At 40.4% G+C, this 213,062-nt stretch overlaps 6 protein-coding genes across 15 annotated transcripts; 3 read left to right on the plus strand and 3 right to left on the minus strand.

Moving 5' to 3' along the window:
• Positions 1-5,244: 5,244 nt before the first annotated feature.
• Positions 5,245-14,674, plus strand: bzw1b (basic leucine zipper and W2 domains 1b). Its single transcript, XM_079617914.1, has 12 exons — positions 5,245-5,589; positions 6,810-6,882; positions 7,961-8,137; positions 8,223-8,317; positions 9,816-9,881; positions 9,958-10,093; positions 10,165-10,274; positions 12,003-12,173; positions 12,262-12,408; positions 13,913-14,051; positions 14,123-14,245; positions 14,361-14,674. Exons 2-12 carry the CDS (start codon positions 6,819-6,821, stop codon positions 14,387-14,389), a joined length of 1,257 nt encoding a protein of 418 aa, XP_079474040.1. The 5' UTR covers positions 5,245-5,589; positions 6,810-6,818; the 3' UTR covers positions 14,390-14,674.
• Positions 14,675-18,440: 3,766 nt separating this feature from the next.
• On the minus strand, positions 18,441-49,698 carry cd58 (CD58 molecule). Of its 7 annotated transcripts, XM_079618951.1 has the most exons (7): positions 33,399-33,438; positions 33,120-33,286; positions 23,318-23,608; positions 19,426-19,659; positions 19,217-19,351; positions 18,978-19,046; positions 18,441-18,616 (listed from the first exon to the last, which is right to left on the minus strand). In XM_079618951.1, exons 2-7 carry the CDS (start codon positions 33,178-33,180, stop codon positions 18,516-18,518), a joined length of 891 nt encoding a protein of 296 aa, XP_079475077.1. In that variant the 5' UTR covers positions 33,181-33,286; positions 33,399-33,438; the 3' UTR covers positions 18,441-18,515. The 7 variants fall into 7 exon arrangements, with proteins under 7 accessions (XP_079475077.1, XP_079475075.1, XP_079475076.1 ...); XM_079618949.1 differs by lacking the exons at positions 23,318-23,608; positions 33,120-33,286; positions 33,399-33,438 and adding exons at positions 48,687-48,977; positions 49,342-49,557; XM_079618950.1 differs by lacking the exon at positions 33,399-33,438 and having other exon boundaries at positions 33,120-33,389.
• A 4,197-nt stretch (positions 49,699-53,895) lies between these two features.
• igsf3l (immunoglobulin superfamily, member 3-like) lies at positions 53,896-68,325 on the minus strand. The gene is made up of 9 exons (XM_079619606.1): positions 68,015-68,325; positions 63,364-63,732; positions 62,674-63,090; positions 62,120-62,521; positions 61,497-61,880; positions 60,975-61,349; positions 56,909-57,292; positions 56,212-56,598; positions 53,896-55,607 (listed from the first exon to the last, which is right to left on the minus strand). Exons 1-9 carry the CDS (start codon positions 68,118-68,120, stop codon positions 55,408-55,410), a joined length of 3,024 nt encoding a protein of 1,007 aa, XP_079475732.1. The 5' UTR covers positions 68,121-68,325; the 3' UTR covers positions 53,896-55,407.
• Positions 68,326-69,200: 875 nt separating this feature from the next.
• LOC307001902 (uncharacterized protein) lies at positions 69,201-83,233 on the minus strand. Of its 4 annotated transcripts, none has more exons than XM_079618944.1 (11): positions 82,904-83,233; positions 81,684-81,974; positions 78,929-79,177; positions 78,736-78,840; positions 78,594-78,632; positions 73,481-73,528; positions 72,824-73,321; positions 71,919-72,158; positions 71,777-71,842; positions 70,918-71,616; positions 69,201-70,735 (listed from the first exon to the last, which is right to left on the minus strand). In XM_079618944.1, exons 1-11 carry the CDS (start codon positions 82,953-82,955, stop codon positions 70,401-70,403), a joined length of 2,622 nt encoding a protein of 873 aa, XP_079475070.1. In that variant the 5' UTR covers positions 82,956-83,233; the 3' UTR covers positions 69,201-70,400. The 4 variants fall into 4 exon arrangements, with proteins under 4 accessions (XP_079475070.1, XP_079475069.1, XP_079475068.1 ...); XM_079618943.1 differs by having other exon boundaries at positions 69,201-70,729; positions 70,918-71,622; XM_079618942.1 differs by having other exon boundaries at positions 70,918-71,622.
• A 7,401-nt stretch (positions 83,234-90,634) lies between these two features.
• LOC307001904 (T-cell surface antigen CD2) lies at positions 90,635-95,856 on the plus strand. Its single transcript, XM_079618948.1, has 5 exons — positions 90,635-90,804; positions 91,281-91,568; positions 91,691-91,960; positions 93,131-93,304; positions 94,660-95,856. Exons 1-5 carry the CDS (start codon positions 90,747-90,749, stop codon positions 94,815-94,817), a joined length of 948 nt encoding a protein of 315 aa, XP_079475074.1. The 5' UTR covers positions 90,635-90,746; the 3' UTR covers positions 94,818-95,856.
• A 13,202-nt stretch (positions 95,857-109,058) lies between these two features.
• On the plus strand, positions 109,059-210,543 carry ptgfrna (prostaglandin F2 receptor inhibitor a). Its single transcript, XM_079617570.1, has 10 exons — positions 109,059-109,182; positions 121,923-122,294; positions 127,925-128,296; positions 165,211-165,582; positions 170,055-170,474; positions 187,619-188,041; positions 190,600-191,004; positions 196,471-196,578; positions 204,313-204,612; positions 208,983-210,543. The coding sequence occupies exons 1-10, from the start codon at positions 109,077-109,079 to the stop codon at positions 209,147-209,149; spliced, it is 3,045 nt and encodes a 1,014-aa protein (XP_079473696.1). The 5' UTR covers positions 109,059-109,076; the 3' UTR covers positions 209,150-210,543.
• Positions 210,544-213,062: the final 2,519 nt, after the last annotated feature.

Here is a 213,062-nt window from a genome sequence, read left to right on the forward strand (position 1 = left end):
ATTTTCAATTATTATTTTGTTTATATTTTGGAGTAAAATCAAACTTTTCTCCAAATGAAAAAATTCTAATAAAATACTTGGCTAATTGCCCACCACTATACGTAATTGAAGGTGCACATTCACACAATGTAAAAATGACAGTGTTTGTAACTATTTGAAACGTTAAACATTAAACTATGAAAAAAGTTTGGTTTTCCATCAAAATAATAACTAACTCTAGTTACGAGTCAATGCGGAAACGATAGAGCAACAACACGGGTTTAAAGGTGTTTTAAAGGTATGACGTGAATCTGTCGATCAATCGAAATGCAGAGATCCAACTCCGCCCCCTGAATTTAAACCCAACTCCGCCCCCTGGATCTGGATCCAACTGCGCCCCCTGGATCTGGATCCAACTGCGCCCCCTGGATCTGGATCTAACTCCGCCCCCTGGATCTGAATCCAACTCTGCCCCCTGGATCTGGATCCAACTCCGCCCCCTGGATCTGGATCCAACTGCGCCCCCTGGATCTGGATTAAACTGCGCCCCCTGGATCTAGATTCAACTCCGCCCCCTAAATTTGAACCCAACTCCGCCCCCGGATCTGGATCCAACTCCGCCCCCTGGATCTGGATCCAACTCCGCCCCCTGAATTTGAACCCAACTCCACCCCATGGATCTGGATCCAACTCCGCACCCTGGATCTGAATCCAACTCCGCCCCCTGGATCTGGTTCCAACTGTTCCCCCTGGATCTGGATCCAACTCCGCCCCCTGGATCTGGATCCAACTGTTCCCCCTGGATCTGGATCCAACTCCGCCCCCTGGATCTGGACCCAACTCCACCTGCTGGATCTGGATCCAACTCCGCCCTCTGGATCTGGATCTTACTCCGCACCCTGGATCTGGACCCAACTCCGCCTGCTGGATCTGAATCAAACTCCGCCCTCTGGATCTGGATCCAACTCCTGCTGGATCTGGATCCAACTCCGCCCCTGGATATGGATCTTACTCCGCACCCTGGATCTGGACCCAACTCCGCCCGCTGGATCCGGATCCAACCCCGCCCCCTGGATCTGGACCCAACTCCGCCTGCTGGATCTGGATCCAACTCCGCACCCTGGATCTGGATCCAACTCCGCCCCCTGGATCTGGATCTAACTCCGCACCCTGGATCTGGACCCAACTCCGCCTGCTGGATCTGGATCCAACTCCGCCCCCTGGATCTGGATCCAACTCCGCCCCCTGGATCTGGACCCAACTCCGCCTGCTGGATCTGGATCCAACTCCACCCCCTGGATCTGGATCTTACTCCGCACCCTGGATCTGGACCGAACTCCGCCTGCTGGATCTGGATCCAACTCCGCCCCCTGGATCTGGATCCAACTCCGCACCCTGGATCTGAATCCAACTCCGCCCCCTGGATCTGGATCCAACTGTTACCCCTGGATCTGGATCCAACTCCGCCCCCTGGATCTGGATCCAACTGTTCCCCCTGGATCTGGATCCAACTGCGCCCCCTGGATCTGGATCCAACTGCGCCCCCTGGATCTGAACCCAACTCCGCCTGCTGTATCTGGATCCAACTCCGCCCCCTGGATCTGGATCTAACTCTGCACCCTGGATCTGGACCCAACTCCGCCTGCTGGATCTGGATCCAACTGCGCCCCCTGGATCTGGATCCAACTCCGCACCCTGGATCTGGATCCAAATCCGCCCCCTGGATCTGGACCCAACTCCACCTGCTGGATCTGGATCCAACTCCGCCCCCTGGATCTGGATCCAACTCCGCACCCTGGATCTGGATCCAACTCCGCCCCCTGGATCTGGCCCCAACTCCACCTGCTGGATCTGGACCCAACTCCGCCTGCTGGATCTGGATCCAACTCCGCCCCCTGGATCTGGACCCAACTCCGCCTGCTGGATCTGGATCCAACTCCGCACCCGAATCTGGATCCAACTCCGCCCCCTGGATCTGGACCCAACTCCGCCTGCTGGATCTGGATCCAACTCCGCACCCTGGATCTGGATCTAACTCCGCACCCTGGATCTGGATCCAACTCTGACCCCTGGATCTGGATCCAACTGTGCCCCCTGGATCTGGATCCAACTGCGCCCCCTGGATCTGGATCTAACTCCACCCACTGGATCTGGATCCAACTCCGCCCCCTGCATCTGGATCCAACTCCGCCCCCTGGATCTGGACCCAACTCCACCTGCTGGATCTGGATCTTACTCCGCACCCTGGATCTGGACCCAACTCCGCCTACTGGATCTGGATCCAACCCCGCCCCCTGGATCTGGACCCAACTCCGCCTGCTGGATCTGGATCCAACTCCGCACCCTGGATCTGGATCCAACTCCGCCCCCTGGATCTGGATCTAACTCCGCACCCAGGATCTGGACCCAACTCCGCCTGCTGGATCTGGATCCAACTCCGCCCCCTGGATTTGGACCCAACTCCACCCCCTGGATATTGTGTACTGCAATGAGGTGCTACTGCAAATGTATTTGTGAAAAATATATTTAAATATATTCTGAAAGAAAATTTCGCAAATATATATTTTGGCCATTTATTTGTATATTTTGAAATATATTTAAAAAAAAAAAAAAAAAAATGTTACCATATGGTAACCAGTTATGTTAATGTCATAACATTGTTATGTTGCAACCAGGGTAAACGGTACAAACGAGGCAGACCCAAAACACAAGGCAAACCGGAAAAAATACAATAGGTTCTTCTTATTTAATTTCGATACTGCTCCATTTTAATGTTTACTCTCCCTTTTAATCTTTGTATTATAACTGACTAAAGTTATTGACTGTGTCTTTTAATACTGATTCTAGTTGTTTCATGAACTGCTGCTTGTGCTCTTCTGTCCTGTCGCCTCCAGCTCTGTAGCACATGAACTCTTTGTTGCATGTTTGTTTTGGTGTCTTATTTCTGCAGCAAACGTAATGTGTATTGTATTTTGCCATGATGTGATAATCAACTTGTTTTACCTATTACCTTCCAGGATGCCTATTGTACATCTGGCCTAGGACTACAGATGAAAACTAGCCTATGGCTAACTCTGGCATATTTTACAGTTGAGCTGTTATGTTAATATGCACTGTCCTTGCAAACAAATAAATAAATAAATTCCAGGGTCATAAATCAGGTTACATGCTCAGTGAATGATACCCAGAAGGAATGATCAAGTTGTTCTCAACTGGAGCGTGTACAAGCTGTGCTAAATATAGCGAGACTGATGAGCATAGTGCAGCTGAGGAGAGCTGTGACCCGGAAGTCAAACCTCGGGAGACGACGGACTCCCTCCGGTGGAGAGCCGGTGCTATTGCAGACAATCTGGGGTTTACAATGTCCTCGAAATGTTTGCACAAATATGTACACGTTGTTCCTGGAAGTTTTTTTTTTTTGGAACGTTTGGAAAATTTATTTGTTAAACATCTACCTTTTTTATCATTAAAGATAATTGAAGAGAAATGAAGTTAAAGTCACAGTACACACGTATAACGAACTAAATAATACATGTAAGTTTTAATAAGACTCTATTTTGATGGTCCCTTTTGAACATTCAACTTTGCAATGTTCAACATGTTAACTATCATTCGAGTATTAGTAGAATATCTGCTTAATGTCGGCTAACTCTTTATTGTGATGCTCCTCTAACATATAAGTATCTTCGCATCTACATGTCAACTTGTCCTAACCCGAACCCTAATAGATTTGACTGACTTTGCAGAACCCATTGCATTAGTGTATAATCCGGACCTCGAACTTTCCCTTCTGTTTCCCTTCTTTTTGTTATTTACAACTCGACTTTTTAAACCAATGTCTTAGATGGAGTCAAACCACAGAAAGTAATGAAATATGTGACAGTAAGTGTGATGGCGTCTGAACCACAGAACATGCAGATGCTGACTTCAGTGCCTTCAGAACATCTGATGCATTATGTCTTAGGAAAGAGCTCCTCGGTGAAGGCTTTACACTGAACAACAGCAATGACAGTGACGGCGCATACGCAGCACTAATATTTACTCATATGCCACTTCCTGAACTACCAGCTTTAACCCTGTAAATGCTGGAGCGAAAGAAAACAACTATTACAAACAGACTGCGCTACATTCTTGTTATTACTGAACTCATGTTATAATACTGTTAAATAAATGATCTTATCATGTTTTAATACAAATGTAGAAACATGAAATAACGACACAAACATTATAAATAAAAACTGAAGCGATAAATTGTACAATATGTACTATAGCCCTGACACGGTTCGGCTATATGTCCATGATATTTGCTCTTCTTCTGTGGTCGATCTTAAACACAGAGACGACACTGAACACTAAAGGAGACAGTGCGGGTCTTTTCACACACAACACACACACCAAATGGTCTGCACAAGCTGAAAGGATTCAGACTTCAAGCCTTCAGACACAGTTACTGGAATCAAGTTTCATGAGTCTCGGTCACGTGACCCAGCGAAGTGTTGGGAGGACATTCTGGTCCAGGAACAGTTGCGCAACACCATGAGATTTACACTTTTGCCAGATGTGACACATTATGTGCCGTATCTCTGAATCTGAGACAGAAGAGACAACTTCTGATAACTGAATGTACTGTACACAACTGACTGAACGTGTGATATACTTTTTTTCTGTGTTCAAAATAAATATTTTAAGGTTCATCTGCCTCGCTGAGATTTTAAATACAAAATTAAAAACACTTTATTTATATTATTAGTAAAATATTATTTTATGAACAGATTTTTTTTGTTTAAATTGGCCACATACAAACAGATGGACTAAAAAAGTCTAAGTTTAAACAGTGTTAAAATGAAAAGATACTATTTATGTTTATCTGATCACACCATTTATTTTACTTTTTGGACGTATAAATATCAGCAACTGGATCATATTGCATATTTTTGCTCAGTTTGGGCCTCTGAATAAATACATTATTTTATAAATCTGAGCTCCATTTTATTCAAAAACAAACAAACAAACAAACAAAACAAAAACAACAACAACAACACTTCCATCTTTAAAAAAAAATTTATCCAGAATGTGTGGGAAAATTTGCCCTTTCTTTCTTTCTTTCTTTCTTTCTTTCTTTCTTTCTTTCTTTCTTTCTTTCTTTCTTTCTTTCTTTCTTTCTTTCTTTCTTTCTTTCTTTCTTTCTTTCTTTCTTTCTTTCTTTCTTTCTTTCTTTCTTTCTTTCTTTCTTTCTTTCTCTCTCTCTGTGACGTCCGAAGGAACAAATGATTCATGAACATTACAAACCCCGGAAACGGAGCGAATTATGTTTAGAGGGGGAACCAAGTTATACGATACGTAATATTTCTTCAAAATATTAAGATTACCTTCTTTACTTCGTGAGCTTACGAATTCTTTTTCAAATTAAGTAAGATAAATAAGATAAGGGATAGCCATTTAATTGCTTTTATCAATTTTCCCCGTATTCCCCGTCACTGATCCCCTCTGCTAATGGACTAGTCCAGCCTTTATTAAGCTGGTGCTGAGCGCGTGTGAAGAAGTGTGTTCGCCATTATACTTTTGTTTGGGTTACTCTTCGAAAACAGTTGTCTTTCCTCAAGTATTTCGGTAAGTTTCACTTTAAAATGGTATTTTATGGTAAACCTTGTTCGTATTTCATTTTTATTCTCTTGTGATTGACCCAGGGAGACGTTTTTTAAACGCTTTGTGTTTTCAAGGTACCTACGCAGTTTGGAAAACTGTGGAATTTGGTTTGATTTTTGTCCAGGTTTGGATAAGACTGGACAAATAGTTGTGTTGCTCGACTATTGACCCTAATTAAGTGTTTTTTTAATGTAAAATTGAGACATTTCTAAAAAAAAAAAAAAAAAAATCGTACGAACAGTGTTTTCATGACACAAGACTAGTGATTGTCGAACACAACTGGATTAAGGGAACACATTTTCATTGTGCTAAACTTTTGTATTTTATAAGCGATTCTATTTTGAACGATTGTGCGTGTGCCACTCAAACCAGTAGCAGACAATGAGCTGCAAGCGACCATCGGGCTGTGGTCTACTACAGTTTGTCCTGCATCAGGCCATGACCGCAGTCTCGCGGTAACGGGGCGGGGCTAGCGAGGGGCGGGGCTTAATTCGCAGCTCGCTCACTGGATGAGAAGCGCGTCTTTAAAATAATAAAAAACATTCAGGGTAACGCATTATAATTTTACCAAATCCTTGTTAATGTACATTTCAAATTCATCCTAGTGTAAGAATGTACATTGCCATATTAGAAATGGTACTGATAGTAGATGGATGCCAGGTATAATATACTCATTAAGCTTAATTTGAGACTCAATAGCCTTTTTTGTTTTGTTTAGAGATCAGTTCTCCCATGATTCTGAAAACAATACATTAGACAACCAAATAAAATGTGTAATTTACTTGAGGTTCTTCTGACAATGTTGTATTTAATGGTATGAATATTTATAACTTGTCTGAAATGTTATAGATGAGTATTTAAAAATTGATTAGTTTACATTAATTCATTGTGTAAAAATTGATGTTATGAATGAAGAATCCGTCAAGTAGGCCTAATTTTTAAGACGCTTGTCGCCACCTACTGGCTTAATATAGCACATACCAGCGTATTTGAAGCGTAACAAAAGGTCAATTGCTAATTTTGATTGCAGCTAGCACAACATCAGTCTAAATCCTGACTAAAAATTGTATCCCAATACTATTGTTTGTTTGTGACAGAAATATAGCCTACTGTAAGGTGGAAAAGACTGTTTGTGAAGCAGTTGTAAACCCAAATCTTACGTAAACTTTAATCTTTCTTTTAAGGTATCTTTTATGAGTACTCAAAAGCAGCAGAAGCCAACGCTAACAGGCCAGCGTTTCAAGACACGCAAGAGAGGTTTGTCTTTGTTTTTATTTAAGAGTTGTCACTTTTGTACTCTAGTGAATTAGATTTAAATTTCTGTGTAGTTTAGTGTTAATGTTGACTAAGTCACTTGTCGCCACCTACTGGTGTAAAGCTATCGATGCTTCAATAATGATTATATCAAGTTACTTTCAAAAGGTGATTTTTGTTCTGATTGCTTCCGTAGTGTTTAAATCCGAACTATAAACTTGTATTCCAGTACTTGTGTGATTATGAATATTTGTAACACGGAAATAACGATACTGTGTGTGGTTGAAGACCGTTTCATAGCTAGATAGCCTAACTGCTTTCTCTAGATCCACACCGATTAGTTTGGACGCTTCAAACTTTCTGCCACTGAATAAAAAATACAAAAGGTAATCGCATCTCTCAAATGCGAGAGTCAGAATTGTAAGAGTCGCAATTGCGTGTTATAAAGTCAGAATTGTGAGAAACGTTGCAATTACTTTAAATTTTATGTTTAATTAATGTATATTCTGTGGCAGAAACAAGCTTCCATAGATCTGAATGTGTGATTTGTCAAAGTTTTAATAAAAACTAGTGACTCGTTGTCATTTAGGATTTTTTAAAGTCCGCTTTGGACTTTACTCTGAACCTGTAGTTACTGAGATGGAGGCGTGTGATTGGACGCTGCCCCTCACTCACTTCTGCTTTCTCTTCTGGTGTTATATAGTCACAATTGCGTGTTATATAGTCACAATTGCGTGTTATATAGTCACAATTGCGTGTTATATAGTCACAATTGCGTGTTATATAGTCACAATTGCGTGTTAGAGTCACAATTGCGTGTTAGTCACAATTGCGTAAAGTAAATGTTTATTCTGTGGCAGAAACGAACTTCCATAGATCTGAATGTGTGATTTGTCAAAGTTTTAATAAACACTAGAGACTCGTTGTCATTTAGGATTTATTTAAAAATGTATAAATAAACGATGAATGGTGCCGCTTTAGCTTCTTTGGACTTTACTCTGAACCTGTCGTTACTGAGATGGAGGCGTGTGATTGGACGCTGCCCCTCACTCACTTCTGCTTTCTCTTCTGGTTTGAACAGATGAAAAGGAGAGATTTGACCCTACCCAGTTTCAGGAACACATTGTACAAGGACTAAATCAAACTGGCCCTGATTTGGAGGCGGTTGCCAAGTTCCTAGATTCCTCTGGTGCCAAGCTCGACTATCGGCGCTATGCAGAGACCCTGTTTGATATCCTGGTGGCTGGTGGAATGCTGGGTAAGAGGCCGTTTGACTCTCTTGAGCACTGTTTCTGCAGTGAGTTACAGTCTTTAACGGGAGCGTTTCCGTCTGTGCTGCGCAGCTCCGGGAGGTGCCGTATCTGACGACATGACTCGGACTAACTTCTGTCTCTTCACCGCACAAGAAGATGTGAAGACCATGCGAGCGTACGCTCAGGTATGTGAAGTCTGTTACTCGACGCTCCAGATGCGCACTGGTGTCTGAGGCCCTGTTTACTGCTGGTTATTAAGATGAGTTTTAGTTGATCGGATCATGTGCACGCCGCTGAATACAGCCGTAAACGGGTCTAAAACTCTGGGCTTGTCCACTCTCACCACTTCCAGAGGCAGTGGAAACATTCGACCGGATGGCTTTCCTACTCATGTGATCGAACAGCCACATAAACCGTCTACTCTCCTCATATTGATCTAATGCGTGAACATCATGGGAAGTGCACTAACCAGATGAGATTTAATAGGGCTGTAAACGATTAATCACGATTAATCGAATACAAAATAAAAGTTTGTGTTTACATAATATATGTGTATTGTGTAATTATTTTGTATATATAAATACACACACATGCATGTATATATTTGCATTTATATAATGCATATATTTTTTTTTAATGATTTATATTATATATAAATAGAACTCTTTTATATATATAACACATTTTTCTTAAATATTATACAGTACATGCATGTGTGTGTATTTATACAGTATACAAAATAATTATACACCCACATATATTATGTAAACACAAACTTTTATCTTGAATTCGATTAATCGCGATTGATTGTTTACAGCCCTAAGATTTAAACTGTCGGCTGAAGAACCAAGTCTAAAAAAAATTGACCAAACGCAATATTCTCACCGTTCCTGATTTATAACTCGCAGCAAAAATTAAAGCTGGTGCTCTTTCTTTTCTTTTTTTTCTTCTCTCTCAATGGACTCCATGTGTTCATGTAAATTGCACAAGCTTACTTTGTTCATTGATCAAAAGATAATAAAAAACTTAGTTTACTGGTCCATAGACCCTCCCCTCGAAGAAATCCGGACATAAAGACACCAGCTGTAAACAGGAATGTGTCTCCCTCGTTTGCTTGTAATCCGATCGACCAAAACGTGTTAATACCAGGAGTTAACAGGGCCTAAAAATGAAGTGTGTTCACACTACAAGCGACTGTCGCCAGTGGGCGTAACCACTGCTGGTAGCCTAGAAATGTTTGTGAGTGACATTCACGGATGTTGTAGACCACAAATCTGTTTTCATGCTGCTACAAACACATATTTTGGAAGGAAAAGTCTAAATGTAAATGGAAACAGTATAACATGCATAATATTAAAGATGAACGAGGAACCGCGAGTGCTCTTTGCTATTTAACTGCAGCAAACGGGTAAATGCCGTCTATCTGGGCTCACGAAAGCATTCAGGCTCGGAGTCAGCACGGCGAACACCACTGTATGCACACGGAGATGTATCATAACTTGTAGCTCCCAAAAGTCGCTTTTCATTTGCATAAAGTTAAACGGATCTCAACTTTGTTGCGTCGCCATCCGGTCGCCGGAAATCGCCCGCTCCCCATTGACATGAATGGTATCGTGTCGCTTGTAGTGTGATCGCGGCTTAACAGAGACCTTCTCAAATTGACTTCCTATTTATGTGTTTTAGGTTTTTAACAAGTTAATCCGGCGTTACAAGTACCTGGAAAAGGGTTTCGAAGAGGAGATCAAAAAGGTAACTCGAATCTAACATGTCAGCTTTTAACATTTAGACTTGTGAAGATGAAAGACTAACTTGTTTATTTCTGCAGTTGCTCCTGTTCTTAAAAGGGTTCAGTGAGTCCGAGCGCAACAAGCTCGCCATGCTAACTGGCATTTTACTGGCTAACGGGAGCATATCCGCCTCAATCCTGGGCAGCCTCTTCAATGACAACTTGGTCAAAGAAGGTACGTCTGACACGCTCGGGTTTTCTCTGATTTGCCTGATTTTATACTAAACGTGGCGTTTCCTTTATTAGGAGTGTCTCCAGCCTTCGCTGTGAAGCTGTTCAAAGCCTGGATCACGGAGAAGGACATTAACTCTGTGGCTTCCAGTCTGCGTAAGGTCGGCATGGACGACCGGCTGATGGTGAGTCTGAGTGCATCAGAATCCGCATGTACAATACAATGTCATTTCTATAGCACATTTAAAAAAACAAATGCTTTTGTCAAAGTGCTTTCCAGATGATACGACACAATCCGTTACACAGTTCATCAGTTCTAAAAGCCATACTAAAAAGATACGACTTCAAACTAGACTTAACCCTTGTGGTCTTCATATTTGTGTTATTCAGCCAGTGTTCGTGGTTCGCTGCATTTTTTAAAATTTATTTAATTCAACACAATCAAACAATTTTATGTTAAAATACTCAAGATTTTTACTTCATCCAATCACAAGCAATCTAAACAGCATATATGGTTAATACTCTTCACCTTTGTTGATACATTTTAAGAATTGCGCCCTTGTGCAGGAACGGCAGGGGTAGAAACACAACTCACTCTTGCGCGCGCACACACACACACTTGGATATGTGGTGTTCGGTCACTCTCCATAGGCGTAATGGTTTTTCTAATGTACAAACTGTATAATATATCCCCCTACAATAACCCGACCCCTAAACCTACCAATCACAAAACAGTTTTGCCTTTTTTTTTTTTTTTTTTTTCAAGCCGTTTGGTTTGAGGACACGGATGTCGTCATAAACCATGTTTACGTTGTAATACCAATGTTTTCGTCAACGATGACGATAACGCAATTATTTCGTTGACGCACTTTTTTTTATGACGATAACGTTACGATGACTAGCTAAAAATGGCTCCAAGGTGACTAAAATATGACGAGACGTTTTCGTTGACGAGACGAGATGGAACGAAAATGATTATGTCTGACGTTCACAATGCATGTCATTTCTGCCTATTAATACGATAATTTTGACCTCTGTATGATCTACGATCAATAATGAAAAAAATCCCATAATGTACGATAATTTCAGAATTGCCTGCAAATTAGTTAAAGTCTCCCAGAATCTAGATCGAGCGAGCAAGAGCGCGCATGTGTAGCGCGCGCACAGCAGAGAAAGGGAGCGAGAGACCGTGTGTGTGTGCGCGTGTGTGTGTGCGCGTGTGTGTGCGCGTGTGTGTGCGCGTGTGTGTGCGCGTGTGTGTGCTAGTGTGTGTGCTAGTGTGTGTGCTAGTGTGTGTGCTAGTGTGTGTGTGCTAGTGTGTGTGTGTGCCTCACGAAGCGCATGTAAGGACCAATCGAATTAATCAGAAAGTCTAGTTTATTATGCAAAGGGTTTAAGGTTAACTGTTGTTTTATGAATTGCAACACTTGCTGCAACCTGTCAAACCTAAGCCCATTTCCAATATTTTTTAACCTAAATTAATTTGGTAAAGACTACTTTATTATTTATTTATTTTTGGGGGTGTACAGTGTGTGTGTGGTCATTGAAAATGTGTTCTGATATATATTCTTCACAGAAAATGAGCCAAGGCCAATGAGTGAGTTTGAAAAAAATAATCAATCGTAATATAAATAAATTTCTTTTGATTAATAAAAATGAAAATGGGTCCAACAGACCCGAACACCATACAAGCGTTAAAATATGTACAAAGTATACAAGGAATTTCCCCTAGTGCATAAAAATGGTAATAAAAATATTAATAAAACTAGACCTCTGTTAAAATGTAACTGTACATTAGTGTAATGTGTGCAAAAAGCCACAGTTCGGACTTTGTAGGTGCAGCTTATCAGACGGAGTGTGTGACTAATGTAAGTGAGCATCTCTCACCTGTGTGTGTGTGTGTTGTGTTGCAGGAGCTGTTTCCGGTGAACAAGCGCAGCTATGAGTATTTCTCCAAGTACTTCACCGACGCTGGGCTGAAGGAGCTCTCCGACTTCTCCCGCAACCGGCAGTCGCTAGGAGCGCGCAAGGAGCTTCAGAAGGAGCTGCAGGAGCAGATGGCGATGGGCGTCTCTTCTACCGAGGTCCGTGGAGACGCTTTCCTCGAGCCGCCGGCCTTCTGCCTCAGATCCGCGCTTCCAGACTCTAATCTCTGCTCTGTGTTTCCTCCAGATCATCGCCAGCTGCAAGGAGGAGATGAAGCGGAGCAGCATCTCTGAGCAGAAGATGATCGGGATCATGTGGACCAGCGTCATGAGCTTGATGGAGTGGAACAAGAAAGAGGAGCTGGTCGCTGAACAGTCCATCAAACACTTGAAGGTGAGAGTCGTGGTGTTTGGACTCAAGCTACATCTACATTATTCTGGATACACTTAAAGGGATAGTTCACTTTGAAATTAAATTTTGGTATGTTTTAGCTTACCTCAAGGGCATCCAAGATGTAGGTGTCTTTCCGCAGTAGTTTCATTTTTAGGTCAAACCGTTCTTGTCTGACAGTCATATCATGCAGGTCTATGGTCACCGTCTCAAAGAGCATACACAGAGTTCAAATTACACAATTCCCCATCGTAAGTACACATTGATGGCCTAAGACACGAAACGAGCGGTTTGTGTGAGAAAACAAACAGTATTTATATAGTTTTTACCTCTTGTAACAGCCACGACCAAGTGATCGGAGGGCGCGAGCGCTTCCTTCTGTGTGACGTGTGCGCAGACTGGTGCATAGATGTATACACTAGATGTCGCCTTGGCTACGGCAGTTCATTGGAACGAATGTCTTTAATGCGACATCTAGTTTATACATCTATGCACCAGTCTGCGCACACGTCACACAGAAGGAAGCGCTCGCGCCCTCCGATCACTTGGTCGTGGCTGTTACAAGAGGTAAAAACTATATAAATACCGCTCGTTTCGTGTCTTAGGCCATCAATGTGTACGTGCGATGGGTAATTGTTTAATTTGGACGATGGGGAATTGTGTAATTTGGACGATGGGGAATTGTGTAATTTGGACTGTGCATGCGCTTTGAGACAGTGACCATAGACCTGCATGATATGACTGTCAGACAAGAACGGTTTGACCTAAAAATATCAAAATTGAAAATACTGCGGAGACAAAGACACCTACATCTTGGATGCCCTTGAGATAAGATAAAACACACCAACATTTAATTTCAAAGTGAACTATCCCTTTAAGAACGTCGGTCTCGCACTCTCTCGATTATTTAATCAACACAATAAAAGCTGACTGATGATACCTGGACATCAGACATGATGATATTCTCATAAAATTATGTAGGGCCCTATGAAATCACTTATTTTTGGATTTCCATTTTGTCTAATTTTGTCTAAGCTTGTCTAATAAATTGTAATAGTTTCATGAAAGTTTGCAAATTACATGGTTTACGGCCATATATATATATTTTTTTTTAAATAGTTTTTTACCAAATTCTGTGACTTCGGTTAAAGTCTTCTGGATTCCATTTTAATGTTTTTTTTGTTTGTTTTTTGTTTTTAATTACACAATTTTTTTCCTCCAGAAATTCAGTGTGCATTTTAATTTTGGTAATTAAGTCATAAAATATAAATTAGTGCGGCACAACAGAGCTTTACTCTGGAGATGAAGTTCATGTCCTCATAGATCCGTGTAATCAGTAAATTCTGTTGTGATATCTATCGATGCAAAACAAATTTGGGAGCGTCTTCCAAGCTCAGTTTTCCCAGGACAAAAATTTAGCATTTTATTTAGAAATTTTGTTAATTTGAGAACCTGTGTTATGACTATATGCTGGGTCCTGTACATATTGTTGGCCGTGTCTCCTCAGCAACACAGTCCCCTTCTGAAGGCCTTCACCACTCAGGGCCTGTCCGAGCTCACGCTCCTGCTGCGGGTTCAGGAGTACTGCTACGACAACATCCACTTCATGAACGCCTTCCAGAAGATCGTCCTGCTGCTCTATAAAGGTAGAGCTCCTCTAATCCTGGCTCCTGGAGCGCTTCGGTAGACCCTTGCTAAACCTCTGCTTCTCCTCCAGTGAACGTGGTGAGTGAGGAGGCGATCCTCAAGTGGTACACCGAAGCCCATCTCGCCAAAGGAAAGGGCTTCTTCCTGGACCAGATGAAGAAGTTTGTGGAGTGGCTGAAGAGTGCAGAAGAGGGTGAGTGCCCGTCCCAGTTAAACCTGAGGGTTTCTACAGGAGGAACTTGTTTGGGATGCGTCCTATTCTCATGTTTCTTTGGTCATATTTAACTCTAGTCTCTCCTGTGTTTCAGAATCTGAGTCTGAGGAGGAGACGGACTGAGACTGAAGCCAGATCGCTCATCCTGGAAGAATCTACTGCCAGATTTATTGTGTCTTTTCTTGTGTTTTGAAGCTGAAGGGTCCAGATCATTTAAGGGCTTAACTTGCAGAACTGGTTTTAAAGTCTTGATTTGTTCTGTACTACTCAGTTTTTATGAGATCTTTTTACGATGTTAGTTGGATTTGGTCTGGATATATACTTGCAGTGTGACTTTATTTTTCTTTTCTTTTTTTTTTATCTTTCATTTCAACTTGGATTCTAGAAAAATAAAGATTATAGTCCCAAGTCCTGCTTCAGTAGTTCTTTACAGTTTCCAACTCGTTTAGCAAGACAAAATGGCTCCACCTTTGGTCACTGGTCATGTGACTGGCCTGGAAACTAAAATCACTGTATTCTGCTGCCAGGCCAGCCGTTGTCTGTCACTTTTTAAAGAAACATTGTTCAAATTAGCCAGATTTGATTACATATCAGGATGAAGTTGTCTGAGATTACCACATGATCATTGGAAGAGCAGATATATCGATGCGGATCATGGTTTTGGGGACGTAATGACACAGCGTCACAGATCTGACAAAACCATGTTGTTTTCTTAGGTCTAGAGATTAATCAAGCAATTATTGACATTATTTAGACTCAAGAAATGAAATGTACTGTTACATGATTCTCAATTATTTCATGATTTCTAGTATTTGTACAGGCTTTACATTATTTTAATGTAGTTGGCAATTCATTCACTTTTACCTGTGAATCAATTTGTTATATGATAGCATTAAAGGTTAAAGCTACACTGTGTAACTTTAGTTTATTCTTAGCTAAAAACACTTAATTCTTTCAAAAATATATGTGCTCATTAATGTATATTTGGCTTCATCACTGTCTCCTCTCCACCAGTAAGCTGGTGTGTGGTGGGCGTTCTGGCGCAATATGGCTGCCGTCGCATCATCCAGGTGGATGCTGCACATTGGTGGTGGTTGAGGAGATTCCCCCCTTCTATGTAAAGCGCTTTGAGTGTCCAGAAAAGCGCTATATAAATGTAATGAATTATTATTATTATTATTATTATATTTACTTCGTTCAAGTAATAAAGTATTCTCGTGAGTGTGTAATATGCCATTGAAAATACATACGGGTGAGGGGTTCGAACATAGACATGTATAAAGGCTAGATGGCTCAAGGCGGAGTCAGCTGTGTCGTCACTTTGGCGGCCATCTTAGGTCAGGAGACTGCGCTGCTGCTCCCTGCTGCTGTGGACGGAAGGTGAGTGACAAATGCTCGTAACTTGCTGAATTCTTGACGGATTTACAAACGGTTTGGTTTATTACAAACCTTATTAACGTGGCTATGATTTGTGCTGATGCCGATGTTTAAATTGTAGCTTCACGTTTTGAGAAACGCTTAACATTGCAGCGTAGCTGTGTGTTTCATGGCATCCCTGACGTTTATGACACACCAAGCCGTTTGAAAATCAGTTGAAAATTGAGCAAAATATAGTTATTTCAGCACTACATGCACAATAGACTTTAATGTTATAACTGGATGAGCGGTGCTGTCCTAAGATGGCCGCCGTGTGACGTCGTCGGGTCCCGTTGGCTCTCAGCGCCGGTAAGCCATCTAGCCTTTATACATGTCTATGGGTTCGAATGCCGGTCGCCATGTTGCCCCTCCATCTTGAAAGTACATTAGCCAAAGAGGGACATACCCGTTAATTCAAGCTTCGCCTTTCGCGTCTCCGCAATTCACTGGCATCGGCCCTGTTTTTATTTTTTCCTCTCCCTCTCCCTCTCCCTCTCCCTCTCCCTCTCCCTCTCCCTCTCCCTCTCCCTCTCCCTCTCTCCCTCTCCCTCTCCCTCTCCCTCTCCCTCTCTCCCTCTCCCTCTCCCTCTCCCTCTCCCTCTCTCCCTCTCCCTCTCCCTCTCTCCCTCTCCCTCTCTCCCTCTCCCTCTCTCCCTCTCTCCCTCTCCCTCTCTCCCTCTCCCTCTCCCTCTCCCTCTCCCTCTCCCTCTCTCCCTCTCCCTCTCTCCCTCTCCCTCTCCCTCTCCCTCTCTCCCTCTCTCCCTCTCCCTCTCTCCCTCTCCCTCTCCCTCTCCCTCTCTCCCTCTCCCTCTCTCCCTCTCCCTCTCCCTCTCCCTCTCTCCCTCTCTCCCTCTCCCTCTCTCCCTCTCCCTCTCCCTCGCACCTCCGTCACATCAACTGATCTCTGCTCACGGAGAAAATGATATAGCCTACAATGTAAACTTTGCCTTACGCTAGTGATGTCGTTAATATACAGAATAACGATAGCACTGAATAAAGTTACTTTACTAAGATTAGCTTGCATTCGTCTTGGACTGATAGCTGATGTTAGCAATGAAATGGTAAAAAAATAACGAAAACATAAAACTATTATTCATTTTACATAGATGTCATAACCTATATGTTAACTGACAAATTAAATTACTGCAAATTATAATAGTTTTCTAAAGTAACCTCATCACTTGAAGGAATACTCATGGACGAGGTCGAACTGGAAGCCATGTTAATCTTGGACTACATTGGCCACCGTAGGAGTTAAAACGAAATCGGAATTGAGAGGAACAGAAACTAATATTTACTGGATGGTCATATACCTTTTCACCGCTAGATGGGGGTAAAAATCACACAGTGTGGCTTTAAGAACTTTTATTTAATGTACAGCAGTTTTTACTCCGTTTTCTGCATCAGGCCAATAACAGCTGTTCAAATGAATGCTTTTCTCAGACTAAATACATCAGTAAGAAGACTCTTGGGTAAACTGATAAATCTCTGAGTAAAACTGGCTGTCTATTATGATGAACTACACTAGTTTTAAATGATGTAACATTATTATTGTCCCTGGTTCACTAATGTACTCTACTTTTAAGAAAGTAGTAGTTACTGTGACGGACTTTAAATATCACCTCTGCTTAAATTTAATCTGATCCGGTTTACATAAACTGACCCCGAGCAGGTTTGAGTTTACGGATCTGTTGCTATGACAGCAACTCTGGGATGAGCTTCAGAGATCCTAATAATCCTGAGGTTTATACCATGAAGCCGGTTCAGGAGGTTAGCCAGGTATGTCTCAGTTTAGTTTGCACCAACCCTGGTTTTAGGCTCATGAAAGCGTTTTGGCTTTTAGCGGTGTTCATCGCCATAGTAACGGGTCAGGTGATGATCCAAGAGGTTGCAAACCGAACTTAAACCAATCAGCTGTGAGCAGAGGATACAGTCACTCCCCCTGTTTCTACTACAAATTAAAGGTCACTATAGCAAATGATTTTAAAGACAAAATCGTCTGGCGTTTAGTAACACTTATTTAGAATAGTAATTTTGAATGATTTAGATATTAAGTAATTATTAATCGATTACACATACAATTTTAGTTTATCAATGATTTTTTACGCACAGTTTAAAGGAATAAATATATAAAGGTAATATACGCTTTAGAATCAATAGATAAAGCTATAAAATGACTACATGTGAGCTTAAAACCTTTATCGACTGTATAAACTAACTTCACAACTTTTACTTGCACTGATATAGCGAGACTTTTTCTTTTAGTTGTCCTCTGTCATAGACAGCTATTTTCTTCTTGCTGTGTAACTTTGTTTAAATTCTTAATATTTTTCAATCTCGTAATATTCTGCGTAAGAGAGAAGTGAATCGCAGCCTGTGATTGGCTGTTCACTACTGATGTCACACCTGAACTCCTGAACTCAGTATAAAGCCTGAGGTGACCGAGAGTTGATGGTCAGCATCATGGCACCAACAAAGCCTGGTTGGATTGGTTTGGTTTTATCAACCCGAAACTAATCCTGTAACCCTGAGTTTTACTTGAGCTACACCATCATGGTACAGGCCCTGGATCAGCAAATCATCAACAGTGAGATCCCGATGACGGACTAATCCACGAAGAACAGCCCGTTCTCAGGCCCACAAAATGCTGCTGTTGTGTAAATGAATGACCAAAGCACATTATTTTTCAGTTTTTGGCAGAAAACAGTGAACGGCCCCTTTAGAGGGTGTGTTTTTTAAATGAAGACACCGGCCTCTTAAAGAAGTGTTTTATAGTTTAATTACATATGAAGCACTACATTATAAAAGATATTTGGGTCCTGAGGTGTTTAAGTTATTTCTGTGTTCCTGCTGTTCGGCTCTTCACGTCTTGTTCTGGTCCAGTGAGGCTTTTCTCTTCATCCTCCTCCTCCTCTTCATTTTCACCGTCTTTTTCTAAAATACAATGTTTCCAGAAATGATTTCCCGACCAATAAAAATGATAAAGCAATTTAATGACAATTTGACAAGCCAGAAAAGGGTAAAATTTAATTTTGTTCTAAATGTTTTTAAAAATTACAAAGCTATAATCGTGTGTTTTAATTTCTATAAAACAAAACTACTCTTATAACTTCTGAAAAAACACCTCTTCAAGTACAGGGAAGACTTCATATTTGATTTGTTTTTACTCCAATTATTTTTTTCAAGTGCTATATATTGTAGAAACAGGGAGCATGTATTTATCTAAGCAGAGCAAGTCGTCTTTAGAGGAATACAGTCGGACTGACACCCAGTCAAACTCTCTAAACATGCTCACCGGATTCTCGGCTCATCTCGGGATTCCAAAGCTTCAGTTCAACTTTAGTCATTTCGCTCTGCTTTATTGCTGGAAAAAAAGTAATAATGACTCAATTCTGTGGGATTATGAGCTTGAAATATATCAGTGCATGTTAAACTTTTAAACTAAATACAATAATATTTATAACTAGATTCGTATGTGAATGGGAAACTGAAAACCATACCACATTCATATCTTTATGGTTTTGAGCATCTTACCAAGTTTTCTTTTTATAATGAAATAACAGGCCACAGCCACAGCCGCCACAGCTACGATCCCCACAACAACAGCAGCGATGACAGATGATACACCTGGTGGATTGATATCCTGATCTGCTTGTGCTTCATCTAATTCTGTAAAGAAACAATACTCATTATCTTCATCATGAGCTGTACTTGAGCATCACTGTAATGAGCCTGAGCTAGACCTGTGTGGCAGTCTCTCAGAGAGAAGCGGCTGCTCTTCTGGCTCACGGCGTTCTTCACAGTACAAGTGTAGACGGAGTCCGGCTTCTCTCTGCGGACGTGAAGCTCTTGCCCGACCTGTGCTGACCCTGATCCCGTCCATTCATAAGAAACATGAGACTGAGACGACACTGAACAGAACAGTGCTCGTGAAATATTGTTCAGCTTACAGGTCACGATCGGCTGCGGTACGGCATCTGAGGAAACAGGGAATGGTGGATTTGTAGATGCTACGTAAATGTTAATTATTTTATAACAAAAAGCTAAAACTCATGGCTACAAGACAGTAGCCTAGCCGTGTTTCCGTCTCCCTTCAAATTGCGCAAATTGACATTGTGAATTGAAAACATGCCCAATGGAAACATAAATTTCGCAAAAACTCCCATATATCGCAAAAACGTTTTTACACTTACATTTACCGGTCACCTGGCGTACGCAAAAGTCACATGATCATTCTTTAAAGATGGCGCAGTATGTTTGCACAGAAGATGAGACAGAGTTAAACATTAAACTCATAAAAGCCAAAAGTATCACAGGAATACTGGATTCAAAAAAAAGAAATGCCACAATTTATCAAGACCTCAAAGCAGAAATGAGGGAGAATCGCAGACTAAATCTTCCCAGAAACTCCTCATGTGTGTGTATAAGGGCTTTCATTGCCATTAATGCTTGGATAACACGCCTACGTCTCCTTCCATTGAAAATAATGGCCAGTGCAGTGGCTTTATACTTAAAATATAATAATAATACATTTAATTTATAATGCACTTTATATTTAAGTAAATCCCAAAGTGCTACATAATAATAATTATATATATATATTTTAAAAAAAACGCCGGATAAAACAGGAAAAAAAAGGGGAGTTCAATCAAAATCTCTCCTAAAAAGGTGTGTTTTAAGGGCTTGTTTAAAAGCATCCACAGTCGTGTTCTCCTCAGGTGGTTAGGCCTCTGGAGGAGTGAGACAGCGCTCAGATTTAATCACTAATATCTTCATTTGTGTCCCGAAGATGAACAAAAGTCTTACGGGGTTGGAACAACATGAGGGAGAGTAATTACTGTTTTGTGTGAACTAACCCTTTAAACCAGTTCCCAAACGAGCAATTTTATAGATTATCATGACAGAATATGCTAATTAAAGACAGTTAACTCCACATCAGCGACATAAAGTCATCAATTTACCATTCAGAGACGTCCTGTTGCTTCTACATGTTGTCACTTCTTATTGAGTCTCCTCATCATTAGTTTCCATTACCCTTCAAATTGTGCAAATTTAAATTGCGAATTGAAAATACGCACAATGGAAACATGTCAATTTCGGCAAAACTCTTGTTTATCGCAAAAAAGTTTTTTTTCGCTCGCATGAGGTGGTTTTCAGGTTATTCGAAAAAGGAATATTTCGCAAAACTGCAATGGAAACAGTTTTTGCACATTTACAGTCAGCTGACTTAGAAGATGCGGTGTGTTTGGGGTCCGTGTACACAAATAATAATAATAATTATCATCATTATAATAACATTTATTAGGCTACATATTTAGAAGACGCTTTTATCCAAAAAAAAGGAACAAAGCAATTCGTCAAATGTCATTCATATTACGGGTTAGACTATAATAATACAGGGCTAAGATTATCACAAATAAACACAAGATTTTGACGCATATCCACGGGTTTGTGTGGAGTGTGAGCGCGCACTGCATCATGACACGGAGGCGCGGACGAGAACACTTGCATTTTCCTATCAACTGTGGAAACAACGTAAAATACTCTTATAATTTCTGGTCATACAGAAAATAATAATACATTATTCGCAGCTACTTTTATTTGTGTAAACTCACAATAACAAGAAAACGTTGTGCTTTTGTAAAATAAAAATAAACAATCAGGCGTGCTTTCATTATCCAGGTTCAAATTTGGCCTTAGAAAACCAGTAAAATCGACATGTTTTCCATATTAATTAGTGAATATTTTAAATGTTTAATAAAGGGGCAAAAAGTCATTAAACAAAAATCTGAAAATTCGTCGATATTTACTTTTTTTGCGCAGCAGTTGGTGTAGCCAGTTCAAATTAACAATTTGGTGTTTAACTTTGCGTTTTAAAAAGACAAGCGTTCATTTTTCGTTTTTCAATTACGGGGTTAAAAAAGGAAAAACGAATGGACACAAAAGTAGCCCACAAAAGTAGTAGGATCGTTTGGAATAGGAGACAGAGTTCTTTTTATTAAATTCATAAAAGAAACCATAATAAGCCTATAGGAATAATGGATTCTAAACCTCAAAGAAATGCCACAATCAAAACCTCAGCGCAGAAATGAGGGTGAAACACCCAGAAACTCCTTATATATGTTTGCAGTATAAAGGTCTTTCCCTGCAATTAAAAGAGATATCCGGCGCAAAATGAACCTTTGGTCTAATTACACATTATTACCTAGTCAACCGTTATCTGAGATTTGTTTTCATGATTATCGAATGTAAATAGTTTTATCTCTAAAAACAGTTTAGCCTATAACGCTAGTATAACGCTAGTATATGGGGTATTGAGTAATAACAAATAAAAATCGCTTGTTAATACCACTAACAAGGCTCAAAATAGCCCCACACTAACACGGTAGCATAATGAGGGTCCCTACCTTCAAACCGAAGCATTGAGAACTTTGACAGTGTCCAGACAGTTTAATAAGAAGATATTTTATACATACAGTCAACTTCACGTAACAGTCTCTATCAGTCGATCTCCGAACGCCAATCAAAATGCGCTGGACCATATGAGATTCTACACAGTTCAGCGGATTTGGATCGGCGTTCGTACTCGGCGTTCGTAGTCATTACTCAATGCCCTATATACTAGCGTTATACTAGCGTTATACTAGCGTTATATAGCGTTTTATCTCGTTATAGAGATAAAACTATTTACATTCCATAATCATGAAAACAAATCTCAGATAACGGTTGACTAGGTAACAATGTGTTATTAGACCAAAGGTTCATTTTGCGCCGGAGTTCTCCTTTAATGCTTGGATAACACGTACGTCTCCTTCCATTAATAATAATGTCTAATGCAGTGGCTGTGATATTATATAAAAAAACGTCCGTTGCCGTGATTTTTGGAATGACTTATCGCGAGAGAAAAAAGGACGTTTTAGTCGCATAACATCGGTTAATGGAAACGCCCTCATTTCGTAATAGTTTTTTAGCTATATTTAGATAATAGCGCAAAACATTTGCGCCAATCTGTAATGGAAACGCGGCTATTGTCTGACTTCTTTAAACATAAAAGGCAGAACAGTTTCTGACATTTTAGTGTGTGTCTGCAAGCTGTTGAAGCTCCGTCCTATTCTTGAAAGGGAGCAGAAGCTCATTTGCATTTAAAGGGACACACACAAAACGTTGCGTTTTTGCTAACCCTCAAAAAGGGACAATTTGAACATGCATGCTAGAAAAAAATATCTGTGGGGTATTTTGAGCTAAAACTTCACATACACACTTTGGGGGCATCAGAGACTTATTTCACATCTAGTAAAAAGGGGCATAATACCACCCCTTTAAATTACTATGATTTTCCACGTGTGTCACATTCCATTTGTGTTGCATCCACATGTTCATACATCACAGAGTGAATCATCCATTTCATTCAGCAACAGAATATGTCAGCGTTTCTCTTGCAAAACCACTATAGTTTGTACAGTATGTTGTGTTTCGTGCGCTGGTGTCCTCGGATCTCTTAACCAACCAGATTTTCTCGGTCATCCAGCTTCAGCTGTTCAGCACAGGTATGATATACGCATGATATATGATATATATATGATATATATTGCAGTGTAAACAACAATACTGGTGTCTTATTTCATTCTCACTTACCCATAACTTGAACTTCATTTTCAGAACTTTGCAGCTTCCCATTCATCTGTATTACAGACCTATAAATACCGTTGTCAAGCCCGGTCATGTAATGAACCATGAGCTGTCCAGAAGAGACTTCAATCTCAGATCTTCCTTTGAACTGACCGTAATCTTGGAAAAAATTCAGCCCATGTTCAGCCACAATTTGTCCATTGTGTGTCCACAAAATGTCTTCAGGCTTTCCTTGAATATTAGGATTTAAAGTCAGACTCATCCCATTCTCGACATAGACGATAGACGTTACAGCATCTGATTAATATTTAGAAAAAGGGTTAATAAATCAGCAAAGGTAAAGATCATGGTGCAAGGTTAAACATCTAAAATGTAATCATCAAGTTGATGAAAATCTAAATGTAATAGTGTATTAGCCAAGATAAATAAATGATTGGCTTCTACTTGAACATTGTCTTTAACATATCCCAGCCGGCACATGACCGACCTTCAACATTGAAATATGGTTGAAATAATGTCAGTGTTGTTTCAACAATGCTAAATGGTTGAAAAAGGTAAACAAAAAACACTTCTAAATCAACGTTAACATTTGTACAAGATCTGTACGTTGAAACAACGTAATGTTTTCAACAACATACAACCTAAATATCTGCCTTTTAATGTATTATTATGATAATGAATTAGCATTTAATGATTTTTTGATCATAACAGCTCTTCAATGTATGTTAAAATATAATTATTATCATCATTAACAATATAGTTTCACCCTCAAGTGAGCAGTGCAGCAGAAACCTTTTGCCTTATGTGATTTTGTGTGAATTTACAATTTTGTCTGCTTGCCTAACAGTTTACATTGCATTATTACATTTGTATTCGTATACACTGTCATGTCATTTGACCAATTAATTAAATAATAATACAGACTGCAAATAAAATGAAATACACCGCTGTTAACTCACGCATATTGTTTGGTTGTTTCACCGTTTTACTTTGACCATGATTGGTTAATCTGTCTGTCTTCCAGGAAACCGTCCAATGAGAATGTGTGCGGCTCTGATTTAAGTTTGAAAATACGTCCGTTACTCTGTCGGTGAGCAGCTGCTGGTTGCGTTGATTACTCGGTCAAAGACCTGGATTATTTTATATCTGCCTGTGAATTCTTAAATTTTGAGCGAATTTGAGTTAATATGTCAATGAAGAACAAAAGCTGCAATGTGAACAGAGGAAGGGGTCGTACGTGATCTGTGAAAATACTGGCGATATCAGGTAAGAAAACATTTTTCAGTCCTTAACAGTGTAATGTTCGGGGACACGGGTAACGGTCATAGGCTTACTCTGCAACCTCATAAATAAGTTATCTCTGTGTGCGTTTTTGTACTGCTTCACCATTAGCGTAGCGATATTAGCACGTATTTCAATGTAACGTTAGTACCATCTAACATTGCTGTGTTTTGTTGTTGGTAACGTTATGTGTTTAATGTTGTCAGCTAACGTTAGTTTAAAAGGTCCGTGTACGTTTTGATAGTTTGTTTTCCAATTTGAAATTAAATAAGCAAAAACGAGAAAACATGCCTTTATTAGTTTTAAATAAAAAAATTAAAAAACAAGATTTCGGCTTGATTTTTAGTTTTTTGGTTCACGGGTCAAAAACGGACAAATGACTTCAATATCCGTTTTGCACATGTGGGCGGTCATAAGACGCCCCTTTCACCCGATTGGTCAAGCAAATCTGACCCTGTGACGTCATCAGTAATTCCCCAGCTCAGTTCAACAAAATAATATTCCTTTGGCCCTGCATACCGCTTCTTAAACTGTACAGGGCTGTGCAACTTAACGCGTTTCACAGAAATATTTATATCTGAAATATTAAATATGAATCTGCACCCAGACGGTTTTATTTCAGCTGTGCTGTTTACATTTGTGTGCTGCTGCGCTAGACAGTGCAGAGCGGGTGAAGCACAGACCAATGTTCAGTCAAGTGTAACTCAGCAGTCATAACTTTTCTTCTAGACAATCACAATACGCTCAGTTTTGGACAAAGGGTGGTCATTGCAAATACTGTAATGCAAAACTGCTGATGGTGGTGGGTACCGTGGGTAACGATGATGGTAAATTCAAATGTAACTGTAATCATAGCCGCGAGAGTGAGACAGCGAGATGATTGACAGGACGATAGCGGAGGATAAAGTGCAAGATAGCCTAACATTTGCTAGTAAAACAATATGTCTTTGTTTAATATAAGTGAGTTTGTCTTTGAAAACAACAACAACGAAACAATCAAATAAGACTGTGAACCACAAACTGAGCGTTTGTGGAAGTTCAGGAAGTTCAGGAAGCAGGTGATCCTGAATTAACAGATTGATTGAACGCATGTTCGCTTGATTTGTTCCATTTATCTCAGTCAGACATTATGATGGGCTGACAGTAATGCCACCAAATTTAAAGAAACTGATACCAATGCAACTTAGTTAATGTATCGTATTTTCATGAAATAATTATGTAATCAAACAGGGAACTTTACTCTCATTCCTGCGTAATAATCAAGGAACTGCTGCCGTACCATGGGTGCAGCAGACGCAATGATATTACGCACACTGCAAAAAATACTTTCTTAGTTAGTATTTTTGTTTTGTTTCCAGTCCAAATATCTAAAAATTCTTAAACCAAGAAGCGTTTACTAGAGAAGTAAAATGACATAAGAAATTCTATTTTGTTTTAAGATAAAAAGAAAGTAATTTAAGTAATTTTTGCTTAAAACGAGCAAAATTATCTGCCAATGGGGTAAGCAAAAAATTCTTGGTTTCCATTCGAATTAAGATTTTTTTTCTTGTTTTCCATTCGAATTAAGATTTTTTTGCTTACCCCATTGGCAGATAATTTTGCTTGTTTTAAGCAAAAATTACTTAAATTACTTTCTTTTTATCTTAAAACAAAATAGCATTTCTTATGTCATTTTACTTCTCTAGTAAATGCTTCTTGAATTAATAATTTTTAGATATTTGGACTGGAAACAAAACAAAAATACTAAGTAAGAAAAGCATTTTTTGCAGTGCAGCGCCTGAAAATAGTCCCCAGCTCGGTAACTTCCAACGTGACCGGCACTAAGTTTGTAATATCATTGCGCCTGCTAGTATGGCAGCACAGCTCCTTGATTATTACGCAGGAATGAGAGTATAGTTCCTAGTCATATTGGCCTAGAAAATTGCAACTTTTCATTTTCTGTCGGTCTTAGTACACGATGTAACTACAGAAGAGTCAAGTTTTAAATAAGAAAAATATCGAAACTCTGGTAATTTTTTTAAGAGAGATGCTAACGGTCTAATCAGATTCAATGATCTATGCTAAGCTATGCTAAAAGTCCTACCGCCAGTCCCGGAGATCGGCTGAATGGATTCGAAAACGGTAAAACTCAACTGATTAGCTCTAGGGGAGTTGGAAAATGAGCCTATTTCCAAAAATAAGTTGAGTGTTCCTTTAAGGTACGGTGCGTTCACGGGGAGGTGGTGAACTATTCTTTAATGTCGGTGGCGATTTAATTTCGGGGACAAAAGCATAATGTAGAGGTGGCAGTTAGTCCGCACCTCCGACATCCGCTAATTTTGGGGACAAATTGGCCAGGTTTTAATGTATTACTGGGGTATTTATGTGCGGATGTCTCTTGAACAAAAAGGCAGCGGGGAAGGGGTGCGGTCGCCCAGGTGGGAGAAGCTGAGCCAGGGGACCAGAGCGCTCTTGAAAGGAGGATCCTTACAGAGCGCGATGACTTTCCCCTGGAACAGTCCCAGGACAAAACGCTCAAAAATGCTTTTGAACAGGTCCGTATTATCGACAGACAGCTTCTCCAACCAGGTCGACCGCTCTCTTATCCTTATTTTGCTATATTAAAAGATAAGTTGTATCGAGTGACCCAAGACACTCAATCAAATCATGATACCACTCAGTTGTTGATACCACAAAGCCGTCGGGAAATTCTTTTCCAGGCGGCTCATTGTAATCCTATGGCCGGGCATTTAGGACAGGTAGCAACACTGAATCATCTAATGACCCGATTTTTCTGGCCAGGCATTCACGAGAACGTGCGCAGGTGGTGCGCGTCTTGTCGTGAATGTCAGTTGGTGAATCCGCCGGCCAATCCAAAAGCACCATTGTGCCCACTCCCTCTTATGCAGGTCCCCTTCGAACGAATTGGCATGGACCTTATCGGGCCATTAGAACGATCTTCACAGGGGCATTGCTTTGCATTGGTCATAGTGGATTATGCAATACGATACCCAGAGGCAGTGCCGCTCCGCAATATTTCCGCAAAGAGCGTAGAGGGCGCACTGTTTCAACTAATCTCCCGGGTGGGAATCCCGAAAGAGATTCTCACCGATCAAGGCACGACGTTCATGTCACGGACAATTCGCAAACTTTACAAATTATTGGGCATTAAATTGGTCCGCACCAGCGTCTATCACCCACAAACAGGTGGAATGATTTAATCGCACGTTAAAAACCATGATTCGGAAGTTCGTGCAGGAAGACGTCAAAATTTGGGATAAGTGGCTAGAACCCCTCTTGTTCGCTGTGCGCGAGGTCCCCCAAGCCTCCACAGGGTTTTCCCCCTTTGAGCTACTCTATGGATGTCAGCCCCGTGGGGTGTTAGATGTCCTTAGGGAGACTTGGGAGGAGGGACCTTCGAACAGTAAGAACGAAATTCTGTATGTCCTGGACCTGAGAACAAAACTCCACACTTTGGGGCGGCTTTCAATGGTGAATTTGTTACAGGCCCAGGACAAACAAAGCCCGCTGTACAACAGCGGAACTAGGTTGCGTGAATTTGCACCGGGTGATAAAGTACTTATATTGCTCCCAACTTCTAGCTCTAAATTACTCGCTTCGCAAGTACCCTTCGAGGTCACACAGCGAATTGGGGATCTCAACTATGAGATAGTTCGAACAGACAGGAATGGGGCACATCAAATTTACTATCTCAATCTCCTTAAAAGGTGGAGGGAGGCGGAGTCAGTGATGCTGGCGACGGTGGTGAGTGGAGAGGAGGATCTCGGGCCAGAGGCAAACACAAAAGCCGCATCACTCGCACTGGCCTCAGGAGGGGACCACCTCTCACCCTCCCAGCTCACTGACGTGACCAATTTACAAGCAGAGTTTGCTGATGTGTTCTCGTCCCTGCCTGGCCGAACGAACCTTATTCAGCACTACATTGAGACTGAGCCGTGCGTGGTAGTACGTAGCCGGCCATATCGCTTGCTTGAACATAAAAAAAAGGTAGTTCAGAGCGAATTAGACGCGATGCTAGATCTGGGAGTAATAGAAGAATCCAGCAGTGATTGGGATTCGACGCATATCCAATGCCGCGGGTTGACAATTAGCTTGATCGGCTGGGTACGGCTTGATTTTATTCGACACTGGATTTAACAAAAGGATATTGGCAGAACCCCTTGTCTCCTATATCCAAAGAAAAAACTGCTTTTACAACGCCGTTTGGATTACACCAATTTGTTACACTTCCTTTCGGGTTGTTCGGGGCTCCGTCCACCTTTCAGCGTCTCATGGACAAAATTCTCCGGCCGCATGCTGCATATGCCGCTGCTTATATGATATTATCATCTATAGTAATGACTGGCAGCGTCATATGCAGCATTTGCGGGCTGTCTTGAGGACGCTGAGGGAGGCCGGATTAACGGCCAACCCGAAAAAGTGTGCGGTTGGGCGTGTGGAAGTTAGATATCTGGGCTTCCACTTGCGTCACGGACAGGTGCGTCCCCAAATTGACAAGACGGCAGCAGTTGCAACCTGTCCGAGACCAAAGACCAAAAAGGAGGTTAGACAGTTCCTGGGGCAGGTGGGATATTACAGAAGGTTTGTACCTAACTATTCGGACCTCGCCAGCCCGCTGACTGATCTAACTAAAAGTACCAGATACGGTCCAGTGGACGGAGCAGTGCCAGCAGGCTTTCACCCAGATAAAGGCTGCTCTGTGTGGCGGGCCGCTCCTACATGCTCCTGACTTTTCTCTTCCCTATATGTTGCAGATTGACGCGTCGGACAGGGGGCTGGGCGCTGTCCTGTCACAGGAGATAGAGGGTTAAGAACGGCCGGTGCTGTACATTAGTCGAAATGTACTCTCAAAGAGAGAGACTAAGTACAGCACCATTGAAAAGGAGTGTTTGGCCATCAGGTGGCCCGTTCTGCAGGCCGGGGAGCTATACACGGGGAGCTGCTGCAAAGCTTTGCTTCTAATGTACAACACTTGAGAGATGGCAAGCCATAGGCTACAATATGCTGACATGGAGTTTGGTGTTTTATATATTATTTCTATAGACTCAAGAGCAACATATGTTTTATTTTTTTTTAGTAGGTGAGGTCCTATGTGTCCCTTCGATAAATTAAAATAGTTCTTCAGCATCTCTAAACTTAAAATGTGGGCTAAATAAAAACGTTTACATAGGCTATAATTACTGTATGATGATCAAGGATCAAAAATAACATAATACACAGGACCATGATAACAGTGTGTGCAGTAGCGCGCACACGCACACACACACACACACACACACACACACACACACACACACACACACACACACACACACACACACACACACACACACACACACACACACACACACACAGACACACAGACACAAAGGTTAGACATGTTATGGTCATGTGTATTACTATGCGTATTATACACGGTAACAGTAATTACTAATTAGCCTAGAGTAAAAGTTTTTTTTAGCCCACATTTTAAGTTTAGAGATGCTGAACTATTTTAATTTATCGAAGGGACACATAGGACCTCACCTACTAAAAAATAATAATAATATGTTGCTCTTGAGTCTATAGAAATAATATATAAAACACCAAACTCCATGTCAGCATATTGTAGCCTATGGCTTGCCATCTCTCAAGTGTTGTACATTAGAAGCAAAGCTTCGCAGCAGCACTAATTGTGTTCCCATCCCATCCCAGCAACATATTTCTGCATCAAATGTCAAAGCGAGTGGTGCAAAAGCTTATTAAAGTAAAGTGGGATTTGAGTGTGCCCTACGGACTCTTATTCCGGCTCTACTGAAGCCGGAGCAGTTTGACCAATCAGATGAAAGGGGCGTTTCAGCGCCGCCCACATGTGCGAATGAAATATCAAAGCCATAAACCGATTTGTAAACCACAAACGAAAATTGATAAATCGAGCCGAAATCTAATTTTCCGTTTATTAAACTAAACGAAAAACGATCCGTCTTTTCATTTCTCGTTATTCCATTCCAAATAGAAAATTAAAAGATCAGATGATACACGTACCATTGTCATGACTCATGTTCCAAACTAAGTTTGTAATTGAATGTACAATTGTATTATCAGATGATGAAAGGTAAGACAGCGAAACGTCACAATATCAACGTTGATTCAATTTGCAAAACCGAAGCATAGTTCAACATTGGTTCAACGTCGACACATACAACCTTTATTCACCCATATTGAAAGAAGAGACGGTGAAACAACGTCACGAAATCAACGGTGAAACAGTAGGCTTGTTTGAGATGAGCAAGAGCATGATGGGAAACGACTTGCTGACGACACAGCTTAATGCTCATGGGTTTAAACAACCGTGATGTTTGTATTGTAAAGACTTCATAAAGATTTATAAAAAAAATATAATAATAAAAACGTGATGTATACTCTTTTAAAATGTTTGAATTTAAAACTCTGATTTCGTGTTTTTATGTGTATAAATTATGTGTGAGCATTCCCAAACTCTCTGACAGTGTGATCTCTATATTGGTTATTTGATTGTTGTCATATTTATTAAAAAATATTTATAAAACATATGTAATTAAAGTAAAAATTATTGATAAACACGTCTTTGGTATGTAATTAAATAACAAGAACTTTGAGTGTATTAGATCATTATATTAATTTTCTTATAAAAGCAACAGAACTTAAATTACATCCAGTTTATTAGCAACACTGTGCACGAGCGTGAATCACGCGATATCCGCCGTTGATCTCACAGGTGTCTGATCCATTGCGAGAAGAGAGATCTGTCTGTCTTACCTTCACTTTTTTCACTCCTCCCCTCACTGTGGCCGCCTATGGCAAGCCGTTTTAACATTTACTCATTTCAACCTACCGGTACTAGTCTCTATTTCCATGCTACTAGTACTTATTTTTTTAGATACTAGTATCTATTCCATTAAGTACTAGTACTTATTCATTAGCTACTAGTGCCTTTTTAAAGATACTAGTACTTATTCATTAGATACTAGTACTTATTCATTAGATACTAGTTCTTATTCATTAGATACTAGTACCTATTTATTAGATACTAGTATTTATTCCAAATGTTACTAGTAAGATTTTTTATTTTACCAGTACGATTTTTATTGAACTCTACAGTTTCCGTTCAGACTAGTCATAACATAAGACTAGTAAAAAAGCAGTTGTGACTAGTAAAATAAGAATAGTTACTAGTAACAATTACAAAAGATACTAGTGTCTAATGAATAAGTACTAGTATCTAATGAATAAGTACTAGTATCTAATGAATAAGTACTAGTATCTAATGACTTAGTACTAGTGTCTAATGAATAAATACTAGTATCTATTAAAAGGTACTAGTATCTAAAAAATAAGTACTAGTACCTAATGAATAAGTACTAGTATCTAATATATGTACTAGTCACAATTGGAATACATACTAGTCAGAACTGAATAGTTGATATCTGAATAACAGATCCCATAGAAGTCAATGGCAAAAAAATGAATTTGTTACTAGTAACAAAAGAATAGTTAGTCACTATTGGAATAAGTAGTATCTAATGAATAAGTACTAAGGTACTAGTATCTAATGAATAAGTACTAGTATCTAATAAATAAGAACTAGTATCTAATGAATGAGTACTAGTATCTTTAAAAAGGAACTAGTACCTAAAGAATAAGAACTAGTATCTAATGAATAAGTACTAAGGTACTAGTATCTAATGAATAAGTACTAGTATCTAATGAATAAGTACTAGTAGCATGAAAATAGATACTAGTCGGTTGAAATGATTAAATGTTAAATCGGCTTACCATATTAGTACTACTAGTATCTAATAAATAAGAACTAGTATCTAATGAATAAGAACTAGTATCTAATGAATAAGTAGGCCTACTAGTATCTAATAAATAAGAACTATATTGCTACTGTATCTAATGAATAAGTACAAGTACCTAAAGAATAAGCACTAGTATCGAATGATTAAGTACTAGTACTTGAATAGATACTAGTATCTAAAAAATAAGTACTAGTAGCATGAAAATAGATACTAGTCGGTTGAAATGATTAAATGTTAAAACGGCTTGCCATAGGCCGCCTACTCTCAACTACATTTCAGGCGAGGCAAGGCGCATCTCAAACAAGCCTAATCACGACATCAACGGCGAAACAACGTCACGATTTCAACGTTGATTAGTTTTGAAAAATCGAAACATAATAATAATAATAATAGGCCTAATAATTCATCACACATTTATATAGCGCTTTTCTGGACACTAATAACGTTGATTCAACATTGGTCCCTGACGTTGAACGTTGAAATGCCGGCTGGGATGGCTTATTTTGTCTCAACAAGGAAAAGCTTTTGATTATGGATACCGTGTAATCTATTGTTTGCTTAATCTGTATGATGCACATGACACTTCTTATGCAACCCATCACGAGAAAAAAGAGCTCATCAAAACAACTCCAATTAACAACTTTCAATAATATTTACAGCATATATGAAGCAAATAACCATGACAAGTAATAAAGAACACCACTTACGGAATAATCTTGATAGTATTAAAGAGACGCAAAGACTCGATACTTCCCCAAGCGCGCTCATTACTTTCGTTCGTTGGTCCAGCTCAACCGGTCCGTCAAGCGCTCGCGGGACGTGCGCGATTCTAGCAGTGTGGCTTTGTGCATTTGTTCGAGACTGAAGCTGTAGCCTGATTAAAATATGAATGGGTATATGTTGGTACCCTGTGTCAATTTAACCGCTTACTGTATTATTGTAAGCCGCTATTCCCGAACACCCTTAAAAAAAGGTATGTCACTCACCTTTAGAGTAGCCTACTATTTTTAAGCTCCACCTTCAGCTGCGAACTCAGACAACCAACACTTCCTGTAGACTAGACATCAATTTGAGATGTCCGTGAACAGTGTGCGTTTTTAGCAAAATATGCTCATAAAGTGATTAGGAAACTTTACAGGCAATCACTGTTATGCCTATACCTTGTAATCTCCGGTTATTTTCATTTTAATTAACATTCAATAATGCATGGTCACTCTTTAGATTAGATTAGGGTCCAATTATCACTATTATTAACTACCAATTTTGCCTCAATAAAACTACTTAGGCTACTGCTTATAGATAGTTAATAGCCTATGGTAGTTGTTAAGTTTAGGTATTAAAGGATTAGTTCACTTTTAAAATGAAAATTATTTCATCATTTACTCACCCTTAAGTTGTTTCAAACCTGTATGAATTTCTTTCCTCTGCTGAACACAAAGGAAGATATTTAGAAGAATGTCAGTAACCAGACAGTTTTTGGTTCCCATTGACTTCCATAGTATATTTTTTTCCTACTATGGAAATCAATGGGAACCAAAAACTGTTTAGTTACTGACATTCTTCTAAATATCTTCCTTTGTGTTCAGCAGAGGAAAGAAATTCATACAGGTTTGAAACAACTTAAGGGTGAGAATATGATGACAGAATTTTCACTTTAAAAGTGAACTAATCCTTTAAGGGATGTAGAATACGATGCAGAATAAGACATGCTTTATAAGAACTAAAAAAAACAGCCAATATCCTAATATGCATGTTAATAAGCAACTAGTTAATAGTGAGAATTGAACCCTAAACTAAAGTGTTACCGGATGTATTATTCACCCATTATGTTCTTCAAAGCAAAAGCTTGATTTTGTAGATAATCTTGACCTTTTCCTCCGTCTCTTTCCTCATGACAGACAGGTGGTGTGTATACATTCATCACTGTCCTCACTCCTATACTCAAAGTAGGACACAACTAGTAAACAAACTATGGCACAAAACATGCTTCCCAAAACAAAACCAGGACAATTATGTACCATTAAGAAGATTTGAAAAAAATCTGACATAAACGATTTGAATAAAACAGTTACAATTACAACCCCAAATCAGAAAAAGTTGAGAGACTGTACAAATTGTGAGTAAAAAAGGAATGGAATAATTTACAAATCTCATAAACTTATATTTTATTCACAATAGAACATAGATAACATATCAAATGTTGAAAGTGAGACATTTTGAAATGTCATGCCAAATATTGGCTCATTTTGGATTTCATGAGAGCTACAGATTCCAAAAAAGTTGGGACAGGTAGCAATAAGAGGCCGGAAAAGTTAAATATATATTAGGAAGAGCTCGAGGACCAATTTGCAACTTATTAGGTCAATTGGCAACATGATTGGGTATAAAAAGAGCCTCTCTGGCTGCGTTTACACTTGACATTAACATGCGATCACCATGATCCGATCAAGCAGATCGGATCATTAGCCAATCAGGACACCGTGCGTTTACATTTGTTCATATTAAGTAGCCTCTGTATCTGGATAACCGATCGGATTTCTGTTTTTGCATAATATTTCAATTAGGTATGTAGCACGACAGCAATAAGAGTAAAGATTATACAAATTAAGCAATGTCCCAATTGCTTTCACTCACTCACTTTACTTTCCTGTGCAATCTCCAGTCTTAGATCAAATTACGTTTTTTGCATGAAGGAATATTTCCAGAGTTGATCATACAAAAATAACTGGGTTGATCATGTTAATCACATCATCGATCATCTGGGTTTAAGGTTATAGTGTGCAATGGATATGGGAGATTAATAAACATGCAGAAACAATAAAAACATTCAACATTTAAAACATAAAAAACGAAAAGTTTATTCCCATTATTCCTCTGGCAAAGCAGCGCACGCTCTTCATTAAGATCTCATGATCACAGCTGTGATTGTACAGGCGATCGCCTCTTCAGATAATGTTGCACAATTAAAATGAAAAATGACACACACGGTATCATGCAAGTCTAAATAAACTGTTTTAAATATTGATGTTTATTGTAAGGTTCAAATAAGTTTAATTTGTCTAAACTGCGTCTGGCCCATAGACTGTAGAGCAAAAATATGGACGTAGTGTCTGTGACGTCACCCGTAGGTTTCTGAAGAGCATTTTTGAAGCCTAAAGTGGGAGGAGCCGGCCATCACCATCTTGGCCTCGCGTCACCGCTCGTCACTCCCATAGACAGTATCTAAACTGGACACAGCGACCCCATAGGTTTCAACAGAGAGAAGTGAAGTCAATTAGAAGCATCACTTCCTGATGGCCGGGCGATCTGCGCAGACTCAAACTGAGCTTGACGACGTAGATGTGACGTGAGCCCGTCTGACAGCTGTAGTCTTCTAGTCGCTGTGCCGAGAGAAATCTGAATCATTCCCTTCCGAATCTCTCAGAGATGGAGAGCGTGAGCATTAGCTGTCCATGAGCTAGCAACGGGAGCAACTTTATCACTCTCTGTGGGCTTCTGCCCTGACTTTATGAGACTTTATGCCTCCACGCCCCCCCGATTGCCTTCGAGCTTCTCCGCCTGTCCATACGGTAATTTCTCGACTTGTGCGACAGAGTCGCGTGGTTATGACGCAATCGTTAGCCTATTTTTACAAAAACTGCTTCTACGGGCCATAACGTAAGATACAAGGTAATGGAGCCTTTTATACATTTTCGTGTTTCTTTAGAAATAAACAATGGACAAACGGTGTCTTTAAACGCCTCAGATGTAAAGTTATTCGCTGTCAATGTGACGCCAAAATGAATGGGAGTCAATGGGATGCTAACAGCAGGTGATGGCTTGATAGCCAATGGCGGCGCCCGGGGATGCTTCAGTTTCCGGGGGATAGATTACCCCCTTGGTCACTCCCGGATAACAGAATATGGGCAAAGAGGCGGAGCTGAGGAGCCTGGCTATCTGAAACCACGCCCACCTAGTTATCCACGTTATGGAGTTAGCTCGGGGTTGGGAGCTAATGCTATATGCTACTCACAGTACCAAGTCTGCGACTCCACAGGGCCTCGCGCTAAAGTGACAGTTGATGATTACAATCAGAATGCCAATTAAAAGGTCCTGTTTTTGCCCTTCGAAATATTATAATAGATATAGCTACAAGTGAGACTGTATCGTGATTCTGTACAGCTATTCTGCTAGTTGAAAATGTATTATGCAGTAACTTTACAATATTACTCTGTGAGTGTGTGTGTGTGACCGTGATTATGTGCATGTCAGTCACTCTTTTTTACAGTCTACGGTCCGTCAGCGTGGCATCGCTAGTCAAGTTCGTAGAGAGCTTTATTATTCAGTCCATTTTGAATTCTGATTTTGGCCGAATCTCAAATGGGTCAAAACATAGATATATTACCTATGAAGTTCAAGTAAATGCGCTAGAAATCCGCGCTCATTCAAGGATTTGCATTTATTGCATGGACGGAGAAACACAGACCTGCAGGATTTCATCTGACGATACATAAGCATGTTATAATCTGTTCCAGAGCAACGGCACCGCAGAACGAGTGTAGCCTTTATATCTATAGACGTTTTTAAATCTGAAAACTCCAAAAAGCAACAAAATTGTCAGACATACATTAGTGCATGTTCACAGAGGAAAACAACTGGAATACAGCGCTGGTTGTCCTCTCGAACGACACTCGACGACAACGGCGGAATCCAAAGCTGTGTGCGAAGTAATGGGTGTATTAAATTATGTGAAATAATCCCGAAATAAAGCACAAACACGGCAGAGATGGCAAGTTCAGCGGCTGGAATTTGCTGAGGTGAAAGTGACGGCTAACCGGCTAGCATTGACATCATTGGGAATCCACCGGTCACTCAAAAGTGGACACACCTTTAATTTTGCAGAACTTGAAATATTAATCAACTAAACGGGCCGTGAGTTATAAAAAAAATCACCCCCCTCACAGTTGTTATGAAGGGCAAAATTAGCTGTATAGACCAAATATATATGTATAGTGTGAACTTGCCTTCAGAAGTCAAGATGGGCAGAGGATCACCAATTCCCCCAATACTGCGGCGAAAAATAGTGGAGCAATATCAGAAAGGAGTTTCTCAGATAAAAATTGCAAAGAGTTTGAATTTATCATCATCTACAGTGCATAATATCATCCAAAGATTCAGAGAACCTGGAACAATCTCTGTGCGTAAGGGTCGAGGCCGGAAAACCATACTGGATGCCTGTGATCTTCGGGGCCTTAGACGGCACTGCATCACATACAGGAATGCTACTGTAATGGAAATCACACCATGGGCTCAGGAATACTTCCAGAAAACATTGTCGGTGAACAGACACAATCCACCGTGCCATTCGCCGTTGCCGGCAAAAACTCTATGGGTCAAAAAAGAAGCCATATCTAAACAGGATCCAGAAGCGCATGCGTTTTCTCTGGGCCAAGGCTCATTTAAAATGGACTGTGGCAAAGTGGAAAACTGTTCTGTGGTCAGACGAATCAAAATTTGAAGTTCTTTTTGGAAAACTGGGACACCATGTCATCCGGACTAAAGAGGACAAGGACAACCCAAGTTGTTATCAGCACTCAGTTCAGAAGCCTGCATCTCTGATGGTATGGGGTTGCATGAGTGCGTGTTGCATGTGCAGATTACACATCTGGAAAGGCACCATCAATGCTGAAAGGTATATCCAAGTTCTACAACAACATTTTGCTCCCATCCAGACGTCGTCTCTTTCAGGGAAGACCTTGCATTTTCCAACATGACAATGCCAGACCACGTACTGCATCAATTACAATATCATGGCTGCGTAGAAGAAGGATCCGGGCACTGACATGGCCAGCCTGCAGTCCAGATCTTTCACCCATAGAAACATTTGGTGCATCATAAAGAGGAAGATGCGGCAAAGAAGACCTAAGACAGTTGAGCAACTAGAAGCCTGTGTTAGACAAGAATGGGACAACAATCCTATTCCCAAACTTGAGCAACTTGTCTCCTCAGTCCCCAGACGTTTGCAGACTGTTATTAAAAGAAGAGGGGATGCCACACAGTGGTAAACATGGCCTTGTCCCAACGTTTTTGAGATGTGTTGATGCCATGACATTTAAAATCAACTTATTTTCCCCTTAAAATTATACATTTTCTCAGTTTAAACATTTGATATGTCATCTATGTTGTATTCTAAATAAAATATTGAAATTTGAAACTTCCACATCATTGCATTCTGTTTTTATTCACAATTTGTATAGTGTCCTAACTTTTTCTGATTTGGGGTTGTACATATTTCTGTGTTTGAATTTATGTTTTAATAATATATAACATTATGACATAGTAATATTAACAGCTATTGAGTACAGACACATGCAGTGCCATGTACATTACAGACCCATTTCAAATCTTCCATTTATGTCTAAAATACTAGAAAAAGTTGTGTCCGCTCAATTGTGCTCTTTCTTGCAAGAAAACGATATCTATGAAAAGTTTCAGTCTGGATTCAGGCCACATCATAGCACAGAAACTGCGCTGGTTAAAATTACAAATGATTTACTTTTAGCTTCTGACCAAGGCTGTATCTCAATACTAGTTTTACTCGATCTTAGTGCTGCGTTTGACACTATAGATCATAAAATACTCTTAGATCGACTTCAAAATTACACTGGTGTTCAGGGACAGGCATTAAGCTGGTTTAGATCGTACCTATCAGACCGTTACCATTTTGTCCATTTAAATGGGGAAAAATCAAAGATAACGTCAGTAAATTATGGAGTGCCGCAGGGATCTGTATTAGGCCCCCTGCTATTCTCAATTTATATGCTGCCACTTGGTAATATTATAAGAAAACATGGAATAAGTTTCCACTGTTATGCTGATGACACTCAATTATATATTTCATCTAGACCAGATGATAACACTAAATTATCTAAAATGACAGAGTGTGTTAAAGATATAAAATATTGGATGACGTGTAATTTTCTTCTATTAAATTCAGATAAAACGGAGGTATTACTGATTGGTCCAAAAAACTGCCCACAAAACCTCTTACAATACAACCTTAATCTAGATGGACGTCCTGTTACTTTATCCTCTACAGTAAAAGACCTGGGTGTTATACTAGACCGCAACTTGTCTTTTGAAAATCATATTTCAAATGTCACAAGAACAGCCTTTTTCCACCTTAGAAACATTGCTAAGCTACGTAATATGCTATCAGTTTCTGATGCAGAAAAGTTAGTTCATGCATTCATGACCTCGAGACTAGATTACTGTAATGCTTTATTAGCTGGTTGTCCTGCATCCTCCGTAAACAAGCTACAGTTAGTCCAAAATGCAGCCGCTAGAGTTCTTACTAGGTCAAGAAAATATGATCATATAACACCAATTTTATCATCTCTACACTGGTTACCTATTAAGTTCCGTATCAATTACAAAGTATTGTTACTGACCTATAAAGCTCTAAATGGTTTAGCTCCTGTGTATTTAAGAGATCTTCTATCGCCATATATTCCATCGCGCTCTTTAAGATCGCTAAATTCGAGGCTTCTGGTCGTACCTAGGATATCTAAGTCCACTAAAGGAGGGAGGGCGTTTTCACATCTAGCTCCTAAACTCTGGAATAGCCTTCCTGATATTGTCCGAGGTTCAGACTCGCTCTCCCAGTTTAAAACTAGATTAAAGAAGCATCTCTTTAGCCAAGCATTCACATGATGCATCTCATACCTTTTATACTACAGTTAAATCAGATCAAATGCATTCATATTATGAACAGCAGCTACGCTAATTATTTCCCATCTGCCTTTTTTTTTTTGTTGTTATCTCGGGACGCCTGTCCCTATAACTCAAATAGAGTTCGTCAGCTCCAGTTATGTATCCAGCCTCTCATGGAGACTTCAGATGCCCCAACGCCTGTGATGAGACGACTCGACGCCTGTGAAGAGACGACCCAACGCCGGCGATATGTTATGCCCTAAATTTCATGATTAACTAACTGTATTTTTGTATGTACATTTTTGAAATACATTTTCTGTAAAGCTGCTTTGAAACAATGTGTATTGTGAAAAGCGCTATACAAATAAACTTGAATTGAATTGAATTGAATGTACAGTACTGGGCAGATTTAGCCTGGATGGCAGCCGAATTTAGCCCCACCCACAAAATGTTTAGGTCGGGAAGATCGGTCTGGACTCCATCCGTTGAGGAGCTATTATGCCCGAACAAAAAATTGTTCGGACCAATCAAATTGTCAGGGTGGGCTTTATATGACGATGACTGATGAGCAACTGTAATGTAATCATCCACGTCATCAAAGGGGTTGAATTCATGGCTGCCGCTGGAGAATTGAGTTGTGTAGATTCCGCTATATCGCGTCTGTTAAAGAAGATATAGACAGCACATTCATTTTAAAAGAGGAACAGAGAACCGCGATCAAGGCATTTGTCGATGGGAAAGATGTGTGTGCCGTCCTTCCTACGGGATTCAGCAAAAGTTTAATCTATCAGCTGGCCCTGATGGTAGCTAAGAAGATGGGGCGCAATGAAAACCCTCCGTGTATCCTTAAATTCTTTTAACAACGCCGGCAAAGATCATTTACACTCATCTTTTTCTACTTCTTCCAGCGTGCGTGCAGATGAGTTCTGTTTTTTTTATTTTTTTATTATCAACATGTAATACAAGAACCGGAACAAACACCAGAGGAGACAGTTGAGTTCTGTTGACAACTATGCGTCGCCAGAGCCCGTCTACGGAGAGCTTTGGGACTTCCTATTAACCCCATTGTATCGATCTTGGTTGCAGTTCCATTAGAATTCCACTGGAGGTGATTGCGGGCGAGCGCTACTGAATGGGAGTCTATGGAGCTAGACGGCTAAATGTATCTCTTTCTCCTGCTTGTCGTTGAATCAACGTAGATTTTATTGTTGATTCAGCAAGTTCAATATAGATTATAGTCCAAAAGTCGAATTAATGAATACTTATGTCCTTTCGATTTCTTACAGATTGGGCCGTTGTTGGCCGGAACACGCTAGCATTCTGCTAATGAATGCTGATTGGTCAGTGACGGACTTGTGATGGCACCTGAAGCTAAAGCAGAATCAGAAACATTATCTCAAGGAGGACTTTCTGTCGAAGTTCATTTTTGCTTCCTGGTAAGAGATGGAAGATGAGGAACACTTTTTGATTTGGAGTAAAAACCTCTTTTACGAGGGGTAAATAATATGGGTCTGCACAATGATGACAAGATTCATAATGGCAGGTTATTGCCCTTGATCTTACAATTGTCATCAGTAATGTGGATTAGCAGAAGTGACATAACAAAGTTTTAAAGAGACAGAACTCTGACACACCAGAAGTCCCTTTCTGCATTGGCCGGGAATCGGAGCCGGGTCTCCCGTGTGGCAGGCGAGAATTTTTTTTTTTTTATTAGGAAATTTCAAGCAATAAAATACAATTTATACTTTCAATTCTTTTTATCCAGTCATTGGGTATTGCCTTTTTGATTGTCTCATAATAGTTTATTATCTGCTGTCTGCTAAAATCCTCCTTTGCCTCCTCCATTACATCTACAATATACTGCACTGGTAAAAATCCCTTCTTTGAATTCATATAAAACATCCCTTAACCTTGTAATTCCCAGCTCCCACCACTTCTTAAAAAATATCTCCTTTCCTTGATTTAAAATGCTGTTGTTTAAGAATAAAGGCTGATTTAAAATGTTCTCGCCTTGTGGATTAAAATGTACATTTGTTAAAAATTTACCCCAGGCACTCATCAGTTCCTTATAAAAATCAGGCAACTCATCCGTCATCCATTTCTTTGCTCTCATCCACAGTATATTATCTCCTAGATTCAAATTCCCACATTTACTTAAAAAATATTCCATTGTTTTTTTTCCATGTCGCTTTGTTTTCTTCGTCTAGGTACTTTTGTATTATTTTCACTCTTAAACTATTCATTCTTTGTTCAAAATCCATTAATCCCAGTCCTCCCTTCTCCACTGCTGCTATTAAAGTGTTGTATGCAATTTTTGCAGGCTTCCCTTCCCATAAAAAATCTAAAAAACATTTTTTCAGCCTTTTTTCTGCCCACAACGGCATAGAAGACACATATAAGACATACCATAATTGTGAAACCATTAAAACATTTAGAATTAAAACCTTCCCTTTCAAAGTTAAAGTTCTCAGCTTCCAAAAATTCATTCTCCTTTCGATGCCCCCTAATATTTTTTCCCACATTGTTTCTCCTACCTTCTTTTCATTCATTCCCATTAAAACACCCAAAATCTTTATTTCTTTTGTTTCCTTAAAAGCAAAAGTGTTTGTTAAATCGGCCGCCTCTCCAAATTTCATATACATTTTTTTTCTCCATTTACTTTGGCTCCTGATCCTTTACAAAACATCTCTACTATTCTCATTGCAATTTTAACACTCTCTAGATCCTTCACCATCACTGTATCATCCGCATATTGAAATATTTAGTTCTCTTCTCTGCTCCCTCGACACCTATTCCTTTTATTCCCTCTTCTTGTTTTATGGCCAGACCTAGTGGTTCTGAAACTAAAGAATATAAAAGAGCTGACAGTGGACATCCTTGCCTTATCGATCTAGTAATTTTGAAACATTGTGTTAAAAACCCATTACATTTCATTTTCGTTATCGCTCCTTTGTATACAATTCTAATCCATTTAATAAAATTCCCACCAAAACTCTTTAAATTTAAGAGTTTAAACTCTTTAAACTCTTCTAATTATTTAAAACACCAAATAAAAATTCATGTTCCACTCTGTCAAACGCTTTTTCAAAATCTAAACTAATTATATACCCTTTTCTGTTCTTTTCATGTATGTACCTTATCATATATTTTATGCCAATTGTTGTATCTGCAATGTCTCTTCCTTTAACCCCATACACTTGATTTGTTTTAATTATACTCGCCATTATTTCTTTTAATCTGTTTGCAAAATATTTTGTTAAAATCTTCAAGTCTGTGTTGAGCATTGTAATTGGTCTGTAATTCTTTAAATCTACTTTTTCTCCTTTTCTTTTATATATCAATTTCATTAAACCCAATCCCATTCTTTGATTAATCTCCCCTTTCCTAAAAACCTCTTCATATACTTCTTTTAAACTGTTGGTCAGAAATTCTTTAAAAACTATATAAAATTCACTCCCCAAACCATCTATACCTGGACTTTTCTTTTTATTTAATTCACTTATTGCTCTTTTTATTTCTTCCTCTCCATTAGTTTCATCGCCATAGTAACTCGCGCTCTGCGGGTCAGGTGATGCTCCAGAGGTTGCAAACCAAACTTAAACCAATCAGCTGTGAGCAGAGGATACAGTCACTCCCCCTGTTTCTACTCCAAATTAAAGGTCACTTTAGCGAATGATTTAAGACAAAATCGTCTAGTAACACTTATTTAGAATATTAATTTTGAATGATTTAGATATTATTTATGTACTTATTAATCAATCACACATACAATTTTAGTTCAACTTCACAACTTTTACTTGCACTGATATAGCGAGACTTTTTATTTTAGTTGTCCTTTGTCATAGACAGCTGTTTTCTTCTTGCTGTGTAAATTTGTTTAAATTCTTAATATATTTAAATCTCGTAATATTCTGCATAAGTAAATCGCAGCCTGTGATTGGCTGTTCACTACTGATGTCACACCTGAACTCCTGAACTCAGTATAAAGCCTGAGGTGACCGAGAGTTGATGGTCAGCATCATGGCACCAACAAAGCCTGGTTGGATTGGTTTGGTTTTATCAACCCGAAACTAATCCTGTAACCCTGAGTTTGTTGAGCTACACCATCATGGTACAGGCCCTGGATCAGCAAATCATCAACGGTGAGATCCCGATGACGGAGTAATCCACGAAGAACAGCCCGTTCTCAAGCCCACAAAATGCTGTTGTGTAAATGAATGACCAAAGCATTTTATTTTTCAGTTTTTGGTAGAAAATAGTGAACGACCCCTTTAGAGGGTGTGTTTTTTAAATGAAGACACCGGCCTAGTGTTTTATAGTTTAATTACATATGAAGCACTACATTGTAAAATATATTTGGGTCCTGAGGTGTTTAAGTTATTTCTGTGTTCCTGCTGTTCGGCTCTTCACGTCTTCTCTTGTTCTGGTCCAGTAGTTTTAGGTTTGTGCTTCCCTCCTCCTCTTCATTTCCTCTGTCTTTTTCAAAAATACAATGTTTCCAGAAATGATTTCCTGACCAATAAAAATTATAAAGCAATTTAATGACAATTTGACAAGCCAGAAAAGGGTAAAATTGAATTCTATTCTAAATTTTCAAAACAATTACAAAGCAATAATCGTGTGTTTTAATTTCTTTAAAACAAAACTACTCTTATAACTTCTGAAAAACCACCTCTTCAAGTACAGGGAAGACATCATATTTCATTAGTTTTTACTCCAATTAATGTTTTTAAGTGCTATATATTGTAGAAACAGAGCATGTATTTATCTAAACAGAGCAAGTCGTCTTTAGAGGAATACAGTCGGACTGACGTCCAGTCAAACTCTCTAAACATGCTCAACTAATTCTCGGCTCTCCATCTCCACATTCAAAGGCTTCAGTTCAACTTTAGTAATTTCGCACTGCTTTATTGCTGGAAAAAAAGTAATAATGACTCAATTCTGTGGGATTATGAGCTTGAAATATATCAGTGCATGTTAAACTTTGAAACTAAATACAATAATATTTATAACTATATTAGTATGTGAATGGGAAACTGAAAACCATATCACATTCATATCTTTATGGTTTTAAGCATCTAGAAATCTTACCATTGTTTCTTTTTCTTCTTTTTTTTCTTTTTATAATGAAACAAATGGCCACAGCCACAGCCACAATGATCCCCACAACAACAGCAGCAGCGATGACAGATGAGGCAACTTGTGGATTGATATCCTGATCTGCTTGTGCTTCATCTAATTATGTAAAGAAACAATACTCATTATCTTCATCATGACCTCTGCTTGAGCATTACTGTAATGAGCCTGAGCTAGACCTGTGTGGCAGTCTCTCAGAGAGAAGCGGCTGCTCTTCTGGCTCACGGCGTTCTTCACAGTACAGGTGTAGACGGAGTCCGGCTCCTCTCTGCGGATGTGGAGCTCTTGCCCGACCTGTGCTGACCCTGATCCAGTCCATTCATAAGAAACATTAGACTGAGACGACACTGAACAGAACAGTGCTCGTGAAATATTGTTCAGCTCACAGGTCACGATCGGCTGCGGTACAGCATCTGAGGAAACAGGGAACGGTGGATTTACCAAGTCAACACTTTTATAACAAAACTCATCTCTGTGGAAGCTTTTTTTCAGCACAGAATCAAGAAATGTAAAAGATATTTGCGACTTTTATCTCACAATTCTGATTTAGTTTCTCATAATAGCCTGATATAAAGTCGCAATTACATGTTATAAAGTCAGAATTGTGAAGAAATCGCAATTCTGAGACTTTATAACTTATATCTGCCTGCATAACATGCAATTGAGACTTTATATCTCCGAATCTGACTTTTTATCTCCAATTCTGACTTTATATCTCGCAATTCTGACTTTATATCTCGCAATTACTTTATATTTAGCAAATCTGACTTTATATCTCGCAATTACTTTATATTTAGCAAATCTGACTTTATATCTCGCAATTATGACTTTATATCTCGCAATTCTGACTTTATATCTCACAATTCTGATTTTATATCTCGCAATTCTTACTTTATATCTCGCAATTCTTACTTTATATCTCGCAAATCTGACTTTATATCTCGCAATTCTGACTTCATATCTCGCAATTCTGACTTTATATCTCGCAATTCTTACTTTATATCTCGCAATTCTTACTTTATATCTCGCAATTCTTACTTTATATATCGCAATTCTTACTTTATATCTCGCAATTCTGACTTTATATCTCGCAATTCTTACTTTATATCTCGCAATTTTGACTTTATATCTCGCAAATCTGACTTTATATCTCGCAATTCTGACTTTATATCTCACAATTATGACTTAATATCTCACAATTCTGACTTTATATCTCGCAATTCTTACTTTATATCTCGCAATTCTTTCTTTATATCTCGCAATTCTGACTTTATATCTCGCAATTATGACTTTATATCTCGCAATTCTGACTTTATATCTCGCAAATCTGACTTTATATCTCGCAATTCTGACTTTATATCTCACAATTATGACTTAATATCTCGCAATTATGACTTTATATCTCGCAATTCTTACTTTATATCTCGCAATTCTTTCTTTATATCTCGCAATTCTGACTTTAAATCTCACAATTCTGACTTTATATCTCGCAATTCTTTCTTTATATCTCGCAATTCTTACTTTATATCTCGCAATTCTGACTTTATATCTCGCAATTCTTTCTTTATATCTCGCAATTCTGACTTTAAATCTCACAATTCTGACTTTATATCTCGCAATTCTTTCTTTATATCACCAATTCTGACTTTATATCTCGCAATTCTTACTTTATATCAAGCAATTCTGACTTTATATCTCGCAATTCTTTATATCTCGCAATTCTGACTTTATATCAAGCAATTCTGACTTTATATCTCGCAATTCTGACTTTATATCACGCAATTCTGACTTTATATCTCGCACTTCTGACTTTATATCTCGCAATTCTGACTTTATATCACGCAATTCTGACTTTATATCACGCAATTCTGACTTTATATCTCGCAATTCTTTATATCTCGCAATTCTGACTTTATATCACGCAATTCTGACTTTATATCTCGCAATTCTGACTTTATATCACGCAATTCTGACTTTATATCTCGCACTTCTGACTTTATATCTCACAATTCTGACTTTATATCACGCAATTCTGACTTTATATCACGCAATTCTGACTTTATATCTCGCAATTCTTTATATCTCGCACTTCTGACTTTATATCTCGCAATTCTTTATATCTCGCAATTCTGACTTTATATCTCGCACTTCTGACTTTATATCACGCAATTCTGACTTTATATCACGCAATTCTGACTTTATATCTCGCAATTCTGACTTTATATCACGCAATTCTGACTTTATATCTCGCACTTCTGACTTTATATCTCGCACTTCTGACTTTATATCTCGCAATTCTGACTTTATATCACGCAATTCTGACTTTATATCTCGCACTTCTGACTTTATATCTCGCAATTCTGACTTTATATCTCGCAATTCTGACTTTATATCTCGCACTTCTGACTTTATATCACGCAATTCTGACTATATCACGCAATTCTTTCTTTATATCTCGCACTTCTGACTTTATATCTCACACTTCGGACTTTATATCTCGCAATTCTTTCTTTATATCTCGCAAATCTGACTTTATATCTCACAATTCTTACTTTATATCTCACAATTATGACTTAATATCTCGCAATTATGACTTTATATCTCGCAAATCTGACTTTATATCTCACAATTCTTACTTTATATCTCGCAATTATGACTTAATATCTCGCAATTATGACTTTATATCTCGCAATTCTTACTTTATATCAAGCCATTCTTACTTTATATCAAGCAAATCTGACTTTACATCTCGCAATTCTTACTTTATATCTTGCAATTACTTTATATTTAGCAAATCTGACTTTATATCTCAGAATTGTTCAGAAAAGTCGGATTTGCGAGGTGTAAACTTGTAATTGTGAGATAAAAAGTCACAATTACCTTTTTTAGTAACGCATATACAAGACATTGACATATTTCAAACATATTCTTACAGATAGATTTGCCTAGTTTAATATACAAGAATATTTTACATGATGATAGCTTAAAATTCATAAAAATTTATTTTGAATGATTAAAAATGCATAAAAAAGAATATTAAAATTAAAAATGCATAATTATTTTGTAGCTTAATGTAACTTAAAGCACAGTGATTTTCCATCTGTGTCACAGTTTCCAGGACTTTTTCTATAAAAATAAATTACATGAAACAATTACTTCCTGGAAATGCCATGAATACTTTTTTCATACAACATTGTTTATACATCACAGAGTGAATAATCCATTTCATTCAGTAACAGAATGTGTCAGCGTTTCTCTTGAAAAACCACTAGTTTGTAAAGTATGTTGTGTTTCGTGCCCTGGTGTCCTCAGATCTCTTAACTTAACCAACCAGATTTTCTCGGTCATCCAGCTTCAGCTGTTCAGCACAGGTATGATGACACGTCAGCCAAGCCAACATAAATCAGTGTAAACAACAATACTCTTCTCTTGTTTCATACACTTACCAATAACTTGAACTTCATTTTCAGAACTTTGCAGCTTCCCATTGATCTGTATTACAGACCTATAAATACCGTTGTCAAGCCTGGTCATGTTATGAACCGTGAGCTGTCCAGAAGAGACTTCAATCTCTGATCTTCCTCTGAACTGACCGTAATCTTGGAAATTATTCAGCTCATGTTCAGCCACCTTGTTTCCATTGTGTGTCCACAAAATGTCTTCAGGCTTTTCTTGAATATTAGGATTTAAAGTCAGCCTCGTCCCATTCTCGATATAGACGATAGACGTTACAGCATCTGATTAATATTTAGAAAAGGTAAAGATCGTGGTACAAGGTTAAACATCTAAAATATAAACATCTAAAAGCTGTGTTTTACATTGAAAATCACAATAGGTGTATTAGCTTAGAGGTCCTAAACAAATTCTTGGCTTCTACTTGAACATTAGGCTTCTTCTGTCTCAACAAGGAAAAGCTTTTGTTTATGGATACTGTGTAGTTCGTTGTTTGCTTAATCTGTATATCTGAAGCGCTTGAAGAGCTTATGTAACCCATTATGCCAGCTTATTGAAAACATCTACAATTAACAACTTTCAATACTATTTACAGCATAGCCTATATGAAGCAAATAACCATGACAAGTAATAAAGAACATCACTTACTGAATAATCTTGATAGTATTAAACAGATGCAAAGACCCGATACTTCCCCAAGCGCGCTCATTCCTCTCATTGTCGTTTTTACTTTCGCTCTTTGGTCCAGGTCAACCGGTCCGTCCGTCAAGCGCTCGCGGACGCGCGCGATTAGTGTGTGGCTTTAAAGTGCATATTTGTTCGAGACTGAAGCTGTCATTAAAATATGAATGGGTATATGTAGGCCTACCGTGTTGCAATTTAACCGGTTACTGTATTGTTGTTTAAGCTGCCATACCGGATCACAGGTATGAAAAAGGTATGTCACTCCCTCAGTTTAAAAAACTTGTTTGTAAGCTCCACCTCCAGCTGCGAACTCACAACCAACACTTCCTGTAGACAGTGTGTGTTTTAGCAGAATATGCGCATAAAGTGATGAAAATTATTATTAGATATTGTTTTTATGTGAACTGGTCTGGGAGACATTGAAAGGCATCGTATCTGCCGCATTAAGGGATTCAACATGGGCTACTGTAAATCATGGAGGCAAAATGAAAAGTGAGAAGCTTCACTTTAAACAAAGTGATCAAATGGGTTTGGGACCACATAAGTTCTGTGGTCAACAAACGTGAACTTTTAGTTACTATCAACATTACAATGAATTAGGCAACTTTACACAAAATTGTACTGTTAGCCTAGTTTATTTGTAGCCTAATCTCCGTTTATTTTCAGTTAAAGGGGGGGTAAAATACTTAGTTTCAGTCAATCTCATGTTAATCTTGAGTACCTATAGAGTAATAGTGCGTCCTTAATATCTCCAAAAAGTCTTTAGTTTCATCATATTTATAAAATAAAAATACAGCTTTCCGATTCTAACCGGAAAAAGCCGAGGTCCTTGATTCTGGGCGTGGGCGGAGCTATAGAGTCAAGCGGGAGCGCCCGGGAAGGTTTGCTTATTATCGATCGTGGTGCGGTATGCCATATTACTATATAGTATTTGGTTTGCAAATCCAGCGACGACCTGGGTCTTGTTAATAAAACATTCGTCACTGAAATGACAAAAACACAAAACCGCACTTGCCACACTCCTTTGCTGTCCCGGAAATACAAACTGCATCCACTGTTCCAGTAACACTGGGTTCTTTGGGAAGCTGAACAAGGTAAACTTTCCCTCACATCCCAAAACACACTTTTTTGGAGACATTCTTGACATCAACCATTCCTATTTAGCGCTGCTGATGATGATTTCCGGTAGTAGCGCGTCGATGCATAGATATTATATAGAGATATATGATGTCTATGCGTCGATGAGCGCGGTCTTTCTCTCCTCTGGTCGACGTGTGCGTGAACGCGCTTTTCCGAGAGCAATGCTCATATAAGGAGTTCCACTCTGGTCTACGTCATTAGATCTACGATAGAAAAAAACCAGCCGAAACGTGTTGCAACCCGGAAGTATGATTTTCAGCACAGAAATTCTCTGTTATTCGTTCAAAATAACTTTTCAAACTTTGGCCATTATTAGCATGAGAATCCATCTCTTTAACACTGTAAACAACTCTGAATACATGAAACACCATTGTACCCCCCCTTTAAATATTAACATAAGAAGAATATGCTCACACTTAAGATTAGGGTCCAATTCTCACTATTAACTACAAATTTTGCCTCAGTAAACTCCTAATTACTTGTTATTAGGCTAGTAGTTAGTAAGGTAGTTGTTAAGTTTAGGTATTGGGTGGATTAAGGGATGTAGAATACGGCCATGCAGAATAAGACATTAATATGTGCTTTATAAGAACTATAATAAACAGCCAATATCCTAATATGCATGTTAATAAGCAACTAGTTAATAGTGAGAATTGAACCCTAAACTAAAGTGTTACCAGATGTATTATTCATCCATTATGTTCTTCAAAGCAAAAGCTTGATTTTGTAGATAATCTTGACCTTTTCCTCCGTCTTTTCCTCATTCCTCATGACAGACAGGTGGTGGTCAGCTCTTCAGTGTGTATACATTTATCACTGTCCTCACTAGTACTCAAAGTAGGACACAACTAGTAAACAAACTATGGCACAAAACATGCTTCCCAAAACAAAACCAGGAAAATGATGTACCATTAGGAAGATAAAACTGACATAAATTATTTGAATAAAACAGCAAAATACAATCACATATTTCTGTGTATAAATTTATGTTTTAGTAATGACATGCAGTGTCATGTACAGTATTTGGCAGATTACTTGCCTGTTACTGTTTACAAATTACATGAAAATTGTAGTCAGTCAACTAAAGGTTACATATTTTAGGTAACATTCTGACTTTTTGATCACATAGATTTGAGTAGGATAATCTTGTTCCATTTTGATAAATGGATAACTGGATCTTCCAGTAAAAATGGCAGACTTACATCAGACACTATGGTGATGTATGTCGGATGTTTCCAAACATTTAGTCTGTTTAAACCCGGCCTCTTTTCTAACAATCAACAGCCAGCTTGTCAGTCAACAGCTGATGGATGGAACCAAGTCCACACCCTACTTTTTAATTTCTATTTTGATAATTCGCTTCACTCAAATGTGCATCACAATATGAAAGAAAATATCTGTTGTTACTTTTGTTACGTTACATTACATGAGCAAACATTCATAAACAGGAGAACAGCAAGAACCTTACACAGCCAAAGCTGCATTGCAAATTTATTTACATGGTGTGCAAATACAAAGAAAAGTTTCCATAGTGATACTGATAAAGGTCTAGGCCCAATATCAGTCACAATCTCAAATATATTAGCATTATAGGAGAATTTCTCTAATTATGAACAGGCAATTATGACATTACAAAGGCCATCCATTTGTTGTAGCAGATCAGACAAGTTATATTTCTAAACCAAAGTCTCAAACGGTTAAAAATGCACAAACGAATGTGTACATTTTGAAGCAGAGTAAAAAAACAAAAAAACAATTCACAAACCTAAAACTAATATTTCATTGTAATCCACATATACATTCCTAATGTGTGTATAGCATCCCACAAAAGCCTTTCAAAGTCATAGCCTATTGTAATAGACATAGGGAAGGGTAGCACCATATTTAACTTTTGACTGTTGTATATTTAACAACTGTTGACAAAACATCTTTATAAAATACATTTTTAGTTGACAAAAACCCTATAATTTTTATATAAATATATACATTTTTTTTTTTAGTTGTATGTTTTGAAAATTGCATGTGCTCGATACATTCATAGAGTGCATGTGCATTGTAAAGACTGACTGTTTTATCATTTTATTCCAAATGCTATAGAAACAGTCAGTTACCAGAGATGTGTTATTAGGACTGCACATGCTTTCATTGGCTTGTCCAGCCTGAAATTTTCATTCATAACATTCAAATGCCTCAATCATTTATGGGACAGTTCATTTCAAAATGTATTGCTGATTTGAAATGTGTTATTTAAAAGTGAGTCTGGAACGAGGCCGAGGTGAAGCCAGGGTGCCGAAGAACTGAGGCAGAGCCTGTGGAAGTGAGGACTGAGGCAGGGCTGGTAGGAGTGAGGACTGAGGTGGAGCCGGTGGGAGTGAGGACTGAGGTGGAGCCGGTGGGAGTGAGGACTGAGGTGGAGCCGGTGGGAGTAAGGACTGAGGTGGAGCCAGTGGGAGTGAGGACTGAGGTTGAGCCGGTGGTAGTGAGGACTGAGGCGGAGCCGGTGGTAGTGAGGACTGAGGTGGAGCCGGTGGGAGTGAGGACTGAGGTGGAGCCGGTGGGAGTGAGGACTGAGGTGGAGCCGGTGGGAGTGAGGACTGAGGTGGAGCCGGTGGGAATGAGGACTGAGGTGGAGCCGGTGGGAGTGAGGACTGAGGTTGAGCCGGTGGTAGTGAGGACTGAGGCGGAGCCGGTGGTAGTGAGGACTGAGGTGGAGCCAGTGGGAGTGAGGACTGAGGTGGAGCCAGTAGGAGTGAGGACTGAAGCAGAGCCGATGGAAGTGAGGACTGAGGCAGAGCCAGTAGTACTGAGAACTGAGGTGGAGCCAGTAGGAGTGAGAACTGAGGTGGAGCCAGTAAGAGTGAGAACTGAGGTGGAGCCAGTAGGAGTGAGAACTGAGGTGGAGCCAGTAGGAGTGAGAACTGAGGTGGAGCCAGTAGGAGTGAGGACTGAGGTGGAGCCAGTAGGAGTGAGGACTGAGGTGGAGCCAGTAGGAGTGAGAACTGAGGTGGAGCCAGTAGGAGTGAGAACTGAGGTGGAGCCAGTAGGAGTGAGGACTGAGGTGGAGCCAGTAGGAGTGAGAACTGAGGTGGAGCCAGTAGGAGTGAGAACTGAGGTGGAGCCAGTAGGAGTGAGGACTGAGGTGGAGCCAGTAGGAGTGAGAACTGAGGTGGAGCCAGTAGGAGTGAGAACTGAGGTGGAGCCAGTAAGAGTGAGAACTGAGGTGGAGCCAGTAGGAGTGAGGACTGAGGTGGAGCCAGTAGGAGTGAGGACTGAGGTGGAGCCAGTAGGAGTGAGGACTGAGGTGGAGCCAGTAGGAGTGAGGACTGAGGCAGAGCCGGTGGGAGTCAGGACTGAGGCAGAGCCGATGGGAGTGAGGACTGAGGTGGAGCCAGTGGAAGTGAGGACTGAGGCAGAGGTGGTATGAGTGAGAACTGAGGTGAAGCCGGTGGGAGTCAGGACTGAGGCAGAGCCGGTGGGAGTGAGGACTGAGGCAGAGCCGGTGGGAGTGAGGACTGAGGCAGGGCTGGTAGGAGTGAGGACTGAAGTGGAGCCGGTGGGAGTGAGGAGTGAGCAGAGCCGCAAGTAAAGAGGCGCCCTATGGAGCCGAAGGGGTGGACAAATGATGCGCAGCTGAGGTAGAGGTAGATCAACGACTGAACAAGGTAGAGCCAGAGGTATGAGGGAGTCCGAAGGACGGCGATCCCAGGTGGAGCCGAGGGAGAGAGGAGCCATGGTGGAGCCGACTGGTCAATGGGCCGAGGTGGAGTCATGGGCTCTATTTTTTATGGAGAAATGGGCCCAAGGAAGAGCAAGGGGATCATCACACGAATGTAAGCTGCAGGCTGGGAGGCTCAAGGCGTTGCAGTCAGATCAGCAGATCTGACACAGAAAAACTGGACAGCTTACTTAGAGGAGGAGGGAATGGGTGGCTATGCAGAACCAGTGGCAACAAAGAAAACATGGAGCTGGGCGGAACCAGAGGAGCATGAACGCCCTCATAAATCACTAGTACTCCCACTGACATGGATGTATAAACCAGTTCACACACCTGGTCAGACTGGATGGTAGGCTTTGTTCCCTGGACGGATAACAGGCTCCATTGCGGGCATTGGCTCTGGCAGTGGGTCTGTGGTGGGCATCAGCTCTGGCTCTGGGTCTGCGGTGAGTGTTGGCACGTTGAAGGGCTGGACAATCTCAGAAGTGTGGATAGGATGAACTGTCGGTGCGATGGAATAAGATCCTCCCACTCACCGATAGTATTGGGGGATCCACATTGACTAAGAACCCAGTCCTCAATAAATGAGGATCATCAACGAGCAGGCAACCCTTTGTTCGGCTGTTTAGTCCTGCCCGAAAAACAGAGGCTGCTGTCATCGGAACTAACGAGATGGACCAGATCTAAAAAGCTCTCTGTGTTATCCTGGAGGAGGCGATACCCCTGTGAGAGGAGGATGATCTGTACTGCTGCTAGATCCATCTTATAATAAATAATAAATATAATAAGAAATCCTTTCTTCTGTCTGGGGTTCTGTCACAGCGGGGTGAACGATGAAGATGATGTGAAGTGATACTTTATTTAACAAAACAAAAGAGTAATCAAAAACGACTAATCCAAAACAGAAAGGCAACACAACAGTGTGTACAGGCACAACACCAGACAAAGAGTGACAGAGCTAAAGCCATTAAATACACTGAAAACTAATGAGGAACAGGTGTGTGTAATCAATGAACCAATGAGTTACCAGGACGTAACGGGAACAAAAGAAACAGGAAACAATGATCTACAAATTAAAAGTCCATGAAAAGAAACAGGAAACACAGATTGTGACAGTAACAGTACTTTGTCTGTCACAGGGCTGTATGATTAATACTGTAACTGTGGTAGACAGGTCACCTGGCTGAAGTCACCTGCGGCACAGTGTTAAGGGGGTGGTTTTCAGCCCACAGACCGGCTTTCTTTTTCTTCTGATCAGAATTCCTCTTGTGCTTCCTTCTCAACAACAATATTATAACCAATACAAGAATACAAATCAGAGGAATAGTGATTCCCAGTGTTGTTACTAACCAGTCTATCGATTTGTCAGGATCACCTGAAAAACACACACAAATCAAATGTTAGATTGTTGTTTTTTGGAAAAGACGAATACAACACAAAAAAGGTCACTACTACAAGACAGATACCATCGATTCGGGAAACAGCATAAAAGTTGCCCATCCCTTTAGACAAACAAAAAACCACCCAATCACAAAATATTTCCACTACATATTTGGGTTTGCCATGGGGCCAAGGTTGGTTGGTTAGCATTGTGCAGATATTATGTAGCCAAACAGTCTGTTTCCACAATGATGGCCATTTAAAAGCTTTATTATAACAGCTGTTTTACTGGTGCAGTAGGGGCCTTAAAAGTACAAGATGGACATATTTGATCTAACTATAACCTACCCATAAAATTTAAATTAAAGGTTGATGTAAATGGTGTACAACCCTGATCCTAACATCACCCTAACATCATATTGGTTGATAGGGATGTTGTTCCAGGAACATGTAAAACTTGATGAAAACATGGTCACCATGTGGTTGAAGGGAAAACAGGCTAATTAATGACTCCATCCTAGGAAATTCCATCCTAGTTGAAATTATCAAAATGGCTCAAATTGCTTAGTATAAAGACAAGTTAGTTTGTAGATAGTTACCTTCAGTGTGGACATGGACAGAGAGCTCTCCAGATTTATCTGAAACCAATTTCCTCCAGTTGTCAGCAGTTGGAAGCCACTCCTCTACCTGACAGTAGTATTGGCCCACATCAGTGGGGTTGATCTGCAGCACAGTCAGTTTGTAGTGTGTGGCAAGTGGTCGTCCAAACACCAGATGTTTATCACCGATTGGACTGTGTAAGGTACCGTCACGCCTGGCAGTGAATATAGCGACTTGTCCTTCTTCCTCCTGAACCTTGAACCAAGTGACCTCAAAGGCAGACTTATCACTGGACTGAGAGTCAATGACACAGTCAACGGTGAACCCGGCCTGATGATTGGTGATGTTGAGCATTCGGTTCTCCTTCTTAACATGCAGTTTACTTTCTGTTTAAATCAAACACAACATCAATTATTCAAAAATACAAGATTTACATCAATCCATACATTTATTTAAATAAATCTCTTATATGATGTTTTAATTTCTGAAATTAAAAGTAATTCTGATCTTTTTGGTGAAATCACTTTCATGGCAATTCCTAACTATTTTTTTTTTTGGTGAATTGGTGGCTAATTGATTTGAATTTGTATGATCTCAATCATAAATTTTTGTACAATATGCTTATGTCCCACTTGACAGTTCCATACAAATTCAATATAAAGGCCATTGCAATGAAGTAAATGTGTTGTTTTTTACCTTTCTCTTTGACAACAAGCTCTGTGGAACCAGTCCTTTTCTTTAGGGAATACCAGTCACCAATAGGATCCTGAAGCCACTCTTCCACCTCACAGCGATACTGTCCACTGTCAGATGTTCGGGCCTGATGGACAGTCAGCAGGAAGGTCTGTTTCTGTCTTACTTCCATGCGGATTCTCTGGTTCATCTCTAGTCCAGCTGCTGGGCCAAACTTGACAACAGCATCTAGGTCCATAGTTAAGAGCATCTGGGACCCAATCATCCATGCAATCGTGAAACGAGAAGTATTTGTAGTTGTCGTCAGGACTGAGCATTCAATCTTAACATCAGTGTTGACAGTGGTTTCCAGGCGAGACTTGAGTTTGGACAGGCTCATCTTGCTGACTGTTGGTAAACATTACAAAGTTAGGAGAATAGAGAGAGAAATCTAGATATTCAACCAACTGCTGAATCTACAGTTATCTCAATGCTTTATAAAAACAGTAGGCAATATTTTGCACAGAATGTGCAAAGAGAAAATATGAATATGCTGTAAAGGAATAAAGGAAAGTGTTCAAGGAAGAGCTCTGGGAAAGAACATTTACAAATGTTCTGTCTTTTAATTTACATGCATCTATTTTTAAATGCATTTCATTTAGTTTACTTAATTCTGTTTTGTAGTAGTCTCTTAAAGGATAATACCGGTATTTAACACCTTGAGTCTATATTGTAGTTTGTTTTGGATGAACAAGAGTGGTGGACAACATTTTTTTGACAATGGTTCCTCTCTCGAGTTTTTGACTATAAAAGAATTGGCCATGGACCCATTTAACATTGGAGTCAATGGTCATGTCCGAAAATGTCATTAAAACAGCCTTTAACATTAGTTTTCAAAACTGTGAAACTCACCGAGTGATTAGTGATGTTAGTTGATGTTCCAGAAACAAAAAGTGTTGCGAAATACAGTTTCTGTCGTGTTTTATTCGTCATTTTGTAAAATCCAATTGAATTTTGTTGAAGGACTGAGTGCTCGTTAATATAAATGCGCTAACGGAAACGGAAAGGGGGCTGTTTACATTTGGTCGATGTAGTCTTTTTGCTGGCTTCCGTTTCTCATAAGGCTTGCGAGCAGAGCTCTTTACCGCAGTTTTTGACCGCACAAATTCTAACCATATTGAAAGACGTGACCACTGACCAGTGCAATATGAAGTTGAACTCGACTGTGACCGTGAGTGTCCCGTGAGACATAAACATCGGTTATCGCCATCAAGTGGTCGGGAGTGTGCTAACGCTTCAGATTCAAATATTGAGCGGAAGTTACACGGTTGTGAAGTGTCTGAAAAAATAGTTCCACTATAGCAAAATAAACGGATTGGAATCATATATTGCGACGATATATTGTTTATAATCATCAACGAACACCACTAACCACTCGGTGAGTTTAACAATTTTGTAAACGAACATTATTGGCTGTTTTAATGACATTTTCGGACATGACCATTGACTCCAATGTTAAATGGGTCCATGGCCAATTCTTTTATAGTCAAAAACTCGAGAGAGGAACCATTGTCAAAAAAATGTTGTCCACCACTCTTGTTCATCCAAAACAAACTACAATATAGACTCAAGGTGTTAAATACCGGAATTATCCTTTAAATATGTATGTTGGCATTGTGTGTTTCACATTAATGCCTGAGTCATGGTTTGATAGACCTGGTGTCTATAGTAAATATATAATACAGTCTGTATTTTTTAATTTGCGCGTCGTCAGTAGATCAGGGGCATAACTTTCCACTCCCATCAGCCCTTTTATGGAATTGCGCTCATTTGCCCTGCTTAGTAAATCTGGCCCTAGGTGTCTGTAACTATTTGCACTTTCAATACAAAATTAAGCATTTGGTATAATGTGGTTATTGTTTACACTGTCACATGTATGCTCTGTTTTGTTTTGTTTTGTTTGTGTGTTCCTGTTTGCCTTAGTTCCCTAGTTAGCCTCCTAGGTTCTTAATAATTTAACACCTGTTCCGTTTTTACCTTGTTTACTCTCCCTGTGTATTCAAGCCCCTAGTCTCCTCAGTTCTTTGTTTGGTCTCGTCTAAGATAGCGTGATTGTGTTTGCTATTCTACAGCTATCTCCTGAGTTTTAGTTTGTGTATTATAATAAAGTATGTTTTTTCTCTTACTCCTTTGTCATGTGCATTCTCAACACCCACATTTTTGCTAGATTTACATTTGCTGCTAATGAGGTTGGTGGCAACACTTTATTTTACCTAAATCATAGTTATTAGTAGCCTAGAAATCTATACGCACCCTAGCGGCAGCAAAATGTATTTTGCAGCCAGGGTAGTCTAGCAACGCTCCATTGACTTTCGAGCTGGAAAAACCTAAATTGGGTCAGGCCAATCACATCGTGTATAGAGTAGGCGGGGCGGGCTTAACATAATGACCACTTGAAAACAATGAATGGCTTCTGCTGCTGGCGAACAGCGGTCTTTTGAATCGGCTTTGGCCGCGACTCTGGAGGACTTGGAGATACGTTTTTCTTTGAGAAAAGAGCAAAGAATGGCACTTAATTCATTCTTAAAAAGGAAGAAGTGTTCAGAGTTTTGCCGGGCCAGATCTTTGCCGCTCTGACTACGTTACCTTCTTCGTTGCTCTGGTTGGTTGTAGCGCCATCCTATTGCGTGCAGAGGGAATTTTAAAAAAGACAATAATTTATCCCGCCCCTCGGATTGAGCCATCCCAATGGTGAGTTGCCAGACCTAACATCTTGATGTAGGTCTGGCTTGCCAGGCTAAGTTAGTAGGCTACCATTTGTTAATTATTATTACTCAGTACTTATTTGTGTAATTACACTATAACAAGGGCACATTCAAATAAAATAGGAGCAAGTTGGGATATGGATTGGGTCAGGGGAAGGGTTGGGGTATAAAGAGTGTAAAGAAAAGAGTATGTTCAAACGTTTGACATAAAATATATATCTTCTTAAAGGGGATATTCACCGCTGGCAAAGTGGGCTTTCTATAAAACTTGGCTGCTCAGAAAGGCAGTAGAAAGGCGAAAAAGTTGAAATATCTGCTATCTGACAACAGAAAACCAGTTGTCTAGAGAAAAAGAGCTGTTGTTTTCTCTTTTGCCAAATAGGTATGCACTGAGCTTGTTGCAGTCCAAGGCCATTCCCAGTCTGCTCCTATTGGATAGGCTTGACCTGAGTCAATTACTGACTTGCTTTAGTAGGAATTACTTCTTCGTAAACTTTTAGTCAAAATGGTGTCAACATGTATTGTGAACTGACTATGAACAGTGTTTTAGGCCAATCGGAAGGGGAAAAAATGATAGAAACTGCATTTTGCTTCATCCAGTGGACATTTGCTGACAAATAAACAGGAATTTCTTGGCCCACGTAATACGGAGAAAGAGTAAACATTGTTAATTTACATATACTACTGACGTTGTAACAATACTGTGGCGAGGGGGGCGTGGTTCAGCGCAGTATGTAACGGGAGAGAAAGGAGGCAAGCGGTACGCAAGTAGGTCAAGTGCAAATGACGAACACCTGTGTCTTGTTGCAGTAATTGGCGTGGAGAGACTGGCAATAAGCCACTGTGGACTGAGAGACGAGAGAGAGAAGGACTGAGGACACGTATGCCGCAAGTGTAAAGAGTGATCGAGTGAATGGAAAGAGTTTGAGCTGATCCAGCGGAAAGAGTGTTATTGTTTTATGCTGTAGCGAGGCTACGGTGAATGCGCTGTGTTGTGTGCGCGCCTTTTGTTTTGTTTCTTGGACTCGATTCCATTCACTCGATCACTATTTCCACTTGCGCCGTACGAGTCCTCAGTCCTTCTCTCTCTCTCGTCTCTCAGTCCACAGCGGCTTATATCCGGTCTCTCCACGCCAATTACTGCAACAAGACACAGGTGTTCGTCATTTGCACTTGACCAACTTACCTACCGCTTGCCTCCCTTTCTCTCTCTCCAGTTACATACCGCGCTGAACCACACCCCCCTCATCACAAATACAAAGTGGCATGAAAATCGGCGAAAGTACACTTTAATACATTATTTTTTAATAAAAGGCTTTATTTACCAGGTTTATGTACAGTCACCGCCAACAGGTTGGACTTCTTCATGGCTTTCTGTACATACTTTTGATAGGCATCAACTTGGCACTGGTACTGTCCTTCTTGTTGCTTGCTGGCTTGTGGCACTATGAGCAAATAATGTGTGGCTGACGGCTGTGTCTGGATGGACAGCTGATAGTTTCTCTGATCTGCTCCCCAGGTGATTTCTCCAGTGTGGTGTATGGATAAAATATTCCTCTGTACAGTTGAATTGGGCGGCTGAAACATCCAGCGTACAGCCAGAGACACTTTAGGCCCTTTGATTATACATAATAATTCTACTGAAGAATTTATTGGCACATTTGTTGTACGGCTTATCAAGGTCACCTTCATTAGAGATTCTGAAACGAAACATCTGCAGTGATTATTCATACTCTGGTATCAGAAACATGCAGTAGAAATATTATTAATGACAAATACTTTATGTCAGCATATCTAGACAGTTTCTCTGATCCTGAGAATAATGTGTGATTATATAACAGTCTTACCAACAGAATGAACTAAAATGGCTTTTTGCTGAGACTGTGTGTAGGCTTTCGTCATCTCTCCATTGCTCTGTACGGTCCATTCAGACACAATGCACTTGTATTCGCCTCTGTCGGATGTTGCAGATGCACCGATCTCCAGGGTAAAGTTTCCAGCTGGAGAATGGAGTGTTTGAACATGTCTGCTCTGATACTTTGTCCCAATATCTTTCATCACTCCCTCATGGGTCAGACTAATGACATCACTGAAGGAATCCCCTGAGTCTCTCTTGTGTTGCCATGCCACTGATAAAGGACCTTTGAATCCCGACACCGAGCAGGTGACCTGTAGTGTATCTCCCTCAGTCACAGCATCCTCCACCACCATGACCAGCGTCAGATCACTCTCTGACCAGACAGGACAATAAACAGGCAATGTCAGCGTTTTGTAATACAATAAAATAATTGAATAACATTTTTATTATATGTGTATTTTTTTTGTATTTGGTATAAATAATAATTATATTTAGATATTCAGGATGTTCTTTACTAAAAGAAAATTTACACAATTTGATCTTGGAAATGACCAAAACACCTAAGCAACTGAATTGCAACACAAAGAGGAGAAACATTGTAGCATTATTTACCTTTGGCCGTGATGCTCACAGTCTCTGGACTGGACAGTTGTTTTTGTATTTTTCTGAAGGTGCCATCATCATTCATGTCTTCCTGCCATACTTCACACTGGTATTGGCCCTGGTCTTCAGCCCTAGCCGAACGGATGGTCAGCAAGTAGTCCGTGCGACTGCTTTTCACTGCTCTCATCTCCGCTGCATTCTCTCTCTCTTTATAACTGTCAAACACGGTGAGCATCCCAGAAGATCCAATCTGAGCCACGCTCTTCTGGTTCTTCAGCCAGGTCACAGAAAAGAAATGACCAGGAAGACTCTGTGCCTTCACACTGCAGTGGATGTCCAGGGCATCTCCCACCTGTAGGGGCCCGGTTGAGGCCTTCATGTAGACACTGAACGAACCTGCCTCAGGGGCCACTTATGAAACACAGGAAACAGCATGAGATGTACAAGGTTCTCTTACAGAGTTACACAATTTCATAACTCTTGTGTCACTAGGTGTAAAGTCTGGGTCCTGAAGCAAAACCAGTTGAGAAACTCCGGTTTAAATTACAAAATATCAATCTTACCAATTTGTTTGACCTCCACGTTACATGGTGTGCTGGTTTTGTGGGCAATCTGTGTCCAGGAACGGTCTGGGTCTTGGATCCACTCAATGGCTTTGCAGTAGATGTTCCCCTGGTCTGACTGCTGCACTTGCAACATCTTCAGTCTGAAAGTTGTGTCCTCCACCTTATCCATGCTGATAAGACCTGCGCGGTAGCGATCCTCAAATCCATCTCCTGGCTTTACAGTCAGATCTTTGTCCAGAGTGATGATTGGTCGGGGGGTCTCATCCGCTTCACTGTGGAGAAACCAGCTGACCGACAGATGGGTGTGCTGATAAGTTTCACTGGAGACCTGGCACTCAAGCTGAAGAAGATCACCTTCAGACAAACTCTGAGAGGAAGAGCCAGAGTACGATGCCTTCAGGTTGTCCTCAATCACTGTGGATTTTGGCATTGAAAACATTAGTAACAACGATTTATCGACCAATATGTGTTTTTTAATGGCAATACCAATATCTAGAGACTAACTGACGGCTGATATAATAGTGATTTAAATAAATATATGTACAACTTCAGCTTATAGCTTATCATCTTCTGTTTGGATGAATGTAAATGTCAATGGATGCTAGATGGATTTCTCTAGATATAGATCTGCCAATGAAATATCATAATTAATGATTAATCACCAAAACACATAAATAAATATCTTACCATTAAGTTTTGTTTCCGCTTCATAACTTCCGAAATATGCGCCATCTGTGTTCGGGGTTTGACAGAAGATATCACCCTCATCCCCTTTAAGCAAATGTTTGATCCTCAAGAGAACTGAAGATCCTGACAACCTCTCAATCTCAATATCTTTTTCCTTTACTCTATTGGAGAAGATCGCGTAGGGAAAGTCCTCCTCTTTAGTACTGATGATATTTATTAACATGTTTGATTTCTTGACCTTAAATTCAAAATCCTGCTGAGATGAGCCTTTAAATCCACTAACAGTACAGGATATTGAGATGGGATATCCTTGCACTCTATACAGAGGACCTCCCTGGATCTGGACCACACGCTGACCGTAGCACAGATCTGTGTGGAGAGATGCATTAGACAGGCAAATTGTTAGGAAGACTTGTTAAGTAGCAAATATTAAATAAACTGAAATGTTGAGTGACATTAAATGTGACGAGATGAACAGGATGCACATAACTGCACCAACACAGGCTCTTTTTTATGTGGTAGTATGTCCAAAAACTCCCCAAATGCTGGATTATGCCTGTTGGTGTATTTGTTTTGTTTTCTTCCTTCTTCTTTTTTACCCAGCTGTTGTCAATCTAAATGACAGTTCAAAGTAACAATACACCCCTCATTCACCCTCTGACATAAGTCAAGTCAAGTCACCTTTATTTATTTATTTAATGCTTTAAACAAATACAGATTGTTTCGCAGCTCTGCAGAGATAACAGCAAAATGATTCAATGATGCAAACAGAGTTCATATCTGCCACCACTGACACTTGAAGCGGTGGCCTGGAGTGAGTTGCCGGGGGTTTGGACTAACTCGCTGCCGGCCGCCTAGGTTCTGGAGGGGACCATCCGAGAGTCGTGGCCGTTTGCTAAGGCCGGCTGCAGTCCGCCATGATGGGGAAGAGCAGGGAGCGGGGGACTCCTGCCGGCTGCACAAACCCGGAGGAGCCATCGCCGTCCACCAGGCAGCGGAGTCATGGGCCGTCCACCGAGGGATATCCAGTTCCACCGCCAGGCATTGCGGAGGAGTTACCCCAGCTGGTGGAGGACCAGGAGTGTGTTTGGGGAAATGGACCAATAATCTTTTCCCCCGCTCTCCTCTCTCTCGTCTCTGTCTCTCCTCAAGCTTCCGTCTCCTTTTCTCTCGCCTCGTCTGTCCTTACCTCACCGTGCCTGGCCCCCTGGAGGGGGGGACGAGGATGAGGCCGAGAGCCATGAGAACGAAGCGAGGCCGGTGGCACGAGTGTTAATGAGTGTCACCTGCATGCCGCACCAGTCTCGAGTTCTCACGGAGGAGTTTCAGAAGCATAAAAGAAGGAGCGATGACAGTAAAGGACAATGTTTGTTTAATTTGGACATTAAAGTTGAATGTTTGCCAGTTCCTGCCTCCTTCCCTGAAAAACTAACCTTGTTACTTGTGTTGTCAAAAGTACAGACTTCAGTACCAAGTCGGTGATGAAATTTGAAAAATGTGATGCTTTGAGCGCTGTTGAGTGGAATCGAAAACACCTCTTATTGCCCATTGTGTACACGCGCTAATTGGATATGTCTGTGATTGGCTACAATTATCAACTTACGTGAACGATTGAGAGCACACGGAAGTGTTTGAAATTGTTTTGAAAGCGAGAGCGGGAGCTTTCAAAAGTACAAGCAGGCAACCGCTAATAGACCGCAAGCAGACCGGTAATAGACGCATGCTTTCAAACGCTCCCATGTGTATCTGTGTAAGCGCTCGCTGAAGAGTGTCATTGAAGTAGTAGTAGTACAATCTTTATTTGTCCCTTTGCAGGGCAATTTAAGCAGCTTCAACCTCACAAACTTTATAAAACATCACAAACATCTCAACATCACATCACAAACCCCGGTCATTTACAATAATTCTTCATATAGCTACTATTAAAATTCACAGTACCTTTATCTTTGTTTCAAATAAGCATTTACACTCATGACTGCATTTGAAACTAAATACCTAGAAGCTTTAACAGTCCTCCATTTGGGCACTCTATATCGCCTACCTGAGGGAAGCCGTTCAAAATCTGAAAACAAAATGTGGGATGTATCATCCAGGATAGTCAAAGACTTCCTAAGAATATTCCTCTCACATTCATTCCTCTTACCGACTTAGAAAAGAGAAAATGTAACGTGACGTTGAGGGGACAAAGTAAAACATAATTTGAGCATCAACCACACAAAATGCTAATACTTTTTCATATACTCTTTACTTTCATTGATTGTATAACAGTTCTATCTAATAACGTATTAGACAGGACTGTTAAACAGATCGTACACTAATGAAGACAGAGAATGGGAGCACTGTGTGCTTAGGCTCAGGCGTTCTCACAACATCAAGCGCGGCTTACGTCACTTCAGAGTTCCTACTGGCGGTGCGAATACAACCAGGAGAACGGCCCAAGGGGAACCACTAGTTCTCGGGGAACAACCCTGGTGGCTAGTTCCTATTGCTGAGTTCCTAGAACTACCTGGTGGAAAAGCCCCTATTGATGATATCTGTGAAAGAGTCTCTGTTTGCATTTATCTGACTTCTGTGATGTGAGGTGGCTAGCAGATGGTGGTTTAGCCAGTCTGTCTGCTTTCCGAACTCCCTCGACAACCCAGCCGTTGAGTTAGAGTATGGGCTTTTTGCATCCGCTTCAGGAGAGAGCAGTACTTTGTTGATGTACAGGTTATAGGGAGTCAGTCACAACATCTTTCGGATATCAAAAACGGCGGTCTGAGGTCTGCAGTTGCTCCGCCGAACATCAGGCTTTTTTAAACTTGCAATTCTGAGTTATAAACTTTAATTCTGAGGAGAAAAAGTCGACTCATAATTCTGACAATTTCTCACAATTGTGAGTTTATATATCACAATTATGACTTTATAACACGCAAATGCGAGTTTAAATGGCACATTTGTCATAATTAAGAGATGTAAACGCAATTGCATGAAAAAAGTAACAATTAACCTTTTTATTTTTTATTCAGTGGCAGAACAAGCTTCTGCTTTTCTGCAAACATTTATTCCTAAAATGTTTGTAAAACAAGTTTAAATGTAGGTATACATTAATAAAAACTGAACTGTATTCATCCAAAATAAAGGTTGTATCATGTAAACACAATGGTTGCTGTCCTGTGTATTTTACAAAATTGTAATCTGGGAATATCTGGTCATATTAACCCATGTATGACGTACAAACCAGCTAGTATTACTGTAAAAATGAACTAGCACACATCAACCTATATGGTAAGTTTAATGAACAACCCAACATGCTAAGTTAGAATAACCCACGGTAGGGTTTGTCTATATTTGACCTCTGTTGATTGCAAAACAACCCAAACCGGGTCACTTTCCACCCAATGTTTTTTAGAATGCATAATCTATACATAAGGAGTACTTTTAGGCATAAGTACACATGTTTGCCATGTTGCCAGAAGGATTGTTTTACAATGTAATGCAAGGATGGTTGTATGGAATGCATATTTTCCATATAACCATATGCATTTCATGTCTACATAATTATTTATTTAGTGAAACGCTTATATGTGGTATGACTGCCCCTTAAATGTCCATCTTTTAATGCTCTTTTCAAATTTCTTTGCGTAAGCTTCAGTTCAGGATCTTGATCACCCGGTCTGGGATTATTTAGTGATAACTGCAGCGCAAAATTGATTCTGCGCTAATTTGTTGTTAATTTGTTTTTGTTTAATGTTGTAGATTTTAAGTAGCAAATGAGAATCGCTAAAAATAATTTACTATATTTTGAGACAAAGGTCTTGTTACTGATTTTTTTTCTTTTTTCTTCAAGGTAATTAAAGCAACAGTCTTTCAGTAACAGAAGAATATGTAAAAGTATGGTATTTGGGGTAAAAGGCTAAATACACAATAACATGATAATAAACAGCTGACTGACTTGTCCATTTGTTGACATGATTAGATTCAGATGGTAAATATCATATATTAAGTTGGGTGTCCACTTTAGAGAGAATCGCTATATGTATAATGAAACCATTATATTTAAAAATAATATATTAATAATATCATATATAATAAAATATCACATGTAGCCTATTTGTTAATACTGTAAATCTATATAAAATTATAGCAGGATCTCATTCAGTGCTTTAAGAAGTATGTTTCTGTTTAACTTTTTAATAAAACTTTTTTATATAGTTTATATAACATCTTAATGACAGTATGATTATTGAACAAAAAATAATTATTATATTTATCAAAATAAACCGAAAATAGTAGGCTACAAACGTTGCAAAGGTGATTGTTTTGAACAAGTAATAACTTATACATTATTAAAAACATATTACTTTAGATAAAGTATTTGCATCAATACTGTGTGCCTTTTACCCCGTGTGTCTGTGGGGTAAAATATCCTCCCTGAAACATCATACATTTATAAGACTTTCAAACAAAACAAACCACTATTATGATTTATTTCCATACAATGATACACTTTGAGAGTAGTGAAGAACATGTATCTTAAGGTGTGCCTTTAGCCCCGTTCTAACACTTACCCTACACCTGGGCAAATGCGTCTCCAGACGTTTTAAACATAAAAGGACTTAAACAAAAGGATATTTGTAATCTTTAAGATATATTGAAATGATGGACTTACCCCCCTGCAGGATTCCTGAGAGACACATGAGCAGCTGCAGGTGCCACAGTCGGCACCCAAAGTCCAACATCCTTAATCTGATCGATCCTTTCGCTTTCTCCCGCATCTCCTCGGCACACGTTAACACCGTGTATGCTGTCTATGGTTAACACAGGTCCGGCCCGCTTCTACGAGAGCAGCATAACTCAAACCCTCGGTTAGTTGGTGGATACTGTAATAATCTATTGGCGAAACAGGTTTGGGAAACGCTTCCGTGCGTATTTGTGTTTGCGCAGTCGGGACAGGAGATCCTCTAATGTACAACAACGTGTATCTGCAAGTTGAGCAATGCAACCAATCACAGACATAGTTGTTGATCTTTTGAACGCAACGGCCAATCAGAGGTGTTTAGTGACTGTAAAGGGAGCGGTCTTGGCTCGCGCTCAAAGCTAATCCATGAATAAAACTTGTTTTACAGGCTATACAGTTTCAGAAGTGACATCCACATGGATTCACTCGGCGCGGGACAGAAAAAGTACATGTTGTATGCAGACTTCAAAATATTCGTATACCAAAATATGTTTTTTAATTCTTTACCAATTATTGATACAAGTGATGACTTGTAAATAATCTTAAATGTCTCACTGTGCTATGGTGGAGCAGTTGCTTACACTCTTAAAAATAAAGGTTTGGCATCAATAAAGGACATTTAACACCCATTGAATCGTTTCATTGCACCAAATGTTCTTTATAGCAGAAAATTGTTCTTCAGATGTTTATTTTTATGGCTGAACATCTGCACTTTATAACCGGGCCTGATACCGGTTTCAACAAGAGCACCTAAACATGATGTTCTCTGACGCAAGAGACTGACATTTCACAACAACGGAAATCTTACTAATCATCTTAAGAGTTACAATTTATAGCTACTCCACCGAGATGCTTATATAGGTAACTATATTGTTTACAGGCAGACCAGTAACTTCAAGATGTTTACAATTTGTTTTAAATGTAATATTAAACCTGAAGCCAATGACAAATTATTCAAACAACAAACATTGCACGTTTTAAAGGGATATCCTAGTTCACCCAAAAATAAAACTTCTGTCATCATTTACTCATCCTCATGTCAATCAATTTTAAAAGAACCAGCCCTGCAAGGGGAAATATGATTGAAGATCTCTAGAAATCAGCCAAGAAAAGTTGTAATATTTAGAACGTTTTTAATTAAATGAAACAAACACTTTGGTTTGTTAAATTGTTGAAATAAAAAAAGGAAAAAGTAGGACATTATTATTCACATTCCAATCAACAAATACCCTCTAAACCAGTGGTCCTTTTTACTCCAAAGTCCTTCTCCATATCCATGGAGCATCCATTATAAAACACTCGCAGGGCATACGTTATAGCGATCAGTGAGGCGAGAGCGCACACACACAGTTTGTTTGTGCATCAATAATAACGCCTACGACTCCTGTATGTCACTGTAATCGTCTTTGAACTTAATTTACATTCATATCAGTTTGAGAGCCACTGCTATACCCTCCGGACTTCTCAAAGCTTTCTAAGGCTTCATTTCTTCAGCTTTCTTCAAACAATTCATCAAATACCTACATCAGTCTCACAATATTTCCTTACATAATATATGTGATCATATACTTAAGCAATTCACTGACATTCAATATATTTACATCTATTGCATTCATTAAAAATTCCTTTCCACTTCTCTCATATTGCTTCTGCCGATCACATGCATGCAGTGCACATCTGGTGCTATACATGGCACAAACTACAGTTTTCTGCACGGATTACTCAACAACAATTGACAAACATAATCTGACTAAACTAACACAAAAATGTATGATGGAGTGATCAGTGACAGGGCAGGCTGGATAAAGTCACTGGAAACACAGATATATAGTTTCAAAGGGTTCATAAATGTATTCTTGCCACTGAACTAAATGAATGTAAAACATTGACAGTTTTTATTTAGATGGCACAATTTGACGCAGAACATCTTCTCCTCTACATCTTGTTCAAACACAGCTCTCCGTTTTCACAGACTGTATAATATGTTAATCATTTCCTTCGTTATCTTGTGTTATTTCTGATGTTTTCCTTCTCACGACTCCCTCCACACGGCTCGAGTTCACATGTGTCGGTTCATCTCTCCCAGCTGACGAAACGTCCCTCATTGCTCATCTCACCATCTCTTCTTTCACAGATCCAGATCTGAACGGACTGTCCTTCACTGCATGTTGATTCTTGTCCTCTGGCACAGGCACGTCTCTCTTTATTTACTCTGAATCAGAGTTATTTACACCACAGTCTTGTTAACTTCTGTTCATTTTTGACGTGTTGACTCATTTCCGGCGGATCATTGTTCTCCTTCATGTCTTGCTCTGGCTCACTGCTCATGTCTCTGTCCACTATCACCACGATCTCCGGCTTGAGTTTGCACTTCAGTTTCTCCTTCAGTTTGCATAACCTTTGCATTATCATCAATCCGTTTAAAGCTTTGGCCTTTATCAGTCATCTTTGATTTATTTGGCACTTCTTCATCTTGTTTACTCAAGCCATCGCCGAGCTGCCGCTGACACACACTGTTTATTGAATCCTCAGATTTCTCTGGGTCAGGATTTTCTTCTTCTGCCATTGCTTCCTGGTCCTGGTCAGTTAGGTTTGAAGACGAGTCACTGCTGTTTATGGGTTTCTTCTCCAGGTTAGCTGGTGAATCTGTAACTAAATTGAACAAGATAAGAACATCCACTCATTTAAAACACTTTGTTCGAATGACTAATAAATGACAATCTCAATCTTCTGAATCTGAACTGGATGTGTAGAGAATAAGTACACAGTTAAAGTCAGATCAGAGGAGATGTTTAGTTCTGTTTCTCCAGACAAACGTATGATCTGTAGTTTACCTGTGTCTCGTCTGTCTTCCGTCTCTTCTTTCTCTCCTGGTGTCTGATCATCCTCACGGTTATCTTCAGTTTTCTGCTCTTCTCTCTCGTTCTGATGCTCAGGAAGCTTCTCTTCATTTCCGCTCTCCTGTTTCTGACTTTTCTCTTTCTCCTCTTCTTCTTCTTGTCTCCGTTTAGGTCTCTCCTTCTCAGTTTTATCAGGTTCGCTGGAAGTGTTTTCTTCTGCCTCATCTGCATGTTTGCTGTTCTTCTCATGTTTGTCTAGTTCTCCTTCGCTCTCCTCCTCTTGGTTTGTCTCTGACACAGCAGATTGTGGACTCGGTTTAAGATCTTTTGTTTGCACTTCTTCATCTCGTCTACTCAACTCCTCGTCGTGTCCCGGCCGCTGATACACACTGTTTATTGTACTGTCTGAATCAGTTTGTCTGCAGCTTTGGGTCTCTGGGTCACACTTATTTTCTTCTGTCATTTGTTCCTGGCCACGTTTAAGTTCCAGCCCGGGACGTTTTCTTTCTTTTTCTTGGTCTTGGTCTTGGTCTGTGCAATGACTTCGGTCAGTTTGATTTGATTCCTCATACAGCTCCGGTCCAGAAAGTTTTCTCTCTTCTTCTTTTTCTTCTTCTTCCTGGTCCTGGTCAGTTTGGTTTGAAGACGAGTCACTGCTGTTTATAGGTTTCTTCTCCAGGTTAGCTGGTGAATCTGTAACTAAATTGAACAAGATAAGAAGTGTCATCCACTCATTCAAACACTTTGTTGAAATGACTAATAAATGACAATCTCAATATTCTGAATCTGAACTGGATGTGTAGAGAATAAGTACACAGTTAAAGTCAGGTCAGAAGAAAAAGCAGAAACGAACCCGCCGGAGAGCCGAGAGCTTCACCGTCCGACCGCTGATCCACGGCGGGATGATCGCAAGCTTCAGCTGAGAAACAGATCAGATGTTTATTTCAGACTCCAGGGATCTGTTTCTCCAGACAAACACATCATCTGCATGTTACCTGTGTTTGCTCTGTCCATCCCGTCCTGCTTTTTCTCTTCACTTCTCTCTTCTTTCTCTCCTGGTCTCATGTCATCCTCATCTTTGGTTTTCTGATTTCTCACGCTCTCGTTCTGCTGCTCAACTGATTCTTCACCTTCGTCACTTTGGCTCTTCTTCTCATTTTTGTGTCGTTGTTCTGCTTCATTTTCTGTCTCCATATGGCTTCCTTCTGTCACAGCAGATTGTGGACTCACAGTCTCTATGATTTCAAAATTGAACAAAAAAATTTTGATTAGTAATTGTGTCTTTAAACTAATGATAGGTTAATGCTTTTGATATTGATGTCTGCTTTAAACGCTTAGTTTTTCTGTGTAATACAAAAGGAGGTTTTTTGAAAGCTTCACACAGTTCTGATTTTTTTCAACAGTTCATAGTGACCAATATCAACAGACAAAAACACAATCAAATCACCATGAAAGTAGTCCATACATCTCATGTGTCATATTCTGAATCTCCTTAAGATGTAGGATAATCTTGTGTGACAAAATATTTGTTATTTGAGAGTCGTGTTGGGAAAACGTTCAGTGAATAACACTTAGGTCTGTTTGTTATAAGCTATTACATAAATACTTATGGATAGGAACATAGTGCACAAGCTATATGAATTAAACTTTTATTATGCTTTCTAATGTAGTTTGTGGAGCTTGGAAAGATCAGCGTGAAGATGCTTGAAATTCTCATTTTGTGTTCCACTGATATCCATCAAATATCTTTTTAACAGAAAATGACTCAATAAATCAGGTGAACAAACTCTTGAAGCTCCTTCTGTGTACATTTAAATGCATTGAAAAAGTAATAAAAAGGGTATTTTCTATCCAGATGAGATGTTTGTTTCTCCAGACAGACGTATGATCTGTAGTTTACCTGTGTCTCGTCTGTCTTCCGTCTCTTCTTTCTCTCCTGGTGTCTGATCATCCTCACGGTTATCTTCAGTTTTCTGCTCTTCTCTCTCCTTCTGATGCTCAGGAAACTTCTCTTCATTTCCGCTCTCCTGTTCCTGACTGTTCTCTTTCTCCTCTTCTTCTTCTTGTCTCTGTTTAGGTCTCTCCTTCTCGCTTTCATCAGGTTTGCTGGAAGTGTTTTCTTCTGCTTCATCTGCATGTTTGCTGTTCTTCTCATGTTTGTCTAGTTCTCCTTCGTTTCCATTTCTGGTGTCCTCTTGGTTTGTTTCTGACACAGCAGATTGTGGACTCTGTTTAAGATTTTGTTCTTGCAATTTTTTCGGTTTCTTCAAAAGTTTTTGTCCTTCATCAGTTTCACCTGAACTCTCTGCTCCATTGTCCTGAACCCATTTTTGATCAATAATAGATTGCTTTTGAGAGGGAAGTCTGGTGTGACAAGGGAGTGTGGCTTCAGACGAGCCTGAAACAAAGCATTCAAAGACATTAACAGCAGATTGAAGAGTCATTCATTCCCAATGAGAGCTGAGAAGAGTTTATAGTGCTATCCAGCAACAGCTACACTGCAATATCATGTCAGCATGTCTAGTGATAATAATAGTAAATCATTTGGTAGTGGTACCTGGCATAACGTCCTTTTGGTCATTTCTCAACAGGTTACTGCCTTCACCTACATTGATAGAAAAAAAATGTTATTATACAAAAAGGCTGCTTGATTGCGGCAATTGATTTTTTGGTCAATATTGTAATCACAGTTTTACAGGATTATGAATGGGCCATATGACCAAAACTAATTTAATTAATGATAGTAATATATATATATATATATATATATATATATATATATATATATATATATATATATATATATATATATATATATATCAAGTATATCATAGAATGAAAATAAGTTGTCTATAATATCAACATTTTAACAAAATTTCACAATTATCAATACCAATTTAAATACCACAGCAGAATACTAGCCTACATACCAACTGTCTTAAACAGAAATTGAATTATCAAATGTCAAATAAAACACAGCATAGCCTTCACTGTAAGAATTGAACTTGCTTTGATTATTATTAAAGTAACACAAGTCCTTCAGTCAAAAGCAGTGAGCGATTTTCTCTTTGTCTTTTGTTGTTTGATAAACATTAAGGACACAGAAAGCAGTGGGTTTATTAGGCTGATGTCACTTTAAAGACCGAATGCACAGATCCAATACACTGATTCACATTATATTTTCTCCCAACTGTTTACAGTCACTGACCGAACCGACTGTTTACTCGTTAAGTCTGGCATTTTGACGTTTTTCTCTGACCTGGAGCTCAAAGTTTCGAAGCACGTTCTTTCACGCTTTTGATAACTTTTTTTAAATCAAGCACGGCCCAATTATGCATGATTTTACTTATTTGCGCATTAAGTTTGAAATGTAATTTTTAAAAATTAATTTTAAGAATTGACTTGAGGAACAAAAGCGCACTGTTGGAAAGGAATAAGGTAAAATCATAATTTTATCTCGATTATTGTATTTTCAGAATTGTTGGAAGGCAAAATTAAAATAGAAAATCAATTGCTATTAATTGCACAACCCGAGCTCATGCTATATTAATTCTCCATTCCAGTGAATTTACTGCAGTGTTTTTACACGCGTTCATGACCTCAAGGCTAGATTATTGTAATGCTCTACTGGGTGGTTGCCCTGCACGCTTAACAAACAAACCACAGCTAGTTCAAAACGCAGCAGCTCGAGTTCTTACCAGAACCAGGAAGTATGACCATATTAACCCAGTTATGTCAACACTGCATTGGCTGCCTATTAAACAACGTATACATTTTAAAATATTGCTGATTACTTACAAAGCACTAAATGGTTTAGCTCCGCAGTACTTGAGCAAGCTCTTAACGCATTATAGTCCTTCACGTCTACTGCGATCTCAAAATTCCGGCCAGTTGATAATACCTAGAATATCAAAATCGACTGCTGGCGGTAGATCCTTTTCCTATTTAGCACCAAAACTTTGGAACAGTCTTCCTAACATTGTCCGGGAAGCAGACACACTCTGTCAGTTCAAAGCTAGATTAAAGACACATCTCTTTGACCTAGCATACACATAATGCATTATAGACTTCTATAACTTAATGTTAGGCTGCATAAATTAGATCAGCTGGAACCGGGAATACTTCCCATAATCCTGATGTACTCGTTACATCATAAGAAGAATGGCGTCTACGCTAATATTAGTCTCTGTTTATCCCGAGGTTTACCGCAGTCCGCCGGATCCAGGCCGTATCCAGATCTGATGAAGGACCAGCGCCAGGACACGACGACAACGCAGTCCTGAAGTGTCAACTAGCCTCTCCCCTGTGAAGGCCTCCTTCCCTTTACCTATATACAGATAAAATGTTGTCGGGATAATTCCGGTTCGCTTGGCTACGCAGACGCGACAAAATTTCTGAATTATACATTTTTAAGGCCTAACAAGTAGTTTATTAAGGGTTGATTTGTGAAGGACTATACGCCTGCACACGTATTCAAACACGCATTCACATATACATTTACATTTATGCATTTGGCAGACGCTTTTGTCCAGAGCGACTAAAGGTCCTTGCACACTGAGTCCGAAATTTTCGTATGCGTTTTTCCGTATTCGTGATTCAGTGGCTCTGAATTGTCAAAATGCCATTCAAACTGCTTGAAACGGATGCGAAAAATGCAAAAAATCTAAACTGATTAAAAAAAAATTATGACGGAGGAATGTTTTGGAGGCAGTGTGCAAGCATGATTGACATAACGTGAGGTTGTATTAATTTTTTTACGTGCAAAAATTTCGGGCGCGAATTTCGGACATAGGGCCCTATTTTAACGATCTGAAACGCAAGTGTCAAAGCGCAAAGCGCAAGTAACTCTGTGGGCGGATCCCGGGCGCTGTTGCTATTTTCCCGGCGGGATAAATGCCTCTTGCGCCTGGCGCAAATCTAAAAGGGGTTGGTCTGAAGTAGCTTCATTACTCATAGGTGTGGTTTGGGCGTAACGTGAAATAAACCAATCAGAGCGTCCTCTCACATTCCCTTTAAGAGCCGACGCGCTTGTTCCACGGCGGATTGCTATTATAACGGCGGATTTGCCGGCGCACGCCAGGAGCGGTTCACAGCCGAGGAGACCGACGCTCTCGTCATGACCGTAAAACACAGAGAAGTGACATTGGGGATGATGGGAGAAACCCACCCAAATTAGCTTCGGTTAAACAGGCGTATAATTGGGGTAAATGTGTAATCTAGATTTTATTTTTTATCTAGATATTTCACATCTTCACGGACACAACAATGATTTCCCTCGTGTGTTCATATTTTTCCTTGTAATAATGTATGATTTGCAAAAATGAAAACTGCTGCGTCTGTTTATAATTATTAGAGAATCAAAGTGGATGCGCGTTAACACGCTACATTATGGCCAAGCACGCGCCCTTAAAATACCATATCACTAACGCGCAACGCGCCACTGTCTTTAGACTGTGTTTCTCCTGGTCAGTGGCGCAATTGCTTTCTAAAACTGGAAAATAGCACCAGGGAACATTTGCGCCGGAACACGCCTCCTCTTTGCGCTGAACCGCCCCCGCGAGCGCAAGTTCATTCCCTAATTTACCGACGTGCGTCTGTGGAGGGAAAAGTCCGCTGTGCACGGGTGCAAAATAGGAATGATACATGCGTCGGTGTACAAAGTCAATTGCGCTGGGTGCAAGATAGGGCCCTCAGTGTGCTAGGGCCTTTACATTGCATTTCAGGGTGCACATTAGCATTCTTGTCGGTTCTTGCTTTCCCTGGGAATCGAGCCTGTGACCTTGGCGTTGCGGGCGCCGGCGCTCTACTGTTTGAGCTACAGGAAAGCTAACCTATTGACCAAACATGTGATGCACATGTGCGCACTGTCTGCGTTTTCGCGGGTTTGCGTTTTTGAGGTTGTACAGAGAAAACGGACAATCGGTTGCACCTTCAAGCCAATTTCGGGGAGTGCGTTCTCGAGACACTGTTTGTGTGGATGGGCGGCCGGAGCACGTTGGGGGTTATCTGTTGGAACGGTGTCATGTTGGCGGCCCCTGAGTTAATGACTAATGATCTTCGCAACTTCACTGTTACGCTAATTTCTATTATCACTGTAAAGCTGCTTTGAAACAATCCATACTGTTAAAAGCGCTGTATAAATGAAGGTGACTTGACTTGTTTATAAATAACAAGAACTGTATTCTGTATTCGTTGCAAAGTCCTGCCTATTTAAGAGCTCATACAATTGTCAAAAACATAAGACAGGCTACCAAGGCAGGACATTATATGTAAACTATAGGCAAGTATAATTTAGTGTAGGCATTTTCAGTCCTAGAGAGCCGCTGTCCTGCAGAGTTTAGCTCCAACCCTGAAAACCCCTCAGCTGCTGTAGCTATAGTGATCCTCAAGACATTGATGGCCTGTGCAGATGTGTTTGATTAGGGTTGGAGCTGAACTCTGCAGTAGAGATGCGCTATTATTTCATCCGCAACCGCATCACAAAACTCATCATCCGTCTGCCATCCATCCGCACCAACGTTTTTGACCAATTTTCCAAACCGCACCCGCCCGCCATCCGCTGATTGGGCGATGGAAGGCGCTGCTGATGACAGCCGCGAGACTAGAAAGCTCTTACCTCAGAATATCAGCAGTGAACTCTGTCATAGTATAATATCAGCAGTGAATAAATAGCCTAAATTAAACGCACTTCGGCAAACCTGACATTATCTGATAGGCTACTGTACAATATTTTCATTGTAGCCTAATAGAAAACGCATTTTGGCACATCATTTCAACATGCTACTATTTAGCCTACTACTAAGGAATGTCTATTTCACTTTATTTTTCAGCAAATAGATAGAAAGCTTGAATAAAATAGCAAGTCATTTACATTATAGCCAAACTCTACGCACTGTCATGTCAGGGTGACGACAATGCCGCCGCTCCCATCACGCTGTGTGTAGGGCACCAAGAGCTGAGCGAGCACCAAAAAAATTGCCTAATGAAAAATCAATAATTATAATGCCGATATTATTTCAGTATAGAAATGCAGACATCCCAAGTCTCCCGGAAGTTCCGGGAGTCTCCCGCATATTGATAGCGGCTCACTGATGCCCGCGAATTAGTTAAAATCTCCGGAATCTAGAGCGAGCGCGCCCGCGAGACAGAGACTGTGCTCCACACCGCGTAGCGCGTGCACGGCAGAGAGAGAGAGAGAGACCGCGCGCGTGTGCCTTAATGAAGCGCATGTAATATGATTCATTCCCCTATTTTCTTTTTTTGGATAGTCAGATAACAATATTTAACAATGTATACATATATTTTTCATTTGATTGGTTCAACCGCCCCGCCACCCGCCCGAATTTAATTAAAATATACTTTTTTGTCACGTCATCCGCCCGATCCGCGGTTTAACCAAACTTGCCTACCGCTGATTTAGTCAATCCCATGTTTACAGCTTTAGATCTTTGCCCCTTTAAAATCAGGGCATGTTTTAGTCTTTTTGTTAATTACAGACTCTTTTGTTAATTCAAATATTTTTCTTTGCTTTTTTTACAACTGGATGTTCAAAGGAAAAAAATATCAATAATTTTCTAGGAAGATATTCAAAATTCAATCACAATTTAAACATAGAAAGCATAAGAGTAAAAAATCAAGCATTTTACAAACTGTACAAACCCTGATCTTACCATTTTCAGGGTCCACTTTTTCCAGTCCAGACTGCCTTGCTGCTCATCCATGTACAAGACAAAGAAAAAAACTGTGTTAATCTTTGTAATATAAAAAAGTATTTTGCAGGTGAAGTGTGGAATACTTTTCTATGGCACTTACACTTTTCTTTACGTCTGTATAAGAATATTCCCAGTAGAATAAGCAGGAAGATGAGAAGTATTGCTACTATTGCGACTGGAACAACCACAGCAGTCCCTGCTCTGCCTGCACACAAAAGACAGTGTACATGTAAAGCATCTGCATCAAAGTCTCAAGGCATACAACAGTTGTGTTGAACGATTGGCTAGCAAACCTGTGTGGCAGTCTTTCAGAGTAAAGTCTGTGCTCTTGCTGTTAGCTTGATTCTTCACAGCGCAGGTATAGACCGAGTCAAGGTTCTCCTCCTGTTCTTCAACAAGAAGCTCTGGTCCCGAGCGAACCTTTATATTCGGTCCACTCCATTCGTAGCTCAGCTGAGTCCGGGATTCCACCGAACACAACAGCTTTTTAACATTTAAAGTCTCATCCGGTTCACAGGTCACCTGAGGCTCTGGCAGAACATCTAAGACCCAAAAGCAGAGAGGCATTAGTGGGTAACACTGGCTAACACATGAGTAACACATGTGAGTAACACTGGCTAACACTAAGTAACACATGAGTAACACTGAGTAACACATGAGTAACACATGTGAGTAACACTGATTAACACTGAGTAACAAGTGAGTAACACTGAGTTACACTGAGTAACACTAACACTGAGTTACACTGAGTAACAAGTGAGTAACACTGAGTTACACTGAGTAACACTGAGTAACACTAACACTGAGTTACACTGAGTAACAAGTGAGTAACACTGAGTTACACTGAGTAACACTAACACTGAGTAACACGTGAGTTACACTGAGTAACATGTGAGTAACACGTGAGTTACACTGAGTAACACTAACACTGAGTAACACGTGAGTTACACTGAGTAACACTAACACTGAGTAACACACACGTGAGTTACACTGAGTAACACTAACACTGAGTAACACGTGAGTTACACTGAGTAACACTAACACTGAGTAACACTAACACTGAGTAACACTAACACGTGAGTTACACTGAGTAACACTAACACTGAGTAACACTAACACTGAGTAACACTAACACTGAGTAACACTAACACTGAGTAACACGTGAGTTACACTGAGTAACACTAACACTGAGTAACACTAACACTGAGTAACACGTGAGTTACACTGAGTAACACTAACACTGAGTAACACGTGAGAAACACTAACACGTGAGAAACACTAACACTGAGTAACACGTGAGAAACACTAACACTGAGTAACACTAACACTGAGTAACACTAACACTGAGTAACACGTGAGTCACACTGAGTAACACTAACACTGAGTAACACTAACACTGAGTAACACTAACACTGAGTAACACGTGAGTCACACTGAGTAACACTAACACTGAGTAACACTAACACTGAGTAACACGTGAGTTACACTGAGTAACACGTGAGTTACACTGAGTAACACTAACACTGAGTAACACTAACACTGAGTAACACGTGAGAAACACTAACACTGAGTAACACTAACACGTGAGTTACACTGAGTAACACTAACACTGAGTAACACTAACACTGAGTAACACTAACACGTGAGTTACACTGAGTAACACTAACACTGAGTAACACTAACACTGAGTAACACTAACACTGAGTAACACGTGAGTCACACTGAGTAACACGTGAGTCACACTGAGTAACACTAACACTGAGTAACACTAACACTGAGTAACACTAACACTGAGTAACACGTGAGTTACACTGAGTAACACGTGAGTTACACTGAGTAACACTAACACTGAGTAACACTAACACTGAGTAACACTAACACTGAGTAACACGTGAGAAACACTAACACTGAGTAACACTAACACTGAGTAACACATGAGAAACACTAACACTGAGTAACACTAACACGTGAGTTACACTGAGTAACACTAACACTGAGTAACACTAACACTGAGTAACACTAACACGTGAGTTACACTGAGTAACACTAACACTGAGTAACACTAACACTGAGTAACACTAACACTGAGTAACACTAACACGTGAGTTACACTGAGTAACACTAACACTGAGTAACACTAACACGTGAGTTACACTGAGTAACACTAACACTGAGTAACACTGAGTAACACGTGAGTTACACTGAGTAACATGTGAGTTACACTGAGTAACACTGAGTAACACTGAGTAACACTGAGTAACACTGAGTAACATGTGAGTTACACTGAGTAACACATGAGTAACACTGAGTAACACTAACACTGAGTAACACTGAGTAACACTAACACTGAGTAACACGTGAGTAACATGTGAGTAACGTGAGTAACACTGAATAACACTGTGTAACAATGAGTAACATGTGAGTAACACACGAGTAACATGTGAGTAACACTGAGTAACACTGGGTTTAAGTGTCATTGTGTGCCTGGAGCTGCTGTTCTGTTGGCAACTAACAACCAACACTTGTTTGTAATTACTATTGTGTAGTGTACATTCATTTTTTGTGCTTCCTTGTCATTCGTTCGTCAACTGCGCTTTATTTTTCATGAAGCATTATTTTTGTATCGCTTCTGCTATGTTTTAAACTCTCTAGGATTGCGTGTGTAACGGAGAACAGTTAGCGAGAGTCACGCTGACGGCCGCTAGTGAATGTGCTAGTGTATAGCGTCACTGTTAGTGCACTCGACTCGCTTGCAACAATACTGAGTGTTCGCTGGACGAACAGCCACAGCTGATCCAAATATTTATAATGAATTATGAGTTATTATGATAATTGTTTATATTTCCCTTTTGAGCTAATTTGCTACAACTGATATACATGAAAAAATGGTCTAAAATGTTGAATTTCACCAAGCAGAAGAGTCTTGCTAATCGTTTGATGCTACAGACGATAGATAACTAAAGATAGATAGATAGATAGATAGATAGATAGATAGATAGATAGATAGATAGATAGATAGATAGATAGATAGATAGATAGATAGATTACCCAAAACTGTCACAGTATGACTGGAGGTCTGAACTTTGCTATTGATCACAATGTTAGATTGATATTGTCCACTGTCTTGGCTGGTTAGTCTTCTTATTGTGAGCTGTCCGGTTTCGAAATCAAGCAGTACACGGCCTGTGAACGAGCGGGACACCACCACCTCCCTCCCGTCATAATCCAGAACTGTGTTCTCATTGTGTGTCCACAGTATTTCTGTAGGCTTTCCACGGATGCTTGGAGTAAGTGTGATGTCTTTTCCCTTTTCTTCATAGTCATCACAGAAGACTACATCTATAGGAGACGAGAGAGACACGGTTAGTGAAGTGCTGGGTTTCAGTGGCTCTTCTTTAGTGAAGTTCTATGGGTGAATCTCACAAAAATAAACCTGGGTCATATTTTACACTACAATCAAAAGACAAGTACCGGACATAATATTTTGCTATGAGACAATTAAGCATATTTTTGATTATTTGCCCTGTACCATTTTTAATAAATGTTCAAATGCAGCAAGAGTTTTCTAGATATTCCCCCAACATTCCCATAGTGTCTACGTGTTTCAATATTTAATGACAGATTGTCATTGCTGGAATACAGTAATCTTTACTATATAACAGTACATATACTGTAATACATTTGTAATGTTAATAAACAATTAAAAAAATAGATACTTCATACTTATAAATAATACAAGTATGAATATAAACTACATTAAAGTCTAGAGCCTACGATGTAGCCTAATGGCTTTATTCCTTTGATTTTGAGATTAAATATGACCTTGTTCTGGGTGTAGTTCATTAAATCCAGTTACCACCCTGCAAATGAATTAATTCGTTTTTTTTATATTGTAGACAAAAATAAATAAATCACATTTTGGTAGAAATCTCTAGCCTCATCTTATCAAATAAAGGTTTTGTTTCAGTCCAAGATCACAGAACAGTTTCAGTGAAAGTCCTGCACTAAAAGAGAGGATTCACCAGTTTACACACGTTCGACTTTTAATCTTTTTAGTCTGGCTTCAACTATTCCTTCAATGCTACTATATAAAATAAATCATAACCCGTGCCAGAACTCTGTAAACTGCGACTTATTAAAGAAGTATTGTTACGCGAATGTGTGTTGAGTTTCGACCTGGCCAGACGTGTGTCCCGCACGGGTCATTGCACCTGGACTACAGGGAAATGCTTTACTTTATCTCCATGTTTAAAAAGCTGTGGACTTACCTCGAGCAAAACAGAGACATGTAATGAAGACCAAACTCTTAGTTACTGCCATCTTCCTCAGGTCTCGAGCTCGTTTCTTTTGAACCCCGTGCGCGCGCCTGTGCGGAGATAGTTAAATCTGCATAAATGGAGACTGCATAAATCTCGACAGCTAACGCTAAAAACAAAACAAAACAAATCAACCATTAAAAAGTCGCCACTTCGTTTTGAAGCAGCGAGTAAGGGAGGAATGAAAATAAATGTCTCTTCAGGTATCGAGTGTCCTCCTGAACCTGTGGGCGGAGACAGAAGGTAAACGCACCTTTATAAGTGTCGCAATGAACGACAACCGGTTAGATAACAGCTAATGCTCTCTTTATGAGGATTTTCACACTAAAAGTGCTCACAAAATATCGCACCAATGCTATATTTTCTACATGTAGCCTAATCATTTGTTACCAACCAAGTATTCATTACTTCAATGAGCTCATTGTTTTCTGCATTAAATTATTACATTGTTTAAATCAATACATTTTTGGCCAACTGTGACTTTGTACATGAAATGCATAACTCAGTCACCTCTGATAACATCACTCTAAAGTGTAACATGGACTCATGCACTAAAGCTGCTTCGAAATTATGTGTATTGTGAAAAGCGCTATACACATAAATGTGAATTGAATTTAATTGAAAATATCACGCAATAATATGGATTATTGCCGAAGCAGTTTTTTCTGGATTTGTCAGAATGAAAACCTGCTGTTTGTTGACAGTGATTCGAGATACATCTCCTCAATTTAATTATATAATACATTTTAAACAAAAGGATAATAACAATAAGTAAGTAAGTAATTTTCACACCATGTTTTTTCTCTTGGATCCTTACTGGTCATACACAGTAAAAAAAACGTTGGGTTGTTTGCACATTGGGTTACACATATTGGGTCAGTTGGGTTATCCCCATAGGCCTATATAGAAATAATGTAATGAATAATAAAATATAGTAAATTCAACTGTTGGGTTACTTTTAACCCAACTGGCTTGTAACCCAATGATGAATGTTTCGCGCCCTCCCGCATCACGTCCCGCCGAAACGGGCGTGGCTTGGGGCTATAAATTGCGCTCGCAGGCTTAACTCTGTGATTTTTAATCCTTCAGCGAAGACATCACATCGCTGGATCCGAGGAGAAGCCGCGTCGTCGAAAAAGCAACTCAGCGGGACGAGTCGTGAAGCTGCTGGCCGCGCCGCCTTCATCGCCTTCCCAGCTGCGCTATCCGGCGTATACATATATCCTTTTAAAGCTGTGTGTGTGTTTTGTGTGTGTGTTCGCTGCTGCGTCACACATTTTTTCCCACTCACTAAAAGAGCCGAGCGTCTTTTTCAAGATGCCTCGCATAGAGCCCCGCTCAGCGACAGGGACCACCACTTCGTGTTTCCTGCCCGGGTGAGGATCACGCAGCTTCAGCTCTCGTCGATGGCGGCTGCCATCACTGTGATTTGTTGCCTACGGTGACTCTGCGGACTCGCCTGGCGTTCATTCACTGAAGCTGCACCTTCCGCCCGCTGCAGTGCAGCGCCGTAAAAAGCGTCGTGCTCAACGGATCCCGGAACCTCCCTCCACCACGAGGAGCTCGCCGCTGCTGCCGCCAGCTTCTCCGCCCGCTTCCAGTACTCTCAGTGCTATATGGTGTCCCGGCCACGGCCGATGGTGTAATGTGTGTAACTGTAATGACCACAACTCAGTGCCCATTCGTACACACAAGCACAGCCCTACACAATACAGGGCTTGCACACTTAAAATCGACTCATGTCGATTGTGCATCATATGTAGTGAGCGTGCCCGCTTTCAGTGCCCACAATCACTACAAGCTACATGTCACACGGTTTCTGTAAAACGAAACCGATGCACGGTCAGTCAGTTCTAATAGACAGTACTACCAGTGCTATAAATGTACCCGCGTTCACGCACCCACATTTATTCACAGACATGCCGAGCCCTACGGGACTCGCCCCGCATGCTCTCTCTCTCAGCTGAGAGAGCTGAGCGCGCGCGGGCTGCCCGCTCGATTAAGCGCACCCCCGCATCAAACGCTGCAACGGCGTCCATGTTACAGCACACGGTTGCTCTCGCGTCGCCGCCATTTCGCAACCAGAGCCCGGTTTTTCAACCCGTGCACAAGCATTACAGTTCCAGTGGAACTCGTCCAGCCCTCCCCCTCCCGGTTAACCACCGTAGAGGGGTCGAGCGCGGACATTCTGCCCGCTGTCATCAGCGCGGTCCCCGCCTCAGATGTTACGAGCATGGCGCTTACGTCACAGCTCACCGAAGCCGCTGAATCGCAAGCCGATCAGAGCGCGCTTCAGCCCCTATCAACCCGTGCAGTTGCGTGGGCGAAGCTCCCCGGAGTTTCGAAATGGGTGCTAAACATCATAAAAGAAGGCTATTCGCTGCAGTTTCGCCGACCCCCTCGCCGCCACGTGTCGCGCGTCGAGACTACGGTAGATTCGAATGTAGCACATCTACTTAGAGTCGAAATTCAGAAACTGTTGAGCAAAGGGGCGATAGAACCCTTATCTCAAGCTCAAAGCAAAAGGGGCCTTTACAGCAGATACTTCCTAGTGCCCAAAAAAGACGGGGGTCTCAGACCCATACCAGATCTGCGTCAACTGAACAAAGCGCTTATGAAGCGCCAGTTCAAGATGCTCACAACCAGAAAAATCCTCGGGCATGTTCGCCAGGGAGACTGGTTTGTGTCAATAGATCTAAAGGACAAAGTAAGCCTGGGGACTTTTTCGTGACTGAGGGTGGTGTCTACGGACGCATCCAACGCAGGATGGGGAGCGCTGCTCGAGGGCAGACCGCCTCTTGGCCTATGGTCAGAGCGGGAGAAGCTCCTCCACATAAACTGCCTCGAAATGTTAGCAGTGAGCAAGGTGCTCACGCGCTTTCGTCCCCTGATAGCGGGGTGCCACGTTCTGATACGTTCAGACAACATATCAGTGGCAGAGCCATAGAGAGAGAGAGTTGCGACACTCTTTGATGTCGCCGCTATGGCTGTCACGTGGTTCATGTACGCCCCAATAGTTCCAAAACATACGCTGGCTGTCATGTTATTCTATGGGAGAGACAGCAGCGATTGCATTATTGAACGGTAAATATAAAATAAAACACATACCCAAGTACTTTTTCAGCTGTTATTGCATTTTGTTAATATCAGTTTTGCATTTGGAGGGGCAACGAGGTACTGTATATTACTTAGATAAGTTTTAGGCTATATTTTTGGAGGGAAAAGCTAGTGTTCATGGTCGCATGGGTAGTAGCACTGGCTTTAGCGGCTCTAACTTAACTTTTCCATATCATTCATCTGATGATGGACGTCTCATGATATTTATTTTAGCACAACTGGGCTGTATTAGGCTATTGATTCCCGTGATTTTGCTTATAAATTCCGATTCAGCCATTAGCCTAACGTTACCTTCGCGATCACGCAGAGGTCTGCCGTGGCGGTCCGTTCAGAATTCGCATGGCTGATACAAATGAAGGTTTTCAAATAAAATATTTTTTATTAAACAATGACAGACAACAAAAATGTGTGCTTGTGTGAACAAGAAAAACAAAAACCAGGGGCAGGTGATCCATGAAACAGACAGGATTGGTGATGGCCATAACAATCCTAGAGTTCCAGCATTGTTCTCACACGCCGCTACACTCAGACAATAAATGAAAAGTTAGTATATCCCAAAAAATCAATTAAATAAAAGTTGCTATAAAGGTGGTAGCGATTAATTACCGAACTAATCAGATATGCTACCTTCACAGCTGGCGAAGTCACGCTGGCAATGCTAGAAAATTGGTTGAAATAACCAAGATAAAATATAAATAATTACGCTGTGCATATACAAATGAAGACCAGTATAAGCATCGCAAAGGGCCTCTGAAAAAATATAGACAGTTGACAATTCAAAAGAGGTTGATATTTCAGCAAGTTACCTCTGGAACAACTCGACGCGCTGCAATGTAAGTGAATGGGGTTCAACGCTCAAATGACAGTGTTTGGAACTAATCCGATCTCCACATCCCGGAAGTAGGCGGTTAAAAGCGCCGCCATTTTTTACAACGGAGGTCTATGGGAGTGTCGCAACTCTTTCTCTCTATGGCTCTGATCAGTGGTATCCTACAACCTACATAAATCGCCAAGGCTCAGGTCCCTGACTTTGTACAGGCTAACCAGACGCCTCCTGATATGGGCGCGCAGCAACCTGCTCTCGCTGAAAGCAGCGCACGTGCCGGGACGCCTGAATGTAGGACCAGACATACTGTCCAGGAACCACGTTCCGACAGGAGAATGGTCTCTACACCCACAGACAGTACGAATGTTGTGGAGGAAATTCGGCAGAGCGGAAGTAGACCGATCTGCGTCTCAGGAGAACGCTCATTGTCTAGAATTGTCTCGTCTCGTGGCCTCGTCGTCCCCTTTATGCTTTTCCCCCTGTCTCCCTCCTAACCCAGGTGGTGGAGTGGATCAGGGAGGAAGGATGCTCAGTGCTGCTGATAGCGCCACTCTGGACGAGCCAGCCTTGGTTCCCAGCTGTGATGCAGTTAGCAAGCACCGCCCCGTGGCCAGTGCCTCTGAGGAAGGATCTTCTTTTTCAAGCCAATGGCTCGATTTGGCATCCCCACCCGGAGCTGTGGTCCCTTCACGTGTGGGCCATCAACGGGTATCCGCTGACCTCCCACAGGGAGTGTTAAACACGATCACACAGGCCAGAGCTCCGTCTACGCGACGTCTCTATGCCTCTAAATGGTCGGTATTTTCCGGTTGGTGCACAGCTTGCGGCGTGTCACCCCCGGATTGCAGAGTGGTGGAGGGTTTCTCCTTCCTACAAGAGCTGCTGGATAAGGGCAGGTCCCCTTCCACGCTCAAAGTGTATGTGGCGGCCATAGCGGCTTTCTCTGAAACAGCGCTTGGCCAGTCTATAGGAAGGAACAATTTAGTCATCCGGTTCCTTAGAGGAGCCAGGAGACTGAATCCTCCCAGACCTCCCACAGTTCCCATATGGGACCTTTCTACGGTACTGGAAGCCATGAAAGGTCATCCGTTTGAGCCTTTATAGGAGATTGAATTCAAACACCTGTCGTTCAAGACGGTGTTTCTTCTGGCTCTTGCTTCAGTGAAGCGCATTGGGGACTCACACGCGCTCTCTTTGAGCGCTACGGGTTTGGAGTTTGGGCCTAATGACTCGAGGGTCATACTCAAACCTAAGCACGGTTATGTTCCTAAATCCCTTAATACACCTGTAAGAAATTATAGTCTGCCCCGATCCAACTTCCACTCCAATATATACATTTATATCAGAATGTTCCTTCACTTAAAAGAGCTTAATTATCATATAGAGACAACTACATTCAATCTCAGTAATATGTAAATATCACAGAGGGCAACCAACGACCATTTTGATACAGGGACTTCAAATAGCTTCTTGACACCTTAAACATTTGACCGTTCTGTTTCAACACAAGATCAAAGATGTGATCACTTCAGATAGATTGTATCACCTAAACCTTTTGCTGTTCTGATTTCATTTACATTAAGAGTTGACCATTTGGGTTGATCATATCCTGAACAAATGGTAATCAACTGTAGAATGGGTGTGGGACACAGAGAATCTTCTCAGACAAGGGGGTGTCTCAACTTTATTAACATACAGACCACAGCTGTCACAATAAGAGCAACTTAATTTACATTAAGAGTTGTAAACTGTATTATGATAAAAGGTTTGAGATTTGGACGTTCTGGGTTCATTCTGACGCCGGTGAACCCAAGGTGCTTTTGTGTACCTTGCCACTACTTTGCTGGAATAAACTTCATTTTTGAGATCTTTGACGTCCACATAATTTTTTCTTACACACCGTTTAGGGTACGGGTCATTTCCCTGTCCGCCCTACCGGTCACTGGGAAAATGAGGACGAAAGTTCTCTCTGCCCGGTAAGGGCATTGAGAGCATATGTTTCACGCTCGTCTGTTTTCAGACAGACCGAGCAGCTTTTTTTCGTTTAGTGGGCGTTCTAAGGGACTAGCCGATTCGAAACAGAGCTTATACAGATGGATAGTGGACGCAATAGCGCTAGCATACACTACCAAGGGCATACAATGCGGGAGTGCGCCTTGCAAGATATTTGTATGGCGGCAGGCTGGGCCTCCCCGTCTACATTTATAAGGTTTTATAACCTAGAGGTTCCCGCTCTTCAAGCCAGGTTACTTTCGGTTTAACAGACCGAAAGGGGAAGAGACTGAAAATCAGTCTTGTTGTATATGGCTATTATGTATAGCAGGGCCGCTCTAGCCGCCTTTCTTTTTAGGAAGATAGAGGCTGAATCCCTCTTCTTCCAGGATTCCCTGTGAGTCCCTTGGGTGATTGTGCACTGTATGTACCCCGGCTGGTCGCCTTGGGTCTATGGTGTCGGATCCCAGCACACACAATGTTTTACATCGTGTTCCCCATAGCGTAGTTCCTACGCAGTACGAGAGTATCTCTCGTAAGAGAACGTACTCAGTTACTAACGTAACCTCGGTTCTCTCTAGAGAGAGGAACGAGTACTGCGTATCATGTCGTGCGTGCACTCTGTTTTTGCTTCACTGTTAAAAATCACAGAGTTAAGCCTGTGAGCGAATTATATAGGCCTAAGCCACACCCGTTTCGGCGGGACGTTGGGTTGGGTGTGACATCACTCATGGTCTCGCTCGATAGGCTTAAGCAGTTGCCAGCATAGCAGCCAATCGGCGCGCGAGCTGCCTCACCTGTGTCTGTATGCTGTGGCAATGCGTTTTACATTTCAAATTAAGGATAATTTTTGGCTTCAGTATTCTCGTGGAAAAGGATTTTCCCCATAGCGTAGTTCCTACGCAGTACTCGTTCCTCTCTCTAGAGAGAACCGAGGTTACGTTAGTAACCGAGTACGTTCATTGTTGTAAACTGGTATTTGTTTTCCAATTATTTTAATGTAATAAGGTACTAATAAAAACACTAGTTTGTTGGCCAATTGTTTTACCATTTACTGCACTTTAAGTGTGTCACACATTGAAGTCTCGCACATACACAGAAAATAGTATTTTTCCAAGAAACTGGATTTAAAGCTGAAACTGCAGGCTCTGGTCCAGCAACTGTGTGTACTTCACATCTCCTCCAGAGGGCAGCACTGCACAGCACCTCGTGTTCAGCTGACACATGCATTTGAAAGAAATAACCTGGCCAGAAATTGTGATTATCAAAAACTTTCTAAATTAAGAGATTGAAATGATTGTGATCAATTGCAAAAACAAATACATAGATAAGCATACATTAATTAAGTGCTTTAAATCAATCTTTATTGGACAATAAATCCATTCATATAGGCTAAATTTCTTTTATGTTTACAAATACATTAAACTCTCACACTAAGCATTAAACGTTTAAATACATTAAACACACACATTACACACACACACACACACACACACACACACACACAATATATATATATATTAGGATACAAACAAAGCATAAAAAACATTGAACTCCGTCTTTACATATGAGCTGATTAAAAAGTAATAATTAGTAAATTACAGTGACAATAAATAAAGAAGTCACTATTTATAGGCTATCAATATATTAACAATGCAGAGACTACAATATATAAACTATGAATTTTATACATAGTTTTTTTTTTCTCAACATACACAATAATAAGTATGATCTAATTATACAGTAATCACTGAATTACAGCGTGACTCACACACACTCCCAGACACACACACTTACAGGAAACTAAACCACTGAGAGCTTGACATCTTACAGCAAAAGCTCGCACAGACCCGCGCGACAATGATGATAAACTTCACATTAATTCTCCTCTTCAATTTAATCTTCATCTTCTCCTCCGGTAAGTTGTTGATCAATTATATACATATATATCCTGTAATTTTCAGTGAATTTCTCAGCGAATTATTTGTTCACCAAATAAGAAATCAATTGCGTGATTTTTGGTTTTGGATTGAATTTTAGTTTAATTTAATCAGTCCTTAAAGTTGTTGAACAGAAACCCCAAATTATCTTTTCTGCTTTTTTTACATATATTTTTTAAACGAATTCTATTACTTCAGATCACATTTCATAGCAAGTTATTCATATGAACAATTATTCCCCCACAATTATTCATATAACCAAGTGTATGGTTTCATATGAATAATTAATTCGATGTGTTTCCTGTGTAAGACTCATTCCTTTGAGTAAAGGTGTTTTAAGAGATCTTTTCTCTTAGACTGTCACATCAAGTCAGCAATAGTGAAAGGCCATGTGTGCTTGATACGCAACTCGAATTAATACTCTCAAACTTTTTGTACCACTTTATTTTTTTAGGTAAATGTGTGTCCTCCTCATGTATCTACAAAGCAGTGGGTGAGAGAGTTGAGATCCCGCTGGAGATTGGAGAATTACAGGATAAAGGCGACCTGATTTGGACACATAATCAATCCAGGGTATATAAAAAGAGCTCAAATGTTAAGAAACCCGATGTCGATGTCGACCGCAGTGGATCATTGATCCTGGAGAACATACAGAAGGAAACATCTGGGAAGTACGAAGCCGAAGTCTTCAACGGAGACGGAAAGTTAAGAAAGAAGACCACACACCAGCTCTGTGTACAAGGTACGAACCATGTGATCTGCTGCCATTCAAACCTGCATTATTTCTCTCTTTTTGCCCGTTCAAAGCTAGACCAGGTGTGTGTCAGCATTGAGCCTTGTTGCTGTTGTGTGTGTGTGTTTCAGAGCCAGTGCCCGAGCCTACAGTCGTGGTCGAGTGTGTAGAAGAAGGAGTGGATCTGAGGTGTAGTGCCCTGAACAGCAATGAGGCGTCCGTGAACAGCAGTGAGGCGTCCGTGTCCTGGATGAAGAACGGAGAGCTGTCCGACACGACGCATGTCGTCCTGCATGTCGGCTCGTCTGAGCTCAACGCCGGAGACACGTTCTCCTGCACGCTCAGAAACATGATCAGCACAGCCGCAGCGAGAGGCGTTCAGCCAGTCTGCTCTCCCACAGGTTAATACATCTCGACATGTTTATCTCATGTATGACAACAGTGGGTTAATTATAACCCTTTTAAAGGTCTACATACAACAAATGCCAATGAGGAGAACAAGAAAAGCAAAGAAGAAGAGAACAGCAACAACGAACACACAAATGATGGTGATCAAGTTCCTCGTGATCGTGTTTTCTGCCATTGAGGGATTTCTTATAAAGCTCCTTTTATCAACCATGATAGTTTCTTAAGTTAAATTATAAACACATATTACATGAAATTATATCATTATTGTTAAAATATTCTTTAGCAAAAAAGGATAAAATATGACTAGCTGCACTGGTCTGACGAAATAAAGGCTTTTAAACTTTAAACAACTTTTGTTGTTTATTTTTGTATCTCTCTCTCTCTCTCTTTTCAGTAGACACCGTAGACACCGTGAAAACTACAAGAAATGAAAATATATATTGAAAATACAAGTATCTTGTTTACAAGTATCTCGTGCCCATGTCCGATGATATGCGATGAATGTGACAACAGAAATACGACAAATCCAATCAACATCATGAATAGCACATCATCACATCGTGCACGTAAAGTCATATAAAACAACATTATAAACATTGTGAAACAAAGCTCTCAACCTCTCAAACCATGCAGATTAGCCAGACTACATGTCGTTTCTCTGCAATCATGTTCGTTCTGACCCAAAAATTACGCAGACCCGCTCCAAACTGAACCAGGTCATGTGACACATTACGTTCTCTACTTAAATCTTAGAGAACCCTAACTTTAAACAAAGGGCACACATTATAAATGTCGGCTTCTGAATATCACAATTGTTTTGTTTTTTTATTGAAAACTCAAATTGACATTCATTTATAACAAAAAACATAAATACACATATCAACAAAAAACTTGTCCTTTGACAGTTACAATGACATTAACATAACATATATTGCAGTACTTTGGAATACTTGATTCTAATTGGTCAATCACAAATCACATTCTGTGAATAAATATTTTTTGTATAATGATGCTAAACTGTATAATTGAATGTTGAAAAAGACAATAGATTTTCCATGTCGCTACAGTTTTATGTGTCTCAAATCACTCTATAGTCTCATTCTCACAAATTAAAATCATATCAGATTACAAGTGTTGGTGATGAAAATGTGTTCTGTGTGTAGATCCTCCATTAGACGAGTCTGACGAGTCTGAGACGAAGAAGCTGCTGTTTGGCTTGGACTTCTGGTGGATGCTGGTGGTCCTGACCGGAGGAGCAAGCTTCCTCCTGGTCCTCGTCATCATCTGCCTCGTGTGTGTGTGTCGCTGCAGTGCACGCAACAAGAGGAAGGCCAGAGGTACGACATGTTTTCAGTGTGTGTGTTGATCTGTGTTCTGTTCACTTCAGGTTTGAGTTTCTTTGTTCATCCTCTTGTCTGTTAGGTCAGTTCCCCGTTCTCTCCCTGTTTGTTACTATGGTTAATAACTAATTGATTTGAGTTCAGATGTGTCTTGTCTGTTATCTTGTTTGCCCATTCATTTAAGGGTACAAAATGTCACTTTTTTTGCCGCTAGGGGTTGCTAACCTCTTACAATAGCAAAGGTTGCTTGTTATCAAGCCAATGGATATAATAATGTTTATGGATGAGTGAATACATTGATGTGTTTATCATGACTGTGGTGTGAAGCGGGTGCGAGTGCTAATGAGAGACAGATATCAGCGCCACACGCGAGACCCGCGGATATAAAGGAATGAGGACATTAATCAACCGAACTACCCGCAAGTGCTGAATTACTCACACAGTTTATTAGATGAATGAAGCTTGTGAGGTAACGCAGCGCTGTCTCACTCGCTCTATATCACACTAAACTGCATCTGAGTGTGTTAAAGTTATAATGTTATTCTGTGTGTTAGTTTGTGTGTATGAGACTCGCAGTACGCTAGATCAACATTAGAATAACATACTGATCATATTCTAACATTTCATCATGTTGAGCTATATAACATTGATTAGTTTTATGTAGATTTGCATGTAGAATTTTATGTAGAAGTTTGTCCTTTGAGTTTTCCTCATAGAGACGACACCTTTGTCAAAGCGATCCCCATTCACGGATCCGCGAAAACGACTAAAAACACTGTATTCTGCTGCCAGGCCAGTAGATGGGGATAAAACAATATAGACTGAACACGTAACAGATTCGCGTTTGAGCAGAGATTTGCGTTTTTGTTGTTTACATGGACACCAAAAAGTTTTTCAAAAACTTGCACTTTGAAACCCGTTGTCAAAAGTTTGTGTCTTCAAGCACCCAAAACGCTGTTGTCGTGTAAACGAACGGCCAAAACGCATAAAAAGTTTTAAGTTTCTAGTTGAAAGCGGTGTCGTGTAAACCGCCCCTAAGCCCTCTGTTTCAGTCAGTCTCTTGTCTAGCATTATTTCAGTTCTCTGTGATATATGGTTATACGTTTTCTTGTTCAAGTATTGAATACAGTTTCCTGATCTCCCTCATCGTGCGCTTGATTTATGTATGTGATCGGTCACATACTGTATTTGTATTCACACTTAGAACAGCTGAAAACACACATTTGTAGGCCCGATTGAGGTAATAATGGGGTGTGTGTCATTACCACGCAAATGAGTAACTAATATCAAATATCTGAATATTCTCAAACCAACCAGTCCTTCTCGTTCTGCTGTCTCGGTCTGTTCCACAGAGGAAGCCGAGCTGCGACTCGTCCCTCTGATGCCGGACTACACAGATCAGCCTGATGTCCAGTACATGCAGAAGACTGACTCTGACCGGCCGTCCAAAAGCCTGCGTCCTCTCCCACCCCTGCCCTGTCCTCGAGGTCCTGCTCTTCAACCCCAATGACAACAACCTGGCCTTCCCGAGGCGCTGAGAGCAACTAAACCAAAAGCTGACTGAAAAATACACCAGTCGAAACTCACATCAACTCATTCTTCATTATTACAGCTTTAAACAATTCAGAATAACTGTAAAGTCGTCGTGTGTGTGTGTGTGTGTGTGTGTGTGTGTGTAATTTTAGTTTAGTTGTTTGGTTATGTTTGAGTTTATATGACTTTCTTTTACATATATCAAATTCTATTCTGAACAAGCAGCATTTCTAGTTTCATAAATACTCTGTAAGTGTACTGTATGTATCTCACTGAATCTAGGTCGTTTCCGTCGATTCTGTGAGGATCTATGTGAAGGTTTGTGATTGGGCTCAGCGAGACCACCTCTGTACATGCAAGCACAACAGACTTTTGCACTTTTCCTGTTTTAACTGATGTCACTGAACTGTGGTTGAGTTCAGAAAACAGCGTAACACAGATCGCTCTCACACATTCAGTTCAGTAGACTCAAAAAACCTTTCAAATGTACTGCACACTTACTGTTCAATGGCCTCAAGCAACACACAACTGAACACAAACACATTACAAGTTAGCAAAGCTATGTAAAAGGTAGATCTTTGATTCATGAAACAGAAATAGGTCCACTTTATGAAAATTGTGCCCTTAAGTCTTTTATCTCACCATTTAAATAACAAGCTAAAGTTTAACGCTGAAAAGCACAAGTTACACTGAGGTTTCTCATATGTGGTAAGTGTAAATGTGATTCTGACACTTGGTTTGAGTGTGTGAATATGTGGGTACATGTGCTTCCCTCTATCTGCCTTCTTGATCTCTCGCTAAAATGTATTTGAATTTTCCATTGTGCCTCCACATGACCCGTGAACAATCAAATGAATAAACACATTATTGCGTAAGTCTAGCATCCAACCGAGACGTGAGTGGGATGTGGTTTTCAAGCAGTCACAAGGTTAACCTGGTTATGTGAGAGGGAAATGTAACAAGCTGGTATCACTTTCCCCTTCTTTTCTAAATCATTAAAATCAATATGCACCTTTCTAAGTGTTCTATGTTTCTTTATTATTTAAAACTTGATTGTTTTCTTATCTATGTAGCTAATAGTATAGCTAATAAGAATAACTTGACTTAATAATAATGACTTGCATGTGTTTTTGCCTGACGCATCGGCATCGACCTGTTTTCATTTGGGTTTCCTCGCTCTTGATGTCTGAAGTGAAACTCTCTTACCCAGTGTTCAGAAACACAAACATCTATCATGTGTTTTCATGTCTGGACTCAAACTAATAAAGAGTAAACTACTTATAGGCAAATGAAGAGATAAACAGTTCTGCACTCTAGAGATCACAGTATGCCGGTTGAGATGTCCTTGTTGCAGTTTGTGGCAGGTTTCTGTGTATCAGTTTGACAAAGAGAGACTGTAAAGAGATGACTGAGGATAAGATGTCAAGAATGGCCTGTATATTCTACAGAAAGTAGAACAATGAGCATCCTGGAAATCTAAATCATGACAGTTCATCAATCTAGCGGAAAAACTAAATTCGCCACTAGATGGCGGGCCAGAACATAGTCAAATTATTTACAGTGTCTTTTGTAACTGGCAGTGAGCTGTTACTCTGTGTTAAATCCTGCAGTAGGACAGTCATTAACAAAAAGCCACATTTGTGTGGCGGTGTCCATGGGCGGCGCTAGGGAGGGGCTAGCAGGTGCTTCAGCGCCCCCAAAAAAAGACCAAAGCACCCCCAAAAATAATTTCTAGAAGCAATTATATTCAGGCTGTATTCTATGGAAGCCCTGAACCACATGGTGAAGAAAAAAATAAAAGAAAACTTATTTTGTTATTTCGAGATATTAAGTCGTTATTTCAACATACCATCTCGTTATTTCGACATAAGTTGTTATTTCGAAATAATAAGTTATGCGCTTATTTAACGGATACAACACGAATAGTATGCCTACAGACTCTCTATTTGTACAAATTGCTGCACATTCTTTTAATTCTGAATTTTGCACACATAAGTTGAAAGGTGCATAGTAAAACATATCTGCTACATTTATCAAGTTCACTGATATTTGTGCGTGCATTTATTAATCATTATGATACTCAAATCATTATAAACTAGGCTATACTATGTACAAAAAATCAGATGAGCCCCGAATATGAACGCAACGTGTTTAATTAGACGTTAAGCATTTTCCTCCCATAGAAAACCATTATAAGAACGCTTATTGTGGCTTAATGCAGATTAGAATGTCCCCTTAATATGTCGAAATAATGAGATATTATGTCGAAATAAAGACTTATGTCGAAATAATGGCTGATTATGTAGAAATAACAAGATATTTGTCAGGATATACACGAGGACAACAAGGCAAGTTGGATTCAGAAAGCTTTAATAGGAGAATGGCAGGTGAGCGTCAGATGAAACGGGCAGATGCAGGATATAATATGCCGAGGAATGATAGTGTGATGATATCTTGCAGAGATATGCTTGGATGTAGAAAGGATGTTCAAACCGGGAAACACAGGGAAGGATCACAGGAGAATCGGGGAGTATCCAGGAGGAAACGCAGGGTCTTGGAAGAGAAGCAGTCGGGAAGTCCTTGTGCTGGAATTCTGTGGAGTCACACTGGAACAGATGAATAGAAGGATCTGGGAATCACAGAGAGAATGTTAGCAGGTCGGTTCCTAGTTCAAGGTTCGACGGAGACTGGATGAGAAGTGTGCTCTTTTGTAGTGCTCAGTGGTGCTGGATTAGATGACAGGTGCAGGTAGTTAATACTCAGGTGATTGTGATCTCTGTGCAGTGGGTGTGAATGAACCTGATTGATCCCTGACAATATTAAGTTGAAATAACGACTTAATATCTCGAAATAACCAGATACGGGTTTTTTTCTTCTTCTTCACCATGCAGTTCAGGGCTTCCATAGAATACAGCCTGAATATAATTGCTTCCAAAAAATTATTAATCATTATGATATACTTAAACCATAATAAAGTAGGCTATACTATGTACGAAAAAATCAGATGAACCCAGAATATGAACGCAACGCAACGCAATTTACACGTTAAGCATTTTCCTCCCATAGAAAACCATTATAAGAACGCTTAATGTGGCTTAATGCAGATTGGAATGTCCCCTTATGTCAATATAACGAGTTATGTCGAAACAACAACTTATTATGTTGAAATAGGCTAACTGATATTATGTCGGAATAAAGACTTATGTCGAAATAACGAGATAGTATGTTGAAATAACGACTTAATATCTCGAAATAACAAAATAAGTTCCCTTTCAAGGGAACTCGAGCTGTGTCAAGACACGATGGGAACGCCCCTGCGTGATTGCGTCGTGAAGCACATGTATAATCAGTCCAATGGAGAGACGAGACGTCATAGGCGACACAATTGCACATCTGTATAAAAGTGAAATCAACGCATATTCACATCGTGGGTTTTTGTGAGAGGAGTTTGATTTTGAGATAGCGGATTTTTGGTGATATAGTGACATTTATAGTGCGATTTGTTTAGTTATATTTAGGCATACATTTAAATTTACACAACACATTTACTGATAGGCTAGAGACACTGAGTATACATATAGTGACACATTAATAGATACATAGATATAAATATATATAGACAGCTAAATTAATAGATAGATAGATACATATATAGATAGATTAAAGATAGGCTACATGTATAAATACATAGATAGATTATAGATACATAGATTATAGATACATGTCTAAATACATAGATAGATTATAGATACATATTATATATATACATATCTAAATACATAGATAGATTGTAGATACATATATCAAATTACATAGATAGATTAGATATACATATCTAGATAGATTTGGATAGATAGATAAAATGGAGGCTCCCCAGAAGAGATGCCGTACATCTGTGGTGTGGGAGCATTTCCATTTAGAAACCCCAAATAAAGTGAGATGTGTGTATTGTGGTCGGCAGCTAGCCTACTGCAACTATACATCATCCATGATGCGCCATTTGAGGAGCACTGATCCTGCCATTTTGCAGGGTGCAGAGGATGGTAACATTCCCCCTGTAGGCCTGCTACTGACGCTGCTGGGCCATCTAAGCAAGGTATGCATTGTTTGAAATATAATTATAATTGAAATATAATTACAAACTTTTGGGACCAATCACAACTGCCAATCATGTTAAAAATAGCTTCAATGTGAATATAGTATAATATAATATTGTGTGAATATACATTTTATAGATCTACATATGAGTACCCAATATACTGCCAGTGACGACATCATTTTGGTTTTCCTAATTGTTGTAGTTCTACATTCCATTACATTTTTCTCTGTACACTGAGCATAAACGTTCATAACCTAAATTTGTTTAGAAAGGTTTCCAAACAATGAACCAGTAGGCTACTTTTAATAGCTGTGCACTATTTGAAGCTGTATTTTTTCAATGGATTTGTCTGAAAGTATGTTTTATCTTCTCTTTTAAAAGGCAGACAGAGGGAATTGGATGAGGCTCTTCTAAACATGGTGGTGAAGGATCTGCAGCCCTTGACCATCGTGGAGGATGAGGGATTCAGGGCCTTTGTGAAAAAGCTTGATCCAAGCTATGTCCTCCCATCCCGGAAGGTGCTTAAAGCAATGGTCAGCGAAAGGTACGACAAAGCCGAGGATAGGATAGCCTTACGGCTGACATGTGGTCCTCCATTAATATGGACGGATATCTTGGTGTGACTTGCCATTACATAACACCAGAGGCAAAAATGGCAACTGTTGTACTGGGTGTAAGGAGGTTTTACCAAACCCACACAGCCCAGTATCTCATGGAGGCTAAAGCCTTGCTAACGGCTGAGTGGGGAAAAACCTCCAAAGTTCAGTGCATGGTGACTGACAACGCATCCAACATGATCCTAAGCACCAATTTACTCCACCTTCGCCGTGTCCCATGTTTTGCTCATAATTTAAATTTGATTGTGACAAAGGCCCTAGATCAAACCACAGTCATCAATGAAATACGCTAGAAAGCCAGAAAGATAGTGGGGTTCTTCAGATCCAGCTGCAAAGCAAAGGACAAGCTTGTGGAGATGCAGGGCTTGATGGCCAGACCAACTCTGAAACTGATACAGGAGGTTGAGACGAGAACAGCACATGCTACAATGCTTGTATGATCAATGTGAGCCACTGGCTGCTGCACTTTCCAACTTAAACAATGATACTGCTCCCCTGACAAGTCTTGAGTATGACATTATTCAACAATCATTGTCACTACTGCAACCATTCAAACTAGCAACAACAGAGATGTCAGAGGAACTGCGAGTGTCTGCTTCAAAGCTAATACCCTTGTACAGGATGCTGCAGCACAAGCTTGCACAGAAAAAAGGACGCAATGCAGGAATCAACTGTACAATTAGGTAGGCCACAATGACCATACTACCCATGTAATTGGCCATAACTGTCATATTATTGTCATTATTATATATTTTTTTCCTCCTGTTTTGGTATAATAGGCTCACATCTGCAAGAAGATCTGCACTCCAGATGTGGAGGGTATGAGAGTTTTAGAGCCTTGGCACTGGCTACACCGCTGGACCCAAGGTTCAAAAATGTGGCATTTGGAAATGCTGCCAAAGCCCAGCTCGCTGAAAAGTACATGACACTGAAGTGTGCTTCGCTAATGCGTTCAAACACAACTCCTGGTGAGCAGTTCCAGTCTATGTTATGTTATGTAATCTGATTCATGTAATATATACTTCATATATGCCGTCAGTTTAGCATTTGTTACTAATTGCGGTTTTCATTTTTATTCAGAGCCAGAAATGTCAACATCAGACCCATCACCATCACCCTCAACATCAACACCAGTAGAAACACAGGACAGTTTATGGGAACTTTTTGATACTTGTATCCATCAAACCCAGATGATACACAATGCTACAGCTGATGCCACAGTGGAAGTGAAAAAATACATCAACGATTGTATTTACCCAGAACTCATGATCCACTAACTTGGATCTAACTAGCAGTAATCTTTCCTCATTTGTATGTCCTGGCTAAAAAATATCTTTGCATGCCAGCAACAAGTGTCCCTTGTGAGAGGATTTTTTCAAAGGCTGGAGAAATTATCTGTAAAAAAAAAAAAAGTAGGCCAAGTCCTTCCACCGCAGATAAATTAATATTTTTGAATAAAAATATCTAAAAAAGTGAGACATTGTGGCTTGATTTATTTTATTAATATTCATTTTGCAGGACCAAAATAACATTATGCACAGTGAGGAGCCTACAGGTTACAAACAACAAAAATTTTAATGGCTGGTCAAGGTTGTTTCAGATCAACACCTGCAAGTGACCACTAGGTGTCACCGTTGAGACGGGTCTCGGATTGATTCGAAGCCTCGAAACAATATGGACCATTTGGTTCAACCGTTTCATTGCTTCACGAAGCCTCGATCTGCCCACCACTAGTCTCTGGTTGCAGAACGTGATGCTGATGTCATGTGAATGAGAAGTCTTATCTGTAGCTGGTGAAGATGAGTAGTGGCAGGTGGACTGAAGACTGGCAGACGATGACTCACAGAAGACTGACGAAGACGATGCACAGGTAAGTAGTCAAGTTTGGTAGGTAGTTCGGTGCTGGCTTTTATGGAGGAACTGATGAGGCTGATGGCAGACAGGTGTGGTGATTGTTGAGTGTGAACAGGTGGTAGCCACTGCAGAGAGGATGATGGGAAATGTAGTGTGCTGAGGTGACAAGGTGTAATGGCATTACTTTGTAATTCGTTACTGCCACGGATAGACGAGGCAGACAGAGAATCCACATGCACGCACAACTTTAATAGAGAAAAGACAAAACACTGATAATCCGAACTAGAATACCATGGAGATAGTTCACACAGGAAAACAGGAACATCCTGGAAACAAACACAATACAAGAATCCATTCAATGACTAGAAAAACACAACTGAAAAAAAACAACACAGAGAAAAAGGAAACGTACTCGGTTACTTACGTAACCTCGGTTCTCGAGATATTGAAGCCAAAAATTAATCCTTAATTTTGTAATAATGTAAAATGCTTTGCAGCAGCATACAGCCTTAGGCGGAACAGCTTGCGCGCCTATTGGCTGCTCTGCAGCAAAAGCAGCAGCCTATGCGAGGCCTCTCATGACGCTTGACCCAATGAGGGCGCTTAGCCTCTGCGTCATGACCCGCCAGAATGGGCGTGGCCTAGGCTTATAAATGCCAGAGCAGAGGCGGTCATTCTCTGATTTTCATCGCCGAAGCGACCCAGAGCGTGATGCAGGCACGGCACAGAAACGCAGTGCTCGTTCCTCTTCTAGAGAGAACCGAGGTTACATTAGTAACCGAGTACGTTCTCTTACGAGAGTTCTCTCATACTGCGTCGGAGACGCTACGGGAACCCAGTGTAAAATGCCGTGCATGCTGAGACCCGTCACTAGAGACCCAAAGGCGCGTGCGCCCAGGGCACACATAGTGTATGATCACCAGAAAAAACTCACATAGAGTTCCAGGAAAGAGGGGCTAGAATAGCATCATTCCCTTATAGGTAGTGCCCCGAGGGGCATTTTAACATATATATGTATATAAATATATATGGTGGGTCAATACATTGCTCATGAAGACATAACTGTCAGTGAGTGATTCTTAAAACAGCTTGGCAATCTGGGCCGTAACAAAACGGGGCAGAAACACCACATGAGTCTGTTTTAGACCGAGAGCAGTCTGGCCTGCAAGGTGGGAACCTCTAGGTTATAAAACCTTATAAATGTAGACGGGGAGGCCCAGCCTGCCGCCTTACAATATCTTGTAACGAGATTCCACTAGACCAAGCCCACGAGGAGGCCATGCCCCTCGTAGAATGTGCTCTGATGCCCAACAGGCACGGCAGTCCTTTCGATGCGTAGGCTAGCGCTATGGCATCCACTACCCATCTGGACAGGCTCTGTTTTGACGCAGCTAGTCCCTTGGAACGTCCGCTGAACGAAACAAAGAGCTGCTCCGTCTGCCTAAAAACAGCGGAGCGGGAAACGTAAGCTCTTAACGCCCTGACCTGGCAAAGGAAGCTAGCGTCGTCCTTTTCCTCTGAGGCCGGCAGAGCCGACAGAGAGATAACCTGAGCCCTGAACGATGTGTTGAGGGACTTAGGCACATACCCATGTTTCGGCTTTAGTACGACTTTAGAGTCATTAGGCCCGAACTCCATACACGACGCTTTCACCGAGAGCGCTTGTAAATCCCCCACACGCTTCACTGAAGCGAGAGCCAGAAGAAACACTCTCTTGAAAGACAAGTGCTTCATGTCAACTGAGTGCACAGGCTCAAACGGGGCACCCTTCATGGCATCCAATACCGCAGAAAGGTGCCAGACGGGGACTGAAGGAGGTCTGGGAGGATTCAACCTCCTAACTCCTTTAAGGAAACGAACAACCAGGTCGTTCCTACCAAGTGACCGGCCAAGCGTTAAACTGACGAACGCTGCTATAGCCGCCACGTAAACTTTGAGCGTGGATGGGGTCCTACCCTTATCCAGCAGCTCTTGTAGGAAGGAGAGAACCTCCGTTTCCCCACATTGCAGGGGTGATACGCCCTGGGCTGAGCACCAGCCAGAGAACACAGACCATTTAGAGGAATAGAGCCGTCTAGTAGACGGGGCTCTAGCCTGCTCGATCGTGTCTAATACTCCCTTTGGGAGGTTAGCGGGGTACCCGTTGATGGCCCACACATGTAGGGACCAGAGCTCCGGGCGAGGATGCAAAATCGAGCCCCTGGCCTGAGAGAGGAGGTCCCTCCTCACTGGTATCGGCCATGGAGCAGTGCCTGTCAGTCGCATCAGTACTGGAAACCAGGCTTGGTTTGTCCAGAACGGAGCCACAAATAGCACTGACTGAGCATCCGCTTTTCCTGATTCGCTCTAATACCTGAGGTAGAAGCGAGACAGGGGGAAAAGCATAGAGCGGGCAGAGGTGCCAGACGTGGGCCAGCGCCAAAAAAATTTTGGACAATGAGCGTTTTATCCTGAGATGCAAACAGGTCTATTTTCGCTCTGCCGAATGTCTTCCACAGCAGTTGTACTGTCTGTGGGTGTAGAGACCACTCTCCTGCTCTCCTGTAGGAACATTGTTCCATGAGAGTCTGTCTGGGCCGACATTCAGGTGCCGAGGCATTCAGGTGCCTCCTGGTTTGGGCCCAGCACAACCTGCTCTCGCTGAGGTTGTGCTGGGCCCAAACCAGGAGGCGTTCCGTTAACCTGTAAAGGTTTCGGGATCTGACACCGCCCTGGCGATTTATGTAGGCCACCACTGACATGTTGTCCGAACGGACCAGGACGTGATGTCCTTTTATCCGGGGACAAAAGCGCCTCAACGTGTAGTCCACTGCCAACATCTCCAGGCAGTTTATGTGTGGGAGCCTTTCCCGTTCTGACCACTGGCCGAAGAACGGTCTGCCCTCGAGCAACGCTCCCCAGCCTGAGGTGCATGCGTCTGTAGACACCATCTTCACGCTCGAGGTAGTCCCCAGGGTTACACCAGACTGGTACCAGTCAGTCGCACTCCATGGTTTCAGAGCTGACAAGCATTCCTGATCGACCTTGAGGCGACAAAGACCCATGAAACCCATGCTCGGCGTGGCACTCGCGCTTTTAGCCAGAACTGCAGCGGGCGCATGCGGAGCAGGCCCAGCTGTAGTAGTGATGATGCTGAGGCCATGAGACCCATCATCCTCTGAAATTTCCAGAGCGAAACTATGGAGCCGCTGCGGAAAGTTTTTATCATGTGCAGAATATTCAGTCTGCGCTGTGGTGACAGCTGTGCTATCATGGACAGCGAGTCCAGTTCTGTGCCCAGAAAATATATTTTCTGACTGGGAAACAGTGAACTTTTCGCCCAGTTGACTCTGAGACCTAAAACCTCGAGGTGTTCGAGTAATATGGTCCTGTGCTGTACAAGCTCTGATCGCGATTGGGCTAAAATCAGCCAATCGTCCAAGTCATTCAGAATTCGTACGCCTTGGAGTCTCAGGGGTGCCAGCGCCGCGTCCATGCGAGGACTGTATACTGATAAGCCTGGCCCTCGAAGGCGAATCGCAAGTATCGCCTGACGTGACGCAATTTGTATTTGAAAATACGCGTCTTTCAGATCTATTGACATAAACCAGTCCCCTCGGCGAATCTGCACAAGGATTTTTCTGGTCGTGAGCATTCTGAACTTGCGCTTCACAAGTACTTTGTTCAGCTGCCTCAAATCTAAAATGGGTCTGAGACCCCCGTCTTTCTTTGGCACCAGGAAATATCTGCTGTACAGACCCCCTTCGCTCTGAGCTTGAGATAAAGGCTCTATGGCCCCTTTGCTCAATAGCTTCGCTATTTCGACTCAAAGTAGGTGTGCTACTTCTGTTTTCACCGTAGTTTCGACTCGCGCTGTGTAACAGTGGGGGCGTCGCGAGAACTGCAGCAAATAGCCTCTTTTTATAATGTTCAGCACCCACTCTGAAACCCCGGGAAGTTTTTCCTATGCATTCGCATGAGTAACTAGGGGTAGAATGAAATCTGGGCCCTGGTCGCGAAATGGCGGCGACTCGAGAGCAACCGTGTGGTGTAACAGGGGCGCTTAATCGAGCGGGCAGCCCGCGCGCGCTCAGCTCTCTCAGCTGAGAGAGAGCATGCGGGGCCTCTGGGAATAAATGTGGGTGCGTGACAGCGGGCACATTTATATAGCACTGGGAGTACTGTCTATTAGAACTGACTGACTGTGCATTGGTTTCGTTTTTACAGAAACCGTGGGACATGCAGTGTGTAGTGTTTGTGGGCACTGAATAGCGGGCACGTTCACTACATGTGATGCACAATCGACATGAGTCGATTTTATGTGTGCAAGCCCTGTATTGTGTAGGGCTGTGCTTGTGTGTACGAATGGGCACTGAGTTGTGGGCATTACAGTTACACCAGAAAATACACCCTTTTTTAGATTTATCTGGGTCGCCATAAAAACGGCGTTTGTGTGCAGGCAAACGGGCCGTGATGCCGGTTTGTTGACTGCAGAATACACTGGCACGGTCGCGTGTGTTGGAACTGTGCGAGCGAAAAGTTTTGGTGGAAATCCGGCCGCAGCGGGACTTGAACACCGTCGCTTTCCTAGGCGGGCTAGGAAGGTGTGGAGGCCTCGGGCTTGATCACGATCTTTGGCCGAGGCCCACGTGGCGGAGGGCGGCGTCCAGCTGAGCGAGAGTGCGGTCTCGGGCCTAAATCCGGCACTCAGATCGCTTCCGGGCCTTCCTCGTCGAGCTTACGGAGAAGCTTGGCCTGGAAGATCTGTAACACCGCCATTGTGTGCAATGCCGACGCAGCTTGTCCAGCGGCGGCGTAAGCGCGACTGCTCAAAGCTGAAGACGTGCGGCAGGCTTTAGATGGTAACGCTACCTTGGCCCGCCGTCCAGTAGAGGGTGGGCAAAGGTGAGTCGCTACAGCCTCTTCCACCGGAGGGAGGGACTGGTATCCTCTGTCTCTAGCACCGTCCACTATGGAGAATGCTGCTGAGGCAGAAGTACGCACCCTGGCTGAAAATGGGGCTTTCCAGGACTTCGCGACTTCTTCGTGAAGCTCAGGAAGAAAGGGCGCGAGTCGTGAGGACGGCGAAGCACCCATCCCTCGCTACCCGAAGCGAGGAGAGAACAGCAGTCGTCCTCCACAGACACGTCTTCCCCTTCATCGTCCATAACGGATGCGGCGGCAGACAGCGGCCGTTGTCCGCCAGTCAGAGAGTCCGGCGAAGCTGGCGGCGGTGCCGCCGAGGGCGAGCTCCTCGTGGTGGAGGGAAGTTCCGGGTACCGCTGAGCACGGCGCTTTTTACGGCGCGGCACTGTAGTGGGCGGAAGTGCAGCTTCAGCGAATGAAGCCAGGCGAGTCCGCAGAGTCACCATAGGCAACGCTTCACAGTGATGGCAGCCGCCATCGATGAGAGCTGAAACTGCGTGGTCCTCACCCAGACAGGAAACACAGATCACATGGTGGTCCCCGTCGCCGAGTGGAGCTCTATACGAGCCACAGGAGTTGCGAGGCATCTTTACAAAGACGAAATGTGTGACGCAGCGACGAACACACACACAAAACACACACACTACTGAAAGGATATATTCCACGCCAGATAGCGATGCAGGGAGCGGCGGCTGAAGGCGGCGAGATGTCGACCAGCGGCTTCAGAGAAGGCACGTCCTGCAGTGATGCTTCTCGATGGCTGTGGCGGCTTCCTATCAGGATCCAGCGATGTGGGAGCTTCGCTGAAGAGATGAAAATCAGAGAATGACAGCCTCTGCTCGGGCATTTATAAGCCTAGGCCACGCCCATTCTGGCGGGACGTGACGCAGAGGGCGCGCAAGCTGTTCCGCCTAAGGCTGTATGCTGCTGCAAAGCGTTTTACATTATTATAAAATTAAGGATTAATTTTTGGCTTCAATATCTCGAGAAATAATCTTTCCCGTAGCGTCTTCGACGCAGTACGAGAGAACTCTCGTAAGAGAACCAAACCAAACCAAACAGGAAGTGACTTCACTAATAACTGAAAACACATTTTTGGGGGTTGAATCTAGAAAACCCCCTTGTTTGAGTTAAAAGATAGAATGTATAAATGTATTTTTAATGAACTAGAAATGGGTTTGAATATTTTTTTAATTGGTTATGTGTACAATATTACTTTATTCAGTGTGATGTTTGACTAATTTTTCTGTTGTGCCAAAGCAACTACAGCTTGCAGCAGTGCAAATCTCTCTCTCTCTCTCTCTCTCTCTCTCTCTCTCTCTCTCTCGCAAGCTCTCTCTCTCTCTCTCTCTCTCTCTCTCTCTCTCTCTCTCTCTCTCTCTCTCTCTCTCTCTCTCTCTCTCTCTCTCTCTCTGTCTCTCTCGCAAGCTCTCTCTCTCTCTCTCTCTCTCTGTCTCTCTCACACTCTCTCTCTCTCTCTCTCTCTCTCTCTCTCGCACGCTCTCTATTTCTCTCTCGCACGCTCTCTCTCTCCCTCTCTCTTTCTCTCTCTATTCAATTAAATTGCCATTCAGCACTCTGAATGTTTTATGCAGATCTAACACAATCCACAAGCTAGGGGGAGACCGGGGACAGTTGCAACACTTTTTGCATTTGGCTCTGTTACTCGGAGACGGTTTGGATTAGACAAACCAATTTTTTATACAATAAACTTACATCTGTCTGTTAATAGTCTAAACCATTTAAAGATTGTTCCAGAATCTACATTTTTCACAATTTGCATTTGAATGTAAGGAGTCAGATGTTGCAACTGACCCCGTGCCCGGGGACAATTGCAACACTGTTTGGGGATGGTTGCAACATGTTACAAATAGGAATATATGTCAGTTTTAGCTAAATGATTATTATCAAATATTTATTCATCAGCTTTGATTAATGACAATTATAGATTTTTCTAGATGAATAGGCCTTATGTGCAGATGTAAAATATTCAAATTGATATCAAATGCAGTAGGCTTTTAGTAAAATAAGAAGAATGGAACGATTTGTGAGGCAATTAACTTTTATTTAGCCTATTGTCATGTAAAACATTTTTTTAAACTATATTTTTTTATCATTTTTCATTTTAGCAAAACAAAGGTTAACAATGTAATGTCAACAATATAACTGCATCTTGCATCTACTTTAACGATAACTTTACAGCAATAACTCTCATTTTAACAACTGTCAAAACTTGATGAACTATATTATATTTAAGTAAAAACTTGTGTGCAGATGAATGAAAAATTATGAAAGAACTTTTTTAATGTTAAAAATACTGCTATGTGGTCTGTTTTTATATTTATGCATTGTACGGGGACAGCAACTGTCCCCTTACCTGTCAGCCATGATAAAACCTCATGTGCTAGCTAAACAAGGTGGCATTGAAACATGTTAACCATATTAGCTTAAAGTTAACATATCACTCATTTAAACCATATAAGTTTGAACTGAATCACAAAAAACAATCACCTCATTTTAACAAAAACAAAGCTCAAGAAAATAAATACTTTTATACCTCAAAAACAGTTTTTTTTTAATAAATCCTGGAGCAGCTCAGGAATCTCCTTGATGTTTCTCTGCAAGGGAGGGGCATCCAACTGAGCATGTGCAGTGTGAGTGTCATCACTCTAGCTTCTTTCTGATTGGAGAAAAAATGACATGTTGCAACCATCCCTTGTTGCAACTGTCCCCGGTCTCCCACTACTCTCGCAAACCTTTCATGTCAGAAGACACTTTTTTGCCACTCTCGCGGGAGGACTTCATGCGCCTTCTTAAAATGGATGGAACTGGAATTTTTCATTCTGTGATTTTGTTAATTGCTTTTGGTAAGTTGACTTGTTTAAGAAAATCCTGTTACCTTTATTTTTTTTAAATGGATGCTTGGTTTAACCTGTTATTTGTATTTCATTAGACATATTGTTTTCTGTCCTAAACTCTTATTTTGTGGTATATTACTGTTATTAAAAATAGCTTGTTGTGTTGTAGATTTCACTTAAATCTAATCAAATTCTATTGTCCAATAAGAACAAGTATTTTTTCCTTATCAGTTTATTACATTTTCCATCTAAAAGTAGGCATATTATTTAATTTTTTCCAACATTTCATATTTCTAAATTCAGAGTTTGATTTTTATGGTATAACTTAGTAGACAATACTATAGTCCACTCCTGCCAGAGGGGAACCAGGGCCCTCCAGCTGTCACGGTTGCAATCCAACACGAATGACAAATTCCCTTCACCTTACTCTTTGACAAAGCCCAACTTGCAATCCAGCTGAAAATTATGGGAGACATCTGCAGTGATTATCCCAAAACAGTAAAAGATATGCCAAAAACCTCCTCAAACTCAGAAGTCTCCCCATCTCAGCTTCATCGGAGAGATCATTTTCCACTCTCCGTCTGAAGACATGGTTACACACAACCATGACGCAAAAAAAGATTGTGATTTGACTGCATACATATTACCTGTGTGTTTATGTGTTTGTTTGTTTAATTAATAATCTTGTTTCAACACCAGATTTTACAAGAAAAGATATTTGTCAATAATGCTATTGGACCTGAAGTAATCTAAAAATATAGTCTGATTAAAATTAAATTTATTTTAAATGCAAATTAATTTTGTTTAAGTTTTGCTCGCAATTAATGCAATTAAATGTGTGTTTAATTTACTTAGAACAACATAATGATATTGAAAGTATTCTGTTCACAGATGTAAAGTACAACACATTACTATTAGGCTACATTAAGACCCCTCTCATAAATGACATTTTAATTTTATGTACAAAACTGACACTTGTAGTTGAGTTCATAGAGCTGGTGATAAAAATGTCAACAATAAGTTATACTGGAGTATACTGTATAAGCAAATGTATTGGACAAATACATTTCAAGTGCATTAATGCACACAGTATATATTATAGACTAAACAGATTTAAAATACATTAACAAATTAATTTTGGACAACACACTTGAGTTGAAATCAAAATAAATAATTTTCCATGTTTTCCATTAAATTTTTTATTTTATTTAGTGTATTAGTCAATACATCAAAATACATTTTCTTTAATAACTTTAAAACACTATAAAATCATAATTATTTAAAATGTATGTTTAAGTAAAACTTAATTAGACATTATTACAAAGTGCATTTTTAAAAAGTGCACTTAATGCCGAGTTCACACTGAATGATTTTAGGCCCAGTTTTGGTGTAACCGGCGGACTAGTCGCTGTCTGGTTGATTTTGTCCCTCTGCAGCTACGGTAGCCCCATGACGTCACCCAGCTAGCCGTGAGTGGCTAAACAACTCATTTTCAGTCTTGTTACTGCTTGGGTATGTGGTTCTCCTGTGCTACGAAGGTATGGTAAATGTTTACGATGTAGCAAGCTAAGCATTTATATTGTATCTAATACTGGATGAAAATAAGTGTTTGACTGATTGCTAGACGCTTCCGGGTAATCGTCCGGTGTATTACTGAAGGTCTGGGGCAAGGCACCCGCCAGGTAGCTGTACCAAAATTAAGCAGTAACATCAAGAAGGTAAAATGTTTATTGATTATTGTTACGTCCGTTTGTATGTCAACATTGAGGTAAAAGAAAATAATGTTTTTATGAAATGGTTGCGATGCTATATGTGTATAGCAAGCACTAATTTTAATGATTTTGTGTCAGCAGGCAGATTGCTCCTGCTGCTTTGCCTTGCCTGAATTAAGTTTTATATGTTTATTTTCTTTATGGTGATTTATTTAGCCGTAGTCACCGTCTAATGCTCTGTCGACTGATGTGATATTGGCTGTTCTAGCAGTATAGTTTTACATTCTCCATTCCCTCCGCTAGTGATAACTTTCTTGTCCTTTTCTTCCTAGTACTAGAGTAGCTGCTCATAAGAGAGGTTCCTGGTTCCGTCCCCGCGCACTGCACCACGTATTGTAGTGGTAAACTGCACTTCACAATATTGATTGAGTCATTGGCTTGTAGTGGTTGTGTGTGTGTGTGGGTGAGACTGCATGTGTGTGTGAGACTGCATGTGATCTTGAGCACCAGGTTCCAGAGCACGGGTGGTGAAAGTCACGCGTATCCCGGACAGGTAACCTGCCTTGCCAGTGAATCAGTATTTTTCCAGTGAAATTATTAATTGTATTGTCCTTAGTAACAGCCAATACCAGGTCTGGTCTCTCATTTTAGTACGATGATATGGCTCCTTTAATTTATACCATTGTATAATAAAGTTGTGATAATTGTTTTTCTACTGAAAGCACGTCTCTGTCTAGTTCATCTTGGGCATACTCTTACGAACCTGCTTGCCTTAGATTAGGTATTTAGCAGTTAAGGTGTAAAGTATATCCTGGTGTGAGAGGCACCAGGTGGCAGAGTCAAGAACCTTTAAACCTAGATTTGTTCAAAGCACCAAAAGGTCACATTGGCTTGCCAACAGGTTTTGGGAGATCGCCAACAAATGCCCGAAATCACAGGCAAATCGGTGCTTGTTCACGTGAGTGGCAATCACACAGTGTGTATGATTAAAGACATGATCCGAGAGAATCGCCGACGCCCGTGAGATATTTGGCAGGCATGCTAAATATCTGGACCTTACGGCGATTCACAATCCTGCTATGTGAATGTGTTCTGACTGAAAACTACATCGGCGATGACCTACAGCCAATGAGAGTGCAGGATACAGGACAGCAGGATGTTCGGGGAGGAGTTATAGACCAGAATATCAGTATTTTAATTGATAGATTTACAATTATATCAAACAGAAACAAAGTACACATTTGCTTGACCAGCAGCAACAGCAGCACATTGCAAAATTATTTATTTACCCCAACTCTCTTTGCAGAAAACGCACTCCTTGCTCTCCTCGTCTCAACCATTTCTTCCTGCACAATCTGTTTTTCTTTTTGCGCTGCAAATCAGCGCACAGACAATTTGGATCGCAAGCTTCTTGCAGGCTATCATTTATAATAACAATTTGTGATCTTGCGTTATTTCCTTATCACTTCTCGAGTGTGTTTGGTTGTGAAACCTGATTGTGGACCAGACAGAAATTGTCGGCGATTCTTTCTTTTGTAAAGTCATGCAGTGTGAAACCTCCTGTCACCGATCCATCGTTAAGTGTGAACACAGCAGCAACTGAATGTCACCCCAGATAGTCACGCAGTGTGAAAAGAACAGTGACCCAACTACTTTGGATATCGCACAGTGTACTCGGCATAAGTGTGTTCAGAAATATTGTCATGAAAGTTTCCTTTCTTTAAGTAAAACTTAATTAGACATTATTGTAATGTGCATTTTTAAAAAGTGCACTTAAGTGTGTTTAGAAATATTGTCATGAAAGTGTATAATAAAGCTTAATTTGATATTATTACAAAGTGCATTTGTGAAAAGTGCACTTAAGTGTGTTAAGAAATATTGCCATTAAAGTGTATTCCATTTAAGTACACTTAAGTGGTCTTTAATTTGAATTATATTATATTATCTGCAAGTACACTTTTTTAAAAAGTATACTTTTCATATTTGAAGCACACAAAGTACGCTGTCAGTACAATTAAGCACACTTTTTCACAAGGGCTGTCTATGATGAGTGTCTGTTGCTAATGTGCTTTGGTCTGAGCGCTGTCGTGATGCGTCGGCTTTTTGTGGGTTTTGTGGCCAGTTGTCTGAAATGACACTCCGATTGTATGATGATTCTTGTTGCATTTCTTGTCAAAGGTAACAGTATTCTAGAAGAGGACACAGTAAGCTATAGGCTGATTTTAGGCTGAGTTTACTTTTTTCCTGACGAGGGAAGAGCGGGAGAGGGCCAAGGTTCGAAAGACATGGTTCGTTGCTGATTCCTGCAAATCAGAGGCTGCAGTTGGAGAACACTGAGGGAGAACACAGCAGTGAATACATGGGACAAACAAAGGTCCTTAAAAAGATAATTAACTACACAAATCTGAAACAAATGAACTAATGATGACTGTGATGATGGAAACAAGGAGTGCCGGGAAACTGAACACAATGAGCACAGAATGAAGTCCAAAAACAAACTGACATGTAACATTTGTGGCTCTCGTTAGAGTCACAAATGATTTGCTCTTATCATCCGATCGTGGTTGTATCTCTCTATTAGTATTACTTGATCTTAGTGCTGCATTTGACACCATTGACCACAACATCCTTTTTAAATAGACTCGAACATTATGTTGGCATAAGTGGAATTGCACTAGCATGGTTTAAATCATACTTATCTGACCGTTATCAGTTTGTAGCAGTAAATGAAGAGATGTCTTATCAATCACAAGTTCAGTATGGCGTACCACAAGGCTCAGTACTAGGACCGCTGCTGTTCACTCTGTACATGCTATCATTAGGAAACGTCATGAATGTCCGCTCTTTGGTAAATAAGGTGGATGAATTGTCTGCTCTTTTGGGCTACGATCGCCTTTTTCGACTGAGCAGCCTACTGTGCTTTACGGGAAAAATGGTTTTCCAATAAGATACCAGAGTCTCCTGTTAAAATGGAAGGATGTTCACTCCACAGACTGGACAGAGACTCAGAGAGGACTGGTAAAAAACTAGGAGGAGGTGTTTGCCTCTATGTGAACGATCAGTGGTGTCATCCTAGCCATGTTATGGTGAAAGAGAAAATCTGTGACCAGAACATTGAACTGCTTGCGGTAAGTTGCTGACCTTATTACTTGCCCAGAAAACTTTCGCATGTTATTGTACAAGTAGTCTACATTCCTCCATCGGGAAATGGAAGGTTGGCCACGGAAACAATTTCGAGAGTTACCTATGATGTGCAACGTGCTTGCCCGGATGCATTGGTTATAATTAATGGGGATTTTAACCACAGTACAGTCTCTGCTACCTTACCGTCCTTTGAGCAAATGGTGACATGTCCTACTAGAGATGGTAAAATGATTTATCTATTTTATAAGAACGTCAAGGAGAGTTATAGTGCAAAGAGGCTTCCACCACTGGGGCAATCTGATCATAATTTAATATCCTTGGCATCCAGATTCTCTCCTGCAATCCGAAATCAGCCTATTGGCTCTAAGTGTGTGTGTGTGTGTGTGTGTGTGTGTGTGTGTGTGTGTGTGTGTGTGTGTGTGTGTGTGTGTGTGTTCAGATGACGCCTGTGAAAGGTTAAAAGGATGTTTTGATTGTACAGACTGGTAAGTGTTTTTTGATGATGATGATTTGGACAGTATTTCTGACAAAGTCCCCTGTTATATAAATTACTGTGTCGATTCTGTCATTCCACGTAAACAAATTAAAATGTTTCCTAATAATAAACCGTGGGTGACTATAGGGGTGGGCGATATGAGCAAAAATACATATCACAATATTTTTCGATGTCCGGACGATATCGATATTATATTGCGATATGAGAAAAAAAATTTGGAATCACATTTCCACCTTAGTTAAATGACAGGCAAAAAAATATGCATTTAAACCCTATATAACTAGAAAAAGGTGAGGGATTACATTGGACATAGAAATGAAAAATATTTTACAATTTAATGGGGTAGGCTACAACGTTTACATGGTAGGCTACCTACAATTTCTGGTAAGCTATGGTTTTGTATTATTGCTTGACACAAATTTCACGGTTTCATTTACGTAACGAGACAACACAAGCACATGACCCAAACAATTGGCCATGCGCTTGTACACAAAACATGATTCTGTCATGATCCTGCCTTACAATCAGGGAAAATCAAGGACACTAAGGCAGAATCATGACAAGAAACGTAACCTGCTCGGTCTTGTCTGTCGGTCTCCGTGTCCTCTTTGCTTCGCAATTTTTCTATGCGTGAGAAAATGGATGTGTGGCATCATGTGAAAGTGTAATGGTGCGTTCACACCGGACGTGAATAGCGCGTCAGGCACGAGTGATTTCAATGTTAAGTCAATGCAAAGACGCGTTACGCGCGTAAAAAAATTCCTGTGGCGCGAGGAATGCATTGGCAGCTCTGTTAAATCTCACGCGTTTGCAAATATGCGCGCTTTCTTGCTGTTGTGTTTAAGGAGGCGGGTTTGTGCTCTATTAACTTGGACTGTTACCATGCTCTCGGTGTTTGATTATTAATGCCTGTGCATCCCGCGAGTCGGACACAGTGGAGGAGAAGGTTAAACATTCAGTACAGCCTCGATTCTGTGTCGTCATTAGTCGTGTTAAAAGTTGTAAAAGAGCACCAAATTGAACAAAACAATATAACTAAAAAATTTGAATTTATGAAAATCAACCGGTATTCTCGGTATCGCAAAATCCATATCATGGCACAACATAATACTGACTTAGATGGGCACAATCGCTGCTTTGCGTGTTTGGGCATAGAGCACGCCAGAGCAGCGCTTGTGGATGACTCATGTTTTCATTGCGGAAACATGGCCATCGTGACACTACGGTCGAGACTCAGTGATCTTGAAAGAGTGAGAGTCCCCTCATCCACACCCCGATCTACCCCCTCTAGTGAAAATAGAGCTGGTACATCGGCTGGTGGCCAGGGTGACCTGAGGGTGACGGTGTGGTAACAACAACCGACGATTCATCCTCGGGCCACATCCCCCTCTCAAGTGTCGCAACCCGCGAGCCGACCGAATTATGCCCTTGACTAGTCCCAGCCAGAGGTCGCGGGCGGGCCGAGGGTGTCGTTTGGCGCTCCTGAGGAAGATGCTATGTCGGTCACAGCATCACAAGGTGGGCAGGAGTCCTCGGGAGATGAAGGTTCGGCTGTGCTGTCGCTTCCGGGAGCTTTTTTTTTTTCCCCCGGATGTGCATGAGGAGGTCTCGAGGTCCTGGAAGACACCCTTGTCTTCCCGTGATCGCTCGACGACCTCCTCCGCCTTTCCTCCCCTCGATCAGGCGGCTGCTTACGGGTATACTGGGGTACCTATGGTGGTGTGTCCTGTGTCCTCAGAGTGCTTCCTCCCGTGGTGACCCTAAGCACCCCTCCAAGGCCTGTAGGTTTTTGTCTACTCTGGTGGCGAAGACCTATACAGCTGCGGGCCAGGCAGCTGCCTCTTTGCATGCCATGGCCACTCTGCAGGTCTACCAGGCCCAGATGCTCAGGGACATGCACGAGGTGAGGACTGATCCAGGGCTCTTCAATGAGCTGCGTGCCGCCACTGACCTTGCTCTCTGGGCGACGAAAGTGACCGCACACTCCCTGGGCCAGGTGATGTCCACTAATGTGGTCCAGGAGAGACATCTGTGGCTCAACCTGGCCGATATGAGAGACGCCGAGCGAACTCGTTTGCTCGACGCCCCCATATCCCAGGCTGGCCTCTTCGACGGTGCAGTTGAGGACTTCGCCCAACAGTTCTCAAGTGCCCAGAAGCAGACTGAGGCCATCAAACATATTCTGCCCCGATGGCCCGCTGCCTCCTCCACCCGGCTCAGACGCCTCAGCCTGCTCGCCGCCGAGGGCACCCTCCCGAGGCTCCCGCCCCTCCTGCCCCTCCTGCCCCTCCCGCACGGCCCAAGCAGCAGCCTTCACCCGGGCCGCGTCGTGGAGGAAGCCGCAGGAAGGCGCCACAGCCCTCTCCAGCCCCGCGCCCCCTAAACCCCAGGCCAAGCGGCGCTCCTGAGACGGGCTGCTCAGAGATGGCGACCACTTCTTTTTTAGGAGATGGTAGCAGGACCACTCCTTCCCCCAGTGGAGGGCCGGGGGAGAATCTTTTCACCCCGTCAGTCCTTCACCCCGTGGACGAACCTCAGCTTTCTACGGGCCGGAGTACCCTTAGAACGAGTTTCCAGGCATGTTGTTGTCTCAACGGATGCCTCCTCCAGGGGTTTGGGCGCCATGTGCAATGGGCATGCTGCCGCGGGTTCCTGGACAGGACCCTACCGCTTATGGCATGTCAATTGCCTCGAGTTGCTGGCAGTACGTCTCGCTCTGCACCGCTTCCATGCGCTGCTTTAAGAACCAGCACGTACTAGCCCGATCAGACAATACCATGAGAGTAGCGTACATCAACCAACAAGGTGGTCTACGCTCCCGCCGTATGTCGTAACTCGCCTGCCACCTCCTCCTATGGAGTCAGAAGCATCTGAGGTCGCTTCGAGCCATTTATATCCCGGGAGACCTGAACTGTGCAGCCAACGAGCTCTCACGGCTTCAGCCTCTTCCTGGAGAATGGAGACTCCATCCCCAGGCGGTTCAGCTGATTTGGGATCAGTTCGGGGACGCACAGGTAGACCTGTTTGCCTCCCACGACTCGTCCCACTGCGCCCAGTTTTACTCCCTGACCGAGGGCACGCTCGGCACGGACGCACTGGCGCACAGCTGGCCGCGGGGCCTCCGCAAGTATGCGTTTCCCCCAGTGAGCCTTCTTGCACAGACCCTGTGCAAGATCAGGGAGGACGAGGAGCAGGTCATATTGGTTGCGCCGCACTGGCCCACCCGAACCTGGTTCTCCGAACTTGCACTCCTCGCGACAGCACCTCCCTGGCCAATTCCTCTGAGGAAGGACCTCCTTTCTCAGGGACGGGGCACCCTTTGGCACCCTCGTCCCGATCTTTGGAACCTCCACGTGTGGCTTCTGGACGGGACGAGGTAGATTTGAGTACCCTACCACCAGCAGTTCCGCTAGAGCATCGTCCACTAGACATGCCTACGCGTTGAAGTGGAACCTCTTCGTCTCTTGGTGCTCTTCTCACTCAGAAGACCCCAGATCATGCCCGATCAGTGTCGTGCTTTCCTTCCTGTAGGGTGGGTTGGAGCGAAGACTGTCTCCCTCCACCCTGAAAGTGTATGACTTTGTTTTTTGTACACTGCTATCGCCGCACATCACGATGCAGTCGAAGGTAAGTCCGTGGGAAAGCACGACCTGGTCATCAGGTTCCTGAGAGGACCGAGGAGACTAAATCCTCCTCGCTCTCCTCTCACTCCCTCTTGGGACCTCTCAGTGGTTCTAACTGCCATGCAGAGTGTTCCCTTTGAGCCTCTACAATCAGTGGAGCTTAAGTTCCTGTCAATCAAGACAGCGCTCCTGCTTGCATTGGCCTCCATCAAGAGGGTAGGGGTCCTGCACGCATTTTCTGTAGACGAAGCGTGCCTGGAATTCGGGCCGGCCTATTCTCACGTGATCCTGAGACCCCGGCCTGGATATGTGCCCAAGGTTCCCACCACTCCCTTCCGGGACCAGGTGGTGAACCTGCAAGCGCTGCCCTTGGAGGAGGCAGACCCAGCCTTGGCATTGCTCTGACCATGCCCCCTTGGTGTGACGGTCCACTCCACTCGGAGTGTGGCCTCCTCTTGGGCTCTAGCGCATGGCGCCTCGCTAACAGACATCTGCTGTAGGCTGAGCCACACCCAACACATTCGCCAGATTCTATAATCTCCGAGTGGAGCCAGCAGGGCCGTTTGAAGGAATTTGGGGGCCCCAAGCAAAATGGAATGTAACAGTATAAAAATTGCCACACAGAATAAAGTAACTGTTCAAGGTCCATTGGTAACAAAAATAATGTCATATTTGCGTAAACTGTTACTACCATATATCACACGAGTCACGACACTAGCACATTAAGATAAGCTATGAAAAAATTTCTGGTTAAATACTGTTTATAGATGGGTAAAAAGACTGTTTGCTAACTGTTAAATGACAATTAACTAAAGATAACTAACAATTTACCATCTATTAATGATGGTTATTATAAAGTGTTACCGAAAAGATATGTTAGCATTTCCATATTTTGATATTAGAAGGGAAGGGATGCAGCTGCTTTCACAACTACCAATGCTTAAAATCATCCCAAGCTAATGTTTGATGCACAGAATGTATTGTGTGGTTTTCCTAACCCCCATAAATAGATTATCACTGTGGAACAGTTAGTAGGCTATAGCATGCTATGCCACTTTCATCAAAACCTATTACAAGCTATAGCAATGTCATGTCATTAAATACGATAAACAGTGATTCTGGAACAGATCTGCGTCTTCCTTATCCCGTTAAAAAAACACATTACAGCAAAAAAAAGTTGCACTAACTGTTCGTTACCAGTAGCATTTGCCGTCAGGCAGGTAGCTAACATAAACATATTTTTGCTAGCCTACCTGCTGCAAAATTACACCACTTGTACAAGACAAGTAGAGCTATTTTATCCAGTGTAATTTATCACTTACCACTATCTTGTTTTTCTTTTTCTTTTCTGGCTTCCTGAAGCATAATTCCGCTTCATTATGACTACCGAGGAGGTTTTGTATTTTGCCCGCCGCAGAGATCGCGTGGTTGGCTGGCTGCTGTCAGCGAGAGGGGCCCTCTTGAGGGGTATCCCGATAACAGTGTCATTGCACTTTACTGCATTGACTATCAAAGGGGTGCTCACGCAGTTTGTCGTTGCATTTTATTCTTAACCAGTCGTTGTCTTGGGGCCCCAGGCCAGCTCGGGGCCCCAAGCAATTGCTTGGTTTGCTTGCCTTGTCGCGACGGGCCTGGGAGCCAGTGTCCTCCCGTGTACTTGCTTCAACCAGCCGGTACTAGGACCCGCTCAGGTGTCTTCGCTTGCTCGCCATTCCACTCCACGGACTGGATATGTGCGATATTCTCCTTAGGTGAGCCTGATAAACCCTGAGTTCCTCCAGCGCTGTTGACGTCAACGCCAGAGTTATGCCTCTGGCAGCTTTCGCGTTGGCTAGGTGCCACCATGCGCATGGTTCCCCCCCCCCCGGGTAACCCACACATGTTTATTTCCTGTGTAAACGTCTCTCGAGTATGTGTCTTTCCCTTGGCAGGCCAGTCTGCCACCCCTGGGGTGGAAATATTCCACCCTGCGGGCTGGACACCCCAGTGTTCTCCGAATGCACCCCCCTCCGGGTCATATGTGTATTCTAAAGTCGGAGCATCCTTAAGATTGTTGAAAGGGGTGAATCGGGGCTAAAATCGGCCTAATTATCCTGCCGTGTGAACCAGCCTTAAGGAGTTGATCATTGATTTTAGAAGAAAAAAAAGAAGTGATAGCACCAGTGATAATTAACGGTCTGAAAGTAGAGATTGCTCAGTCTTATAAATATCTTGGTGTCCATTTGGACAGTAAATTGAACTGGAATAAGAATAGTGAGGCTGTTTTTAAGAAGACTTAAACATAAAGCTTAGTTTAGCTGTTGACTGGTAACTTAATAAGCAAACCACGCAATATGCACAGAGATACGATGTGCGATTTATAATAATCCTTTACGATTGTTACTTGTCAGACTGTACAACATGATCCTCGAAAAGAAAACTTCTCTGGAGTTTTACGTCATCAATCAATGACACGTTCATTCACAGTGAGCTGCATTACACACAAGATTGAAATGGCGGTTACGAAGAAAACTCTAACGTTAATTTTGGTCATGGCTTTTCTTGAAAAACTAAAGACAATTTGACAGTCGTCGTAAGAGAAGTCACTCTGCAGGACTGTGAGTCAAATCTTCTGACACTGCCAGAATTTTGTCTGAGGTAAAATTTGATCGCAAATTTGACCAGTGAACATGTCAAACTAACGGTCAAACACGTCAGATTTTAGCCTAGGATCACAGGAATCTTTTAGGATTTGCAAAATTTGTCTCAGACAGCAAAATTGTACAGTGTGCACCCAGCTTTAGATGTTGATTTGATTTCAGATGCTTTCTTAAAGCACGCTGCAGACTGCTAACAGCATCATTCAAGTATTTGAATGTTGAGCCGCAGCTCATTGGCAACCAATCAGCTGTGCTATGTAGATAATGATGTGATCTCTACCAAATGAGTTAAGGACCTATCAGCCTGTTCTATCTAGAGTTTCATACCAGAACTACGTATTTATTCCCATTTTACTGTTTCCAATGTAGTCTAGAGGTTTCTTAAGGAAATTCTTACATAAAAATAATATTATACATGCATGCACAGCTGTCACAATTAGCCACGCACTCCCTAGGTGATTACGGACTCCATTTCCCATCATGCATGTGCTTGGACTGATTACACACACACACACACACACACACACACACACACACACACACACCTGCACCTCATGTTCAAACACTCATTTAAGCCACACTCACACAAAACTCTTGGCTAAGTCTTGTTTTGCTGCTGTGAACATTGCCAAGCGTTTACCATGTGTTTACCTGCCTGTTGTGACCTTGTCTGTTCCTGATCTTCTGCTGGTTCCTGTATCCTGTTTGTTTGCTGCCTGCCCTGATATCCTGCCTGTTTATTGACCACGATTTTGCCTGATCTTCTATGCTGTGTTTGCTGGTGTATGACCCTTGCCTGGTGACTACTCTGTTTAATAAAGACAAGCTGCACTTGGATCTGAATGACTCCTATGCTTTGTAACAACAGCCACGTGAATGATTTTTCTTATTTCATTTTTATATAAAGTACCTATTGAGACAGGCATTTTCATGTATAGTGTTCATACCTAGTAAGCAGTTCTTGAAAATTTCATGGCAGTGTCTGCATTTTTCCAGTTTATGTAAGCTCATTTCCGCAACAGATTAAAGAAATAAAAAAGGATTCTGAAATCAAAAACCGAGATATATACAGAGGTATTGCTGTATTTTCTTTCTACATGCTCTATATGTGAGAAATCTTGTCTTTTTCTCTCAGTGGCGGTCAGCGAGGGCCGTGTGGTGAAGGTGCCGGTCGGTCCTCTAGTGCATGTCGAGGGACAGGCCGTCTCCATCCGCTGCAATGTGTCCGACTACCAGGGGCCCCGGGACCAGGATTTCGATTGGTCCATGATCCAGGCCGGTGATAAATCGGTCCCGCTCGTCTCCACCTTAGGAGATAACTTCATGGACCCCACAGTGAAGGACCGGGTCAACAGCGGGGACATCGGATATAAGAAGCTGGGCGATGATTCAGTGGAGCTGCGGTTCAAGAAGGTGCGAGCGACAGACAGCGGTGTGTATCGCTGCAGCACGCCGAGCACAGACTCCGTCATCAGCGGGAACTACCAGGCCGATGTGGAGCTCAAGGGTGAGTCAAGATTTAATTACAGTTACAACCAGGGACATTGCTAGGGTTTATTTGACAGGGTTTATTTTCGAAACCGAAAATTCAGGATGCACTTGGCCGAAAACCTAAACCGAAAATGTTTGTGTCATTGTATTATTATAAGACTTTTTTATTAAATACAATAATTTAAGTAATTGAAATAAAAACAATACAAGCCAGTAAATAAAATAAACACACAATTTTGTTTAAAGTAACACAAAAAATGGACAGAAAATAGGCCTATATTAAAATATTATATTTATATTATATATTAAAATGTATTAAAATCAATATATTAATCTTCATTCAGTTCTATGCAACATAACCAGATTTATCAGATTTTTTTGACCAATTATCAAAATAAAGTAGTCCTACACAGCTATTATTGTCAAAGCATGTGTGCAGATAGCACTAAATCGTTCTCTGATACACTCCCTGCTATTTGCTCACATGCACAATAATAGCTTTGTAGGACTACTTTATTTTGATAATTGGTGAAAAAATAAATCTGTTAAATCTGATAGCGTCATTTTTACCAACGTTGCCCAGCACGGCTATACTCAGCAGACACAGAGCGTTCTAACCTTCTAACAACGTTTTAACAACATGGCCAAATGATTGCTATAACTACTGTACATTGTCTGGTGGAGGTTATTACGGCGTTGTTACAATTTTGACACTGAACCAGCGTTCAGGGCCATTGCTTAAGGTTGTGCCAAGGGTGTCTGCAGAGCCGGCTCTCCCTATAAGCGAACTAAGCGGCTGCTTAGGGCCCCGCTGCCACTAGGGGGCCCCCAAACTATGGTCCGATTTTAGATAAAGTCCAGTAATCGGGTGCCTTTTGACAGGTTTTTAGTGCGCGAGCTTGGTGTGTACGCGACTAAGCGCTCAGAAAAAAACGCATGTCAGAACAGCACGCGAATAAAATGTTTAAAGGAACACTCTTTAGCCTATTCAAATTTAGCAGAACTTAAGCCTATTCACCTTATCCCCCAGAGTTAGATAAGTCCATACATACCTTTTTCATCTCCGTGCGTGCTATAAGTCTGTTTGACGCACCCACCGCTAGCCTAGCTTAGCACAAAGACTGGATGTAAATGGTTGCAGCTAGCATACTAATCCAAATAAGTGACAAAATAACGCAAATATTTTCCTATTTACATGTTGTGATTTGTATAGTCACAGAGTGTACAAAAAACAAAGTCACATGAGACACAGACATATTTTAACCGTATAAATACTGGGAACTATATTCTCTGAAGGCGAAGCACTGCTACTTGGGCGGAGTGATAACCGCAGCACCTGAGACGCGCCGTGGTGAGGAGCAGAGAGTTCGTTCAGAGCATACCTTTGCTCTGAACCAGAGCTCATACCAGAGCGTCTCAGGTGCTGCGGTTATCACTCCGCCCAAGTAGCAGTGCTTCGCATTTTATTCGCGTGCTGTTCTGACATGCGTTTTTTTCTGAGCGCTTAGTCGCGTACACACCGAGCTCGCGCACTAAAAACCTGTCAAAAGGCACCCGATTACTGGACTTTATCTAAATAGCGTCTGATTGTGCTAATACTGTCAAATACACACACGCTTTACATAAAAACAGTTTGTTATGTCTAAAGTGAAAGTGATCAGTTGCATCTGTCACTGTGTGTTAGAAGCGTGCAGATCTTCATGGGACAGCAGCCTACACACATGGATAGTTAAAGGGATAGTTCACCCAAAAATGAAAATTCTGTTATTATTTACTTACTCTCCATGTATCAATTTCTTTCTTCTGCTGAACACAAAATAATATATTTTGAAGAATGTCGTTAACCAAACAGTTGATGGACCCCATTGACTTCCATAGTCCCCCGAAAAAACCCCGAAATCAATGGGGTCCATCAACTGTTTGGTTACACACATTTGTCAAAATATTTTATTTTGTGTTCAGCAGAAGAAGAAGAAAATTATACATGGAGAGTGAGTAAATAATGACAGAATTTTCATGGGTGAACTACCCCTTTAATGTTAATACATTTATTAGTGTTATCTTGTTACAGGTCCATCTGATCTGTTGTATATGAAAATATGTCTTATTTTAAGTGTTTAATTTAAAATTGTCCGTTTTGTAATTAAATTGTTTTTTTTTTATAAAATAAACAGTTTTTCTAAAGTTAGCTTGGGTTTGATACTGTTAAAAATTTAAAACCGTAAACTGTAGTAAAAAAAAAAGAGGGAAAAACATGAGACATTGATGTAAGCAACACAGCTACAACTAATAAACTTGATAATGGGTGTCTTTTTCAGTCTGCGAATAATCAAGCATTGACTATAGTCAATCATATTGGTGGCACTATGGGTTAGTGTTTTACTCAGTTTACCCAGTTTTACTCCCTGACCGAGGGCACGCTCGGCACGGACGCACTGGCGCACAGCTGGCCGCGGGGCCTCCGCAAGTATGCGTTTCCCCCAGTGAGCCTTCTTGCACAGACCCTGTGCAAGATCAGGGAGGACGAGGAGCAGGTCATATTGGTTGCGCCGCACTGGCCCACCCGAACCTGGTTCTCCGAACTTGTACTCCTCGCGACAGCACCTCCCTGGCCAATTCCTCTGAGGAAGGACCTCCTTTCTCAGGGACGGGGCACCCTTTGGCACCCTCGTCCCGATCTTTGGAACCTCCACGTGTGGCTTCTGGACGGGACGAGGTAGATTTGAGTACCCTACCACCAGCAGTTCCGCTAGAGCATCGTCCACTAGACATGCCTACGCGTTGAAGTGGAACCTCTTCGTGTCTTGGTGCTCTTCTCACTCAGAAGACCCCAGATCATGCCCGATCAGTGTCGTGCTTTCCTTCCTGTAGGGTGGGTTGGAGCGAAGACTGTCTCCCTCCACCCTGAAAGTGTATGTTGCCACTATCGCCGCACATCACGACGCAGTCGAAGGTAAGTCCGTGGGAAAGCACGACCTGGTCATCAGGTTCCTGAGAGGACCGAGGAGACTAAATCCTCCTCGCTCTCCTCTCACTCCCTCTTGGTACCTCTCAGTGGTTCTAACTGCCATGCAGAGTGTTCCCTTTGAGCCTCTGCAATCAGTGGAGCTTAAGTTCCTGTCAATCAAGACAGCGCTCCTGCTTGCATTGGCCTCCATCAAGAGGGTAGGGGTCCTGCACGCATTTTCTGTAGACGAAGCGTGCCTGGAATTCGGGCCGGCCTATTCTCACGTGATCCTGAGACCCCGGCCTGGATATGTGCCCAAGGTTCCCACCACTCCCTTCCGGGACCAGGTGGTGAACCTGCAAGCGCTGCCCTTGGAGGAGGCAGACCCAGCCTTGGCATTGCTCTGACCATGCCCCCTTGGTGTGACGGTCCACTCCACTCGGAGTGTGGCCTCCTCTTGGGCTCTAGCGCATGGCGCCTCGCTAACAGACATCTGCTGTAGGCTGAGCCACACCCAACACATTCGCCAGATTCTATAATCTCCGAGTGGAGCCAGTGTCCTCCCGTGTACTTGCTTCAACCAGCCGGTACTAGGACCCGCTCAGGTGTCTTCGCTTGCTCGCCATTCCACTCCACGGACTGGATATGTGCGATATTCTACTTAGGTGAGCCTGATAAACCCTGAGTTCCTCCAGCGCTGTTGACGTCAACGCCAGAGTTATGCCTCTGGCAGCTTTCGCGTTGGCTAGGTGCCACCATGCGCATAGTTCCCCCCCCCCCCCCCCCCCCCCGGGTAACCCCCACATGTGTATTTCCTGTGTAAACGTCTCTCGAGCATGTGTCTTTCCCTTGGCAGGCCAGTCTGCCACCCCTGGGGTGGAAATATTCCACCCTGCGGGCTGGACACCCCAGTGTTCTCCGAATGCACCCCCCTCCGGGTCATATGTGTATTCTAAAGTCGGAGCATCCTTAAGATTGTTGAAAGGGGTGAATCGGGGCTAAAATCGGCCTAATTATCCTGCCGTGTGAACCAGCCTTAAGGAGTTGATCATTGATTTTAGAAGAAAAAAAAGAAGTGATAGCACCAGTGATAATTAACGGTCTGAAAGTAGAGATTGCTCAGTCTTATAAATATCTTGGTGTCCATTTGGACAGTAAATTGAACTGGAAGAAGAATAGTGAGGCTGTTTTTAAGAAGACTTAAACATAAAGCTTGGTTTAGCTGTTGACTGGTAACTTAATAAGCAAACCACGCAATATGCACAGAGATACGATGTGCGATTTATAATAATCCTTTACGATTGTTACTTGTCAGACTGTACAACATGATCCTCGAAAAGAAAACTTCTCTGGAGTTTTACGTCATCAATCAATGACACGTTCATTCACAGTGAGCTGCATTACACACAAGATTGAAATGGCGGTTACGAAGAAAACTCTAACGTTCATTTTGGTCATGGCTTTTCTTGAAAAACTAAAGACAATTTGACAGTCGTCGTAAGAGAAGTCACTCTGCAGGACTGTGAGTCAAATCTTCTGACACTGCCAGAATTTTGTCTGAGGTAAAATTTGATCGCAAATTTGACCAGTGAACATGTCAAACTAACGGTCAAACACGTCAGATTTTAGCCTAGGATCAGAGGAATCTTTTAGGATTTGCAAAATTTGTCTCAGACAGCAAAATTGTACAGTGTGCACCCAGCTTTAGATGTTGATTTGATTTCAGATGCTTTCTTAAAGCACGCTGCAGACTGCTAACAGCATCATTTAAGTATTTGAATGTTGAGCCGCAGCTCATTGGCAACCAATCAGCTGTGCTATGTAGATAATGATGTGATCTCTACCAAATGAGTTAAGGACCTATCAGCCTGTTCTATCTAGAGTTTCATACCAGAACTACGTATTTATTCCCATTTTACTGTTTCCAATGTAGTCTAGAGGTTTCTTAAGGAAATTCTTACATAAAAATAATATTATACATGCATGCACAGCTGTCACAATTAGCCACGCACTCCCTAGGTGATTACGGACTCCATTTCCCATCATGCATGTGCTTGGACTGATTACACACACACACACACACACACACACACACACACACACACACACCTGCACCTCATGTTCAAACACTCATTTAAGCCACACTCACACAAAACTCTTGGCTACGTCTTGTTTTGCTGCTGTGAACATTGCCAAGCGTTTACCATGTGTTTACCTGCCTGTTGTGACCTTGTCTGTTCCTGATCTTCTGCTGGTTCCTGTATCCTGTTTGTTTGCTGCCTGCCCTGATATCCTGCCTGTTTATTGACCACGATTTTGCCTAATCTTCTCTGCTGTGTTTGCTGGTGTATGACCCTTGCCTGGTGACTACTCTGTTTAATAAAGACAAGCTGCACTTGGATCTGAATGACTCCTATGCTTTGTAACAACAGCCACGTGAATGATTATTCTTATTTCATTTTTATATAAAGTACCTATTGAGACAGGCATTTTCATGTATAGTGTTCATACCTAGTAAGCAGTTCTTGAAAATTTCATGGCATTGTCTGCATTTTTCCAGTTTATGTAAGCTCATTTCCGCAACAGATTAAAGAAATAAAAAAGGATTCAGAAATCAAAAACCGAGATATATACAGAGGTATTGCTGTATTTTCTTTCTACATGCTCTATATGTGAGAAATCTTGTCTTTTTCTCTCAGTGGCGGTCAGCGAGGGCCGTGTGGTGAAGGTGCCGGTTGGTCCTCTGGTGCATGTCGAGGGACAGGCCGTCTCCATCCGCTGCAATGTGTCCGACTACCAGGGGCCCCGGGACCAGGATTTCGATTGGTCCATGATCCAGGCCGGTGATAAATCGGTCCAGCTCGTCTCCACCTTTGACGATAACTTCACGGACCCCACAGTGAGGGACCGGGTCAACAGCGGGGACATCGGATATAAGAAGCTGGGCAATGATTCAGTGGAGCTGCGGTTCAAGAAGGTGCGAGCGACAGACAGCGGTGTGTATCGCTGCAGCACGCCGAGCACAGACTCCGTCATCAGCGGGAACTACCAGGCCGATGTGGAGCTCAAGGGTGAGTCAAGATTTAATTACAGTTACAACCAGGGACATTGCTAGGGTTTATTTGACAGGGTTTATTTTCGAAACCGAAAATTCAGGATGCACTTGGCCGAAAACCGAAACCGAAAATGTTTGTGTAATTGTATTATTATAAGACTTTTTTATTAAATACAATAATTTAATTAATTGAAATAAAAACAATACAAGCCAATAAATAAAATAAACACGCATTAAAGTAAATTTAAGTAACACAATTTTAAAATTAAAGTAACACAAAAAATGGACAGAAAATAGGCCTATATTAAAATATTATATTTATATTATATATTAAAATGTATTAAAATCAATATATTAATCTTCATTCAGTTCTATGCAACATAACCAGATTTATCAGATTTTTTTGACCAATTATCAAAATAAAGTAGTCCTACAAAGCTATTATTGTCAAAGCATGTGTGCAGATAGCACTAAATCGTTCTCTGATACACTCCCTGCTATTTGCTCACATGCACAATAATAGCTTTGTAGGACTACTTTATTTTGATAATTGGTGAAAAAATAAATCTGTTAAATCTGATAGCGTCATTTTTACCAACGTTGCCCAGCACGGCTATACCCAGCAGACACAGAGCGTTCTAACCTTCTAACAACGTTTTAACAACATGGCCAAATGATTGCTATAACTACTGTACATTGTCTGGTGGAGGTTATTACGGTGTTGTTACAATTTTGACACTGAACCAGCGTTCAGGGCAGTAGTGTTATGAGGGACATTGTGTCAAAGTGATTAATGGCTTTGACCTTTGACCTTAGGCGGGGGTTTCCCACCCCGCCCCCTTCCGGTATGTGGGATCAAAGGCTAACCTTTGACCTTACGGGGTTTCCGCATCCTCCGGTATAGGAGATCAAAGGTTGACCTCTGCCCTGCTATCAATCCATCATGTAAATAGGACAGTTGGTTTGACCCGGCGACCTGGCTAGCCATCGATCAAGTGATATGTAGTTTGACCTTGTGGCCCTCGCTAATATAGATCATGGTTTTGAGATAAGGTCTTTTAATTATTTTTGACGAATGGTTTTGAGATAAGGTCTTTTAATTATTTGTGACGAATGGTTTTGAGATAAGAGATTACAATTATTTTTGATCGTTTGAAGAATCGGCTATAATTTGACATAAGCTTTTTTTTTTTCTTTTTTTTAATCGGGGCTATGTCATAGTTTTGAACATGTCAGTTTAATATATGTGTTTTGGCATAAGGTTTTTAGGTTTTTGAAGATGGGTTTAATATATGTGTTTTGGCATAAGGTTTTGAAGTCGGTCTCTTAATTATTTTTGATGAATGGTTTTGATCGTTTGAAGAATCGGGTATATCAGTCTGTACGTCCCTTCCCCATTGTAAGTGAATTTATGTGTTGTACTGTGAAACTGAGAAAAAGTCTGTCTCACACAAAAGTGGAAAACCCTATTTTTTTAAAATAATATAAATACCTATAAAATAAATAATATACATATCTTACTAAATCCTCACACAAAAAGTTGAAATGATTATAAAATAACTTGCTAAAGTTTTAAAGCTATATAAATGAGATACTTACAATATAAAATAACTAAAGTTGAAAATCATTCATACAGACGATATCAATGAAATATAAAATAAACATCTACTGAATCAGTCTAGATAAGAAATAAAATCATCTTACCTTTTTTCTTTAGAGAGAGTTGAACAAGCTGCGAATGCTTTAACTATTGTTTAGACAATTTGTTTTTACGGGATATAGTCATTCCTGAAGGCCGCCTCACACAGTCTCAAAACATAGGGAGCGCGCCTGTGTGTGTGTGTGTGTGTGTGTGATAATATCTTGGGTCTTCCTATTATATTTGATGAATGGTTTTTGTTCGTTTGAAGTCAAGAAGGGTTATATAGTAAGTGTGTGTAACATAATCACTCCCACCCAGCGCATTCAGTTTGCTGGACACTGTGGAAATGATAAAAGAGATTTTCTAATAATTACGTATATTTCACACTGACTAAAGTTTAAAAACATTAATTTAAATTATATAAATGAAATATAAAAAACATCTTACAATCTTTGTAAGTCTTGACGGTCTCTGTTCATATGGGGTGTTTTTTCACACAGGCCTTTGACCTTGGGTGGCTGTAACTCACAAAGAAGAATGTCTCTCTCTCTCTCTCTCTCTCTCTCAAAGCACAGGGCACGCGCGTCTGTGTGTGTGTGTGTGTGTGTGTGTGTGTGTTCACCGATCAGAACGAGACATTGCAAATATTTTGTTGGTGCAAAATTTATTGTATAAGTATAAAAAGTTTAAATATGATCTTTTTAAAAATGAAAATATTGTTTAAATTAAATATTTAAAGTTAATACATTCGTATAATCTATTTAACTTTTAGCAGATTACTGTAATGGTTTTTTTTTAACGGTGACCCTAAAGTATAATTGTTATTAAGCAATGTCTGTTTAGATTGTTGAAAAACTGTACTGTCGTCTTGAATCTCATTTATATGAAAAGATTCAATCAGCATTTTTGAAATATTTTGTTACTGCTAAATTTAAATGATCTCTTTTAAAAATAAAAAGATTGTTTTAATTCAATGAATTAATAAAAACAAATATTCTACATCTATGGTCTATGGAAAAACTTGACTTGAATTTAAAGTATATTTTTTATTTATCAGGTCCATGTAAAGAACTTTGAAATTTATGGGTCTCACAAGTCATCTCACACATTGTGTGAAATGTTAAATAATTCCTTAAGTATCTGTGAGAAAATCACCACATAGCCCCATCTTATTAAGAGAGAGAGCAACAATGAAGATATTTTAGAATTTGTGATGCCTCAGACCAATCCCCCATTGATGTGCGGCTCATAATGTCCTTCCGAACCCTCGCACATCTTCAGAGAAATACGTTACTGGACAATAATGTTAGCTTCAGGATATAGGGTGACAGAGCAGATGAGCCTCTGTGCATCATGTAATGTTAGTCACAGGCTAACACCTTTCCAGAGCCAAAGTTTTGTTCGTACTAAATTTATTTCAAAGCATAATCGTAAAATATTAAATATGATCTTTTAAAATGAAAAGATTAAATCTTTAAAGTTTTAATACATTTGTATAATCTATTTATCTTTTAGAAGATTACTGTAATGATTTTGTTTAACAGTGACCTAAAGTAAAAATGTCATCAATATAACCATAGCCATAATGATTTTTGTACTGGAACAGCATATTCTATCCCTACACCTAAACACTGTCATCACAGCATTTTTTTTTTTTTTTTCAAAAATAAAATAAATAAATCATTCAATGTAATTTCTAAGCTGTTTTGCACTCACACTTAGTTGGTTCCATAAATTAACTAATCTCTATTTTTAAATGAAATGAATAAAGTATATCTCAATGAATAATAACAAACATGTTACTAAAATGTATTCAAACAATTTAAACATAGTTTTAGCTAAATTAATATATATATATATATATAAACACTTTATATTTTCATAGAGCTGAAGAAGTAGTTCTTTATGCAATGATTAAAAACTATCCAAAAAGCAAAAAGGTTTAAGTTGTCATAAAGAAAACCCTCCCGGATCCTTCAGTGATAAACTGCAGGGTGAAACGAAGCTTCAGACCCTCACAGAGACGGGGGCAGTTACAGACCAGATAACACATGAACACCTATAAACACAATGTCTCAGTAAAGCTAGTCTACTTTCCAGAGTTTTATTCATACTAAATTAATTTAAAAGCATAATCTTAAAAGTTTAAATTAGATCTTTAATTTAATTAGATCAAATCTTTAAAGTTTTAATACATTTGTGTAATCTATTTATCTTCTACAGAAGACTTCTGTATGATATCAATGATTTTGCTTAAATTTAACATAAGGTATTATTTTTACTAAACACCGTCTGTTTAAAAACAAAATAAAAAATGTTTTAAAGCAAAAACTGTGCTTTGGCGTCTTAGATTTATAAAAAATATTAAATCATCACTTTTGTCCATGCGACATGAAACATGCTGTCAAAGTTTGTCACAATGTTTTTAAGAAATCCCAGGACTTTACATTGCTCTTATTTAGATTAAGTTGTATCATTTAGAAAATCAGAGATTTTCAGAGACGCGTTGTGCCTCTTCGGCCTACGAGTAAAGTTTGTCTTGAGTGAATATTAAATTTTACTCGTCTTAATTCAAAACATGATCTTACTTTTTCTACCCTAGCTATATCTATTACATGTATAAGATGAATATATCATTTTTTACTTATCTTGTATCTCCCCGAATTATCCTTAATCATTCTGGAAACACACAGGGTGAAATATTTATGTAGAATTTTAAAATGTTATCTTTTTTTTGATGCGACAGTTTGTCTGTTGGCCGCATGATACTATATCAGGAATCGTTCCCTTTGGCCTCCTCCATTTTCTAGGCTTTTTTGTTAAAGACCCTACAAGTTAGTCTTTAAAGGTGCGCTGTGTAGGAATTTCTCCCATCTAGCGGTGAAATTCTATTTTGCATTTAAACGACTAGTGTTCTCTAGCGCCTCGCTTTTCAAATGCGTGTTGCAACTGCTCTAGCCGTTATGAGCCAACAAGCTATGAACATGTTTTCCAGTAGCACATCATCGAGTTTAACTAAACATGTTCTACCGTTATGCTGACTAAATAATGACTTACACAACCAAGTAATGAAAAAAAGCTTGTAATTTAGACCGTAACATTGACTTACCTGTCGAGAAGAAAGCAGCATCCCTTCATTATCTCTTTCCACCTGGGAAAAGCTAACACGATATTTTGAATTCACCGGTCACGTTTCCTTTGAAATATTGTGTAAATTTTTTTTGTTTGTTTTTGAAACGCGTTGAGGTAGGCTAGTGCTTTTTTCCCCTCTCTGCTATTATATATATTTTTTCAAGATGGCGGAACGACATGGAAGCCTCCATGGACTTACCCATCCCAGTATAAATACAGATAAGAAATTCTTTGCTTACGAGGATAAGTCAAATCATTGGCAGAGGTAATGTAACACAAATGATGATATATTTATGAATAAAGACAATGATTTTAGCTAATAAAATACTTTTAGAAAACGACTGTACCTTCAATTTCAGATGTGTAAATTACAAAACAGCATTATTCAATCGTCTTCAGAAGTCGTTTCTTCAATGGGTCTCCTGAGAATATGTAATTTCCCTTAAAACCATAGATTAAGCTAAATGACACCACCATTCCCCCCAAAATCAAATACTCTATACGATTTGTATTACACTTTTTCAAAGGATAATCTTGCTGATATGATATGTCTGATGCAAGGTTTTGCAAAGAAATAGGTACTGCAATACTCCAAACAGTTCAACACAATGACATCATTAAGGATGGACGATGGGTGAAAACACGGCCTGTGTAGGGTAGTTTTCCAGATTTGACCCAAAGTCAAATACTGTATTACACTTTTCAAATGATAATCTAGCTTTAAAGCTAGAAAAAAGTAAAAACCAAACATATCTTCATACCTGTTGTGTTCCGACACAAGACCATTAACTGGTTCTTTTTGTTTTATAAGTTGACTTTTCTTATTTCTACAAATATCACTCCGATAAATATGGACTTAATATGGACACACTGTTTTTAGGAAAAAGCATCGTTTTAAAAGATGATCTATTTTTGACAGACCTATGGAAATGCATGTCGGTTTCCAAGTTTTCATGCATAGTGCAAACATGCAATGTTCTTTTTTTCTCAACGTGCTGTTTTACACTTTATTACAACAGAATCACATCTGACTATTGCGCTGAGAGATGCTTATTCATTAAAGCTTGAGGCTGTTGTAATAAAGTGTAAAACAGCACGCGCTTACTTTTCGTGTTAATACTTTGTGTGATTTCACATCGTAGATAGAGGGAAAGATGCGCTAAACAAAGTATCACTTAAATTCTTAATGGTCATTTATTCCTATAAACACTGAATGTTTAGGGTTCTCAAAGAAACGTCTTCACCTAAAACACATGCGGTCCAACATACAAAATGTGAAACAGTGAAGTCATAAAACCATAATTTGCATACTTTTGTGTATTTATTATATAAATATAAATGATTTTGAATCTTATACGGGTGTTTTGGACTTTTGAATTCGTGTTTTAAAGTTAATCCATAAGCTTTACTAGAGTGTGGAACTATGCATCACTAAATATTTAAGCACAGCTATTTACACATAGGCCTATCTAACTGTATATTGTAGATCGTGAACATACCGTTATCTGTTTATTCAGAGAATGTCCTTAGCTCATTCATCTCTTTAATTATGTGCTGGATGTTGAAGTATTAGTTAAAATAATAAAGCTATTAGTTAATAACAAACAAACAAAACTTTAAATCAACGCGAAACCATAATATAATTAAATAAATATGGTATTATTACAGTTTGAAAATGGTTTCCGTAGTATTTTCTTTCAGTAAAAATATGCTTGGATCACCCCAACACAAAGTTTTGCGTTGTGGGTGAGACCTCGCAAAGATTACACCGATATTAGCTTTCTCGAACATTGCATGTTTGCACTATGCATGAAAACTTGGAAACCGACATGCATTTCCATAGGTCTGTCAAAAATAGATCATCTTTTAAAACGATGCTTTTTCCTAAAAACAGTGTGTCCATATTAAGTCCATATTTATCGGAGTGATATTTGTAGAAATAAGAAAAGTCAACTTATAAAACAAAAAGAACCAGTTAATGGTCTTGTGTCGGAACACAACAGGTATGAAGATATGTTTGGTTTTTACTTTTTTCTAGCTTTAAAGCTAGATTATCATTTGAAAAGTGTAATACAGTATTTGACTTTGGGTCAAATCTGGAAAACTACCCTACACAGGCCGTGTTTTCACCCATCGTCCATCCTTAATGATGTCATTGTGTTGAACTGTTTGGAGTATTGCAGTACCTATTTCTTTGCAAAACCTTGCATCAGACATATCATATCAGCAAGATTATCCTTTGAAAAAGTGTAATACAAATCGTATAGAGTATTTGATTTTGGGGGGAATGGTGGTGTCATTTAGCTTAATCTATGGTTTTAAGGGAAATTACATATTCTCAGGAGACCCATTGAAGAAACGACTTCTGAAGACGATTGAATAATGCTGTTTTGTAATTTACACATCTGAAATTGAAGGTACAGTCGTTTTCTAAAAGTATTTTATTAGCTAAAATCATTGTCTTTATTCATAAATATATCATCATTTGTGTTACATTACCTCTGCCAATGATTTGACTTATCCTCGTAAGCAAAGAATTTCTTATCTGTATTTATACTGGGATGGGTAAGTCCATGGAGGCTTCCATGTCGTTCCGCCATCTTGAAAAAATATATATAATAGCAGAGAGGGGAAAAAAGCACTAGCCTACCTCAACGCGTTTCAAAAACAAACAAAAAAAATTTACACAATATTTCAAAGGAAACGTGACCGGTGAATTCAAAATATCGTGTTAGCTTTTCCCAGGTGGAAAGAGATAATGAAGGGATGCTGCTTTCTTCTCGACAGGTAAGTCAATGTTACGGTCTAAATTACAAGCTTTTTTTCATTACTTGGTTGTGTAAGTCATTATTTAGTCAGCATAACGGTAGAACATGTTTAGTTAAACTCGATGATGTGCTACTGGAAAACATGTTCATAGCTTGTTGGCTCATAACGGCTAGAGCAGTTGCAACACGCATTTGAAAAGCGAGGCGCTAGAGAACACTAGTCGTTTAAATGCAAAATAGAATTTCACCGCTAGATGGGAGAAATTCCTACACAGCGCACCTTTAAAGACTAACTTGTAGGGTCTTTAACAAAAAAGCCTAGAAAATGGAGGAGGCCAAAGGGAACGATTCCTGATATAGTATCATGCGGCCAACAGACAAACTGTCGCATCAAAAAAAAGATAACATTTTAAAATTCTACATAAATATTTCACCCTGTGTGTTTCCAGAATGATTAAGGATAATTCGGGGAGATACAAGATAAGTAAAAAATGATATATTCATCTTATACATGTAATAGATATAGCTAGGGTAGAAAAAGTAAGATCATGTTTTGAATTAAGACGAGTAAAATTTAATATTCACTCAAGACAAACTTTACTCGTAGGCCGAAGAGGCACAACGCGTCTCTGAAAATCTCTGATTTTCTAAATGATACAACTTAATCTAAATAAGAGCAATGTAAAGTCCTGGGATTTCTTAAAAACATTGTGACAAACTTTGACAGCATGTTTCATGTCGCATGGACAAAAGTGATGATTTAATATTTTTTATAAATCTAAGACGCCAAAGCACAGTTTTTGCTTTAAAACATTTTTTATTTTGTTTTTAAACAGACGGTGTTTAGTAAAAATAATACCTTATGTTAAATTTAAGCAAAATCATTGATATCATACAGAAGTCTTCTGTAGAAGATAAATAGATTACACAAATGTATTAAAACTTTAAAGATTTGATCTAATTAAATTAAAGATCTAATTTAAACTTTTAAGATTATGCTTTTAAATTAATTTAGTATGAATAAAACTCTGGAAAGTAGACTAGCTTTACTGAGACATTGTGTTTATAGGTGTTCATGTGTTATCTGGTCTGTAACTGCCCCCGTCTCTGTGAGGGTCTGAAGCTTCGTTTCACCCTGCAGTTTATCACTGAAGGATCCGGGAGGGTTTTCTTTATGACAACTTAAACCTTTTTGCTTTTTGGATAGTTTTTAATCATTGCATAAAGAACTACTTCTTCAGCTCTATGAAAATATAAAGTGTTTATATATATATATATATATTAATTTAGCTAAAACTATGTTTAAATTGTTTGAATACATTTTAGTAACATGTTTGTTATTATTCATTGAGATATACTTTATTCATTTCATTTAAAAATAGAGATTAGTTAATTTATGGAACCAACTAAGTGTGAGTGCAAAACAGCTTAGAAATTACATTGAATGATTTATTTATTTTATTTTTGAAAAAAAAAAAAAAAATGCTGTGATGACAGTGTTTAGGTGTAGGGATAGAATATGCTGTTCCAGTACAAAAATCATTATGGCTATGGTTATATTGATGACATTTTTACTTTAGGTCACTGTTAAACAAAATCATTACAGTAATCTTCTAAAAGATAAATAGATTATACAAATGTATTAAAACTTTAAAGATTTAATCTTTTCATTTTAAAAGATCATATTTAATATTTTACGATTATGCTTTGAAATAAATTTAGTACGAACAAAACTTTGGCTCTGGAAAGGTGTTAGCCTGTGACTAACATTACATGATGCACAGAGGCTCATCTGCTCTGTCACCCTATATCCTGAAGCTAACATTATTGTCCAGTAACGTATTTCTCTGAAGATGTGCGAGGGTTCGGAAGGACATTATGAGCCGCACATCAATGGGGGATTGGTCTGAGGCATCACAAATTCTAAAATATCTTCATTGTTGCTCTCTCTCTTAATAAGATGGGGCTATGTGGTGATTTTCTCACAGATACTTAAGGAATTATTTAACATTTCACACAATGTGTGAGATGACTTGTGAGACCCATAAATTTCAAAGTTCTTTACATGGACCTGATAAATAAAAAATATACTTTAAATTCAAGTCAAGTTTTTCCATAGACCATAGATGTAGAATATTTGTTTTTATTAATTCATTGAATTAAAACAATCTTTTTATTTTTAAAAGAGATCATTTAAATTTAGCAGTAACAAAATATTTCAAAAATGCTGATTGAATCTTTTCATATAAATGAGATTCAAGACGACAGTACAGTTTTTCAACAATCTAAACAGACATTGCTTAATAACAATTATACTTTAGGGTCACCGTTAAAAAAAAACCATTACAGTAATCTGCTAAAAGTTAAATAGATTATACGAATGTATTAACTTTAAATATTTAATTTAAACAATATTTTCATTTTTAAAAAGATCATATTTAAACTTTTTATACTTATACAATAAATTTTGCACCAACAAAATATTTGCAATGTCTCGTTCTGATCGGTGAACACACACACACACACACACACACACACACAGACGCGCGTGCCCTGTGCTTTGAGAGAGAGAGAGAGAGAGAGAGAGACATTCTTCTTTGTGAGTTACAGCCACCCAAGGTCAAAGGCCTGTGTGAAAAAACACCCCATATGAACAGAGACCGTCAAGACTTACAAAGATTGTAAGATGTTTTTTATATTTCATTTATATAATTTAAATTAATGTTTTTAAACTTTAGTCAGTGTGAAATATACGTAATTATTAGAAAATCTCTTTTATCATTTCCACAGTGTCCAGCAAACTGAATGCGCTGGGTGGGAGTGATTATGTTACACACACTTACTATATAACCCTTCTTGACTTCAAACGAACAAAAACCATTCATCAAATATAATAGGAAGACCCAAGATATTATCACACACACACACACACACACACAGGCGCGCTCCCTATGTTTTGAGACTGTGTGAGGCGGCCTTCAGGAATGACTATATCCCGTAAAAACAAATTGTCTAAACAATAGTTAAAGCATTCGCAGCTTGTTCAACTCTCTCTAAAGAAAAAAGGTAAGATGATTTTATTTCTTATCTAGACTGATTCAGTAGATGTTTATTTTATATTTCATTGATATCGTCTGTATGAATGATTTTCAACTTTAGTTATTTTATATTGTAAGTATCTCATTTATATAGCTTTAAAACTTTAGCAAGTTATTTTATAATCATTTCAACTTTTTGTGTGAGGATTTAGTAAGATATGTATATTATTTATTTTATAGGTATTTATATTATTTTAAAAAAATAGGGTTTTCCACTTTTGTGTGAGACAGACTTTTTCTCAGTTTCACAGTACAACACATAAATTCACTTACAATGGGGAAGGGACGTACAGACTGATATACCCGATTCTTCAAACGATCAAAACCATTCATCAAAAATAATTAAGAGACCGACTTCAAAACCTTATGCCAAAACACATATATTAAACCCATCTTCAAAAACCTAAAAACCTTATGCCAAAACACATATATTAAACTGACATGTTCAAAACTATGACATAGCCCCGATTAAAAAAAAGAAAAAAAAAAAGCTTATGTCAAATTATAGCCGATTCTTCAAACGATCAAAAATAATTGTAATCTCTTATCTCAAAACCATTCGTCACAAATAATTAAAAGACCTTATCTCAAAACCATTCGTCAAAAATAATTAAAAGACCTTATCTCAAAACCATGATCTATATTAGCGAGGGCCACAAGGTCAAACTACATATCACTTGATCGATGGCTAGCCAGGTCGCCGGGTCAAACCAACTGTCCTATTTACATGATGGATTGATAGCAGGGCAGAGGTCAACCTTTGATCTCCTATACCGGAGGATGCGGAAACCCCGTAAGGTCAAAGGTTAGCCTTTGATCCCACATACCGGAAGGGGGCGGGGTGGGAAACCCCCGCCTAAGGTCAAAGGTCAAAGCCATTAATCACTTTGACACAATGTCCCTCATAACACTACTCAGGGCCATTGCTTAAGGTTGTTCCAAGGGTGTCTGCAGAGCTGGCTCTCCCTATAAGCGAACTAAGCGGCTGCTTAGGGCCCCGCTGCCACTAGGGGGCCCCCAAACTATGGTCCGATTTTAGATAAAGTCCAGTAATCGGGTGCCTTTGACAGGTTTTTAGTGCGCGAGCTTGGTGTGTACGCGACTAAGCGCTCAGAAAAAAACGCATGTCAGAACAGCACGCGAATAAAATGTTTAAAGGAACACTCTTTAGCCTATTCAACTTTAGCAGGACTTTAGCCTATTCACCTTATCCCCTAGAGTTAGATAAGTCCATACATACCTTTTTCATCTCCGTGCGTGCTATAAGTCTGTTTGACGCACCAACCGCTAGCCTAGCTTAGCACAAAGACTGGATGTAAATGGTTGCAGCTAGCATACTAATCCAAATAAGTGACAAAATAACGCAAACATTTTCCTATTTACATGTTGTGATTTGTATAGTCACAGAGTGTACAAAAAACAAAGTCACATGAGACACAGACATATTTTAACCGTATAAATACTGGGAACTATATTCTCTGAAGGCGAAGCACTGCTACTTGGGCGGAGTGATAACCGCAGCACCTGAGACGCGCCGTGGTGAGGAGCAGAGAGTTCGTTCAGAGCATACCTTTGCTCTGAACCAGAGCTCATACCAGAGCGTCTCAGGTGCTGCGGTTATCACTCTGCCCAAGTAGCAGTGCTTCGCATTTTATTCGCGTGCTGTTCTGACATGCGGTTTTTTCTGAGCGCTTAGTCGCGTACACACCGAGCTCGCGCACTAAAAACAAGTCAAAAGGCACCCGATTACTGGACTTCATCTAAATAGCGTCTGATTGTGCTAATACTGTCAAATACACACACGCTTTACATAAAAACAGTTGGTTATGTCTAAAGTGAAAGTGATCAGTTGCATCTGTCACTGTGTGTTAGAAGCGTGCAGATCTTCAAGGGACAGCAGCCTACACACATGGATAGTTAAAGGGATAGTTCACCCAAAAATGAAAATTCTGTTATTATTTACTCACTCTCCATGTATCAATTTCTTTCTTCTGCTGAACACAAAATAATATATTTTGAAGAATGTCGTTAACCAAACAGTTGATGGACCCCATTGACTTCCATAGTCCCCCGAAAAACCCCCGAAATCAATGGGGTCCATCAACTGTTTGGTTACACACATTTGTCAAAATATTTTATTTTGTGTTCAGCAGAAGAAGAAGAAAATTATACATGGAGAGTGAGTAAATAATGACAGAATTTTCATGGGTGAACTACCCCTTTAATGTTAATACATTTATTAGTGTTATCTTGTTACAGGTCCATCTGATCTGTTGTATATGAAAATATGTCTTATTTTAAGTGTTTAATTTAAAATTGTCCGTTTTGTAATTAAATTGTTTTTTTTTTATAAAATAAACTGTTTTTCTAAAGTTAGCTTGGGTTTGATACTGTTAAAAATTTAAAACCGTAAACTGTAGTAAAAAAAAAAAGAGGGAAAAACATGAGACATTGATGTAAGCAACACAGCTACAACTAATAAACTTGATAATGGGTGTCTTTTTCAGTCTGCGAATAATCAAGCATTGACTATAGTCAATCATATTGGTGGCACTATGGGCCCCCAAATAAAATTAGGGCCCCATAAAGGCTTGAGCCGGCTCTGGGTGTCTAGACAACCACTGAACGACATATGTACTCGTCACTGCCCAGAAGCGTGAAAATCAGCCTTTAATTTCAACCGAACGCTGGGCCGTCTCATTCTTCATCGAGCAAGGATACGAGAGAATTACGTTTAATTTACCTCAGCTAAATAAGATACAGAATTATTCAAACACAACCTACAACTTCCTTGTCTAATATGACATTTATTATAACTTCTGGTCAGGTATGACAAATATTTAACTTTATGCCAAAAATTATAAAAAAATTTCTCATGTCTGCTCATGCTACCGGTAGTTAACGTTAGTCAATCCCTGTATTATATAATGTTTGCTTTTTTTCTCACAAATGTATGACTTTTGGAAGTGCAATTTGATTACCATATGCAGTTTTAATAAAGTTGAATTAGCTAACCTTCTATGTAAGTTTTACTCTTCAAAGTGTACACTTTCAAGTGTTGATTATAATTAATTTACTGTTAGGCACATAAATGACAATAAGGATTTTTTTTTTTTTTTAAGTATATAATTATCTAACATATGACTAATTAAAAATGAACCACAAAACATAAGATGCTAAATGGGGGATCTATATCTAGCATAAAAATATTAATTGTCAGAACGTCGTCTCTCAGTTGCTGAATGTCGCGTAACAGCGTTGCTACAGTCCTGTCGCGTCTTACAATTCTACGTTGTTACAATGTTGCGAGCACGTAGACACCAACGTTGCCTTAGCAGAAATGCAACGTGCCATAGAAACGTTGCCACAACGTAAATGTGTTTGCTGGGTTCTCACCATGTTATAGCACAGTAGGGCTATTGCAAACAGAAACAAGTCCAGATAAATTTCATGTTGGCACGTTTTTTAAATGGACGTTGCTTTCCGGTGAGTGTGAATGGTACATTGGTCACTAATTATTAGTGGAGCGTTTCGGCCGTGAGCGACTGAGCAGAGCGTGCACACAAAGCTGAGACAGCACACATACACTGCGGAACACTGACCAGTCGCTTTGAAGTTGTGCATCTTTGGAAGCGGAGCTGCTCGTAAAGTTACAACACATGGCGTATTAGAGTAAAATCTGATCGCTGAACACGGAGGGCTGGGGCGGCATAGTGCCTGTGCCTGTCTTATGTGAAATCAGGCGAGCACAACAAAGACATAATCACCTGGGACACAGGGGTGAAGCCCAAAAACTAAATTGTAAACCTGACGAGTGTGTGCGGAAAGGAACAGACCGCCGCATCACACACCTCTTATACGGATACCCCTAATACAAGGCTACAAAGCCGCCATACTCCTCCCGCTCCAACACACCACAGAGGAAACCGGTGTGTTTCCTGTGCAGTGAGCTCTAAAGTGATCGTGGCCTCAACAACCTCAGTTGAGAGACCCGAGTCTATGAGTTGGGCCCCCTCAGAGGCCACACCCACACTTCCATAACTCTGTTCTCCAGAACTCCCGGAATTAGAACAATCAGGGAAACCATGTACAGACGCAGCACAGCCACGTCTGCGACTCCATATGAGCTCCACCACCTCAGGGTCGAGTCTCCCTTCCCTGGGCCTCAGCCCCTGCCTTGACAGGATGTCTGCTCCCTGAATCTGATGCCCAGGTATGTAGAGCCTGAGCCATCATCACCAGGTAATTAAGTGCCATGTGAGATGATGACCCCTCCACGGAGACCATCCGGAGAAGCACCCATCGTAAGCGTTATGCGACAACAAGGAGCTCCCAGCACAGGACCCTGGGACAAGAACCAAGGCTTCTTCCACATAACTAGGGCACGTAAGCGTCGCCGCGTGACCCTGATCATACGAAAGGGGTTGCCCCTCTGGGAAAACCCTTTGGTCCTGAGCCACCACTGCAAGGGTCTCATGTACAACAGGTCAAAAGGTTTCATGTTGGATGCTTCCGCCATTAGACCCAACTAGGGATGCACCGAATCCAGGATTCGGATTCGGCCGAATCCTGGGGGTTTTAAAGGGGTTCGGTTTCTGCCGAACCTTCGAATTTTTTTCCACCGAACCGAACCCTATAAGCTTGCAATACGCTCGCTACGATGGTCGACGTCCCTCCGCCGTTGATTACGGGAAAATGTCTACGTAGTGTAACGCATTGTGTCAGAAAGAAAGATAGGGATACCGGTAGCTCACAGCTAAAGTTATTGCAGAGGCCAGACAGACTCATGGAGGCGATTGGCATCTTACAACACGCACTTTATTCCCCAATCGAACTCATGTAACTGTCACACGTTTTACCATCCACAGCGTTACTTAATAAAATAAAAATGAGCATCAAACAGAAATAACCCGCATACATGGTATCTAGGCGTATACAATACAGACTGCCGACAGTTCAACAGCCTTTCTTAAAGGGGCCACACCTTATTTCCACTCGTTACAGTGGACCGTTCGAATGTCGTCGGCTGTGAGAAAGTGAAAATGGAACTTGGAGCAGAAAAGTGTTGTTTGGTAGTACTTTCAGTCAAAAGAAGGCAATTCAAGTCGAGCTACATGTTCAATTTGCAATGACGTTTTGTCTCGTGGTGGCAAGGACCCTAAACAATATACAACATCACCGCTGTTAAAATGAGGATGGGAGTAGGATTCGGTATTCGGTTTCGGCAGAATCTTAACCAGTGGATTCGGTATTCGGCCGAACCCCGAAAATCTGGATTCGGTGCATCCCTAGACCCAACAGTCTCTGAAACTGTTTCACAGTGAGTGACTGACCTAGCTTTATTCTTTTCACAGCCCACAGGATCCACTATGCGTGCCGGTGAGAGGCATGCCTGCACCTGCATCGACATTGAGTCCCAAACCATGCCTAGAAAAGTGGTCCTCTGTAGTGGATAAAGCACACTCTTTTTGGCGTTTAGGTGTAACCCCAACTCTTTCATGTGGGCGATGACATCTCGATGCCAAACTGCCAACTGATGCAACTGAGCCAGAATCAGCCAATCCTCAATGTAGTTCATGACGCGAATACCCTGCAGGTGCAGAGGCGCCAGAGCTGCATCCAGGGCCGGCGATTGCTATAGGCGAACTAGGCGGTTGCCTAGGGCGACAAATGTGTTGGGGGCGCGCCGATGCGGGCGGATGACGTGACGAAAAATTATATTTTAATTAAATTCGGGCGGGTCTATGCTCAAACGGCTTACTCAGGGCGGGTCTATGCTCAAACGGCAGTGTCCGTCAACAGTCGTGGGAGGAGCCTGTGTACAGCTCACTCAGGGCGGGTCTACGCTCAAACGGCAGTGTCCGTCAACAGTCGTGGGAGGAGTCTGTGTACAGCTCACTCAGGGCGGGTCTACGCTCAAACGGCAGTGTCCGTCAACAGTCGTGGGAGGGGCCTGTGTACAGCTCACTCAGGGCGGGTCTACGCTCAAACGGCAGTGTCTGTCAACAGTCATGGGAGGGGCCTGTGTACAGCTCACTCAGGGCGGGTCTACGCTCAAACGGCAGTGTCCGTCAACAGTCGTGGGAGGGGCCTGTGTACAGCTCACTCAGGGCGGGTCTACGCTCAAACGGCAGTGTCCGTCAACAGTCGTGGGAGGAGCCTGTGTACAGCTCACTCAGGGCGGGTCTACGCTCAAACGGCAGTGTCCGTCAACAGTCGTGGGAGGGGCCTGTGTACAGCTCACTCAGGGCGGGTCTACGCTCAAACGGCAGTGTCCGTCAACAGTCGTGGGAGGGGCCTGTGTACAGCTCACTCAGGGCGGGTCTACGCTCAAACGGCAGTGTCCGTCAACAGTCGTGGGAGGAGCCTGTGTACAGCTCACTCAGGGCGGGTCTACGCTCAAACGGCAGTGTCCGTCAACAGTCGTGGGAGGGGCCTGTGCAAATTGACGTCACGTTACCCCGAATCTGCGAACGGCTTGTTCTGAGACAGTGCTTATGATTTATGGGGATTTTAAATAAAGCACTTGGATGTTTATCATTATAGGGTGGTTGTGTACACACACTGGCAACACACAATTATGTTCAAACACCATGTAAACGTGAATTTTGCATAATAGGTGCCCTTTAAAAGGTTAATGTCATTGTAATATTCCAATATATTTATTATTCTGCGATGCGGATTGACAACTGCTTAGCATTCTTTCTGAGTTTGTCTTAGGGATTTAAAAGTCCTCAGGGGCTGTCCTAGGTTTAGGAGCTACATTTACCATGACAATGCTTTGTGAATTACTCATTTACGAGTCCTATAATTAGCAGTGACGCACTCCTAATTTTTAAGAGATGATCCCAAATTTCGGCATTTGGAACAACTTTCAGCTTTTACATTTTTTGGTGAATTTTGCCCCAGATGTCTGTGCATCTCTCTCTGTACTGTCATCACTTCTCCTTATCCTTAAGTCCTGGCGTAACTCCTCTGTGGGACTCGACACCAGTGTGCTACTCGGGTATCATTCATTAGCAATCTTGCCTGGCCTCGCTCTGTTTCCACGGCTCTTGTCCTCATCCTGCTTATCACACACCCTGTATGAGGCAAGAAGATCTTGAAGTGCATTAACAACCATTCTCTCTGTGTTTTCGGCATTTTAGGATTTTGCACTTCAGAATCACGAGTTTCCATGAAAGTCTTCTTTCTGTAGCACTCACTTGTTGATTATAGGATAAAGTTCAATATAGGGACTTATGAAAAAGACTTTGGAACTTACTATAATTTTAATGTTCATTTGAAAAAGATGCAGGGTCAGTGTAAGATAAAATACACTGCTTAAAATAAAATGAGTAATAAACTATATTTTTTATATTTTTCTTGAAACTAATATTTGAAAAAGTGGTCTTCTTGTTTTTATACAATACTGAAGTTAAATTGGTTTGTTCGAACACATTAAACCCTTGGACACACTTTGACACCATTTAAACCCTTTTGACACACCATCTCCTGCCTGCTTTAAAGTGTCCTCTGTTGTGTGCAGTGATCGGGGACAGTCTGAAGGTTTCTCCAGCCATTCCCAAGACAAAGAAAAAGAAGTGAACAGCAACAATGAAAATATATTTTGTAAAAAAATATAAACATGTTTTGTATATGTAATTTTTTCGATTAGTCTAATTCTGTATTACCTTTGAACATTTTAATTTGTCAAATTTAAAATGATCCAATTGTTGATAAATGTGATACATTTGCAATTACCCTGCCTTTGTGTTTGTCTATTTTTGCTTTTTACTAAACTTCCTTATTTACTTGCTTACTTATATTTACCTGAAAATACCTTATGTGCAATACAAGAATTGAAATAGTGATCAGTTGTGTGATGCACACATGGTACACGGATGTGGGTATGTGTGTGTGTTCTAGGACATAAGAAAATGTAAGGGTCACAGGAAGCATTGAGCATGAGACTCACGCATTGGCCTTTCACGCGCTCTCACGCCACAACATTTTCTCATGCAGAAAAAAATCGCGGAGCAAAGAGGACACTGACAACGACAGACAAGACAGAGCAGGGTACTTTGATATAAAATAAATGATCAGCTCTCAGATTCTGTCAATTTTATTACGCAATTCAAACAATAAATACCGTTTTGGCGCTTGTAAATGTGACGTGACAGATCTCTGTAGCGTGATCAACTCGAACTCTTCTCGGCTCTGCTCTTCTTTACTATTAGGCAATTGCCCAGTTGCCCTAATGGTTAATCCGGCCCTGACTATTAGTAAATAAACCCGAGTTTATCTCGGATTATGCCTCGGATCAATCAGTGTTTTTCAACCGCGGTAAGAAGTCAATAAAACAGGTCGGCTAGAACAAGGTCACAAAAGTTACATTTACTTCAGGAAAGCAATTTAATGACCATTTATAGGCTGGAAAAATTAGCTATAGAGATTTGTTAAATATGTCCACTATATTAGGCTACATATTATATTTTTACTTATATCATTAAAATATTATAAAGTTGTTATTATAATAAAGAACGCATTATATTTCATTTAAGTTGTTATTTTTAACCTTTAATAAAAATAGGCTAGGGCTCTCTATGTTTTCAGCATTAGTGATTTATTTGTTAACATGTATCTACTGTAACTAATAATTATCTAAATGAATCGATATTGAATCAAGATGTCAAGCAATAATAAATACAGTAACCTGCCAGTAATTGTAACCATGCAGCTAAACATTGTAACATGTTGTCAGCAAACTTAATAAAAATAAGTTACCAAATGTTTTGACAATCACAACTTATTGTGATGCAAGGTTTTTTATTCCACACCGGGGCACTTAAAGATTTGTTTAAAGATTTTGATGAAGAATTTTCAGATCAAATACTTATTGGAGGTGTTCAGTAGGTATTCTATAAGAAGTATGACATGCTTATTAAATTATTAGTTGGGAACAGCAAAATTAGCTATCTGGAAAACAAGAAAAATAAAGGAACACAACTAGAGACTACTGAAGTGGAAATGATGTTTAGAAAACTAGTGGGTGGAAGAATCAAGGTTGAATTTGCGTACTACAAACTGGTGAAAAATGAAATGTTTTTTTTTTGTGATATCTGGTGTTAAAGATATTTTAAGACAAACGAAGATCAACAAGTTCTTACACTGTTTCAGGAAACACTCAAATAAATGTCATCACAACAAAACAACAATGCTGGTTTATAACCTCATTTCATGTAGAGTTTCTGTAAAACATTTAGTGTAACCCAAACGCAGAGATTCAATTTAATCAATGTCCAAAAACATTGTTGTAGGTCAAATGGTCAAAATACAAATATGCAAGGTATGCAACGATATTTCATGTAATATCAATAATAATATTCAATCAAAAATCATGAAGAAATACATATAATAATCATTGTTTGTTCAGTAATCTTCCAATGTAAGCCACCTATGCAGATTTAAGAAGTGACTTTGGCATAATACAAGAATGGAGATCTTCCTTGTAACAGTGTGTGTGTTTGTTTGTGTGTGTGTTTTTGTTTGTGTGTGTGTTTAGTCATATGACAGTTTGGTGTGTGTGTGTTTTTGTGTGTGTGTGTGTGTGTGTGTGTGTGTGTGTGTGTTTTTGTGTGTGTGTGTGTGTGTGTGTGTGTGTGTGTGTGTGTGTGTGTGTGTGTGTGTGTGTGTGTGTGTGTGTTTTTGGGTGTGTGTGTGTGTGTGTGGCTGGCTAAGTCACAGTCGATGACAGGGTTGAATTGTAATTTTTTGTAATTGATTGAAGCTTTCACACTTCAGATCTAGTTTGTTTTTATAATGTGTCTGTTATTAGAGGCATTGTTGAGAAATCATGGGCCCTATGACTTTCCAACCACACCAATAACAATCAGTTAAACATTTTTGAATTTTAATAGCAGGTCTGTCTTTGCTTTAGAATTTGCATTATCAATTTGTGACTGTAGCCATTCATGTGTACGTTACAGTGTTTTCCCATGAGTTAGTAATGTGTACTGTCATCATGGGATCAGCTTTGCCATCCTATGTGTGTGAAGCTGTCTGAATCTGTTAGTGTGATGATGGACAATAGATCATTAGTGAAGTGTCACTTTTGGTCTCTATGCCATCTTTATCTTCCTATGTGTAGTGTTCAGTGGTAAATGGAGGTGTGTGTTCAGTGTTCATGCCTAAGAGATGGGTGGAATCAAATATGACAATTGTGTTGTAAATTTGGATCCAGTTCTAACTGGGAGGCCACAGTTATGCAGTAGTGTTACTGTGATGTGTGAGTGGCCTCTTGAGTTGTCATTTCACCCGTCTTTTTAAGCTCAGGTTATATTCTACAATCCCGCTGCTTCGGTGCAGGTGGAGTCCCGGCCGTCTTGGCGTCCGTCCTCCGAGGAATTCCAGTGTTAAAACCTGAGACAGGAACAAATGCAGAGAAAACCACAGTTAATTCAGATATTTTCAACAGTTTCAAATTTTTAATTCCTGTTTTTACATGAAACCGAGTTTCATTGACCAGGTCTGAATTGTTGCTGTTTCAGGACAATGTGTGACACCTAAAGCTGCTCTTGCAGTTCAGCCTTCAGTCTGCTTGTGTCATGAGCATTAGAGATCCCAGTTCTGCTGGGGAGATCTTCTGGAATCATCTGAGTTTTTATCACTCATATTGTCATTTTAAGTTGCTCATTACAATCAGATCTGTGGGCAGAAATTTGTTCACCTGGATCGGTGTTGCCTATTTATGGTGTCATTCACACATTTTGTTAGTGCAGATATTATTTTTTTTTACCTGCAAGAAACTGTGGTATCTGTCTGCTGTTTAGCATTTCACACCCACCTCGTAATTTTACTTCTCTGATCAGATTTCAGTTTTATTTGGCTGTCACCTGTGCCACACTTATTTGCAAACGTAAAAGCACATCCTCTGCCCTTTTGGCACTGGTTAACATCCCAATAGAATCTAATTCTAAAGACTGATGTCACACTTTTCCAATTAATGCCCTGCTTGGCGATTATAACACAATGTATATTAGAATTCGAGTTATAATACAATTATGTTATATTTAAAATAATATAAGGTAAATAATATTATTTCTGGTCTCTGGAACAACTTTGTTGTCAAAGTATTTGTTTTTTCAAAAGGCGATTATTTTTATCCGGCCCTTGCTCTGTACGTTCTCGTGTCAATACATTTGAATATGAAAATGCTTCTGGCTCAGGACTGATAAGATGTACATTGGCTGTTTCTCTTTTCTCTTTGCTAGGTTTCAAATATCTTTTCTGCTCATTTAGTCTTTTTAAATGGCCATTTTAACGTTTGATTCTTCTATTTACTCTTACTTTATATTTTTCCGTTTATAGATAAGGAAACTATATCGCTTTGCAGTCCTTCTCCTAAGGATGCACGACACAATCTCGCCAGTCTGATTCTCAAAACAGAGGTAATTGGCTAAATATCTGAGATTTGCCGTATTCACACATACAAAATAACAGACACTTACATAGCCCCCTTGAATGCCACCTCAGGAACTTAATCAAATTGTTTCACTTTAGTAGAGGTCATGATCACCATAAAAAGACGTTCGTCGATCAACTTACTTTTCTTAATATGGCTTTGGTTTAATCAAGCCCGTGGTATAACCACGTACACGTATCTAAAGGAACATTTAAATGAGAACAGAGGTTATGGAACGCACCCGAATCCAGGTTGATCAAAAAGCATTCGCTGATTCTGGACGGAAATAACTCGCTCCCCTCATTCAAGTACACTTGAATCTGATATCAGTGTCTGGCGCAAACTTGTGGAAATATACGAATCCGTTAATCTATTTTGGAAAAAACAAATCTCAGAGTAATTCAGAATACATTTAAACATAACAATATTTAGTTTTCTGAAGCCTTAAATATTATTTAGCATTAGCCTTAATGCAGCATGGCTTTAGCATTTAGCGTAGCCTTGAGCGTTTTGAAAGCAACATGGACAATAGCATTTAGCATTATCCTTGATTGCAGCATGGCTTTAGCATTTAGCGTAGCCTTGAGCGTTTTGAAAACAGCATGCCAATAGCATTTAGTATTAGCCTTAATATTTGAGTTGTAGTCTGTACATCATATCATCCTGTTTTCCCAAAATTTTCTTTCCATAAACAATGCATCGATCTGCCTTTTTATTTATAAAATCACGTGTTTTCCGATTGTTTCTCTTTTTATATTTCAAATGCCTATTCTTTAATTTTTAGTCTCTTTGAGGACTACGTGAAGGCAAAATTACCATTTTAATGTTTAATTATTCTCTATTGACTCTTTAATAATATTTTACCCGCTTAGACCAGGAAACTATGTCGCTTTGAGTTCCTTACCCAGTAGGTCTCCGGCACAAGTGATCAGTCCTGAAGATCAGGAGCAGAGGCAATGGCTACATATCTAGGATTTTGCCGTAATCCCTACACGCAACAATCAAAGATACATTCAGTAGCCCTCAAGGATGCCCTTCAGGAACTTAATTCAACGGTTTTACTTTAGTAGGTTTTGGCCACCATTAAAGACGCCAGTAGATTAACTTTACTTCTCTTTAATGGCTTTGGATTGGCCAAGCCCGTGATCTTTCACGTGCACTTACATAAGGTAACATTAAATTAGAACAGAAGTCATCGGAAGCGTCCAAGCTAGATTAATCGACCAGCCTCTAACTGGTCCTAGACGGACTCACTCATCCTCCCACCCAAGCAGCCTGCAAACTTCCTGATATTAGTTTTTAGCCGTCGCTAAACTCTGAAGCAGCCTTGTGGTAACATACGAATCCGTCAATCTTATTTGGGAAAAACAATCTCGGAGTCATTTAGAATTAATTCAAACGTAACAATGCATACATTTTGTTCAAGATTCAGAGTTACTGAACCCTAATGCGCGACGTTCTCTGGAACTTTGAATATGAGTGTTTTGTTGTTTCAGGATTTTCAAATTCATTCTTGTGTTACAAATTTGAAAATTAACAATTATTTCATGCTTTTTAATCTCATCTGTGTTAAAGTTCAAGCTTTCAAATTTAATATAGAGTTTGTCAAGATTAGTTTAGGTTTAGTATAGGATATTAATGCTTTCAATGTAGTTTTGGGCCTAACGGTGGGCCAGAGGCATAAAGGGTTAAGCGTTTGGAAGCAGCATGGACAATAGCATTTAGCTTAGCCTAGATCTGATTTCTAGCCTGTGTAAATCATATCATCCTGTTTTTCCAAACTTTCTTTGCTTTTCATAAACAATTCATCGACCTGCCTTTTTATTTATAAAATCACACATTTTTCGATCGTTTACAAACTTAGATTGTTATTTCTGTTGTTTGCTCATTCTCTTCATGTGTTGCTGGTTTGTTTACAAGCCAATACAACAATGGCAAAGACATGCTGCTGATTTTAAAACTTTTCGGCTTTATTTTTTCGGTTCTTCGTCGAGTTTTTCATTATTTGGAAGATGTTATTCCAATTTTAGGTTTCGTTTCTTGTTGCTTAGGCAAACAAGGAGATCTTTCAAATCTATACAAGTGTTTTCATTCTTCATCTGCGCTGCCACTGCTAATCTAATCACGTCCTCACACGTGTTTCTAGACAAAGAGCCTTCCGACCCGTAAACAATGCAAACATTTTCTCAACACTTATAAAAAGGGCAGAAAAAGTTGACTTACCACAGCGGCGGAAGAAAGAGAAGATGTTCAAACCTCTGTGTTGATTTTAGATTCCATTTTGCTGGAAAGAACTTTGCTCGCGAAATCCATCTGAGATCACGTCGGGGTCACCACTGTAAAAGTCGCGCTATTTTGGTCCAATGAGGGTTTCCAGTAGCACGGGGAAGGAAGCGCGCGTTCTAGTCTTTCCAGCGTTTTAAAGGAATTTTGGTTAAATAAGACACAGGTTCTCATATGCAATTATCTCGTTTTATCTGACTCCATGAATTAAATAAAAGTTCAATGCGCAATAAGGTTATGTTTACACTTAAATAGTTACAACATGATGTAATGAGAATTTAAACCATTTGTACCCAGCATAAATGTTACCTGAGAGAGAGAGAGAGAGAGAGAGAGAGAGAGAGACACTTTTGACTTTACAAAAACCTTTAATTATACAGTTAAAAGTAGACTTTCACAATTCCACAATTATACACTCACACACAAAAAAAACAAAAACAAAAAAATATAAAAATGATTAATAAAAACAAAACCAAAAAAAAAAAAAAAAAATTATAACATCTTTTCTAAACAACCATCATTTATCTTGCACAAGATTCCATTTAAACACCAGACTTCCTCAAAAGTAACCAATTTTCCAACAAGTTCATAGTAGGCAAATTCAACCGTTAAACGAGCAGAGATCAAACCTTTGTATGTTAAAACAATATTGGTGGAACCTGTTCCCACAATCTTAGCTTTTCTAGTCAACCATATACTCAATTTAGCTTGTCCATACAAATAATTCAAAAAGACATCAACATTCCTTGTTTTATATCGGTACTTTGGACCATAAATAAAACTTTCTTGACTAAAAACATGACCCAACATATCACACCACTCTTTTAACATCTGGAAAAGCGGCTCTAATCTATTACACTCGAAAAACAAATGAAAAATAGATTCAATTTCTGAACAAAAAGGGCACATATCAGTAGCGCTGGAATCTAAGTGAGCTTTATGTTTATTAGTTGTTACTATTCCATGTACGATCCTCCACTGTAAATCGCCAGTTCTTTTATCAGTAGGAATCTTATATAAAGTTCTCCAGCTGCGTTTGGGTGAGAGATCTGTGCCAAATATCTCTTGCCATTTTGACTCACGTACGTGTTTCAATTCTTGAAACCGCATTACTTTAACGCAGACATGATACATGGATTTCTTGCCCACCTCACGAAAGGATTTTAGTTCTGGAGTACTGAAAGTGAGCTGTTTTCCCTCCTCCTCCTGCCATGAGACAAAACCAACTTTTACTTCCAATTCTGGAAAATATTTAACATTGTCATCATCATTTTGTTCAGATACTTCTTTTTCCAGAGCACATTTAAAATCAGAGGGTACAGCAGTTACAATTTCAGTTAAAAGTTTTTCAGAAAACCGCAATGATTTCACGTCAATCTTTAGTGCAATATTTTCTGGGGCTAACCACCCATCCTTATCCAAAAAACATGACACCTTAGTGAGACCCGCTCTTACAAGTGCATTTCTCACTGAAACAGAATTCAAACTTTTTACAGACAGCACAGGGTTATGAATTACAGGTTCTTCTTTCCCCCAGAAACCATTGACAGGCCCTTGTTCTCGAGAGTTTGAAAATACTTTCCAAACTCTAAGCATTGTCTTATAAAACGGTGTTAGACCAGTTAAGTCCACTCCATCAAGGTCCATTAAAAAGAGGTGTCGATCAAGACCCATCTGTCCTCCTTTTCTCAACAGTCCACAGGCTACATCTGTCCAGCTGATGTGCCTTTTATACAAAAGTCTTTGAGCAGCCTGTAATCTAAAAGCAGTGACTCTGCATTCAATGTCAATAAGTCCTTGTCCTCCTTCGCAGATTGGTAGATACAGGACAGCCGCTCTCAGCCAGTGCTGCCCAGACCAAAAAAAATTAACCAATTGTCTTTGAATATCTTTGACGAGATTTAAAGGAGGGTCCACAACGGCCATTTTATGCCACAGTGATGATGCAATTAGGTTATTTACTATCAAGACTCTTCCTCTATACGATAATCGAGGAAGTATCCATTTCCATTTGGACAAACGTACACACATCTTTTCTATTATTCCATCCCAGTTTTTCATTTTATACACATCTGAACCTAAGAAAACCCCTAAAAATATATCTTCTTTATCCTTAATTATCACAGTGAGGTCATCAGCATATGCAGAAAGTTTCATGGATTTATTGAAAGAACCTTCGATGTGCAAACCCTTTAGTGAAATTCTTATTTTACACAATAGTGGTTCAATTACTAAACTGTAGAGCTGACCGGAAAGTGGGCAACCCTGCCTGATTCCCCTTCGAACTTTAATAGGCATGCTTAACCCTCCAGGCACTTTTACCATACATTCTGCTTTTTCATAAAGTAACCTAATCCATGAAATAAAAACATTCCCAAAACCATATTCAAGAGTGATCCACTCTGTCGAAAGCCTTTTCTTGATCTAGGGATAGTATTCCTAAATCAATATTGTTTGACATCGAGTAGTCAATGACATCTCTTATAAGAAATAAATTATCTCTAATGCACCTGTTTTTAATACAATATGATTGATCCGGATGAATTAATACACCCATATATTCATTCAATCTATTAGAGATACTCTTAGAGAAAATCTTATAATCTGTTGTCAATAAGGCTACAGGCCTCCAATTTTTAAGCAAAGTAAGATCACCTTTTTTTGGTAGCAGAGAAAGAATTGCTCTTCTGCAACTAGTAGGTAAAAGTCCAGTTTTCATTGAACATAAAATCACTTCATAGTAATCTTTCCCAATGATTCCCCAAAACTGTTTAAAGAATTCAGAGGGAAGACCATCTAATCCAGGGGATTTGAGAAGCATCCAGCTGCAGCCCCGCAGACTCACTTCTTGCTAGACACCAGTGGCTGGACACCAGTGGATGGACAGCAGACGTCATTTCCTTTTCAAATTGACGTCATTTCCGTATCGTCATTCACTTTTCAAATTTGACGCGCCATGTCAGCGGTAAGAAAAATAAATAAACTGTCGATGATGATAGGTCATGTCAGAATTCAAATGCACAAACTAGCTATTTAAAAAAAATCGTCTTGTTTTCAAGGTACTGTGTCGTGTTTTTTAAAGGTATTAGTGAACTGGTGTGCCTCAATTCTAGAGCTAGGTTGCTCTAGGTTACTTCCCCCACAACCTTACGGGCCTGACTGTGGCATCTTCATTCTGATGGTCAGATTGTGTAATTTCCAATAAATATTGCAAAACCATGATTTGTTCATTTGATCTGGATTGTTTGGTAAATTGTCTGATCATGTATATGAATCTATGTATATTTTAAAAAACAGAAGTGGTTACATTTACAAAAAAAAATAAGAATATCCAAATGGGCAAGGCAAAAAACTGTGGTCAATTAACATGTACAAGTCTGTTGTATTGACAAAACGTTATAGTCCATTGATCTAGGCTGAATTCAAGTCACAAAGAATAGTGATATGATCTGAACAATATATATTTTCGAGGTGCTTCTTGTGTATGCAGTTTGCATGAATTATTGATGTTATAATATTAAGTATATTATTGAGAATTGTTTTATGTAAAGACATTATGATAAAGATCATATTTCAATTTGCACACAGCTTTTATATTATATATATATTATTGAGAATTGTTTTATGTAAAGACATGATAAAGATCATATTTCAATTTGCACACAGCTTTTATATTATATATTTTAAAGGTAGGGTAGGTCAGAATTGTCTAAAAAAACTTTTATTCAAATTTGTTTAAACTGTCTTTATATACCAATACATAATTAAAATGTAAGTAATTTGAAAAAGAGAGTATAAAATTCCCTGTAGGAATTAATGAGCTGTGTTTTTTGACGATTAAATACACTATAGTCACTCAATTTTTATACTCTCTTTTTCAAAGTACTTACATTTTAATTATGTATTTGTATATAAAGAAAGTTTAAGCCAATTTGAAAAAAAAGTTCTTTAGACAATTCTTACCTTACCCAACCTTTAAGTCATAAAAGTAAAATGACAATATGGAAAAGACGTGTGCAAAAGCCTGCAAAGAATATTGTCTATCCACTGGTGAAAACAGAAAATAAATATTTTGAAAATATAAAATGAATATATGCATGTCAATCCAGAGGTGAAAACGGAAATTAGCGGCGAAACGGAAATGACGGAGAAAAAGGAAATCACGTAGGCTGTCTATCCACTGGTGTCCAGCCACTGGTGTCTAGCCGGAGGTGAGTCTGCGGGGCTGCAGCTGGATGCTATTGGGGGATTTTCCAATCGATAATTCTTGCACAGCTTTGGTTACCTCTTGAAAGCTTAAAATACAATCTAAATCTTCTTTATGCTCTGGTGTAAGTTTTGGGATTAAATCAAAAAGTTCAGTTTTACTACCCAAATCTGTCATTTCCATGTCATACAGTTTAGAATAAAAATCTACTACGAAATTGCTCATTTCAGATGGGTCATAAAATAAATCGCCACTATCATTCCTTAAACACAACATTTGCTTCTCTTGACACACTTTTCGCTCTAAATTAAAAAAGAACGATGTTGGTCCGTCAATATCTTTAATATGAGAAAAACGAGCTCTAATAAGAGCTCCTTTTACTTTCCCATGTAAAATGTTTTCTAACTGCAGTTTTTTTTCATATATAACATTTTGTAATTGATTTTCATGTCTTTCCAACATTTTATTTTCAATTTCAAGAATCTCATTTTCGAGTTCTTTAATTGTATTTTCCATTATTTTTGAGGAATAACAAGTATATTGTTGGCAAAAAACTTTAACTTGGGTTTTTCCAACTTCCCACCACTGTATAATATCTCTAAAATCATTTTTTTGCATCTGCCATGACTGCCAAAACAACTTAAAATTTGCACAAAAAACAACATCTTGTAACAGCTTCTTGTTGAAATGCCAGTATGAACCCACTTTATGTTGTTTTGACAATACACAATCTATTGTAATCATTTTATGATCTGAAATAATATTAGGGATAATATTAGCATTACAGACTCTATTCCTTGAGTTATTTGAAATATAAAACCTATCTAATCTTGCAGCATGAACCGTTCCTTCTGAAACCTTTACCCAAGTATACTGTTTTAAAGAAGGGTTTTCAGTTCTCCATATATCATTTAACTCGAACTTCTTAATAATATTTGCCAAAACAGATGAAGACTGATGGTGCGTTTCCTCATTATTTCTATCCATATTAAAATCTAAAGTACAATTAAAATCGCCTCCCATAATCACAATATCATTTTGTTTTAATGTATTTAAAAACTCTGCTATTTTCTTAAAGAGAACAGTTCTCTCAGATCCTTTATTATTTGCATAAATATTCACAAAGATTACATTGTGAGTATTTACTTTAGCTTTTACAGCCAGTAAACGACCTGGCTCTATCTCGTGTTCAGATAAAATGTTACATTTACAGCTTGGACTAAAACATATAGCTACACCCGAACTTACATTAGAGCCATGACTAAGAATATATTTTCCTTCCCACCATAGGCCCCATTCTACTTCATTATTTTTATCGCTATGGGTCTCTTGAAGGAAAGTCACTCCAATATTTTTAAGTTTTAGGCATTCTAAAAGCAAAGCTTGTTTTCTTCTATCTCTAAGGCCATTTACGTTTAAAGACGCTACTCGCAAAGGCTCCATGAGACAGAAAAGAAGGGAAAAACAGAAAAGAAAAGTAAACAAGGGAGACAGAGAAACAGCCATTACGTTTATTTAAAACTTCCCTCTATTTCCTTTCCCACTCTTTTCCTTTGCCTTACCGTAGCTATATGTTTTTTCAAACGAAAACGTTTCTGTTGCGATAACACAGAAAAATTATACATTTTCCGCGCCGACACAACTGAAGCAACGAACTTATCAGCATCCGGGAAATACTCAGCAACATCTACCTTTTTTCCTTTTGTTTCATCCAGAAACTCATTAATCTGTTCCACTGTATACAAATCATCTCCTACTTTCGGACAATCAGATATATCAGAACAACAATCCTCATAATTTAATCCGTCATCCTGACTCATTGATATCTCTCCAGAAACCACATCTTCAACAGTCACCACCTTAAAGGCTATATCGCTGCTACAACAAGGCTGCTCTTCTTGCAAAACACCAGCAAATCTACTAGAATTTGCACTCACCTCATTTCCTTCACCTGTATCCACATGGTCCTCTGAAACTTTCTCTAGTTCCTGATTTTGGTCACCCCGACTCTCCATTGTAGCTTGACTCGGATCAACCTGACTCTCCATTGTAGCTTGAACCGGATCAACCTGACTCTCCATTGTAGCTTGAACCGGATCAACCTGACTCTCCATTGTAGCTTCATTCTCAACCCGAGTCTCCTCTGGTCTCTTTTTATGCGGACACGAGAATCTTTTGTCGCCGATATCACCACACTCAAAGCATTGTAAGCTTTCAGTGCTTGCATATAACACATAGGAACTATCTCCATCATTTACTCTAAACGACACATCTAGAGTTTTTTCCTGAGAATTTAAAAGCATATGAACTTGATGTCTGAATGATAATACATGTTTTAAAGCTGGGTTTTTACATCCTAAAGGTACCATCTTAACTGGACTAACTAGTTTCCCAAAACGAGACAACTCTTTGACGATCGCTTCATTTTTAATAAACGGAGGTACGTTTGAAACTATAACTTTTGTAGCCGGTGCATACAACGGAGTTGCCGGCACAAACATCCCCTTCACCCAAAGGCCATTTTCAATTATTTGATTAACAAGTTGTTCTGTCTTCAAAAAAACAACAACAGCTTTATTCATGCGCGAGGCTGAATTTATATTTTCGTGACCAACCTGATCACCAACTACGATCAACACGTCCTCAATCGAAGCGGTCGGCTGTGGTACACACCTAAACCCATTCCGGAGGGAAACCGCGCTCGTTCCCCCCGCCATGCGGACGCCGAAAAGCCCACACGGGAACCAATCCCTAAACTATCTTAAACTTACCCAAAAAATAAAGAAAAAGAAAAGAAAAGAAAAAGAAAAGGAAAAGGAAAAGGAAAGAAAAAGACAAAAAAGTATATAGAAAGAAAAAGAAAGAAAGGGAAAAAACAAAATATACCACAATTAGAAAACGCTCTCACACGCATCCACTCACGCACACCCACTCCATGAGAGAGAGAGAGAGAGAGAGAGAGAGAGAGAGAGAGAGAGAGAGAGAGAGAGAGAGGAGAGGGAGAGAGAGAGAGAGAGAGAGAGGGAGAGAGAGAAAGAGAGAGAGCGAGAGGGAGAGGGAGAGAGACCCTCTCCCCAGCTTGGCATCCAAAGACAAGAGAGTGAAGAACCTTTGCTGTCCAGTTTTGTCATTTCTCCCCCCACCGTGTCCCCAGCACCCAGGTGTGAGACATTCAAACTGACCAATCAGACCATCACAATTTCCTCCATTGTCCCAATCACTGCTATGCTGGAAATGTCTTAATGAAAAGCAGTGTCTTTGTTGCATTGAAATAATCTTGGATTATTTCCAACCTTACAACTATTTAAATTATGAGCAGGTCACAAATTATGACAAACTCCCTCAACACTGGACAGAAAATCCCACATCCTCCAAGCTCTGAACGTCCAGATCATCTCCACTAGAGGGAGCTTTGGGTCAAGCTATGCTGGACTTATGACTGCATTTGACAGACATGGACAGTTTCTCTACTTTCTCTGTTCCTTCCTCAACACAAAGGTGTTCTACTTTATTTAGCAAACCTCATCTACATCTGTATGACGCTTGCGTTTGTGAAACCACAGCAGACACAACAGCAGATGTGAGGAACACATGATCAGATTCCTACAAGATGAGGCAGAAGAATAACTGTTGGATTCTGTTATGACAGGACATTAATAACGGCACAATTGAATGCAGGGAGAAGTTCGTCAGTATGTTTGAAATGAGTCAATTCTCCAAATGCGTAAGATAGATCACATTCAGTATTGGTGAGAGCATTGTGTGTTTGATTGACAGCTGTCGCTGACGTGTGCTTGTTTATGGTGATCGGGGTTGTGCTGGTGCTCAGACTCGGCTCGCTCTCTTTTGTCTGAAGGGTGTGTGTGTGTGTGTGTGTCGTGTTTCTTCTGAGGGAGGAGCCGTTCACAATGAGGACTGAAGGAACTGTGAAAAGAGTTTGATTGTGCCTTAACGAATTATGATCATGGCGCGTGAGTGTGTGTGTGTGTGTGTGTGCGTGTGTGTGTGTGTGTGTGTGTGGGTGTGTGTGTGTACGTGCGCGCGCGCGTGAGTGTGAGTGTGTGTGTGTGTGTGCGCGCACGCGTGAGTGTGTGTGTGTGTGTGTGTGTGTGTGTGTGTGTGTGTGTGTGTGTGTGTCGCAGTGGGTCACTGCAGTCTGACTGCAACCATATGCTCTGCATCAACAAGTAAAAATAGACACAATGACTTGAACAGAACACAAGTGTTAATCACAGTGGCTTTACCAAAAGGTACACTGACCTTTGACCCTGAACCCCCAGTCACCACCTGACCTCTGCCCAGATCTTTCTCTACACATTCACACAAGCAAACACGCTTGAATCATGTAGTAAAGTGTGTCTGGCTGTATATACACAAGCATTTCAAATGTAGGTGAGTTTACAAACTGATCTGACAGGAAAACACACTTTAACTGTCATGATGTGAATTTGTACAAAAACATACAAATGAGATTGTATGAATTCATAAGAATTAGCCACCAATTCAACAAAACATAAACTAGTTGAGAACTGCCATAAGAGTGTGTTTGTACACAGTCACAAATATTTGCATTTACAATGGGGTCCAAAATCCTGAGACCACTCATGAAAATGCTTCTATTCATCTTTTATAATGGATTTTTTTTGTTACAAACTATATTATCATTTACATTTCATTATTTAGCAGATTCCTTTAACTACACCAGTCCCAATGCTGAGTTGTACAACAGCAAACATAAAAATGCATAGGCCTATGTAGAGAACCTGCGCGCCACAGATTTGTGTAAAGCAATGATCATGTTACGCAGCAGATTTGAGAATGATCCAAACACACTGAAAAAAAGTAAGAAAATATTTTTCTAAGTTATTTTTTCAGTGGAAACAAGAAAATCTGATGTCCCTGCAAGAGTTCACATGATCAATGCAACAGTGTGACCAAGAAATAGTGCAGAATATAACATATATTTTATATTCATTTTACAACAATTGACATTTTAAAAATGTCAGAACATAAACACTTAATTAGTTTAAAATGTAAATAAATCAGTGTGGTCTTAGCCTTCACTACTGATGTATGAAGATTCATTCAGTTCTCTCACTCTCTCTCTCCCCCCCCCCCCCCCTCTCCCCCCCCCCCCCCCCCTCTCTCTCTCTCTCTCTCTCTCTCTCTCTCTCTCTCTCTCGGAGATGAAAGGACAGGCTAATAATGAGGACGATTTCTCGCCATAAATGATTCATTCTGCAGCGTTCTGGGAACATGGAGGATATCAGTGGGTGTTTCGGGGTCTCTCTGGACTTTTGAGTTATTCTGGGAGATAATTAGTGCCTGTATTTTGCCTGCACCGTCACGACGCGCGCACACACACACTCTCTCTCTCTCTCACACACACACACACACATACACACACACACGCGCGCGCGCGCTCGCTCGGGTGCGGCGGAACTTCACCTGCGGCGAGTCCCTCCCTCATCCAACATATACACACACACACTGACTCACACACACACTCACTTCCGGACACGACTGTGCCAATCCAGTCCTCAGTGCTGGTTTTATCATGCAGCTCGCGCAGATCCACCAGTTCACACTCACAGGACTGAGGGACTGAAGGACTGAACTTTAATCCGCGCTCGTGGGAGAGACTCGTTCAGGATTTCTCACTCTCTTCCCGGTTTGAGTGACAAAGGCGATCCCGTGGGAAAATCACGCGCCTTCACAAAATGGATAAAGGAACGGGACGACTCCTTCGTCCTGTGATTTTGTTGTTTGCTCTTGGTAAGTTGACTAGTTCTTGATTAAGAAACGCCTGTATAAAACGCGTGTTTAAGTGTAATTTAGTTTAGAAGACAACAAAAAAGTTAGACATGCATGGGTAACTTTTTTTTGTAGTTATCCAAACTAATTCGCTCAAAATACAAGGTCGTTTTCACCGTACATCGCCTATAGTAACATAACCCAACAATATAACATTAGTACGTTAATGAGCTTGAGTTTGTGTTTCCTTTACTCTTTATTGCACTGTAAATCCCCAAAGCTGAGGTATTGTGTGATGTAATGTGCGAGTCCAGGTCTCAGTTGTCTAATAGTGGATAAGTGAAGTGATCAGGGGTTAGTTTGGGTGTATAATGTGTTTACTGAAAGCAGAAAAGTAAACCTGTTTCTCAAGCATCATGCTTAGAATATCACTGGTTTTGCTTTAGGACTCTTGGAGTCAAGTGGCAAAGTAGTTTACCATTCAGAAATGGCCTTAAAATCAAACATTAAAATGTATTGAGTATTAGGCTACTACTGTATGAGTTCAACAAGACAGGCACAATAGGAAAATTGATCAATATCTCTTCAAAGTGTATCTTAAATGTCAATTTCATGCTCTCGACAGACAATAATTCACAAAATGCATTTATTTATTCTTTTACAAATGGCTGTAACCTCCATGAACATTGACCCCTGATATTTAGAATAATATTTGAGTTTACATTGACTACATGTGGTCTCTTCATTCTTGAATATTTGAGGATGAGGGAATATTAGCATCTGCTTGAAAACTTGACATGAATGTGTGCTAAAGTACTGAGTTTTGCTGAACTGTGCCGATCATTTGTGTGTGTTGTCTGATCCGCCTCGTCTCCTGGCTCACATTCATCATTATCATTCATATAATCAGCTCTGGTCCACTTTCACCGTGTCCTGTTTTAAATACTGTAGTAGCTTTTGACCTCTGTTGCTTGACAGCAGGTTTTATTGTACCATATATTTCTCCAGTGTCTACAGTGTTTGTCCTCCACCTTTCGAGAACAACCGATCCCTCATGAGGAAACGAGTTGGTACATGTCGTCTTCTCTCAGTTTTGGTTTCTGTCCCGGTGTTCTGGTTTATCTGTGGGTTTTCCTCCAGTGTAATGTCTTCGGCTGCTGTAATTCGTCTCTCAGCACTTATTTCCCAAACCCAATAAAATGTTAATATCCACCTTTAGTTGCGACTGCATGTTTTCATTCCAGTGCTTTGAACCTAATATGGTAATTTGCGATAAACATTTCCATGAACAGACGCGTCTCTTTGAAGTGTACAGATAAACACTTTTAAAATGAACAGTCTTTCTCTTCTGGGAGAACAGAGCAAGAATATTGATGACTCATCCTGCACTCGGGATCGATCTCTGACATCACCACACTTTCTGTCTTCACGGTTGCTTGGTTTATTGAGTGGCAGGGTTTGGACAAACTTGACTGAATTTGGTTTTTATGACTTTAACCCTTGGTTTCACAGTCTGGTCCCAGACTAAAATGCACGTTTGAGCTTGTTTAGATGAAAGCAATATATTTAAATATGTCAGTGCCATTGTTTTGTCTCAAGATGCACCAGTAATATTTTTTTCTAAGGCACATTTATAAAAGCTACTTAATTTTAAAGGTCTAATCCTGATTTCATCTAAGTCCTGTCTGTAAACCCAGGCCTAAATGATTCTGGTTGTGTGATCTATCTTTTGATCTTATTCCTTTTAAAAATGGCAAACTTCAAATGTCAAAGTGACATTCAGATATCTTAAGTAAAATAAATAAAGTGTTTTATTATTTTAACATAGATGGCACATTGACACTGGAATAGTTTTCATTAGGGATGCACCGATATGAAAATTTTGGCCGCTACGATAATGCTTTATATTTAAAAGTCGATAACCGATATATTGGCCGATTAATCCTAATTTTATATAGGCTAGTTTTTGAGAGCCTGATTACAAAAAGAAAAGTCTCAACATTAAAAGCCACGTCACAAACACACAGTTATAATGTTCTCATTATGATTATTTTGTAGCCGATATGACAGACACACGTTGCACTGAACTGGATTTTCCTTTTTCAAAGTGATTACAATCATATTTCAAGCAATTCAAATCCATCATGTTGAACAGTGCACATCTGAAGAGTCTCAGCTGGAGGAATAACACATTATTCATCGGCTTTAATATATCGATATCGGACACATTTTCTTATCAGCCCAATAACGACAACATTAAAAATGAACATTATCTGCCAATACCGATATGGTGACCGATATATTGTGGCCAGGTAAATGCTTGAAATTAGTTTTCGATACAAACATACATTGTGCCTAAATATAAATAGTTTTTCACCTAATAAAAACTGTTTTAAATAGATGAGCTGAACAGGACATTGAAGGAAACAGTATTGTTTAAAAAGCATCCCAGGATGCGAGCGACTTTGTTTGCTGACAAAATGTAGTTTTGTGATCACTTGCATTTATATCATAGTTTTGATGACTAGGCTATACTTGTATTCTATAATGTGTGGATGCACACTGATACTGTATATGTGATCTCTGCTGTCTTTTTCTCTCAGTGGCGGTCAGCGAGGGCCGTGTGGTGAAGGTGCCGGTCGGTCCTCTGGTGCATGTCGAGGGACAGGCCGTCTCCATCCGCTGCAATGTGTCCGACTACCAGGGGCACCGGGAACAGGATTTCGACTGGTCTATGATCCAGGCCAATGATAAATCGGTCCCGCTCGTCTCTACCTTGGGAGATGGCTTCACGGACCAGACAGTGAAGGACCGGGTCAACAGCGGGGACATCGGATATAAGAAGCTGGGCGATGATTCAGTGGAGCTGCGGTTCAAGAAGGTGCGAGCGACAGACAGCGGTGTGTATCGCTGCAGCACGCCGAGCACAGACTCCGTCATCAGCGGGAACTACCAGGCCGATGTGGAGCTCAAGGGTGAGTCTTACCAGACCCTCTGGCTTCAGGAGCTGACTTATTACTTACAGTTTTTATCCTTACATTGGTTTACACAGCATTCTGTAGGCCTGTTTAGAAGCTTTCACACTGGAGGAACCTTTTCATAGTTCCTAGAGCTATTGGCGGAAGTTCCCAGATGTTGGAGCGTTCGCACCGCAGGAACTAGGAATGATTTTAGTTCTAGAAACTCCTTTTGGAGGAACTAATTTACTCCTACGTCAGAGTCGGTCTAAACCAGCGCTATAGGAACTACAGTGACGTTAGTGTTCGCTGATTGGCCGAACGCACGCGAAACACCAGCAACCGCCATTTTTACAAAAGCTGTGTAAACACACAGATTATAACCTATGTATTTACTCCAGAAACTAACTCTATGAACATGTAAAACAGTGATAGATGAGCCTCTTAACCTTTACGCTGAGGAGAAAATCCAAGACTAAGAGAAACATGATTATGTATTTCTGCTCGGCTAGCGAGAACATCAAACACACGGCACACGCTTATAGCTTTTCATATACTGTCTACTTCTGATGCGGTAGAGTTGCAAAGTTTTAGAAATGTTCTTTGAAAAGCCCCTTTGCAACCCTATATGCTTTTCATGTAAATCAATGGGATCTTTATAACAGTGTAGCAGATACTGACATACAGTCATGTAAACATCAGTCGTCACTCTATATCTGCCAATAATGTGTTAGTAAGAGGATATTTAAATGCTTAGTTTTATGATCAAAGCTTTTTAAAACATACAGTGTCATACAATAATGATTGAGAGATGAACAAATAAACCTTCCTCAAAAGCCTGGTGATCATATTTGATCTAATAAATGATGATGGATAATCCAGTAAAGCTGCTTCAGTAAGTGTTCATCTCGAAATATTAAGTTATTCTTGCGTGTCCTTGATGAATCAGAGCAGATTTGACACAGAAACACGTGACGCTCGAACTGGAGGACGTTTACAGTTAAACTGAGACTTTACTGGATAAAACAGTGTGAACTGCAGGACGACAGGCTTATCAGCAAACATTTGATCATTTACAGGCCTCAGAAATGTGAGTATCAAATAATACAGTAGTCTTCGTAGGGTTAATCTCAAAATGTGAAATTACTGATATTTGCCTATTCTGTAAATTTGTGTTAAATAACTTTAACCAGATTCATTTGATCTCATGAACTGAAGTTTGTCAATGTTAAATATTGCAGTACTGACAGAGAGCTGAAGATGACGTGTTGATCAGGCCTGTGTTGTGTCAGATACAGTCGGCTTTACATGTTTGAACTAGAGGTGTGAAGGAATGTGATTCGCTGCGAGGCTGGAAGTGGCGCAACAATACAAAGACTTATTCTTTGTTCTGCAGAATCGAGTGAAAGTCTGTGGAGATCTGGAGCTTTTATTGAGATTCTATCACTGTTTCCATTTCTGGAGATGGACACACTTAACTCATCCGCACCAACAGACAAATAACAGCTCTGCTTTATAAAACATATCTATTCTAACTGAGTCTGTTTTATTCTTAAAGAAATATTAACCCAAAAATAAAAGAATAATTAAAGCTGCTTTTACTCACTTTGCTGTAACTTGAAGTCTCTGAACGAGCTGTAAACGATTAATCGCGATTAATCGAATCCAAAATAAAAGTTTGTGTTTACATAATATATGTGTGTATTGTGTATAATTATTTTGTGTATATAAATACACACATGCATGTATATATTTGAGAAATATTTGCATTTATATAAGGCATATATATGTTTATATTATTTATTTTATATATATAAAAAAAATAGAACTATTTTATATATAAATAACACATTTTTCTTAAATGTATACATGCATGTGTGTATTTATATACAAAATAATTATACACAATACACACATATATTATGTAAACACAAACTTTTATTTTGGATTCGATTAATCACGATTAATCGTTTACAGCCCTACGTTATGCTGTTATTTTCTCTGTGTAACACAACATATGTAAGTTGAGGGATCTTCAATAATCTCTTTTCAACAGTTTGACACTGTAATAGTGGGATAACAGTAGTCGATATTAACTTCCACTGGATGGCCTTGTGTGATGATTACTGATTAAAGCTTACGCTACGCCTGACTGATACCTGCAGGATTTCTGGGTCAGTAAATCACATTCATGTCTAAGTGAACATTTCATTTGTAGATTTCGAGATAGGGAAGAGTGTTAAGGAAGCCGTCACCATCAGGAATTTCCCTAAAACTTGAACTAACAGACTATGACACTGACAGACACAGAGCGTGAGAGAGGTCAAGGGTCAAACGCTAGCTCTTTTAGCCTGTGCTACGACCACAGTTTAGCAGAACAATATAAACTTGAGCCGAAAGTGTGAGGAAACCAGTGACGCTAAAGGATAATTCCGGTATTTAACACCTTGAGTCTATATTGTAGTTTGTTTTGGATGAACAAGAGTGGTGGACAATTTTTTTGACAATGGTTCCTCTCTCGAGTTTTTGACTATAATAGAATTGGCCATGGACCCATTTAACATTGGAGTCAATGGGCATGTCCGAAAATGTCATTAAAACAGCCAATAATGTTCGTTTACAAAACTGTGCAACTCACCGAGTGATTAGTGGTGTTCGTTGATGATTATAAACAATATATCGTCGCAATATATGATTCCAATCCGTTTATTTTGCTATAGTGGAACTATTTTTTCAGACACTTCACAACCGTGTAACTTCCGCTCAATATTTGAATCTGAAGCGTTAGCACACTCCCGACCACTTGATGGCGATAACCGATGTTTATGTCTCGCGGGACACTCACGGTCACAGTCGAGTTCAACTTCATATTGCACTGGTCAGTGGTCACGTCTTTCAATATTTTCAAGGTTTTGTTTGTTTATTTGGCTTACTCTCCCGGAGCACAGTTGCTCTGCTCGCTAGCCTTATGAGAAACGGAAGCGAGCAAAAAGACTACATCGACCAAATGTAAACAGCCCCCTTTCCGTCTCCGGTAGCGCATTTATATTAACGAGCACTCAGTCCTTCAACAGAATTCAATGGGATTTTACAAAATGAGGAATAAAACACGACAGAAACTGTATTTCGCAACACTTTTTGTTTCTGGAACATCAACGAACATCACTAATCACTCAGTGAGTTGCACAGTTTTGTAAACGAACATTATTGGCTGTTTTAATGACATTTTCGGACATGCCCATTGACTCCAATGTTAAATGGGTCCATGGCCAATTCAAGAACAAGAATAGTCAAAAACTCGAGAGAGGAACCATTGTCAAAAAAATGTTGTCCACCACTCTTGTTCATCCAAAACAAACTACAATATAGACTCAAGGTGTTAAATACCGGAATTATCCTTTAACCGAAATCTTCTTTTCTCTGTAAGTGTCCACGTGATGATGAGTTTAGGAGCTTCAGCATGAAAGTCTTCTGGTTTCTGAGGTTATTGAGGAGGAAGTTCAGCATAGAGAGCGACGAGAGACCTGGAAACTAAGTGTGATTTATGCGTTCATCTGAAAAGATGCAGTTCTCCATTCACATATAAAATGAACTAACTATACTTCTGATCATTTTCTTGAAGATAATTGTTTTGGCCTGAAAAGAAGTTGAGATCAGAAAAGTTCTGCTCATCAAGGCTGCATTTATTTGAACAAATATGGAGTAAAAACAGTAAAACTATGACATATTATTACTCGAAATACCTCTATATATAGTAAAGTGAAACTGATGTATGTTTGCCTTCATCATATTCCATTAATGTTGTATTAGTGCTGAATCTGTCTGATTATGTCTGCAGCTCCACTGGCAACAAACTAAATAGTTTTTCAATAAACAGGGTCAAAAATATCATGTTCTAAGCCAACATTTTGAGATTGGTGTGTGAATATCTGTTTGTCCTAACAATGGAGACAGGTGGTGTATTAAACAATATTTGTGCAAGTCTGTTGACGTGTAAATCACACACTTCTCCTCCCCCGCCAGCTTTAAAGCTGCACTGTGTGATTTCTAGCGGCATCTAGTGGTAAGGTTGTGAATCGCACTCAACAGAAGTTACGGTGGCCGACAGGAAGTGATGTCGTCGTCTGAGACCGCAGAGAGTAGCCAGTTAAGCAATGAGGTTTCTTTACAAAGATAAATAAATTAGGTTTACTTAATAATTCAGTGAAACGATATGTTACTGCGACTATTATTGTTACGTGTTCATCATTGTGTCAGTGTTTTATTCGCTGACTTTAGCTTTAGCTTCTTTACACGAAGAACAACATACGAAACGCGTTTGTCCCTGTAGGGCCACTGTAGAAACATGTCGATGTAAGCGGACCCTTCATTATGTAAGGGTTTGTTATACACCACTGAAAACATTTATGTATATGATATTGCATTTCTGTCAATAGATCCTCCTAAATATTACACAGTGCTCATTTTAAAGTGTCCTCTGTTGTGTGCAGTGATCGGGGACAGTCTGAAGGTTTCTCCAGCCATTCCCAAGTCCGCGGTGTCCGAGGGAGAGTCCGTGGAGCTTCAGTGCAACACGATACGGAGCTTCACAGAGCACACCTTCCTCTCCGTGTCCTGGTCCCTCAGGAGAGCCGGCCCCGGCCCCGTGGAGGACATCTTGACATTCGGGCCGGACGATAAGATCAAAGTCGGGAGCAACTACACTCAGCGCTACGCAGACGGGGGGCTTCTCTTGGACCTTCGAGGAGGGGGCTTTTACGGACTGGTCCTGAAGAGAGCGAAGCCGGCAGACCAAGCGGAGTATGTGTGTGTGGCGCAGGAGTGGGTGAGGCAGGGAGAAGAGGGGAGAAGATGGAGGAAGATCCTGGAGAAGTCTGAGGAGATGGGGAAGGTCACGGTGACGCCCACAGGTGAGTCCCGTCTCATGCTCGTCTCAGGCTGGAGTGTGTGTGGCCACGTACAAACATTGGGATAGCGAGTCCTTTTCCTGGGACATGATTGTGAGGGTGTGCGGTAAAGTGAAGCTGATATTATGCCGTTTCATAAAGTAATGTGCAGTGCAAGGTTATTATAGTTTTGCATTTTTAAAGCTATACCGTGTAATTTTTTAAGTTGATTCTTAGCAAAAACCACTTTGTTCTTTCAAAATGATATGTGCTCATTAGGGGTGTAACGGTACGCAAAAATCACGGTTCGGTACGTACCTCTAGGGCTGGGCATCGTTCAAAATCTTTCGATCCGGTGCCAATTTCGATACCTCAGTTTCGATACCGGTTCCTAACGATACTTTTTTCGATACCAATTTTATGAAATCCATTTTAACAAGATTACATAACATATTACCTCAGAAAAACTTTTATTTTTTATGTATTTAGTTTTATTTTTTCAGTTTGACTCATGCTCCTTAGCCAGTGCACAAAGGAATAAAAAATGTTTTATAAAGCGCTCATGCTCACCAAAGCTGAATTTTTAAATAAAAAAATACAGTAAAACTTTAGTAATATTGTGAAATAGTATTACAATTTAAAATCGTATAAATCTAATAATCTAATTAATATATTTCAATCTAATATATTTCAAAATGTAATTTATTCCTGTGATGTCAAAGATGAATGTTCAAAATCATTACTTCAGTGTCACATGACCCTTCAGAATATGAAAACAGTTTGCTGCTTAATATTTTGGAAACTATGATAATTTTTTTCATGATTCTTTTATGAATAAAAAAATCTAAAGAAAAGCATTTATTTAAAAACGAAATATTTTGTAACATTACACATGTTTTAATGTCACCTTTGATAACTTTAATGCATCCTTACTGAAAAAAAATTCTGACTAACCATTAACCAACACATTTTTGAACGGCAGTGTACATTCAGTAGCTATAGGTTATTATTTATTGCAATATAAACACTGTCCGAATGATCAACAAGATATCTCTTCATTTACCAGTCGAAGACGGAGCAACTTTCTGCTCTTATGTTTACTCCGTGCGCTGTCAAGGTCTTCAGGTCTTTGCAGCAATTATTTTACCGCAAATACTGCATCGCGCGCGGTTGGCATCGAGCCTGGAGAAATGTACCCACACTTTTGATCGACTTTTCCACATCTTTAAGGTATTATGTGTGTGTGCTCGCGTCTCATATGAATATGTGCGCGGAGAGTTTGTGTGTGTGTGTGTGTGCTCGCGGCTCATAAGTATGCGTGTCGAGAGTTTGTGCGTGCGCGCGCGCGTCTCATATGAGTGTGCGCGCGGAGAGTTCCGCGTGTTTCGTGTGAATAGAGTTTGTGTGTATGTGCGTGAGCGACTTTATGTGTGTCGTTGTGCATTTCATATGTATTTGTTTGAGCACTGACGTTGACGAGTTAACTCCTTAGGTATCGAAATCTGGAACCGAACAACATGTCATTTTTCGATACTCGATAGTATCGAGGCAATTGGGTCGGTACCTAAAAAGTATCGAGACTCGGTGCCCAGCCCTACGTACCTCGGTTTTAAAGTCACGGTTCGGTTCATTTTCGGTACAGTAAGGGAAAGAAATGCAAAACATTAAACTGCTGGTTGTTTACTATAAACTTTTTTTAACAATTTGTTTACACTTTTTTAAACACACTTTTTAATAAAATATAATTAATAAAAAATATATAAAATAAAAAAAGAATAAGAAATAAAATACTGGTGCAAAGTTCTCCACTAAATAAAATAATCTTAAACCAATATTGGCCATGACGCTAGTGAGAGGCTGGGTTAAAGCGAGCGTGCCGTGTATGTGGTGATCGGGCCGAATTTTAGGCAGTAGATTTTAGACAGCAGTAACCGAACCCGACCCAAGCCCGACAGGCATAAAGATATTTATGTCCGAGCCCGACCCGAGAGTTAAAATCCCTTTTTTTTTTCTCATACTAATGACACATGTACGTTTGTTTGTGTGGAAAGGCCGCTTTTATTAAGCAACTGAAAGGCATTTGGAAATGTCAACAGATGAGCACATCAGCGCGCATGGAGCAACAAGCGCTCTTAACACAGGCGCGCATGCACGCGTTTCGTTGTCACAGCAACATAAACAAATTTCCGCACACAGGAAGACAGATGTTATGGTAATATTTTACATGTATTTGAATCACAAAAACGATTAATCAGATTTAATCAGTGCAACGCGGAGACTTCCGACACTTAATATGTTCGTGTGGAAACTCGGAATTGACGCATGTTCCGCACACAAAACTAGTCTAATTTACGTGAAAGATTGCATTCGGTGGACATGTGAACCGTACCGAAAGTCCTGTACCGAAACGGTCCGGTACGAATACATTTACCGTTACACCCCTAGTGCTCATTAATGTATAATTACTTCTACCAACTAATCAAGTATTCTCGTAAGCGTAGAATCTGCCATTTATAATACATACGGGTGAGCTGCTCGAATGGCGGACGCCGTGTGCGCCTCCATCTTGAAAATACATTAGCCAAAGAGGGACAAACCTGGAAATTCAAGCTTTTCACACTCAGCGGCACCGTGACGAATGCGAGCGGAGATTACTCACGACTGCCGGCAGATTTGAAATAATACGGCCGCCGTAGGAGTTAAAACACCCTCGGAGTGGGAGGAGCTAGAAAGTAATATTCAGTTGGTAATCATGTACAATTTCACCGCTAGATGGGAGAAAATCCTACACAGTGTAGCTTTTAATTCGTTTTTATTTTAATATAAATTTCAAATTACCTATAAATTTCAGTTTATTTTTAGTTTGTTTCATTTAATAGTTTTGTTAGTTTTAGTTTAGTTTTTTATTTTGTGAACGTTTCAGTTTTAGTAATTATAGTTTAGCTTAGAGTTAACAGAACACTTCCAGTTAAAGACATTTCCTTTCAGCAAAGTTTAATGTTTGCAGTTAACTCTTGTGAAAATAAAATAATTGTTTGAGGATGAACAAAGAACCAAACAAATGCAACTAAAAAGTACAAATTATTCATTCATATTCAATCATATTAAAAATGAAATCTTGTTAACCCTGGTGTAAGAAAAAGATATGCGTATGATTATTCTTTAAGGTTATTTCTATGATTTAATCCTTTCAAACATTATTCTTTTAATATATTGATCCATTTCTGCTTTTTAGATTGCATCTTTAAAATCATATACTCATAGTTATACTCAAAATATTAAAATGTTCTATTCAGAGCAGGCATTTAGTATAGGCTACTTCTACTCTGACAGATCTCTATTCCTGGGCTATACACATGCTATTTGTTTTCCCGTGTTCTGCTCAGTGTGGTTTCTTGTCTAATCTGTGTGGTGTCTCTTGTTAAGTTTCACACGAGATGGTTATCTTACCTGGAATTAAGGTACAGCTGTATTTACATGAGGTCTAGATATGATGGAAATACTTATTTCTGCTTCTTAGGGCTGGTTCACACAGAAAGCGGTTTTGCTTTGAAAGAGTCGGGCAGAGGAATGGGGGAAAAGCGCAAGGTCTCGACACGCGTCTTTTAAAAGTTGCTCTTATTTTGACTCGAGTGCCGCGTTTGCTGCAAAATACGCGAGCCTCGAGCGCAGCGGTCATACATCGAATAAAGTAGTGCAGTGGAATGGAAAAGTGTTTTCTGGTACAGGATGAGAGCTTATTAATTACGAAAACGATGATTTATTTTTGCTAATTATTATTTAGTTTCAGTTAGTTTTTCAGTAACTGTTCTTTTGTTTAGTTTTAGTTTTTCATTCTGGTTGAAATTTCTATTTTATTTCATTTACATTTACATTTACATTTACATTTACATTTACATTTATGCATTTGGCAGACGCTTTTATCCAAAGCGACTTACATTGCATTCAAGGTACACATTTTACATTTTGTCAGTTCTTGCTTTCCCTGGGAAAGCAAGTTTGTTCAATTTACAATTTGTTTACAGTTGTTTCATATTTAAACTTTTTTTTTTCTTGGGAAAAAAATGTCTTTGTCTTAAAATATCTTGAATGTAACTCGACACCCTTTCCTCATTTAGTATTCCCGGCTCTATGAATATGCAAATGAACCCCGCCTCCACTCACTCACTCAGAGATCCACTGGTGGACGAGCACACGTTGATCTGATTGGTTACAAGGTAGTGTGTGACGTCAGAAACACCAGCGATTTCAAACCGTGTTTTTGAGACTGTCTTTGGTTCACTGCAGTTTTAAGCAGAAAATACTCAGCAATGCTGTCGACTTATGAACTTACACATGGTTTGTCTTAAAGCAGATTAAAAACACCACATAGACACATAAACAACATTAAAAGCTGGATTTTCACCACATGGGGACTTTAAGACATTAAGTTAAATACGGGGTTAAATTAACTTTACAGAAAAACTGTATGTCTTTGAAGAAACTCAAAACATTTTAGCAGTTGGTAGTCGAGTACATTCAGGTAATTGAACAAACTTAACCAAAAAGTAACAGTAATCATACTGACATAAAAAAAAAAAAAGATAAAACACCATCAAAATACTAAATAGATCCTGTAAATCTACACATCCTCATAATTGCCCATGTTTATACCAAACACACAAAACGAAAGCATGCAAGTGCAAGGCATTATGGGTATTCCCCCTCAGTAATAGATGATTGTATGATAATAATATGAGATTTAATGTGTTTCTAGCTTTATAAAAGCAAACTTGAGCTGTCTGCTACACACACACACACACACACACACACACACACACTGCTGCTCGTAAATTAATGCAAATTATGACTATTTCCTTTTTAAACATTACCGGTACATAGTTCCTTTAAAATCGAGTATGCTAGAAGAGACACAACACAACCTCACTCAATATCAACATGAGGCCTATTAAACCATTTAGTTTGTTGTTTGTAATTAAAGACATAACTCGGATCTCTGCGCTCTGCTGTGTGTAGTGTGTGTGTAGTGTGTGTGCAGTGAGCGTTGGACAGCCAGTGAGCGTACGGTAGACGCGCCGACTGAGATTATAATAGTTGTCTGGGTGACACAAACTGCTGCTTTAACTCTTTTCAGTTCTGCTGGGATTTGTAAGAGAAATGATTGCCTGTAGACATCAGACAGGAGACAATGGCGCTTTCTGAGTCCCTGTTATTATGAAGCATTATGAACAATGATACTGAAGTCTAAGGGATTTCTAGACTGTAGCTGTGACCTTTTATTAAAGCCCTCCTGCCTCTCCAAGCTTTCACAAGGCTCTTGCTTCAGTAAATCTGCTCGTTTTATCTCAGCTTGTCGAGAAGATATAAGAGGCCTACAGATATTGGCAAGGACTGGACATATTCAAAGTCAGATTGTCTAAGGATGCCCAGTACATTGCAGCAAAAACTACCATTAAAGGGGTGGTATAATGCACTTTTCAAGATGTAAAATAAGTCTCTGATGTCTCCAGAGTGTGTGTGAAGTTTTAGCTCTAAATACCCCACAGATATTTTTATATATCATGTTAAAATTGTCACTTTTTGAGGGTGAGCAAAAACACACTGTTTTGTGTGTGTCCCTTTAAATGCAAATGAGCTGCTGCTCCCGGCACAGGGGGCGGAGCTACAAGAGCGCTTGTCCTTTTACATCACACACACACACACACACTGAAATTGTCAAAAACTTTTAGCCTTTTATGTTCAAACCGGAGTCAGTCAATGATGGAGAGACTCAAGAAGAAGTGACAACATGTAGAAGAACAGGACATTTGTGAATGGTTAGTTGATGAATTTATGTAGATTATGTGTAGTTATCTTCTAGTCACTGATTAGCATATTCTGTCATGATAATCTATAAATCGTGTTCAGGGGGCGGGGTTTATGTAAATTCTAGGGTTGGTGATGTCACTAACCCGGGAGGAAGCTCGTGTAGTTCCTACCAGCCGTTTGTTGTAGTCCTTAAATTATTTCTTTAAAAGCAAATATCTCCCTTTACTTTGAGCGTTGTAACTTTGCAGATGTTGTTTATGATCAAACAGCAACATTACACACTAACTACAGTTAGAAAAGTCAAATCATAATCAACCACCCCTTTTAAAGTATCATTGGAGCAGTCCATACTCGTACGTCTGAGGTCATACGATATATATATAATGATAATGTGATGGTTTTGTTGTTTATCCGTCACTCTTCTCTGATTTATTCGCACTGGTTATCACGAGCACATTCCTCTGGTGTGTCGATCACCGCATCTTAGATTGGCCGATACACTTCTTCACTGACAACACAACATGCATGGAGAACTGAGAGAAATCTTGAGATGATAGTTGCTGGCTTAAGGAATCACTCGCGTTCAGTTTTGATCTCACAGGACCAGAAACTCCCAACACTTCCAGACGAGCAAACCTTCTCCCACAGATACTCACCCTTACCTTTACTTTCTTAACTCGTGTTCTCCCTGTAGCTCAAACAGTCGAGCGCTGGCGACGCCAAGCTCATGGGTTCGATTCCCAGGGAAAGCAAGAACGGATATATGCAAGAATATAATGAGTAGCTTGAAATGTAATGTAAGTCGCTATGGATGTAAAGTACTACACCACCTCTGAACTGTGCAAGATCACTGATGTGGAGAGCAGGCAGTGTAACACTGGTGTGTGTGCCGTTGGCCCTGATGTTATCTCGGTTCTTGACCCTCTCAGTGGTCTCCAGAGTGTGTGTGTGTGTGTGTGTGTGTGTGTCAGTCAAACACAGTCTCTGCTGCTTAATCTCAGTCGACTACAGCTTTGATCGCAGGAATACATTACAGGTTACTATATATTCACATAGAAAACTGATGATTTACATCGTAATAATATTTCTCTGTTTTACTGTATGTTTTTTTTTATCTAATAAATGCAGCCTTGGTGAGCATAAGAGACTTCTTTCAAAAACATTCGAAACGAATCGTAATTATTCCCAGCTTTTGTCTGATAGTGTAACTCCACATCCACTTTCTGTGTTGTCCAGTCCGCTGTGGAGGAACACTAACTGTATGTCTGATCATAGTTCACTGTCAGCGGAGGTGATCATCATAATCTCTAACGGCTGTTTATCTGTGAATGATTGATCAGGGCTTTTCCTGCCGGACTGGACTGACTGGGAGAGGTCATTCACTTCATAACGCTTGTTGTGGCAAAAATTCATCAAACAAACATCACTGCGTAAGGGAGACTCAGAGTCAAATTATAAAATTAAAGTATTTATTCTTGCAAGAAGGAGCAGTCTAATACACAGCTGTTACCCTGTGCAGAAGAGTGACACACCCCCAGACAGACTGAACCAGCTTTTTATCCTAATCTTCAAGGCCTTCTCCGCAGAGCCTTCCCCCCACAGTAGATTTCCATTCAGTAATTTTCCATAGACAAGGAAGCCATAACACTAGTTTCGATTCGTCACTAGAGCCAACTCCTAAGCCCCCCCTGCATCAAATGGCCTTCTGACATCTAGGTCAGAGGTCCTCGTTCGTCTGTTCTCTGGAGTGTCTCTCCCTTCTGCCTCCCCAGGTACATAAACAGAATCTTCTCACACTAACAAGTGAGAGACACACATGTGACATTCTTTGAATCATCTATATTTTACTAAAGACAATGAATATCATAAAATAGCCACCACAACTCCTCACTTTTTATCATTATTAATCAAACATAATAATAATAATAACAACAATAATAAATGCAAGTTCAAGTCATTACATCACATCATAAAAATCAGTCTCCTTGAACCTGTGAAGAAAAAGTTTAGAATGAAGAAACATAAGGCTGTTTTTTGTGGGGGAAAGCCCCATTAATTATTTAGCAAGCAAGTAAACAATTTACTAATGCCGGGCTCACTACCGCAGTCACACTAGTAAGGAAAAAGATTATAGCACAGTAGGAAAACAAACAGATAATAAATAAATAAAAAAATAAAAAATAAAAAAATAAAAAAAATCCCTCAGTTTCAAACCCTGTCCTTGTACGCCATCTCGTAACACGGATGACTGCTACTTTTAACTCTCTTTACATATCAATCGTTCTCAGAAAGAAAAAGAAAACATCAACACATTTAACTGTAATCTCTACTTGAATCATCTGCATAATTTTGTTCATCATCATCATCATCATCCAGATAGACTGTCATTTTCAATTGAACAGACATTCCAGTTTTCTCATATTCACCCATGAATAACAAAATTATCAGCATAACACATACAATCATAACTCCTACACAGTCAACATTTTCCCCATATTTTGTTATTTTACTTTTAATTCAATCAGGCAGTGGTTCTACTTGATAAGCTTCAATAATAATCCCTATAATTTAAATTAATTAATGGATCTTCTCTTCCTGGAAACATTTGCCTTAAATATTTTCTAATTAATCAGTAACCAATCAAATCATTTGTCATATACCAATATCAATACTAAGCTCAAATAAAGTCCTCAAAATCATCCCAAAACCACATTCTTAATTCATTAGTTGGTCCACATCCTCCTCCAGGCGTGTTGGTGTAGGCCTGTGGAATTTTCAAAAATCATTATTTTCCATTTCATTTTCAATTATCATTAGACATTTCTTGCTTATTAGAGTCAGAGTCCTTTTCCCCTGAAAAACACATATCGTTCACAAGTCAGTATTCATACATTTGGAAAAACAGAATCAGTTCAGCTTGATGCAATCCTCCTGACATTCTGCAAAAGGAAAATTTTAGGTTAAGGTGTAGCACCTTTCTGCCACAATAATAACAATCAGGCCAGGACAGTTAGCAAAATTCATCCATAGCCATTATTCAACACATTTTGCCCTGTCTCCCAATTCTGCATGCTCTCTGTAAAGCAAAACAAATTTCGAGGTTATCATCAGATAGTAAAGTACGTATTTTCTTTTGTCTACTATTCTGCCACGGCCTTCGATGCCCTTGGAAACGTCCTGTTGAAACAATTTTGTTAGGCAGAAGAATGGCTTCTTTCAGGGCTTTTACCCAATTACCCCTAGTGTTCTCCCAACATTTATTCCTAATAAAACATAAAGCATCCCCCTTTTGATGGTCGACACAACTCGATCATCAATTTAACATAACATTTAACATAGTGTCTTCAGACAAATTTCCTCCAGACATCTTTCTCTGTCTCTGAAACTTAAAGCCACAATCTCATTTTCTTATCGAAGTATTTGAAGGGCAACAGCCCATCTCACAGCGTATCCTGCTTTTTTCCAGGCCTGTTGTTTGGTCTCTCAACTCAGTCCTCTTCAACCATTTTAAAGTCATCAATAGTTTATCAGGTCAGGTCGTGCTGTACAGACTTGGTCAATGTCAGTCAAAAAAAAACAGATTCACTCAGATTCACTCAGCATTTGCCTTCTTTACAATTTGTCACTTGCCTTAACACATCTGTAATGAAAAAACACTCTCCAGAGGTTAAAGACACAATATACTCACTATTCAGGCGGAATAGCTGCCCTAAACTAACACAAGACATAAAGTGCTGTCCCCATCACACACACTTATGCTAGACACACATATGTTAACTGCTCATTTACAATGTTCGCTTTTTTTTTATTTTTATATTAACTCTAAAAGTATAATATTTAAGGTTTAAATAAGATTTAAACTTCACATCTTTCTGTAGCTTTTATATAATTTTACATGGCCTCTAAAACCGTTTCAAATGTTCTATCTGTTCATTATTCATTTTTTCTTTAGAAAAGTCAACTGGGTTGTTTTGGTTTATTATCATTATTTTGTTTAAGCTTGCCTTACCAGGCCTGATAACAGAAAGACAAACAGCGTCCCAATCCCTTCCTCCACTCAGCAGTCTCTCTTACACAAATAATCTTTTCAAACAGCCTCCTAAGACTGAAACTTAATTAATCATAGAACCCTTAATAGTTCATAAATGTTAATATACAAATGTTTAACTCAAATTAGAACCATTACAATAATCTAAAATACATTATGCTCTGAGTATTTATAAGGTTATCTTTAGTTTGAATACTTGTATAAATTCTCAATTCACCTTTGTTATCCAAACTCTACAAAAACTGTCTTAATCTTTAACTATCACCATGTCTAACCTTCAGGAGATAAAACCATCCTATAGACATATTAGTTCAAAATCAACTTCTTTAATTTTCCTTGCCCATAAGGCAACCAACATGTTCCTGATATAAATTAATAAGTTATGTTACTGTCTCCCCAACAAATAATGACAATCAGATGGTCCCAGCTGGCTCTTGAAAGCACATTTCCCATCAGCTCTTTATCTATAATTTCCATCAGACTTGTCACAGTTGAAAACAAGCCATACAGTAAATTGCGAGGGGGGGTTTTCTCTGGTGAGTGGTATAGAGGAACTCACATTTTCTCGGTCAAACAATGCTCTGCTGACCCCACAATGCTCTGCTGACCCCGGTGGCCTCTGGTAATCAGCGCTCAACTCTCATACCTTCTCACATATAACACCTCCATCCGGAGATGCAGTGTCCGGGACCCCCTGCGTTAGAATGTCTCCTGGCCAGGAAAATCATCCCGTCTTTGAGTAGCCACGTACCCACTGGTGACCCGCTCGCATCACACAATCAGTTTCTTCAACAGAACTCAGCTGTTTTTTCTGGAGCTTAGGAAAGACACATTCAAGAGTCACCTCACCTCCATCTGGACTGCCTAATATTGTTAAGGGAGACAGGTTAACAACAACAGTATTTAATCACATGTCCGAATCAACAAAATCTCAGTGAACAAAATTCACATCGTCTGTTCAGTGTACATCTATAGCATGGTCATAGGTCCTGTGTCATGGTGAAGGCTAAGATCAGACAAATACATTACTGGTCCTAAAATAACAAAGTACAAAAATGTCACTTCTGTCATTCAGGTCTACATTATTATTTTAAAGACTTCTTTAAAGTCATTCAGTTTTACAATTTAAAATATTTAAGTACTAATTGCCCTCTGAATGGCAATGATTTCCCTTAACATGATTTCTTTTAACATCTCATTATGCTATAATTTTCAACTGAAACACTGTGCTTTACTATAGCTTATTGTCATGACAGGCTAAGATAACAGCCTTCTGACATTGAATGAGAGAGAGACTCTGAGACCTTCAAGACTGGCACACTGTTTCTCATACTAAACATTCTCTACTTTATCTACTTTATCTTTTAATTCTAGCCCAGTTTAAAGGCACCTTTGCTAGAAATTACATACGTTTTCAATATCAAAATAATTTTAAAGTTGTCTTTTGCCCATACATCAGGGAATTTAGACATTAAAAATTTTCCACTCATATGAGTCTGCCACACTGGCAGTTTCAGTCAAGTCCCAAAGCTTATCTTTTGAAACCAAAACATCATCTTCTAGCTCCTTCATGGTCAACACCAAGCTGTTTGTTTAATCAGATCCCTTTCTACAAAATTGTTTTTACATTTAGCAACCCAGTGCTACTGCTTCTGCTTATTTGATCTTAAATACAAATAGTTATTCTATTTCTCAATAACGTTTCATTATAACATCTCAATTTTAGTTGTCAGATTCTCAATTACAATCTGCAAAAAAAAAAAATGTTTAAGCGTTTCATTAAAAGACAATCATCTTTTTAGTTACCTTTACAAATATTTTCCCTATCTGTAATTTTACATTTACTGGTACTTTAGTTATTTTCCTTTTAAAAAGGATTTCCTTACGACTTAAATCTTTCAACTTTCTTTTCTCTTTCAATCTACTTACGACTTCCATCTATCAACTTTCTTTTCTCTTTCATTCACATTCTTAGTTCTTTCTCAGACGAAAACTTTAATATCGTCATTCAAATACTGTTCTACTTTCAAACCCACATTAATCCACGTCACTTTCACATTCCATCAACTTTCTTTTACACCTTTCTGAGTGGTCATTTACAGTTACTGCTAAACGCAGCTGACCACAATTAAAACACTCTCTGTCCCCTTGCCTATAGTTTGATCACCGTGAGCTTTCTAGCAGCTCCAGCTTACTGACACCCTTGAAGCAGTGTGTTCCAATCAGTTTGTAAACACAGCTGATAAGCAGTTCTCTCTATTCTTTGACAGTCCACCAGTGGCGGATTCAGTCACACTAGCCAAATCATAATTTTCATCATTATTGGCAGAACATTAATTTTCTGCACGGAAATGCATAAATTGTTTTAACAAAGTTTTCACAAAGTTTCTGTTTAACTTTAACACTTGTCCAGGGAAATTATCCCCGACCCATAATTTCCTTTATAAAACAGACAATGTCTTTTGCCTTCAATGACTTAATATCAACCAAATATCTGACATTTTACATTATTGAATTTCAAAATCTGTCTTTACATCGCTCTAATTCGGTATTATCATCAACAACAGTGATTACAATAGCAAGTACACATTTATCATCCGGAAGCCGGGCTGAATAAGCACGCGCTGTTGCTGTACTCCCAGCATAGCTGGAGTCTTTAGGTTCAAAAGATAATGGTTGTCAAACCAAAAATAAACATAATTTCACTCTTTATTTTACCACTAAAATATAGAATTGTTCCCCATTTTGCTTAATGAAACATTCATTATCTTAAATCATGTTAATCCCTGTTAATCATACTCAATACCTTATCATTATTATTTTTAATCTGAACCTCACTTTTCATACCATTTCTTAATCTGACTTAACAGCCGTTCATAAATAGTTCCATAACTTTTATCAGAAATGTTATTTTCATAACATTTTCTACAGTTGTTTTCTTCTCAAAATGGTTAGTCTGCACTCTGCAGATTCAACAAGTATTATCATTACTGTCTCTGTCCCACTTACCCTACTTACTGTTTTTACAGAAACCAAAATATCATATTACTCAAATCTCATCTAATGTCATGCATCCATCTAATGGATGAAAAATAAAAACACTTTTATCAGTTATATTCAATCTTACTATATGGCAATACATTCTAGCCAACAACTCATTGTCTTTTCACACTTTTACACACGTTGAACGCAGACACAACAACCTTTCTGTTTCTCACTGCCCTGTTCAACTGATTCCCGCACCATCTTGTGGCGCTCAATATCATACATTTCTGCCCTTTATTTCTATCTCATTTGACAAAACACCGGTGTACCAAATTTCGCAAGCTTGCTTTTGAGACTTCGCCATATTGACCGCTTATCTGCTTTCTGTGGATTTCTCTTTTACGCGCGTTCTCTTTATTTGTCAAGCGTCCCCGACAAACCCGACCTTTCTTTTAACCCAGTCGGACGGGTTACACTATTAGTGTCCTCCTAATTACGGTTTACCAAAAAATCTGTTACGACTTTCTTGGCTCCCCCTAATTAGCCTCAGCACCCAAAAATACTTTGCTCCGTGGTGGAACAATTAATTTCCAGGTACCTATCTGTATGAAATGTCTTGGTCTGTCACAGTTCTCAATTAATTCCAGATTATTTATCTGCTTGAAATATCTTGTTCTGTCACAGACCTCAATTAATTTCAGATTATTTTCCTCGTATCTGTTTGAAATATCTTGATCTGTACGTAGATCTCAATTAATTTCAGATTACGTACCACAGAAAACAGTTCTCAGCCAATATGGTTCAATTTCACTCTTCCCCCAATTAAACTTAATTGAATTATACCTTACCCAGAGATATTTGTTCGGAGCCACCTGAGTTCTTTGATTCCAGTGGTCGATCCCCCCGGGGCTCTGACATCGGCCGGCCTCTCTCTCTCAAGTTTACGAGGTAGAGCTGGAACTTACTCAGTCCAGGTGGCCAAACACCGTCCGATCTCAGGTCCAGGAGGCATCGTCCAAGGAATCTCACTTCTGACACCAAATTGTTGTGGCAAAAATTCATCAAACAAACATCACTGCGTAAGGGAGACTCAGAGTCAAATTATAAAATTAAAGTATTTATTCTTGCAAGAAGGAGCAGTCTAATACACAGCTGTTACCCTGTGCAGAAGAGTGACACACCCCCAGACAGACTGAACCAGCTTTTTATCCTAATCTTCAAGGCCTTCTCCGCAGAGCCTTCCCCCCACAGTAGATTTCCATTCAGTAATTTTCCATAGACAAGGAAGCCATAACACTAGTTTCGATTCGTCACTAGAGCCAACTCCTAAGCCCTCCTTCACCAAATGGCCTTCTGACATCTAGGTCAGAGGTCCTTGTTCGTCTGTTCTCTGGAGTGTCTCTCCCTTCTGCCTCCCCAGGTACATAAACAGAATCTTCTCACACTAACAAGTGAGAGTCACACATGTGACATTCTTTGAATCATCTATATTTTACTAAAGACAATGAATATCATAAAATAGCCACCACACGCTTTACAGTGTCGAATGATAGAAAGAGAAACATAACATATGTGAAGTTAGTCTGGATGGTGTAGGTCACAAATGGACACACTCTTTTGTTTTCAGTGAGGCTTTATATATATATATTATAAGCTAATGTGAATGTTCCCATGCGCTGACTTCAGTTTAGTCGGTTTTAATCACTGTTTGTCTTCTGGCTCATTTTATTAACGGCCTTCTGTTGAGTGAGAAGTACAACATGATGAAAATGGCATGCAAATAGTTTAGTATGTCACACTGGAGGATATTTTAAGGTATTATTAAGCTATTTTGACACTGTTTCCAGTGGTTACATTTACATTTTATTCATTGCTTTTATCCAAAGCAGCCTAAAATGAGGAACATCACGAGAATAAGACAAAACTATATCTGCAGTCTGTAAAGTGTGAGCTATACACCAGCGTACTGTAGAAATAGTGGATTAGTGAAGGGCTTGAGCTTCAGGGGAAAGTTATTACAAGTTAATAAGCACATTTGCCATTATCATGTCTTTCTGTTATGTGGAGGCGTCACACCCCAAGAACTATACATTTGAATTAATATTAGTAATAGGTTTCCTGAGCTTTAACATGTCTTAATTTCTCCTGTTAGGATCATTTTCAGGGAGTCCCAATAGATTGTTCAATCACAAGTGAATTTTCACTCCACGTGCCTAATGATAATTACTTGTATAATAATAGTTATTGAGTCATACCCTAATTAGCTAATTAGATCACACAAATACTGTTTAAATAAAACATGTCAATCACACTACAGCAGATTTGACTGACAGATGATCTGTGATACGCTGATATAATATTGTGCTTGAATGGCCTGTAATCGAGAGAGAAACACATTTCCTGACGGGATATGTTTCTGAGGAATATTCCTCTGTCTCTCATACTAATGTCTCGCTGTGAACATTACTGCTCATTTAAAAGTGTGTTTGTGTCGAGTCTTCAGACCGTGGGTTGCGTGCGTGTTCTGCCGCCGGTGAGAGAAGAATCATGTCAAGGATTTCTGTGCAACACGCAGCTTTATTCATGAAGTCTCGTCTCCCTCAGCGTTAAATGTTAATCAGTGTTTTGCATATTCGAACTGCGCTGTGGATTCAGCTCGGGGAGTTTCCATGTTCAGGACAGTCAAAGCTGTGCCTCATCGAGCTTCTGAACGCCTGTGCCGTAGACCTCTTCTGATACGGTGTGTTTCTGAGGACTAGAGCGAGTGCAGGAGTGTGTTATAGTGTGTGTGATGTGGGTCAGGGTGAGATAAGAAGCAGAGGAACTGGTTCAGGGACTAATTTTATCACTTCAGGTCTTTGTCTTTATTAGAACAGTTACAATAGCGAACCGCATAAAGTGTTTTCTTAAACATACAAACAGGTGTCTCTTCTCAAAGCACACAACAGCTGTGACTCAGTGTGTGTGTGTGTGTGTGTGTGTGTGTGAGCGAGAGCTTACCATGGCTTGAACAATGACAGCTGAAAATGGAGAGAATGTGCACCCTTGCCCTTCCCTTCGTACCCAGAGAAAAGCTCATAAACTAGCCGACTAGCACACCTCTACAGACTGGTGATGTAGCCTGTGCCTAAAACTACTATATCTCAGGGGTTTTCATTCTTTTAACTTTTTATTTATTTTTTTGTGAAATGTCAGTAAAGGGGTGATTTCTACCATTCAAATAGTTGTTTGGAGCCAAGTAGATTTACAATGTTTAATTAAAGAAGCACATTAAACAAGAAATAAAACATAATCTCATATAAATAACCAAGGCATGTTTTTCGTACTGTAGTGTTTAATACGGCACATATTTGTACACATTCATATATACCAATTAATAGTAAACAGCAGTAATAATTACATGCATATACTCAATTTCAGAAGTTTAGTCAGTAAGATTTTTTTTTAATGTTTTTGAAAGAAGTCTCTTCTGCTCATTTATATTTGATCAAAAATACTGTAACAGTGAAATATTATTATAATGTAAATCTGCTGTTTTCTATGTGAATATATAGTAAAGTGTAATTTATTCCTGTGGTCAAAGCTGAATGTTCAGCATCATTTCTCCAGTCTTCAGTGTCACATGATCCTTCAGAAATCAGTATAATATGAGGATCTGATGCTCAAGAAACATTTATGATTATTAACAATATTGAACAGTTGTGCTGCTTCATATTTCTGAGGAAACGGTCATATTTTTTTCAGGATTTTTTGTGAATAGAAAGTTCAAAAGAACAGCATTTATTGGAAATATAATATTTAGTGACATAATAAATGTCTTTACTGTCACTTTTGATCAGTTTATTGCAAGCATGATGAATACAAGTATTAATTTCTTTAATAAAAATGCAGTGTGGGGACTTTAGTAATGATTTTGAGTGATGCTCAAATGAACCTCTAGCTCCTTTCACACGTACAGTCTCCACCAAAAATACTGGTAAATAGTTCTGGCAATTTTCCGGCATTAAAACATCATTATTGTTTTTAAATTCATGTGCCTCAAAATCATTCATCAAAATAAGCTCTCCTCCATCTTGCATCGTCATCTGGGGAGTATTTCTAGTGTGAGAAGCGTTTCCCTCAGATATACGTCACAATAGGGAAGTAAAGACGACCACTGCTGTCGTGTAATTCCCTCTTTAAAACGTTGCTTGGATTGCTTGAACAATGGTCTGAGGTGGGACTATCTGACCAATGGCACAGTTGAGGGCAGGGAAATGTTTCTGTAAATGTATAGCTGTATTTGTGTGGCTTCTTCTGTCTTCATCCCCCTTTCCTCTCTCCGCAGATCTGCAGCTCAAGCTGACCCTCACGGCGTCTGTGAACCCCCAGTCCTCCGGTGAACCCACTGAACTGCTCTGTCAGGTGCTCGACCTCCTCCACCTTCAAGATGGCCGCCTGGCCGTGACCTGGTCTTACTCCGCAAACACGCCAGGAGACGTATCCCAGAAGAAGATCACAATAGCCTCCCTGAATGAGGAAGGAGCTCTGATCCCTGGCGGCGAGTACCGGCCGAGGCTGGACAGCGGGGAGATAGCGGTGACCAGGAAAGAGTCTAACGTCTTCGCTCTGCGACTGCTGCAGACTCTAGACGAGGACATGGGCTCGTATTCCTGCGCCGTGAGCACGTGGATGCCCGTCCGGCAAGCGGGATGGGAAAAGGCGAAGGAGGTCCAGTCCACTCCTGTTTCTGTTCAATGGACACCGCAGAGTAAGCACTAAATCCCTTCCTTTCATTGTCTATTACATAGCTACAATATATCACAATACAAACATGCAACAATATGGTGGACAGTGACGATCTGTATTGTGTAGTTCACCCAAAATGAAAAGTTCTGTGTGAGGAAATAAATTAGTTTTAGTGCCAGTACTACATTAAACTGCTATATATAATGTTGACTATAATAATGCAATATTTGTGGGTCCTGATAATGCCGAATATCTGATGTTACTTTCCAGTAAAAAGTGGCCTACATTATTTTAAATATATCTAGTCAGTGAAAGAGCACAAGCATATTCATCTACAATAATTATGTATTTTCAGCTTCAGAATCATGAATATTGTTATTCTGGTGTCTGGTCAATATTGTTATTCAGTGGAAATGAATAGTCTTGGACTTGTGCTGGAAACCCAATGAACAGTCATTTCCACTCCCACAATGTAAAACCAAATTTACCATTTTAATCAATGTACATTTTTTGTTAATCTTTTATCATATGTCTTGGAGCATCGCAATAATATCGTATCATGATATGTATCGAATCGTGACATTACACACCCTATTACATCTAATCTGATAAAGTTGGCCATGAAACATGTCTTTAGCCAGAAATATACTGTGAATGTGTTTAGCCCAGCCTGTCCGATCAGGATCTTCAGGATTTGTACCCGATGAGCTAAGAGCGTCTGGCCATTGCTCCGCTTATAGCGCTGTTAAAAGCATCAAAGCTCTGTGTTTGAAAGTCTCCACTGTCTCTCATTTATCAGCGCTCAATGAGGGATTAGAGTAAATGAGTTGAATTGTGTCAGTGATGGCGTCTTCTCTGTGAAGACAGAGTTAGCACACAATGGCCGCTCTGTCTGGGACTGGACGCTTTCCACGGCATTTTCACTGATGCTGTGCTCTGAAACTATATCTGATGATGACAACATGTGCGGTTCTGATGCTTGTGAGGTGGAGAGCACCTGTAAGGTGTGATGGCGTCTGTTAGTATTCTTTGTGTATCATTTCTGGAAGAGCCGTATGGCAAAAAGTTGAGAAATTTGGTACACCGATTGAAAGTCTAAACATTCCTTATGGCGATTTTGGGATCTCTCTTAAATCCACTAGCGCCACCAACAGCCCATTCCCTATGAACTTGCTATGGTAATTTTTTGGTGCTATTCCTATGATGATTTGGTGCTTCGGATGATCTTCAGTTGAAGCGTCTTACATTTCTGAAGGGTTTCCAATCGGTCTCTGTCAAATTTGAGTGGTTTGCAGTGGGACCCGGAGAAGACACTGATGTGTGCGAGGGAAGTGGGATACAGAAGTAAATTGAAAGGTGCTCAAATTAATTTAGTTTTTAAGGTGCAGAATGTTATATGCTTTATTCGTCCATTGCACACAGAAAAAGCAGTTTACACGTTTGACATTTTCAATGTTTTTCGATTGCAAGCATCCGTGAGTTAAAGTACCGGCTTGCTGTGACGTAACATGCAGCAATGTGAGGTCTGTGTGTTGGGGAATCAGAGAAGTAGCCCATGACACCACAGGGAGACTGAATCTAAAGCTCAGGACACACCAGGCCGACCGTGGCTGTGTCTTGGCCGAAGAGCTGCGCTTGAACACACTGAAAGGACTAAAGGTGATTGTCACCTAGCACAAATGTTCTGCGCCTGCGTGGAAGTCTGTATCAATAGTCTATTTCTGTCATTCAAAAATGGAAAACGAAACTAGGACTGTAGATATACACGCTGTAAACAAAGCAGTGCTTGCTTTCCCTTTCTTCACTCCAGTCGGCTCATGTTATTATGAAAATATTAAAATGCTCAGCTAAGATGAAAAGTATAACCGCCTTCTGTTAGAACGGTCTTTGCTTGCTTTCGCTTTTATTCACGTCCTCTGATTCGATCGCTAAGCTGAACAGCCAATCAGAGCTGTCTCTCTCTCACCGACGACCCGATTCAACAAACATGCTGAGTCGCCCCAGACGCCCCAGACGGCCTAGACGGCGACTCGCAGAGGAAACTAAGAGAGCCTGGCACTGCCTGATGGTCAGCTTGGCGTGTCCCGGCCTTTACAGGATTGGGACGGAAAAATCTGCATAGAAGGGATCGTGACAAAACATATTTTGTGCAAAATCTTGCAGAAAAATCTATTGCACATAGACCTCCCCCTCCGAACAGGCGATTTAAACCAAACGCTGTGTCATTGCCACCGTGTTGTGAGAGTTTGCTGACAGCGTAAAAATAATGTGAGAAAAAGAAAAAAGTATAGTATAGTTGCTGGATTTAAACCGAATTCATTGATTGATTTGTTCAGTTTCCTGTCCGCCATCTTGTTCTTTAGATCTGTTTTGTGGCTCCCTCACCCACTGGTCAAAGTTCAACCTTTGAACTGCTTGGACTGGAATAGGTTCTTGCTATTCGGCTCATGCCAAGCCCACTATTCTTGCTCTCAGATACGAACACACACACACCTGTCTCTTTTAGAAGGGTAGAAACTCTGAGTTTTAAGACTGTGTTTTACAAATGCTTCATGATGTATTCTTGTGTGGTCTTTTCAGCTCCAGTGTTGCGGGTCGCGGCCCATCGTGTGAGAGAAGCGTCGACCGGTGGATCCACGTTTGAGATGACCTGTCAGGTGACGGGGCAGAACCTGAGGAACCCCGGCTACACTGTCCTCATCCGGTTCGAGGAGACCTCGGGAGGCAAGTCCCGGAAGGTGCTGTCGCTCAGCCAGGACTCGGTTCTGCAGTCGGAGGAGTGGAGCGAGCCGAGCCGGGTCGACAGCGTGGTTCTGGAGAAGACCGGGCAGCTCGAGTACCGCTTCCGCTTGTATGGGGTCCAGGTCACGGACCGCGGCTTCTATTACTGCGACGTCACGGCCTGGACTCGGGATCAGAAACAAGACTGGGTCAAAGCCGTCAGCGCCGAGTCCAACAAGATTGAGATTGCCTTTGTACACACAGGTATTACACCGCTAACCAGACTACACTCCGCATACAGTGAGCTTTAGCACTCAGAAGAGGGATGCCTGTAGGTGTGTGTACTGCTGAGGTCATGTTTCACACACACACTAATGCTGTAGTTCCCTCTTCATGTGTGATTCTGGATGACTAGCGCTCTATAGTCTCTCCCTCAGGGCACAGTCCACAGTCGCTCTCTCTTAATCACTTACTCTCTTGTCCATAGGCAGCATTTTAAAACATCTTAGACACTCCTGATGTTAAAGCTTGTTCCAAAAGCTAAAATAAAGCCCAATACTAAGGCAAAGTTGTAAGGCTATCCCATACTGGACAAAACATTATTCCAACATGGCAGAACAAACGAATGAAACGTTGATTATAGAGCGCTGCAGTGATAACATATTTTTGATTCTTGCACTTTTTGTTCATCCTGATAATCTTCTCAAACTAAATAAACTTTTATGGATAAATAAACCGCCATAAGTAAAAAGCTAAATGTAGGATATAAAGGAGCAACACCACGGTCACATTTAGACACCTTTTAAAGGAAAACTCCGGTCAATTTTAACATTGAGCTCAATTTTTAGTAAATTTGGAGTGCTGTCAATACAGAGAACAACGACAAAAATCGGTGTTGCCTACACCGTGTTATCCTCTTTTTAAAATTTGCACCCTATTGACTTGAATGGGGTCTAATTTTAAACCTGCTTTTATTTCTCTTATCATCCTTGATGTGTCATTACAAGTGCCCAGCCATGTGTGAACACGAGTGAATCTGACTGCAGTAGATGTGAAAGATATGAATAAAAATTGTAATGACACATCAAGGATGATAAGAGAAATAAAAGCAGGTTTAAAATTAGACCCCATTCAAGTCAACAGGGTGCAAATTTAAAAAAGAGGATAACACAGTGTAGGCAACACCGATTTTTGTCGTTGTTCTCTGTATTGACAGCACTCCAAATTTACTAAAAATTGAGCTCAATGTTAAAATTGACCAGAGTTCTCCTTTAAGTAAAAGCTTAAAAAAAATGTAGAGTATTTATTAACAATATATTTTGTCACAGAATAAAACGTGAGTGCCAGATCTATGGGTGGGTCTTGACAGCTTGCCCACCCTGTCAGATGCAGGGATATACTGTATTTATTTATTTATTTATTAAAAATGTTTTTATAAAATTAACAATTCTTCAGTAATTATTTAAAATGCGATTTCTTTTGTCATGCATTATAATATCTGGATTACAACTAGCCGCACCCTTTTTATGCTATTATGGCACGTTTCAGAAAGAAACAAGTCTAGACCGAAACGATAGGACGCTGTAAGAACTTGACACTTCTGTCTTCAGAAAAATAACTAACAGATCATTAGAATTACAACAATATTATCAACATGTTAAATTCCAAACCCAACCGACTCCCACTTGTGCAGAATGGACATCATCATACAAGGTAAGCTAGAGGTTTTTAGTCTGGCTCGCCATACCCGTGTGAGCAAGGGGTTTTCTGAAATGTACATAAGCCACATGTGCTGTATTAGCAATGGCAGGACACTGACTCCTCTTGCTGATAGAGTTGTTAGCAGGACTCGGGTTAGATCTCTCTGGCTTTGGTTGTGTATTAATGTTTTCACGTGATCGCACTTGATCGCCAGGTGCAGGTAGAGCTGGTGCTTTAGTGCTTAACGCTGAAGTAGTTTCTGCGACACTAGTGGCATCTTTCAGAGTTACAATAATAAAGCAACCTTGCAAACGGCCTTCCGCGCATCGCAAAGCCTGTCCCGACTCAAACATCACCGCTCGTCGCTCCTGAGCCTGTCCCGACTCAAACATCACCGCTCGTCACTCCTGAGCCTGTCCCGACTCAAACATCACCGCTCGTCACTCCTGAGCCTGTCCCGACTCAAACATCACCGCTCGTCGCTCCTGAGCCTGTCCCGACTCAAACATCACCGCTCGTCGCTCCTGAGCCTGTCCCGACTCAAACATCACCGCTCGTCGCTCCTGAGCCTGTCCCGACTCAAACATCACCGCTCGTCGCTCCTGAGCCTGTCCCGACTCAAACACCACCGCTCGTCACTCCTGAGCCTGTCCCGACTCAAACATCACCGCTCGTCGCTCCTGAGCCTGTCCCGACTCAAACACCACCGCTCGTCACTCCTGAGCCTGTCCCGACTCAAACACCACCGCTCGTCACTCCTGAGCCTGTCCCGACTCAAACATCACCGCTCGTCGCTCCTGAGCCTGTCCCGACTCAAACATCACCGCTCGTCGCTCCTGAGCCTGTCCCGACTCAAACATCACCGCTCGTCACTCCTGAGCCTGTCCCGACTCAAACATCACCGCTCGTCGCTCCTGAGCCTGTCCCGACTCAAACACCACCGCTCGTCACTCCTGAGCCTGTCCCGACTCAAACACCACCGCTCGTCACTCCTGAGCCTGTCCCGACTCAAACACCACCGCTCGTCACTCCTGAGCCTGTCCCGACTCAAACACCACCGCTCGTCACTCCTGAGCCTGTCCCGACTCAAACATCACCGCTCGTCACTCCTGAGCCTGTCCCGACTCAAACATCACCGCTCGTCGCTCCTGAGCCTGTCCCGACTCAAACACCACCGCTCGTCACTCCTGAGCCTGTCCCGACTCAAACACCACCGCTCGTCACTCCTGAGCCTGTCCCGACTCAAACATCACCGCTCGTCACTCCTGAGCCTGTCCCGACTCAAACACCACCGCTCGTCACTCCTGAGCCTGTCCCGACTCAAACATCACCGCTCGTCGCTCCTGAGCCTGTCCCGACTCAAACACCACCGCTCGTCACTCCTGAGCCTGTCCCGACTCAAACACCACCGCTCGTCACTCCTGAGCCTGTCCCGACTCAAACATCACCGCTCGTCGCTCCTGAGCCTGTCCCGACTCAAACATCACCGCTCGTCGCTCCTGAGCCTGTCCCGACTCAAACATCACCGCTCGTCGCTCCTGAGCCTGTCCCGACTCAAACACCACCGCTCGTCGCTCCTGAGCCTGTCCCGACTCAAACATCACCGCTCGTCACTCCTGAGCCTGTCCCGACTCAAACACCACCGCTCGTCACTCCTGAGCCTGTCCCGACTCAAACATCACCGCTCGTCACTCCTGAGCCTGTCCCGACTCAAACACCACCGCTCGTCACTCCTGAGCCTGTCCCGACTCAAACATCACCGCTCGTCACTCCTGAGCCTGTCCCGACTCAAACACCACCGCTCGTCACTCCTGAGCCTGTCCCGACTCAAACATCACCGCTCGTCACTCCTGAGCCTGTCCCGACTCAAACACCACCGCTCGTCACTCCTGAGCCTGTCCCGACTCAAACATCACCGCTCGTCACTCCTGAGCCTGTCCCGACTCAAACACCACCGCTCGTCACTCCTGAGCCTGTCCCGACTCAAACATCACCGCTCGTCACTCCTGAGCCTGTCCCGACTCAAACACCACCGCTCGTCACTCCTGAGCCTGTCCCGACTCAAACACCACCGCTCGTCACTCCTGAGCCTGTCCCGACTCAAACATCACCGCTCGTCACTCCTGAGCCTGTCCCGACTCAAACACCACCGCTCGTCACTCCTGAGCCTGTCCCGACTCAAACACCACCGCTCGTCACTCCTGAGCCTGTCCCGACTCAAACATCACCGCTCGTCACTCCTGAGCCTGTCCCGACTCAAACACCACCGCTCGTCACTCCTGAGCCTGTCCCGACTCAAACATCACCGCTCGTCACTCCTGAGCCTGTCCCGACTCAAACACCACCGCTCGTCGCTCCTGAGCCTGTCCCGACTCAAACATCACCGCTCGTCGCTCCTGAGCCTGTCCCGACTCAAACATCACCGCTCGTCACTCCTGAGCCTGTCCCGACTCAAACATCACCGCTCGTCGCTCCTGAGCCTGTCCCGACTCAAACATCACCGCTCGTCACTCCTGAGCCTGTCCCGACTCAAACACCACCGCTCGTCACTCCTGAGCCTGTCCCGACTCAAACATCACCGCTCGTCACTCCTGAGCCTGTCCCGACTCAAACACCACCGCTCGTCACTCCTGAGCCTGTCCCGACTCAAACATCACCGCTCGTCGCTCCTGAGCCTGTCCCGACTCAAACATCACCGCTCGTCACTCCTGAGCCTGTCCCGACTCAAACACCACCGCTCGTCGCTCCTGAGCCTGTCCCGACTCAAACATCACCGCTCGTCGCTCCTGAGCCTGTCCCGACTCAAACATCACCGCTCGTCACTCCTGAGCCTGTCCCGACTCAAACATCACCGCTCGTCGCTCCTGAGCCTGTCCCGACTCAAACATCACCGCTCGTCGCTCCTGAGCCTGTCCCGACTCAAACACCACCGCTCGTCGCTCCTGAGCCTGTCCCGACTCAAACATCACCGCTCGTCACTCCTGAGCCTGTCCCGACTCAAACATCACCGCTCGTCGCTCCTGAGCCTGTCCCGACTCAAACACCACCGCTCGTCGCTCCTGAGCCTGTCCCGACTCAAACACCACCGCTCGTCGCAACATTTGTCTTTCTGAATGAGTGCATGATGATGATGATGAATTGAAATGTTCATTGTAGTGCCCTGTTCCCTGTGACGTTTTGGTGCCCTGTTTAATCTTTACCTTACATACTGCACCTTTAAGTCATGGGTGTTTATAGAGTCAATATTCCGGCCCACCCATCATCTACTTCCTGCCTCCGCCACTGGGTTAACCCAAGCTCAGTTTATTTCAGGCACTTCATCCAAAGTCCATTTAAAACAAACCCACTGACATCAGGACGAAGCGAACTCGTTTTAGAAACTTTTTACATAAATGCGTCATCCCTGCAGCACTTATTTCATTCACTGATAAACTATCTATTATAATAGTTCACAAATGTTGGGTATAATGGTCCATTTTAATGTGTTATGCTCTTTAATATGCAGAGTATTGCATCATTGCAACTTGAAATCAATTGTGAGGTGAATCTCTCATGCAAAGCCCTATGAGTTCCAATATGTGGAATTTTACAATTCAATCACTTTTGAGATTCAAATTCGGTCAGGATGCTGCCTATGTAGACAACAGTTTTGGAACCTTGGAACTCTCTCTCTCTTTGGAACTCTCTCTCTTTGAAACTTTGGAACTCTCTCTCTCTTTGGAACTCTCTCTCTTTGAAACTTTGGAACTCTCTCTCTCTTTGGAACTCTCTCTCTTTGAAACTTTGGAACTCTCTCTCTCTTTGGAACTCTCTCTCTTTGGAACTTTGGAACTCTCTCTCTCTTTGGAACTCTCTCTCTCTCTTTGGAACTATCTCTTTTACTCCATTTTTTTTTTTATGAATGAGAACAAACGTATGAACAAACTGATTTGTAAAATGTTTATAGAAGTCTTCAACATCCACTTAAAGACTATGAGATCTAGCCAGACTTTAATAACAGTGCATGTGTGTGTGTTTCCCGATCTGCAGGTCCAGTGTTCAACATATCCATTCATTCAGAAGCAAAGAATGTGTTACCAGGAGAGACCGTCCAGATGAAGTGCATCATTTCCATCCTGGACGCTTCTCCTAACACTGGCAAGTGCTGAGATACCACCATAATAAACATGCACAATAGTTTTTCTCTTTTAGAATTTCAAACCTTCTGATGTCTAATTCTAATTTCAAACAAATGTGATTTCTTTTAATAATTTATCTAATCCAATGACATTGCATTTTAATTTAGGTTTATGTCCAAATCATTATAAAGTGTATACCTATAAGTAATGAGAATAAGATTTTACTGTACAGGAATGTATTTTGGGTTTTGTGAACTTGAATCTCCCTGTTCAGTTCAGTCACATTCTGCTTAAAGCACTGATGTAAGAAAAGAACAGAACCTCAAAAGTAGCCGAGTGCTTTAAGTATTTAAATTATTTAAAGGTTTTTTGTAAAACACTTTATAGCTTTTGACCAGTCATTCTAGTGTCTGTGCACGGTTCAGTCTTGGCCGTAATCCGCTCACCTTATAAGCTCTCCGGATGGTGTGTTTTAATATCAATATCCAGGTTGAACTCTTAAGGCATCAGTGTTCAGTTTATTCATCAGCACCAGAGTCTTCGTTTCTCCTTAGAAGTCACATGCCGTTACATGCCGTTGCTCATGTTTTGTGGGTTTTTGCAGTTATTCACAGACAATATTATAAACTAATGTCTACAGTTGGAAATTATTACCTCAACTTGGCCCCCTGAGTCACATCCTGTATCACGTCTTTTCCTTTTGTTGCTGTTGCTTAATAGTTACTCATAAATATGGTATGAGCTGTTATATGGGGTAGTTCATTGAAGTGCTTCTTTTAAGTGCTTTAAACTTACTATTACTTATTGGTCTACTATTTAAAAACTAGGCCTTTTGGCGTTTGTACACATATTTTTGTGAAAATCCATTTAAATCTGGTAAGATGTGTTTAATGGAACTCGCATTAGCCAAAGTCTATAATTAACAAACGTACAATGTGTAAAATGTCATGAAAGATGGTCCTTGTTGTAAACTGGTCCTTTCTTCAGATTTTGGCAGAATTGAAACGTCCGTCATTTTAAAACAGTGAAACAAAAGTTGCTCTCATCTTTTCTAACCTATTTTGACTAGGGGTGTTTGATACAATTATCATAATCAGAGAAAATATGAGATGCTATGTAAAATGTAACATTTTAGACACAATATTGCCTGTTTTTGCTCTATTTCACCAATGAAAGTAGTTCAGTCTCTGAGTAACACACGGATGTGTTTTGTTTCTGAATGAACGAATCGGTTGAATGAATGATTCAATGACTCGCTCATTAAGACAGTCAAATGCTTTGTATAAAATCAATATCACATTTGCAATAATGCTGATTTGGAGAAAAGCAGGACTCTTTGTGTGACTGATTAACTATATTAAATGACAAATATAAAAGACATACAGAGATACTAGATATTTTTTGAGTTTTACTAGACTAAATCCCACAGTGGAAGCGTGCGCTCTAAAAGCACGAGCGCCATCACGTAATGTGTGTGTGCAACTCTGTGTGTTTCTGTAAAGTGAGGGACGTGCTCAATAATGTCAGATCACACACCGTTAAAACAACAATCACGATATTATAGAAGCAATATATCGCCGAGTTGTGCCGTATATCCGAGTGAACCGCTTCTGGAACAAGAACAAATGTAGGGCGATTGATTTCGTCTGTGGGGAATTGATTGGTTGATTGGATGGTTCTGGTTTGCTATTGGCTGATCTCATGTGAGTGACAGGTCGCCCCACCCTCGTCATCAGAGAAGAGAAGAGAAGCTGCAAGAGGGAGTTGATCTGAATTTAAAACAATAATGACGTGTGCACGTATAAATAATTTATAACAATATTGCACAAAATAATTAAAATGAACAATTTACATTTCATGGTGACTTTAAAGTTCTACAGAACCTCTTGTATGTAAATTGTTTTAGCATATTAATTTGTGATATCAACATTTTAGAAGTATTAGTTCTGTTTAAAATGGTAGAAAACACAACAAGGACCTGCAAATAGACATAAAACGCCTAATACGAAACCTAATACACCCACACCGTGAAACGAGAGGGAAGTTCAGGTAACCCTTCTGATTGGCTGTTTTGTGTTTGTTTTTTGCCTCATTTGATGTGTTTTGCTGCCTTTCAAGCTCTGCTGTCTCCTATTGGACGTCAGTGGTTGGATGTGTACTTGAACATGTGATCTGAACATGTTGAGGATCATGCTGACCGCATCAGTCAGAAATGTTGCACTCTTGAGGTTGAATGTTGGGTAATGCGGAGCGTAAGAAGTGAAGCGTTCCTCCCTCATGCGTCTGAAGCCACAGACAGGCACACACTTGCTGAAGTCATGGATACATGTCAGCACAATGTTCACACTTCTCTATTGAGTGTACAGTATAGAGAAACGAGAGATGTTTTTGTGCTGCCTTTATTGTTCGGATTCTGAAAAGATTGTCGCCCTGAAGGAAAAGGTTTCTGTTCCCATTGTGCTTCTCGAAGTGTAATCCCCAGGGAGTCGAGCAGCAGCAGACCGTACGGTGTCTCGGAGGATTTGTGTTTGTAAAGAGCAGTTCACCGAAGAATGAGTCTTCAGTCTTTTACTCACCCGTATGTCATTCCAATCCGCTCTTATTTTCTGTAGAAATAGTCCACATGACGCATGCTCTATATTCCAAGGCGTCTGAAGCCACACAGTACGTTTAGTTTGAGAAACATAAAGCAAATTAAAGAGTCTAATCATTAACTCGCCCTCATTGAACTGCATTGAAGCCCATTGACTTCCATTGTCTGACTTAAAGCTGCACTGTGTGATTTTTAGCGGCATCTAGTGGTGAGGGTGTGAATCGCACCCAACAGAAGTTACGGTGGCCGACAGGAAGTGATGTCGTCGTCGAGTAGCCAGTTAAGCAATGAGGTTTCTTTACAAAGATAAATTAGGAAATTAGGTTTACTTAATAATTCAGTAAAACGATAAGTTATTGTGAATATTATTGTTACGTGTTCATCATTGTGTCAGTGTTCTATTAGCTGACTTTAGCTTTAGCTTCTTTACACAAAGAGTAACACAGTGACGAAACGCGTTTGTCCCTGTAGGGCCACTGTAGAAACATGTCTGCGCAACATGGCTATTTCAATGTAAGCGGACCCGCGGTGTGTGTAGATAGAAAAGGCTCGTTCTAAGGTGATAAAAACACAACGGTTCATTATGTAAGGTCTTTATACACCACTAAAAACATAGTTATGTACATGATATTGCATTTCTGTAACGGATCCTCCTAAATGCACCTTTAAGAAAGACATTTCTCAAAACATCTTTAATGTTCCACAGAAGAAATAAAGAAGTAGTTTGTTGCAGTAAAACCCTGTTTACTCCTGGAGTTAAGTAGACGAGGGACTCATTCCCGTTCACATCTGGTGTTTTAATCCGGCTCTTCTGTCCACTTTCAGACACTTCTGTCCGGATTTCTTCGAGGGGAGGGTCTATAGGCGGGTAAATGTGTGTGTTTTCAGATCTTTCGATCTAATGGATTAAATGAGTTGAAGCAATTCGCCTTTGGTCAATCTACATTCTAGGGCGTGGCTTAGCCAATCACAGCGCAGCAAGAACGAGCTCCACAGCGGTCCGACACTTGTTCACAGCGCTCCATTGACTTTAACACCGGCGTCTCATATTTTCGGTCTCGGCAGGCTATCACCGTCGTAGTTTTATCAGAGATACGGTTAAACGTTGTGCCTGGGGCATTAGTAACACAGATACGTGTTTCCCAGAGAGGTTGGAGGGGGGGTCCGTTTCCCCTTCCCAAAACCGAAGTCAAATCCTGACAAGTGTCGTCTTTGGATTAAACTGTGTGGACGTCCTCAGTCAGCGAAACCCCTCAAGATCAACAACACACTTTTGTGTTCTAAGATACATTTAGCTTTTAACCTTACTGTGAAGTTACACTAGTTAGACAGTTTTATGCTGGTTTAGGTCATGATTTCGGTTCTCTACCCTAATTGTTGATACGCTAGCACACGCTGCTAATAAATACAACTTTATACTCGCGTAGTCCGTTTGCTTTGTAATAACGACTATAGAAGTGAATAGAGACCAGCTGTGCATGAACAGTGTTGCTCCTGATATTGTGAGTCCCAGCCTCCGTCTCCTTTAGGATATAATGCGGTGGGTCATGTTTTAACTGTGACCGTTATGCTTTTGCCTCTATTTGGATGCCTTGCTGTTGCTTGTGTTTCTCCGGTATGTCTTGAATATAGCCTTCGAATGCACACTGCAGACACTTTTGCCTACTTCTATCGGACACTTTATTTGCTGCTTTATAAAAGTTTGATAAAAGTTCAGCAGGAAGAGCCGTCACAGCATAAGCCATGTTGATACCAAACCAGAGCCCAGATGAAGTTGACGGATGTAGCAACAGTAACTAAGGGGGGCGGGGCTTAGCCAAAGGTGAATTGACAAATGCAAGTGCCCGGAGATGACAGGAACACACGGAGAGCATCAGCTTTAGTTTCGGCTCTGTCAGTGTTTCGGCCGTTTACAGCTGTGTTTAGTGTCGTCCACTTGTGATCTGATCGACAGAACGCATCTCAACACCAGCTGTAAACAGGGCCGAAATATTAACAAAAATAACAATTTTATGAACTATCCCTGCAGAGCTGTGTGATAATTACATTTTGTGTTTCACCCCCCCACCCAAAAAGCCCATAATAATAGAATAAAGCTGGGCACGACAGGTTCACCTCGGTTCGGGTGAACTATTCCTCTGCAGCTCTGTAGTGTGAAATCACATTACAGTGTTTAATTTTTAATTAATCTCATAAATCTTAATGCCTGCATTGCTTGTTCTTGCGCTCAGGCTGACTAATGTTCTCCAGTAAAGTATCCGAGAACATGTGCTTCAGCTGAAGGACCCGCGAGGACAACTCAACCCGAAGAGCCGGAGCTGCTCACCAGTCCTGCTTCTGTTCTGCAGAACGAACGCTGTTTTAAGGCTGGTTTTGTCCTAGTTGTGTTCAGCGGTGGAGAACAAGGCCAGCGCGGCTCCCTCAGGCTCCGGTTCAGAGAGAGCGCTTGTGCCGGAGATCTGAAGCTGTCCTACGCAAACTGTGGAGGCTGTGAAGCAAACCTTTTTACTTTGAAAACAGGACTTTTATTTATTATTTAGGCATTTGCAACAGTGAGATGTGGCTATGAAAATCTATTTTCATGTGCATAAAAATCTCTCTTCTCACAGGGCAAGTGTTTGAGGAGTGGGAAACACCACACTAATAGTCATTTACTGTACACTGATAGAGCAGTGATGCTCAAACCCGCATCTGGCCCGTCACATTAGAAGCCGTCTGGAAAAGAAAAGGCATTATCCAGTGAATGTAGGGACCGGTCAGCGCAGCCGGCCGTCACCCTCGGGCCCGGAAGCGAATGTCATTCCTCGTCCACTGATGATCATATTACATATACAGTAAAGATGATCAGGACCCCTGCAGTGCCAGAGGCTCTCCTTAATTTCCCAACTAGCGTCGTCATAGTTGGACTGAATCTTAACTGGAGATTGACTTGTGAGGTAATCGATTACTGTACTCTTAAAGAGAGCAGGACTTGGCGATATAGCAGAAAAAAAATATTTTAACGTGTGTGTGTAATAAACATTTGGCTGAAATTATGGTTCCTCTAAAAACACTTTTAAAGAGGACATATGATGAAAGTCTGACGTGTCCCGTGTGTAAGTGTGTAATCGGGTCCCGGCGCATCTACCAACCCAGAAAACATGACGAGTGAAACCCAGTGACTTTGCTTTGTTAAGCCTTTCTCTGCAAACATGTCAGAAATAAGCCGATCAGATTTCGCTCCCCTTCTGACGTAGGAAGCGGATCTTATTATAATATTACGGTCATTAATCTGCACGTTTACACACACCAGCGCCAGCAGTGACCAGTTCTAGCTCCAGTAAAGCATGACGCTGTTCTGTGGTCGAGCACAGACGAGCACTGGACACTGCTGACCAGCACATGTCAGCGCGGTCTCATACACACCTCAGGAACTGTGGACACTTGTGTAAGAGTTCAACATGATGAGGAGATGATCAGTGTAACTCCACAACAACTGCACAAATGTGTCCACTAACATCAGACACTCTTCCTGAGTCTCTCCTGCACTCGCTACTGGTTATTCTGGGATTCGGGATGAGTGAGATCGGCCAGTTCTGTTATTGCTAGAGTTTCTGAAGTTCGGCTCCTCCCTCTTCTGAACGGAGGCGGAGCAACAGATCATTTGCATACACACACAAAAAGTGTCGTGTTTTTGCTCACACCCAAAAAATTGACGAGCAATAATAAATGATCTGGGGGATTTTGAGCTGAAATTTCTCACACACATTCTGGGAACACCAGAGATTACATCTTGTGAAAAAGGGGCTTAATGTGTCACCTTTAATCCAGTCTCAAACAAAATCAATATCAAGATTTTGAAAAAAAGCTAAATATATAGCAAAACAATTCTGAAATTGTGAGCAATGCGATTGTCATGAACACCGAAATAAATGTGAAGATCCATATGACAGTTTAAGAGTCATGAGTGGTGTGCAGATGGGATCTTGTAGTTCTCAGCTTGGTTGTGGGAATGCGGTGTTGATCTGGCTGTGAGTTTCTGATTAGCCAATGGCCTTCATCGGGATTCCTCACATAGCAGTGGGACGGCGTGCACAGGCCTGTCCGAGTCTGTCTCACTGGAGCTGTAGTGCTAAACAACTGGAAACACACTTTTTAGCTTGGTATCCTTTCCATACACATGATGGATACACTTGTGGTTGTGTTAAACGTACATGAATAATCTGCAGCACCGGCACGGATGTTTGAAGTGCAGAAACACAACGCCTATGAACGAGCGGCGATTCGCCCGATCCACACGAGATACACACCACCTGTTAAAACTTAGGAGTCATTAAGATTTTCCTATATGCTTTTGAGAGAAGTCTCTTCTGCTCACAAAGGCTACATTTATTTGATCAAAATACAGGAAAAATAGCGAATTATTACAATTTCAGAGCTTTTTTTCAATGTGAATATGTTAAACTAATTATTTTCTGTGATCAAAGCTGAATTTTTAGCATCATTATTCCAGTCTTCAGTGTCACATGATCCTTCTGAAATCAGTATAATATGATTTGATGCACATTTCTGATTATTATTAATGTTGAAAACCGTTGTGCTGATTCATATTTTTGTGGAAACTGATACATTTCATTTTTCAGGATTCTTTGATGAATATGAAGTTCAAAGGAACAGCATTTATTTGAAATGGAAATCTTTTGTAACATTATAAATGTCTTTACTGTCACATCTGATCAATTTAATGCATCCTTGCTGGATAAAAATAAATAAATGTTCAATGTTTGGCAGGAAAACTGTTTCTTGATCATCAAATCATCATGTCAGAATGATTTCTGAAGGATCATGTGACACTGAAGACTGGAGGAATTATTTTGCATCCACAGGAATAAATGACATTTTAAAATATTGTGAAATATCATTACAATGGTTTTCTATTTTCATAAATTACTGGGAAAAATTTATTTTATAGTCCTATTTTTTCTTGTTAATTATTCTAAACGTTTGGCCTTTAGTGTACCTCTCATGAATAAAGAGCGCAGAGACCATTTGACTTCCATAATCAGACATATTTCTGAGTAAGATATGTTATTCGATGACAAAACACTTCCGTGCTCTGCTGGCGGGTGTTTAAATGTCAGTTCAGTTGTTGACCCGAACCGTTTCGCCGTGTGTCCACAGGGGACGTGTCGTTTGACGTCCGCTGGTTCCAGGGCTCGGGCTGGGCCGTGGATAACGGAGGAGTCCTGCCCCTCGTCAGCATGGACCGCTGGGGGGTGGTGAAGAAGAGCTCCAACGACAGCAGCCTGGAGCGCACCGGCCGGCACACGTTTGTCCTCAGCCTGCACAAGACCCAGGACAGGGATGCGGGAGAATACCACTGCAGCGCCACTCCCTGGCTCCTGTCCCCCGCCACTGGAGCCTGGAGCCGGGAGAAGGACCTCACCTCGGCTCCAACGTTCCTCTCGGTGCAGACGCAATGTAAGATCCTCAGATGTAGTCTAGGGATGGGGTTGCTAAAGGGGTCATGAAAGGCCTTTTCAGGGAGTTGTGTTACGATTCTGGAGGTTAGCTTACTAAAAAAACAAACAAAAAAAAAGCTTAAAAATGGTAATTTTCCATCCTCGTTTTCTCTCTGCCACAAACACTTCCTCTTGAGAGGTGTTACCGCTGTCAGAAACGGCAGTAACCCCACTGCTGTAATTGGCCACCGTATCCATGCCCGTGTCATGTATGTTTTGACATTCAAGATGGAGAGCGCTGTAATAGAGCCGTGTATGTTTGAGCCAGAGTCAAATTAAAATGAACCAATGCAACCACAACGATTCCCCCGAGGACAAAGTACTTGACACTGCCAGAGCTTTCGATACAAGATATTTAGGAAAAAGTGGCAGCATGTTGAGAAGAATAAAGTCCCCCTGTAGTCAATCGTTTTACCCCTTTAAACTCATCATCACCAAAGTGACATATATGTAAACGTTTTATTCCTTGAATTTAGTCATGCCTTAAAATAGCTTGAATGTAACTCGACACCCTTGCCTCATTTAGTATGCGTGGTTCTATGAATATGCAAATGAGCCCCGCCTCCACTCACTCACTCAGAGATCCACTGGTTGATGATCACACGTTGATCTGATTGGTTACAAGGTAGTTTGTGACGTCAGAAACACCAGCGATTTCAAACCGTGTCTTTGGTTCACTGCAGTTTTAAGCAGAAAATACTTTACTTTACTCATGGCTTGTCTTAACCCCCTGGGGTCGGCAAACGCGCGGGCGCGTTTTGCTCGTTTTTTTTTACATAGCAGCAAAATAGACCTAAAATACTCAGTCAGTTTTGGTCATACAGCCTTAAGAAATATGAGAAAATAAGCTGTTAAATGTCTACTTTTTTATGTGTCCACTTACAATCGAAATAAAACATTGTGCTTTTGTAAAATAAAGAAAGTAAACAGGGAGTGCTTTATGCCTCTCCGTCTCCGTGAACTTTTTTTCTGAAGCACGTTTCTAAATTTAAACAAATCTCAGCGAATACTATTCACTCAGACATGAGCTATATATCTCTATAATCATTTAAGTGTGTAGTTTTAAATTATCTAATTCAAAACTAAAACAAATATTCTCTGTTTATGTAATCTATATAAAAAGAGCGAGAGATCAGCTGTGCTCATTATCCTTCTGGCACCTCATTACTCCGCTAATGTGACACGCCCATCGAGAGCGCGCGCTATTCAAACGCAGATAATCTGAAGCAACACATGCAAACCAGTCAACGCCCACAACAGCTGGACAACACGCTCGCTGTGAGGAATAATAATATCGTGATAATTCTGGAAATTTTACCTCAAACGTGCTGGAGTAGCCGAACAACGGACCCAGCTGCAGATCATCAGTAAGTGCTTTGTTCTAATCGCGATATGAAATGGTGTCTGTAAACCGCAAAAGACTGTTTAAATTTGAATCGCGTTTCTGTGTTTGAATGAATGCACGGCACATATGCATGTTGTTTACTACAGCTCGCGCGAGTGTTTCGCTTTTAGCAAACTATCTATATTGCCTACTGAGATGAGTAAAAATCGACTGAATACGTTGAAATAAAATGTATTTGTATAAGCAACATATTAAACTGCAAATTAACATTTATGCCCTAATATATATTATAAAAGACCATATGTTACAGACGAAATATGAAAGACAAAATTTCGTTTTGGATAGATTATTTATAAAGCTTTTACTGCCACATCAAAACCTAATTTACAAGGTGCAAACAAAATCTTAAAAGGTCAATATAAGCCTTCTCTATAAATTATTTTTGTGTTTTATTAGTGACAAATTTGGGGAGAGGATAGCCTACATAATCCAAAACTTTCTGAAAATACGAATGAGAATTAACTGCACAATTACTAGAAATGTTTACCTTGGATATTATACAATTTGCAAGCATACAGTTTGTGGAAAAATACACTTTTTTTCAAGATGTTTCCAACTCTGAACCAATTCTGTAGTAATATATATGTATATATATATATATATATATATATATATATATATATATATATATACCGGTATATATATGTATGTATGTATATATGTATGTATATATGTGTGTGTGTTGTCTTTGCATTTTTTTCTTGTAGCCACAGTGACACCTAAGGCTCATTAGTATGCACTGCAGCATTAGCAGGTCTTCTTTGTCTTCAGGTGTGAATGAGGACATTATTCATGACCTTGTTGGATCATTCACGCCCACCTGCATATTGCCTTTCCAAACAAAAAGTGTCTTACAAAATTTAAATCAATCTATTGTTTAATGTGAACGATTAGCCCGGATGATTTTCAGATCATTTTGAAGTAAATACTCTAGCCGACAAGATCCATTAGTCAAAAGTATTGTGGGAATATGTGAAGTTGGTCGTTTGTGGTCTTATATCAGACAATTTAAGTTTGAGTTTTTTGAATAACCACGCATAAATAATATTCTCTCAAAAATGCAAACATGTACATATATGTTGCTCACATATTATGATAGCCATGTTCGTGCTAAATAGAGTGTAATTACACCTTTGCCATTAATATGTTTATAAGCAACTGAAAAAAATACAAATATCAGGGCATTTCAAAACATCCCAAGGGCCCCAAAAACACCTTAGACTCCAGAGGGTTAAAGCGTATTAAAAACACCACATACACACATAAACAACATTAACAACTTGATTTTCGCCACATGGAGACTTAAAGAAGAGTCTGTTGTGAAATGAGACAAAATTCGTTCTTGTTCAATCGCTCAGGCACGGCAGTAAATAAACTTCAGTCATGCACTTCTAATAGCCGGATCTTTTGGACGGGTTTGTGCAGTGTTTGGAGCTGCACTTGGTCTACATTCAGGGACGGACCAACATCAGACAGTCTCATCTTTCTGGAGATCTCACACAGCACTATTGCTCTTGTGATGATGGACAGACACGAGTTATGAAGAGCACACCTGCTTCATTTACATGTTAAAGGACGTCTGAAGGAAAAATGGGCCAAGTCCTACCGTTTCAGAAGAGTAGAAAACAAAAACTCATCATTTAATCTAGGGAGCTGTCTTTGAAGTATGAAACTTGCTGTATGATTTTATTATATATAGAAATACGAATTTGATTTTATATATATATATATATATATATATATATATATACATTGATATAATTACAAAAGCTAACTTAATATTTATTAGACAGAATCATAATTTCTATTCATTATCCCATTGATGTATGCGATCTGATGACAGTTGACGGCTTCCTGCGCTGTCTTATGATTTTCAACAAACTCTAATACATCATATCACACTGCTCAGACAGTCCAACACCCGACAAATGCTGACTGAACTTGTTCAGTCGAGTGAAAATAAACCTCAACTTTGTGTTTGTTGGCGTTTGTCTTTGCCTTAAAGGATTAGTTCACTTTTAAAGTGAAAATTCTGTCATCATATACTCACCCTTAAGTAGAAAAAAATATACTATGGAAGTCAATGGGAACCAAAAACTGTCTGGTTACTGACATTCTTCTAAATATCTTCCTTTGTGTTCAGCAGAGGAAAGAAATTCATACAGGTTTGAAACAACTTAAGGGTGAGTATATGATGACAGAATCTTCATTTTAAAAGTGAACTAATCCTTTAAGACCCCGACGTCTCTTCAGAAATCTCCATCCCCAGTCGCTCCTCCCAGACTCTGCTTCCGAAGCTGAACTCGCATCCGCATCCGCTGCCGCTCAATGTCCACAGCAATACACACTTGTGAAGGCTCACAATATGTGCATTTAATGATGAAGAATCTTCAATACCATTTGAAAACCAATGAATACCATATTTTCTCATATTTAACCCTGGATCACAAACCCAGTCTGGAGTCGCACGGGTATATCTGTAGCAATAGCAACTATACATTGTATGGGTCAAAATTATCCATTTTTCTTTTATGCCAAAAATCATTAGGATATTAACTAAAGCTCATGTTCCATGAAGATATTTAGTAAATCTCCTACCGTAAATATATAAAACATGTATGTTTGTGAGTGAATGCAGCACAATCGTGAACATAAATTTACAACTTTAAAGGAGATTTTCTCAATGTTTGGATTTTTTTGCACCTCAGATTCCAGATTTTCAATAGTTGTGTCTCGACCAAATATTGTCCTATCCTAACAAACCACACATCAATGGAAAGCTTATTTATTCAGCTTTCAGATGATGTTTAAATCTTCATTTAAGAAAATGGACCCATGTGACAGGTTTTGTGACGCAGGGTCCCACATGTTCCCGTCTGTGGTGGTCCTCATGAGCGCTGCTGATTGTGTGTGTTGTCCTGCAGTGTGGGAGTCTCTGAAGATGCCGGTGGGATACGGTGTGTTCGCCGCTGTGATCGCTGGAGTGCTCTCAGTGCTGCTGGGTCTTGCCGTCGCCCACTGCTGTTTCTCCAGGAACCCCATGCACACGCCTCGCCCCCGGAACAAGCTTATGGACCTGGAGATGGACTAAACCAGTCCTCCGTCCTCGACCCGGCCCAAAAACACTTCTATCAACTCTGGGACTGGATGTGGATATGCACATTGCTTGACACGAGACGGAGAACCTGATGACATGCACTCCGAGGATTGAGCCACGGCTCCTTATTCCAACTCGGGAGCAATACACTTCTTATTCTCAGGAATAAAGCACTGACGGCCCCATCCGATGTTTTTATTTCCCCCTTGTAACTTGTAACACATCCTGAATGCTGATAGGATGAGAGCATCAGGAATGAAACCTGTCGTTCGGTACTAACATGTGACTGCACTATGACCAGCAATGTTAGATTTTGTACAGTTGATTTGAGCAATTAATAGGAAGGACTCTTAGGGAAAGAGCCACGAATCTCTCAGTTAAGACTGTGGCAGAGACTGGCCTTGTAAACCGCTGCAGTCCCAGAGGATTGGTCTGTCACATCCGCCGTGACCCTGCCCGTCTGTCAGAGTTATGAACCTAAAATGGCTGACCTTTCCTCTCGGTGGCGTAGCGCAGCGTTGATCCACAGGGTGGCTGATGGACGGGCGCTTCAAGACTGCATCCGTCTGGGATCCAGAAGTGAGCACTCGCGGGAACGGACCCAACTGACCGTCAATCCGCGGCTTGGCTTCCTTAAGGAACGCTTGTCTGGCATTTCAAAGGCTCTGATAACTGAGACCAACACACTGTTGGCATTAACTCTTTCCTCACTTTCACTCCCACAAACGATGAGAATTATCAGTATCCATCTCAGTATCCAGCGGAGTATATGCGCGAGAGTTTCCAGCTGTTCAGAGCCTCATTCATAGACCAATGTCCCCAAGATGTTTTACTTTTATATACAGTAGTCCCGTTATGGATATTAAAATGTTTTTTTATTTTATTGTGTGAAATTTTATGCGCTTTAACCATCTTTCTTTTTCTTTTTTTTTGCCAATAGGAAATAAGTATTTTCTTTGTTTGTTCAGTGACTCACTCCAGTTCTCAATGGCAAACCGACAAAATGTATTTCTTAATAAAACAAAACTATAACACTGTGTTGACTTGAGCTTTCTGTTTATCCCAGAAGCCCCTGGGAAACGCCTCAGTCTTTTTTAAAATATTAATGAAGATTTGTTTTATATGCATAGAAATGCAGTCATATTTCTTTCCTCTCCTGATGACTGGCGCTTTGTCATTTCATTTCAGTGTTGCTTTCCTTCATTTACTCTTCTTCCTGGTCACTTGTCCTCTTTCCCTCATCATGACAAAAGCTGCTGGCTTTCTTTACAGAAACCTGTATTATTGATTACATTAAATGAATTAACCACACCATGTTTTTTTGTGACTCCAGATATTTCAAGAACTGTGTTCTTCAATAAAACTTTAGTAAATTTGAGTTTTCAACTTTTTTTTTTCATTTTTTTTTTTTCTGATTATTTCAATAAGTAAAATAATATAATTTAGGGACAGAGCCCACTATAAAAGTAGTCGAGATGACGTTTTGTTCTGTAAGTCTAATTTATACACGGATCATCTTCCTATTTGATCGGGTCCGTTTGCAGGGAATGTTTCTACCGTAATAAGCGTTCATCTAATGAGTTTCATCTTCTGAAGAGTATTACATTTATATATTATGCACCATTTTGAACATGTTCCACATTTCTAAGTTCATTTGTGTAATCATGTATTTGTCATTGTCAGTTCAACAAATACTTATGTGTTACTTGTGTAACTCCCTCAACAAGTCTCAACATGGGGATCTCTTCTCATGAATGCTAGTTTTCAGTCATGCGTCATCTTGTGACGTCAGGCAGAGTTTATTTCTAGAGGATCTGAACCGGTTTAACGTAAACAGTCTTGCGTTGACCTTCGACCCTGAGCCATGTGCTTATAAAGAGGTGCTTTCATTTTCCTGATGTGCAAGTCTAGGCATTCATTGCTAACCTTCATTTGAACCAATTGATTTCTTATGAACTTTGATGTCTTTTATCACACTCTGGACTATCTGAGAAGGCTCATTCTTGTGCTGTACATCTTTATGCACTTTCAGCCCAGACCCTACAGTACATACTTTACTAAAGTACTGATGTTTTGAGTGGGTAAGAACAGCTCTGGCAAACATTAAGATTATGTGAGAGAGGGTAAATAGGGGCGTGGTGTTATTTGTTGATAACGTGCTCGCCATGGCAACAGTGTAAACAAACTGACATCAGACCTGCTCTTCCCCTTCCTCCCTCAGGATTGTCCTGTTGTGCCACTGAATCTAATTGAAACTATTAAGGGAAAACATACCCACCAATCATAGCAGTTACAGTTACAATCTGTGGAGGACTTGTACGTACCTTGACATGATTAATGTCTCGTATGACAAAGGGAAGTGCACTACACTACATCACTATAGAAGTAATGGTTGACCAACACCAGAAAGTACTTGGCAGGAGGTCTGTGAAGTGACCTACATCTGTACAAGCACGTATAGAGTACGGTACAGGTGAGGATTACATAAACCTGAAGAGTGCCGTGTGTAAAATCAAATTAACTTTGTGTTTACCGAGTGTCAGACTTAGGTGCCATATTCTCGTCTTTGCTCTAGGTGACGGTAATAACGTTAGAACTTGACATTGATTTTCACGTGTCAATGGGTTCATATGCTTGAAGTGTATGTTTGAAGACAAATACACTGAGCTTTCCCAGCAAACACAGTATTTCCTTAGCATTAGCGCATCGTTCACATTTGGTTGTGTTTTCAGATTCAGTTCCTAAAATTCCAGGAACATTCTCTGTAAGTTATTTGTTTTTGTGAATCTGAATGTTTTTACATATGACACTGAGACTCAAACGCATGTAGGCCTTGCAGGTACCGAGCGCCGTTTCCAATGAAGCCCTGTATGGTTGGAAAGTCGTAATCACTACATCAGGTGCAAATTTACCATCAATACAGACTCTGCATCTGTTGTGTCTGCCCTATTTTTACACTTACCCCAACTCAGAAACCCTGGGCTTAAAGAAATTTCTCAGTTTCCCACTCGTAGTTACATGTATGATGTTGTGGCATTCAGCTTATATGTACGACCTTGACTTAGTGCACCAGAAAGCTGACTCCACAGCAGTTTTGATTTGCGTATTGTATCTTTACTTAAATTTGCACACTTCTGATTGGTAGAATTGTGAGGGGTGAAGTATACTTCTAAAGTTTATGCTATATGTCTAACTTGTCAGTTAGGTTTTTCAACTTTTGACAACTTTTTGGAGGTTTGATGTTTGGTGACCATTTTTACTAAGGCTTATCTACTTATTTAAGAAATGGCGTGCCTAAAAAAATGCCATTTTAAAAGCCAGCAGATGGCGCTGTTTTCGCTGTTTACATTTTTGGCAAAAACTGTGATGCTTTTATTGTGTAAACTGAAGCTTGATGATCATTTGACTTTCCAGCAGAACAATGATCCTAATATACATAAAGCTTGGCTCAGGGAACACCTGCAGTCTCCAGTTTTACATCCCTTTGAAAATATTTGTTGAGAATTGAAGAAAGCAGTTGCACGGTCCGGATACCAACAAATATCAGTGATCTGGAAGATTTTACTGAGGAATGATCTAAGATTCCAGTTTTCAGGAAACACAGGACGAGATGTTATACATCCTTTAAGTGCAAGCGCGTACCAGAAGTATGTACTTGGCCTTGGCAGTGTATTTTTCACAGTGGAGTCATCCTCCCTTGATGGCTCATCCGAGGGACACATCGTCAGTAGTACACCTCAGGCTTCATTGGATGTTTCGGCCATTATAACTAGACATCCTTGGTTGAGGAAGGCCCTACGGGGTGATCAAGTCCCCGCAGTGCATCGACCCCAATCACCCAATCAAGCTGGAGCCCAGCAAGAGTCTTGTCTCTTTATCCACAGCCACTGGCTACTTCTCTCAGCGG

The sequence above is a fragment of the Phoxinus phoxinus genome (genome assembly GCF_949152265.1).
Source record: "Phoxinus phoxinus genome assembly, chromosome: 7".
Lineage (NCBI taxonomy): Eukaryota > Metazoa > Chordata > Actinopteri > Cypriniformes > Leuciscidae > Phoxinus > Phoxinus phoxinus.

Coding starts and splice junctions, on each gene's coding strand:
- bzw1b (XM_079617914.1), top strand. CDS start 6,819: ATGAGTACTCAAAAGCAGCAGAAGCCAACGCTAACAGGCCAGCGTTTC. Junction 8,138..8,222: donor GGTGGCTGGTGGAATGCTGG/GTAAGAGGCCGT, acceptor TGTGCTGCGCAG/CTCCGGGAGGTGCCGTATCT. Junction 14,246..14,360: donor GCTGAAGAGTGCAGAAGAGG/GTGAGTGCCCGT, acceptor CCTGTGTTTCAG/AATCTGAGTCTGAGGAGGAG.
- cd58 (XM_079618949.1), bottom strand. CDS start 49,411: ATGAGAGGAATGAGCGCGCTTGGGGAAGTATCGGGTCTTTGCATCTGT. Junction 19,660..48,686: donor AAATGAAGTTCAAGTTATTG/GTAAGTGTATGA, acceptor CTGTTTCCTCAG/ATGCCGTACCGCAGCCGATC. Junction 18,617..18,977: donor CGAGATGAGCCGAGAATCCG/GTGAGCATGTTT, acceptor ATTGTATTTTAG/AAAAAGACGGTGAAAATGAA.
- igsf3l (XM_079619606.1), bottom strand. CDS start 68,120: ATGCGGGAGAAAGCGAAAGGATCGATCAGATTAAGGATGTTGGACTTT. Junction 61,350..61,496: donor CATTTTAGTTCATTCTGTTG/GTAAGACTGTTA, acceptor GTTTCGTTTCAG/AATCTCTAATGAAGGTGACC. Junction 57,293..60,974: donor GGTGACTGTACATAAACCTG/GTAAATAAAGCC, acceptor GTTTACCAACAG/TCAGCAAGATGAGCCTGTCC.
- LOC307001902 (XM_079618942.1), bottom strand. CDS start 82,955: ATGGCAGTAACTAAGAGTTTGGTCTTCATTACATGTCTCTGTTTTGCT. Junction 71,843..71,918: donor GATGGACAGAGCAAACACAG/GTAACATGCAGA, acceptor TCTGTTTCTCAG/CTGAAGCTTGCGATCATCCC. Junction 71,623..71,776: donor AGCTCTCGGCTCTCCGGCGG/GTTCGTTTCTGC, acceptor TGTTCAATTTAG/TTACAGATTCACCAGCTAAC.
- LOC307001904 (XM_079618948.1), top strand. CDS start 90,747: ATGATGATAAACTTCACATTAATTCTCCTCTTCAATTTAATCTTCATC. Junction 91,569..91,690: donor ACACCAGCTCTGTGTACAAG/GTACGAACCATG, acceptor TGTGTGTTTCAG/AGCCAGTGCCCGAGCCTACA. Junction 93,305..94,659: donor CAACAAGAGGAAGGCCAGAG/GTACGACATGTT, acceptor TCTGTTCCACAG/AGGAAGCCGAGCTGCGACTC.
- ptgfrna (XM_079617570.1), top strand. CDS start 109,077: ATGTCAGAAGACACTTTTTTGCCACTCTCGCGGGAGGACTTCATGCGC. Junction 109,183..121,922: donor GATTTTGTTAATTGCTTTTG/GTAAGTTGACTT, acceptor TTTTTCTCTCAG/TGGCGGTCAGCGAGGGCCGT. Junction 204,613..208,982: donor CCTCTCGGTGCAGACGCAAT/GTAAGATCCTCA, acceptor GTTGTCCTGCAG/TGTGGGAGTCTCTGAAGATG.